The sequence below is a fragment of the Mercenaria mercenaria genome, chromosome 6, assembly GCF_021730395.1.
Source record: "Mercenaria mercenaria strain notata chromosome 6, MADL_Memer_1, whole genome shotgun sequence".
Lineage (NCBI taxonomy): Eukaryota > Metazoa > Mollusca > Bivalvia > Venerida > Veneridae > Mercenaria > Mercenaria mercenaria.
Window position 1 is genome coordinate 53791211 of NC_069366.1, and position 267150 is coordinate 54058360.

General features: G+C 36.2%; 7 protein-coding genes across 18 annotated transcripts; 3 read left to right on the forward strand and 4 right to left on the reverse strand.

The window, feature by feature from the left end:
• Positions 1-9794: 9794 nt before the first annotated feature.
• LOC123548867 (uncharacterized) lies at positions 9795-14116 on the reverse strand. 2 transcript variants are annotated; one of them, XM_053545925.1, is made up of 2 exons: positions 13855-14116; positions 9795-12645 (listed from the first exon to the last, which is right to left on the reverse strand). In XM_053545925.1, exon 2 carries the CDS (start codon positions 12615-12617, stop codon positions 10194-10196), a length of 2424 nt encoding a protein of 807 aa, XP_053401900.1. In that variant the 5' UTR covers positions 12618-12645; positions 13855-14116; the 3' UTR covers positions 9795-10193. The 2 variants fall into 2 exon arrangements, with proteins under 2 accessions (XP_053401900.1, XP_045192413.2); XM_045336478.2 differs by having other exon boundaries at positions 9795-12650; positions 13855-14114.
• Positions 14117-26491: 12375 nt separating this feature from the next.
• On the reverse strand, positions 26492-63629 carry LOC123548866 (uncharacterized). The gene is made up of 2 exons (XM_053545926.1): positions 63611-63629; positions 26492-29551 (listed from the first exon to the last, which is right to left on the reverse strand). The coding sequence occupies exon 2, from the start codon at positions 29516-29518 to the stop codon at positions 27095-27097; it is 2424 nt and encodes an 807-aa protein (XP_053401901.1). The 5' UTR covers positions 29519-29551; positions 63611-63629; the 3' UTR covers positions 26492-27094.
• Positions 63630-66247: 2618 nt separating this feature from the next.
• On the forward strand, positions 66248-136426 carry LOC123548863 (engulfment and cell motility protein 1-like). Its single transcript, XM_053546818.1, has 19 exons — positions 66248-67355; positions 72074-72114; positions 73969-74044; positions 85127-85177; positions 88241-88416; positions 88935-89034; positions 93109-93197; positions 94054-94125; positions 100535-100613; positions 105482-105532; positions 106103-106231; positions 109767-109898; positions 111927-112035; positions 113043-113083; positions 115550-115730; positions 119602-119637; positions 127594-127763; positions 132363-132500; positions 132936-136426. The coding sequence occupies exons 1-19, from the start codon at positions 66981-66983 to the stop codon at positions 133089-133091; spliced, it is 2202 nt and encodes a 733-aa protein (XP_053402793.1). The 5' UTR covers positions 66248-66980; the 3' UTR covers positions 133092-136426.
• A 6535-nt stretch (positions 136427-142961) lies between these two features.
• Positions 142962-194514, forward strand: LOC123548864 (lysosomal protective protein-like). Of its 5 annotated transcripts, none has more exons than XM_053545930.1 (14): positions 142962-143046; positions 160824-160989; positions 163206-163317; positions 164391-164441; positions 165198-165284; positions 166226-166473; positions 167260-167359; positions 168615-168785; positions 169226-169252; positions 184660-184808; positions 185322-185397; positions 186496-186582; positions 187797-187901; positions 191433-194514. In XM_053545930.1, the coding sequence occupies exons 2-14, from the start codon at positions 160826-160828 to the stop codon at positions 191508-191510; spliced, it is 1455 nt and encodes a 484-aa protein (XP_053401905.1). In that variant the 5' UTR covers positions 142962-143046; positions 160824-160825; the 3' UTR covers positions 191511-194514. The 5 variants fall into 5 exon arrangements, with proteins under 5 accessions (XP_053401905.1, XP_045192407.2, XP_045192411.2 ...); XM_045336472.2 differs by having other exon boundaries at positions 142978-143124; XM_045336475.2 differs by having other exon boundaries at positions 143025-143108; positions 160822-160989.
• Positions 176706-182411, reverse strand: LOC123536037 (transcription intermediary factor 1-alpha-like). 4 transcript variants are annotated; one of them, XM_053545933.1, is made up of 3 exons: positions 180925-182411; positions 180467-180552; positions 176706-176838 (listed from the first exon to the last, which is right to left on the reverse strand). In XM_053545933.1, exons 1-2 carry the CDS (start codon positions 182162-182164, stop codon positions 180524-180526), a joined length of 1269 nt encoding a protein of 422 aa, XP_053401908.1. In that variant the 5' UTR covers positions 182165-182411; the 3' UTR covers positions 176706-176838; positions 180467-180523. The 4 variants fall into 4 exon arrangements, with proteins under 4 accessions (XP_053401908.1, XP_053401909.1, XP_053401906.1 ...); XM_053545934.1 differs by having other exon boundaries at positions 176712-176838; positions 178693-180552; XM_053545931.1 differs by having other exon boundaries at positions 176712-176838; positions 178693-182411.
• Positions 194515-198266: 3752 nt separating the features above from the next.
• Positions 198267-221024, forward strand: LOC123548861 (putative ankyrin repeat protein RF_0381). 4 transcript variants are annotated; one of them, XM_045336469.2, is made up of 4 exons: positions 198267-198424; positions 215179-215592; positions 218209-218433; positions 219532-221024. In XM_045336469.2, the coding sequence occupies exons 2-4, from the start codon at positions 215261-215263 to the stop codon at positions 220451-220453; spliced, it is 1479 nt and encodes a 492-aa protein (XP_045192404.2). In that variant the 5' UTR covers positions 198267-198424; positions 215179-215260; the 3' UTR covers positions 220454-221024. The 4 variants fall into 4 exon arrangements, with proteins under 4 accessions (XP_045192404.2, XP_045192403.2, XP_045192401.2 ...); XM_045336468.2 differs by lacking the exon at positions 198267-198424 and adding an exon at positions 204381-204633; XM_045336466.2 differs by lacking the exon at positions 198267-198424 and adding an exon at positions 209591-209980.
• A 2751-nt stretch (positions 221025-223775) lies between these two features.
• On the reverse strand, positions 223776-255818 carry LOC123548860 (uncharacterized). Its single transcript, XM_053546819.1, has 8 exons — positions 254874-255818; positions 252790-254842; positions 251637-251831; positions 244926-245037; positions 236304-236476; positions 235567-235664; positions 230430-230559; positions 223776-226456 (listed from the first exon to the last, which is right to left on the reverse strand). The coding sequence occupies exons 1-8, from the start codon at positions 255816-255818 to the stop codon at positions 225624-225626; spliced, it is 4539 nt and encodes a 1512-aa protein (XP_053402794.1). The 3' UTR covers positions 223776-225623.
• Positions 255819-267150: the final 11332 nt, after the last annotated feature.

The window sequence follows — 267150 nt, forward strand, 5'->3', positions numbered from 1 at the left end:
CTAGATCTTGAATGTTCATGATAGACCCATTTGACCACATTTTTTTTTGTAAAAGTTGTATATAAATATAAAAGTAAGATCACATTCACACTTTCACCAAACTTGACTTGTGACATCCTTGTAGGATCCTCTCCCAGTTTTGTTCAAATGGCTTTCCTTGACTGAAATTAGGGGCCACAAAAATAAAAAAAAATAAAAATTTAAATGATGTCTTATCTCGAACCACTTGATGGATCATCACTTAACATGGTCTGTGACTTCCTTGTAAGGTCCGCTCTCAAATTATTTAAATAAGCCGTGCCATTAGAAAACCAACATAGTGGCTTTGCGACCAGCATGGATCCAGACCAGCCTGCGCATCCGCGCAGTCTGGTCAGGATCCATGCTGTTCGCTAACAGTTTCTCTAATTGCAGTAGGCTTTGAAAGCGAACAGCATGGATCCTGACCAAACTGCGCCACTATGTTGGTTTTCTCATGGCACGGCTCAAAAGGTTCTACTTAACAGATCTTAGGGGTCGCCAGAGCTGCAAATAGAAAAAAAAAAACGTTTATTTATACTTTTCGTCTTAAACTTCCTCGTCACAAGACTTGGTCTATAGAATCTTTGTAAAGTCTTCTTCCAATTTTTGCAAATGGTTCCGCTTGACTTAGAAAACAATTTATTTATTTATTTGGATTTTACGGCGCACCAGCACAGTATAGGTTATATGGCGCCAAACAGGACTACAAATTTTGGTTTCACATCTCATTTACATCGAAAAAAACAACACATTATCTGAATCTTCCTCTTGCACCGCTTGAAAGATCATCATCAAACTTGGTCTGTAGCATTTGTGTGAGGACTACTCTTATTTTTTCTTAATAATTCAGCTTAATTGATTGTAGTGGCTATCAGAGATAAAAGTAACGAAATTTTTCCGATGAAGACTTGAAGGATAAGTACCAAACTTGGTCTGTACCATCCTAGTACAGTCATTTCAGTTTTGTTCAAATGGTTCCACTTGACTGATTTTAGAGGCTGCCAGAGCTTAAAATAGAATAAACCCATCAAATGATTATCCTCAAACTTGCTATGTAGAATCCTAGTAAGGTAATCTCTCAGTCGTGTTTATTTTTTTCCGGGGCTGCCACAGTAAAGAATAGAGAACATTTTATATAAATTTAGTATATTGCTTGTTGGATGTTCATCAGTCTGGATCAGAGACAAAGTCTAAAGGTCACAGTGATCTTCATATGAGTGAGTTAGGCCCATTTGGGCCTATTGCTTTCTGTTAAGCCATTAATGTTTGCGGGGCTCATTTGTCTTTTCAATAATATGAGTCTCCAAAATATCACAGGGTACGAGTGAAGTATGTATTCTGCTGACGAGCAAGGAATTATTTTGTCGACCAACAAAGGTGAGAAACTATGTATTATTTTGTTGATAAGCAATGCATGTATTATGTTGACGAGCTAAGTTTGTATTCTGTTGACGAACTACGTATGTATTCTGTCAATGAACTATGTATTCTTTTGAAGAACTAAGTATATATTATGTTGACGAACAAGGTATGAATCCTGTTGACAAACAGGGAAAATGGTATGTATTATGTTGACGAACTAAGGTTGTATTCTGTATATAAACTAGGTATGTATTCTGTTGACGAAAAAGGTTTATTCTGTTGACGCAAAGTTGATATTTTTATATTTATCTAGATATTGAAATATCTGTTTGTAACTACTGTTTGTTTAAAAGTTTCTTTTTTTGATTTCTAGTAAATACAGTGCAACCTCTGTAGAGCAACACCCTTTGGGAGATACAAATATTGACTGTTATGTAGAGGTTGTTGTTCTGGAGAGGTAAACTTGATAGTATATTTCAGCTTAGGGAAATTTTGATGATATTGTTAAAAAGAGGTTGTTGCTTAAGAGAGGGCCGTTCTGGAGAGACTGTACTGTATTGGTATAATTGTATATCTGAATGAAACTAATCTGAATATGGGCTTCATGAGTAGTAGTCACGCTTGGTTTAGTGCTGTCTGCATACCCTTATTAAAGATTATGTCATAGATTATACACGAGGAAATGGCGTTGCTTAAGTCCTTGAAAGGAGATTGTTGACACAGTGAATTACCCGAGATGTACATGTATAGTTAGAGTGTTGGTCCACTGCTGATTTACGGTGGAAAGCCGTGCGCTATGCTAATTGCCAAATGCTAAATGACAAATAGTGAATGCTAAATGCCGATTATTTAATGCTAAACGCCAAGTGCTACAGAACAAATGCTTTATGCCATATACTCAATTCTAAATGCTAAATGTCAAATAGCTAATGCTTATTTCCAAATTATAATTGCTAATTGTCAAATTCTTTAACTTTATGAATTAATGACCTGTCTCTCTTAAACTGATTAATGTAACTTTTAACAATATTAGAAAATGTAACGTTCTACTAGTCTAATTGGAGCACTAAGATGTTCTATTGATCATGCGAACATTTTTTTCTCTCTAAAATTGTTAGAAAAGTTATGCAAGAAGGCCAATGACTTTTAAAGGATGCATTCATCCACTGATATATTTATCTTGTTATTTGAATAAGCACTTAGCATATATTGTTTCACATTAACCATTAAGAATTTCCGTTTGACTGTCAATATCGACATTAAGCATTTGGCAAATAGCATTTTGCATTAACTATTTGGCATTTAGCATTTGGCAATTAGCATGGCGCACCATACTTAACTGTTTGCCTATGGAAGGCCGGTGCACCATGATAATTGCCAACTATTAAATGACAAATGTTTCATGCTACATGCCAAATGCTATATGACATATACTAAATGCCAAATGCTAAATGCTTAATGTCAAATAGCTAACGCTTTTTTACAATTGTAGTCGTCATTTATGAGGTAATGACATGTATCTCGAAACCTAATGAATATAACTTTTAAATATTTGAAACATATAATGTTCTAAAAATCCAAGTTGAAGCAACATGTTTTACCGGTCACGGGAACATGGGACCGAAACTGTTTACTATAACATATTTAGGAAAATATGTTTTGATAGAGACAAAGTTATTTAACAATGACTATTAAAAGGATACATTCATAACGCTGATATTCAGCACTTTATTTATATAAGTACTTAGGCCTAAAAAAAATTCTTTGTTTCCGGTAACATGCTCAAAAAAATTAGGGTAGGTAGGTCGGACTTTTTTTTTTGGACTTTTTTTATTAAGTGAGACTTTCCGGAAATTATTTTTGTGTCAAAAAATGAATACAAATAAGGGGGTTATGCCTTTAGAGCATCAGTAAGTTGATTTCTGACATCACGGACCATGTTTAAAGCATGAAAAGTGCAGTCTTTCCAACTTTTTGTTAAAAAGTTAAAAAAAAAATTCTCTAAGGCCATAAAAACATTTAGGGTCGGGCCAAAAATTTAGGGTAGGCCGGGATACCAGAAACAAACAATTTTTTACGCCTTAGCAAAAAGGATGTAGCATTTATTGTTCCGCATTTCACATTTAACAAATAGTATTAATCGTTTGACCATTACTGTTTAAAGTCAATATTTGACATTAGCATTTCGCAAATAGCGTTTTACACTACTAGTAATTACTTTAAGCATTTGGAAATTAACACCAAAAAAAAGAAAAAAGACTTATGCAATAAGAAAGCAAAGGTGATTTCTTAACCTACATTTTTGCTTCCTGGTTCAGACCTAAATCCAATAAAAACCTCTATGTTATTAATAGCAATGACAAACAAGTTTAACACTTCAGTTCAAGGGGATTTTTAAAAATATTCCGTTTCTATATATTTAAAATACATGAGACTGTCATTAATGGGGATTTTGTCCAAAATATTCAATGTATCTACATTTGAACCGCGCCATGAGAAAACCAACATAGTGGCTTTGCGACCAGCATGGATCCAGACTAGCCTGCGCATCCGCGCAGTCTGCTCAGGATCCATGCTGTTCGCTAAAGGTTTCTTTAATTGCAATAGGCTTTGAAAGCGAACAGCGTGGATCCTGACCAGAATGCGTGGATGCGCAGGCTGGTCTGGATCCATGCTGGTCGCAAACCCACTATGTCGGTTTTCTCATGGCAAGGCTCATTTATATTATACATGGTTCAATTTAGTATAGTCTTTATCCGCACAATCTGACGTTTGTCAAAGTCTGCCAAAGTCAAAAATGGTAATGAATGTTTATCATGGCTACTTCTACTTATAGCCTGAGCTAAGAAGTCATTTTATTTACTTTTGGACGTTGATGCGTCTGCCCACTCGTCTATATATGGTAGGTACCCGTCGTGTTGGGATTTGAACAAAGGTTAAAACAGTATCAGTACCCATATATAAATAACCTACTCTGAGCTACTCCAGATTTCAAACGTTAGCCAGGACATACATCTATATATGTCCCTGTATAGTTTTGTGTATGTTCCGGTTGTAGGGGCTACCCTCCAGATCTGACAGAAAGGTGGAATACATGTACCAGTTATTCTAAGCTTGTATATCACCCGGTGACGTTCTATGACCTCCCGTCACCTTTGTACTCGATCTTGGACTCAAATGATAGCTGCAAGACATATAACTACATGTTCGTTTAGAGCATGTCTATATTTATTTTTGTCATAAGGGTTCAATCGGGTCAGAAACCTTCCAAACCTAAACCGGGGTTTGACTATAGTGATGTTTTAAAATGCCAACACTGCCTGTTTCCTTCTAGGTCTACTCAAGGACTACCCAAGGTTATCTGATCTTGAACAAGACTAATAGGTCGGCGCCAAAAACTCGAAATGTCGAGTTACTTGAGTCTAATTTTCTTGTTAGTAGTATCTCGAAATTCTGCGTGCACTTTGCCTTAATGGTCTTCCTTAAAGGTAGTCAGTCAAATTTCAGCAACATTTTTTGACATTTTTCAATTCTTGTATTTTCTGTATAAGGAACAATAAGACCCATTACATAGAAAAAGATACCTGTTAGAAATGCATTTCATTGATAGCTCACCTGTCACGTAGTGACAGGTTGAGCTTTTGTGATCGCATTTTGTCCGTCGTCCGTCCGTCCGTCCGTTCACAATTTCTTGTGAACACGATAGAGACCACATTTTGCAATCAATTTTGATCAAACTTGCACACAACGTGTATTGGCATAATATCTCGGTTCCCTTCGAAAACTAGTCACATCCCATCGTGGGTTCAAGAGTTATGGCCGATTAAAGGGCCAAAATTTGCTATTTTGGCTTGTGAACAAGATAGAGACCACATTTTGCAATCGATTTTAATCACACTTGTAATCAAACTTGTATTGGCATAATATCTCGTTTCCTTTCGAAAACTGGCCAGATCTCATCATGGGTTTCAGAGTAATGGCCCCTTCAATGGCCAAAATTTGCTATTTTGGCTTTTGCAGCAATATAGAGACTTCATTTATGGTTTGATTTGATACAAACTTGCAAAATATCTTTAGCAACAATATACCTTTGATTCCATTATGAATCCTTCAGATCCAATGATAGGTTCCGGAGTTACGGCCCCTGATTGACCCCTGAAACACCTCCAGTGAAAATCTAACACGTATTAACTAATCAGTGCAAAGGATCGGGTTTTAAAGTTTTGAACAAATCCAGTACTTGAGCAAAATCTGACTGACTACCATTAAGCAATGTATTCTGCTAGAATGAAGAATAGAAAGATGCAAAAGTTTATTCCAATCAATAGGACTGAGCCGTGCCATGAGAAAACCAACATAGTGGGTTTGCGACCAGCATGGATCCAGACCAGCCTGCGCATCCATGCAGTCTGTTCAGGATCCATGCTGTTCGCCATCAAAGCCTATTGGAATTAGAGAAACTGTCAGCGAACAGCATGGATCCTGAGCAGATTGCGCGGATGCGCAGGCTGGTCTGGATCCATGCTGGTCGCAAACCCACTATGTTGGTTTTCTCATGGCGCGGCTCAGGTGTTTGCATACATGACATCAGAAATGAATTTTCATTCAAGTTTTGGCATTTAGTATTGAACTATGCCAACTTCCCCACATGAATCAGAGGTGGAGGACTAATGATTTCAGACACAATGTCGTTTATCAAATAGTCACGGAGAACATACGCCCCGCCCGAGGATCGAACTCACGACCCCGCGATCCGTAGACCGACGCTCTACCTATTGAGCTAAGCGGGCGGGCCTTGTTAAAGTGCATCATCAAATAAAAAAGAACATTAACTGGGGTCTTCTTTTTATATCAGAAAAAGAAAACGTTACTTTTGTAAAGGACCTGACTGAATAAACGACACTATTTGGAAGCTTGCATAAAATGCCCGGCAAAATGGCAAAATTGTCGAAGACACTTGGTACAATCGTACTCTCATGTCAAAAAGGTTTTAAGAATAAAACATGTTTTGTTACAATCTAAGTGTATTTAAAACATCAAGGTTTAGTATCAATGTCTTGTACACATTGACAAGGGTTTGTGTTGGTGTTGGCAAAGTACCTTTCGGTTTATTCTGCAAAAGATGCTAGGCCTAGATAATTAGCCTATTCTTCTAGAACTAAGTTTAAAGCCTATAATTTTTGTCGGTGCGACGTTCAACCCAACAAAAACAAAACAAAACAAAAACTTCCTTGCAGCCATTTTCAATATTATGCATGTCATATAAAATATATAGCCCGTCCTTATATGATTCTTGATAAATTCGCCGTCCATAGTTTGTGCTATTACTTGCGGAGAACAGGTTTGTACTGGTACAGAATCCAGGAACACTGGTTAGGTTAACTGCCCGCCGTTACATGACTGAAATACTGTTGAAAAACGGCGTTAAACCCAAAACAAACAAACAAACAAACTTTAACAAGATAATTTTATGAAGGAAACTGACAATATACAACAGTTCTATCAAAACCAGTCTATAGGGGCGTTTCATTAATTTTATACATAAAATGTATATATTCACAGTAAAAGTTATTATCATCCACTTGGTGAACCATAAATTAGAATATATTTTAAACGTTTGCTCTCAAAGATGGGAAAATTGCGTGTATTAGAGTCTATATAATTACAAACAATTAAGAAATAAATTATCTGTCTTGCATGACATTAAAAATACATAATGTTCTAAACTGTCATTAAGTTTAAAATTGCATAAAATGTATATATAACAGGTATTCATCAGAATATTACTATTTATCCTGACGAAGCTCGTTTTGCAAAGCTTACATATCCTTCACATGATGTAAAAAAAAAAACTCCTACAGATTTCACAATAGATAAACATTGTTCACTAAATACAAAAATTTGTTGTAGTTCATAACTACTGTACATTTAACCCTTACCCTGCTAAATTTCTGTAATGAACTTTCTAGCACTTTCTGCAAAATATCAACAGAAAATTGAACAGTCTTTCACTACTCGCGAAATTTGATTGTTGGAAGTAACACAGTTGATGTAGTTTTAACATGTAGCGTAGGCGAGGAAGTCAGCTCTACTGTCATATCCGCGTGTATCTACAAGCGCTATTAAGGCCTTATCCAATTGAATAGTTGTTCATCGGATTTGCCGCTCGTATATTTTCAGAAACTAAAAAAATATGTTTAGTTTTTTGCTTGCGCACGTCCCATTGAAAAAAAATCAAGCCAAAATTTGTTAATGCGCTACTTTTTACGGACGTTACAGTGTACAAATGCTTATAATTCCATTCAGTCCCAGATTTTCTAAAATGGACTTAAATCACGTGAAGTTTCCATGTCATTTATGCGACAAATCACAAATTAAACAATATACATTTGAACATATATACTCAGCAAAAGTTCTAACTCCACTGCTACAATTTTGGATATATCTCGCTAACCTTTGGACATATTTCAACAAAATTTGGACACTATATAGATCAAATATTTAATAAAAGCAATTCATGAATCAGTTGCGTAAATGGCAAATTCGTTGAAGCGTGAACAATTTGTACAGTACAACCCCCCAAAATGAAAAGTCACACAATCCGAGCTCTTAGAATCTCGTGCATTAATAACGGCTGTACACCTGGAACGCATGGATCGAATGAACGGTCGGATACGTCCCTGTGAAGTAGCATTCCATGTTCTTACAACAGAATTTTGTAGTCCACGAAGATTGCGAGGAACATGTCTCAGATTCCTGACTCTTCGTCCAAGTTCATCCCACAGGTGTCCAATGGGGTTAAAGTCAGGAGACTTTGAACACCACGGTAGCACAAGAATGTTGTTTTCGTTTCAACTAGTTTCCGAACATTATTTCATATAAAACATGTTGTTTAAGCGTGTACCTCTCGGTTTGATATGCCACTCTGGAGCATTCCGACGGCGCACCCTCTCTCATCTAACGTCACCCGGCGCATACTTGTTGAAACAGCTAACTTTTGTTTTTCACTGTGGACTGACCACACAGACTTCATATACACATATTTTGGACTGTGTAGAGCGACCGATAGATATTAAAACATGAAAAACACGTAATGCACGTGCACGGTGGAAATCAATGAAGGAGAGGGTATTTGTTTAAAATAATATCGGTTATCTGTAGGATGATACGTAGGTACTTAGCAGACGGCTATAGCAAGAAAAATATTCATATTTCAAAAGTGTGGAGTTAGAACTTTTGCTGAGTGTAGAAACAGTATAAAATGATTTTACTGAAAAATAACTTTACTGTTTATTTTTGGTGCCATTATGAGCCTTTTACCTCTACACCTCTATATTCTCTTGGTGCATGGGTGCTTTAGAATTTCAGTTGCTAAGACAACACAAACAGCATTTATTTGTAAAATATTGTAGGATTTGATTTGCCTTAAATAACTGAATTACAGTGTACTACTTTCTAGTTTCTGCATGAACATAAGAAAACAACGAATTTCCAGTACTTTAAAATTATTTGTTATGCAATAGTAATTACGCTCATGCAGAAACTAAAAATTATAGATCTATTATAATTACAAAATGTATATGAAGTCACTAATATAGGGTTTCTCATAGAACGGCCTAGGTATTTTACTTTGTGTAACAAACACGCCCCAAAACTAAAAACTTCCGTATAGTCCTCACATTTTATTTACAATTCTTAACCTTTAGCCTGTTGGGGGCAAGTGATTCTGCCTTTGCGACTAGTGCAGACCAAGATCAGCCTGCACATCCGTGCAGGCTGATCATGGTCTGCACTGTTCGCTATTTAGTAAATTTTCAGTGAACACCCCTTCGAATAATAAATGGTATTGCCCAAATTGAATGATGGACCAGTCCGTTATAGAAATTTAGAAGGGTAAGGGTTAAACTTGCTGTGAAATGTAACAATTATGAAGTGAACTGACCAAATACAAATTGCTATCTAGTCGAACACAAATGTAAAACAAAAACGTATACTGTATATACAATGTTCTAAAACCAATGTTTTCGAAGGTCTTACACTCTGTGTCTTTGTCACTGTTTTATTTTTTTATTCTTTGCACATTTTGATAACTTTGTCTTAGCCTAGAGCTCAAAATTGTAAAATACTTCATTGAAACTCACTCTAGCCCGCCCGCTTAGCTCAGTAGGTAGAGCGTTGGTCTACGGATCGCGGGATCGTAAGTTCGATCCCCGGGTGGGGTGTATGTTCTCCGTGACGATTTGATAATTGTGTCTGAAATCATTCGTCCTCCACCTCTGATTCATGTGGGTAAGTTGGCAGTTACTTGCGGAGAACAGGTTTATACTGGTACAGAATCCAGGAACACTGGTTAGGTTAACTGCCCGCCGTTACATGACTGAAATACTGTTACATGACTGAAATACTGTTGAAAAAAAACGGCGTTAAACCCAACACAAACAAACAAAAGAAACTCACTCTATCATCTTTATTGTTCATTATGCCTTAACTGCAAGTTGAAACTCAGCACAAAAAGAGCGATATATCTGCAGTAATCCAGTTAAAACGCAAGGTACAAGTTTTATGGTTGCATTTGAAGCTCAGATCATTTCAATTTGGCATCATCATTTTACACTCCCGCTACTGTAGCAGACGATAAATGTTTTGAAGACCTTGAACTACTCGAAGTAATATCCGACAAAACTCAAGTAGATCTACTTATTTCAGCGCTCCAGACTTTTTTTACAAGCTGTCTTCTTAAAATATTTATTAATAATATGATTCATATGTGATCATTTTATGAAAAGTGAAAACATATTATTGAAACTTCCTCATGATTCAAACGCGAAACCATCGTCTGCTTCGAGAAGCCAGTAGTCTTTTATCGTCTGTTCAATACGTCTTATTTCGATTTCCCGTTTTACGGTTTCGCTGGAATTCATTAACGCTACTTCAAGCACGCGCGGCAACGCTCCAACTGTCACGATGAAGATCACGTGCATGACGTCAGAAATCTCTGATGTTGCACCTGTTGCAAACTTCGACGTTATGCTCATTGTTATGGTAACGAGGCATATGACAAAAACCAGCTGAAACAGTATTTTGAGGGCCTGTATGTGTAGTGGTCTGTGTGCCTGGACAATTACATCAAACAAGCGTTTAGGTATTCCAAATACATTGTCATTTTCTACGATCTTTTTCACAATGTCCTCTTTGCCCAGTCTCTGCAAAACATTCTGAGGGATGTCCAGTCGCTGATCGTTCACACGAATTCCCCTTATCTCGTGAGCTTGTACATTTGATAGAAGAAGATGGCCGTCATACACGCACAAATGATTAATTTGGCTGTACATGTCATGCGATTTTTCAACAGCGATCGACAACAGTTCTAAATAACCATCCCCGAAATCTTTAACCAAACGAACGACATAATACAACAAGACAACGAAGAAAAATAAGTAACCAAAAGACACTGACGGGTACACAATCACTGCAACAAAACAGAAGATGATGATCTGAGAAATGAATGAAAAGCTCTGAATGAAGATCAGACACACAGAGTAAAGGAAGAACAGAAACAGAGCCAGTACAATAACTGTACCGAGGAAAACAGACAACGTGTTTCTAAATATCATACAAACATATCTATTCTGCATTCGAAACATAAAAAACGATTTGGCAGCACCTTTCACCATTATAGTCACCAATCCAAATACTGGAATACCATAGTAAATGGTACATAATAGAATTTCTAGAAAACAAAATAACAGGTAGAAAGGGAGAATGGCATATTTCAAACAACATGTGAGCCTTGGTTCGTCATACTGGTTCAAGTGAAATCGACCTCGTTGAATATCAAGCACTCTGAGCCAAAACTTCTTGTTGAATATCATGTATATGCCACATTTGCATACAGCAGCGCCATTTTCATACCCGGGTTCTGGTGTCACGGAAAGCATAGATAATTTTATGATCTCGTCCACGTGTAGAAAGAGAGGAGACGAAATGTCAGTATTCGGCATTCCTCGTTCTACAATCTGCTTTAGACTACGCGGGAAAACGAGGAATACGATAGCCAAGACGTAGTACATAATTAGAAGACACACTGGTCCGCCAAAAAGTGGCGCGAAAACCCTAATTCGGTCTTCTCTATCGGCAAGAAGGGAGAGAAATCCCATTGGCGTTCCCTCTTTAACCAGTTCAGAAACAGTTATTTTTGACTGTTCAACTCCAATTCCATCTGCGTACATTCTTAACTGAATGAAAATGACAGATGGTGCCAGCAAAATGCAGATTAGTCGACGTATTCTTGATGCCAATATTGGGTGATTTCGATTCAGACCAAAGAATAAGAAATTGAATGACTCAAGCAGTGTTATTGGCGCTTTTCCATCCAAGAAAACCCATTCTCTATCATCTCTGTTTAAACATTCATATTCTTTCGTAGTTTTATTTATCATCTCGACATCGTGTCGATAGATCTTTTCATCTTTGGATAACCATGCGCAAAATTCCAAAAGAAGGATTGGAAAATACATGAAAATTATAAGTCCAAGAATATATGGTCCTAGTGTGCATTGTATCCATTTCTCATACTGATTATACTTTTCGCAATCTTGTTGGTATTTATTATGCACGTAACTGAACAAAACCATGCAACAGTTGTAATTCAAGTAGGCAATTGGGTAATTTAAATAAAGTGCCGCATAATACTCAGTTCTCTCTTGAATTCCCGGAGCCACTGCCAGATAACAAAAATAACTTTGCTCATATTTGTGATAACTTTGGTCAGCCATATTTATGATTAGATAAGTCAAGGCTTTTACAATACTCGATGTAGTACCTGGACTTCCAAATGTAACCGTACAATTATCTTGAACTTGGAGTTGCACAAACGGAATGTTCACGGTTTTCACGTCAAGTAGTCCAAATGAAAGCAGTCCGTGATCGATGTTCCACGATAGGTACGGATAACTTGCAGTTGGAGAAGTGTAAGTCCACACCCAATGAAGAGGCCGGAACACGCCCGGTGTTGCGTTATAATCATGGTGTTGCAGCTGTAGCGTAAAGTGCATAAAGTTTGGTTTTATAGCAATAAGTCTACTATCGTAGAAGTTCTTACTTTGATTCCATATTGTGAAAGTGCAGTTTGTGTCTGCCTCTAATGGGTCATATACATCGAAATCTGTTTCTGTACCTCCGAGAGTAATGGCAAATGCAACGAGTACCATCGGCAAGAAAATGTTAATATGCATGATTCTGCTTTTCGTATGTGTTCTATGCCTGTTCTGAAATAAAATGAAAGATAGAATATGCCGTCACAAAATATTTCCATTTTTGGTTTGTCTTGCATCTATCTTACTTGGTATAAAATTATATTATTTGGTATCAAATCATATCTCAGTTCAAGGGTGACTTTGTGACTTGGCTGCTTTTGATTGTTCAACACTACTTTTATTTTTCATGTTGTTGATAAATGTATTCTTCAAACCACTTTTTAAATTGCTCATCAGGAAATTGGATTACAGTTAATTATTGCATGTGCAATAAGATTATGAAAAAGAGTAGGAATAGTAGTGTTGTCACGCTTGTTTTGCATTAATTCGAGCACAATGTTTTCAGGGGTATGCTTCACCAGAGATAGTATACGTATTAACAGAGAGATTTTCGCGCTCGCGCGCTGTCAACACACATCCTCCATATATGCGTCTTCCGTGACAAATGGTCATATAACGGAAAATTTGAAAGGAAAATGACATTAACGTGATCAAGCGGCTCATTTCAGAACGAACTGTGACTCACTGCAGACCTGGAGCGCCTGTGTAAGTTACAGTCTAAGTTATAGCTTATCATTACATGTATCAGTCTGGAAAATATCAAAATCAAACCTAATCTACTTTAATAGATATCTGAAATCCCCTACCCCTACCCCGTTGTAAATCTTACGTCAATTTTAGGCAAATACCAGCCAAAAATAAGGGTGAAAAAATCGAAAAAAGTATAATCTGTTTGGTTAAATGGTACATTATTAGCCATATTTTAATTATTTAGCATTAATTTTGGGCAAAACGTTTGTTAGAAAGCAATATTCGAAGAAACATTTTTCAAAATGGCGGATATATATCCTAAAAAAACGCAACTACATCCTTAAATACAAAAGATATGTTTATATGACTTGATATATACTGCAGCTTACAATTAATATTATTGAGTTTGTTAGTGACCCTCCACAGAAACCGGTGGGGTCAATATAATTAAAGGGGGTGAGACTTCAGCCTAGTCCCGGTATTTATTACACTGACCCCAACATATTGACTGTCGCTAAAATACCTATCACTGATTTGTTTTATCAACCACTTATTTTCAGCCTAAAATGAAATGAAAATCTACTGACACTACACATAAATATAGGAAGTCATCATGTGACCACCTTTTATCCAGTGAAAATGTTAAAATCTTACGTGAGGTAAAATCAGAAGAAATGAAATAAACCTGTATGAAACTGTGCCGTTACAGACAATTCTATCCAATATTTGGGATAAATCCTAATCGATCGATTAATTCAATTTTATTATTTATGCACAATATCCATCAAGGAAGAAAAGTCTTCTGTCGCTGGTCTTTGACAAAACATAATTTACAATGAGCTTTAGAATCAACAGAGAAGCCAGGAAGATAAATTGATTTTTTTAACTGCACATTGACACTTAACATCAATGACACCGGAATTAACAAGTGTGGAGTAATAACGTTAACAAGGAATATGCACTCTGATACAGTCAAACCTGTGTTTACAGGCCACTCCTGAATAAAGGCCACAATTACAAAACCTGCATAAAAACAGAAATAGTTTGTTGGGGTTAACGTCGCCCCTCCGTGCATTATTTCATCAGTAGCGGGCACCTGGGTAGAACCACCGACCTTCCGTAAGCCAGCTGGATGGCTTCCTCACATGAAGAATTCAACGCCCCGAGTGAGGCTCGAACCCACATCGATGAGGGGCAAGTGATGTGAAGTCAGCGACCTTAACCACTCGGCCACTAGACATAAAAAGTGCAAACTCACCTGTATTCAATGACTACCTGTCAACAAAAGTCGAACAACAATTTTCATTTCTTAAGAGTGGTCTTAATAGAAAGGTGTGACTATATTTGTTTCTGTTTGTTTCATTTTGGAGCACCATATGCAATAAACAATTTTGAGAAATACATCATTACACGGTCTTATACATTAGTCAAAGGGAAAATGCTTTGTGAGCATTTATTTAGCATGTAACTTTACTCGACAGTTATACCAGGATAACCAATTTTAACCCACGTTATTTTTGGGAACCGTACACGTGGAGAAAATTTCCTGATTCAGAATTTTCCTCATTACTTGACGGATTTGTATACGATAAAGATCGGCAAATACGGGGAAATGAGTGCTTTCATCCGCACAAAACGTCCGCAATCAGTTCTCTGTACTATCCTCAAACACTTCGTCCAACTGCGAAAGTGTGTACGTTATCTACACAGTCCGGTGACATGTACTACTGAGAACTGATGGTAGTTACTTTGTGCGGATGAAAGCACTCATTTTGCTGTTTATGACGCACTATATTTTATAAAAATCCGTCAAGTAATAAGGAAAATATAGGCAATATGTCAACTGAATCGAGACGTTTTCTCTGTGTACGGTGTACACTTAATTTGGAAAAGGATTGATGTAAACCTGGACAAGTCATTTTTAAATGTTTAAAGTAAAATAACACTTTCTGCAAAATATCAACAGACACTTTGGTCATGGATAGTAGAACAGCCTTTCACCACTCGCTAAAAGTAGTTTTGGCATGTAAAGTAGTCTGCTGTCATATCTGCGTGTGTCTGCAAGAGCTAGTAACTATGTCTAAATAATGTGAACGTTTCAGATATAATTGTTGATTAAAACAGGTCGGTCTTGAGGAAAACTTTAAGATTTTTTTTATGTCCGAAATACGTAGAAGATATCCCGTCGACGAAGAAAATGTAAACGTTTACTTTTCTTTAATTTTTTTTCAATATTGTAATTATAACATTAGTTAAATTATCTAAAGAAATGCAGTTGTTAGCATCGCTGAATAGTCCTAAATGTAAACACCAAAATGTGTTGAAAACAAATTCATTATATACTCGTTTCTATTTCCCATTAAGTTATGATGATACCGGAAACGTCAATATTTTTTCATATCAGATGCGTGACGTAATTCAATATGTGTCGTTGCATTAATTATTACGAACATTTAGTTCAGTATTCGTTGTCAATCCTATACAGGCTATTGAACAAATTTATGATATTTACATGACATTTATACATGAAGATATGATAGACGGATTTACAATGCTGTTGGTTGCCATGATGTTTTACCGGATGTTTTCATTTTAATGCACATGCGCTCTTTACGTGTGGCAAAAGACTGTTTAATAATAAGTAAACCTACATAAAATCATCATTATACTACGAATTGGTTTGACACAATAAAGGGGATTTTGACCAATCAAATTGAACTGAATACTTTGACTAAAGATAGATTAATAATACCTTTCCTGAGAAGCCGGCTTTATTCTTATTTTTGTCAGAAAAAAAAACTAGATCCACTCTTAATACAAATATAAAACTTGTTCCTTACATTTAAAAATGTCATAATTTCTTTCATTTTATCTGTAAGAGGATTTCGTAGCTGCTGTTTTAAGTATATACGGGGAATTATAAGGTAACTTTATGCAACTGACATGATAAAACATATGTCACCTTGGTGATCAAAACCATAACATTGGACTTGTTTTTAATTTCTATGATGTCACCTAATTAGACCGGTTCATAGAAGTCACTGAAGCATATAAGATGTCTTTAATGTAACTTACTTTAATGCCCTTGGTCATCAATGCCATAATTAGTACGCTCTCGAATAAATATATCACGTGGCAGAGCTGTTTTGTAAATCAAAATTAAACATATTACACAATATCTAGAACTTTGATGGATATGTCCTTTTAAAACGATGTTTATAAAGATATAAAAATCTGAATTACTAAGACCTGGATCAAATCAAGGACAGAAATAACAATTGGAATTTATTCACTTTAGGAAAATACAGTGGATTCGCGGTGCTACGAATCGCAATTTAACGAAATACCGGTAAACTACGAAAAGGTGTTGTGGTCCCGGCTGCTTTCCTTCTTATTTCTATGCAACAAAGTCGCGGTTTTACGAAAATGCAATTTTACGAAAAATGCGCTCCTACGAATGTATTGTTATGCCCTTAAAGCCTGTTTTCAACTTGTTTTAGTTGCGATTTTACGAATGTATCGTCTAAGTTTTCACACCTTCCATAACGGCCTGAAAATGCTTTAGAGCGGAAAGTGTCACTATCATTTAGCTGGGCGTAAACAGTGATTAAAGTGTGAAAACTTAGTAATTAAATTCGAAACACATACGTTATACACTATGAACAAGTTTGGGGTTATTTTTTTCTCCTATAACTATCCGATCGGATGGCATACAAGTCACACTTGCTTCGATATCTATACGTCTCAAACAATCACTGCATAAAGAAAATAAAACAATATTTAAGTCCTGATCGTCTGTATATTGTCGGTTTATTATACCAAACAATTGGTAAAGGGTATGAGGGTATCGGAATATGCAATTTAGGGCTGTAACGAGTATCCGAGTACTCGGATATCCACGAGTTTGACCAAAAGTTCGAGTACGGATATTCGTCATTGTCAAGATCGTTGGATCGCGATCTTTTTCATTAATACATGCAATTTGTAAAATTCTATCAATAAAACTAAACTAAAGCCACATTAAACGTCTTCAATGAATTTTCTTGCACACCTAAGACGACTACGCGTTTTTAGATTCTAAACCGGATGTAAACAAATGTCTTAGGTAGAGTTAGCATCTGTCCAACAAATAAAATTTTCTTATCAGAAAAAGCAGAACTGTTACTAAATATTGTGATATTAATGATCGACGTCATATCGTTCACCTGCAAGAATGGCTGAACATTACAGAAGTCCACCCGCGAAACCTGATTTTAATTAATCAGCAAAACATTAAACATAGGTCAAAACTATTAAACTGAGCACTATGAGAACTGCAAAGCTTAGATTCCATAAAGAAAATAGTACAAAAATAACAGGCTTGCATTTTTGTATCATTATAAGTTGTTGCTGGTGATCCGTGGTTCGATCTGTGAATCGTCAGCCCCGACTCGCGGACCGGATAGGATCGCCACTTGTCAGACGATCCACAGCCCTAATGCAATTGCTATTTTTTCTCGTGCAACAATGTACCCTGTATCTGTTTTATGTACAGTGAAAAAAAGTGAAGAAAAAAACCCGTTCTACATTCTACATACGATCTGAGTTCAGAAAATCACATGTTTAAATATCACGGGTTACGTATATAGATATTAAGGTGCTATATAGCGAAATTTCCTATGCTACACTCGAACGAAAAGCGATATTACGAAAAAAACGGCCGGTCCCTTGGCTTTTCGTAGGATCGCGATTATACTGTACCTCTAATGTTTAAATTCTGAATCAGTTTCATATTCTTAGTATAACCGAAAATGTACTACGCTCAATAGTCATTAACCTTCAAATGATACAATAATTAAAATGAACTTGAATTCCGCAAAAAAGATCATGGTCTAACAAAAAATAAAGAATGTGAGTGTAGGACACCCTCCCCCAACGCTACCTGATCCCTCTCTGTTAAATTTGACCGCTGCGGTCACCACCCCACCTCTTTAATATTGATCCCCTGTATCAACATGATCTCACTTTTCAAGGTGTGTATGGTACGGCTTTAAAAGTTTATGGGCACGTAGATGTAGAACTTGCATTAGGAGATTTTACATTGAAGACACCCATCATTGTTTGAGACATATCCTTAGATGGTATAATAGAACAGGACTGTATATTGAACACATTAATACATGGAACTTGTTTGTTGTTTTTTTTTTTGTTTTTTTTTTTTGTGTGTTGTTTTTTTTTTGGGGTGGGGGTGGAGAGAGGGGTTTAACGCCGTTTTTCAACAGTATTTCAGTCATGTAACGGCGGGCAGTTAACCTAACCAGTGTTCCTGGATTCTGTACCAGTACAAACTTGTTCTCCGCAAGTAACTGCCAACTTTCCCACATGAATCAGAGGTGGAGGACTAATGATTTCAGACACAATGTCGTTTATCAAATAGTCACGGAGAACATGCGCCCCGCACGAGGATCGAACTCGCGACCCCGCGATCCGTAGACCAACGCTCTTACCTACTGAGCTAAGCGGGCGGGCTACATGGAACTTAGTGACATATGAATTATGCACTAAGTGCAGCAAGAGAATTAAATTTCATACTGGAGACGGGAATAACCCAGTATGCAGACTACCTGTTAGGGAGAAAACGGAAATACCACCAAAATCCTTCAAGCTGATACCTGTGAAGACGCCAAATGCAATCTGCTTCCTGAAACTGCTTTTGTGGAAGGGACAGATGCACAATCTCCATATGCTTTAAAGGTTATTTGAGGAGTTATAAACTCGCATGGCAAGGACACCGTCGTGGGGCTACTAAATGAAACTGAAGAAGAAGTAACTGTGGAAGATGGACAAGATTTAGGCGAATGTCATCCTATTGTGGAGAGTTTGGAGAGAGATACAACTCAGAGTGAAGGATGTGCAGGGATAATTAATGTTGACTGTATTGAAACCAGTACGTCCAGTGAAGCAATCTTAACAGATCATTTAAAAGAAATGTTTAAAAGAAGTGCTGATAATCTGGAACCAGCAGATAAAGAGACATTTACTGCTTTACTGAACAAGTATCAAGATGTATTTACGAAATCTTCTGACGACTTAGGCTGTACAAACATATTCAAACATACAATTAATACTGGGAATTAAAATTCTATCTGTCAACCAGTCAGACGCCAGCCTTACGAGAAGATACGGAAACACAAGAAGTGAAAGAGCTGTTGGAAAAAGGTATAATAGAAGTATCCAATAGTCCATGGTCATCGCCAGTTGTTTTGGTTTCAAAGAAGGATGGCTGTACCAGAGTTTGTGTCGATTATCGCCGCCTAAACGAAGTAAAAAATAATGACGCATACCCTATTCCTAGGGTGGATGATTGTCTTGATTCTCTGTCTGGATCGAAATGGTTCAGTTGCATGAGAATCTCCGTACAGGATCCTGGTAGATAGAGGAGATAGAGATATATGAAATTGACAAAATGAAAACGGCCTATTCAACAAGCAGCCATGGATTATATAATTTCCGTGTGATGCCACTGGGGCTTGTGAATGTACCTTCCACGTTTCAGTGGCTTATGAAAATGTATTACGTGGCTTACAATAGGAAGACTCATTATTGTATATGGAAGACATAATCACTCCAATGGAATCTGTGGACCAATGTTTTGAACGCAATGAACATGTATTTCAAAGACCGTGTGAAGCGAAATTGAAATTGAAACTGTCCAAGTGCAGTTTCGGGAATAGGAAGTCTGCAAAGTTCCTTGGACATATTGTTACTGAAAATGGCACTGAAACAGATCCGGGAAGGCTGTACAAGACTGGACAAAACCTAAAAACAGCAGGGACGTTCGAAGTTTTATAGGACTGGTTTGGTATTATCGAAAATTTGTTCAAGGCTTCTCCGAGATCGCAAAACCTTTGAATAAACTGTGTGAGAAAAACACACGGTTTCTATAGAATGATTACTGTGAAACAGCTTTCAACAGACTGAAAAATGCACTAATTTCATCGCCTGTATTAGCATATCCGAAACTTGGTTCAAAATTTATTCTTGACACGGACGTTTCAGATATTGGAGTTGGGGCAGTGTTATCACAACTCCAAGATGAAAATGAGAGAGCATGAGCAAGTTAATGAATTTACATGAAAGAGCCTACTGTATCACAAGGAAAGAATTATTAGCTGTTGTGGTCGCGCTGCGCAATTTTCACAGCTACCTTTATGGACAGGAAATTCTGCTCATGACAGACAATTCAGCAGTGAGCTGGATGAGGACACTGAATGTAACACTGGCTGGCTGCAAGAGCTAAATACATACAACATGACTGTAGTTCATCGCGCAGGTAGGAGCCATCGGAATGCCCATTCAATGATGCCATGTAATTCGTGTAAACATCAACAGCAATTACAGCATGAATTTCAAGCTAGCAGTGAAGTAGAGGATGATGCAACTCTATTAGAAGAGGTAAGGGTTGTCACTTGAAATGCAGCAGGTGACCTCCATTTAAAGATGACGAACATCCAGCTCTTTTTAGATGGCTGAAGTAGTACTGAACTTTCAACGAGTCAAGACAAAGACACGAATATTGGAATGATACAGTTGAAATTACAAGACCGTGCTCTCTGACCAAACTGGTCTCAAATATGTTCTTCAACCTCTAAACTCAAGACTTTATGGAGACAGTGGGACCGCCTGGTGATAAAGGGTGGCCTACTTTATCGTGAGTTTGACAGTGACGGGAAAAGCATGTATCAACTGGTTACACCTGTAGACAAACAGAAGGACGTGATTAAATATCATCATGATATTGCAACCAATGCACATCTTGGTGTTGAAAAGACCCTTAGTTGGATAAGACAAGCATTTTATTGGCCTGCAATGACCGGAAGTGTTAAACGGTAATGTCGAGAATGTGATAAATGTACTGCTATGAAACTTTCTAATGAATCTAACAAAGCACCATGAGGTCAGTATCACGTTGGCGAACCCATGGAAAGGGTTATGATTGACATGTTAGAATCACTTCCAGTTACTAACAACGATAAATATTCTAGTCATATGTGACTAGTTCACAAAGTGGATCGAGAGTGTAGCTATACCAGACATGGAGACAAAAACAGTAGCTCGAGCATTCATTGACAACTCCATGTGCAGGTATGGTGTTCCTTTGCAGATTTATCCCGATCAAGGCAGGTGTTTTGAATCAAAGCTGATGATAGATTTGTCTCAAATGCTGGGGATTGAGAAAACGCATGCTACACCTAATGAGGCCACAAGCAAATGGCTCAGCAGAAAGATTCAACCCTGATTCCTATGTTGAAGTCATACTGTAAATCTCACAAAAAACAGTGGGATACGTATCTACAACAGGTAATGATGGCCTATCGTCCATCCCCGCAAAGCAGCACGAAGATCACTCCAAATAAGATGGTGTTTTGGCGTGAAGTAGTTCTGCCTATGCAAGCTGTTACTGGGCGTCCTCAGACGGAGAAGGATCCGAGTGACTGTGACCATTATATAATGGATCTTCAGGATAGTTTTAGCAGGTGCCACGAAATAGCAAGGGAAAACCTGAAATTAGCTTCAAAGTACCAGAAAGACACTACGACAGTAACTCTAAAAGGATAACTTATACAACCGGACAACAAGTCTGGCTACATGATGACTAAAAAAGTGGGGATCAGCTCCAAATTGGCAAATAAGTGGAAGGGACCATATATAGTCACTAGAGTCATTGACGAGCTAGCAAAAAAAACAAAGACAAATATCAAACAGGGAATGCCACGCACCAAAAACGCAGCCTCCTCAAAACGAAACCCACAGCTCGCAGACACGTGCACCACACACACAGACACACACACACAACACATTAGGACAAAACGAACAAACAAAGGAACACACACACACACACACACAAAGCCAACACATCAGGACAAAACAAACAAACAAAGGAACACAGTGGGGCACCGCCTTGGAACGGTCAGTGGCAAAAACACCACTGGGGAGCTTAAGTCTTGTTAAACGAACACCCTAGGGTAGGCCAAAGGCTTACCACGTTGACCATTTACATCTTTATCATGGGAGGAAGGTTCTTCGTTGGACCCATATTTAAAATGTGTAGAATTTATGCCAACAAAATGACTGTGTGAGGGCATTATTAGTAAAAAGATTGTATATATAACAAATGTAAATATATGTAACAATAAACAAGTGTATAAATAACAATACAAGTATGTAAAAGTTTGTATAAGACGTAAATGCAGTGTGTTTAAGTTGTTCCCCACACCCACAAGAAACCGTCACCAGCTACCCTCATCGGCAGACTGGCAATGCAATAATAACTCTGTGAGTGGACAATAAGATCCCCTTTTTCTATATGGTTTCTTGTAAATGTTTCTTATCTTTCAGGGAGAAATGTTGGTTGTGTGAAGCGATGTTCACTAACGAGACGCATCTGAACGGTCATTTTCTTCAGCAGCCCATCGGAGGTTGACGGTCATATGTCCATGGTGTAAGGGAGGTGACAAAACTTTTACAAAAATAGGAGATTTTCAGGTCCATGTTATTACCATCTACCCTGAAGTGAATATCCCCAAGAAGCTTTTTAGTAGGTCAAATGGATTTTACTTGGCAAAGTACCCAAAGGACTACGCCATGATAGTGGGAAAGATAACCCCGTATGAGTCAGATACGGCATATCAGGCACGAAACGTTGTGGGGCCATGGGCAGAGGACTTCGAGGATAGGAAGGAAAGGATGGAGAAATGGAATAAAGGTTAGAACGATGGTGTTAAGCTGGCAAGGATAGAAAGAAGTGTGTGAAAGTGTCGATAGAAAAATGGAAATAATAGTAGCAAAGACGATGATAGGGATGTACAAGAGAAAGGTGCGAGGATGGAATCTACAAGTAGGAAGGCGGGAGGAGAATTGGAAGGCTTGGCGTATAATAGCATGAGAAAAAGGCAGGAAAACGCCGGAAAACAGAGTGGGCGAGAACAGATGACGCAGAGGAAGATGTCATAGAAACATACCAGGATGTCATTGATCTGGGAGAAGAATCGGCCGATGAGTCAGATAAAGGAACGGAAGATAAAGGTGAGGGTAAAGATAGAACAGACTGACCAGTAATTGAAAGAACGGATGATGATGTGAATAGTTAGGCGGGGTCATCAAGTTCCTCAGAGAGTTCGAACAGTAGCATCACCATATTGAAAGGCCTTGATTGAGATTGGTAAAGGAAGGAGAGTGTGTCTCTATAGCCAAAGATGTAATTACCATGTTTGTAGCAAAGAGTGCACATTGCATGATGCAGTCTGAGTATATAGTTTGAATGTGTTTAGAAGTTGGAGGGCCACAGAATGGAGGATATGTCTGCAGTAATGCCAAAAATTTCACATAAATTTGCTGCCATGTTTGTAGAAAAGAATGTCAGCAAAACATTTCCCCTGATCGCAAGAAGGTTCTGCTAGACAATTTGCAGCCATGTTTGTAGAAAAGAATGTCAGCAAAACATTTCCCCTGATCGCAAGAAGGTTCTGCTAGACAAGTATCAGTTTATGTGTTTAGAAGGTGAAGGGATACCACAGAAGGAGGATAATGCTGCAGATAAGATTGACGCAAAAATTACAGTACAGCTTTTCATATGTCAATGGGGTAGAGAAGGGAGAGATAGAGGCGTGAATGGTATAGTAGGGAATAATTAAGAGTACTGAACGGGCAGACAGGTGGACTGACATGGATAAGGTTATTGACTTACTTGATAAGCATGGTTTAAAGATTAGGATTTGAAAGGTTGACTGTGGCTAGTAGACTGTGTATTGAGTGATGCTAAGTTGTTGAGATATTTTGTTCCTTAAATGTTAATATCACTGTTCATTTTGAAAACTAATGCACGTATGTTTACATGGGTAGTCAATAACATAATTCATGATACAGGCACATGTTTGTTTTCTTGTTCTTTTTAGAGACTGAATATATAATCCCGGAGGATTATTTTTGTAAAGGAAGGGGGAGTGTAATGTGAGGTATTCTTGTGGTATTTTGCTCTTTCACTAATGTATGGTTTAGCAATTCATTGTTGAATCTCATGAAATAACAATTTGCATAAATATTCCCATTGTCAAAAATGCTTATAAACAATTTTAGTGGCCTTTCTAACCATAAAACTACACGGGAACCTCGTTATTATACTTTAACCCGGTCGGGGAAATGGATGAAATTGCTGGGTATACAAACTTCAATACACTAGGAAGCATTCAGGCTCGATGTTGATTACCTTGATCAGCTAAACACTTCCTCTGGAAACTTATCCTTTAATAGTGACGAGAACTTATTTTATTTACGTTGCAAGTAATGACCTGTAACGTCATTTTGTCCGTGAAAACTATATATTGTGTGATAGACATACAACACCGTCCTGTACCGTCATGGTCAATAAAATCTGAAATGTAGATCCCTCGGGAGCACCGAGAACAAAATTGCAGACTCGGTTTGATTGAGTCTGTTCATGAGCAGTAATGGAAAATGCAACACTGCAAACGCCCCCTAGCACCGGCCTTATTCGTGTTCAATTTGGCTTGAGCCCGCCCGTGACGTTCTCCATGACGATTTAATAAAAGACATTGTGTCTCAAGTTATTTGTCCTCCACCGCTGATTCATGTGGAGAAGTTGGCAGATACTAGCGGAGTTACTTGCGGAGAACAGGTTTGTACTGGTACAGAATCCAGGAACACTGGTTAGGTTAACTGCCCGCCGTTACATAACTGAAATACTGTTGAAAAAACGGCGTTAAACCCAAAACAAACAAATCAATTTGTCTTGGTATTCTAGCTTATAATTTGATTTTTGTGTTTTTATTTTAAATCCGGTAAAGAACTTCATTTTATACGGCGGATGAATACTTTTTGATTGGAAAATCCGAAAGCTTTTTCATTGCATGAGAATGGTGTTTTTCCCGAATCCAAGAATCTGATTGGATGGAGCTAGCAGAGTACCGCTTTTCAGCCTGGATCATGGAATGGGAGATTTTAAAATCGTTGTTCTTCAGCTTCTCATTCCATCTTTTGCCCAGGACGTCACGAAATTATTTTTATCGGGAACTTTTGACGGAATCACATTAATACTTTAAAAACAGATAGATTCTACTAACATAACTTACTAACAGAAAGTCTTACCACTAGAACCCATAAATATATGACGGGCCGTTCCGTGACAAACCTGTTTTGGTGACAAAAAAATCAAAATTGAGATAACAACATATTCATGAAGAACACAGAGACACAGAATCAAATGATTTTACTGAAAAATAACTTAACCGTGTATTTTTGGTGTCATCACCGGCCTTTTATTTATACACCTCTATATTCTCATGGTTCATCGCTGCTATAGAATTTCTTTTTTCACAAGACAAAAAAAAATGAAGTATTGCCATGCATACAAAGTCCCGTACTGGAAGGCACCTAATTTTCTCTACTGTTATTTATAGCGGATCTCCAAGTGTGACCTTGACATTTAAGCTAGTGTTTTGGATGTTGCGCATGACACGTCATCTTATCATGAGGAACATTTGTGTCAAGTAATACTGTAATCCTTTGATGGATGAAAGAGTTATGGACCGAATAGGGGAAAAAAACACTGTTGACCTTTGACCTCCAATTGTGACCTTGACTTTTGAGCTAGGGGTCCAGGTTTTGCGCATGACATGTCGCTCATCATGGGGAGTTATGGACCGGACACGAAACAGACCCTGTTTATGCCATATAAACATCTGACTGCCAAGTGTGACATTGACCTTTGAGCTAGGGGTCTGAAAGTTGTGCATGACACATCGTCTTATTATGAGATACATTTGTGCCACGGAATATTAAAATCCCTTCATGGATGGGAGAGTTACGGACCGGTCAGGAAAAAGCCCTGTCGACCTATGACCTCCAATTGTGACCTTGACCTTTGAGACAGGGGTCTGGGTTTTGCGCATGACACGTCGTCATATCCTGGGGAACATTTGTGCCAAGTAATATTAAAATCGCTTCATGAATGACAGAGTTACGGACCGGACATGAAATTGCGGACGGACGGAATGACGGACGGAAAAGTGCATGCTACAATTTGATTTGCCTAAACTGAATAACAGTGTACTAGTTTCTAGTTTCTGCTTGAACATAAAAATAACAATGATTTTCCAGTACTTTAAAACTATTTGCTATGCAGTAAATATATCATGTCACTAATATAGGTTTTGACCATTTTGTGTCGATTCGCCGTAAAACCCAACTCACTCACGCACTTCTCATGGAAAGGCCCAGTTATTTTACTTTGTTTGACAAACATGCCCAAAAACTAAAAACTTCCGCATAGTTATCCCATTTTATTTACAATTCTTGCTGTGAAATGTAACAGTTTTGAAGGGAAATGAGAAAATACAACTTGGTGTCTAATCGAACACAAATCACATCTGTACAATGCCTTAAAAGTTGTTTACAAATACCGGTGATCTTGAAGATCCTATGTACTGCGTTTTATAACTGTTTTATATTTATTCTTTGTCAGTTGTTACTTATACATATAGTTCAAGATTATAAAGGACTTCACGAATTCTCTCTATCATCAAAGCCTTGATTGTCCATGAATCTAAGCAGCTTACGTTTGAAACTACATTCATTCAGTTTGACATCACCGTTTTACACTCTTGCTACTGTATCACACGATAAACGTTTGAAGACCTGTATGACTGCCGTCTCTTATTAATATTGAATTATTCGTTTCATGTAGAGTTATATACATCAAATATTTGTTTTCATTATCATTTAATGCCTTATGAAAATCATCTTTACACAAACACATTATGTCAGCGTTCCAGTCTTTTTACAAGCTGTCTTCATAAGATATTAATCAATAATATGGTTCACAAGTGATCAGTTTTTTTGGAAAGGGAACAAAATTTATTGAAAATTTCTTATGATTCAAATGTGAAACCATCGTCTGCTTCAAGAAGCCAGTAGTCTTTTATTGTCTGTTCAATACGTCTTATTTCGATTTCCCGCTTTACTGTTTCGCTGGAATTCATTAACGCTACTTCAAGCACGCGCGGCAACGCTCCAACGGTCACGATGAATATCACGTGCATGACGTCAGAAATCTCTGATGTTGCACCTGTCGCAAACTTCGACGATATGCTCATTGTTATGGTAACGAGGCATATGACAAAAATCAGCTGAAACAGTATTTTGAGTACCTGTATGTGTACTGGTCTGTGTGTCTGGACAATTACATCAAACAAGCGTTTAGGTATGCCAAATACATTGTCATTTTCTGCGATCTTTTTCACTATGTCCTCTTTGCCCAGTCTCTGCAAAACATTCTGAGGGATGTCCAGTCGCTGGTCGTTTACACGAATTCCCCTTATCTCCTGAGCTTGCACATTTGACAGAAGAAGCTGGCCATCATACACTGACAAATGATTAATTTGGCTGTACATGTCATGCGATTTTTCAACAGCGATCGACAACAGTTCTAAATAACTATCCCCGAAATCTTTAACCAAACGAACGACATAATACAACAAGACAACGAAGAAAAATAAATAACCAAAAGACACTGACGGGTACACGATCACTGCAACAAAACAGAAGATGATGATCTGAGAGATGAAGGAAAAGCTTTGAACGAAGATCAAACACACAGAGTAAATGAAGAACAGAAACAGAGCCAGTACAATAACTGTGCCGAGGAAAACAGACAACGTGTTTCTAAATATTATAGAAACATATCTGTTCTGCATTCGAAACATGAAAAACGATTTGGCAGCACCTTTCACCATTATAGTCACAAATCCAAACACTGGAATACCATAGTAAATGGTACATAATACAATTTCTAGTAAACAAAATAACAGGTAGAAAGGGAGAATGGCATATTTCAAACAACATGTGAGCCTTGGTTCGTCATACTGGTTCAAGTGTAATCGATCTCGTTGAATTTCAAGCACTCTGAGCCAAAACTTCTTGTTGAATATCATGTATATGCCACATTTGCACACAGCAGCGCAATTTTCATACCCGGGTTCTGGTGATACGGAAACCATAGATAATGTTATGATCTCGTCCACGTGTAGAAAGAGAGGAGACGAGATGTCAGTATTCGGCATTCCTCGTTCTACGATCTGCTTTAGACTGCGCGGGAAAACGAGAAATACGATAGCCAAGACGTAGTACATGATTAGCAGACACATTGGTCCGCCAAAAAGTGGCGCGAAAACCTTTATTCGGTCTTCTCTATCGGCAAGAAGGGAGAGAAATCCCATTGGCGTTCCTTCCTTAACCAGTTCAGGAACAGTTATTTTTGACTCTTTGATACCAATTCCATCTGCATACATTCTTACCTGAATGAAAATGACAGATGGTGCCAGCAAAATGCAGATTAGCCGACGTATTCTTGATACCAATATTGGGTGATTTCGATTCAGGCCGCAGAATAAGAAATTAAATGACTCAAGCAGTGTTATTGGCGCTTTTCCATCCAAGAAAACCCATTCTTTTTCATTTCTGTTTAAACTTTCATATTCTTCCCTCGTTTTATTTATCATCTCGACTTCGTGTCGATAGATCTTTTCATCTTTGGATAACCATGCGCAAAATTCCAAAAGTAGGATTGGAAAATACATGAAAATTATAAGTCCAAGAATATATGGTCCTAGTGTGCATTGTATCCATTTCTCATGCTGATTATACTTTTCGCAATCTTGTAGGTATTTATTATGCACGTAACTGAACCAAACCATGCAACAGTTGTAATTCACGTAGGCAATTGGGTAATTTAGATAAAGTGCCGCATAATACTCAGTTCTATCTCGAATACCCGGAGCCACTGCCAGATAACAAAAGTAACTTCGCTCATATTTGTGATAACTTTGGTCAGCCATATTCATGATTAGATCAGTCAAGGCTTTTACAATACTCGATGTAGTACCTGGACTCCCAAAGGTAACCGTACAATTATTTTCTGCATTGAGTTGCACATACGGAATGTACTTCGTTTTCACGTCAAGTAGTCCAAATGAAAGCAGCCCGTGATCGATGTTCCACGACAGGTACGGATAACTTGCAGTTGGCGATTTATAAGTCCATACCCAATGAAGAGGCCGGAATACGCTCGGTGTTGCGTTATAATAATGGTCTTGAAGCTGTAGTGTAAAGTGCAAAAAGTTTGGTGTAAAGGCAATAAGTCTGCTCTCGAAGAAGGTCTTACTTTGATTCCATATTGTGAAAGTGCAGTTTGTGCCTACTTCTAATGTGTCATATATATTGAAATCTGTTTCTGTACCTCCGAGAGTAACGGCAAATGCAAGAAATACCATCGGAAAAACCATGTACATATGCATGATTCTGCTTTTCGTATGTGTCCTGTACCTTGTCTGAAATAAAATGAAAGATAGAATATGATGTCACAAAATATTTCCTTTTTCAGTTTGTCTTGTATAAATTTTATTCAGTATAAAATTATATTATTTGATATTCAATTATACCTCAGTTTGAGGAGCACTTCGTGACCAGGCTGCTTATGATTGCTCAGTACTACTTTTACTTTTCATTTTGTTCATCATTTCGGTAGTTCTGCCCGAAGTGATGGTATAATGTAATTTATCCGGAAAAAAAATAGAATAAAGCCTGAATTCGGTGTACGGAAATGATAATCATTTTAAGAAGTAATGGCAACCCGTAAGAAAATTTATTTCAATGGCACTGTTTCTATCTTTTCAAAGTTAAAATATGATATTAAGACATCAGCCACGTTAAATAATCAAAACTGACGTCTTACAATTATCTTGAAATGTGTGTGAAATCATGGTCTGATGTCTCAAAAATAAGCATAGGGACCTATATATTTTATTTCACCACATTATAGCCCATATGTTTATTAACAACTATGAGAAGTTTCATTAATATCTACATTGTAGAAACATTTCTGTTCGCAAAAATGTTATGAAAATTGTAATTTTCCCATAGTCTCCCATTGTGAAAAAAATATGTGTGAGGTCCAATTTTTCAAATAAGTCTAGCAAAAAAAAAAAAAAAAATCGCACGACCCTATCCTTTTTATTTGCTGTATTTTCTTAGTATATTCTAAAGTTTTGAAAAATCAAGGTTTAATCAAATTCTACATTGTAGAACAAATTTCGATCCAAACGTGCAGATCTACCTTAGAATCACTTATTTAAATTGCTCATTGGTAATTATTCAGTTAATTATTTCGAATAAGAGTAATAATAGTGTGGAAGTCACGCCTGCTTTGCATTAATTCGCGCATAAAAATGTTTTCAGGGGTATGTTTTATCAGTAAAACGTGTTAACAGAAAGATCCTGCATATATGCACCTTCCGTGGCAAATGGTCATATAACGGAAAATTCGAAAGGAAAACGTGATCAAACGACATTCATATTCCCGCGCATGCCAGAACATTTAATGAAATTGGTAGACGATATATTCTATTTTCACGGTTTTTTTGTTTGTTTTTTCTTTGGGGTTTTTGTTGTTGTTGTTGTTTTTTTTTTTTTTGTTGTTTTTTTTTTTTGTTGTTTTTTTTTTGCTAGTATATAGCGTTAATGTTCGGGTCAATTTTTTCTGCAATGCAAAACTTGATTTTACCCTGATTTTTCAGAATTTCAGAATATATTTAGAAAAATCGGCAAACACAAACAAAGAAAGGATAGGGTCATGTGCTCACTTCTTTCCCTAGGCTGAATGGAAAAATAATTGACCTGACACCAGTTTTTATAATGAGGGGTCTATTGGAAAATCACGATTTTGATAACATTTTCGCGGATATATTTTTTTCTACGATGTACATTTTAATGAAATTTCTCACAATTCGGCCTATAATATGGTGAAACAAATGAGTGAAGTATTGCCATGCAATACAAAGTCCCCTACTGGAGCGGCACCTAATTTTCTACTGCAGTATAACATAATGAACTGATATCTGTCGATGATGTATAAACAATATTGTACTATATATACAATATGTTATAACACAACACTTGGATTGAAATTTGCGTATAAAAACCTACAGTTAATTTCATGTGGAATATTTTTGGCCAGTTATACAAAAGTTATCATATTAGTTACTTAGAGTAACAACAAAGGGAAATTAATCCTAAAATTCATTATTGTAAGTCCACACAAAAGTCTATGCCATGTACAGATAGGTCAAAATACACCTAAAATTTCGATGTAACATGTTGTACCACAGAAAAGTGTTCTCGATGTTTCTCGAGGCATGGACCGGACACGAAAAAAGCCCTGTTCATGCCATGTTAACATTTGACTACTAAGTGTGACCTTGACCTTGACCTTTGAGCTAGGTATATGAAAGTTGTGCATGGCACATCGTCTTATTATGAGGTACATTTGTGCCAAGTAATTTTAAAATCTCTTCATGGATGTGAGAGTTATGGACCGGACAGGATAAAACCCAGTTGACCTTTGACCTCCAATTGTGACCTTGACCTTTGAGCTAGGGATCCAGGTTTTGCGCATGACACCTCGTCTGATCATGGGATTACTAGTGCCAAGTAATATTAGAATCCCTTCATGGATGCAAAAGTTATGGAGCGGACACAAAACAGACCCTGTTCGTGCAATGTTAACATTTGACTGCTAAGTGTGACCTTGATCTTTGAGATAGGGGTCTGAAAGTTGTGCATGACACATCACTTTATCATGAGGAACATTTGTGCCCAGTAATGATAAAATCTCTTCATGGGTGACAAAGTTATGGACCGGACACGAAATTGCGGACGGACGGACGGACGGACGGACGGAATGACAGAAGAGTGCATTCATATATTCCACGAAACTGGTTTTTAACTAGTAGGGGACTGATAAAGTGTATACGGCCGTGTGCTTGTATTCGAGATATTTGCCATTGATTAAAGAGATCAGTGACTTTCGGGCCGATTTTAAGATACTTTTGGAATTATGTAAAGTGTCAGATGTTTTAATATCATATTTTAACTTTTGAAAGACAGTTAAGTTGTTGTTGTAATAGATTAACTCGCCCGTTGTTATCAATTCATGAAATAATTTTCATTGCGGTAGGCCGATTCCAGGATTTATTATACGTTTTCCGGATAAATGAAGTTACGCCATTACTTCCGGTTTATAAAACGCGCAGAACTACCTTAATTAACGCAAGTTTGTTTCTTTTATAGCGCTAGGTGAAAACCACCAATATGCTACATATCCTTTCGCACGAAAAATCATGCGTTATCCCTATATTGAATACAAGAAAAAGCTACTGCTATTATTCAGTTTGTTAGTGATCGTCCACTGAAATATGTGGGGTCAGTATGTTAAATGGCAGGGGATCCAGGCTAGTCGAGTTCTCGTATAAATCGACCCCACATATTTCCGCGGACGGTCGCTAAAAACATCAATAACTGAAACTCTACTGACCCTTCACAGAAATATAGGTCATCAGGTGACCATCTTTTATTCAGTGGAAATGTTAAAATCTTATGTAGGGTAAAATCAAAAGAAATAAATAACCTGTATGAAACTGCGCCGTTGGAGTAAATGTTGCAATGCCCTTGTCCAAGTATTGTCCCAATATCTTAGATAAATCCTGATCGACCGATTAACTTAGTTTTATGATTTATGCACAAACTCGATCAAGGAAGAAAAATTTTCTGCCGCTTTGCTGTAACAAAACATAATCTCCAATGTGCTTTTGAATCAACAAGGTAACTATGTTGACATAACAAGGAAGATAAATTGACCTTTTTGACTGTTGACTTGCGCATTGACATTTAAGATGAAGGACGCCGCAATTAACAAGTGTGAATTAATAAAGTTAACACCAAATATGCATTCTAATACAGTCAAACCTGTGTTTAAAGACCATTCCCGAATAAAGGCCACAACTATAAAACCTGCATATACATGCTACTGTTTTAAACATGATAGAGCAAATTCACCAATTCACCCCCCCCCCCCCCACCCGTATTCAAGACCTACATGTCAATAAAGTCGAACCACAATTTTTATTTCTTAAGAGTGGTCTTTATAGAAAGGTATGACTATATTTGTTTCAGATGTCTTTTCAGTTTCATAATTTTACAAAATTAATGTAGACACTGGTAAAATATGTTGTTGTTCTTTGTAAACGGACATTATCTTGCAATACTTTTCAAACATTTTGTCGACTTGTCACGGAAGAACTCAAAATTAGAAGATTTTTGTACGTATTAATTAAGCTTTCTGGGACCCGTATTTTACACGTTTAAAGTCCGAAACTTAGACTTCATCCTGCTAAATTTCTTAAATCGACTGGTCCATCATTCAATTTGAGCAATACCATTCATTACTCAAGAAGTTGGTCACTGAAAATGTAATGGCTGAATAGCGAACAGTGCAGATTAGATCCGTGCAGGCTGGTCTCTGCACTGGTTGCAAAGCAAAATCACTTGCTGCCAGCAAGCGAAAGGTTAAAAACGGAAAATATTCAATTTTCAATAACTTTGTTTAATGCGAATTTATACTGATGATTTTTTCTGAGCTCTCTGTTATCTGTAGCGTTTTAGTGAACATTCATGCAAAGTTTCATTCTATTCTATGCTTATTTAGTAATGATAGAGCAAGTGGAAAATACATGTATAGCCTTTTAAAAGTCGAAGTCAAAGTTTCAGGCTCCAGGCTTTGATGAATATAGACCCAGAGCAGTAAACTTAATAGGTAAAATACACAAAACGTTCTAATGCCTAAAAAATCTTTGTTTCCGGTAACATGCTAAAACTTAGGGTAGGTAGGTCGAAAAAATTTTGGGGGTATTTTTTTTTATTAAGGGAGACATTTCGGAAATTATTTTTGTGTCAAAAAAAAAATGAATACAAACAAAGGGGTTATGCCTTTGGAGCATCAGTAAGTTGATTTCTAACATCACTAAGCATGTTTAAAGCATAAAAAGTGCAGTTTTGCAACTTTTTGTTAAAAAGTTGCGAAAGAAAAAATATTCTCCAATGCCATAAAAACATTTAGGGTCGGGCCAAAAATTCAGGGTAGGTCGGGATACCGGAAACGGACATTTTTTACGCCTAATCTAGAAATCCTCCGTAGTCTAGTGTTTTATAACATTCTGAGATATATTCAAGGAAATAAAAGTATCTATCTGTCTAACGTAATATAATCTTCTAATATAAAACAACCCTTATATTTTGCCGGTATCTTTAACGTTTATACCTGAAATACATTCCTGGTTTGGTATTTTAGACAAATATATTGTGAATGTCATAAAGAAATGTCAATAAAGTAAACAATTTTACCCATTTTACGACTACATCCCATTTCTAAATTGTAACAAAATGCACATTTTGATTTTTTTTTTTTTCACAATGAAACTCGACTTTGATACAAACCATATGGGAAAATTAGACCCATCGATTTTTCACACGAGTGAAAATATTTTATATTGCGCAAAGAAGGAGCCTTTTACTTTATTTAAATTCATGGAAAAAGTATTATAGGTATTTTAGCTTTGCAAACGATGTGATAATATTCAATGCATTGTCTTTCTTATGAATATTTTATTTTAAAAATGAATTTAAAAGAAAATGGTCTTTTTTGCGTATACTTTATGTCTGTCTATCTACAATTAGAAATATAGTAAAATATGGATAATTTGCTGAAATTTCTTCTGTTTAACAAAGAATAAATAGATTCTTATGTGTGCTTAAAGACTTTTGCAAACGACTTAGTAATCTATATTCATTTAGCTATTGTTTCATACTAATTTCAGTTTTCTAGGTGAAGAAGAAAATGGTCTTTTTTAAGCATTTTGCAGATGAGTATAAGTTTTTTTTTTTCCTTATCGGAAAGACTCGAACATTCTCGTATGTTTCCGTCAATTCTTACGGAATTTAAGCTCCTTAACGGTAAAGACTGATATCTTCTCACCCACTAAACAGCACACATGTACGGATTTATAAATTAGTGGACGCTCCATAATATGATTTGTTTACAGCCAATAGTCAAGTTTAAACAGCTTGAGGATCGAAGTTTAAAATTTAAAAAAGAAACGCTGAAATTTTAGGCGGCATATTTTGGGCAAGTTAGAAGTAGAAAAAATCAAAATTCAAATTTTGAAAGGATGATGTTGAATTTCGCTTAATAATTGAATTTCGCACAGACTCGGAAATCGAAATTAAAATAAAAAGAATTCGTCGAATTTCGAGGCAGAATTGAAATTAGATCCAACAGGATGACCGAAATTCAAATATTTTGAGGGGAGTGGTCGTCCAGTGAATAATGTGTCGGCCGCTCAAACCAGGGGTCGTGGGTTCGAGCATCCGCGAAAGAGGTTACTGGGTTTTCCCGGAAGCTGACTGTTTAAAAGATAGTTTCACATTCAATACCAGTTTAAAGTAATGGTCACATTTACGTTCACGCAAGTAGTTGGTCGTAGTTCATTTTAAACGTAGTTTGTCGTACGTTGAAGTACGTGTAAGTACGAACAACTACGTTCAACTACGAGTAAATCGGGTAGGGTTAACTAGGGTATCACTACGTCTTACCACGAGTTACTACGTTACACTACGTTTATACTACGATCGAAGTACGAACAACTACGACAAATTACGATCAACTACGTTGAGCTACGGAAAAGCGTTTAGCCGTAGTGGAGCCCTAGTTTAGTTTAGCCTTAGTGGAGCCCTAGTTGATCGTAGTTGAACCGTACTGCCGATGTGTTTTTCTTGTACTACGATCAAAAATTATACATACTACTGTTAAGTACGATCAAGTACGTTTAACTAAGATCAACTACGTTCAAACTACGGTCACAGTAGGGTCAAAACATCGTAGTTAATCGTAGTCAGATTTTGAACATGTCGAAAAATTATTTGCTTACTACGGACAAATCATAAGTTCGAACTACGATCATTACTACGTTTGACTACGATTATCTACGTGTAACTACGCTTAGTACGATCAACTACGATCAAATGCGATCATTCCTTACTACGATTGACTACGTGTAGTGTGACCACGCCATTAAATTCGATTGCTTTGAAAATTCGAGCATGCTTGAAATATAATACTGAGAATAGTGTTTTCCCGAAGGAAACTCCGATCCACAGTCTGAACATCTAACAGTACTTATGGTAAATCTATTTAGATTTTTAACAAGGAGCTGTGTTCAATAAACGCTTGATGCCCCCGCTGGCATCCTTGTTGATACAAAGCAACCTAAGTCCAAAACGAGGTCAAGTTCAAGGTCAAACTGAGGTCAGGTGATGTCTGAAGATGAGGAATGGTCACAGGTTACATCTGCATTAGTATCAAGTCATTCTAGTAAGGGGTATTGATGCTAGACGAAACGGTCCCATTTGGTTAACCTCGTACGGATGGACGGACGGACGGACGGACGGACGGACGAACGAACGGACGGACAGGACAATCACTATATGCCTCCCGCATCAGTAGATGCCGGGGACATAAAAACTTGAATTTCGATATATCCGATCTTGCACGATTTTTAATCTTTGAATCTTGAGCAGATCGCAGTTTCAGTATTATACTGAAATTCAGCTTTTCAAAATTTGAAGTACGATTTTCGAGATGGCTCGACACTAATTGCTTGCTCGATATTTGACTTTTTCATTTCAATGTCAATCTTGGAACAGGCTGTTCATTCAATACGAGATCGAAATTTGGCTTTTGGAATATTATAAATTTCGATCATTGAGCTGGCCCGAAATTAAAAGCTATTTTGCAATTTGACGTTTTTTGATCTTCAGGTGTAGCTTAGGATCAAAATTCGGTAAGTTATGAAGTTGAATTTCGATCTTCGAGCTGGCATAAAATTCTAAGCTGGTTGGACACCGCTCAAGACATAATAATAATTGTGCAGTTATTTGATTACATAAAAAACTACTTAAAATCTTTATTTCATAATCATGAACATCAAAGAAAGTATTATAAAAGCGAGTTTCCATCTGATTGTAAAAAAACAGAAATTACTTTTGGAAAGTCATTGTTTGGTTTTATAATAATGTGTTTGTTGAGAATACCGTTATAAATGATATTCTGATTAAACCACCAACAGCCATTTAGGTTTCTATTTTCTAATCTAGCTTTGCAATCACTGTAAATTAGACATAACAATATCCCTAAATCCATATGATCAAAAGTATTAATGTAACGGTACATTGGCGAAGAAGGGTTAGACATCGACCTGAAATACGGAGTAGGCCGAAAACTAGCGAACAGTCTCGACAGCCGATTTACCTGGCCAAACGTATTATCGGCTTTTGTGGTGATTTTCACGATGGGTCTAATTTTCCCATATGTATGAAACATACAATAACACCTTTTAGAAAGAAAAATAAACTCTTAGAGAAAGTTTTGAAAAAGTAAGTATCTACATTTTTAGCAAAAGGTGGTTACATGTACTTACTTTCAAAAAGTTTACATTTAACCCTTCTTGCATACACACTCGGTTACTATTATGAGAAGTTCATATACATATAGTCTAATGTAGAAAAGTGTTTTGACATTAGAAAATAACAAGGAAGTGAAATACTATAAACATACGTATTTGATCATTTGACCTTAACATTGCTGAATTCATGTGGCAATCATTTGTTTGAGATAAATGCTTTACCTAATGAGATACTAAAATGAATGCATTTTTTTTCAAACTGTGCTAGGGTATTAGAATAAATAATTTGATTTCATATTTTGATTAGTCTATATAATTTTGACATTCTACAGTGTTTTATTTTATAACTGAATGTCAAATTTCAAAAGTATTGTTTTACGTAACTTTAAAGATATTGCTAAAACCCTAAACATTACGTTAAAAGCATTATCTATATAGAGATGAAAATTGTGTGAAATTTTAATCGAGTCTATATGATAATACCTTATATACATCTTTAGTCAATAGTTTGTGCTGTTGACCGGTATATAGTTTAACATCAAAGTTTGCTACTTGAAGAACAAATTTTGAAAACTATTTATGAAAACTTATTTCTGAATTAATGTGATAAAACACTTATTGAATGGCTTATCGGTCCTTTGGACATCTGGCATTAGCTTTTACTATTGACTAGAAAGTCATTCAATAAATGTATATAGTTTTCACTATACATGCTTAAAATCCATGCCTGTTAAGTGCGTATACTTATAATCAATGAATCATTGGTTATAAAAAGCATGCCTCAAGATGTATGCATGCATGTCAGTCATGTATGAAGCATAGTAAAACACAAATATTTTACATCATGTTCAAATATCTCACGTCTTTATTGTCTTCGTGGCCGCCTTAAGATATAAGTTTTAAATAAGTCAATTTCAAACATTCATGACACCTTTCCGATTTTAAATTTTGACTCCATTTTCACTAAAGTTGTTTAATCTTTTATGAAAAATATGACAAATACAAACAAATACACAAAGACACTCAATATGAATGTAAACAAGCCTATCACAGTTTCGACAAAAAGATAGTCACCGAGTAAAAAAACCCAAAGAAACTTTACACCTTCATCAACAGCAAGGGCATGAAGGGGTGTGATAACAACGGTGTACCTCTTCTGAAAAAGAACCGTCATGGTCATACTGATCCGAAAATGAAGGCTATCATCCATCTTGAACGGGCAACTTAGTTACGTGTTCACCAACGAAAACTAGTCCAGCATGCCCTCAGTGGACACAGATCTAGTTCCAGATATTATTCTCTTTACTATCGACCCCGATGGCATGGAGAAATTACTCAAAGAACCGAACCTACACAAGGCACCTGACCCGACCACATCCCAACCCAGTTTCTTAGAGACTGTGCCGAAGAACTAACTCCTACTGTGACTCTGGCAAATGTAACTCCACTGTTTAAGAAAGGAGATAGAACAACTGCAGCAAACTACACACCAATCTCCCTAGCATAAGTCTGTTGTAAGCTAATGGAGCATGTCATCCACAGTCATGTAATGCGACATTTCAGCAGGCACCATCTCTTAGCTGACCAGTTCAGGAAGTGAAGAAGCTGCGAGGCGAGGCTCATGCAAACAGTCCAAGACCTTTCTGCTGGAATCAAAGATGGTGAGCAGATTTCAGCAAAGCAGCAGCTATATGATGGCCTACACTTCAAGATAAACGTCAAGAGGCCAAAGTCATACTATTGTGCCTAATAAGTTGTAAAGTTAACAGACAACCCTAATGCCATACGCATTAACCAAAAAGGGCCACCCTTCCTGATACATGCTGCCTGACTGCAGCACAGATATTTACAGGCACAGTTTCGTACCATCAGGTATTCGTTTAATTGTGCATGGAGCTATATAATAACTCCCTGATTTGTGGAACCAGTTGCACAAGCGCCAAGTTATCGCCTAGATTTTGGGGACTTTAAAGGCTGGGATGGCTGCCCACCAGTAATTGAGTGCCATACGTTTTAAGCTCACCTGTGCAAAAAGGCTTAAGGTGAGCTTAAATTCTGACCGCTCGATGTCCGTCGTCCGTCGTGTGTCAACAATTTGTAAAAAAAATATTCTTCTTCAAAACCACTGGGTAGATTTACACCAAACTGAAAAGGAATGATCCTTGGGTGCCCCACTTTCAAAACTGCCCAAAGAATTTTATTGAAATTCATACTCTGGTTGCCATGGCAACCGAAAGGAAAAACTTTGAAAACTTAGAGCCTTGATATTAAGCATGTGACATCATCTAATGGCCCTCTATGAAAATTGCCCAAATTATGAACCTGAGATGAAAAGAGGCCCCGCCCTGGGGGTCCCAAGTTTTACATAGACTTATATAGGAAAAAACTTTAAAAATCTTTTTGTCTGAAACCACAAGACATAGGCCTTTGATATTTGGTTTGCAACATTGCCTTGTGGTCCTCTGCCAAGATTGTTCAAATTATTATCCTTGGATGAAAAGAGGCCCCCACCCTTTGGGTCCCAAGTTTTACATATACTTATATAGGAAAAACTTAAAAATTCTTCTTGTCTGAAACTGCAAGGCCTAGGCTTTTGATATTTGGTATGTTGCATTGCCTAGTGGTCCTCTACCAAGATTATTCAGATTATACCCCTGGGTGAAAAGAGGCTCTGCCCTGGGGGTCTCAAGTTTAAAATAGACTTGTATAGGAAAAATCTTTAAAAATCTTCTTGACTGAAGTGAATGGTGATTCTTTAAGGTTAATAAAAATATATTCTTCTTTGTGGTAATTCAGAAAAATTATCTGAACAAAGAGCTATACAAATATTATATACTTCTCTGATCTGAATAAACATGAAGTATTGAAAATGAAATAAATGCTTAAACTTTTGCAGAGCTGAAACAGATTATCTAAAAATAGATATTAAACAAATTATGACAATTTCTAAGCTTCTATGTTTGATAACTAAGTATGACAGATTTGTAATCATACATATAACTTAGGCCTATAAGCAGTGCGAAGAATAAAAAACATTGGAATAAAATGAATACATGCACTGAGACACTAGTTGTTATTAAATAAATACAATTAACAGTTAAAATTCAAGTATATTTCATTAAAGTTCAAAATGCACCAAAAAGGATATGAAAAAGTTCACACATTGACAATTTGATTTTGTTACAGCCTCAGTGCTCAAGTTTATTCAATAAATTTATATCCCTGATTCCTATAATTTAGGCCTATTTGTTTTCGCACCTTTTTTGTGCACAATTTCTGGCAAGGTTTTGTTTAGCAGTCATGGTTTTCAGCTAGTTCGCGGGTTGTTTGCAGCAACTAGTTCGCGGGATGATCGCAGCAACTTGTGAACTTTCCGGATAATCGCAGCAACTTGTTCGCGGGAAGTTCGTGGCAACTTGTTCGCGGCAAAACTAATTTGCATGTGAAAATTGAACACTAAATGAACATCCCGCAAACATTCATGCATTATATCAATTGTATTAAAAGTGTTCGCGGCATGTTCGCCTGATATTCGCGGCCTATATTATTTCCGTCTCTCACAAATTTAGTGGTCTAGAGCATACAATTTTCACATTATGTAAATTTTATGGGCAATAATACCCGGAAGTAGGAAGTATATTTTGTTCAAAATTGACGAAATTAATTCCATTGATAGAAAAGGTTAGTTTTGTATACAAAGAAATAGTTGAATAATTCTACATTTAAAGAGACGTTTTGTTTACACTATCTCCGGCAGAATATTACACAGGTATGTTGTTGACGTGCAGTCACAGGCTAGCAGGACAGATGACTTGAACATTTTCTTGCTAACATCAAAGCAAAATGAAAAATATCTTTCCCTTTCAAATGATATAAACAAGAGACAAAACCATAAACTGAAAATTCAATCCTACAGTTATCGATACTGTAACGGGCACTGCCTCCCTAAGCCGGGGTTTAGGGGACAAGATCAGTTGGTAAGAGAAATAAGAGTACGGGGTTCGAATCTGACTCGGGAATAAAGTTCAGACCTTGAAGTAAATCAACAATTCAGAAGTAGATATCACATTTAATATTCAACCTGTGTCTTATCCCAACTAATATACAATGTACATATTAACAATGTATAAATCCTACATGTTAACGTTAGCAAGTGAGGGAACTCGACGCTTGTGCAGCGAGAGAAAGAACCCTCTCGAACAATCATCGTTTACACATTTTATGCACATTTTACTGCGTAAAAAGATCTAACAATTGTTTCATTGGTCGCAGCAATAGTATCTAAGCAACGCATTACAAAACAAAACTTCGTAAGTTTCCGTAAGTGCAACTGACCAATCATGCACAAGATGACATACATGTGATAATGATTGGCTATTATCGGTGCGCGTTCCAATCAAATGCCTCCTATCAGCAGACGACATTTACTAGAAGTCAAATAATAGAACATTAGCCGGTGTAATATAAAATATGTATGTCATCCGTGCAGGTCGTTTACTTAGTTGAAGTCCAGAAGATAAAGGTTTGTACCGGGCCTGTTACAATACTGCCAAAACAGGATTAACTGGAGACATAAGTAGAGTCAGTGTAACCGGTTCCACACATTTACTTAGAATACCTTCCTATCTAGCTAAAAACTATTGAATTTGAATTTACCTCTATATGTTTAAATATACACACTTATTTTGGTTTGAAACACGCTACTTTCACTTCCCACTTCTCCTTGTCGCTGCCAGTGACAAGTTTGCCGAGGTCACAGTCAACCAATTTCATACGTGACATGGTAAAAAAACTGACAGTAGGTCTCAAAGTCACTATTGTCGTGAATGTACAGAGGACCAATGAATATTGGAGCATCCGTTGTCGTGTCACGGTATGTTGTTTGGTACAGTGCGTCCAAAATGAAAAGTTCCAATGGACACCCATCACCGTGACACCAGACTAGCGTGTTCAAAGAAATTTGACCACCCAGCTGGGTGATTTCACCGCAAATCGCGGTGAACAGCTTGTCCGGACACGGTGCTCGCCGAACACGCTGTTTCGCGGTGAAATCGCGGCGGATTGCGGTGTTCATGATATTGTTTTAAAATATGCTATTTTTCATTTTATTTTAACCAAAAATTAAAAGATATATTTATGTGTATGTTAACACTAAATATCATCATAATTTTTCAGTTTCAATGTTCGTCTGCAAGGTAATTTTGGAAACTTTTCGTATTTTGCAGGTACAGCACTTGACGCGAAGCGTATACGACGAGACAGTGCTTAATAAACAATAAAACTTGTGAATTCAGTTGTTTTATTTAGAGTTCACTTTTGCAGTTTTGTATGCTTGTTGGAAACTTCTGTTGTTATACTAACAATTACTTTAATACGATTACGTTATTTAAAACTCTAACGATTAATCTTCGTTCACAGTTTGGCATGGAGTTAGATAATTATTTAAGAGGTAAGTTACCAGTTAAAATTAATAGTTTTTGAATAACTTATTAATTTTTAACGAATTTATTTGCTTTTGTAAAAATCAAAAAAGAATTTGAAATTTAATTTTAATGCAATATAGAATATCGGCATATTATTTTTTGCTCGGGAAAGAAAACAGTGGTATTCACTTAAAGTAAACAAAGTAATTATCCATTTAAACATTTAGATGCTTGTCTACATGTCTGAAACAACAAATTAATCGAATTATATCACATGACATTTCAAATTTCAGGAAATTATTAATGTGTAACATACAGCTGTTAAAAATTATGTTTTATCTGCTTCTTTTTTTCAGGGCAAGATTACGAAAAATAGTGCTGAGTAAGAGCCTTGGAAGTAACAACTTACAATTTAATATTTTTTTTATTTTTTTTTTTTGTAAACATAATTTTATTAGCATTAAATGTCATATATGTTTATAGCCTCATATAAAACAAAAACCTGTGTATCGGTAATGCTTACAGAAATTATTTTGTGTTTATTATATAATTCATATTATATATTCACTACTGACAAAAATTGTTTATTCTCCATTCTGTATTATTTTCGGCAAGATTAAGATACTTTCATATTCGTAATATTTGCATATTCGCAATAACGTATATGATCTTTTTCATAAAATTTTGTCTGTGTAATAGACTAAAGGGAACAGAAACAAAATATGAAATAGAATTATACTGTTTAGTTTTAACAACTGCACGTGTAGTTGTCACGTTATGTGTGTGATTATTACATGATGATTTATAGAATATGTCTGTCTGTCTGTCTGTCTTTTGTGTAAATAATCTTTGATTGTTGGTATCATTTGTATCTATGTACATGTTATGAATAAGAAATAAAATCAAATGGAAGCATTTTATGAGAACGCAACATAGCAAAATATTTTTTTCTTTCTAGTGTAAATCATTCTTGACTTTATTTGTTTGAACTGTTTGTGCTTCCTAATAAATATTATATTCCGTTAAATTTCGTATAGAAAAAAAGTGAATTAATTAAAGATATAGAAGCCCGATTTTCGTTTTCTGCTTCTTCCCTCCTCTGGTGTTGTGCTGTAATTTTCACTCTTGTTGAAAGTTTCTACCAGTACCCGTAAGTATAGATAACAACTACTTTACGCTTTCATTATTTATTATAAACCATATGGAAATGATACATATTTATTAGTGGCTTTAAAACATTCTGTAGTGAACAGTCCCGCACGACGGCCAAAAATCTAGTCGTATGTGATTATCACTACTCTTGTAGTCCAAGCAAGACTGTCTAGCTGAACGTGCCTCACGTATGACTAGCTTTAGGACCGTGCGGGACCCGTATTACTAGCCACAACCGCGTCTTGCTCCGAAACTTCACTTCTGTTTTTTTTCTCTTCTATTTTTTATATACTAGTAGTTGATGTGTACCTGAAATATAAAACAATTGCTTCATAACTTTTTATTTATCCCTTGTTTCATTGTAAATTTTACGATAATAAATCATTGCAAATTGAAAATAAACTAGACTACATGTACAAGTGAAAATGATATTGATTTAAACATCGAACAATTTTCATGACTTGAAGTTAAAATTAACTGTTTGAAACTGCATTTTATAGAAAGAAGTTTTACTCGAAAACTATAAAATTTAAATACTCTTTATTGATGTCGACAATTACCTAATTAGCACTTGTTATACCAACATGAACTTAATAATCATAAGTAACTTACCAAATAATTTCGCAACATGTGAAAATTGGCAAACATGCTAAACGAAAGAAAGACTTAGGCAGTTTAATTGCAACAGAGGTGAGTAAAACATTTATTCCAACATGTAATGTTAGTAGTAATTGTTAGTGGACATTTTAACATTTTTCACATACAACTATGAACATAAACAAAGGAGACAAAACAGTTTATAATTACACATCTTATAAGCTTAGTGTTCACCTGAAAACAGAAAACAATATTGTTAAAACAAAATATAGGAGCAAAAATTATCTTTCTACAATCAAAAACGGGATTCATTGAGACGATCTGAACACGGAGAATCACCGCAATTGTACACCGCGACGCACCGTGTCCGCCAATCGCTAGGCAGCCGATAACGGACTCGGTGTCCGTTTCGATGCGCTAGCGTGTTCGGGACACCGCAAAAGGACACAGTCAATCTTTTTTTGTCACCGAGGTCGCGTGAAAAATTGACTTTTCATCTTGGACGTACTGTAGCAGGTCACTGTCATGTGCATGTCACATAAGTTAAATGTCTTGTCAACACCTAGTACTGATTTACCTGTAGCACAGAGATTTTTTATGTCCGTCATCTGTTCATCCGTGTATAAGATAACACATGGTGTCTTTCCATTATTTCTAACAATTGACCTAACGAAGGGATGACTGTCAGACACCATGTTTTCAAGCTGAGTTACCGTTACGTGATCGGCTATGTTCTTACATGACCCTTTCTTTTGTCCTGTCTGTGCGTTAACATACTTCTTTTTGTCTAATATTGTCTGAATACCTTTTGGCCTATCTGTTTCGTCGTATTTGTTTGACAGTGAGTCCAGGATCTGCTTGGGTTTAAATTTTGGCAACATGCCTTTTACCTCGTCCATGGCATAGTCCGGAGTCCTGGAATATTCGGTGTGATTGGACTTTTGTTGGAAATTGTCATGCGGACCAATGCCCAGAAAACTACCAATGTATTCCACAATGGTGTAAGCACTAGAAATTCCGCCTTCACCAAACCAGGTGACTCTTGTACCAACGATCCAACTTCAATGTGGTATAATACCGATGAATTAAACCTGAGATGTATCAGGTTGCGGATTCAATGGCACATACATGTACTCTGTTTTCCGTTGAATTCGTTTCCGGGTGCAGTACATCACATTCTTAAAAAACACTAAAGTGAGGTCTCCCTGGCCATCCATGAGGTAGTAAGATTTTTGGGTTGTCCCACTAGAAGAGTCCCACACACCACAGTCATCTGAAAAGCAGCTATGTTTATTTTTTGCCCGTTTATCCAGATTAAGGGAATTTTTTATAATGAAATACACATTTTGTTTCAGACCCCCCCCCCCCCCCCCCCCCCCCCCCCCCCCCCCCCGGGATTTTATCAAGACCAGACAAACTATTTTGTAATGATTGTACTGCAGTGCCGGTATCCAAAAACCCTCGGTCAAGGGTCCCCTGGTTGTCGGTGTTCACGTTGGACTCAGGCGAAAGTGGTACATCATCTTGCACAACATTATTGACCAGTATATCAGTGCCAGATAATGTATCACTCAAGTGTGAGTCCGCACTGAGTGTCAACCTTAATCTCAACTCCGTATAACTGACTGGACTGACCGGGTTATCAGCATCACTCAAGTGTGAGTCTGCGAACTCAACCTTAACCTTATTATCTATATCACATACATCATCAACAGGGATTTCCGTCACATTTAGTTCATAGCTAACACCGTAACTATTTTCATCACAGACTGAAGCAGACTCATCCCATCTGGAATGCAAAGGTTCGTGTTCATCAGTGGCAGAAACATTTGACTCATCGCAGTTTATTTCAATTGTGTCAGTAGAATTCTCCACAGATATCAATGGCACAAAGTGGTTGGGTTTGAAAACTTTCATTGATGTTGGAACAGACATTTGTTTCCACATGATACATATTTTTGGTGCAGTATCTGGCACTGACCTGCCTACAACCCTACTGTGAACCGCCCTGAAGTAGACATATGGTTGAACTGTGGTGGGTAGTATGATTCAATTGATTTATTAATCCCCACGCTAAGAGCGTACAAGTGGGCCATCTCTGAGAAAGAGTTTATAAATGTGGCATCATGTAACAATTTGTAGTAGTCACTAGTGACTATTCTTACATCACCTATAAAATTTGCACTTTTGTAGTAATTTTCATTGTGAACAAGTTCTAATGAAGTAAAAAAAAAAAAAGTCTTAAAAAAGAAGCCCATACTCCTGGACAACCCTTAACATACTTGCTGAAAATGGCTATTTCCACTGCATTTATGGATTTTAAACTTAAAAGCTGCCCTTGTTCCCCCTGAGTCCTTTGGACATTTGAAGTCTTTGGATGATTTCCTGTTGTCAGTAGATGATCCATATTGTTTAACAAATCAGTGCAGGTCAAGATTCACAGGGTTCTCAAGACTGAAAATGGTTTCCAATGAAAAACTAAAAAACCTTTTTACTTTTAAGCTTTCAAATACATCATCTGATAAATGCATGTGTTTAGTACTAGTAGGTGACACTTGTTCTAGAGATTCGGAAATGTAAGGTTTGAAGTGACAGTGACCTTGAGACTCTAAAAACAATTTTTGATCAGTAACAAGAGAACACTTGTGCCTAGGACTGTCAGACCACATAGGATGGTCTGGTTTTATGTATATTATAATAGATGACTTATTTTTTTTTGGGGGGTGGGGGGGGGGTAATTATCCAATACATAAGTAAATTGACATCAAGACTAAAAATTCATTAACTTTGGTCTGCGATTTTGGATCTTGTTTTTACTGTTGAATCTGTACTAAAAAGACAAATATCTTGAAAAATTATTTTTACAGAGATACCTGGTGTGGATGAAGGTGTGTGGATAAGAGATAATCAGAATGAACATGGCCCAGACGCCGGGCTCCAGGGCCTCCAGCGGGTCTACAGGATCCAGGGGCCATGCAGAAAATATCAAGAAAGTAGCAGTGACAATGCCCAGGCAGCAAGCTCTTTTCATGGAACTTGATCAGGTAGATAAATACAAATCACCATTTGAGCCGCGCCATGAGAAAACCAACATAGTGGCTTTGCGACCAGCATGGATCCAGACCAGCCTGCGCATTCGCGCAGTCTGGTCAGGATCCATGCTGTTCGCTTTCAAAGCCTATTGTAATTAGAGAAACTGTTAGCGAACAGCATGGATTCTGACCAGACTGCGCGGATGCGCAGGCTGGTCTGGATCCATGCTGGTCACACAGCCACTATGTTGGTTTTCTCATGGCACGGCTCATTTCTTTAAAACTTCCTGCCTAGAAAACAGAGGTTAGAGCTTGAAACAAATTAAATACGAAATGATAAACAGGTAAGCCTCTATTGAAAGAGCTAAAGGAGAGGAGCACTTAATCTGTTACACAATCACAATCCAATGCCGTACATGTTATCCACTTTAAATAAAGTTGTTACTTACACTACTATGCACATGCTTAAAACTTTTGTCACATTCAGAATCAGTATTGTTCTACAAATTAGTAAAAGAGATTATAATGTAGTTTTAACCAGGCTTTTCAAAATGCTATCTGATGGATGGGCAGTCAACAGGGTTTTTCCCTAAAATTGATAATAGGCAAATGTTGCTTGGTAGAGGTATTGGCATAATTACTTAAGTTGGAATGATGCATTTAAATGAAACAAGGCCTGTAGCTAGCTTCTAGTCTGATCAAGATTTAGACTGAATAATGTGACAGTAGTGTCAATGTTGGTGCCTCCTGTAACTGAAACAGTAAATTGGTGTCAGCTCTGTATTTCAGGTAAGCTGTTACATGAGTGCTAGGAGGTTATATCATATTCCAAGGTTTGGAAAGCTCTATTGAGTGTCAAGTTCACTGTTATAATACCCCCACAAAATAAAGTTTGTGGATATATAGGAGTGAGCTTGTCTGTCTACCGGCCGGTCCGTTGGTTTTCATGGTTTCCGGACAATAACTCATGAAAAGCTTGACAGATTTAAATAATTTTTGGTACACAGGTGTAACATCAGAAAATACAGGTCAAGTTTGACTTTGAGGTCTTTAGGGTTCAAAGTTCAAGGTCACAGTGACCCTGAACAGTTAAATGGTTTCCAGATGATAACTTCAGAACACTTTGGCCTAGTTTTGGTGTAACATCATGAAATACAGGTCAGATTTGACTTTTAGTTCAAGAGGTCAAAAGTCAAGGTCACAATGATCCGGAGGGGCCTCCGTGGCCGAGTGGTTAAGGTCGCTGACTTCAAATCACTTGCCCCTTATTGATGTGGGTTCGAGCCTCACTCGGGGCCTTGAATTCTTCATGTGAGGAAGCCATCCGGCTGGCTTACGGAAGGTCGGTGGTTCTACCCGGGTACCCGCTCGTGATGAAATAATGCACGGAGGGGCACCTGGGGTCTTCCTCCACCATTAAAGCTGGAAAGTCACCATATGACCTATCATGTGTCGGTGCGACGTTAAATCCAACAAAATAAATAAAAATAAATAAAAACAATGATCCGGAGCAGTTAAACAGTTTCCGGATGATACCTCAAGAATGCTTTGGCCTAGGATCATAAATTTTGGTACAAAGTTTTAACATCGTGAAATACAGGTCAAGTTTAACTTAGAGGTCAGTACATATGTAGGTCAAAGGTCAAGGTCACAATGACACGGAAAGTTAAACGGTTTCCGCATGATAACTTCAGAATGCTTAGGCCAAGGATCACAAAACTTTATAGAGAGATTTGTCATGACCAGCAGATGACCCCTATTGATTTTGAGGTCAGTAGGTCACAGGTCAAGGTCAAGATGACCTGGAACATTTAAACAGTTTCTGCACAATAACATGAGAGTGCTTGGGCTGAAGATCATGAATCTTCATAGGGAGGTTGATCATAACCAGCAGATGGCCCCTATAGAATTTGAGGTCATTAGGTCAAAGGTCAAGCAAAGTGGGCTTTGACATTGGCTTAGTTGTGTGACAAGGCTGTATTGTGGGGGGTATAATTCACCACTCCTGTGACAACTCTAGTTTTAAACAGGAAAAAAGAACTGTTGTAAGTTCTATAATTATGCCACCCTTCGAAGAAGGAGGGTATATTGTTTTGTAGATGTCTGTCGGTATGTAAACCAATCCGTTTCCGGATGATAACTCAAGAACCCTTGGGCCTAGGATCATGAAAGTTGATAAGGAGATTGATCATGACCAGCAGATGACCCCTATTGATTTTGAGATCAGTAGGTCATACCTCAAGGTCACAGTGACCACGAAAAATGTTAAAAGCTTCAGGATAATAATTTAAAAACCCTTAGGCCTAGGATCATAAAAGTTAATAGGGAGGTTAAGCTTAACCAGCAGATGATCCCTATTGATTTTGAGGTCAAAGGTCAAGGTCACAGTGACCTGAACAGTGAAACAGATTCCAGATGATAACTGAAGAACGCTTCAGCCAAGGATCATGGAAGTGGAAATGGAGGTTGGTCATAACCAGCAGATGACCCCTATTGATTTTGAGGTCTGAAGGTCAAAGGTCACAGTGACCCGGAGTAGTTAAACTGTTTCCAGATTATAACTTGAGAACGCTTGGGCCTAGGATCATGAAAGTTGATAGGGAGGTTAATCATGACCAGCAAATGGCCTTAATTGATTTTGAGGTCAGTAGGTCAAAGGTCAAGGATGACCAGCAGATTACCCCTATTGACATTGAGGTCAGTAGGCCAGAAGTCAAGGTCACAGTGACCCAGAACAGATAAATGGACAATAACCTGAGAGTGCTTAGGCCTAGGATCATGAAACTTAATAGGGACGTTAATCATGACCAACAGACGACCCCTTTAGATTTAGAGGTCAAAGGTCATGTTGACCCAGAACAGTAGAACTTTTGTGTGCAGTAACCAAATCATTTCTGTTCTTTGTCCAATTTCTGAATGCATTTGTGGTGGGGGGGGGGGGGGGGGGGGGGGGGGTGTACGTGTTCTATGAGCTCTTGTTCTTTTAGACATAGATATTGAAAGTAGAGTTGGGACGATATCATTGATGCATCGGTGAATCATGATCTTTGCTTTTACGATACAGTATCGCGATACAATGCCAGGGTATCGATACGATACTCGATCACATATGTGTTATGCGACACACAACTGTCATTGTTGCCATTTTGGAAAAGGGATACTACTCTCTGCGCTTTTTGTCTACACTTAAATCTAAGATCGCTGTTACGTTCTGTAAAAGGTCGAGTGGTTTATACTTCTTTTAAACAAAACTAGTTTCATAAAAATTTAATGAAATATAAAAAAAATCACAAATATTTTGGTATTGATTAAAGATCAAGTATTATCTTTAACCGAGATCAAAATGTGAATAACAAAATTGACACAAGGTGACACGCTACTTGCCGATCGAAAACAACATCCATTATTGAAAGGAGGAAGCCAATTTGCAAAAATCTTATTTGATTAGGCAGTCAATGGGTGATAACTAGATTACTGAATATCAAATTGGATAATTTTAATCATTATTTTGTTTGCTTTAAACATTTATATGTGTGGTGGGCCGGTTACGATTTATAGCATTTTTTTATTACTGTTGAGGCTTAGTAAAAAGAAAAGCTTCAAATAAGCAGAAATTGTAAGTATTGAACAGCTGTGATGATAGAAAAGAAACTAAACACAGTTTTTTATCAAGAATTAAAATTCTAACTTTGGTTTTCATGATTTTTGGAGATTTCTGTCATTTCCAACAGGAGTTTCTTAAGTGCACTGTTAATGATAAGTCAATAAAAAGGCTGCATTCAAGAAAAATATGACAACTGTTGCAAAAGCAGCTCTTAGTTTGGAGCATTTTTTTCGGGAATAAAACTTTTAAAAGTGTCAAACCCCACTCATTTTTAGGCAGTGTTAAAATGTGATCTGCTTAAGAAAAATTCTTCAAAACCCTGTTTATAAATGGCAAATAATTATAACAAGAGGACCATGATGGTCCTGAATCGCTCACCTATCTCCACATGACCCAGTGTTCAACTGAGTATGACATCGTTATTTCTATTATTTGACATAGTGACCTAGTTTTTGAGCACATGTGACCTAGATATCATCAAGATAAAAAATTCTGACCAATTTTCATGAAGATCCATTCAAAAACATGGCCTCTAGAGAGGTCACAAGGTTTTTCTATTATTTGACCTAATGACCTAGTTTTTGAAGGCACGTGACCCACTTTAAACTTGACCTAGATATCATCAAGGTGAACATTCTCACCAATTTTCATGAAGATCTCGTGAAAAATATGGCCTCTAGAGAGGTCACAAGGTTTTTCTATTTTTCGACCTACTGACCTAGTTTTTGGAAAGCACTGACCTAGTTACGAACCTGACCTAGATGTCATCAAGCTGAACATTCTCACCAATTTTCATGAAGATCCATTGAGAAATATGGCCTCTAGAGAGGTCACAAGGTTTTTTCTATTTTTAGACTTACTGACCTAGTTTTTGACCCAAGTGACCCAGTTTTGAATCTGACTTAGATATCATCAGATGAACATTCTGACCAATATTCATGAAGATCTCTTGAAAAATATGGCTCTAGAGAGGTCACAAGGTTTTTCTATTTTTAGATCGACTGACCTAGTTTTTAATCCCACGTGACCCGTTTCGAACTCGACCTAGATATCATCAAGGTGAACATTCTGACCAATTTTCATGAAGATCCATTGAGAAATATGGCCACTAGAGAGGTCACAAGGTTTTTCTATTTTTAGATCTACTGACCTAGTTTTTGACCCCACATGACCCAGTTTCGAACTTGACCTAGATATCATCAAGGTGAACATTCTGACCAATATTCATGAAGATCTCATGAAAAATATGGTCTCTTAGAGAGGTCACAAGGTTTTTCTATTTTTAGATCTACTGACCTAGTTTTTAACCCCACGTGACCCAGTTTCGAACTTGACCTAGATATCATCAAGATGAACATTCTGACCAATTTTCATGAAGATGCATTGAGAAATATTGCCTCTAGAGAGGTCACAAGGTTTTTCTATTTTTAGACCTAATGACCTAGTTTTTGACCCTACGTGACCCAGTTTCAAACTTGACCTAGATATCATCAAGTTAAACATTCTGACCAATATTCATGAAGACCTCATGAAAATATGGCCTCTAGAGAGGTCACAAGGTTTTTCTATTTTTAGACCTACTGACCTAGTTTTTGACCCCACGTGACCCAGTTTCGAACTGACCTAGATATCATCAAGGTGAACATTCTGACCAATTTTCATGAAGATCTTGTGAAATATATGGCCTCTAGAGAGGTCACAAGGTTTTTCTATTTTTAGACCTACTGACCTAGTTTTGATGGCACATGACCCAGTTTCGAACTTGACCTAGATTCATCAAGATGAACATTCTGACCAACTTTCATAAAGATCCCATGAAAAATGTGACCTCTAGAGTGGTCACAAGCAAAAGTTTACGGACGCACGGACGCACTGACGCACGGACGACGGACACCGCGCGATCACAAAAGCTCACCTTGTCACTTTGTGACAGGTGAGCTAAAAATGAAGTTAACAAAACTTGATATCTTTAAATAGATTTTGAAAGGGTAGAAAGATTAAAAAAATAATTTCTGGAGTGCTAGATCTATAAGTACTTCGGTAGTCCTACATAAACATCAATGCTACATGTATGCTCTTTGCAGTTGACTTGTTGGCCTTATAATTTTATTGTTTCCGAAAATGAAGTGGCTCAGAGAATAAATACCCAGTGTGATGCCTGAATAATGCTGTTTATGATTGGCAGAACTCCTGAAGCAGAGTAAATAATTCAGGTTTGGGTCAGTAAAGTTCAAAAAGAATTTTTGTATTTAATCATGCGAAATTCCCCCCTTGCATGGCCCCAGACCCAAAAAGCAAGAGAGCTCTGAGGCTTGTTTGTAAACTCAGTTCAAAACAGCATTCATTCGATATGTGTAAGTTTCGTGATACTTACCGCGATACAACCAAAAGTATTGTGATAATATTGCGATACATTTTCAGGGGCGATACCCAACTCTAATTGAAAGGGACTTGAACTGTAGGTGTCAGAATGAAAACTGGGATTGCATATTGGGGCATGTTGGGTCAAGTTCACTGTTACTGAAAATTGAAATAAATATGTCCATTGATAACTGATATAGTCCAGATAATGTGATACTGTTTGCTTGTTCATTGAGTTGAAAAGGTCACTTCAACGCAGTTAAGTGCATTGGCAACATTAAAGCGTTTTGATTATGAAGGAAGATTTGTAGAACACCTACTGTGAATTCGTTATGATATATGGGGGACTTTTTTTAGCTCACCTGTCACAAAGTGACAAGGTGAGCTGTTGTGACCGCTTGATGTCCGTCGTCAGTCGTGCGTCGTCCGTCAACAATTTCTAAAAAAATCTTCTTGAAAACCACTGGGCAGAATTACACCAAACTTCACAGGAATGATCCTTGAGTGGCCCCCTTTCAAAATTGTTCAAAGAATTGAATTCCATGCATAACTCTGGTTGCCATGGCAACCAAAAGGAAAAACTTTAAAAATCTTCTTCTCAAAATCCAGAAGCCCTAGAGCTTAGATATTTAGTGTGAAGCATTGCCTAGTGGACCTCTACCAATTTTATTAGCCCACCATCGTCAGATGGTGGGCTATTAAAATCACTCTGCGTCCGTGGTCCGTCCGTCCGTCATTCCGTCAGTCCGTCCGTCCGTTAACAATTTCTCGTTATCGCATCTCCTCAGAAACTATTGGGGGGATTTTGACCAAACTTTGTCAGAATGATGTATTGGTACCCTAGTTGTGTCCCCCTGAAAATCAGACTGGTTCAACAATTTATGAGAGAGTTATGGCCCTTTGTTTATTTCTATAATTTATATAGATTTATATAGGGAAAAGCTTTGAAAACCTTCTTGTCCAAAACCACAGAGCCTAGGGCTTTGATATTTGGTATGAAGCATCATCTAGTGGTCCTCTACCAAGATGATTCAAATTATTTCTCTGGGGTCAAATATGGCCCCGCCCTGGGGGTCACATGGCTTATATAGACTTATATAGGGAAAACCTTTGAATAACCTCTTGTCCAAAACCACAGGGCCTAGGGCTTTGATATTTTGTATGTGACATCATCTAGTGGTCTTCAACTAAGATAATGATTGTTCAAATTATACACCTAGGGTCAAATATGGCCCCGCCCTGGGGGTCATATGGTTTATATAGACTTATATAGGGAAAAACTTTGAAAATCTTCTTGTCCAAACCACAAAGCCTAGGGCTTTGATACTTGTAATGTTGCATCATCTAGTGGTTCTCTACCAAGTTTGTTCAAATTATCCTCCTAGGGTTAAATATGGCCCCGCCCCGGGGGTCACATGGTTCATATAGACTTATATAGGGAAAAGCTTTTAAAATGTTCTTGTCAGTAACTACAACATTCAAACTTGGACCACATGTATATTTTTGAGTGGCAAGATGAACCTTGACATGAGTTGACCTTGATTTTGACCTAGTGACCTACTTTCACATTCCTGTAGCTACAGCCTTCAAATCTGGACCACATGCATAATTTTGTGCACTGGAAAAAACTTTGACCTTGATTTTGACCTAGTGACCTACTTTCACATTTTTTGAGGGTACAGGCATCAAATTTAGACCATATGCATAGTTTCGTGTTTCAAAATGAAATTTGACATTGATTTTGACCTAGTGACCTACTTTCACATTTCTCAAGCTACAGCCTTCAAATTTGGACTACATGCATAGTTTTGTGTACCGAAAAAAACTTTGACCTTGACATTAACCTAGTGACCTACTTTCACATTTTTGAAGGTACAGGCTTCAAATTTGGACCACATGCATAGTTTTGTATTCTGAAATAAAATTTGACCTTGATTTTGACCTAGTGACCTACTTTTACATTTCTCAAGCTACAGCCATCAAATTTGGACCACTTGCATAGTTTTTGTACTGAAATGACGTTTGACCTTTACATTGACCTAGTGACCTACTTTCACATTTTTAAGGTACAGGCTTCAAATTTGGACCACATGCATAGTTTTGTATTCCGAAATAAAAATTTTACCTTGATTTTGACCTAGTGACCTACTTTTACATTTCTCAAGCTACAGCCTTCAAATTTGGACCACATGCATAGTTTGTGTACCGAAACAAACTTTGACCCTTTTCATTGACCTAGTGACCTACTTTCACATTTTTAAGGTACAGGCTTCAGATTTGGACCACATGCATAGTTTTGTATTCCGAAGTAAAATTTGATCTGGATTTTGACCTAGTGACCTACTTTTACATTTCTCAAGCTACAGCCTTCAAATTTGGACCACTTGCATAGTTTTGTGTACCAAAATGAACTTTGACCTTAAGATTGACCTAGTGACCTACTTTCACATTTCTGTAGCTACAGGCTTCAAATTTAGGACCACATGCATAGTTTTGTGTACCGAAACAAACTTTGACCTTGACATTGACCTAGTGACCTACTTTCACATTTTTGAAGGTACAGGCTTCAAATTTGGACCACATGCATAGCTTTGTGTTGTGTACAGAAATGAAATTTGACCTTGAGCTAGTCAATAAGTCTTGAAATTTGGAACACTCAAAAATGGCACATTGGTGGGCGCCAAGATCACTCTGTGATCTCTTGTTCAAATCATGACCCCGGAGTCAAAATTGACCCCGCCCCAGGGGTCACTTGATTTTACATAGGAAAATCTTAAAAAATCTTCTTCTCAAAAACCAGAAGCCTTAGAGCTTAGATATTTTACATGTAGCATTGCCTAGTGGACCTCTACAAAATTGTTTAAATCATGACCCCGGTGTCAAAATTGACCCCACCCCAGGAGTCACTTGATTTTACATAGGAAAATCTTCAAAAATTTTCTAAAAATAAACCAGAAGGCCTAGAGCTTATATACTTGACATATAGCATTGTGTAGTGGACCTCTACAAAATTTCTTCAAATCATGACCCCGGAGTCAAAATTGACCCCGCCCCAGGGCTCACTTGATTTTACATAGGAAAATCTTCAAAAATTTTCTTAAAATAAACCAGAAGGCCTAGAGCTTAGATATTTGACATGTAGCGTTGCCTAGTGGACCTCTACAAAAAATTTTCAAATCATGACCCCCGGGGTCAAAATTCACCCCGCCCCAGGGGTCACTTGATTTTACATAGGAAAATCTTCAAAAATTTTATAAAAATAAACCAGAAGGCCTAGAGCTTAGATATTTGACATGTAGCATTGCGTAGTGGACCTCTACAAAATTTATTCAAATCATGACCCCTGGGGTCAAGATTGACCCCGCCCCAGGGGTCACTTGATTTTACATAGGAAAATCTTCAAAAAATTTCTAAAAATAAACCAGAAGACCTAGATCTTAGATATTTGACATGTAGCATTGCCTTGTAGACTTCTACAAAATTTATTCAAATTGACCCCACCCCATGGGGTTACTTGATTGTAAATAGAAAAGTCTTCAAAATTTTCTAAAAATAAACCAGAAGGCCTAGATCCTAGATATTTGACATGTAGCATTGCCTAATGGACCTCTACAAAATTTGTTCAAATCTTGTTAAAATGTGTATGCCTATGTGCTCTATGTCAAAACTTGATCATATCATTTTGAGCAATGGTACTCAGGTGAGCGATACAGGGCCATCATGGCCCTCTTGTTCATGGATGTGTCAGTACAAGAAAGTCAATCCAATTAAACAAGGAAAACTCTAAATCTTCTTACGTTCATGAATTAAATCCTGTATATGTCCAAACCATGACCATGAAATTAAAAGGTTCTACAGTATCTTCTGCGGACTGGCAGGATAGCTTCCTGGCATAGAAGAATTCTACATACCAGGACCTGGTGGGATTCAGAACCCACAGAGGCACGGGCTAAGTGATCTGAAGTCAGCAACTTTTACCACACAGCCACGAAGGCCCCAACTATTCAGATCATTTTAAAAAACAGCTATACACATACTCCTGCATTTAAAGTTTTTCATAATTATGCCTAACCTACGTTCTTGACAGTTTTATTTGCTTGCTTCTTTAGAAAATGATTGATAACTAGTCCGGTTAGAAAATGATGTCATGTAATAAAATGCCAATTTGAAAGCACTATTTTTGAAAAAAAAATGTAAAAAGGCTTACTTGGCAAAAAAAAGGCATTTTCATTATATAATAAGGTCTAAGATTTTGTGACTCATGAATTTTTTGCACCTTTTCGAAAAAAAAAAAAATGGTTTGCTCATCTTATGAAAATCCAAGCCTTTAAAGGGGCTGCCATCTGCCAACCATTCAAGAGCTTGTTCATTGTTTATCTACAGACAAGGTAGATAACCTGGAATAAGTTAAGTTTAGTTACAGATACGATAATTTCCCTTTGTAGCAAATGAGTTTGTTTTTTGTCAGACATTAGAAATAAAAGGTTTTATCATATTTTATGACTGTTAAATACTGCTGTGACTGGTAGGTAACTGTCCACATGGAGGTCTATAGAAAGTAATATTCACCACAAAAATTGATAAGTATTCTGATAAACATACCTACACAGTCATTATTGTGTCACATTGAAAAATATTTGCATATATTAGAACTTTTTGTGGGATGGTAATTTTTTGACAATGTAGTTTGCAGTTTTAGTACATTTAACGCAGATATTTTGATTGAACGAGGTTGGCTGTCTGTAATCATTTTTATTATAATATTTCAGGCATATATTAATCATAGTGATTGTCCATCTGTCCGTTCTCTCTTCCATCCCGATGTCATGTCCAGTCTGTAACTTTGTTATTTATGTAGATGGATTTCAGAAAGGCTTGACACAATGGCAGGATGATTTATCTCATGCATGAGCCATAAATCTACCCATCTTACTTTTTGAATTATTATGTCTCCCCCAGGAGACATACTGTTTTTGCCCTGTCCGTCCGTCCGTCCGTCCGTACGTCACACTTCATTTCCGAGCCAATACTGGAGAACCTTTTGGGACCTAAAACCCTTTCAAACTTCATAGGGTTTTTAGGGCTGGGGAAATAGACGACCCCTATTGTTTTTGGGTTCACTCCGTCAAAGGTCAAGGTCACAGGGGCCTGAACATTGAAAACCATTCGATCAATAACTAGAAAACCCACTTGACCCAGAATGTTGAAACTTCATAGGAGGGATTGGCCATAAAGAGTAGATGACCCTATTGATTTTGGGGTCACCCGTCAAAGGTCAAGGTCACGGGGGCCTGAACATTGAAAACCATTTCCGATCAAAACTAGAAAAACCACTTGACCCAGATGTTGAGAACTTCTTTAGGATGATTTGTCATGAAGAGTAGATGACCCCTTATTGATTTTGGGGTCACTCCATCAAAGGTCAAGGTCACAGGGGCCTGAACATTGAAAACCATTTCCGATCAATAGCTAGAGAACCACTTGACCCAGAATGTTGAAACTTCATAGGATGATTGGTCATAAAGAGTAGATGATCCCTATTGATTTTGGAGTCACTCCATCAAAGGTCAAGGTCACAGGGGCCTGAACATGGAAAACCATTTCCGATCAATAACTAGAGAACCACTTGACCCAGAATGTTGAAACTTAATAGGATGATTGTACATGCAAAGTAGATGACCCCTATCGATTTTGGGGTCACTCCATTAAAGGTCAAGGTCACAGGGGCCTGACCATTGAAAACCATTTCCGGTCAGTAACTTGAGAACCTCTCGACCCAGAATGTTGAAACTTAATAGGATGATTGTTCATGCAGAGTAAATGACCCCTATTGTTTTTGGGGTCACTCTGAAAGGTCAAGGTCACAGGGGCCTGACCATTGAAAACCATTTCCGGTCAGTAACTTGAGAACCTCTCGACCCAGAATGTTGAAACTTAATAGGATGATTGTTCATGCAGAGTAAATGACCCCTATTTTTTTTTGGGGTCACTCTGAAAGGTCAAGGTCACAGGGGCCTGAACATGAAAACCATTTCGGTCAGTAATTTGGGAGAACCACTTGACCCAGAATGATGAAACTTCATAGGATGATTGGTCATGCAGAGTAGATGACCCCTAACGATTTTAGGGTCACTCTGTTAAAGGTCAAGGCCACAGGGGCCTGAACATGGAAAACCATTTCCAGTCAATAACTTGAAAACCTCTCGACCCAGAATGTTGAAACCTCATAGGATGATTGTTCATGCAGAGTAAATGACCCCTATTGTTTTTGGGGTCACTCCGTTAAAGGTCAAGGTCACAGGGGCCTGAACATTGATAACCAGTCCGATCAATAACTTGAGAACCACTTGACCCAGAATGTTGAAACTTCATAGGATGATTGAACATGCAGAGTAGATGACCCCTATTGATTTTGGGGTCAGTCTATTAAAGGTCAAGGTCACAGTGGCCTGTTCATGTAAAATCATTTTTTGGAAATAACTTGAGAACCACTTGACCTACAATGTTGAAACTTAATAGGATGATTGGACATGCAGAGTAGATGACCCCTTTTTATTTTGAGGTCACTTGATCAAAGGTCAAGGTCACAGGAGCCTGAACGGTGACTTGAGAACCACTAGGCCAAGAGTGTTGAAATTTAGCGGGATGACTGGACATGCCAAGTAGATAATCCCTATTGCAGCCAACCATCAGTGTCTCTTTGACTTTCGCTCCTGACCTCTATTGACTTCTTGCCTATAGGACTTTGCATTGGGGGAGACATGCGCTTTTTTACAAAAGCATTTTCTAGTTTCCCTTTGTTGAATGTCCATATCGATTTGTTGTCCGCTCTTTAATTTTGTCATTCATTGATGGATTTAAACAAAAAACATTTACTCAGATATTACATATCAGTTAATATTCAAAGCTATATGGGAGGGCATGCACTTCTTCAAAAGAAGTCTCTTGTTTCTTATTTACAGTCTAGAATTAGTTAGATAGTAGATACTAATCTTAGTGCTCTTTTTGTCGAGCCAGCTTGCGGAAGCTAAGACAAAGTTATCCAAATGGCTGTTCGGTGTATATGCATGCCTGCGTTTGTGCGTGCGTGCATCAGTGTGTGTGTCTGTCTGGATTCAATTGTCCAGACCATAACTTTGACATGCATTGAGGAATCTTGTTTATATTTGACATGAATGTTAACCTCATTGAGATTGAGTGTCATGCGCAAACCCCAGGTTCCTATCTTAAAGGTCAAGGTCACAGTTGGAGATCAAAGGTCTTGTCTGGCCCATAACTTTGACATGCATTGAGGAATCTTGTTTATATTTGGCAAGAATGTTAACCTCATTGTGACGGAGTGTCATGCGCAAACCCCAGGTTCTTATCTTAAAGGTCAAGGTCACATTTGGATGTCAAAAATAATATCAGATCATGTCTGGCCCTTAACTTTGACATGTATTGAGGAACCTCAGTGAGACAGTGTAATGCACAAACCCTAGGTTCCTGTCTCAAAGGTCAAGGTCACAGTTGGAAGTCATATATCAGACCTTGTCCGGCCACAACTTTGACATGCATTGAGGAATCTTGTTATCCCCCGACGAAAGTCGGAGGGATCCCGTCCGTCCGTCCGTCCGGAGCCATATCTAGGAAATGGTTGGGAATATTTATATAAAACTTCATGTACATGTTCAACACTATGAGTTCTTGCGGCCCATCAAGTTTCAGTCAGATTGCCCTAGTAACACCAGAGTTATGGCCCTTAGAAGTTTCTACTGTTAACTATATAGGGTACTATAGATCTATAGATGTGGCAATTTCTGCAACATAACTTTTAAAAGTTTCGACCTTGAACTATGAAACTTAAACAGAATTTTGAGCACTATAATATGGTTGTGCATACACAATTTCGTAGGGATTTCTTTTGTAACTTCAGAGTTATTGCCCTTTTATTGTCTAAAAATCCACATATTTGTACATAACAAACTTACCATTTGGCAGAATTTCATTAAATCTCTTTCATATCAAAACAGCTATATGGTTTTTCATTTGATTGAACAATATTTTGAATAAAAACCAGGAACTGTTAATATTTTTATTGGAAAATGAACAAGGTCAGGTCTTTTTGGCTATTGTATTTAGATGTTTAAATTATTGATATTCTGACATGTGTTTTGATTTTCTGATACATTGTACAGGTGGATAGCAAACTATTTATTTTTGTAGCAAGCTACTGTAGAAATGTAAATATATGAATTGAATGCATTTTTCTTTTCTCTCCGTAATGATATTGGCATGAAATTCCGAGGTTTTTGCCAACATCTAGGAATAAGAATTTGGAGATTTCAAAATAAGAAGATTAAATAAATTGGAGTTTTATTTTGTTCATTGGATTTTATCTTTGGGGTGGATTTTCACAGTCAAAATAAAACAATTATTTCACAGTACTGGTATTCTCAGTTACAGTCAGTAGGTTATGTTAACAATTGTAAATTTTCTTCTTTTGATCAAATACTACAGTTATAATGTTCTATCTTCAGCACAAAATGTTCTCAGATCTAATTGAGCCGTGCCATGGGAAAACCAACATAGTGGCTTTGCGACCAGCATGGATCCAGACCAGCCTGCGCATCCGCGCAGTCTGGTCAGGATCCATGCTGTTCGCTAACGGTTTCTGTAATTGCTATAGGCTATGAAAGCGAACAGCATGGATCCTGACCAGACTGCGCGGATGCGCAGGCTGGTCTGGATCCATGCTGGTCGCAAAGCCACTATGTTGATTTTCCCATGGCGCGGCTCAATTAGCTCTGCCCATAAGAAATTAATTGCTTGAGTATCAACCTTACCTGCCTGGCTTCAAAGTCCAAACTCCACCCCTTATGCTGCCCCAACCTGACAATTTTTATTTGCTCAAAAAACATTTGTAACTTTCTTTTAGGAATTGTTCAAAGATAATGTATCAAATTTTAGCAAGAGTTACTGTAAAAGTAGAAATTTTCGCGAGGGTTTAATTTTTGCTATATTCGCGAGGCCCTACATCTCACAAAATTCACTCTCGCATAAATATTCACCATTAGTATAATTCAAATTCATGTAGCATTAGTATGATATCATTTTTACAATTTCGCAAATTTTTACCTTGCAATTTAAATATATCCGTTAACAGTAGTTTTCTTGTTTTATTATCCATTTATCTTATTGGTTCGATTTTGACATTTGGGTGTTCATGTTATAGATTTGTCAGTCAAATCGAGATATCAGTATGGTTTGCATTATGTTATTCAGAGTGAAAGCTCTTCTTAAAAAATATTGGGAAGGGCTTAGTGTTTGCATAGTTAACAGTTGTCCTGTAGCCTAGATGTCACACAGTTTAAATATTTTATGTTGAATTCTTCGAAGATGCCAATGTTTTTCCGAACTGTGTAAGTAGATTCTTAGAGTCAGTTTTTCTGGCCAAACATTAGATACAATTACTATATATTTCCATAGCTCATGTATATACATTGATTTGAATATTTTGTATACTAATTGGGAAGAAAAGATATTACAATATGCAACAAACTTCATTATTATTTAGTTCATCTACTGTATCTCTCGTTAGAATATAACAATGAATGGCTGCAATTGATTTTGCCTTTGCGACCAGTGCTGACCAATATTGTGGTCTGCACTGTTCACTATTCAGTTAGTAAATTTTAAGTGAACACCCCTTCGAATAGTAAATAGTGTTGCCCAAATTGAATGATGGCCCAGTCCATTTTAGAAATTAAGTAGGCTAAAGGTTAATGGTGAAAATTTATAGAATGAAATACTGAAAAACACATTGTGATTCCGTGGGATAACGAACCAACTAATGCAAAATACAAATAATTACAATGCTAATACTTACCTGTACTATCGTGGTTATGTCCCATATACATTATTTTCTGTTGCTAAAATTAGGTATTATCCGATATATATTGTTTTGAATCTTGATTTGTAAAAACAGTACTTTGTTTTGCAGAAACATTTCCGACCTCAAAAGTGAATGATACTGTGTATTTTGGTTCTACATTTTAGGGCATCATTTTTTTGTGTTTTCATACAGCATACTATCAAAAATAAAATCCCCTACTCTGCAACTTATTAATTAAGATGATAATCTAGCAATTAATTTATAATAGCCTTATTCTTACCAGTAGATAAATTTATCACTTCTTTTATTTCATAGGAATGCATTTGCCTGTCACATTTATTCAAAATACCTTTAATGATATCCGCAGTGTATGCCTTTTAAATAAAATTATGTTGATATTGTATTTATACAATGTATTATGTTGCACTGCAGTTAAATGGTTTTTCCATTTTTGTGAAACGTATAAAGCTAACCCATTTTTCGAATGGAAAATTTTGGGAAAGTACCGATATTTACAAAAACAACTTAAGAATGATATCCTCATATAAAATACTTATTTCAGGTAGGAAAAAAATATCTTAAAAACTTCAGTTTTGTTGGTCATGTTGCATATCTTTAGCACAATTAAATCAGTATTGTTGGCCTCCGTTCAAAATGATGAATTTACAAAATCTAAACTTTTCAGGTCGAAGTAAATTGTTCTAGAAATTATGCGAAAAAAACAGAAGTTATAAAAATGTAGGTGAGGCATTCTTGAATAACTAATTCACAAACTCATGAAACTGTTAAAACAGAATAATAAAAATATATGTTATGAGAGTAAACTAATGTAAAGAAAAACGAAACAAAAAAGGAAATGATGCAAAAAGCCGAAGTTACAATTATGAAGGTACAACAATGTATTTTAATAGCTAATTCACAAACTCATGAAATTGGTAAATAAGAATGATAAAAATACCTGTTAGTGGAGTAAACTGATGTAAACAAAAATATATAAAAAAGGCAGACATTTTATTTTAAAATTTTGAAAATTACATTATCAGCTATTATTTTGTTTACTCAAACTTGAAAGCAAAATGCTCAGTTGCAATTTTTGGCTTTTACGCATTTTAATATATTGCAAGACATTTTATCAACTGATCAAAAGTATTGTGCGCATATATGGAAGGGAATCTCCGCCAGGACATGCATGCTGCTAAATGACATTGCTATGTTATTTACTTACATATGCGTTCTGAAAAATTGCAACTGCATTTAGTTTCTTTCATTTGCCTTACAAGAAATTCATCTTTAATGCTTCTTAATTTCTAAAAAAAAACAGGGCCTTTTATGAATATCTGTTATTCTTTCATGTAATTGACAAGTGCGTTCAACCTTTTTGTTTGCTTACTTCAATATTGAAATGTATACTCATGCTATTACTAACTGTATTCTATGTTTTCTTATGCGTATTTCGTATATGCTACTGAATGTAACGAGCTATTAACAACGTTGTGACTTGTGAATATTCCGAAATTTTATACTTGATTTTTACTGCTTTTTGGGTTTTAACATTAGCGATGTTTGCAACCACTTGGGGTTTTTGTTTATATTACAGTTTCCCGGCGAAAATAATATACTAAAACACATGGCTTTAATAAATATTTAAACTTGCAGTATAACTAAAATCTAAGCACGGTAGTGCATTATAACATTACAGGGAACTAAACAAAAAGCAAAATTTTTAGCGCAAATTAGTATACACGGGAGACACTCTCGACAGCAATTCACGTGTTCGGTAGTTTCGTAGGTTAAACGGAGGGAGAGTCTAACTTACCCGTGTATACTTGTGTTGTTTTCGGTGGAAAATTTCGTCCCTGGAAAAGCTGGAATTATGAGTACTTTTTTACTAAAACACCTTTCATGGTTCACTGATTTTACGGAAACTGCCGGAAATTTGGTTCCCAAACTTTCTACGAATTTCATTATTTACAAATGTTAAAGTCGCATTATTAATTCGTGCTGCTTTAGTGCTTTACTTAGCACTGTTTTCGCCTTGCCTAAATTTCAAATCATTCCAATACTAAGAATCCATGAATTTAAAGTAGGGGCCCCACACAGAAAAGGTCTACAGCAGGGACCTATATATCAAAAACAAAAAAAAAAAACGGGCAACAACTAAATGTTAAACATGCATGTGTTATTTTATATAATGGAGGAACGATTCAATCAATTTCAGAAAGTAAAAAACGTACAAAACACTTAGAACTTGTTCACATAAACATTTTAATATGCCACAGAATGGATGCATTGCCATTTACACGCAAGAATATGCGTTTTACATACATGCAGTGACGAAAGATGCAAGGTATGTGCCACTAACGGATGAAAGGTAACACAAAGACGCATGGATGTTGCATTTAGTTTAAAACGAATAACACAAGGCAACATGCATTTGTCATTTAGCAGCATGCATGTCCTGGCGGAAATTTCCTAAAATGCAGTTGCAATGTTGCAGAACGCATATGTAAGTAAATAACATAGCAATGTCATTTAGCAGCATGCATGTCCTGGCGGAGATTCCCTTCCATACGCATATTGGCAGAACATTTACCTGTTTTTTGTATTGTAGTGATATTACTGCATAGTTTTGCAGATTTATATCAAATTTATATTAAACTCTGTATCATAATTTTAAGGCTGTATAGATCAAAGTGGTTTTACTTGCCTGGGTTTTCCGCTACCTTAAATGTAGATAATAAAAAAAAAAAAAAAGAAAAGAAAAAGCATCACCTCCTGATTTTATCAGTAGTTTTGTTGCCATGGTAACGTCACCTATATGTCTGTAACCTTAAGGGGGTCGTCTTTATAATAATAAAGACAATTATCTCATGCATGGCAAGGTAGTATTATGATATAAACAAAGTGTATTAAAGCTTAAACCTAGAGTTATATATATCATATGAACAAGTTATTTTGAGATGAGAAATACGGAAGTTAATTTTGTCATTGTTCACTTTTTATGAAAAAGTCATTCCAGTATCTCTTGGCTACAACCCAGTAGCCAGAGACTGTTTGAACAGCTGTAAAACAAGTGTCACTAAACAGCACTTGAGTGTGTTAAGTTATATTTAATTACCTGGATTTTAATTAAAAGGATTTTAAAAATAGTTGTTTGTAGTAAAGAGTTTAATAGTGAATAAGTTGAAAGGATACATAAATTTGTTTGACAGTTTTTGAGAGGAAATTTCAAGCTGTCGGCATTGATTAAATATTTGCTGACTCTTTAAGTCTACCCTTTATACTAGTGTAACTATATTAAATAAAAAAAAACATACTTTCAAAGAAGAGTTGTTACATAGGTTAGTGGATAAAAGGAGTCAGTATGGATAAAGAGAGATCAAAGACTGTTGTTCATCGGAGCACGTCCGTTGAAATTAAAGGCGAACATGGCCCCAAAAGCCATAAGAAAGTTATGCATCATGGGAAATCTGACCCTGGGTTACAAAATTTGACTCTAACTCAAATAATGGAAGATGGTGATTATGACCACCCACCACATGTGGCAGGTCTTTCTCAGAGCGTTGGTCGAAATACAGGTATAACTAGGCAGAGGGTTTCCTCAGAGGGGGAGATTCGGGTTACCAGGCCATTGACCCTCATTGATAAAAAGCAGTTTGTTCATATGGATCACCCCGACTATTTGAAGAAAGTTGCGATTTGTGGATATGGGGATACAATTTTCTATGAGTTTAATCAGGTGTGTATAATTATGCTCTGCTATGATACAGGATGCAACATAATGTTACATCTTGTACATATATTTAGGGATCTATGCTGCAGAATGATTTTGTTGTCTTGGGATCATTTGCCACTTACTGCTGTCCATCAAGAAAGCTTTCAAAAAGTTTGTGGTTCTATCTTGTTGCTTGCTCATTCCAAAAATAATGCCTAGTTGGACTCCTGTGATCTTTTTCTGCAGTTAAAAGTGGAAAGTTTTCATGTTATCATAAGTATTGCTGCAAGTAAAAACTACAAACTATAAAAGCAGTAGCATAGTACTTTCAAAGTCATGAGCACTTTTCAAATGCAGTAAATGTTTACCTGTGTTCCGCCAGAAATATGCTATTGTTGCAACTGAATAAAACACTCTCAGATGATAACATTTTTGGTATTGGCACTTTATTTTTTATGCCCCCAGCATCTGCTGATGTGGGAGGCATATAGTGATTGTCCTGTCCGTTCATCCGTCCATATGAGGTTAACCAAATGGGACCGTTTCGTCTAGCATCAATACCCCTTACTAGAATGACTTGATACTAATGCAGATGTAACCTGTGACCATTCCTCATCTTCAAACATCACCTGACCTCAGTTTGACCTTGACCTTGACCTTGTTTTGGACTTCAGTTGCTTTGTATGGGCCATCTCTTGGTTAACCAAATGGGACCGTTTCCTCTAGCATCAATACCCCTTACTAGAATGACTTGATACTAATGCAGATGTAACCTGTGACCATTCCTCATCTTCAAACATCACCTGCCCTCAGTTTGACCTTGACCTTCACCTCGTTTTGGACTTAGGTTGCTTTGTATTGACAAGGATGCCACTGGGGGCATCAAGCGTTTATTGAACGCAGCTTCTTGTTTCACATTTGTTTGGACAGGTGCCTGTCGCGAGACCTAAGAACCTTCCCCCAGCCCCCTTCCCCCAACACATAAACTACAACCCCTGATTTTTAAAAAAATCAAGATCCTGTAAATGATACTGTGTATGGTATTAATACCATGTCCAAAACTGTCAGAATGCAAACCTGCCATTGGTCAATTTCAAAACTGTGCTTGGAAATAGCCAGTCAGATGCTAGAGTTTGAGACTGGATCTTGTTTAAACAGCCAATCAGATGCTAGAGTTTGAGACTGGATCTTGTTTAAACCTTGAATTCAGAACAGGAAACTATATGCATTACACACGGATGAATAGATGAATAAAGCTTCAGTGCATTTAAAAAGATTGCTATTTTATGAGTTAAATGAAGTATTTTATGATGCATGAAATAATTGCATTTAGAGATAGCTCAAAATGTAAGCATTATTGATGTCAAAGATAGAAGCCTTGTTATATGTGAAGAACCAATTTTAAGGTTTCAAACCTTAAAGGCACTGACCTCCAGATTTGGCGAAAAATAATCTTTCTTTCAAATTGAAGTTTGTTCATATTATGAACGTTAGAATTTGAGTTTTTATGCCCCCAGCATCTACTGATGCGGGAGGCATATAGTGATTGTCCTGTCCGTCCGCCCGTTCGTTCGTCAGTTCGTCCGTGTGTACGAGGTTAACCAAATGGGACCGTTTCGTCTAGCATCAATACCCCTTACTAGAATGACTTGATACTAATGCAGATGTAACCTGTGACCATTCCTCATTTTCAGACATCACCTGGCCTCAGTTTGACCTTGACCTTGACCTTGACCTCATTTTGGACTTAGGTTAAGTAAGTAAGTAAGTTTTATTTGGCACAAGTGTACATGACATGGCAATATAGCGATAAAACAAATGACAGATCAATGCATAATAAATATTACATAGTGACAAACCAACAAATCATTACACAGTTATATCATATTACTCAGCAAAGCCATGTAATGCTCACCAATACCAGGGATAACACAAAAAAGATGAAATGATTCTTCTTATTTCCATTGTGGTCCCTATTATTGGCGGCATGACACAGAAAGTCATGTTTAACTGTTATATTTTGAGTAATAAAGCAAGATACATAATCTTAAATACTGAATAATTTATGAAAGCTAATTGAGATCACATATATGTATCACAGTAAAGGATTTATCACATAATATTTCATGAGGAATGATCAGTGAAGGATAAGATGATCACAAAGTTGTCAGCCAAAATAGAAAACTCACTACTTCTGACAAAAATAAAAAATACTTATACTTTAAAAATGTAAGTATAGCTACATTTAAATGAAATCAGTACAGCAGCAAAAATAAAAAATATAAATGACTGAGATAAGAATTATATTTCTAAGACTTGTCTGTTTAAATCAATTAAAAGATTTTAATATACTACAACTGAAAGACTATTAAAATCAATTAGGCATTAAAAAGGATTTGATGGCATGCTTAAATGAATGGGAAGATTCAATATCCCTAAGATGTTGAGGGAGACCATTCCACAAGACAATCCCATTGTAAGCAAAAGACTTTCTACCAAAGCTACCCATCCTCTCTGGCAAAGAAAACCGACCAGTATCAACAAAGAAATAATTAGAATCAAAAGAATTTGATGATGGAAGTGCAGACACTCTAGATCTGGTAAAATGGTCATGGGCTGGAAAATGGGATGTAAAATGCTCCTTAAGATATTCCGGTGCAGTGCCTGACTTAATTCTGTGGACATGACAGAGTGTTATCTGATCTACTCTCTTTGAGACTGTGCAGGCAACCAATTTAGAGACTTGAATTGCTCTGACCCAACATGAGACCTACTATCCATGTTCAAAACAAATCTGATCATTTTGTTTTGAGTAGTTTGAAGCCTATTTTTCCAATACTTGGTCAAACTTGGATACCAACTAGAGCATACATAATCAAAATGACACTGTATCAGAGACATTACTAAAAGCTTCTTAGTATGAAGATCCAAGAACTGATTCTTTCTATGAAGGTATTTTAACCGAGCATTAGACTTAGTGACCACTGAACGTGCAATTTCATCACCGGAAAGATTTTGGTCTAATGTAGCACCCAGATACTTCACTGAACTGGTTGCTTTGTATGGGCCATCTCTTGGTTAACCAAATGGGACTGTTTCGTCTAGCATCAATACCCCTTGCAAGAATGAATTGATACTAATACAGATGTAAACTGTGACCATTCCTCATCTTCAGACATCACCTGACCTCAGTTTGACCTTGACCTTGACCTCGTTTTGGGCTTAGGTGCAAAATCTATCGACAAGGATGCCACTTGGGACATCAAGCGTTTATTGAACGCAGCTCCTTGTTGTTTCTAAAATATTTAAAAAATTCCAAATCAAGAAAAAAAGATGACCGCGTCGGGGATTAAACCCCCGAACACCGCAGCAATAAAGACATTTTCCCGTCTTCGTAGCCAATAGCGCTATAGCGGAATTAGTGAATTATGACTTCAAAATATAGATATTTATTATCGAGACAGTTTACCTGGAGTAAAGCATTACAAATGCTTTTCCATTTTCATTGTTAAAAGTAGTAAAAACAGCAAATTCTCATGTGTTTCCATAACATTTAAGTTTGTCAGTAGTTGAGTTTTAAAGCCTTCTTAAGAAATATGGGGGCCTCGAGTGGTTAAGGTCGCTGACTTCAAATCACTTGCCCCTCATCGATGTGGGTACGAGCCTCACTCGGGGCGTTGAATTCTACATGTGAGGAAGCCATCCAGCTGGCTTATGGAAGGTCGGTGGTTCTACCCAGGTGCCCGCTCGTGATGAAATAATTCACAAAGGGGCACCTGGGGTCTTCCTCCACCATTAAAGCTTGACAGTCACCATATGACCTATCATGTGTCGGTGCGACGTTAAATCCAACAACAACTAAATCTTAAGAAATATAGCATTTATTTCCAGATATCTAAAAAAAATCTTTTTTGTTGTTGTCGAATGATCTGGAGGCCTGGATCCCTTTGAGAAAACCCAAGAAATAATTTCAGAGTTAGAGAGTGGGTACATTTAAACGTTAACTTTAAATTGTTGGTAAAAAGGGATGTAATTCTTAAAATATTGATATCAAAGTTATGCACCTTTTCATATGTAATAATTGTCACTTCAATGCAAAAAGTGATTATCTGGCTTTATTATGTCAGTGCTGAGGTGTGCAAATCCCATAATGCATTTTCATCAAAATTTAAAATAGTTAATGCTTCAGATTGTCACCTACATTGTGTTCGAGAAGACTCATATCTCTGACATCAGTATTATTTGAATTATATTCCCTTTTTACAAAGAATTTCAGGGGTAAGTAGATTTGTTCCTTCTGCACATTACACATGCTTTTGCTGAGATCTTTATTGGTTTATGACTTTCATATACAGCGCACAACCCAGGTTACTATGTCCAAGGTCAAGGTCAAATTAGAGGTCAGAGCTCAAATAGCTTCCCGTCTGCTCCATACCTCATCAAGAAAACATGCAGAGATCACATAGGGGTCAGTAAGTCTAAGGTCAAGGTCACACATTCTTTTGCTTGGCAATATCTCAAGAAAGGTGTTTTTTGTTTTTTTAAATAGAAAATATTAGATCATTTCTGAAGATTTCATAATAATAGCTCAGCAGAATGCTAACAATGTCTTGAGATTTTTATCTTTTAAATTGTTTTCATTCATTATGCAGTTTGAATTGCCACTATTTTAGTTTGAAAGAATTTTTTCCATGTATCATTTCAATAAACATTATTCGTTAACAATGATTTTTTCTTTTCAGAACCGCCCACTGGCACATATTGTACAAGATATTTGTGACAAGTAAGTTAATATTTCCTGTTCTATTAATTAAAGTAGTCAGTCAGTTAAATTGCTTGGAAAACAGTTAAAAGAAATCCTTTGTATTTAGCTGGTCATTAATTACCCCTCTTTTTGGATACACACTAAAAATATTTTGTCATGAAAATTCAGTTGGTTGTGTGGTAATGTTTAAAGGCACATATTATTTAATGACTTTGTTGTAATTCGGCTGCCACATTTTTTGTTACAAGCATAAAATACAGTATGTTTTGACAATATTATTTCCGATAATTTTCTCATTTATTTATCAAAGGTTTGACTATTTAGCTCAGTAAGAAGTATTATTGAATTAATTGTTTTTGATTACCTCCCTTTATGAGGCTGACTGTACAAGATCATGATTGTGCAATATTGAAAGTAATGCTTTTGTATCCATGTTCTTTATGCATAATTTCTGCTCTATTTGAACAATCCTTTTTTTTTTTTGTTTTTAACATGAAATTAAAAGCTTTATGGGATATAAACATTGATTTTGAGTTATTTTAAATGGAACTGCAGAATACATAAGGGCTGTGTTATAAAATTGATTTTGGAGACCAGTCTCATAAAGCAAGCATCTGATTGGTTGTTTTCTAAACACAGTTTTGAAATTGACCAATGGTAAAGTTGCATTCTTAGACTGGTCTCTAAACTCTGTATCAGATTCACTTCAAGCTGTGACTGCAAAATATTTGTTATTTTATATTTTCTTGTTAACTCTACTGTACTGTAATAATATTGAAGTGTGGCTTACATTACAACATTTTCTTTGTTGAAAAATATCTGAAGCAGAAAATAATATATAATGGCATTCCGTGTTTAAATGGATATAACATTTTCTCTATTTTATGCTGATTTTAAGGTGTCAGATTATCAAAGATGACTTAGTTTAAATTTTCTATATCTAAAACTTCCTGATTATTATGTTACCCTTTTGATACCTGGTGTAGAAGTTATTTTCATAGACACATTTTGAATGTTATCAATGATTGAAACTGGAACAAATTATATTTTATATGAAACTGTTTGTTAGATCTTTTAAAGTAAATTGAACATTGAAAGGGAATCCCCCAGCTGAACTACACAATGGGTGAAATGACATTTATTTATTTATATAGCAAAACTGGTGCAGGAAAATAAGGGGAAATTCATCATTAAAGTGTCAAACATTTGTATAAGAATTAAGTTTGTAAGGCCAAGGCATTTCTTGTGTGTTTCAGACAGGAGAGATAGAGATAGGTCTTAAGTTAAACGAGTACAGATTAATTCTTCGGTTATCTCCCCTTGCTACAAAGCAATGCAATGCAATTCAGTGCAGTGCAGCGCAACACAACACATTTATATAGATTTTATGTTCAATTTTTTTGTGAGTTTGGACTTTAGAATATGATTCTGTCAAGCATATTCAGGATGTGTGTGTCATGCATTGTTGACACTATTCTTGCTCATATGAGATGCGCCATGAGAAAACCAACATAGTGGGTTTGCAACCAGCATGGACCCAGACCAGCCTGCGCATCCGCGCAGTCTGGTCAGGATCCATGCTGTTCGCTAATGGTTTCTCTAATTGTAGTAGGCTTTAAAAGCGAACAGCATGGATCCTGACCAGACTGCACGGATGCGCAGGCTGGTCTGGATCCATGCTGGTCGCAAACCCACTATGTTGGTTTTCTCATGGCGCGGCTCATATAATCTTACTCATATCTTTCTGACATGAAGAAACACTACAGATGGTTGCTTTTCACTTCCATTTCCATGGTCTAAAAAAGTATAATGTTATTAAACTTTCTTCTTCATCAAGTCACTTACTTGTTGTTTGTTCTTGTTTTTTTTCAGGTGGACACTACAAAATGTGGAAGATTATGCACTGCAGTTCTCCGAGCCAAGCAGACAGACTTACATTACAGAGCATGTATGTCCAGAATTATTTTTTAATGATTAATCATCCCATGAGTGGTGGGCATATAGATTTGCTCTTGTCTGTGTGTCCTTCCGTCCGTGCGTCCATTCAAAGTTTGTTACACGCCTAGCTCAAAAAGTATTTGATGCAAATTAATGAAACCTTGCATGAGTCTTATCATGATACGAACTTGCGCACCTTCTATTTTTCGTTATGGCCCCTGAAATAGTCAAAAATGCACATTTTCACCTTGTGATACGCCTAGCTCAAAAAGTATTTGATATAGATTCATGAAACCTTGCATGAGTCTTTATCATGATATGAACTTGCACACCTCTTATTTTTCATCTGGGTCCGCCCCCTATTTCTAGAGTTATGGCCCCTGAAATAGTCAAAAATGCAAATTTTCATCTTGTGACACGCCTAGCTCAAAAAGTATTTGATATAAATTGATGAAACCTTGCATGAGTCTTTATCATGATATGAACTTGTGCACCTCCTACTTTTCGTCTGGCTCCATCCCCTATTTTTAGCTCATCTGATTTTTTGAAAAAAAATGATGAGTTATTGTCATCACTTGAGCGGTTGTCGGCGTCGGCGTCGGCGTCGGCGTTGCCTGGTTAAGTTTTATGTTTAGGTCAGCTTTTCTCCTAAACTATCAAAGCTATTGCTTTGAAACTTGGAATACTTGTTCACCATCATAAGCTGACCCTGTACAGCAAGAAACATAACTCCATCTTGCTTTTTGCAAGATTTATGGCCCCTTTTGTACTTAGAAAATATCAGATTTCTTGGTTAAGTTTTATGTTTAGGTCAACTTTTCTCCTAAACTATCAAAGCTATTGCTTTGAAACTTAAAATACTTGTTCACCATCATAAGCAGACCCTGTACATCAAGAAACATAACTCCATCTTGCTTTTTGCAAGATTTATTGCCCCTTTTGGACTTAGAAAATCAGTTTTCTTGGTTAAGTTTTATGTTTAGGTCAGCTTTTATCCTAAACTATCAAAGCTATTGCTTTAAAACTTGCAACACTTGTTCACCATCATAAGTTGACCCTGTACAGCAAGAAACATAACTCCATCCTGCTTTTTGCAAGATTTATGGCCCCTTTTGGACTTAGAAAATATCAGATTTCTTGGTTAAGTTTTATGTTTAGGTCAACTTTTTCTCTTAAACTATCAAAGCTATTGCTTTGAAACTTGCAACACTTGTTGACCATCATAAGCTGACCCTGTACAGCAAGCAACATAACTCCATCCTGCTTTTTGCAATAATTATTGCCCCTTTTGGACTTAGAAAATCATTTTCTTGGTTGAGTATTACATGTATGTTTAAGTCAACTTTTCTCATAAACTATCAAAGCTATTGCTTTAAAACTTGCAACAGTTTTTCACCATCATAAGTGGACACTGAACATCAAGAAACATAACTCTATCCTGCTTTTTGCAAGAATGATGGCCCTTTTTAGACTTAGAAAATCATGGGTAGGACAATATTTCTATTACACAAAAAAAATCAGATGAGCGTCAGCAGCCGCAAGGCGGTGCTCTTGTTAGAGTTATGGCCCCTGAAATAGTCAAAAATGCACATTTTCACCTTGTGACATTCCTAGCTCAAAAAGTATTTGATGAAACTGAAACTGCTTTATTTGATTAAATGCCTAATTTTACACATAGTATATTCACTGGCGTTGTACATTGAATTATACCTGATTTATATAGCGCCCAAGGCGCTTTACATAGTTCAAATGCAGCCACACAGGGCGCATAATTCATCCTCTACTAGTGCAGACACAGAGCGATCTGACCAGAGGGACAGAGTGAGACAAAGCCCCCACGACAGAGAGATCAGAAATCAGATACAGGCTTATCCGGCTATTTGATATAGATTCATGAAACCTTGCATGAGTCTTAATCATGATATGAACTTGCGCACCTCCTGTTTTTTATTTGGGTCCACCCCCTATTTCGAGAGTTATGGCCCCTGAAATAGTCAAAAATGCACATTTTCACCTTGTAATACGCCTAGCTCAAAAAGTATTTGATATAAATTGATGAAACCTTGCATGAATCTTTATCATGATATGAACTTGCGCACCTTCTATTTTTCATCTGGGTCAGCCCCCTATTTCCAGAGTTATGGCCCCTGAAATAGTCAAAAAATGCACATTTTCACCTAATTATGTGCCTCACTCAAAAGTATTTGATATAGATTCATGAAATCTTGCTTGAGTCTTTATCATAATGTGACCTTGCACACTTGGCATTCTTCTTGAGAATTTTAGCGTTTGTTATAGAGTTATGGCCCTTGAAATAGCCATATTAGTGGATTTTTTGTTTGTGATGCTCATAGCTCAAAAAGTATATGGTATAGAATAATGAATCCATTTCATAATTTTTTTTTGAGGCTATACCCCATTAAGACTGCAAACATTTGAATGATTTCCCCTTATTTGTGACAAATGTACCAGTGAGGTGGGGGGGGTGGGCACACCCTGTGGCCTACAGACACATTCTAGTTAAACTTTAGTTTCTAGATCAGTCTAAAAATGCAGTCCAGCCATTGGTCAATTTTGAATTCAGATTATGCTCAGAGATAACCAGTCAGAGACAGGAGTTTCAATTATCAAATATATTTTTACCTTTGACCCTGGCCATTACAGCATAGACTGATAGAGCAAATGCAGTGGTACAGTGGTAACACTGCCTGACTAGGAAACCAGGGGTCATAAGTTTGTGCCCCTGTTCCTCTGACTAAAAACTACTAACATTGAGATAAGAGTCCCATATATGGGGCCTTTACACATGGTACGTTAAAGAACCAGGAAAGCTTCTGGAATTGGAGTTTCTGTGTACCTTACACTGCCTCCCACAAACATCACTAACCATCTTCTGGAAGAATTTCCCATGTTGGTTACCATTGGCTTGTTGACTATAGATAAGCGTACAAATAAACAGACAATACAGCATAGTTTTATCCAGTTGTAGATTTCCTCATTTTGCACTTTAATGAACAATTAGAGATAGCTACTTTAACTACTTGGGTTTGTTATACTCCTGATGCATCATTGCTATGTCAGTTTCAGGGTTTGGTTCCTTTGATCATAATGATCAGTTCCTTTTGGCATATTACTAAGAAGAAATATTAGTTAAAAAATTATTTAAGCTTACTACAAACATACTACAAGGTCGTTGACTTTTGCTATTTGCAAAAAAAAAAAAAAAAAAAAAAAAAAAAAAAAAAGAAAAAAACTAAGGTATCTCCTTCATACAACTTGTATTAAAAATCATTTAGGTGTAGGGGTCCCTGTAAATCTACCTTTTTCCGAAATCTAAACTGGCTACTTTGATTTTCGGGGAAAACTATTCAAAGCTTTACTTTCAACAATAGACAAATGTCATGACTGTTGTATTGTCTGTATTGTCCTGTTTCTTATGAAATAGAAAGTAGAAACTTGTGGTCAAAGGAAAGTAATTAGAAACTGTTAATATTTTATAGGGAAATTATTTGCGTTTTGTTAAAAATAAAATCGTACTGTGTAACCGGCTTAGAGTGACAACCACTAGCTGACAGAAATGTGTTTGTTGTACAAAGGTTGTTTCTAAGGACGTCATCGGCATAGTTTCACAAGACTGTTGGCCCATTCTTGGCTTTTGAGAAAAGCCAGTTTAGAAATTTTGAAGTGTAAATGGTTTAAAAGTGTATGGCTTTTTGGAATCATCTTTTTTGTCATATTTATTAGTTCTATAAAGTTTTAAACACTATGAGCAGATTAGAGATCTTCAAAATAAATGAAATGATACAATAATCTCAGTATAGCTAAGAATAGATCCTTGGCACTTGGAATTTAGCCCACAACATGTTAATTTAGTGTAAATTATGTCGAGGTATCTGATAAGAAAGAAGGTATCAGCCTTTGTAGTTAGGTATTCATACATATGGGGGTGCCATTAACAGAGGTCATACTGTACTTGTGTCATGTTTGTTTCAATAAACACACCAAGGATATGACGTTTTCCAAAGTATTGATGTTTTTCAGAATTTAAGCAGAATTTCAAACTGTATTTTGTATAAATAAATTGTTAGTATATCTTTAGCATCTAGCTTCTGGTTTCCATCATGCTGCTACATGTTTACTTAAAAAACATCTTACCTGAGGAAAGTAGGTTAATTACACAAAATTCATGACTGTCTAATCATGTCTTTAACAAAGCTAATTCTGTCTCCCACCACACAGTGGTGTGGGAGACATGTTGATTTACTCCAGTCTGTGTGTCAGTCTGTCTGTGTGTCTGTCACAAACCTTGTCCGCACTCTAAGTCGAACATTTCTCATCCGATCTTCACCAAACTTTTACAAAATGTGTTTGACCATAAGACCTCGGCAAAGTTCGATAACTAGCCAAATTGGTCCAGGCACTTGGGAATTATGGCCCTTGAATTACCAAGATATGCTCAGGTCTTGGGAGCTAAAACGGCCCATATACTACTAATCATTAGTAGTATAGGAGTCCCTTTATGTGCGCTCTAAGTGCAAGCTTCACCAAACGTGAACAAAATGTGTTTGACTATATGACCTCGGCCAAGCTCGATATCTAGCCAAATTGGCCCAGGCACTTCGGAATTATGGCCCTTGAATTACCGAAATGGCGTTTTTACTCTTGTCAACAGCGTTTTTACTCTTGTCCGCACTCTAAGTTGAACAATTCTCATCTGATCTTCACCAAACTTGAACAAAATGTGTTTGACCATGAGACCTCAGGCAAGTCCCATAACTAGCCAAATCGGTCCAAGCATTTTGGAGTTACGGCCCTTGAATTACCGAAAAATCAGCCTTTTTAGACATTTTTCATAGGGGCAGTTGTGGGAGACATAGGCTTTTCTCAAATGCATCTCTAGTTTGGAATGATTTTGCTCCCCTAAATCAAGATTCAAGCAAATTTGATTGGTGATGTAACTTAGACTAGCAGACTCATATACATGTATTGCCCACTCAATAGTCTAAGTTTTGTATGATATATTGAAATGAAACTTGACCTATAGGTAGCTTACAGCAAGGCCATGCAATGTTTTGATTGCATATGGGGTCAGTGGGTTCAAATACTAAAAACAGATAAACAGTTTCTGCTCAGTAACTTAAGTTTCCATAAAGTGAAGCAAGTTTAACATTGCTTATAGGAAGCTTATATTTTTTTTTAGCTCACCTGTCACATAGTGACAGGGTGAGCTTTTGTGATCGCCATTCGTCCGTCGTTCGTCCATCCACAATTTCTTGTCTGCAAGATAATGGTTTCATTTATGATTTTATTTTAACCAAACTTGCACACAACTTGTATCACCATAAGATCTTGGTTCCTTTCTTAAACTGGCCGGATCCCATTATGGGTTCCAGAGTTATGGCCCCTGAAAGGGCCAAAATTAGCTATTTTGACCTTGTCTGCACAATAGCAGCTTCATTTGTGATTTGATTTTTACTAAACTTGCACACAACTTGTATCACCATAAGATCTTAGTTCCTTTCTTGAACTGGCCAGATCCCATCATGGGTTCTAGAGTTATGGCCCCTGAAAGGGCCAAAATTAGCTATTTTGACCTTGTCTGCACAATAGCAGCTTTATTTATGATTTGATTTTTACTAAACTTGCACACAACTTGTATCACCACAAGATCTTGGTTCTTTTCTTGAACTGGCCAGATTCTATTATGGGTTCCAGATTGATGGCCCCTGAAAGGGCCAGAATTAGCTATTTTGACCTTGTCTGCACAACAGCAGCTTCATTTATGATTTGAATTTAATCAAATTTACATTAAACTTGTGTCACCATAAGATCTCAGTTCCTTTCTTGAACCGGCCAGATCCCATAATGGGTTTCAGAGTTATGGCCCCTAAAAGGGCCAAAATTAGCTATTTTGACCTTGTCTGCACAATAGCAGCTTCAGTTATGATTTCATTTTAACCAAACTTGCACACAATTTATATCACCACAAGATCTTGGTTCCTTTCTTAAACTGGCCAGATTCCATTATGGGTTGCAGAGTTATGGTCCCAGATAGGGCCAGAATTAGCTATTTTGACCTTGTCTGCACAATAGCAGCTTCATTTATGATTTGAATTTAATCAAACTTGCACAAAACTTGTGTCACCATAAGATCTCAGTTCCTTTCTTGAACCGGCCAGATCCCATAATGGGTTTCAGAGTTGTGGCCCCTGAAAGGGCCAAAATTAGCTATTTTCACCTTGTCTGCACAATAGCAGCTTTATTTATGATTTTATTTTAACCAAACTTGCAGAAAACTTGTATCACCACAAGGTCTTGGTTCCTTTCTTGAACTGGCCAGATTCCTTTATGGGTTGCAGAGTTATGGCCCCGGATAGGGCCAGAATTAGCTATTTTGACCTTGTCTGCACAATAGCAGCTTCATTTATGATTTGATTTTAACCAAACTTGCACACAACTTGTATCACCATAAGATCTTGATTCCTTTTTATATGCCCGAAGGGATGTATTATGTTATCGCCTCGGTGTCTGTCTGTCTGTCTGTTGGTTAGCAATTTCCCTTCCGCTCTGTAACTCTTGAACCCCATGAAGGATTTCAAAGAAACCTGACACAAATGTTCACCTCATAGAAACGATATGCAGAGCGCATGTTTCGGATGGCTCACTTCAAGGTCAAGGTCACGCTTAGGGGTCAAAGGTCATATGACTTTGTTTTATGTATATATTGCTCTGCATTTGCGTTGCATTGCAGTGCTCTTGTTTTTATTTGGCAGATCCTTCTTTTGTTCACTTACAATATTTTTTTTGAATTACTTCCCTTTTATGTTACTATAAATAGCTTATTTAGTTTTTTTATGCCCCCGAAGGGAGGCATATAGTTTTTGAACCGTCTGTCAGTCTGTTGGTCTGTCAGTCTGTCCGCAATTTTCGTGTCCGGTCCATATCTTTGTCATCCATGGATGGATTTTCAAATAACTTGGCATGAATGTGTACCACAGTAAGACGACATGTCGCGCGCAAGACCCAGGTTCATAGCTCAAAGGTCAAGGTCACACTTAGACGTTAAAGGTCATTTTTCATGATAGTGCATTGATGGGCGTGTCCGGTCCATATCTTTGTCATCCATGGATGGATTTTCAAATAACTTGGCATGAATGTGTACCACAGTAAGACGAAGTGTCGCGCACAAGACCCAGGTCCGTAGCTCAAAGGTCAAGGTCACACTTAGACGTTAAAGGTCATATTTCATGATAGTGCATTGATGGGCGTGTCCGGTCCATATCTTTGTCATTCATGCATGGATGTTAAAATTATTGGGCATGAATGTGAACCACAGTAAGACAACATGTCGCACGCAAGACCCAGGTCTGTAGCTCAAAGTTCAAGGTCACACTTAGACGTTAAAGGTCATATTTCATGATAGTGCATTGATGGGCGTGTCCGGTCCATATCTTTGTCATTCATGCATGTATTTTAAAATAACAAAGCATGAATGTGTGACACAGTAAAACGACATGTCGCGCGCAAGACCCAGGTCCTTAGGTCAAAGGTCCTAAACTCTAACATCGGCCATAACTATTCATTCAAAGTGCCATCGGGGGCATGTGTCATCCTATGGAGACAGCTCTTGTTTTTATTATTAGCCGTAGGGAAAAACCGAGACCACTTTTCTGTGGTACAACATGGATGGTACCTCCAATTTTTAGGTGTATTTTGACATATCTGTACCTTTAAGAAAATTTCAACTATATTTTCTCATGATTCTTTTGATTGATCTTGATTATGATTTCTTGACCTTTTTGTCCTTAAGTGCAATGATAACAGGTGAGCGATATAGGGCCATTATGGCCCTCTTATATATTATTGAATCACCTAACCTCACATAATGACTGATTAGCATTTTGCCATCGCTCATATGTAGTATTATTCCCCTTGACATAGTAAAAGCAGAGTTCTTCCCCTTGACTAAGTAAACATTAGTGATTTTTGACTGTATCTAAGTAACCGATTGATTGATCACCATGAAACTTTACACAAATTTACATCAGTATAGGGCTGTGGAGTACACACAGTTTAGTTAGGATCACTTCATTAACCAGAGTTATTGTCCTTTAATTATTTTACAATCCATTAATTCCCAGATAAAAATGTAATCCAATGATGGATCTTCGTGACATTTTACACAAAGATAGATCACTAAAAGGCAGTAGTGCATGCATATCTTTCATTAAGTTATTGCCCTTTGTTTTAAGATTAATAAATTCCCCCAAAAATTTAACCAATTGATGGATCTTCATGAAACTTAATACAGTATAGATCACTAAATGGCAGATCTTTTCCCCTTGATTTTGTAAAAAAAGGAACCAACAAACTATTGCACAGTCCTTTTGTACATAATTATCATTGTGTATATCTAGAAATGAAATATCTTTCAAAATATAGTCCCCTCATTCACAAACAACTTACTTGGCAGGAGATATAATTCACTGAATTTGCTTGTCTTTATTTTAAAATGGTTTTGTAGTTTGAAAAACCTGCTTTTTAGCTCACCTGTCACGAAGTGACAAGGTGAGCTATTGTGACCGCTTGATGTCCATCGTCCGTCATGCGTAGTCTGTCGTGCGTCGTCCATCAAAAATTTCTAAAAAAATCTTCTTCTTGAAAACCACTGGGCAGAATTACACCAAACTTCTTAGGAATGATCTTTAGGTGGCCCCCTTTTAAAATTGTTCAAAGAATTGAATTTCATGCAGAACTCTGGTTGCCATGGCAACCGAAAGGAAAAACTTTAAAAATCTTCTTGTCCAAAACCACAGGGCCTAGGGCCTTGATATCTGGTGTGTAGCATCATCTAGTGGTCCTCTACCAAAATTTGTTCAAATTATCCCCCTAGAGTCAAATATGGCCCCACCCCAGGGGTCACATGGTTTATATAGACTTATATAGGGAAAACTTTGAAAATCTTCTTGTACAAAACCACATGGCCTGGGGCTTTGATATTTGTTATGTAGCATCATCTAGTGGTCCTCTACCAAAATCTTTCAAATTATCCCCCTAGGGTCAAATATGGCCCCGTCCCAGGGGTCAAATGGTTTATATAGACTTATATTTAGGGAAAACTTTGAAAATCTTCTTGTACAAAACCACATGGCCTAGGGCTTTGATATTTGGTATGTAGCATCATCTAGTGGTCCTCTACCAACGTTGTTCAAATTATCCCCCTAGAGTCAAATATGGCCCTGCCCCGGGGGTCCCAAGTTTTACTTATAAAGGAAAAAGCTTTAAGAATCTTCTTGTCTTAAACCATACAACCTAGGCTTTTGATATTTGGTTTGATGCATTGTCTAGTAGTCCTCTACCAAAATTATTCAAATTATGCCCCTGGGGTTAAAAGAGGCCCCGCCCTGGGGTCACTTAGTTATTATGTGAGTTACCGGTATATAGGAAAAATACTTAAAAAATCATCTGATCCTATTTCCAAGACTGTTTAATTATAATTACCTGATGACCCCAAGTGATATGATGTCACTTGACTGTGACCTTGACCTACTGACCTACTTTCTTGTTTTTTAAGATACAGCCTTTAAATTTTGATGACATACACAGTTTTGCACACAAATTGACCATGAATGTGACCTACTGACTTTCTTAATATTTTATCATCAGTTTGACATTTGAAACATGTAGCTCATATTATCAGGTGAGCGATCCAGGGTCATCATGACCCTCTTGTTTAATTTTCGTTGATAATTTTTTGTTCAAAGAAGTTTGTTTCTGACTTCCTTCTAATTAATGAGAATTAAAGTGTTATATATTTTATTAACATGTACATAAATCTTAGGAAAACTTCCTTATTGATAATAGGAGTGTCCATTTTCAAATATTTATTACTTTCCGATATCTCACAAGATATCAAAGTAAACTGGGAGACAATCTAGATTTATCATTAATATTTAGCTTAAATTTTAGGAGTTTGAAAATAATTTGTGAAGTTTTAGCAGTACTGGACTTGTGCTGCTTTTTGTGTAAACATGTTCAGTTCTAATATTTACATTGATTTTATTCCTTAAAGTATGGAATGTTGTAAAAAATGCTGTAATTATCAAGTACCAATTATTTCTTAAGGTTACGTTTAAAATATCATTAACTTTGTACGAAAGAAAGCAGTGTTAAAAATTGACTGAGGAAGTTTTAAGTTGAAAATGATATTGTGAAAGTAGAACCAAAAATGTCAAGAAGATATAAAGTTTACAGAAGGCCATCCGCCAACCCAAATAATCAGGTATGTTAGTCATTTTGAGGACTGCTTTCTTCAGCTTTTTTCTACATTGTAGAATTTCATTTAACTTTTTTGTGTGTCAAAAACTCATTGTCAAACTAACCTGCATCAATAGGGAGAGTACAGAACTATGTATGGCGGGTATCGCAAGTTTAATCTCTGGCCAAGTTGTATGTCCTCTGTGATGATTTGATAAAAGATACTGTGTCTGAAATCATTGGTTCTCCACCTTTGATTCATGTGGAGAAGTTGGCTGTAATCTATACAGAATTCAGAGCACTGGTAATGATATATACTTGCCATGACCACTACATCATTGAAATACTGTTGAAAAAATGGTGCTAAAACCCGAAACAAATAAATCAGAAAAGGATATGGTAGTGTGTTGACATACGTGAAATTTTTGCACCTTAAATGGAAATAATGTGAAATAAATATTTTAAAAAAAATCTTTGCACTTGAAAATCTGGAGATATAGATTTTAATGTTGTAAATTTACCTATTTATTATGAGCTGCTCAATTGAACATGTATAAAGGCCTGTGTAATTAACATAACCCCTTCATTGTGCATATACCTTCGTATAAAGAGGTATGTCCTGTGATTAAATCCACAAAAATTAGTATATTAATATTCCTTCTCATTAAATTCATTATTTAGGGCAACAGTCTTGGTGCAACAAACAAATTTTAGGTTTCCAAAGATGTACAGTGTAGAGAGGTTGCACTGTACTAGTTATTTTTTAATATAATTATATTTAATTTGATATATATTTATTTAAATATTTTGTTATTTTCATACTGCTCTTTTTCAGAGTCGAGCTGAAATACAGAATGGCAATGTGCTCCAGCTCACAGATTCACCTGTAAGTATTTTCATTTTGTAAACATCCAAACTTTACAGTCAAACTTGTGCTAAAGATCCCCGATGAACATAGACCACCATGGCCTGTATTCATCAGCATTAACCCTTACCCGGCTAAATTTCTATAATGAACTTGTCTATCTTTCAATTTGGACAGTACCATTAACTGTTAAAAGGGGTGCTTACCAAAAATATACTGACTGAATGGCGAACAGTGCAGATCTTGATCAGACTGCATGGATGTGCAGGCTAATCATGATCTACACTGGTTGCAAAGGCAGAATCAGTCATGTCTAGCATGATAAGGGCAAAGTCTAAAATTTAGACATAGACTTTTAACCCCTAAAAATTCAAAATTGCCATAACTTCCTTTATAATAAATCGGTATTGCTCGAACTCGGCATAGGTTGTTGTTGTAATATATACCATATTCATGTCGAGTGTAATTAAAATTCATGCATAGTTTACAAATGCTGAGCAAATATTAAGTTTAGTACTTTAAAGTCTTAAGTTTCAGATTTAAAACATTGGTGAATATGAGTACTTGATGGTCTCTGATCTCAGGTAGGCTTTATACACATGTTTGATTGTTCACATTTGTTTGATGGGGACATTAATCTAAGTAGTTAATTAAGGAAGTAAAAAAAAACCTGTGAGGATTGTGATAGGTCTAATCCATTTTAAAACACACTGATGTTATCACATTTTTATCTTTATTTGTTAGTGACCAAATGTCTGCTGACAATTAGTCACTTTGAAAATGTCAAAAATTTGACATCAAATTTATGGAATTTTTTAAGTTGACCTGTGATAGATGTGAAAGTGTTTTTAAACTTTTAAATGTCAGAATAGTTATATTTTATGACCCTGTGATATATTCAATATAAATAACTTTTTAGCAGTAGTCCACTTCAAATGATGCATGTACTCCTCAGATACAAAGTACATTTTGGCTGTATTCGAGTCACACATACCTCTCTGCCCATCTGTCCTTAGAATGTGTCCAGTTCATATCTTCTAAATCACTGGGAATATTTTCATAAACTAGTATCAGCTGTTTGCTTGCAGAGCACAGTCATGGCCCAGGTCACAAATTTTAAGGTCAAATTCACTCTAAGAGTTCAAAGGTCATAATACTTTAACTTCTTGTACATTCCATTTCTTCTAAACTTTTGGAATGATTTTTATTAAACTGGCATCAGTTGTTAACCTTATCCAGACTACAAGTGGAGTGCACATCCTAGATAACTAGGTCCAAGGTCAAGGTTACATTTAGAGGTCAAAGATCAAATTGCTTAAATTTGTGTGCACTCATATCTTCTTAATCACTGAAGGATTTTTGTTAGTCTAGCATCAGTTTTTAACCTCATCAAGACAACATGCAGAGTGTACAGTCAAGGTCACAGGGTCTAAGGCAAGGTCATATTTACTTTTCCTGTATCAAAAGGTTTGTTATGCCTACCAGGTTTGCTCAGTAGAATGAGAAGGTAGGGCACAACACTTAGTCAAGAAGTCCAAAGTTCAATTCCCATGCATATGTTTTCTGAAACAATTTGGCCAAAAATAGTGTGTATGAAGTCACTTGTTCACCTCTGATTCATGTTGGAAGTCACCATTTATTTGTCAAGAACAAGTCAGTACTGGCATAGAATTGAACATTAATTAAATGACACTGTTGCATAATTGCAATGCTGTTGAAATATTGCATTAAACCCAGAACAGAAAAACAGATCTTTGATAAAGTATGCAGAATACATATGAGCTGTGCCATGAGAAAACCAACATAGTAGTTTTGCGACCAGCATGGATCCAGACCAGCCTGCGCATCCGCGCAGTCTGGTCAGGATCCATGCTGTTCGCTTTTAAAGCCTACTGCAATTAGAGAAACTGTTAGCGAACAGCATGGATCCTGACCAGACTGCGCAGGCTGGTCTGGATCCATGCTGGTCGCAAAGCCACTATGTTGGTTTTCTCATGACACGGCTCATATTTCTGTTGTAAAAAAACAAGCTCCTGCTTTTACCTTTTTAGCTCATCTGATTTTTTGGAAAAAAATGATGAGTTATTGTCATCACTTGATCGGTGTCGGTGTCGGCGTCGGCGTTGGCGCCTGGTTAAGTTTTATGTTTAGGTCAGCTTTTCTCCTAAACTATCAAAGCTATTGCTTTGAAACTTGGAACACTTGTTCACCATCATAAGTTGACCCTGTATAGCAAGAAACATAACTCCATCCTGCTTTTTGCAAGATTTATGACCCCTTTTGTACTTAGAAAATAACAGAATTTTTGGTTAAGTTTTATGTTTAGGTCAACTTTTCTCCTAAACTATCAAAGCTATTGCTTTGAAACTTGCAACATTTGTTCACCATCATAAGCTGACCCTGTACATCAAGAAACATAACTCCATCCTGCTTTTTGCAAGAATTATTGCCCCTTTTGGACTTAGAAAATCAGTTTTCTTGGTTAAGTTTTATGTTTAGGTCAGCTTTTCTCCTAAACTATCAAAGCTATTGCTTTAAAACTTGCAACACTTGTTCACCATCATAAGCTGACCATGTACAGCAAGAAACATAACTCCATCCTGCTTTTTGCAAGATTTATGGCCCCTTTTGGACTTAGAAAATATCAGATTTCTTGGTTAAGTTTTATGTTTAGGTCAACTTTTTCTCTTAAACTATCAAAGCTGTTGCTTTGAAACTTGCAACACTTGTTCAGCATCATAAGCTGACCCTGTACAGCAAGAAATATAACTCCATCCTGCTTTTTGCAAGAATTATTGCCCCTTTTGGACTTAGAAAATCAGTTTTCTTGGTTGAGTATTATGTTTAAGTCGGCTTTTCTCATAAACTATCAAAGCTTTTGCTTTAAAACTTGCAACAGTTTCTCACTATCATAAGCAGACGCTGTACATCAAGAAACATAACTCTATCCTGCTTTTTGCACGAATGATGGCCCTTTTTAGACTAAGAAAATCATGCGTAGGACAATATTTCTATTATACAAAAAATCAGATGAGCGTCAGCACCCGCAAGGCGGTGCTCTTCTTTATTTCTCTTTATCACCAGAGTCGAGCAGCACAGACAATTATTGACAAGTTGACAGAAGGAAGTCGTGAGGACAAGATTGAATCTCTAAAGAGCCTGTCAATGAAATGTACTGATGCAACATTCTCAAACGAGTTCATCAAGAAACAAGGACTCAAACTTATTATAGATTACGTAATAGCAGGGAATAAAAGTTTGTAAGTAAAGACTTTTTTTTTTAAAAAGGTGTGGTGATAAAAACACAAAACCATTATGATGTTAACCTAAAATTATGTCATGCTTTTTCGACATTATGATTTCTTGATTTTATCTTTCACCATTTTGATTTTACCTGCGTCATTATAGAGTTTAGTTTTGTGATTTCAACAGTAGTAGTGTGGGATTAACAAAATTTAAAAAATGCTGTTGTCCATACCAAAGAATGTAGTATTACAATAGAACAAGTGAAATTATTTTTTTCAGGGTTCATTGAAAATGAATAACAGAATGATTATGTTTTGCAAATTACCGGTAACCATGAATTTCTGGCACAATTTATGGACTGGCAGATCATAGTCTGTCGTTCATTTCACATAAACTCCAAAACAAAAAATTCATACTTACTATATAGTCTAGTTTATTTTTCCCGAGCCATAATCCTTATAAAAAGATTCTTCTTTATATGAAAAAATAATAAAAGGTTTGTTTTTTACCGCTATATCAAATTGTTTTCCAGTTCTGGTGACCCGCTGATGTTCCTTTTGCGATCCTTTGTTGCCTTGATGGACCATAATGTTGTATCATGGGATATCTTGGAGCCAGAATTTATAAAACAGGTAAGTTTTGCGTGGAATTCCAGTGGAAATACATTCACCACAATCACTTTTAGAATGGAGCACTGGTCAGAAGTCCAGAAAGCAGTTACCGAACGTATATTGATGTTTACGTTTTTCCAGATATATCATGTTGAACTTTTTTTTTTTATGTATGTCGGAACAGTGTTTGTAAAATTCTAGAGTAGTCTTGTATTTGCTGTCAAATGAATAAAATACCAGCATAGTATGCTGTTATGATCTGGTACCTGACACTATTAAAATTATCCGTAATAGATAGGAACTAAGACCAGTTTTGCATTGTTGTAGATATTTATCATGTAACTGTTCTGTCTGCACAAGGTTTTATTTAAAACAGTCCATACATGTTCAATTCTTATTATCCCCTGCCGAAGGCAGAAGGATATAGTTTTGGCGTTTTCCGTTCGTCCGTCCAGAGCTATATCTTGGAAGTGGTTGGGAATATTTAAATAAAACTTCTTATACATGTTCACCACTATGGGGTTATGCGGCCCATCAAGTTTCAGATGGATTGCCCAAGTAACACCAGAGTTATGGCCCTTAGAAGTTTCTACTGTTAACTATATAGGGTACTATAAATATGGCAATTGCTGCTTCATAACTTGTGATATATTTGACCTAGAACTATGAAACTTAAATTGAATTTAGATCACCATAATGTGGTAGTGCACACACAATTTTTTATTAACACCAGAGTTATTGCCCTTCAATTGTTTAAAAAACCACATATCTGTACTTAACAAACTAACCAGTTGGTAGAATTTCATTAAACTTCTTTTATTTTTTTTTTCCATGAACATTTATTGTAAACATGTGAAGTTGTGTACCCTCACCCGGTCACCCCCACCGCCTTGGTCACACCCCCTCCCCCTCCCAACCCCCCTCCCCCCCCCCCCAAATTTTTTTTTCGTTCCTTATTTTAAAATTATTCAAACGTTCCATGAATATTTATCAACTTGCAAAGTTGTACCCTTCCCCCACCTGGCTCCTCCACCCAGTCACCCCCAACACCCCATTCATGCACCTTCACCTTGTCTCCCTGCCCCCCTCCAAAAAAAAAAAGTATAAAAAAGTCATTCCTTTTTGTTTAAATTTTTTAAACATTCTATCAATATTTATCAGCTTGTGAATTTGTAACCCCACCCCTCAGCCCCGCCACCACCCACATTCCAGATTTCTTACTTGATTGTGCTCTCTTTAAAGGACATCTGTTTTTGTGCCCCCCCATGAGTGGTGGGGGCATATAGATTTGGTCTTGTCCGTGCGTCCGTCCGAAGTTCGTGACGCGCCTAGCTTGAAAAGCATTTGATATAAATTGATGAAGCCTTGCATGAGTCTTTATCACAATATGAACTGCGCACCTTGTATTTTTCGTCTGGCTCCCCCGTCTATTTTCAGAGTTATGGCCCCTGAAATGGTCAAAAATGCACATTTTTACCTTGTGACATGCCTAGCTCAATAAGTATTTGATATAAATTCATGAAACCTTGCATGAGTCTTAATCATGATATGAACTTCAGCACCTCTTATTTTTCATCTGACTCCGCCCCCTATTTTCAGAGTTAGGCCCCTGAAATAGTCAGGAAACCTTGCTGGAGTCTTTATCGTGATGTCACCTTGCACACTTGGCATTCTTCTGGAAAATCTTAGCTCTTATTACAGAGTTATGGCCCTTGAAATAGCCAAAATAGTGGATTTTTTGTTTGTGATGCTCATAGCTCAATAGCTCAAAAAGTATATGGCCTAGAATAATGAATCCTTTTCATAAAATGTTTGTTGAGGCTATACCCTCAAACTGAGACTGCAAACATTTGAATTATTGCCTCTGTTTGTTACAAATGTATCAGTGGGGGGCACACCCAGTGTCCTACAGACACATTCTAGTTTTAAGTTCAAATGTACATGTTAAACAGCGACACTTGGTGCAAACTACTTGAATATGATATTTTGTTCTAGTTACACTTCAAGCTCAAATTTCAAATAACTAAATAATAAATTCTAAAAGCTAAGCTTATTACAGTATACATACTCCATTCAAAATAATTTCATTAGTCACATACATTTATTATGTACACTTAAAACATTTGTTTTCTGTTAAATTGATCCTGACTAATAAAATTATTTGCTTCTTAGTAACATCCTTAACTTTTTGCTGGATATATTTCTTTGCCATTCCTCACCACAAACTCATTTGGCAGAGGATACCAATTTATCGAATTTACTTGTTTTTAATGTTACAGACCTATAGATACATAGGTTCAGCAAAAGTCAGTTTTTTTGTAGGGAATGTTCAAGCTTGTTTGATCTGCTGATTGATTAAAAGTGACCTCATGGGTACAAATATTTTCTGTTATAGCAATTGATAAGATATCAAAGAATTTATAAAACAAGGGGAAAAACTTTTGGCTCAAATAATTTGCTGAAACAGTGGTATTTAAAAATGTTAGCTGTATTGGAGAAATCGGCAGAAAAATCACACAGGCCAAACTATAATATTGAGCCGTGCCATGGGAAAACCAACATAGTGGCTTTGCGACCAGCATGGATCCAGACCAGCCTGCGTATCCGCGCAGTCTGGTCAGGATCCATGCTGTTCGCTAACGGTTTCTCTAATTGCAGTAGGCTTCAAAAGCGAACAGCATGGATCCAGACCAGCCTGCGTATCCACGCAGTCTGGTCAGGATCCATGCTGTTCGCTAACGGTTTCTCTAATTGCAGTAGGCTTTAAAAGCAAACAGCATGGATACTGACCAGACTGCGCGGATGTGCAGGCTGGTCTGGATCCATGCTGGTCGCAAACCCACTATGTTGGTTTTCTCATGGCACGGCTCATATGAGAAGTAGGATAGTCACACTGACACAAAACATTAAACATTAAGTCTGTGTAGATGTATTTATAGGTCTATAACATGAAACACTAGTCTTTCTCATTCAGTTGACTTAACCCTTACTCTGCTTACTATAATAAACTTGTCCATCTTCCAATGTGGACAGTACCACTAACTGTTAAAAGTGGTGATTACCATCTTCAAAATCAAATGAATATTACCTAAATGAAGTATCACTGGACTTGAATATAACTTCCTGCTTGTGTCTTATATATTTTATTTATCTGTGTCACTGAGGTTAAGGTTTGAGATCTGTTAACTTTGTGGTACAAGTCCTTTGATTATATCATAAATCACCTCAAAAATATATCAAGTTTTATGTGTTGTGAGATCTTGAAAAAGAATAGGACACTTGCATTTAAATAACACTGTTCACAGGAAGCTTTATTTTGTTGCTTGCTAATGTGATAAATATACATATTATTAAAAGATTTTTCCTTCAAAACACTTGAAGAGTTATATTTTAATTGCCACCTAACAAGACATATTAATCAGGTTCTACTCAGAGCTTTGAAAGCCTTTTAAAACAGTTGGCATACCAACTCAAACGTTTTAAATCTAAGTTTGGAGACCAGTCTCAGATCGCAGTGCTTTCATTGGTCAGTTTCAACATAGTACTCCAAAACAACCAATCAGCTGTGTCTGATGTTTTAAGACTGGTATTTATAATGAGTGAGACTGTTTTCAAATATAGAATAGAATAGGTTTATGCAAGCAGTGTTCAGCTTTCTAAATTGCCTCTTAAGTTCTGATAGAAAAAAGGATTTTATTTAAATTGCCAGGCATTTGTGTAATCATTATGTATATGAGGTTATATATTTTATACCAGATTTATATAGCACCCTTTCATGATAAACATGTTCAGGGGTGTTTTACATTCAAAGGCAGACACTTAGGGAGCCAAATTCACCCAGTACAGACATAGAGCAGTCCGACCAGAGGGACAGAGCGAGCCCCCAGAACAGAAAAGAGAACTCCTGTTGATACAGGTATCTCTGGCTAACTTAGCCTAGCTCTTTGCAAACAGACAGGATTCTTTAATTATGTCCAATGTATAGCACCAATGTGCATGAAACCCATTTTCCTGGAAAGAATCAGTAATGGCCTTTTAATCTTTGTACAACTTTTGGTTTTTAACCTTATTTCAGTGACATAAACTGTTTTTCAGGTAGCTACATGTATATCTGGTGCCCGTGCAGCAGGAGATGGCTGTATACAACCTTCACTGGAGATACTGGAGAGTGTCATTTTACACAGGTATAATTTGTACAGTATAAACGATTCTATGTAAATTAAGTTTTGTGCAATTATCTCCCCTTAATACTCAGAGGGTATAAAATGAGAGTAGTTTCAGTACTGAATTTATTCAGTAAGGTCAGTATACTCTGTACTGGAACTCATGAATTTAATATTCTGTTTACCACATATACAATACTGTCAGAAGAAAATGAGCAGACTATATTGACCTTTTAACTTTACATCAATTTAAAATGATAAAGAGGAGTAGGTGGGGATTTGATGTTGTTGTGAGGATGAAGGTTCTTGCAATTGGAATTTGATGCTTGTCATTGGAAACTACGTGAAATTAACTAAAACCAAGAAAAACTTGGAAAGTCCTTGGCAAAAATGCTTGAATTTCATCCAAAACTCATTGAAAAATGTTCTGTCAGAACCTTTTTGTGGAAAGAGTAAAGTCTAATAGAAGAAAATGAAGACAATTTGAAAAAAAAGAAGATATTTGGTCAATTCTCAATCAGGTTTGCACCAGTATTGGTCATAAGTATAGAGCATTTTATCAAAATAAAAGTTGTTTCAAGAAATCATTTTGAGAGAAAAATAAGAAAGTACTTGAAAAGTCTTTGTGGTGGCTGTTCTGTATGAACCATTTAACCTTTAGCCTGCTGGCAGAAAGTGATTCTGCCTTTGCGACCAGTGCAGACTAAGATGAGCATGCACATCTGTGCAGGCTCATCTTGGTCTACACTGGTCGCTGTTCAGTCAGTACATTTTCAGTGAACACCCCTTCAAATGATAAATGGTACTGCCAAAACTGAATGACAGACCAGTCCATTTTAGAAATTTAGCAAGCTAAAGTTTAAAATGTAAATTTCAGCACTGACATTGCCAAGATGGAATCCATGGAACAGTTCATCACAGCAGATAAAATCATACCATATATGCAGAGGTAAGAGCTGGTTTCTTAATATATTTGGGGGATTCCTCGGCCTGATTTGCTGTGTTTGTTATCCCCCGCTGATGAAATCGGGAGGAGGGTATTGAAATGGCGTTGTCCGTCCGTCACGTCCGTGCATCCGTGCGTCCGTCCACAGCCATTTCTCAGTAACTAGCAGGTGGAATTTCATGAAACTTGAAATAAACATGGACCAACATACTGCGATGATGCCTGTCAAGTTTTTTTTTGGATTGGTCAATTTCCCTTAGAGTTATTGCCCTTGATTTAATGAAAAATCCATGTCTGCAGCCATTTCTCAGTAACAAGCTGGTAGAATTTCATGAAACTTAAAATAAATATGAATCAACATACTTCGATGATGTCTGTCATTTTTTTTTTCAATTGGTCAATTTTCCTAAGAGTTATTGCCCTTTAATTGTTTGAAAATCTACAGATTTGTACATAACAAACCAACCAATCGGTAGAATTTCATAAAACTTCTTTCATTCTTTTCCATGAACATTTATTATAAACATGTGAAGTTGTGTACCCACACCTGGTCACCACCACCTTGCTTTCGTCCCCCCCCCCCACCCAAAAAGAAAAATTATTTCCTTTTTATACGCCCGTTTGAAAAACGGGACGTATTATGGGAACGCCCCTGGCGGGCGGGCGGCGTCCACAGACCTTGTCCGGAGCATATCTTCTACATGCATGAAGGGATTTTGATGAAACTTGGCACAGTTGTTCACCATCATGAGACGGAGTGTCATGCGCAAGAACCAGGTCCCTAGGTCTAAGGTCAAGGTCACACTTAGAGGTCAAAGGTCAAATTCAAGAATGACTTTGTCCGGACCATATCTTCTTCATGCATAGAGGGATTTTGATGAAAGTTGGCACAATTGTTCATCATCATGAGAAGGAGTGTCATGCGCAAGAACCAGATCCCTAGTCTAAGGTCAAGGTCACACTTAGAGGTCAAAGGATACAAGAATGAAAACTTTGTCCGGAGCATTTCTTCTTCATGCATAGAGGATTTTGATATAACTTGCACAAATGTTCACCACCATGAGGCGGAGTGTCATGCGCAAGAACCAGGTCTCTAGGTCTAAGGTCAAGGTCACACTTAGAGGTCAAATGATACAAGAATGAAAACCTTGTCCGGAGCATTTCTTCTTCATGCATAGAGGGATTTGATATAACTTGGCACAAATGTTCACCTCCACGAGACGTAGTGTCATGCGCAAGAACCAGGTCCCTAGGTCTAAGGTCAAGGTCACACTTAGAGGCCAAAGGTCAGATACAAGAATGACTTTGTCCGAAGCATTTCTTCTTCATGCATGGAGAGATTTTGATGTAACTTGACACAATATACACCATCATGAGACGAAGTGTCATGCGCAGTTCCCTTCTTTCGAATTACTTCCCTTTGTTGTTACTATAAATAGCTTATATTGTAACTTTTTCATTACTAGTCGTAGGGAAAAATCGAGACCACTTTTCTGTAGTACAACATGCATGCTACATCCAATTTTGAGGTGTATTTTGACCAGTCTCTACCTGGTAAAGATTTTTGTGAGGACTTACAATTTTTTTTTTTTTTTTTTTTTTTTTTTTTTTTTTTTTTAAGATTAACTTCCCTTAGTTGTTACTATAAATAACTTATATTGTAACTTTTTTATAATTGACCGTAGGGAAAAACCAAGACCACTTTTCTGTGGTACAACATAGATGTTACTTTCCAAGTTTAGGTGTATTTTAAGGTATCTCTACCTGGTAAGGAGTTTTTTTGTGGACTTAGAAAAACAAAACACTTAGTTATTACTAAACAACCACAAAATTAAAATTCCATTTGCAAATACAGGTGCTAGAGTAAAGAAATTTGCTGTGACGGGCGTATATTGTGACATTCTTGCACTCTTGTTATTATTATTTTTTTTCAAACCTTTGATGAATATTTATATTTATCAATGTGCAAAGTTGTACTGTTCCCCCACCTCACTCCTCCACCCAGTCATCACCCCCCACCACCACCACCATTTTTTATGCCCCCGACAGGAGGCATATAGTTTTTGAACCGTCTGTCGGTCTGTCCGCAGTTTTCGTGTCCGGTCCATATCTTTGTCATCGATGGATGGATTTTCAAATAACTTGGCATGAATGTGTACCACAGTAAGATGACGTGCAGTGCGCAAGACCCAGGTCCGTAGCTCAAAGGTCAAGGTCACACTTAGACGTTAAAGGATAGTGCATTGATGGGCGTGTCCGGTCCATATCTTTGTCATCGATGGATGGATTTTCAAATAACTTGGCATGAATGTGTACCACAGTAAGACTACGTGCGGTGCGCAAGACCCAGGTCCGTAGCTCAAAGGTCAAGGTCACACTTAGACGTTAAAGGATAGTGCATTGATGGGCGTGTCCGGTCCATATCTTTGTCATCGATGGATGGATTTTCAAATAACTTGGCATGAATGTGTACCACAGTAAGACGACGTGCAGTGCGCAAGACCCAGGTCCGTAGCTCAAAGGTCAAGGTCACACTTAGACGTTAAAGATCATTTTTCATGATAGTGCATTGATGGGCATGTCCGGTCCTTATCTTTGTCATTCATGCATGGATTTTAAAATAACTATGCATGAATGAGTGACACAGTAAGACGATGTGTCGCGCGCAAGACCCAGCTCCGTAGGTCAAAGGTCCTAAACTCTAACATTGGCCATAACTATTCATTCAAAGTGCCATCGGGGGCATGTGTCATCCTACGGAGACAGCTCTTGTTTTTTAGCTCACCTGAGCAATGCTCAGGTGAGTTTTTCTGATCGCTCGATGTCCGGCGTCCGTCGTCCGTCGTCTGTCGTCTGTCGTCCGTCGTCTGTCAACATTTAGCTTGTGTATGCGATAGAGGCTGTATTTTTCAATTAATCTTCATGAATATTGGTCAGAATGATAACCTTGATGAAATCTAGGCCGAGTTCGAAAATGGGTCATCTCGGGTCAAAAACTAGGTCACTAGGTCAAATCAAAGAAAAACCTTGTGAATGCGATAGAGACTGTATTTTTCATTTCTTCTTCATGAATATTGGTCAGAATGATAACTTTGATGAAATCTAGGAATCTAGGCCGAGTTCGAAAATGGGTCATCTCGGGTCAAAAACTAGGTCACTAGGTCAAATCAAAGAAAAACCTTGTGTATGCGATAGAGAAGGTATTTTTCAATTAATCTTCATGAATATTGGTCAGAATGATAACCTTGATAAAATCTAAGCCGAGTTCGAAAATGGGTCATCTCGGGTCAAAAACTAGGTCTTTAGGTCAAATCAAAGAAAAACCTTGTGTATGCAATAGAGGCTGTATTTTTCAATTCTTCTTCATGAAATTGGTCAGAATGATAACTTGATGAAATCTAGGCCGAGTTCGAAAATGGGTCATCTCGGGTCAAAAACTAGGTCACTAGGTCAAATCAAAGAAAAACCTTGTGTATGCGATAGAGGCTGTATTTTTCAATTGATCTTCATGAATTTTGGTCAGAATGATTGCCTTGATGAAATCAGGCCGAGTTCGAAAATGGGTCATCTCGGTTCAAAAACTAGGTCACTAGGTCAAATCAAAGAAAAACCTTGTGTATGCAATAGAGGCAGTATTTTTCAATTGATCTTCATGAATTTTGGTCAGAATGATAACCTTGATGAAATCTAGGCCGAGTTCGAAAATGGGTCATCTGGGTCAAAAACTAGGTCACTAGGTCATATCACGTAAAAACCTTGTGTATGCGATAGAGGCTGTATTTTTCAATTGATCTTCATGAATTTTGGTCAGAATGATTGCCTTGATGAATTTAGACCAAGTTCGAAAATGGGTCATCTGGGGTCAAAAACTAGTCACTAGGTCAAATCAAGAAAAACCTTGTGTATGCAATAGAGGCTGTATTTTTCAACTGATCTTCATGAAATTTAGCCAGAATGATTACCTTGATAAAATCTAGGCTGATTTCGAAAATGGTCATCTGGGATCAAAAACTAGGTCACTAGGTCAAATCGAAGAAAAACATTGTGTATGCAATAGAGGATGTATTTTTCAATTGATCTTCATGAAATTTGGTCAAGTGATTGCCTTGATGAAACTAGGTCGGTTTTGAATATGGGTTATCTGAGGTCAAAAACTAGGTCACTAGGTCAAATTAAAGAAAAATCTTGTGTATACGATAGAGACTGTTTTTTTCAGTTGATATTTATGAAATTTGGTCAGGTTGATTGCCTTAATGAAATCTAGGTCGACTTTGAATATGGATCATCTGAGGTAAAAAACTAGGTCACTTGGTCAAATCAAAGAAAAAACTTCTGTATGTGATAGAGGCTGTATTTTTCAGTTGATCTTCATGAATTTTGGTCAGAATGATTGCCTTGATAAAATCTAGGTCTAGTTTGAACATGGGTCATCTAGGGTCAAAAACTAGGTCATATCTAAGAAAATGCTTGTTTTATCGCAAGAGACCAATTTTTTAGTCCAATCTTAATGAAAATTGGTCAGAATATTTGTTTCCATGAAATCACTAGGTCAAACATGTTTTACACTGTTATGGAGTGTTTCTTAGGTGAGCGACCTAGGGCCATCTTGGCCCTCTTGTTTTTTTTTTGTTTTTTTTTCATTTTTAGTTTTCCATCCATATTTCAATATTTATAATCAACATTGATGATCAATGACAATATCAATGTTTTGTACCTTCACCCAGTCACCCCCGCTGCCCCCACTCCCCCAACCAAAAAATAGCATTCATTTTCTGTTAAATTGATTTTGACAAATGAAATTATTTGCTTCATAGTAACATCCTTAACTTTTTGCCGGATATATTTTTTTGCCATTCCTGACCACAAACCATTTCGGCGGGGGGATACCAATTCATCGAATTTGCTTGTTGTCACTTGTTTCTCATCTCTGTGGGTTTGAGCCCGGCTCAGTTCATCATATACCAAAGCCATCAAGCTGATGTTGGAAGTTTGTTTTCTGTAACCAGGTAGTTGTTAAAAATGTATGTTTTGATGGAGGAATATTTTACAATAACCGTGATAAAACTACATATACTAGTTAGGATGGCTGATGTTTTTTAGGCAAGATGGTAGTTTAAAGGCATTGACCTCCAGATTTTGGCTAAAAAATGATCTTTCATTCAAATTGAAGTTTGGTCATATTATGAACATTAGAATATGAGTTTTTGTTTCTAAACTATTTTAAAAATGCTAAATCAAGAAAAAAAGATGACCGCGTCGGGAAGCGAACCCGGACCGCCATGGCAATAAAGAAGTTCTCCACTATCATTACCAATACGGCTATAGAGGATTTAGTCTTCAATGCGCATTAAATATAGATATGTATAATCGGGGCAGTTTACCTTACGTAAAGCGTTACAAAGGATTTTCGATTTTCATAGTAAAAAGTAGTAAAAACAACTATAATTCTTATGTGTTTCCGTAACATATAGTCTGTCAGTAGTAGAGTTTCAAAGCATTTTTAAGAAATACAGCATTTATTTCTAGATATCTAAAAAAAAAAATCCTTTTTATACAGCTGTCTCTGAAAGAGGGGGGTGTATTATATGAACATCTGTTGAACAGTTTTAATCGGATCTTCACCAAACTTGCTGACAATGTTTGTGGGCATAATATCTCGGCCAAATTCGATAGCCAGCCAAATCGTCCCAGGCACTCTTGGATTATAGCCCTTGAATTACTTAAAAAAACTGCGAATTTAGTCTTGTCCGCACTCCAAGTCAAACAGTTTTCATCTGATCTACATCGTAAAAAGTAGTAAAAACAACTAATTCTTGTGTTTCAGTAACATATATTCTGTCAGTAGTCAAGTTTCAAAGCATTTTTAAGAAATACAGCATTTATTTCTAGATATCTAAAAAAATCCTTTTTATAAAACTGTCTCTGAAAGAGCAGGGTGTATTATATGAACATCTGTTGAACAGTTTTCATCGGATCTTCACCAAACTTGCTGACAATGTTTGTGGGCATAATATCTCGATCAAGTGTGATAACCACCAAAATCGCCCAAGGCACTCTTGGAATATGCCCCTTGAATTAAGCCAAGTTCGATGACGGGCGTATTTTGTGACGGTCAGGCACTCTTGTTTGTTTTCGAAGGATCTGGAGGCCAGTTTCTGTACTATAGTTAGTATTTCCAGAAATTTAATGAGTATGAGTTTGTTTGTGTGTGAAAAGTGGTGTTGTGTGTGTGGGGGGGGGGGGGGGCATGCATGTAATACTTCTTGACTTATTTGTTGTAAGAATGGGGTTGAGGGGCTGAGTTGGGGTACATGTACTTGTACTTTACTATTCTTTGCATAAACAAACATGAAAGTTACGCTTAGTTTAAGGATATGCTGTTTATATCCCAGACTGTTTCTCATATTTCCAGTTCCAATGCAGACGTACAACAAAGTGCATTAGCACTGTTGAATGCCATGTTTATCAAGTCTTCACCAGATAAAAAACAGGTAACTATGATTCTTTCTTACAATTCAGCTTAATTGTTACTCCGAATTTAGAACAGTTAGTTAACAGTTTACAACATGTTACTGCTGACTTATTTCTTGACACTTGTTTATGTACTGTAAAAGTAGAAATTTTCGCAAGAGTTTTTATTTTTCACTGTAATCGCGAGGCCTTATATCTCATGAAAATTAATCCTCACATAAAATAATCACCATTGGTATAATTCAAATTTAAGTTGGATATCATTTTTACAATTTCACGAATATTAAACCTCGCAAACATACTCACAATTTCAAATTCGCGAAATTTTGACTCAGCGAAAATATGTGCTTTTACAGTAAATGTTACATAATTTACTAAAGTTCCTTTGGATTGATAGCCAGTTTGAAAAACTTCAGTCTCACATAAAAAAAAAGATCTTGTAATTATGTCTCCCCAGGAGACATATTGTTTTTGCCCTGTCCATCCGTCCGTCCTTCCGTCCGTCCGTCTGTACGTACGTCACACTTCATTTCCGAGCAATAACTGGAGAACCATTTGACCTAGAGGCTTCAAACTTCAAAGGGTTGTAGGGCTGCTGGAGTAGACGACCCCTATTGTTTTTGGGGTCACTCCGTCGAAGGTCAAGGTCACAGGGGCCTGAACATTGAAAACCATTTCCGATCAATAACTAGAGAACCACTTGACCCAGAATATTGAAACTTCATAGGATGATTGATCATGAAGAGTAGATGACCCCTATTGATTTTGGGGTCACTCCGTCAAAGGTCAAGGTCACAGGGGCCTGAACATTGAAAACCATTTCCGATCAATAATTAGAGAACCTTTTGACCCAGAATGTTGAAACTTCATAGGATGATTGGTCATGAAGAGTAGATGACCCCTATTGATTTTGGGATCACTGCGTCAAAGGTCAAGGTCACAGGGGCCTGAACATTGAAAACCATTTCCGATCAATAATTAGAGAACCACTTGACCCAGAATGTTGAAACTTCATAGGATGATTGTTTATGCAGAGTAAATGACCCCTATTGTTTTTGGGGTCACTCTGTTAAAGGTCAAGGTCACAGGGGCTTGAACATTGATAACAAGTTCCGATCAATAACTTGAGAACCACTTGACCCAGAATGTTGAAACTTCATAGGATGATTGAACATGCAGAGTAGATGACCCCTATTGATTTTGGGGTCAGTCTATTAAAGGTCAAGGTCGCAGTGGCCTGTTTATGTAAAATCATTTTTTGGAAATAACTTGAGAACCACTTGACCTACAATGTTGAAACTTAATAGGATGATTGGACATGCAGAATAGATGACCCCTATTTATTTTGAGGTTACTTGATCAAAGGTCAAGGTCACAGGAGCCTGAACAGTGACTTGAGAACCACTAGGCCAAGAGTGTTGAAATATAGCGGGATGACTGGACATGCCAAGTAGATGATCCCTATTGCAGCCAACCATCAGTGTCTCTTTGACTTTCGCTCCTGACCCCTATTGAGTTCTTGCCTATAGGACTTTGCATTGGGGGAGACATGCGTTTTTAGCTCACCTGTCACATAGTGACAAGGTGAGCTTTTGTGATCACGCAGCGTCCGTCGTCCGTCGTCCGTGCGTCCGTCCGTCAGTCCGTCCGTAAACTTTTGCTTGTGACCACTCTAGAGGTCACATTTTTTGTGGGATCTTTATGAAAGTTGGTCAGAATGTTCATCTTGATGATATCTAGGTCAAGTTCGAAACTCGGTCACGTGCCATCAAAAACTAGGTCAGTAGGTCTAAAAATAGAAAAACCTTGTGACCTCTCTAGAGGCCATATATTTCACAAGATCTTCATGAAAATTGGTCAGAACGTTCACCTTGTTGATATCTAGGTCAAGTTCGAAACTGGGTCACGTGCCATCAAAAACTAGGTCAGTAGGTCAAATATAAGAAAAACCTTGTGACCTCTCTAAAGGCCATATTTTTCATGGGATCTGTATGAAAGTTGGTCTGAATGTTCATCTTGATGATATCTAGGTCAAGTTCGAAACTGGGTCATGTGCGTTCAAAAACTAGGTCAGTAGGTCTAAAAATAGAAAAACTTTGCGACCTCTCTAGAGGCCATATTTTTCATGAGATCTTCATGAAAATTGGTCAGAATGCTCACCTTTATGATATCTAGGTCAAGTTCGAAAGTGGGTCACGTCCCCTTAAAAACTAGGTCAGTAGGTCAAATAATAGAAAAACCTTGTGACCTCTCTAGAGGCCATATTTTTCATGGGATCTGTATGAAAGTTGGTCTGAATGTTCATCTTGATGATATCTAGGTCAAGTTCGAAACAGGGTCACGTGCGGTCAAAAACTAGGTCAGTAGGTCAAATAATAGAAAAACCTTGTGACCTCTCTAAAGGCCATATTTTTCATGGGATCTGTATGAAAGTTGGTCTGAATGTTCATCTTGATGACATCTAGGTCAAGTTCGAAACAGGGTCATGTGCGGTCAAAAACTAGGTCAGTAGGTCTAAAAATAGAAAAACCTTGTGACCTCTCTAGAGGCCATACTTGTGAATGGATCTGTATGAAAATTGGTCAGAATGTTCATCTTGATGATATCTAGGTCATTTTCGAAAGTGGGTCACATGCCTTCAAAAATTAGGTCAGTAGGTCAAATAATGCAAAAAATGTTGTGACCTCTCTAGAGGCCATATTTTTCATGGGATCTGTATGAAAGTTGGTCTGAATGTTTATCTTGATGATATATAGGTCAAGTTTGAAACTGGGTCAACTGCGATCAAAAACTAGGTCAGTAGATCTTGAAATAGAAGAACCTTGTGACCTCTCTAGAGGCCATACCCTTGAATGAATCTTCATTAAAATTGGTCAGAATGTTCACCTTGATGATATCTAGGTCAAGTTTGAAACTGGGTCACGTGCCATAAAAAACTAGGTCAGTAGGTCAAATAATAAAAAAATCTTGTGACCTCTCTAGAGGCCATACTTTTCATGGGATATGTATGAAATTTGGTCTGAATGTTCATCTTTGATGATATCTAGGCCAAGTTTGAAACTGTGTTAACTGCAGTCAAAAACTAGGTCAGTAGGTATAAAAATAGAAAAACCTTGTGACCTCTATTTTTCAATGGATCTTCATGAAAAGTGGTCAGAATTTTTATCTTGATAATATCTAGGTCAAGTTCAAAACTGGGTCACATGAGCTCAAAAACTAGGTCACTATGTCAAATAATAGAAAAAACGACGTCATACCCAAAACTGGGTCATGTGGGAAGAGGTGAGCGATTCAGGACCATCATGGTCCTCTTGTTTTACAAAAGCATTTTCTAGTTTTTTTTTATTATTTTCTGTATTGTTTACTTACATTTTATGTATTTTTTTCCATCCATTCTGAACATGTGATGTCTTTTGTATACTTTTTGAAGACTGAAAAGAATGTAAAAAAAAAGCCCTGCTGACTCCAAGATGACGTATTAGAAAAAAAAACTAGAAATGTAAAGAAGAAAAAGTGTCTATGGCCAAGATAAAATACAAGATAGGCCATGATGGAACTTCTCTTTATAAACATGTAACATTCAAGCTTTTATCTGTTTTTAGCTCACCAGAGCACAAAGTGCTCAAAGTGAGCTATTGTGACTGGTCATTGTCCAGCGTACGTCGGCATGCATCGTCCGGCGTCAGTCGTCCGTCAACATTTACCTTGCGAACACTCTAGAGGCCACGTTTGTGACCCAATCTTTATGAAACTTAGTCAGAATGTTAGTCTTCATGATATCTAGGTCAAGTTCGAAACTGGGTCATTAGGGGTCAAAAATTAGGCCAGTAGGTCAGATCAAAGGAAAAGCTTGTGAACACTCTAGAGACCACATTTTTGACCCAATCTTTATGAAACTTGGTCAGAATGTTAGTCTTGATGATCATTAGGTCAAATTTGAAACTAGGTCATGTAGGGTCAAAAACTAGGTCAGTAGGTCAGATCAAAGAAAAGCTTGTGAACACTCTAGAGACCACATTTTTGATCCAATCTTTATGAAACTTGGTCAGAATGTTAGTCTTGATAATCTCTAGTTCAAGTTCGAAACTGGGTCATGTGGTATCAAAAACTAGGTCAGTAAATCAGATCAAAGGAATAGCTTGTGAACATTCTAGAGACCACATTTGCACCCCAATCTTCATGAAACTTGATCAGAATGTTAGTATTGATGATCTCTAGGTCAAGTTTGAATTTGGGTTATGTTGGTAAGCTTGTGAACACTCTAGAGGACACCGTAACTGTTGTGACCCAATATTTATGAAACTTAGTCAGAAAGTTTGGCTTGAAGATTTCTAGGTTAAGTTTGAATCTGGGTCATGTGGGTTCAAAAACTGGGTCACCTGGTCAAATCAAAGGAAAAGCTTGTGAACACTTTAGGGGCCACATTTGTGACTCAGTCTTTATGAAACTAGGTCAGAATGTTTGTCTTTATCATTTCTAGGTCAAGTTTGAATCTGGGTCATGTGGGGTCACAAACTAGGTCAGTAGGCCAGATCAAAGGAAAATCTTTTCAACACGAGACCACAATTTAAGTTTGAAACTTATGAGAATTTTTCAGAATGTTTGTTTTGATAATCTATAGGTCAAGTTCGAATCTGGGTCATTGAGGTCAAAAACTAGGTCACTGGTCAAATCAAAGGAAAACCTTTTGAACACTCTAGAGGCCACAGTTGTAATCAAATCTTTATGAAATTTAGTCAAAATGTTTGTCTTGATGATCTTTAGGTCAAGTTCAGCTCTTGGTCATTAGGGGTCAAAAACTAGGTCAGTAGGCCAGATCAACTCTGGTGAGCGATGTATAGGGCCATCATGGCCCTCTTGTTTATAAATGGATATTTTATATTTTCAGAAATTAGCAAACTCCTTCCAGTCTAAAATGTTTAGAAATGTACTTTTAACTGTAAGTATATGACTGCACTTTTCTAGTTTTGTTTAGCCCTTACCCTGCTAAATTTCTAAAATGGACTGGTCCATCATCCGATTGGGCAGCATCACCTATTATTCAAAGTGGTGTTCACTGAAAATTTACTGACTGAATAGTGAACAGTGCAGACCATGATTAGACTGATCTTGGACTGCACTGGTTGCAAAGGCAAAATCACTTACCACCAGCAGGCTAAGAGTTAAAGAAACATTTCGTAGGTCTTTAAAACCATTTCATAACTTTTATTTAGAAAGAAATGTTCTAATTTTTTTTGTTTTTTTGTTTTTTTATATAAACCAAGAACATATAATAATTCAGTGGGTACATATATACTTATTCATTTTGGACTTACTTTCATTGATAAAATCAGTGTATTAACATTTATTTTTCATGTATATGTACCTACAAAATAACAGTTTTTTGCTGAAATCACAGTATTTTATTCCTGCAAAATTGGACAGATTCATAGTATGTTACATTCTAAACAGATTATATCATTCAGATTTAAAGAAGTGAAGTATATGACAATTTATATTGTGTTTTCAGGGCATTTTGAATTCAGTACAAAATATTGGACCAGAGATGTGCCATCAGTTGTACACATTGCAACGTTTAATGTTAAATATGTACGAGAGTAGAATGAAAACAGGAATCAATGTGAACGAAACAGCTCAGGTATGTCAGGGGTCAAAATTTGTATTAAAATGATAACAAAGTACGAAAAGAAATAGTTTGTTTTCCTGTTATATGTTAAAGAATAAACCTGGAAGTGTGACAGTATTATGTAACAAAAACATACTTGAGCCGTGCCATGAGAAAATGAACATAGTGGCTTTGCGACCAGCATGGATCCAGACCAGGCTGCGCATCCGCGCAGTCTGGTCAGGATCCATGCTGTTCGCTAACAGTTTCTCCAATTCCAATAGGCTTTAAAAGCGAACAGCATGGAGCCTGACCAGACTGCACGGATGCGCAGGCTGGTCTGGATCCATGCTGGTCGCAAACCCACTATGTTGGTTTTCTCATGGCACGGCTCACTTCATAGCGGCAAACATCATTTGTGACGGACTGCAAATGAAACTGAAAATGGAACTTGAAAGACAGATGTTTGATGGATGTCATGTTAAAATCACATTATAACCGAAACAGTAATTTTAGCGTCGAATAAAATCATTGTGCTTAAGTGATTTTATTTCTACGCATCTGAACCTCAAATACTGATTTATATGATGATAATGTCCTTGATTATTATATGATGATAATGTCCTTGATTATTACAATATATCATGAGTGACTCTACCATTTTTGAATGTGTAAAATATGATGTTCGTAGGTGTAAAATGTTTTTGAGCCTTCATGATATTGTGAAAGAAACAAAATTTTGTTTTTATTAGCTCACCTGTCACAAAGTGACAAGGTGAGCTTTTGTGATCGCGCGTCGTCCGTCGTCCGTCCGTCCGTGCGTGCGTGCGTGCGTCCGTAAACTTTTGCTTGTGACCACTCTAGAGGTCACATTTTTCATGGGATCTTTATGAAAATTGGTCAGAATGTTCACCTTGATGATATCTTGGTCAAGTTCGAAACTGGGTCACGTGCCATCAAAAACTAGGTCAGTAGGTCTAAAAATAGAAAAACCTTGTGACCTCTCTAGAGGCCATATATTTCACAAGATCTTCATGAAAATTGGTCAGGATTTCACCTGATGATATCTAGGTCAAGTTCGAAACTGGGTCACGTGGGTCAAAAACTAGGTCAGTAGGTCTAAAAATAGAAAAACCTTGTGACCTCTCTAGAGGCCATATTTTTCATGAGATCTTCATGAATGTTGGTCGAATGTTCACCTTGATGATAATCTAGGTCAAGTTCGAAACTGGGTCACGTGGGTCAAAAACTAGGTCAGTAGGTCTAAAAATAGAAAAACCTTGTGACCTCTCTAGAGGCCATATTTTTCATGAGATCTTCATGAATATTGGTCAGAATGTTCACCTTGATGATATCTAGGTCAAGTTCGAAACTGGGTCACGTGGGTGTCAAAAACTAGGTCATTAGGTCTAAAAATAGAAAAAACCTTGTGACCTCTCTAGAGGCCATATTTCTCAATGGATCTTCATGAAAATGGTCAGAATGTTCAGCTTGATGATATCTAGGTCAAGTTCGAAACTGGGTCTTGTGGGGGTAAAAACTATGTCAGTAGATCTAAAAATAGAAAAACCTTGTGACCTCTCTAGAGGCCATATATTTTCATGAGATCTTCATGAATATTGGTCAGAATGTTCACCTTGATGATATCTAGTCAAGTTCGATACTGGGTCATGTGGGATCAAAACTAGGTCAGTAGGTCTAAAAATAGAAAAACCTTGTGACCTCTCTAGAGGCCATATTTCTCAATGGATCTTCATGAAAATTGGTCAGAATGTTCACCTTGATGATATCTAGATCAAGTTCGAAACTGGGTCACGTGTGGTTAAAAACTAGGTCAGTAGATCTAAAAATAGAAAAACCTTGTGACCTCTCTAGAGGCCATATTTTTCATGAGATCTTCATGAATGTTGGTCAGAATGTTCACCTTGATGATATCTAGGTCAAGTTCGAAACTGGGTCACGTGGGGTCAAAAACTAGGTCAGTAGGTCTAAAAATAGAAAAACCTTGTGACCTCTCTAGAGGCCATATTTTTCATGAGATCTTCATGAATATTGGTCAGAATGTTCACCTTGATGATATCTAGGTCAAGTTCGAAACTGGGTCACGTGGGGTCTAAAACTAGGTCATTAGGTCTAAAAATAGAAAAACCTTGTGACCTCTCTAGAGGCCATATTTCTCAATGGATCTTCATGAAAATTGGTCAGAATGTTCAGCTTGATGATATCTAGGTCAAGTTCGAAACTGGGTCACGTGGGGTAAAAACTAGGTCAGTAGATCTAAAAATAGAAAAACCTTGTGACCTCTCTAGAGGCCATATTTTTCATGAGATCTTCATGAATATTGGTCAGAATGTTCACCTTGATGATATCTAGGTCAAGTTCGATACTGGTCATGTGGGATCAAAAACTAGGTCAGTAGGTCTAAAAATAGAAAAAACCTTGTGACCTCTCTAGAGGCCATATTTCTCAATGGATCTTCATGAAAATTGGTCAGAATGTTCACCTTGATGATATCTAGATCAAGTTCGAAACTGGGTCACGTGTGGTTAAAACTAGGTCAGTAGATCTAAAAATAGAAAAACCTTGTGACCTCTCTAGAGGCCATATTTTTCATGAGATCTTCATGAATATTGGTCAGAAGGTTCGTCTTGATGATTTCTAGGTCAGGTCGAAACTGGGTCACGTGGGGTCAAAAACTAGGTCAGTAGGTCTAAAAATAGAAAAATACCTTGTGACCTCTCTAGAGGCCATATTTTTCATGAGATCTTATGAAAATTGGTGAGACTGTTCAGCTTGATGATATCTAGGTCAGGTTCGTAACTGGTCATGTGCCGTCAAAAACTAGGTCAGTAGGTCGAAAAATAGAAAAAACCTTGTGACCTTTCTAGAGGCCATATTTTTCACGAGATCTTCATGAAAATTGGTGAGAATGTTCACCTTGATGATATCTAGGTCAAGTTTAAAAGTGGGTCACGTGCCTTCAAAAACTAGGTCATTAGGTCAAATAATAGAAAAACCTTGTGACCTCTCTAGAGGCCATATTTTTCAATGGATCTTCATGAAAATTGGTCAGAATTTTTTATCTTGATGATATCTAGGTCACATGTGCTGAAAAACTAGGTCACTTTGTCAAATGATAGAAATAACGACATCATACTCAGTTCAACACTGGGTCATGTGGGGATAGGTGAGCGATTCAGGACCATCATGGTCCTCTTGTTTTATGATTTTGTCAGTGACTTTCACCAATTTTGGACATTTGGCCTCACAACCATTGAAAAATACCTGTATTGAAATGTTAGTGACTGAATTCTCATAGAATGTCTGTGTTCTGTATTCCAACATCCCAGTTCTTTATTATATTACAAAGTCCATATACTGGGACCTGTACAAGTAGTAAATTCTATAAAAAAAAGAGGGCATTCTGATTCAACTGTTTTAAAGTTCAGTTATGACTTGAAATAGCTTGAATAGGTACAGTTTATTAGAAATATATCATATTACTACATTTCCTTTTAAATTTCTTTTGTGGCAAGGTATTACAGATTGTAACTTTATTTCATTAAAGGTAACCAGTGTAAATAAATCAATAGAAGATCTGAGGAAGATAGCATTTGACTTCACAGATTTGGCCGATCCAAGCTCAGGACCTTCCAGAAAGTCAGCAATAGCAAAAGATCTGAAAAAATTAGGATTTGCGGTAAGTTACTTTTGTTTGACTTCATATTTCAGATTAATGACAGTTTTCAATAATTGTTCTTTAAAGTAGTTTAGGAAGTTAACTGAATAGATAATAATTTAAGACATATGAGCCTGCCATGGGAAAACCCAACATAGTGGGTTCGACCACATTGACCGACCAGCCTGCGCTCTGCGCAGTCGGTCAGGCTCCATGCTGTTCGCTTTTAAACCTTTTAAATTTGAGAAACTTTACGAACAGCATGGATCCTGACCAGACTGCGCGAACGCAGGCTGGTCGGTCCATGCTGGCCCAAAAAGCCACTATGTTGTTTTTTCCCCATGGCACGGCTCATATTGTTGTAGTAAAAAATATGCTGGAAAAAGGGACTTGTAGAGTTCGTTGCAGTCACAGACAAAAATTTTAGTGTCAAATTGATGTAGAATTTTGATGTGAAGAACCCCTTTGGGCTTTTTTTACAAAAGGGAGGGGGTTCGGCAAGGTCCCCCCTTGCATTTGAAATAATTCTGAAGGGGACACCGGGGGTATCAATACGAAAAAACCCTTTGGTAAAAAGTGTTTATGACTCATTCATTTAAAAATGTGTGAGGTCGGGAGGTTCTCCCTTACAGCAAACTGTTTTCTGTGTTGATTTGATTGAAGAAAATATTCTGAAACCATTAAAATTTTTGTTCTCTAAGCTATTCATGACCATTTTCATTTATTAATTTTTTTATGACTTTCTTTTGTTTAAAACAGCTTTTTGTATTTTCAAAAGACTTTTTTTAAAACGAATTAAATTAAATTTACATATAATAGGATGTATTTACTTTTCTAGAACCGACAGATCCTGTCAGGACTTTAAAGCTGCCCACCGATTTTTAGCTTTAGATAATATGGTTTATTTTGTAAGTACTAAAAACTTATAAAAGGGGGAAAAAATTTTTTTGTGGGGAAAAAAAAAATTGGGGCCGGATTTTTTTTTTTGGGCGGAATTCCTTTTTTTTGGAACTGGGTACGAGAAAAACCCCCGGACGGATGAAAAAGTCGACCACCGAAAATACGATGCAAGGTTTATTTAAAAATTGAACACACCTTCTAAAATTTTCCCACAAAACCCAAACTTTGTAAACAAAAACAAATTGGCAAATTTTCTGAAAAAAAATGACTTAATTTTTTTGATAAAAAATTTACCCCCAAAATTACTGAGGAAGGGTGTTTTTTGCGCAGCCCCTGTCAAACTAAAGGGGCCTGACATTGGGCCCCACTTTGATAACTGATACAAAGACTGTTGCATTTTTTTGGGAAAGTTCAATATAATAATACGAAAAAATTTTGTAAATGACAAAGTGGTCGAATTTACACATCAACGTTCAAACAGTCCCCATTTTCAAACCCTTCGGGGCCTCACTTTGTGCGAGTTTGCTTACTAATAAAAAATTTTGATTTTTTAAAAGTTTCAGAAAACAATAAACTTCATTGATACCAACCATTGATTCAATTCGAAATAAAAAAGTTTCGGGAAAAAACCCTTTCTTTTCAAGTTTATCACATACCATATAATTTATTAATTTCAACCTTTTAAATAAAGTGAATAAAATTTTTCTTTTTTTTTAGGGGTTACAAAACTTTTTTCCCACAAAAACTTCTCAGTACCTGCATTTTTTGCTTTTCATCTTTTGAAACTTTTGAAGGTACCCTATTGAGAAAATGATACCGACTGTTGGTACTGTAAATGTTCTTACCTGACATAGCAACATGCACACATTCCATTGGCAGCATCTTGCTAACTGCTTGTTTATTTTTGACATCAACATTTTATACAAGAACTCCAATCTTGACCCTAACCCCGCAAATTTTCTAAAATGCTGGCCCCTCTTTCAATTTTGAGTACATCACTTTTATTAAAAGGGGGGTTTTCACTGAAAATTTACGACTGAATAGCAAACAGACCGTGCAGACCAAGATCAGCCTGCACGGATGTGCTATCTTTTTCTTGTGTATAGCTTGCACAAAGTTGAAAACCAGACCTGAACTTTGTGATTTCAGGTTGTTTTAGAGAACTGTGGTCGAGCCAATGAGCAGGATTGTCCGTTCGTTCAAGCGAGTATCAGGCTGACCAAAATACTTTGTGATCTCTTAAAGATTGGAGAAAGTCGTAAGTATTTGTTTAGTTTATGTTAACTTCTTTAGGCTCATGAGGGCCAGCATACTTACTATAAATCATTTCATTGTGTAGACATGAAATTTCATGGTTTAATAGGGATATAAGTTTTGCATTTTTACCTTTGAACTTCAAGTGAATGGGAATTTTACTGCATGGTTGGGATTAGATTTCTTGGGTTGACTTGACCACGAAACCCACAAAAATAAGTCCCTTATTAGTGTTAATGATTTCACATTCGAATTTGCTTGTTTCTGTTAAAACACGCTTACGCTAAAATGATGTCACATCACCGAGCAATGATGTTAGTGTTTTCATTGCAACCAAGAAAGGGTGCTGCTAAAATTTATCTTCTGTTTCAGTTAAGGGCATTCTAGAAACATAATAGTGTATAGCAAAATCATGTTTTAAGTTATTACACTGAAAATTTTTAATTAAACACAGAAAATCATTATACATTGCCAGAAAAATTTTCACTCGGGGCTACACCCTAAAAAAAAAATTTAGTCTGGGGAAATTAAAACCTTTTTTTGCATGTTAAAATAAAAACTTTCTATACATTATTTTTTAAGTAGTTTGATGAAAAATACAAAACCATCGTCTAGGGGTAGCAAGTTCATCCGCTGAAGGCAAATATTGTTGATATGAGTTCTCAAATGAGGAGTGAATTCATTGTTTCTTTCCCCCGTTTTCAAAAAAAGGGTAAAACTTGAAAAAAACCATAAAAATCTTGAAAAAAAGAAAAATTTGTATGTTCTACATAAAAAATTATAAAACTGTTGTTCACTTACCAAACCGAGATCAGTGTTTAAGTGAAAAGTTTTTTTGGTGTTAAAAAAGGGAAAAGATTTTAGTCTGACTTTGAAATGAATATCCCCTTTATTACCAACCTTTCTTTTTTCACCATGATGATGAGCATTTTTACTACCCATTTTTTTAAAAACGGGAAAAACCCTTTTAAAGGGGAGTTTTTCTCTTACTGTAACAACCCCCTTAATAAACATGGAAAAAAATGAGGGCTTCCAAAGAAGATTTCCCAAAAGTGGTCATCAGGTTTTTTTACTTAGGGTTTTATTTCAATTTTGAACATTTTTAAAAAGCTTTAGGGGCTTGAAACCTGTACACAAGTAAAATTTCATACATGTGAATAACCATCCACCAGCTTATGGAAGGTGGGGGTTCTACTCTTACCCGGTTTAAGTGCACTGAAGCTTCCTTAACCTTAAAATGTTGGATATTTGCCTTTGGGCCCTTTAAATTTGTTCCAACGCAAAAAACCCACTCAACATATACAATAGAACGACAGTAACAAAAATTTGAAAATTGCATTTATGATGTGGGTTAACCCAAAGGGGGCTTGCCCCCAAATAAAAGTACATTAAAAAATTTCAAAAACACATATAAAATTTACAAATTATCAGGAGCAAAAATCATACTTTTCAGTACATTTTAAGATAAAAGGGTGTTTTTTTAAATACTGCCAAACTCTTTAAATTTACTTAGCTTTTATTTAAAAAAAACATATCTAAAACATGTTTACTTTAAAATAAATTCACTGTTTGGATTTTCAGATGCAAAGGAATTATATCACAAGGGCACACCCCCGAGTGATATAATAATCCACATTAAAACACAATGATTTTATTCACGACAAATCACTAAGATATATTATTTAAATTTTTAACACGTAAAGGGTTTTATTATCGCGTCCTTGATGATTCCATCAAATATTGCCTGACCCTTGATTCTTTTCCAGCCGCCGCTACCGTTAAAGCTATGACAATAATTGTGTGTGAAAAGATAAATTTTAATCCCCCGCCGGGCGGAGGGATTATGGAATGGCTGCTCCGTCCTTCCCCGCCCCCCGTCCTTCCGTGCCCGCAAAATGATGGTTAATGACTGCTAAGGGACTTTCTCTTTGATGTCATTCTTCCCGTTCGTTTATGTGACTATTTTTTTTTTTTATGTGACTGTTAGAACAATAGAGAGAACAAGGGGGAGCACATAAAGACCGTTTTTTTAGAACTTTTTCCTCCGTCCGTAACAAATTCGTGTCCGGTCCATATCTCCCAAAACCCCTTGAAGGGTTTCATGAAACTTGGGGCAAATGATCACCTCACAAAACGATGTGCAAACCCAGAGTCAGCCGTCGTTCAAGGTCAAGGGCACAACTCAAGGGCAAAGGGTTTAGCCCGCCATTTTGTGTCCGCCTATAGCCCTAAACCCCCTTTAAGGAAATTTTTAAAACTTGGGGCAAAAAATCACCCACAAGACGATTGCAGAACCCATATAGCCTCCGGCCAAGGGCAAGGCACAACTCAAGGGCAAAAGGTTTTTAGCCTTCCCTTTTGTGTCCGCTCTAATCTCTTAAACCCCCTTAAGGAATTTTTATAAAACTTGGGGAAACGTCACCCAAACAAACATGTGCAGAACCCATATCAATCACCGGGGGGGGCCCAAGTCAAGGTCACAACTTAGGGTCAAAGGTTTGAACCTTCCATTTTGTCCGCCTATATCTCCAAAACCCCCTTAAGGGTTTTCATCAAACTTGGGTCAAAAAGATACCTCACAAGGGGATGTGCGAACTTATGAGTCAGCCAGTCGCTCAAGGTCAAGGGCACAAAGAAGGTCAAAGGTTTTTAGCCTTCCTTTCGTGTCCACTCTAATCCCTAAACCCTTGAAGGGAATTTATAAAACCTGGGGCAAATATACCCCATCAAGACAATGTGCAAAATTAGAGTCAACGCCACTGAAGGTCAAGGTCACAACTACGGGTCGAAGGTTTGAGCCTTTTATTTGGTGTCCACTCTGTATCTCCAAACCCCTTGAAAGGGTTTTCACAAACTTTGGGGCAAAAATCACCTCTCAAGAACTCATGATCACCGCAACTCAAGCAAGGGCACAACTGAAAGGGCAAAAAGGGTTTTAGCTCTGTATCTCCTAAAAAACCCCCGAAAGGATTTTCATGAAACTTGGTCAAAAAGACATCATCAAGACTTGGCAAATTTTATAGTCACCGGCAGTTCAAGGTCAAGGTCACGCTAAAAACAAACGTTTTACCCTTTCACTATCCCAAACATGGCGGGTTTAGCGCTTTCAGACTGCCGTTAATAATAACACACAGTTTTTTAGCCTTCTTTTTTTAATAGGAAAAAAAAATTGGGTTTGTTTTAAAAAAAATAAAATTTTCTTTAACTCCAGACATTACACAAACACATTTTTAAAAAGGTGGACCTGGAATGGCAAACATAATTTCCTCCATTTTTTTATTCTTTTATGGGGATTTCATTGCCATTTTGTATTCTTGTATGGCATTTCATTGCCATTTTGTATTCTTGTATGGCATTTCAACATTCTTTGGATGATACTGTAGCTTAAACAAGTACCTGGCTTTCTGTTCATACCAGGGAATGCCAAAATCACATACCCTTGATACGTAATTGATCTGAAAATCTGAATCGTCTTTAGGGTTCCACCGCCTCAAAATGAAAATAATTAATTATTCCAGGTACTGAGTGTAGTCAATGAGCAGATAACCCGAGCCTTGGACAAGAGTCAAATGCCAAAAACATTTGAGCAGTTCAAGATCAGACTTGGACATTTGGCATACCCCGAGTTAAAGAAAATTTGGGAAGCAGAACGGCAGAAAAAAGATGAAAGTAAAGCTCAAGCTAAACCTATCTTTGATTAATTTCTTTTCAAATAATGAATACTGCCCCACTGTAGTGTTGGATGGGGAAATTTGTCAGAGTTGATTCTTTGTTTTTGAGCACCCCGGTGATTGTTCGGTGACTGTAAGTTGAAATCCACAAACCCCGCAAATTTCCTTCCCACCCATTTGAAAAAGTTTTTTCTGTAATGACGACAATTAATAATTAAAAACACAGGTTTGCTAAGGAAAGGACAAAAATTAAATACCCATATGGTTTGAATAATTCCTGAAAGATTAGAAGTTTGGGTGGTTGGTAATGATCCGGTAACTGTCTGGGTAGTTTGTAAGAATGTTAAGCTATAGTTCAGAAGCTTCGCTTGAATACTGGGACATTATTTTTCACACACAAATAATCGATACAAATTTTAACACATAAATTTTTAAAACAATTTCAGAAGTTTTCTCTTTTTGACCAGGTACTTTTTCTTGTCCCTAGTGACTTAGGATGAATTGACTTTAGACACATTGTGACCACTGATTAGATCCATCTTGCCGTGGGATCATGGGGTTAGCTGAAATGGTTTTTACTCTTGGGGGGGGGAAAATTGCATGATTTCTTGGGGTTTTAATTGGAAAAAAAAGAAAGCAAAAAGCAGTAGCCGGGAAGAAAACGTTTAAATGTATTTTTGACTATAAAATGGGGAAAAAATTTAAAAATTTAAAATATGAAATAAAGAAAAAAAAAATTTATTTTTTTTGCATAAGGATTTAAAAATTTCACTGGTGAAACACCACCTCTAGTTTTTTCACCAAAGTTAGTTCTTTTTAAAAACATTGTTATTCATCTAATGTTCCCTTTGGGGAAAGGATTTTGACTTTTATTTTAAAACATGATTTATATTTTAGGGAACTGAAGCATGATTTAAAACCCGAGTTTTAGAGCTGATACGTAAACATAGACTCGCCCTCTAAAGGGGGACAAGATTTTTCCCAATTTTTAAGCTAGAGGGAACGAGTTAAAAGTAAGAAAATTTTTTTGTTGCCCTATTGCATCTAAAACAATAACCCTTAGCATGCTGGACACGATTTATTCTGCCTTTGCGACCAGTTAGATCATGATCACCGCACATCCCTGCAGTTTGATCATGACGCACTGTTTCCCATTCTTCAAATCTTTTTTTGAAACCCTTTTAATTGTCAAGGACTGTAAATTGGAAATGGACAATTTTTTGAAATTTAGAAGGGAAAGGCTAATGATATGTATGGGTTGGGGGATGGCAGAAATTAAAAGGGTTTTATTTGGGTATGTTGTTATTCAGGTTGATTTCAGCTGGGGAGGCAGCATCTGACAGTGGCTTTCAATACAGTCTGCATACTTGGTATTTTGCAAGCCTATATGGAGACCTAGTTTGGGATTGTATTTAGGTTTCCTGGGGTCAAGTTCTTGGTTACTGTTGCTAAAAATTGTCCAAAAAAATCTGCTCAATAACTCTACTTAGAAATGAGATGTTGCAATGAAACTTTGTTTTATGAACTTATTGCAATTAAGGTCAATGATGTCAAGGTCACTGTTTCTAAATATATATAAAACAGTTATATCTGGACATACACATCTTTAAAGATATTTTCCTTGCCACTATATCAGTTTCTTATGTACTTTCCAGAGCAACAAACTCTTTATAACAGACAAATTTCTGAGTTCTTAGAAGTGTTGCTCTATAGAAATTGCACTATATGTAAATTCTTCCAGAAAGAGAAGATGTATGAATGATAAAAAACAAAAAAAACTACGAAATGTTTCTGAGTATTTATGGAAAGTAAAACACATGTTTGTCTTGAAAATGAATGGAGGTATGTCAGATCCTGATATACTGGTTTGAATTAATCATATTTACTGCAATCTTGAGTAATTCGAAAGATTTCCAGTTGTAAGGAAGTTTGAATGCTAGGAATTATAAATATAATGAACTGATATTGAAAATGTATATAGGTACTTGTGCAGCTCACAAGTGTTGATGATATTGTTTCTATCAGTAACAGCCTGCAGTATTGTTGCAAGCTTAACCCCCATCATGCGAACCGATGATTCTGCCTTTGCGACCCAAAATAGATCATGACGCCGCACAAACCGGGAGTTGATTATGATCTCACGTCCCCATTCAGACAGTATCTTTTTGATAACACCCCCCTTTTTAAAAGTTCTGGACAGTCCAAATTGAAAGATGGGCAAGTTCATAATAGAAATTTAGCAGGCCAAGGGTTAATACCTGTAGCATGTATCTAAAAGTGAATGTAACCCATTAATCATATAGAAAACAATTAGTCAGTCTAGTTTAGACTAAGAAATGAAGTATGCCATTCTTGGAAAAGGATAGAAATGAAATAATGTGAAATTGCATTTGTTTGTTTCATTATAAGGTTGTAGATTGGTGCAACCACAAAAATTTTTCCCAAAAAAGAATCTCAACAAAAAAATTACTGTAACTTTTTTCACAGTTTAACTTGATGTATTTTCCCCAAAAATTATTAGATTAAGACATGAGTGAATGCATTCAGCTGAGGGTTTCAATCATTATTTGAGCCCGCAATGAAAAACCAAAAATGGTTTGCACCCCATGGTCCCCAACCCCCTGCCCTCTGCGCAGCTGGCGGATCCACTGTTTTACTAACGGTTTTTCCCATTTTCAAAAAGGGTTTTTAAAGCAAAAAGATGGGTCCTGACCAGACTGCCAATGCAGGGTGGTCTGGATCCATCGGTCGCAAACCCCTAGTTGGTTTTTTCATGACGCGGGGCCCTTTTAATAAATGCCGGAGGTTTACAACTTACGTTTTCACATAATTCAAAATTACTTGTAAAAATTTTTGTCTGAAGTTTTAAATACGATGTATGAGGATATACCTGTAGCAAGCATTCCGTTAGATTTATTGGACAATTTTTAATAGACTCTTATTATGTACATGTATTGGTACTATTAGGAAATCGCATCCTGCCTAATAATATGAAAAAAAAATCACTAAAAATGTAGAAAGAATAATGAAAGTGTTAATTGTATGTATAACAAAGGAAATTTTTAAGATATGGAAAAACAAATACTGTGAAATCATTAATGCTTTTGGGGGGGTAATCAATCGACTAAAGAATAACCTATTTCGCTACCAAGGAACTAAACGACCTATTCTTGCCTCGTTCTGACGACCCATTCGCTAGCCAACAGAGCCTAGCTTTCAAAATTTGCAAATCACCCGTAGCCTTTACTTTTTAATATTTACAAAAATTTTTATGTCGTATTTTGCGATGACCGTTAGCTCAGCGGTAGGGCCACTTGCTTGTAACGAGGGGGCCCGGGGTTTGGCCCTAAAATAACTGCATATTTTTCTTACTCTTTCCCAACAAGTCGTCTGATTTGGTTAAAATAAAAAAAGCAAACTGGAAATCCAAAATAAAAAGAAGACAAGGGAAAGGGTCTTCCAGATCTCGTTAGAAGATCAATACTTCAGTCAATTTGGGGGGCTAATTTTCGTGGTTTCATGTTTAGACAAACCACGAAATTTAAACCCAAGAAAAAAAAATTTCCCATTTATTTTTTTTCAAAAGGTGAAAAACCACGAAATTTATACCCTGAAATTTGCTGTTTTTTACCAAAAACCCTGAAATTTTTGTGCTGTAAATTTTCGGGATAAGTCGCTTGTCCTACGTCTAGTGGGGATGTTCTAAAAAAATCTGAATTTTTTATAACTCCTTCTTAAACAAAATGTAAGAATGTGGGAGTTTGGGGGTGGGGTTGGGGGGAAAATTTTTTGTTTTTTTATGTGCATTTTATGGGTCATGTGTGCTTTGGTAGACTACACTTAAAAGTTTATTTTTTTAATAATAATGATTTAAACTGTTGTAATGGTGTATACCCCAGGTACTAATGCTAAACATATGGGTCACAGCAGTCACGGTAAGGAGTACTGTAAACTCATATACTCACGGAGGTCAGAGTTACTTTCAGTTAAAGTCAGTAAAGTGATGGGAAAAAAGTGATTGGGGAAAAAAAACACCATGAAAGAATATAAGGAGAAAGTTTCATATAGCTGTGGTCTTGATGATTTAAAGAAAGATAGATTTATAAAGGAAACACTGTTGTATATGCCAAGAAATTTGCTCTTTAAAGCACAATAGTTTAACCAAAATTATACATTTTTCTCCTATATCCTTACCATGGTATAAAAACTGGATAAGTGCTGTTTATTTCATTGCACTTATCCTCTCTTTGTGCTGAGGTGAGGATGTGTCTACAGTTAAAAAAAGGAATTGACAAATTAATTGTTTAGTTTCTGCTCCATGATTAATTATGAGTTTATAGTGCTGTGTGTCAACAAAATGACAGGCTTTTGTGAAATGATTTGGCCATGTTTTGTCTCCTAAGGAGCAGTGATATTCATTTGGCTTGTGTTTCTGGTTTTATAACAGGAATATTATTATGTCTTCCACCACACAGTGGTGTGGGAGACATATTGATTTACTCCATCTGTGTGTCTGTCTGTGTGTGTGTGTGTCTGTCTGTCACAAAGCTTGTCCGCACTCTAAGCCGAACATTTCTCATCCGATTTTCATCAAACTTGAACAAAATGTGTTTGACCATAATACCTCAGCCAAGTTCGATAACTAGCCAAATCAGTCCAGGCATATTGGAGTTATGGCCCTTGAATTACCAAAAATCAGCAATTTTACTCTTGTCCACACTCTAAGTTGAACATTTCTCATCCAATCTTCACCAAACTTCAACGAAATGTGTTTGACCATGAGACCTCAGCCAAGTTTGATAGCTAGCCTAATCGGTTGAGGCATTTTGGAGTTACGGCCCTTGAATTACTGAAAAATCGCCCATATTACTCTTGTCCGCACTCTAAGTCAAACATTTCTCATCCGATCTTCACCAAACTTGAACAAAATGTGTTTGACCATAAGACCTCGGCCAAGTTCGATAACTAGTCAAATTGGTCCAGGCATTTTGGAGTTACAGCCTTTGAATTACTGAAAAATCGGCCTTTCTACTCTTGGCCACACTCTAAAGTCGAACATTTCTCATGCGATCTTCACCAAACTTGAACAAATTGAGTTTGACCATAAGACCTCGAACAAGTTCGATAATGAGCCAAATCGGTCCAGGCATTTTGGAGTTCTGGCCCTTGAATTTTAGTGAGTAAACAGTATATAGAGACTGACTTGCTATTTAGATGATTAAGCAGTTGTGGGAGACATTCGCTTTTCTCAAAAACAGCTCTAGTTTAAACAGGTTTGAAGTAGAGAGCTAGTAGCCTTATATAAACTTGTAATAGCTTATTATACCCCTAGATCAAAGGATATGGAGACTATTATACTGGAGTCACATATGTTCATCAATATATTTGTTTTTTCCATGTCGGAATTTTTTTTGTTGGATTGTACCCCTTTTTTATACGCCCAAAGAGACGCATTATGTTAATACGCTGGTTCCTTATGTCCATTAGCAATTTCATGTCTGCTCTGTAACCCTTGAACCCCTTGAAGGATTTTGAAGAAACTTGACACAAATATTCACCACATCGAGACAACGTGCAGAGCGCATGTTTCGGATGGCTTGCTTGAAGATCAAGGTCACACTTAGGGGTCAAAGGTCATATGACTTTGTTTTGTGTCCGCTCTGTAACTCTTGAACTGCTTGAAGGATTTTAATGAAACTTGGCACAAATGTTCAACTCATGGAGACGACCTGCAGAGCGCATGTTTGGATGGCTCACTTCAGGGTCACGGTCACATTTAGGGGTCAAAGGTCATACCTACGGGCGTATATTGCTCTGCATTGCAATGTTCTTGTTTGGAATATAAATTTGTTTTATCAAGCATTTTCAGGGGGCATGTGGCATACAGTTTAATATCATTCTTGTTTTCCAGTACCCATAGACTAGCATATCACAAATACCAAACATTCTCTCAGATTCATCAACTTTTTGCTCAATATCTATGCTTGATCATGTAAGACTAACATTGTATGTATATGAATAGTCAGTTGAATATCCCTTGCATGCAGTTGTGATAGTTATTCTCATAAATGCAAATTATTTGTCATATAATCTAGGAGATAAAATCTTAATATTGTTAAAACTGTTTTTACTGGATCAATAACCTGTCCGCCAAGTATGTCATCCATTCAAAATAAAGTCATTACTTACTCTCTTTCATACCTACTTATAGATTTGATGTACAATATAACCTTTGTTAACATCATTTCCTGGGAGCAGATAAAGGCAGATCCTTTCTTTTCCATCAGGAACTATTTTTTATAACTTAACATCTCCAGAGCCACAACCTTTGAACAGTAGACACCTTTCAGTTCTTGGAGTTTACTCAAGAGACCTTTTATTTATACATATACACATATTTTGTGTGCTAACTGCTGCTATTAAGTTTAATAATAGCTTTCTGTCAGTGGATGCTGTGCTATGCAGTGTAATTGAATTGTTTTATTCTACTATGATGATAAAATGACCAATAAGTTATTGAAATGACACTACACAAATTATTGGTATTGATATCAATTTCTCAAGCTGAGCTGTTGTGATCAGCCTGTGTCTGTTATCCATCATTGTCATCAACAATGTTACTGTTTAACCCTTATCCTGCTAAATTTCTATAATGAACTTGTCCATCTTTCAATTTGGACAGTACCATTAACTGTTGAAAGGGGTGATTACCAAAACGATACTGACTGAATAGCGAACAGTGCAGATCATGATCAGACTGCATGGATGTGCAGACTGATCATGATCTACACTGGTTGCAAAGGCAAAATCAATCATGTCAAGCATGATAAGGGTTAAAAGCATTCTAGAGGTCATAATTTTGGCCCAATCTTAACTGGTTCTTCTGGGATGAAAAACTAGGTCACTAAGCCAAATAATGAAAATCTTTTGTAAACACAGCTGCATGGTCTACCTTATCTTCATGATACTCTGCCAGAATGGTTGTCTCTATGCTGTGCTTTGCAGTGTAATTGAATTGTTTTATTCTACTATGATGATAAAATGACCAATAAGTTATTGAAATCGAGGTCAAATTTGAAAGTGGGTTATCTAACATTGAAAACTAGGTCTCTAGGTAAAAAATTGAAAACCTTGGTAATACTTTAGGTCAACATTTTGTGCCTGATTGTAATGAATATTTATCAGAATGTTTCATGTCTCAATAAAATCTAGAATAAGTTCGAAACTGGGCTATCAGAGGTAAAAAAAAACTAGGTCACTCAGTCAAATCATTATAAAATTTTGTGAATACAGTACTAGCCATTTTTTGTACCTAGTCATTATACTGCAGTTGCAGTTTTAAAAATTCCTGCTCTTAAAAAGTCCTGAAAATGTGAAAATGTCCTGGAAAATACTTGAATTCATTACTGACCTTAAAGTCCTTAATAAGTCCTAAAAGCGCTTTAAAAATCCTGAAATTTAGTCAGTTTTCTATTTGTTAGAAACAATGTATAAATAGTGAATCTGGATCCATAAATGTATTGGTTGCAAAATACATCATTTGTACAAATGCGAATGTAATGGTACTGGTACCTAACTTGTTTGAAATTGGCATCCAGCTTTTGTGTGTTTGTATATTTTTTTTCTATGGAGTAATGTTTTTAAATCTGTGGCATCATATAAGTTGTTCTATGGGGTTATATAAGTAACTCTGTGGCACCATATAAGTTGTTATATTGGGTTATATAAGTAAATCTGTGGCACCATATAAGTTGTTGTATGGGGTTATTTCTGTAAATCTGTGGCATCACATAAGTTGTTCTGTGGGGTTATATCTGTAAATCTGTGGCACCATATAAGTTGTTATATTGGGTTATTTCTGTAAATCTGTGGCATCATATATAAGTTGTTATATGGGGTTATATAAGTAAATCTGTGGCACCATATAAGTTGTTATATGGGGTTATATAAGTAACTCTGTGGCACCATGTAAGTTGTTCTATGGGGTTATATAAGTAACTCTGTGGCACCATATAAGTTGTTCTTTGGGGTTATATAAGTAAATCTGTGGCATCATATGAGATGTTCTGTTTGGTTATATCAATAAATCTGTAGCATCATGCAAGTCTTTCTTTGGAGTTTTATCAGTAAATCTGTGGCATCATATAATTTGTTCATTGGGGTCATGTCAGAAAATCTGTTGCATCATGTCATTTGTTATGCTGGGTCATACCAGTAATTCTGTGGCAACATCTTTGGGAACTATCAGTAAATCTATTGCTTCATCCTAATTTTCTGGAACTATCAGTAAATCTATGGCATCATTTTAGTTAACATTCTGGAACTATCAGTAAATCTGTGGCATCATTTTAGTTAACCTTTGGAATTATCAGTACATCTGTGGCATCATTTTAGTTAATCTTCTGGAACTATCAGTAAGTATATCTATGCCATCATTTTAGTTAACATTGTGGAACTATCAGTAAATCTGTGGCAGCATTTTAGTTAATTTTCTGGAACTATCGGTAAATCTGTGGCATCATTTTAATTAATCTTCTGGAAATATCAGTAGATCTGTGGTGTCATCTGAGTTAACCTTTGGAGTCATATCAGTAAATCTGTGGCATCATATTAAATAATCTATTGGGTCATGTTGGTTATTCAGTGGCATCATATAAGTTGATCTGTGGGGTCATATAAGTAAATCAGTTGAATCATATCAGTATATCAGTTGCATCCTGTCAGTAAACCTCTTGGATTATATCAGTAAATCAGTTGAATCATATCAGTATATCAGTTGCATCCTGTCAGTAAGCCTCTTGGATTATATCAGTAAAACAGTTGAATCATATCAGTATATCAGTTGCATCCTGTCAGTAAACCTCTTGGATTATATCAGTAAATCAGTTGAATCATATCAGTATATCAGTTGCATCCTGTCAGTAAATCTCTTGGATTATATCAGTAAATCAGTTGAATCATATCAGCATATCAGTTGTATATCAGTTGCATCCTGTCAGTAAACCTCTTGGATTATATCAGTAAATCAGTTGAATCATATCAGTATATCAGTTTGTCATATCAGTAAGTCTGTGTTGTATCAATAAATCTGCATATTCTGTTATAGTGACATCTCAGAGAGCTGGTGAGTAATCCGTACACAGAGCTAGACATCTTTTTTTGTCTTATATAGTACCTGGACATTAATGATTTACATGATACAAAATTTCATTATTTATGCAAAATTTTCATAACTTATTACTTTTTTACCACTAATGCAATCTCAGATAAATGATGAAGAGTGCTTATTAGTAACTTCTTCTCTCAGCATTTTTTGGCAGTATAATTTTTATTTCAATAACTTGCTTTATTTGAAACTGTCATCTCTTCTCTTTCTTACAATGTCAATAGATTTCATTTGTCTTCACTGCTGCGGTAGCTACAGGTTGACTGAGGGAGGGCCTTTATGGCTTAAGTGGTCATGGTTTCTGGCATTGATTAACTTACAGGTCAACCTCACTTGTGTACGAATCCTTTCATATGAGGAATCCATCTAGTTCACTTGTTTACACACATGCCTGAAATAATTCATAAGGTGCAGTCAAATTTTCCACATTCCATTGAAAAAATGGAAATTGCACAGTGGGGATTAGACTTCATCTTACATCAAAAATCCAGTTTCTCCTTGTATCTATACATCTACTAGTTTTCTCTGCTTAGTTGCGCTTTAGATATATTTTGTTTAATATTTTTTACTCATTTTTATTGTCGAGCCCGCTTGCGGAAGCGAAGACATAGTTGTCCAAATGTCTGTTCGGTGTATGTGCGTGCGACCGTCCGTCCGGATTTGTTTGCCTGGACCATAACTTTGACATGCATGAAGCAATCTTGTTTATATTTGGTATGAATGTTAACCTCAGTGAGACGGAGTGTCATGCGCAAACCCCAGGTTCCTATCTCAAAGGTCAAGGTCACACTTACAGGTCAAAGGTCAAATTCAAAAATGACTTTGTCAGGAGCATTTCTTCTTCATGCATGGAGGGATTTTGATGTAACTTGGCACAATTGTTCACCATCATGAGTTGGAGTGTCACGCGCAAGAACCAGGTCCCTAGGTCTAAGGTCAAGGTCACACTTAGAGGTCAAAGGATACAAGAATGACAACTTTGTCCGGAGCATTTCTTCTTCATGCATGGAGGGATTTTGATGTAACTTGGCACAAATGTTCACCACCATGAGACAGAGTGTCATGCGCAAGAACCAGGTCCCTAGGTGTAAGGTCAAGGTCACACTTAAGGTCAAAAGTCAGATACAAGAATGACTTTGTTGTCAGATACAAGAGTGACTTTGTCTGAAGCATTTCTTTTTGATGCATAGAGGGATTTTGATGTAACTTGGCACAATTGTTCATCATCATGCGACAGAGTGCCATGCATAAGATCCTAGAATTACTTCCCTTTGTTGTTACTATAAATAGCTTATATTTGTAAAAAAATTTATTACTGGTCGTAGGGAAAAATCAAGACCACTTTTCTGTAGCACAACATGCATGTTACATCCAATTTTCAGGTGTATTTTGACCTATCTCTGCTTGTGCGGATTTTTGTGTGGACTTTGAATTTTTTTATATTTTTTTAAAAAAATTTTTTATACTTTTTTTTTAGATTTACGTTCCTTTGTTGTTACACTTTAAATAACTTATATTGTAACTTTTTGCAATCTCTTTTTTATTTGGCATAAATGTTTGCCTCAATGAGACAAGGAGTGTCCTGTACAACTCCCAGTCATTTTGACAGCTGGTGGGCTTGACATATTGCCTTTGGGCATCTAGTTTGTCTTGGATTGTGGAGCAAAATTTAAACACTTCAAGTAAACAGACGAGTTCTTAGAAAGAAATTTCCCCAGCTAGATATTGGTATAATGTGATGGTATACTGTAAAATCTGGAAAATAAGCGTATGTGCTTATAATAATTTTAGTGACATTTTTATGCGCTTATTTTTGATATGCGCTTATACTTAAGACAGAACTATGCGCTTATTTTTGATATGCGCTTATAGACAAGCCGTGTGCGCCTATTTTTGATATATTAGGAATATTGACAGTGCTTACCTTGGTTGAGAAAACGAAAATAAAACATGGTCATGGACGTGCGCAGTGAACTACTTCCTTTTATTGCATAGGCCTACAGTATTTATACATAATTAAAGCATAATAAACTTCATAAATTGCAAATAATGTTCAATCTCTCCGACCATTCAATAATTGTTTAACACTAAGATTGTAGCACTTTATCCATACTCTTTTCAAGGATTTACATAAGAATGACAAACTGTCATGACAGCTTTTCTGGTATTCAAACTTTTACTTTCATTTACTGAAAACATTTTCAATTCGAAAAGCATGATTATCGTAAATAATCATCATTTATCAGACAATAGACATTATAATCTTTTAACACCCACCAGCCATTCAACAGGTAAGAACACTTGTCACCTGTATTTATGATAAACAGTTATCACCGTATAATACAGTTAATTACATCTTTTTGCTGCATCTGTTGTTTGTTTACCAGTAATCAGATATGCGTCTACTTTCGAGACAAAATTATGGTAAGGGCATCACATGCGCTTATTATCCCATACGGAATAACGGTAAGGCCGTATGTGCTTACTTTTGATATGCGCTTATATTCGAATATGCGCTTATTTACCAGATTCTACAGTATTCTAATTATTCCATTAAAATTGGACCATTTTAGATATTTAGTTAAAGGGAAACACTTCTTATTGCAATATATAGGTGTTTTCTACATGTATGCATGTACATGAAGTTATGTAAGCAACAGGAAGTTACCTGAGCAATGGGAAGTTGCCTAAGCAATAATACTCCTATTATTCCTTTCTTTTTCAGATAGGTACCAGTTCTGGCGACTGTCACCAAATCACAAAGCCTTCCACTACGGCGATTGTACAGAGTCAGAGGAGCCAAGTCTAGAACAATTACAGAATAAAGTATCCGTAGTCGATATAAAGGAACTAGTCACCGGCAAAAACTGTTTACCTGTCAAAAATGCTAAAAGGGTATGTGCCAGTTTTAGTTATTGGAGACCTTCATTTTAAAGCCATGATGAAGTTATTAATTTGTAATTGGAAGTAAAATGAATTAAGTAAAAGTTTAGAACAAAACAGAACTAGACAGTAGTCAATTATCTACAATTTATCAATGATGCCACACCCACAGGCTGCGATGAAAAACTTATGATCAATGATAAAAACAGTTACCAGCCCAAATCAAACTGAAGTAAAAATACAGTGAATTATATAAGTACTTTTCATAGCAGAAGGCCAGTACATATATATTTGTTATGCCCCTGAAGGTGGGCATATTAAAATCACACTGTCCGTCTGTGTGTGCTTCCGTGTGTCCATGTAAATTCTTGTCCAGGCTGTAACTCTGCCATCCATAAAGGGATTTTGAAATAACTTGGCATAAATGTTCACCATAACGAGTCATGTGCAAGACTCAGATCCCTAGCTCTAAGGTCAAGGTCACACGTAAGAGGTCAAAGGTTAACAGGGTCTGTTTCGTGTCAATAACTCTGCCATCCTTGAAGGGATTTTGAAATAACTTAGCATAAATGTTTACCATAATGAGACGATGTGTTGTGTGCAAGATCCAGACCCTAAACTCCAATGTCAAGGTCACACTTAGAAGTAAAAGGTTAACAGGGTCTGTTTTGTGTCCTGCCCATAACTCTTCTATTCACCAAAGGATTTTGAAATTACTTGGCATAAATGAGACGATGTGTCATGCGCAAGATCTAGACCCCTAGCTCTAAGGTAAAGGTCACATTTAGAAGTTAAAGATTAACATGGTCTGTTTCTTGTCCAGTCCATAACTCTGCCATGGATGAAGGGATTTTGAAATTACATGGCATAAATGTTTCCTATAATGAGATGACATGTCATGCGCAAGACCCAGACCCCTAGTTCCAAGGTCAAGGTCACACTTACAAGTCAAAGGTTAACATGGTCTGTTTCTTGTCTGGTCCATAACTCTGCCTTTTATCAATGGATTTGAAAATAATTTGACACAAATGTTAACCATATTGAGAAGGTATGTTTTACTTTTGACCCGGGTCTGTCAGGTCAAGGTCAAGGTCACAAAATGATTCATACCTAAACTATTCTGGCATATTTTGCACAGACAACTGTAGCATTCTTGGGCTCACTTCGGGGGCATTTGTCACTAATAGTGACAGCTCTTGTTTTTTAGCTCACCTGAGCACAAAGTGCTCAAAGGTGAGCTTTAGTGATCGCCCTGTGTCCGTCGTCCGTCAGTCGTCAACAATTTGACTGTTAACACTCTAGAGGTCACAATTTTGGCCCAAACTTACTGAAACTTGGTCAGAATGTTACCCTTAATAAAATCTTGGACAGTTTGATATTGGGTCATCTGGGGTCAAAAATTAGGTCACCAGGTCAAATCAGGGGAAAAGCTTGTTAACACTAGAGGTCACATTTTTGGCCCAGTCTTAATGAAACTTGGTCAGAATGTTACCCTCAATAAAATTTTGGACGAGTTTGATATTGGGTCATCTGGGGTAAAAAACTAGGTCACCAGATCAAATCGAAGGAAAAGCTTGTTAGTCCCCTACTGGTTGAAAACCAGTTTCGGGGACTATAGGAATGCACTTTTCCGTCATTCCGTCTGTCCGTCCGTTCGTCTGTCCGTCCGTCCGTCTGTCCATCCGTCCGTCCGCAATTTCGTGTCCGGTCCATAACTCTGCCATCCATGAAGGGATTTTAATATTACTTGGCACAAATGTTCCCCATGATGAGACGACGTGTCATGCACAAAACCCGGACCTCTAGCTCAAAGGTCAAGGTCACAATTGGAGGTCAAAGGTCAACAGGGCTTTTTTCCTGTCCGGTCCACAACTCTCCCATCCTTGAAGGGATTTTAGTATTACTTGGCACAAATGTTCCCCATGATGAGATGATGTGTCATGCGCAAATCCCAGACCCCTAGCTCAAAGGTCAAGGTCACAATTGGAGGTCAAAGGTCAACAGGGCTTTTTTCCTGTCCGGTCCATAACTCTCCCATCCATGAAGAGATTTTAATATTACTTGGCACAAATGTTCCCCATGAGGAGACGACGTGTCATTCGCAAAACCTGGACCCCTAGCTTAAAGGTCAAGGTCACAATTGGAGGGCAAAGGTCAACAAGGCTTTTTTCCTGTCCGGTCCATAACTTTCCCATCTATGAAGGGATTTTAATATTACTTGGCACAAATGTACCTCATAATAAGACGATGTGTCATGCTTAACTTTCAGACCCCTAGCTCAAAGGTCAAGGTCACACTTAGCAGTCAAATGTTAACATAGCATGAACAGGGTCTGTTTCATGTCCGGTCCATAACTCTGATATTCATTAAGGAATTTTAATATCACTTAGCACAAGTGTTCCCCATGATGAGACGACGTGTCATGCGCAAATCCCAGACCCCTAGCTCAAAGGTCAAGGTCACAATTGGGGGTCAAAGGTCAACAGAGTTTTTTTCCTGTCCCGTCCATAACTCTGCCATCCATGAAGGGATTTTAATATTACTTGGCACAAATGTTCCCCATGAAGAGACAACATGTCATGCGCAAAGCCCAGACCCTTAGCTCAAAGGTCAAGGTCACAATTGGAGGTCAAAGGTCAATAAGGTTTTTGCCCTGTCCGATCCAGAACTCTGTCATCCATCAAGGGATTACAATATTACTTGGCATAAATGTTTCCCATGATGAGACGACGTGTCATGCGCAACACCCAATACCCTAGCTTAAATGTCAAGGTCACACTTTGAGATCAAAGGTCAAGAGGATTTTTTTCCTGTCCGGTCTATAACTTTGTCATGCAAAGCAGGATTTAGATATCAGTTGGCACAAATATTCCCCTTGATGAGACAACATGTCGTGCGCAAGAACCAGGTCCCTAGGTCTAAGGTCAAGGTCATATTTAGAGGTCAAAGGTCAAATTCAAGAATGACTTTGTACTGGACATTTCTTCTTTATGCATGGAGGGATTTTGATGTAACTTGGACCAAATGTTCACCACCATGAGGCACCCTTGTTTTTAGAATTACGTCCCTTGTTTTTACTATAAATAGATTTTATTGTAACTTTTTTATTACTGGCGGTAGAGAAAAATCGAGACCACTTTTCTGTGGTACAGCATGCATGTTACATCCAATTTTAGGTGTTATTTTGACCTATCTCTACCTGGTAAAGAGTTTCTTGTGGACTTGTATTATATAGATTTTTTTTTTTTTTTTTTTTTTTTAAAAAGATTAATTTCCCTTTGTTGTTACTATAAATAACTTACATGATAACATTTTTATAATCAGCCAAAAAAATTCAATATGAAAACAACTGTAGGTTTTTATATATATAAATTTTAATCCAAGTGTTTTGTTATAACATATTGTATCTATAGTACAATATTGTTTATACATCATTGACAGATATCAGTTCATTATGTTATACTGCAGTAGAGAAAATTAGGTGCCTTCCAGTAGGGGACTTTGTATTGCATGGCAATACTTCATTCACTTGTTAACACTCTAGAGGTCACATTTTTGGCCCAATCTTTATGAAACTTGGTCAGAATGTTACCTTCAATAAAATCTTGGACGAGTTTGATATTGGGTCATCTGGGGTCAAAAACCAGGTCACCAGGTCAAATCAAAAGAAAAGCTTGTTAACACTCTAGATGTCACAATTTGGGCCCAATCTTAATGAAACTTGGTCAGAATGTTACCCTCAATAAAGTCTTGGACATGTTCGATATTGGGTCATTCAGGATAAAAAACTAGGTCACCAGGTCAAATCAAAGGAAAAAGCTTGTTAACACTGTAGAGGCCAGATTTATTACTGTATCTTCATGAAACTTGGTCAGAATGTTAATCTTGATGATCCAGTTTGAATCTGGGTCATGTAGGATCAAAAACTAGGTCACCAGGTCAAATCAAAGGAAAACCTAGTTTACACTGTAGAGGCCACATTTATGGCCATATCTTAATGAAACTTGGTCAGAATGTTAATCTTGACGATCAGTAAGTCAAGTTCAAATCTGGGTCAGATGAGATCAAAAACTAGGTCACTAGGTCAAATCAAAGGAAAAGCTTGTTAACACTCTAGAGGCCACATTTATGACTGTATCTTCACGAAACTTAGTCAGAATGTTAATCTTGGTGATCTTTAGGTCAGATTCGAATCTGGGTCATGTCTGGTCAAAAACTAGGTCACTGGGTCAAATCGAAGGAAAAGCTATTTAACATTTTAGAGGCCACATTTATACCATATCTTAATGAAACTAGATCAGAATGTTAATCTTGTGGATCATTAGGTCAATAGGTCTGGTGAGTGATACAGGGCCTTCATGGCCCTCTTGTTTTAATTTTATGTACACATAAAAACACCTATTTAATAATTTTTCCTAAATTCAAATAGAAACTAGAATCTTGTATACAAAATGTACCTTTAAGCTTTTTACATAGTTCAGCTATGATCAATACTAAATTTGATGTTAAAATCCAGGTGAGCTTCAGCTATGAATATAGTCGAGAAAATAGTGAAAAATGAAGTTTTAAAACTTTAATAGATTAGCAATCTTACTGTAATCTTTATTTCAGCTCCAGCCAGAACTGGCATTTTCCATGGTGCTGGAATCTTCAAGATCAGACGAGGAAGTGGCACATCATTTTTTAGCTAACACAGAACAGGAATATATGATCTGGACTGATGGAATAAATGCATTACTCAACTTAAAAGTATGTTCATTTCGTTTTTCATCAGAATGCCGCCAGATATTTGTCAGAATATCGACCCACAGCTCTATATTTTACATTAGGATTGTACATCATGATTAACAAGTGAAAGGCTGTAAGAACAGAAAATATGAAATTTTGAGATTTTATATTCCCCTTCCCCTTCGGTGCTCCCATCCCAAACCCTTAAAGAATAAGGGGTATATTGTTTTGCTTACGCCCGTCTGTCTTTTGGTAGACACTGGTTTCTGATCAGTAGCTAGAGGATGCTTCATAGGCTGAAATTATTTTTATATTAATTGATATATCAAAAAGCAATGCAAACTTTTTTGCAAACATGAAATCTTAATAAAATAACATTTATTGGATTTTTACAAAAAAGCTGTTTATTACATGTACTGGTATCTTTTTCTAAATGTTGTTTAATACGTATTTCAGATGATTAGTCCAAAGACGAAGCAGGATATGGAAGTATTACTAAATATGGAAGTAAAGTTACGATTACTTGAGACAGAGGGAATTACAATTCCAAAAGAACCCCCACCCATCCCACCTCTACCTGCCAACTTCAATTTTGCTTACACTACAGCATAGTAATATCACAGACCTAAGACTTAATATCAACAGCTTGATTTCTGTCTATGTTGTACACTTGTTTTACATCTGTGCAGCCTTGGCTTACATCTGCACAGTTTTGGCTCATGGCTGTGTATACTTGGCTTAGTTGACCATCCAAAGATTTGATTTAATCAGCTCAGATTTATTTACACCAGCACAGAATGGGCTTTCTCAAGTGGATGGAAGAACTGATGAGATCTGTTGCGCTTAACGAATGGAATACCAACTGCTGACTATAAGACCAAAATACCACAGTGATTAAACAGTATGCTTACACTAGTTGGCATGAAATGTCATATTAGGGTAAAGGATGGTTTATAAACTGGTTCAGACTGTATTCTTGTACAGGTATTTGCAGATTTCACAGAGTTAAGCTGGAAATGTTCGAAGTATAAAACATGAACCTGATTGTATTTACATTAACTTATGAACTTTATTATATTAATAGAACTTTTTTCAGAAGATGTTTATTACAAGGTTCATGTGCAGAAGGGTGTTTTTTCATGTAGGCATACATGTATAAAACTTGAAATCTAGACCTCTCTGTCAAATGTATTCACATCTACATACATCTTGCATAAAAAAAACAAAGTGTACATGTATCACCTTCTGGAGTAGTGTTCCATTGGTTCAGATTTTATGCCTTATTTGTACAGTCAAAGAAGTAGAAAGTTACAAAATTACACTGCCTTCCATATTATGTTAATTAATATGCATACATATAAAATTGTATACAGAATGTTTAGTAGATTTTGTTTTTAAATAAGTAAAGATAGAGAATATTCCATATGTATGTTATGTTTAGGATATTGTAGAGAATATTTGTTTGTTTCAGTGTAAGATTTTAATATCTTTTACTGAGTGAACTTCAGATGCAATTTTTTCACAAGTGGCATATCCACAAGTGAAAATGTAAGGTCTTGGGTTCATGACTTCAAAGATATTTTGATTTTACATGTAAGATTATGTAAAGACAATAAAATATTCTTTTTATTTCTTGTTTTTATGCCCCCGAAGGGAGGCATATAGTTTTTGAACCGTCTGTCTGTCGGTCTGTCGATCTGTCCGCAATTTTCGTGTCCGGTCCATATCTTTGTCATCGATGGATGGATTTTCAAATAACTTGGCATGAATGTGTACCACAGTAAGACGACGTGCAGTGCGCAAGACCAAGGTCCGTAGCTCAAAGGTCAAGGTCACACTTAGACGTTAAAGGATAGTGCATTGATGGGCGTGTCCGGTCCATATCTTTGTCATCGATGGATGGATTTTCAAATAACTTGGCATGAATGTGTACCACAGTAAGACGACATGTCACACGCAAGACCCAGGTCCGTAGCTCAAAGGTCAAGGTCACACTTAGACGTTAAAGATCATTTTTCATGATAGTGCATTGATGGGCATGTCCGGTCCATATCTTTGTCATTGATGCATGGATTTTAAAATAACTATGCATGAATGTGTGACACAGTAAGACGATGTGTCGCGCGCAAGACCCAGCTCCATAGGTCAAAGGTATAAAACCTTGTGACCTCTCTAGAGGCCATAATTTTCAATGGATCTTCATGAAAATTGGTCTGAATGTTCATCTTGATGATAGCTAGGTCAAGTTCAAAACTGGGTCACGTGCGATCAAAAACTAGGTCAGTAGGTCTAAAAATAGAAAAACCTTGTGACCTTTCTAGAGGCCATATATTTCACAAGATCTTCATGAAAATTGGTCAGAACGTTCATCTTGATGATATCTAGGTCAAGTTCGAAACTGGGTCACGTGCCGTCAAAAACTAGGTCAGTAGGTCAAATAATAGAAAAACCTTGTGACCTCTCTAAAGGCCATATTTTTCATGGGATCTGTATGAAAGTTGGTCTGAATGTTCATCTTGATGATATCTAGGTCAAGTTCGAAAATGGGTCACGTGCGGTCAAAAACTAGGTCAGTAGGTCTAAAAATAGAAAAACTTTGTGACCTCTCTAGAGGCCATATATTTCATGAAATCTTCATGAAAATTTGTCAGAATGTTCACCTTTATGATATCTAAGTCAAGTTCGAAAGTGGGTCACGTGCCGTTAAAAACTAGGTCAGTAGGTCAAATAATAGAAAAACCTTGTGACCTCTCTAGAAGCCATATTTTCCATGGAATCTGTATGAAAGTTGGTCTGAATGTTCATCTTGATGATATCTAGGTCAAGTTTGAAAGTGGGTCACGTGCCGTCAAAAACTAGGTCAGTAGGTCAAATAATAGAAAAACCTTGTGACCTCTCTAAAGGCCATATTTTTCAATGGATCTTCATGAATGTTGGTCTGAATGTTCATCTTGATGATATCTAGGTCAAGTTTGAAACTGGGTCAACTGCGATCAAAAACTAGGTCAGTAGGTCTTGAAATAGAAAAACCTTGTGACCTCTCTAGAGGCCATACCCTTGAATGGATCTTCATGAAAATTGGTCAGAATGTTCACCTTGATGATATCTAGGTCAAGTTTGAAACTGGGTCATGTGCCTGAAAAAACTAGGTCAATAGGTCAAATAATAGAAAAACCTTGTGACCTCTCTAAAGACCATATTTTTCAATGGATCTTCATGAAAATTGGTCAGAATTTTTATCTTGATAATATCTAGGTCAAGTTCAAAACTGGGTCACATGAGCTCAAAAACTAGGTCACTATGTCAAATAATAGAAAAAACGACGTCATACTCAAAACTGGATCATGTGGGAAGAGGTGAGCGATTCAGGACCATCATGGTCCTCTTGTTTAAGTCTTTGCCTTTTTCAAAGTATATTTTTGATAAGAATTCAAGATTATAATTAACATATATACTTCTGCATTGAAGTATTTTTTCATACGATTTGGATGTTTGATCTAACTTTTCAGTTATCCACAGAAAAACATGTAATAAAACTGTTTTTATAGCTTTAAATGTGCAATATGTTTTATTAGCTCATTAGAGCCTTTCTGTGTAAAGGCCTTGTATGTTTGTTATTATAAATGTACCAAGCATTAATTTTGTTTTTGCTTTTCTTGTTTTGTAGTCTTCCTTTGAAATGTGAGTTATAAACTGGGAAATTTTAAAAAGGTCACATCTCAATATAAGTTTTCAACATTGCTTTTAAGCAGATTCTTAAGTGACAATATTTTTATTATGCCCCCGGCATCTACTGATGCGGGAGGCATATAGTGATTGTCCTGTCCGTTCGTCCGTCCGTACGAGGTTAACCAAATGGGACCGTTTCGTCTAGCATCAATACCCCTTACTAGAATGACTTGATACTAATGCAGATGTAACCTGTGACCATTCCTCATCTTCAAACATCACTTGACCTTAACCTTGACCTCGTTTTGGACTTAAGTTGCTTTGTATGGGCCATCTCTTGGTTAACCAAATGGGACCATTTCCTCTAGCATCAATACCTCTTACTAGAATGACTTGATACTAATGCAGATGTAACCTGTGACCATTCCTCATCTTCAAACATCACCTGACCTCAGTTTGACCTTGACCTTGTTTTGGACTTAGGTTGCTTTGTATCGACAAGGATGCCACCGGGGGCATCAAGCGTTTATTGAACGCAGCTTCTTGTTTTAACCCTTAGCCTGCTGGTGGCAAGTGATTCTGCCTTTGCAACCAGTGCAGACCCATCTGTGCAGTCTTATCATGGTCTGCACTGTTCACCATTCAGTCAGTATCTTTTTGAGAAGCACCCCTTTTAACCCTTTACTCCAGAGATACTCCTTTTAACGCATCTATGCATATCTCCATAGATACTCCTTTTAATGCATCTGTGCATTACTCCATAGATACTCCTTTTATCGCATTCTACTACACTGATAGTTTAAAAGCAAAATACCAATAAAATATATTGGCAATGAAGCCCACAAAAGCATATTTATGAAGTTTAAACTGTTAATAAAAGATCAGTTTCAGAAAAACTTGTGGTTATAATTGTAATTTATTGATAATTATCACTTTTAATTCAGGTGGCATTTTCTGAAAATCACACTGACTTTATATATATTAGGACAGCTATTGATGGATGGAAAAGTACATAGGTGACCCAAAAACAAGTTATTATTTGCATTCTATCATTCAACTATGGCAAATTATGTAAAAGTGAGACATAAGACTGGGGTAATAAAATGTGTGGTTACCATAACAACCATTAAAATCCATAGATCACTTATCAACATTATGGAATTTATGCTAATTGACCTGGACCCCTTGGAAGTGTGTTTATTGTGCACAGCTGTCAAAACAAAGCAATTAGGGTGTTGTTTGCATCATTATTTATGATGTGGATCAACAAATTTTATAGAAAGTGTCTTTGATCAGTGCTTCTTATCAAAACATTATGTAATTAATTAATTTTATGATCTATGAAGTTCTGTAAGTTTGGTAGGGGTGTAGATTTTAATGATTAATTAAATGGGTTTGCTTATTTTGAAAATCACTTAATATAGCCCTTTCTAGTCTTTCATTTACCTTCAATTAATAAAATTGTGCATTTGTAACAGTAAAAATATTTCTTTTCTGTTGTATCACATGCATAAAACAGGTAATTTATAATAATATTCTAAGGTCTTAGGTTTGTACCTTTCTATTGTGGAAAATATTTATCACAAAATTATGAAAAATATACCATCAGAAAGGAAATTTAATTCTAAAAATAAATTATGTTGGACACTAAATGGTTAAAACAAGTATTCATAGACTAATTTTGATCTGAGTAACACAGGTATAAATTTTGCATTTTTCTCCAATAACCTGTATGGAGATAGTGTACAGATAATGCTACTGAGTGTATTGGGTATCAATAATCAATACTATTGTATCTGTATGGAGTAAAGGGTTAACAGTTAATAGTACTGTCCAAATTGAAAGACGGACAAGTTCATTATAGAAATTTAGCAAGGTAAGGGTTAAAGATATCCAGTGCCCATCTTTCTCTAAAATGTTTCATCTTTAGATATTTACCTTAAATATAGAAGATCATTGTCAGATGTATTTAACTTGGCTAAATATACATTAATTAGTTGTGTATATACATTGTATGTAGCAGTTTTTCATTTTTTTAAATAATTACAAAGTTTGGGTATGATAAATCTTTAAAATGGCATACCTTAGGGTAGCTATTATCAAAGATCCTAAGTCAAATATTATTTTTAAGTTGATATTTTGCAGCTGAGCATCGCCCTCCCAAGGTAGGGCAATATCTCTGGTGCAAAACTTTAACCTAATTATCTTATTATTACTTGTAAATGATATACATTAGTTTGTTTATTTATAAATGATATACATTAGTTCATTAAGACTGAATATATGTAAAAGTGTCAATTGTAAATAAAGCTTTTAATGGGTAGATACATGTATCTTAAAATGACATCATATATGATGATACAACCCCATACACAATTCAGTTATCAGTAAGGAAAGTTTTGAATGTTAGTAAAGACAGATATTGACTTTGAGGTTTCAATATAACTGATTATAGTTGGAAAATACTGTGAGGTCATTTAAATTAATATACATGGGAGACTAATTTGTGTGGATTTCGTGGTTGCGTCAAACCACAAGATCAGATTCCGAAGAGTAGGCAATTTTCAGTCATCTTCAAAATTTGAAATCTACAAATTTATATCCCCGTGGAACAGTCATTTTTGACAAAACCACAAATTTTAATGCCAGCAAAATAAAATGATTTTACAGTATGTATAAAAGTTATCAATTAGATTTGACTATTGTTACATATGACGTACAGAAGTACTGAACCAAATAAAACTATGTACTTGAATGAAATATTAAACTAGTGGTTTAGATATATTTTTCTCAGTTAGTCTTGATGTTTTGGGACAAAAAAAAAGTGCCAAAAATAGCATGTACTGTTGTTAGCCAGTGTTTTCCATATATCTTAATGCTTTGTTCAGAACTTGCTTAATCATCTGTGAATATTTCACGTGTAAACGCATTCTGCATTCCATATATGTGTCATGTTTTGAATATTGAATGAATAATTTGAAATAAATGATCTGAAATGTGATGTTTGTCTTCTTGTCACATGACAGAAAACCAGTATGACTATCCAGTACACTGACAGTCACCTGACCTCTACACTGACAGTCACATGACAAAACCGGAGTAGTGATGGTCACATGACAACACTGTTACCCTGACAGTCACACTATTACCCTGACAGTCACATGACAACACTGTTACCCTGACAGTCACATGACAACACTGTTACCCTGACAGTCATATGACCAAAAGAAAGGTAGAAGGAAGCTGAATATGTGTGGTCATGTAAAACGGGTCATCTTTGTGAATGACATATTTTTGTGCTCCCCGCCAACTTAAAAGAAATATTATAGGGAAGGCACTTTGATTTTAGTGTACACCTGTCCATCTGAACGTCTGTCAGGCCATCCAAATTAGTGTCCTGTATATCTCGAAAAGTATTTGACATAGAACCATCCAACATAGGACTGTTATTCAGCATATTAAGTTGTGCTCTTGGGTCTTTGTGAATTTTCAGTAAGACTAGAATTACAGCCCCTGACAGTCAAAAATATGTTGAAAAGGCCTGAAAGTTTGTGTTGCATGTGTCTCAAAAAGTATTTGACTTAAGAGTAATGAAATTTTTCAGAATTTTTGTTGAACATGTGAAGTTATGCACCTGGATTTTTATTAGCTCACCTGAGCACAAAATGCTCGGGGTGAGCTATTGTGATGGCTCACTGAAACCATTTGCTGGAAGTTGATGAAACTTGGCCTGGGTGGTTCTCTTCCAAAGTTGTCCAAATGGTTCTGCTTGTTTGCACATAGGGGCCCGCAAGAGCTAAAAATAGAAAAACCTAACAACATCTACTCTTAAACTATTGGTCTGATTTTGAAATAATTTCACAAAAATGGTCCTTATGTAAACCTCTACCAATTTTATACAAATTATAACGATTCATCAAAAAACATGGCCAGGAGGCTTGGTCACTTTTCCCTATATGTATATAGTGAAAACTTTAAAATCTTCTTGTGTGAAACTGCTGGCCCGATTTTGAATTAATTTCACACAAATGGTCCTTATGTGATCCTCTACCAAGAGTGTTCAAATTATTCAGATTCCTCAAAAAAATGACTGCCAGAAGGTGTGGTCACTTTTCTCTATATGAATGTAGTGGAAACTTTAAAAATCTTCTTGTATGAAACTGCTTGCCTGATTTTTAAATAATTTCACACAAATGGTCCTTGTGTAACCATGTACTAAGGTTGTTTAACTTAAATTATCTAGATTTGTAAAAAATCATGGTCACAAGGGGCGTGGTCACTTTTCCCTATTGTATATGAAACTTCTGGTCTGATTTTGAAATAATTTCACACAAATGTTCTACCAAGATTGTTCAAATTATTCTGATTCATTTAAAATCATGGCCAGCAACGAGTGTGGTCTCCTTCCCTATATGGATTTAGTGAAAACTTTAAAAATCTCTTTGTGTGAAACAGCTGGCCTGATTTTAAAATGATTTAGCAAAAATGGTCCTTGTGTGATCTTCTACCAAGATTGTTCAAATTATTTTGATTTGTCATAAATGGCTGCCACTTGGTTGTCACTTTTTCCCTACATCAGGCAAAATTTTTTAAAAAGTATACAAATGTTTCTTGGTTGACCTTTTACAAGGATTTTACGAATTATTCTGTTTTGTCAAAAATATGGCCGCTGGGGTGTGTGGTCACTTGTTTGATATTGTCATATCACATCATTCTCCCAACTTCTTGATTTAATCATATTTTATTGCTTCTGAACACATAATACATAGCACATATACATAATAAGTAACAAAAGCAAATGGGTTGGGCTACAAGTTATTGCAACATTAGAAGTCAGCCCTTCCCAAACTTCTTACCTCACCTCCCACTACCCTAATACACATTACCAGTCCATATTTATTTAACAGAAACTTTTAAAATATTCTTGTCAGAGAAACACTGGCTACTTCAATATAATTTCTCAGACATTTTCCTTGCATAACCATATATCAAAACTGTTCATGCAAGCAGCGTAACTCAGGTGAGCGATCTAGGGCCATCATGGCCTTCTTGTTTTTGTCTGGTTGTCCAGTGATGTCTGTTCTGTCTCTCTTTACCCACTTCAAGGAATTTAACTATAGTTAAAACAAAGAGCTATAAAAATAAATAGATTGGCAACTTGAAAGGCATATAGAGCAAATTTCGTCAACCTCCCGTGACAAAAAAACGAGATCTCGTTACCGGAAGTGGCGCTTTCTCCACGCGCCATTTTGTATGCGAAAGCAATTATTCATCGGTAAAATAATTATCACCGTATGACCACGCTTCTTTCGATGGCAAAAAAACCCCTGTACTTCGTGTCTTAAGACCATTTCTCATTAAACTAATTTTGTTTTAGAAGCTAACATGTATTTTAAATGTAGCTTTAAAGGTACAAATTGTAACTCCATGCTCGCCGATGTTTGTTTTTAGTAAGATAACGCCGAATCACGCTCTGACACGAGCTCACGCGAGATTACAGCCAGTTGCCATTCTGTGTATTTTATACTTCTTTGGTTAAAATGATATAGAAGATACATCAAAGGAATTCTTACTATCTAAGTACAAAGAGCTATAAAAATAAAAATGTATTTTTAGTTCAGAAACTTTTAAAATATTCTTGTCAGAGAAACACTGGCTACTTCAATATAATTTCTCAGACATTTTCCTTGCATAACCATATAACATAACTGTTCATGCAAACAGCGTTACTCAGGTGAGTATTGTTCCTTTCATTGAAAAAAAAAGTTAAATTTGGACATAGATTTGACTCATTAATTCAGTTAGTTCATATTCAATGTTTCATTTTGCAAAGATTTGTAAAGAGATCTATAACAAATGTCACATAGACATATATAACACAGTTATACAACTGAGTGGAAAATGAAAACAGCTTTAGACAAAATATCATGACTTTTTGCACAACAAAAGCAATTAGGATATATCCATATGTGTTTGATTTAGCCTTAAAAACTGCTATAGATATTTTTGTTAGCTTATTAGCGAGCTCGAGAATCGAGCTTTACGGTAACGCAAGTATACTTTCGGATATCACACTTGGTGATGGATTTCAAAAGTTTCGTCGGAAGTTTTAAAAAAGCGCACCCTAGCGGACTGTTGCTCACAGGAAGTACTTCTTTCCGGAGTGAATACAGAACTTCATTCAATTGCTAAAAATTATTCATCACTCAACAATAATGAAAGAATGATTTCCAGTTGTTTGAAAAAAAAAATATTTACATTTAAAAGATCAAGCATCGGCCAGAAAATGGAAAAAATGTCATTAATAAGCAGAAAGAAACGGGAACGCGGCGGTAATGACGTCACCGTGACACCGGCTCCCATAAATTTTGCAACGTATGATATTCACTGTTATAGGCATGGTGACACTAAATGTAGACTTACTCAAGTGAATAGGTTCTCCTGAATTCTTGTGACTAGTGAATAGTTTCTTTGTGACAAATAAATGATGCATAATATTTTTAGATAAATCCGATTTCTTTGAGCTCGTTTTGAGGCTTTGCCTTAGTTCATATTAATTTTTTTGGGGGAAAAAACATTATCAAGCTGATAAAAGTATTTTACAGTGAAGATAATACAGTTTTGCTTGTATCAAAATGTTGCAATAGAACATGTTTTGCTATACAAGACAGGTAGGATTAGTAAAGGTGCAATTATATTGAACTGTATCATCTACCACAAATTTTCGTGATTTAAGGACAGTGTTTTGAGTACTTTGATTTGAGTTGCGCCCCTTTAATATTCTATGGAGGTAAAATTATAATGCAGTCACATGATAAAACTGGTACAGACTGACAGTCACATGACTACCAGTTACAAAAGAAGGAAGCTGAATGACAGATAAAATCATTTGTGAAGTGTAATGTTTGCTAATTGATTGATTTTGTTTCTTTATAACTGTAATAGGAAGTATCTATATATATATATCCTAATATAGGTAAGAATTATTTATTTATTTGCAGAGCAGCTAATTTTTTTTTTGATAATTCACAGAGGCATAGCCTGATCACAGGTGTTTTAAGCTCTATCAACGAAATATATGTGCAGGTTAGATCTCTATTCATAGTATATTAGGTGGGTGGGATATGGTAATGCATATATTTATTGCAGTGGCTAGAGAACCGGAATCGGTTCCCTAGACTGCGAACTTATTCGTCCGGAACAGGTTCTCTAAGCAAAATACTGTGCATAGGCTAGGGAACCGGAATTTTATTTCTATGCATAATACTGCCGAAATCCACTTTGTTTCTTTTGGTAAGTATCATGTGCATGTTCTTATCTTAATTAGTTAATTAATTTTACCATTTCAGCAAGCTATGCCCTATTATTTATTTGTGTTTACTGTGTCTCCAGAAGGGTACTCGCCGCATACTGTCCGCCATATTGGAATGATAAACTAGTACGAATGAATGCGAAATCGTCGACACTGGAGCCGAAATAATTTTTATTAATAAACTTGAAATTTAAACTTAAAAGGTATAAGACAATAAAAGAAACGATTAAAACAAAATAAGTAATTTCAGTATTGATTACATATCTTTGAACGTGAAATGCCGAGGTGTTACAAACCAGTATTTAAAGTGATCAGAGAATATGTATGAAGTTTTAAGGGCAATTAAATTAGTTTATTCAACTATAAACATGTAATGACGCAAAAACAAACCAATATTATTTTATATTTAAATAATTTAAACATAATATAAGTTTAAAGCAAATAACATTTAAAAACTGCAAAGTAGTTTTCACGCATTCATTCGTACTAGTTTATATCATTTGAATACGGCAGACACGGTTTATATGCGGCGAGTACACTGGGAAAGAGTAAACGCAGATAAATGCAAGGGCATGGTAAAATTAATTAAGATAATAATATGCATGACATTTACCAAGAAACAAAGTGGATTTCGGCAGTATTATGCATAGAAATAAAATTCCGGTCCCCTAGCCTATACACAGTATTTTGCTTAGAGAACCGGTTCCGGACGAGTAAGTTCGCAGTCTAGGGAACCGATTCCGGTTCTCTAGCCACTGCCTATATTTATTGATAGAGCTTCAAGGGCCTGTGGCCTGATCAAACTCTGGTACAGCCTTAGCCAAATGAGTAAGGCATATCGGGATGACTTATTTTTTGATCCGATATTTTATAGTTGTCATCCCTCTAATGGAGACAGTGACAGTCAGAAGTTATCATGGTGTCCCGAAACTTCCTGTTATTTGGACTAGCACAACCTAACCTTGCTGGGATTACTTATTTTATGATCTGATAGTATCATACTTTAAAGTTGTCATCCCTGGACAACGACAGTCAAAAGTTACCACGCTGTCCCTAAACATCCGGTTATTTGGACTACTGGCAACCAAAACTATAAACCCCTCAATATACTGAATATTTTTTCAATTAATAAAGAGAAAATGGGAGGGGTTATGCATAAATTGTCAGAATGTAGCTTTTTGATTATGTCTTGTGTATCTTTTGTAATATTTAGCTTGATTATTCGAAGAATATGTAGAGCTATCCTACTCACCACGGCATTGACGTCGGTGTCGGCGTCACACCTTGGTTAAGTTTTTCGTACCAGTCCACCTTTTTACAAAGTCTTTTGGGATAAAGCTTTGAAACTTTCAACTCTTGTTTACCTTCACCATGTCCAGTTGTAGGCAAGAGTACATAACTCTATCAAGGATATTGGCTGAATTATGGCCCCTTTTAACTTTTTGTGTAAAGTGTTTGACATATGGCTTTGAAACTTTTATCACTTGTTTGTTATAACAGTCTCTAACTGAAGACAAGAGTACATAACTCTGTCAACTATTTTGACTGAATTATGGCCCTTTTTGGACTTGGAAATTGGTACATTTGTGTACAAGTCAATGTTTTGTCAAAATTATTTGACTTGTGGTTTTGAAAGTTTGAACAATTGTTCATCATCATGATTTATATCTGTAGGCAAGAGTACATAACTCTGGCTGAATTATGGCCCGTTTTTTACTTGGAAATTGGTTCAGTTTTCATACAAGTCCGTGTTTTGTCAAAACTATTTGACATGTTGCTTTGTAACTTTGAACACTTGTCTATCATCATGATTTCGATCTGTACTGGGTGCTGACCATTCACCGGACAGAAGTCGGGGTTTTTCCTTTGCCATTTTATGAAAAAGTATCACTAAAACATGAAATTTGCACCGTTTAATTTTCAGCTCATTTGTCATTTGAAAATTAAAAAACTTAATCAATCAGACGTAAAACATTGGATATTTTGAGGCTCAAAAGGGTAATGAAACGCACCTCATAAATCAGCATGGCGGAATAGTCACCGGACACATATTTAAAAGACTGATAATACTATTTCACGATGGCATTTTTCATGATAAAACGTTGATCATGTCCTTCTGTGATCTGTGTCTTCTAAAACATGTTTTCCTCCATATTCAAAGGGTTAAACTATACACAGGGATGAACTACGTAACAGCAGTGTTTTACCGGTGTTACCATTTAAACGAAATTCTAACAGCAGAAAATATCTCGGAGCTTATTCCACTCGCGATCACACTGAGCCAACAAAATCAAATCTATTTCAGTTTGTGCTGTTTTCAAAAAAAAAAATATATCTATAAATATGTTTTAATAGAATTGAGGCTCAAACGGGGGGTAAATATATATAAATCAATTGTGTTTTCTGGCCAATAGTCACCTCTCTTTCAGTATTCAACACGTGGCCCAAGCAACTGCAGACGTTGATTCATTTTGTAAAAGTAGTATTTTTACTAATATATTAACTAACTGTGAGGAATGAATCAAAAAGTATACTGTCGTCTGCAGTTCCTTGCTATAATTGTTTAAGACCCACTTGGTGCTCCTTAAAGTAATGAATATTGCGCATGCGCACTGCCATTCCAATGCCCCAATGTCAGAGGACAGCAGTTTTGTAAACACGTGATATATGGTACAATATTCTGCGTTTATTGTCAGGTCAAAGCTGATATATGACAGTAAAAACAAAATGTCGAATGTTTCTGATTAGCTGATAACGGCGATATGATCGAAATAAAGTGGCAATTACGTTTGTCCGGTATATATTCCTATCTGGTGACTGGTAGGCACCCAGTAGGCAAGAGTACATATTTCTGTCAACTATTTTGGCTGAATTATGGCCCTTTTTGGACTTGGAAATTGGTTTAGTTTTCATACAAGTCAACGTTTTGTCAAAGCTATTTGACATGTGGCTTTGAAACTTTTAACACTTGTTTATCACCATGACTTCCATCTATAGGCAAGAGTACATAACTCTGTCAACTATTTTGGCTAAACTATGGCCCTTTTTGGATTTGGAAATCAGTGAAGTTTTTCGTACCAGTCTATATGATGCCTAACCTGTTTGTCATATGCATGATGATATGGCTTTGAAACTTTGACACTTGTTTACCTTCATAGTCTACTTACCTAGGACAAGGACTTGAGCTCGGTTATGGCCCTTTTCTGGATGTAGAATTAGTTAGATTTCGTATACCATTCGATATTTTGACTTATCAACTGTTTGATATATGGCTTTGACACTTCGAACACTTGCTTACCAACATGGTCACACATTGCATTATAGTGCAAAACTTATCCAAATCCACAAATGCAGGTACGTTGTTTGTCTTATCTGTTCATTTTCTTTTGTCTGAAAATCTCAGGTAATATTTTGACCCTATACTTCTATCAATGCTTCGAATAGTCGAGCGCGCTGTCAACAGACAGCTCTTGTTGAAATTAAGATCATAAGTAGATCTACATGTATGTGACATTTCAAAATTATGGCAGCTAGCTCATTACTCTGTAGTCCATATAATTAGACATGAAAAAAAAGTCTTTTGACGTTCAACATTCAATATACTGACATATAACATTTTTACTATCAAAGCTTTTTTCAACATATCTAACTTGGAAAATAAAAAATGTAAAATATTAATTAAAATGAATGGATATATTAAAAGTGATATGAATTAAACTTACGTTAGGTCTTCAGGACTCACACAGGCCTCCAAAAAATAATAGCCAACTTTTTAACCTATGAAAAATTTTAAATAGCCAAAATTGATGCTGATCTTTGTGTGCAATTTTTGTAAAAATAAAAATGATAAATTTTAGCACATATATTTTCTTTATTGCTTTAAAAAGCAGTAGGCCGTCATATATATTTAGGACTAATTACTCTGGTGCTTGTAATTTTGATCTACTGACACTGTTGCATGGGAGAGTGTGGGAGAAAGAAGCCCTAGAGTGGATCGCACACAGGGCATACTGTTTCTATAATGTGTCAAGCATAAGATTTATTTTTTCTTTGTAATTTAAAGCTTACTTGTACTGACGATAAACTCGGACAGAAAATGAGGTTTTTTACCTGTAACTTTTTTATTTCTGCAAATTGTTACCAATGGTTGGTATCAAAATAAAGCTTAACATTTGCCTAAAAATTGACGACGTAATTTAAATTTATATTTAGTAAGCAAACTAACACGAAGTGAGGCCCTGAAAGAGGTATGTAAAATGGGGACTGTACGAACGTTGACTGATGATAAATTCGACCACTTTGTCATTTAAAAAAAATTTCTCCATAGTATTATATTAAAACTTTCCTAAAAATGCTACAACAGTCATTCCGGATCAAGTAATGAAAGGTGACCCAATGTCAGGCCTTCATGTGTTGACAGTGAGCATGCGCAAAAAGCACCCTCTTCCCCAGTAATTTTGGATGAATATTTTTTAAACAGATAAATGTAAGTTATTTATTTATACAGAATATTCACCAATTTTGTTTTTGTTTACACCAGTTGGTGTTGTTAGTGGTTGCTATTAAACGGCATGTTCAATTATATAAATATCCGTTTGCAATCAAATAATTCGAAGGTGGCCGACTTTATCATCTCTCCGAGTTTATCATCAGTACCAGTACGGCATAAAAAAATTTCTGTTTTCTTAGCTCCCACATCATGGATAATTGTTATTAATACCATGTGGTGTGATATTCTGAGGCATATTGGAAATTTTTCCGCATGTTTTACTGGCACCTGCTCCTTTCGGCCAAATAGTAGGATGTTAAGCAATAGCACGATAACTTTTGAATACCGCTGGCCTGATTAACTATAAAAACATCAAATCATAAAATAAACCATCCCGAAAAATGGAATGAGTAAGGCTAATGCACTTTAAAAGTGTTACAGCAGATGTTTTTCTCGCTTTCCTCACACGTCATCTTTCATTATAACTAGTACCAGAGTGGTGATATTTCAAAGAAACTGAAGCTTAGAAAAGCATAAAAAAAAAATTTTGTTAGCTATGATCGAAAATAATAATTACATTACAACCACCTTAGATAATAATCATGGCAACAAACAAAAACTTTCTGCCCACATTACATAATCATTAATCTGAAGGATGGCTTTTCTTATGGGAATGACTCTTTGGGGTCAGCCCCTGTCCCATTTTCACCTCTGCCAACTATCAATAAATATCTTTTATCCTTTTAAAAGATACTGAGCACCGTTCTCGACTATAAGATGTGTTTTATTATGATTTCAGTGTGCTTAAAATATTTCTCAATTACTATCAATGCAATAAAAAGTAAAGAATCCTTGCATAAGATTTTGAGGAAGACTTTTTGGTCCAAGAAATATGAAAATTGATTCCAGCTTGGTATTGCACAGACAAAATTACCAACAAAGCATGGATAGATGCAGTATTCTCCATGGTTATTAAAGAGATATATCTCAGTCATGTTCTGCAGTGGCTGAGGTGTGTAAGACACTAGCACTGGTTCTGTGCTTGGCTTTCTTGTTATGACCTCAGGTTTGCTTCCAATTAGGGGCCATTTTTAGCTCGACTATACGAAGTATAAGGAGAGCTATCCTACTCGCCCCGGCGTCGGCGTCGGCGTCTTTCCGCGTCCCCACCTTGGTTAAAGTTTTGGTGCACTTTCTCTTTTTTCAGCTTATCTCTGTAATTACTTGATGGATTTGATTCAAACTTGAAATACTTATTTCTCATCATCATCCACATCATCTGACACAAGATGCATAACTCTGGCACCAATATTTCATGAATTATCCCCCCTTTTCACTTAGATTTTCAGGTTAAAGTTTTGATGCACTTTCACTCTATCTCTGTTATAACTGAATGGATTGGATTCAAACTTAAAATAGTTGTTCAACATCATCACCCACATCATATGACACAAGGTGCATAACTCTGGCACCATTTTTTCATGAATTATTCCCCCTTTTGACTTAAAAAATTCAGGTTAAAGTTTTGGTACACTTTCACTCTACCTCTGTTATTACCGTATAGATTTGATTCAAACTTAAAATAGTTGTTCAGCATCATCACCCACATCATATGACACAAGATGCATAACTCTGGCACATTTTTTCATGAATTATTCCCCATTTTACTTAGAATTTCAGGTTAAAGTTTTATGCACTTTCACTCTATCTCTGTTATTACTGAATGGATCTGATTCAGACTTTAAACAATTGTTCAACGTCATTACCCTTATCATATGACACAAGGTGCATAACTCTGGGACCAATTTTTCATGAATTATTTCCCCTTTTTACTTAGAATTTTAGGTTAAAGTTTTGATGCACTTTCACTCTGTCTCTGTTATTACTGAATGGGTTTGATTCAAACTTAAAATAGTTGTTCAGCATCATCACCCACATCATATGACACAAGATGCATAACTCTGGCACATTTTTTCATGAATTATTCCCCATTTTACTTAGAATTTCAGGTTAAAGTTTTATGCACTTTCACTCTATCTCTGTTATTACTGAATGGATCTGATTCAGACTTTAAACAATTGTTCAACGTCATTACCCTTATCATATGACACAAGGTGCATAACTCTGGGACCAATTTTTCATGAATTATTTCCCCTTTTTACTTAGAATTTTAGGTTAAAGTTTTGATGCACTTTCACTCTGTCTCTGTTATTACTGAATGGGTTTGATTCAAACTTAAAATAATTGTTCAACATCATCACCCACACCATATGACGCAAGGTGCATAACTCTGGCACCAGTATTTAATGAATTATGCCCCTTTTTGCTTAGGATATACTTATATAGTGTTTTGATACATTTTATCTTTACCTCTCTTATTACTTTAAGTTGATATTTTTGACATAGACTCAGGCTATTGTGCAATATCTTCATCCACAATTGGAGTCATTAAACACTCCAGTGACAGCTCAAGTTTCCTCAGATGTGCCCAGTTTCACTATCCAGCATCGAAATAGTCGAGCGCGCTGTCTCCTGTGACAGCTCTTGTTTTTCTTGTGTTTTTTTTTTTTTTAATATGATATTTTCTTTTTTCTTTTTAATGACAATGTTCCCGAGTTAAAATTTGTATCAGTATTTTATTTTAGAATTTAGCATTCTTTTGATTCTTAAAAGTCTCATCACTTCAATGTTGACACTTTAAAATCAAAAGAATGAAGTATGAAGGAAACAAGTAATTTTTTAAGTTAACCTTTTCCTGGTATTAACATTTTAGTATGTCAGGGATGAAAATTTCTAAAGTCATATTAATAACCTAAAGTTTGTATTTCAGTCTGTCAACATTTGGCATTTTAGGACCACTATAGCAGAGGGTTTACCTTGTAACTCAACTTGGAAAGTCAGATTTTTAGGACCATTCAGCTGGGTTACAAAAGGTGAATGGTTCTACCCAGGTGCCTGATTGTGCCTTAAATATTTAATGCCCATTGGGGCAACATTGGGTCTTCTTCCAAAAGCTTGAGTGACTACCTTAAATTTAGACTGATTATACACAATGTATCTGAGTAGACCTTTTCATTTCAAATTCAAACTGGAACTTCAATTAGTCTGTGACAACAAAAACATAAAAGAAATTCATTTTTGGAATGGTAACTAAAACTTTTTACCAACACCCCTAATCTCCTTCACCAAATAACATCTGAGTGCTTTACAGTTTCTGTTATTCTGTGAATGGTACTTTCCAGCTAGACTTCAACGTAAGCAATTTATTTATTTTTAACACTTGTTTTTCTCATTTGTAGTTGCTTACGCAAATAACATGCTGGTATTGATCAGATAACTTTCATGATAATTGCACAAGCGTCATTACTTCTCATGATTTTGAAAGAAATGAAGCCAATTTATATGCTCATGTTTTATTGAAAAACCGCTTTTGAGTTGTACAAGGAAGTTTTTGTTATTGATTTATACATTAAAATTCTCACAGTTAAATTATTATATCTTGAAGGAAGTGTGTTCTGACACATAATTTTTGGGTACGTACTGTTTCTATTTTATAAATGGAATGTGTTCATATTAAAATTTTTTTTTTTTTAAATTTTGCATGGTTGTTAAAATGTTAAAAAAGACTTTCATTGGTTCACAACTGTTGAAGTATTTTTTTTTTCTCAAATTCTTTCGGTTTCACTAGATTTATGCTAATACAGTAGAACCTGTTTATGTGGTGTCTATGTGGAGATGGACTATTTAATCAAAGGTTAAAATAAACTGAAACTGTTTAAACTGGAAATGAATATGAAAGTAATGGTTTACAACCTGTCTGACAGTCTCTATGGGGGAGACATATTGTTTTTGCCTTTGCCGTCTGTCTGTCCGTCCGTCCATCCTTCCGCATTAAGCTTGTCTGGCTTTCACAGGTCAAACTGCTGGCCGGGTTTCGACTAAACTTCACAGGAGTGATCATTTCCAACCCTAGTTGTGCATATTGCTGGCACGTTCTGCTTCACTGCACAAAATGGCCATTAGAGCTAAAAATTGAAAAATCTTGTCTGGCTTTCACAGGTCAAACTGAACTTTTGACGAAACTTCACAGGAGTGATCAGTACCAAGCCTAGTTGTGCATATAGTCGACACGTTCCACTTCGCTGCACAAAATCGCCGCCAGAGCTAAAGGTATACATATGGGGGAGACATACGTTTTTGAGACAAAAACAACTTCTAGTTTTCTGTTCTTAAATGATTTTCAGCTCAGGTTGTACTTATTCTCAGATGATTTTTGGCTCAGGTTCAGGTTGTATTTGTTCTCAGATGATTTTGGCTCAGGTTGTACTTGTTCCCAGATGATTTTTGGCTCAGGTTGTACATGTTCTCAGATGATTTTGGCTCAGGTTGAGGTTGTACTTGTTCTCAGATGATTTTAGTTTGAGTTTGTATTAATTTTGTTCTCAGATGGTTTTTAGCTCAGGTTGTACTTGTTCTCAGATGATTTTTGGCTCAGATTGAGGTTGTGTGTGTGTGTGTTCGGGTTTAACGTCTTTTTCAACAATTTTTCAGTCATATAAACAACGGTGTCTACTTGTAGCAGTGAACACAATGCCCAACTTTATAGTGCTGCCTCACTGGAATATCACGCCGTAGACACGTGACATGATACCCCACCCAGTCACATTATACTGACACCGGGCTGACCAGTCCTAGTACTACCCTCTTAATGCTGAGCGCCAAGCGAGGAAACTACTAGTACCATTTTTACGTCTTAAGTATGATGCGGCCGGGGATCGAACCCACGACCTCCCGCACTCGAAGCGGACGCTCTACCACTAGGCTACCGAGGCAGTTTAGGTTGAGGTTGTACTTGTTCTCAGATGGTTTTAGGTTGAGGTTGTATTTGTTCTCAGATGATTTTGGCTCAGGTTGTACTTGTTCTCAGATGATTTTTGGCTCAGGTTGTACTTGTTCTCAGATGATTTTGGCTCAGGTTGTACTTGTTCTCAGATGATTTTTGGCTCATGTTTAGGTTGTACTTGTTCTCAGATGAGTTTAGGTTGAGATTGTATTTGTTATCAGATGATTTTTGGCTCAGGTTGTTCTTGTTCTCAGATGATTTTTGGCTCATGTTTAGGTTGTACTTGTTCTCAGATGATTTTAGGTTGAGAATGTATTTGTTATCAGATGATTTTTGACTCAGGTTTAGGTTGTATTTGTTCTCATATGATTTTAGGTTGAGATTGTATTTATTCTCAGATGATTTTTGGCTCAGGTTTAGATTGTACTTGTTCTCAGATGATTTTTGGCTCAGGTTTAGGTTGTATTATTTTGTTCTCAGATGATTTTAGGTTGAGGTTGTTCTTGTTCTCAGATGATTTTTGGCTCAGGTTGAGGTTGTATTTGTTCTCAGATGATTTTAGGTTGAGGTTGTACTTGTTCTCAGATGATTTTTGGCTCAGGTTGAGATTATCTTGTTCTCAGATGATTTTTGGCTCAGGTTGAGGTTGTATTTGTTCTCAGATGATTTTAGGTTGAGGTTGTATCTGTTCTCAGATGATTATCGACTGAGGTAGTACTTGTTCTCAAATGATTTTCAGCTCAAGTTATACTAAATGTTCTCAGATGATTTTCAGCTCAGTTTGTCACACATTGTGCTGTATCCATGTTCTGAAAGGTACATTGTCAAATTCATTGTGCAAAGTTTGAAATGTGAACAAAATAAATTTTGTATTTGCATTTGTATAATATTGTGGCTTTTAGTTAAGGTTAGTGCTTTCTTCAGGATTGTAAGGATGCATGTCAAAGTAAAAATTTAAAATAAAAAAAAATCACCTGTTAGTGATCCATGTGTGACTTATCTTTTGACAGATTTTATTAATTTTGATGTGGTTAGCTTACAAGTTATAATTGTCAGGTCCTGGAATGTGCTTCCTTGAACATTATTATACTATTGTTTACTTGATCAGAGAAGAAAAAAAATTTTGTGTTGAATTTCTACTTCCTACTTGAGACACTTGAAATAGCTGGTTTATATTGACATTACTATTTACTAAGTTTTGACATTTTTTATAATGAATCAAATATCTATGGCAGATTAATTTTTGTCTTCTTCATGGTTGAGTACATTAAATACAGAACATGAAAATTTGTTTTGAGGCTTAGATATACTGTATACCCAGAATTTGAAATCTACAAATTAATGATCTCATGATTGGACTCAATGAGCCGTTATGACCAAAATGACAAATTTAAAGCTCACAAAGTTAACAGTTTCACTATATATCTTAAACATCAGACTATGTGTTGTAAATTAACCTTTAGCCTGCTTGTAGCAAGTGATTCAGCCTTTGCACATCCGTGCAGTCTGATCATGGTCTGCACTGTTCGCTATTCAGTCAGTAAATTTTTAGTGAAAACCCCTTTGAATAGTAAATGGTACTGCCCAAATTGAATGATGGACCAGTCCATTTTAGAAATTTAGCAGGGTAAATTAAGGTTAAAGGAAATAGTAATTTTGTTATTTTTAAAATGACTGATAGGGGCCCTTGTGGCAGAGTGGTTAAGAGTTCTGATTTCAAATCTTTTGCCCCTCACAGCTGCGGGTTAGAAACCTTGCTTTGGGTGTTGAATTCCTTCCGGTGAGGAAGCCATCCAGCTGTCTTATGTTAATGCAGCCTGTCCCTGAAAGAATACTGGAGGGTGTGGAGGTACGAACCTGGGGTCTTCTTCCACTGTGAAAAGCTGGAAAGTCGCCATATGACTAATAATTACATTAAACCCAACAAAAAAGACCCAAATAATAGCATGTTCAAAAAGAAAGTTCATTTTCTAAATTGATGGTAGAACAATCAAGGTTGTAGAGTAGATATTCACTGTATTTACCTGCCTTTGCGGCCAGTGCAGACCAAGATCAGCCTGCACGGATGTCTGCACTAGTTGCTATTCAGTCAGTAAATCCTTCAGATAATAAATCATTAAATGGTTCTGCCCAAATTGAATGATAGACCAGTCCATACATAAATTTATCAGGGTAAAGGTTAAATGATGTCAGTCCTCCAAGCATCTGAATACTTTAAAATCATTATTATTACGTGAGTAGGGATAGTACTGGTTACTTTTGTTGATTTCGTTGTTGTTACAGTCCGTTAAATTTAAAAGCACTGACCTCCCGATTTTGACTAAAATGTTCTTTCTTTAAAATTGACATTAGGTCATATTACGAACATTAGAATATGAGTTTTTGTTTTTAAACTAAATCTTAAAAATGACAAACCAAGAAAAAAAATGCCTGCGCCGGGAATCGAACTGTGGCCACCTTGGCAGTAAAAACCTTTTTCCTGTCTTTACCAATACTGCCACGAGGAATATGTGTACATAGCATGAATTGTAATTGATATAAGAGATTTTCAGCTTACTTCGACACATACTGCGGACCACGGACTGCGGACTTACTATAGGGGTTTTCTCAAACTGTATATGAGGAAGTTATACATAACTGAACAGTGGCATACTTAGCATCCGGTTCTAATGCCGTAATACTGTTTCCATTTAAAATATCTGAGAAAAGACAGTTATAAGAGTTATTAATATCCGTCTTATTGTATATGAATTATCAATATATTTTTGTCTTACAAGCATTCTTAACAGCGTGGGAGCATTTTTAATTTTTTGCTGTCAATTTCGTGAAGTTCTAGCGAGAATTTGCTAGCAGCGAAAACGGCTTTTGATTCAACGATCAATATACCCCGTAAAAATCCAGGATTTGAACAATGACCTTCTGGTGAGGAGACAGACACTTTTCCCTTCCCCTACGCCGCAAGAGGTTCCTATGCATAGGGGATCACAGCAACATAATGTTACAAGTTATTACTTATTATAATAACTGAATATTTGGTATCAAAGAATGTATATAGTGTATATGGTAACATGGAGTTTTGTATTATCGCACTTGCGACGCTGAACTGCTACTGTACGGCGCAAAATTTTGAATATGCACGGTATGATGCCTGACATTTTAATGCACCACAGTAAAAAAAATGTCGCACATGGTATTATATATTCTTAACCATTTCAAACCCTACAAATTCAGTTTTATACGGTACTGAATTCATTCAGTTTTCCCGGTCACCCTCCCTATCGTGATGTACATGATGGCTACATTATGAATTTTTAAACTAATATAGACCTTGAGTTTTCATGAGTTTAAATCTTTGTTCAAGATCCCTGAATATCTACACATACCATATAAGTATAAGTTCGAAAAGGTACTCTACTAAAATGGCTTTGCCAATAATGATAGCCTCGACTACTAAGCTGGAAAATATAATTTCGTTGACAATTCTATGCATGTACTGGCCATAAAACATTTTTGGAATATGATTGAAATTTTGACCTTGGACGCTTCCCAGGCCCTTTGTTCACAAAACAATTTTCGGTCTCAGCTGGGTTTTAGACTGAAATTTTGACTGCTAGTTTTAATGGTACTTAAAGATTAAATTCCAGTCAAGACATGACAACCCTTACTGAATAGTTACTTGAAAATAGTCATGAATTTAAAACTTAAATTTTAACATGCAATTTTGATATCAATGAAAATGTTTCATTATCAAACTCAGCTGAGACTCAAAATGATTTGAAGACCGCCCGCTTAGCTCAATAGGGAAAGCGCAGATCTACGGATCTTGGGGTCGTGAGTTCGAGCCCTGGGCGAGGCGTATGTTCTCCATGATGATTTGATAAAAGACATTGTGTCTGAAATCATTCGTTCTCCACATCTGACTCTGGGGAAGTTGGCAGTTACTTGCGGAGTACAGCTTTGTACTGGTACAGAATCCAGGAACACTGAAAGTCCAGGAATTCAATCTTTGCATGACCTCAGTCATCAAGACCGAGCCTGTCTTGATCATTTTTCAAAATCTGATATCAGATTATGTTAATATGAAGTGGCTATTCTTTTTTTGTTATTTTCAAACATGCTGATACATAATTAATTCAGGATGTTGTCGCTAAATTATGGTAATGTATCAGATATGCTATTCTTTTTTATATTCAAATTTGCTGAAACATAACTAATTCAGGATGTTGTAGCTAAATTATGTTAATGTATCAGATCTCGTTTTGACGGGGATGAAAGATACATGTATGTGAACTTCCTGTATGTTTAGACAAAATGTTGAACGAAATCATTCAAGATATTTCATTAAAACTTCTATTTTATGGAACATCCTACAATTATCAAAATTTATGAAAAACAATGACTTTTTCCATACATAATTTAAGTGTGCCAGAACACTGTATTTATACTATGCAACAAAATATAAATGGACGTTCATTTTATTCAGAATGTTTAAGGTATAGGTCTATGTTTCGGAGAAAAAAGTTCGAATGTCATCAAATCATAGAAAGAAAGCATTGTTTTACATGAAAATTTAACAGCATATAAAACATTTATATTATTTTACAAAACCATCGTCAATTTACGCATATTTATTGAATTCCGGAAAGGGCCTGCTTGAAGTGGTCACACTTCTGGACAGTTCAGCGCCTTTAAAAACTCACCATTTTTTAAACATCTGTTGCATGTCTTCGTTTTGATGCATTTGCAACATCGTGCGAGAGTTTAAACTTTACATAAGTAGGTAATACATCGTTTTTGACAATTGTTTACATTTATTTCTTTACAAACGGCATTCTTATTTACAGGGGACAACTCATTTTGAATAATTTTAGTATCCAACTCTGTGGGATAGAACAGTAAAACATGTATTGGACAGATAAGTTGTGTGTCAAGATGCTGTTCATTTACTAAAAAAATCTGTTGTTTTGTGATATATTGCTAAACCTTAATTATTTTTTTCACAATAATATTTTGTACTGCTTTTTTTCTTATCTTGTTGCTAGGAAGAACAAGTCTAGGAATCGTATGGACAAACACAAATTAAAACCAAACTGTTTTTATAGGAATCGCCGTTATCTTCAAATCCATGTTTCAAGTTGTATTTTTTAATGCATGAACATATTAATAAGGTGAAGTATTATCGTGGTACCATGGGTTCGAAACTTCACATTGTCGTGTCGTTCGAGTCGTGCGGAAGATAGGTTACACCAGAAATGTCTCAATATCAAAACAAAATGTTAAAGCATACGGATATTTGAAGAACATTCTAAAGGCAAGGTAAATGCGACAGAGTATTTAGATGACATCGGAAAATTGCGATTACATGTGTTAAATGTAGCCAGTTCACTATCCATATATTTTCAAACTTGTATAATAGCAGATAATTATATCACAATACACTAATTTCTACAATGAAGGCAAAAGTTACTACACATACAGGTAAAAGAAACATATATACCCTAGGTATGTTTTCTTTCTTGCGAAACTTTAAATATTTTGAGAAAACCCCTACTGTAAGTACGCAGTCCCCTGTCCGCAGTCCGTGTCGAAGTAAGTTGAAAATCTCTATTTATTATTAAGGCACTTTACCTCGAGTCAAGCGTTACAAAAGCTTTTCGATTTTCAGTATAAAAATTAGTAAAAAAAACTAATTCTCATGTGTTTCCTTAACATTATAAGCTGTCAGTATTAAATTAAGTTTCAAAGCTTTCTTAAGAAATATAGCCTTAATTTCCTGTTACCTAGATTTTTTTTCTTTTTCATTTTTTTTTTGTATTATTATCTGGAGGCCAGTGCCTTTAAATCCCAGTGAAAAAAAAAGAAATCCAGTTAAATAATCATTTTGGTGAAAACTGTTTGTGTGTCATCAGAACTGATTTTAGAATATTTTGTCTTTTTTTTTTTTTTTTTTTTTTTTTTGAGAGCAAAAAGGTGTCTTCTCATTGGACTCAAATTAATGACTTACAATAACTGTTTCCACTCAGTATCTTAAAAAAGCATTGAGCTACAATGTAAGATCCTCAAACTTGGCAGGCACATTGCACATATGTTGCACATTACCTCAGCTATTTTTAACATCAGTGGGTTGAAGGTCAAGACCACAGTAGTAGTTGTTTGTGCAAACACTGTCTCTGCTCAATATTTAGAAAACAAACAAAACCTTGACCTATGATCCTCTTACTTGGCAGGCATTTTACTCATGTACAGTTGATTAACCTAATGATTTGAGGTCATAGGGTCAACAGTCAAGGTCATACTTACAATACAAAAAACTTTTCCTCTCAATATTTTGAGAATGATTTAACCTACAACCCTCAGACTTTGTAGGCATATTGCTAATGGGCAGATGATGACCCTTATAAGATTTTGAGGTCAGTGTTTAAAGATCAAAGTCACAGTGACTGTTTGTATAAAAACGATTTTCACTTGGTAACTTGAGAATGACTTGCCCTACCATTCGTAAACTTGGCGGAGACATTGCTCATGGGATTTGGATGACCCCTGATGATTTTAAGGTCAGCGAATCAAAGAGTTAGATAAAATTGACCGCAAATGAATACATAAAGAGCATTCACCATGGATCCCTTTTGATCTTAAGATTTCTCGGTTAAAGGTCATGGTCATTTTTCTGCAAAGTGATGGACTAATTATAATTATATGATGATGCTGGTCATCCATGCATCTGTTTTCAGTTTGATTTTCCCTTAATAACTTCCAAGTGCATTGACCCATGATTCTCAAATTAACATTGTTTCAGGTACCATATATTTTGCTTCACTAAGAAGTGGTCTTTCTTCATTTTTTTTTTTGTTCCTTACTTGTCTCATTTGTCCACAAATGAATGAGTCAAACCCATTGTATTGTTCTATGTTGTGAGAATTAAAGTGTTTAAGAAAGTTCATGTTAACGTCATGAAATTGTAACATGTAGAATGGCATATTTCCTTATAAACATCCGTGTTATGATGATGGTAAGTAGTTTACTGAATTGGCTGATCTTAAGTAAGTCAATTGTCAGTTCATATCATCATACAGAAGTGAACTACAGTCCATAAAATAAACAAACGTGTTTGTAAACATGGACGGATCCAAACGGAAGGGGAAGAAACAGAAATGTTTCGATGGTAAAATACAATACATAATCATAGCCCTGACAAACCTATAAACCAGGCCAGTCTATTTTATAAGTACAACAACATGGTTTACCCATTTAAACAAGCTGTACTTTTTCTTGAATGATAATCATTAACAGACTTACCATAATATACATGTATACAGTATATAGTACATTATATTTGACTTGCCATAAGAGTTACTAAGGTTTCTAAGTGCATATGCACTTACCAGTATTATATTTTTGCCATTTACAACTTTGGGTAAAACTCTAATGAAAATATGTCTGTTTTTAAGTGCATTTTGCACTTATCAGTGTCACTGTTGCTGTTCAAGTCTGATGAGGGGACTAGGGAAAGGTTCAGGCCTTATGACGGAAAGGTTCAAGCCTGATTAGGGAAAGTGGTTAAGCCTGATTAGGAAAAGTGGTTAAGCCTGAATAGGGAAAGGGGTCAAGCCTGATGAGGGAAAGGGGTCAAGCCTGATCAGGGGAAGGCCTAAGCCTAATCAGGGAAAGGGGTTAAGCTAGATTAGGGAAAGGGGTCAAGCCTGATCAGGGAAAGGCTCAAGCCAATGATGGTCAAGCCTGATGAGGGAAAGGGTCAAGCCTGATGAGGCAAGGGGTCAAGCCTGATGAGGGAAAGGCTCAAGCCTGATTAGGCAATGGTGTGTCAAGCCTGATAAGGGAAGGGGTCAAGCCTGATGAGGGAAAGGGTCAAGCCTAATTAGGCAAAGGTGTGTCAAAAGATAATAGATAAGGGTAGATTTCCCGGAAGCACAGAGCACCAAAAACACAGCCCCAGAGCCACTCATTTACATAGTAGGCCCACAACAAAAAGAAAGGTTCTTTTATTAAAGTCCTACTTTGTTTATTTTGCAGAAATGATTTGGTACACAGTTGTATCACTAATTATTGTACTGCCATGTTTGTTTGGTGCACCAGAAACTGACCGTGTGGTATCGTTACCAGGATTGAAACAGCAGCCATCATGGAAACATTATTCCGGGTATCTTAAAGCTTCTGGAACAAAGCGCCTACATTACTGGTAACATAATTTCTTCTTTTTCATATCTTCATATTTTTTTTTATTTTTGAAAAAAAAATGATGAGTTATTGTCATCATTTGATCGGCGTCGGCGTCAGTGTTGCCTGGTTAAGTTTTATGTTTAGGTCAGCTTTTCTCCTAAACTATCAAAGGTATTGCTTTGAAACTTGCAACACTTGTTCACCATCAATAGCTGACCCTGTTCAGCAAGAAACATAACTCCATCCTGCTTTTTGCAAGAATTATGGCCCCTTTTGGACTTAGAAAATATCAGATTTCTTGGTTAAGTTTTATGTTTAGGTAAACTTTTCTCCTAAACTATCAAAGCTATTGAAACTTGCAACAGTTGTTCACCATCATAAGCTGACCCTGTATGTTAAGAAACATAACTCTGTCCTGCTTTTTGCAAGAATTATTGCCCCTTTTGGACTTAGAAAATCAGATTTCTTGGTTAAGTTTTATGTTTAGGTCAAGCTGACCATATATTTTGCTTCACTAAGAAGTGGTCTTTCTTCATTTTTTTTTTCGTTCCTTACTTGGCTCATTTGTCCACATTTCACATAAACTTAGTTTCTCATAGACTATCAAAGCTATTGCTTTAAAACTTGCAACACTTGTTCACCATCATAAGCTGACCCTGTTCAGCAAGAAACATAACTCTGTCCTGCTTTTTGCAAGAATTATGGCCCCTTTTGGACTTGGAAAATATCAGATTTCTTGGTTAAATTTTATGTTTAGGTAAACTTTTCTCCTAAACTATCAAAGCTATTGCTTTGAAACTTGCAACAGTTGTTCACTATCATAAGCTGACCCTGTATGTTAAGAAACATAACTCTGTCCTGCTTTTTGCAAGAATTATTGCCCCTTTTGGACTTAGAAAATCAGATTTCTTGGTTAAGTTTTATGTTTAGGTCAGCTTTTCTCATAAACTATCAAAGCTATTGCTTTAAAACTTGCAACTCTTGTTCACCATCATAAGCTGACCCTGTTCAGCAAGAAACATAACTCTGTCCTGCTTTTTGCAAGAATTATGGCCCCTTTTGGACTTAGAAAATATCAGATTTATTGGTTAAGTTTTATGTTTAGGTAAACTTTTCTCCTAAACTATCAAAGCTATTGCTTTGAAACTTGCAACTGTTGTTCACCATCATAAGCTGACTCTGTCAATTTTTCTATTATACAAAAAAATCAGATGAGCGTCAGCACCCGCAAGGCGGTGCTCTTGTTTTCATATACCGGTAATATGCTAATAACATAATAATACTAGCTTTTTACAATTTTTTAAGTTCGTCCCATGTAGTTCTGGGACAACAGCTTGTTTATGAAAAGAATTGGGAACACTGCCGGCTAATAGGGTCCAAACACATGTTTTTCCTGTATCTCTGTGATTCTAACATGTATTAAAAGTTTTGATTTCATACCTGATATTCATATTTCAATGTAAATGAGATGTGAAACCAAAAAGTTTTGTCCTGGTTGGTGATAAATTACCTGTACTGTGTTGGTGCACAGTAAACTCAAAATTAAACAAAAATCAAATTGTTAAAAGCAAGCATAGCTTTAAATTAAAAAAACAATTTCCCTGAGCCTTCCATTTTACAAATACAGGAATTTGGATAATTATGTACTTATTATATAAAATCATGATGCTGAAGCTCTGTATTTCCAACACCTTTTTCTCAACATTTTATGCTGTCTCAAAGAAATTTCATGTCTTGTCATAATGCATTCCTTCTTTATTTATACATTTTCACTCCATTTATGTCGGATTTGACATGCGTTGCTCATAATAAAATAGGTAAAAGCTATGTTTTTCAGATTGTTTAATACTCTCAAAATGTATATGTCATGTTTATACTATACATGTATAAGGCTGTAGCAAAACATTTATCAAACGTCACCTCTCACCCGTCTTGTTTGAAGTTTCACAAAGTCCAGTGCAACTTTCATTAAGAGACCACCTCAGTGACCTGGGGCAAGGCAAAAGTTGTGTCGTAACAAATGAGCCTCTAAATACAACATAATTTGTTACACAACAAAAAAGGATTTGAGAAAATAGTCTCTTTATACAAATGTGGTCTTTTCATAGACTTGGTCACTTAAGCAAGTTTAACTTTAAACCCCTGGAATTTCTGGAAAAACTGAGTTTCAACTGTATCAGATAATTTCATCAGGTCATTTTACTTTGTGAAGTTATCACTTAATTATAATTACAGGTTGATAGAGTCTGCGAACAAACCCAGTACAGACCCCTTGGTACTATGGATGAATGGTGGACCAGGTTGTAGCTCAGATTTAGGACTCCTGACTGAGCACGGTCCTTTCAGAGTATGTAATTACTTTATTATTAACACTCATGTAGTAAAGCGATAATGCTTAAATGCTTAAATCCTATCAATAGATCTTTGGTTGTTATGTGTGCAGATGACTTATGAAAGCTTACGTTGCATCATATCCTGCCTTATTTAAGTGTTCTAACAGTTAAATAATAATTACACAAGTTTGTACTAATTTAATTTTGCTAGATTATGAAAGCTTAAGCTTATTTAGATCATGCTCGAGTCTGCTTCTTGGAAAAACCAGTACTGGTGCCATATGAGAAGGTTTGGTTGTGACCCTGTTGGCACTCAAACCCATGACCTCCTGGATGAGCAGACAACACCCTAACCACTAGACCACTACGCCCCTGTATATGTATTTGGCTAGCTGGAAAACTTGAGCATTATGCACATCCCCTTCCAACTTCAAGTCTTCAGTATTTTACTTCTAGAACAAGATACTAAATCAGCTACATTCTCACAAAATACTGGTATAAAAAACTTGATCATGTTTGATCAATTAGGACCATACTGTTTATGTGTAATCTTCCTTCATAATTTAATAGGGAACATCACATGAATGGTATCTGTTTGATTAGCAGAGAAACTGTAAATAGTGGCAACATGTCAGCACTCAATAAAACAGGGGAGTTAAAGAATAGGAGTAATGGGTTGTTAAAAATAAATGAGCCGCACCATGAGAAAACCAACATAGAGCATTTGCGAGGTCAGGATCCATGCTGTTCGCTTATGGTTTCTCTAATTGCAATAGGCTTTGAAAGCGAATGGCTTGGATCCTGACCAGACTGCGTGGATGCGCAGGCTGGTCTGGATCCATGCTGGTCGCAAATGCACTATGTTGGTTTTCTCATGGCGCAGCTCAAATATTGGGATTGAAGGCACATTCTTAAAGAACATTAAAAGGGTTATGATGAATTCTCTTGATGCTTGCATGGAACTTTTATTGATGTGCTCATAACTGGCCACAGTTTACCTGAATTATTACACCTGTTGTTGGCATTTTGCAAAATATAAAAAGGTTTTATTTGTACATATATATGTTATATATAATTTTCCTTCCAGATAGCGAAAGATGGATCAGGGGTTACTATCAACAAATACAGTTGGAATAATGTAAGTTATAGCTTTAGAATAACAAAAATAATTTTTATTGATGCATCTTGGATGTTGGGGTGGGAAATATTGTTTCCTTGAAATTTAATTCTTTATCTTTGTAACTGGTAAAAACACATATACTGTAAAATCATGTAATTTCATGGGCATGAAATATCGTGGTTTTGGGCAAAACGGCAATTTTGTGGGGATATGTATTCGTGGATTTCAACTTTTGAACATAGAATTAATGGGAATTTTACTTGTTTGTTGGGATTAAATTTCATGGATTGACTCAACCACGAAATCCATGAAAATTAGTCCCCCATGAATATTAATGATTTCACAGTAGAACAAATAAAAATAATGCAATACCTTGAACACTAATAATCATTGTATCCCAAGGTACAAAGTCACCTACATCAGATTCTGTCCATCTGTTAAAAAGCATATCTCCAATATCTATCAATGGATTTTCAAATAATTTCACATAAATGTTAACCTTTCACCATCATAGTACAATGGGATAGGCCTGACCAAGGTCACTAGGTCAAAAGTCAATGTTACACTTAGAGGTCATAGTCTGAATAGCATTATTTTGTATCTGCTTGAAGGATTTTCAAAACAATACAATCTTGTTATTTATCTAAGACAGCATGCAGAATGTAAGATCGGGTTTCTAGGTCTTTCCCCATTGCCTGTATCCTAGCTGCATCTGGGGGTATTAATCACTGCCATTGATAGCTCTAGCTTTTGTTTGGCTTTAATATATTTCAGGTTGCTAACATGTTATATCTGGAAGCCCCAGCTGGAGTAGGATATTCATACTCTGATGATAAAAACTACACCACCGACGATGATCAGGTAATATCCAGTATTTACTGATAAAACTACATGTATATATAGCCCGCCCGCTTAGCTCAGTAGGTTAGAGCGTTGGTCTACGGATCGTGGGGTCGCGAGTTCGATCCTCGGGCGGGGCGTATGTTGTCCGTGATATTTGATAAACGACATTGTGTCTGAAATCATTAGTCCTCCACCTCTGGTTCATGTGGGGAAGTTGGCAGTTACTTGCGGAGAACAGGTTTGTACTGGTACAGAATCCAGGAACACTGGTTAGGTTAACTGCCCGCTGTTACATGACTGAAATACTGTTGAAAAACGGTGTTAAACCCAAAACAAACATACAAACATGTATATATAACATTTTTAAGGTGTTTAGAAGGAAATTGAAAACATTTCTGTTGTTGTTAACTATGCTGGCTGATTTCTGCCTTGTTGTGTTGAAATGGTGTGAAGACAACAACAGGACAACACAAATACAACACAGATATGGAGATGTTGTGCTGTCATGTTAGCAGAGCAAAGACATGACATTATGGATTACAGATTTAAAGCATTACATGTGTGATTAATCATGTATGTTCTGTGTAGTTAGAATATACATATATGTAATTGCTGTGTACATGTCTAACAGAAGACACAAACAAAAGCAACATAACAAATACAAAATGTGATGATCTGTTGAACTTGCTTGGAAAAGACACAGCAACACAAATAAAGAATGCCAAAATGGCATTTTCCTACCCGCCAATAGGAAAAATTCATTAGATAAATCTGTCAAGTCAGCACATTTTGTAAACAGACAGGTTGACTATAAGTAATTTTTAGTTAGAGGATTGAGGAATGGAACTGTCAGACCCTTGTTTCGTAGACCACTTTTTTCCACTAAAACATCTGTTTTAAACATTAGCAATATTTTTTTGAAAAATTGAATGTTTGAATTCATTATTACTATATTTCAGGTGGCCAGTGATAACCACCTAGCTCTACAAGATTTCTTCTCCAAATTCCCAGAATATAAACAAAATGATTTCTATATAACTGGAGAGAGTTATGGCGGTATCTACGTACCAACATTGTCAAGTCTCGTAGTGGATGACAAGTCAATGAACTTCAAAGGGATGGTGATTGGTAACGGGATCTCCAACTTCGATACCAATGATAACTCATTACTGTATTTTGGATACTACCATGGACTTATCGGTGACAAGTAAATATATACCTATATATGTTACAGTTTTAATTACCTAAGTCAAGCTTGTACCAGTTCTGTGATGAAAAGTCAGGGTATCTGGTTATAAAATTAATCAGAGTTCGAGACCGGTCTTATAATTTTAGTATGTGATTGGTTGTTTCTTAGCTAAATATTTAAATGAACAAATACAGCTAAAGTAAGGTTGCTTCCTGAGACTGGCTCCCAAACTTAAATTTATGATCTCGGAGTCCTGTTTCCGAGCTTGCAACATTTAGACTTGGTTTAATATCACATGGTACTATCTGACTTGATTAAAATGATACAAGGTTCAGTTTTTTTCAGTTCACAAATTAAAAGCTTTCATGTACAAAATTTCTATTTTATATCTGATTATAGAATTTCTCAGTTATTTCTTTCTAACATTCAGATTTGTATCCATGTGATAATGCTTGTAGTTATCTTATCTGCCAAATGGCAGATGACTTATCAACTAGACACAAAATAAGACATGTGATGTTGAGGTGTGGTCATATGACAATTTCAATATTTCAACAGAAATACCCTTCAGATTTTTTACTATTATATTTTAAATACTCTAGTCTGGCACATCAACCTGGCTTATGTTCTCTAACCTATTATTTCCATTATGCATACAGGAGTTAATTCCCTTGCCATTCTAAATATTTACCATACGTAAGCAAATAAAGCCATAGAATTTGCAAGAAGATTTAATTTGCAAATGGTAGTCAGCTTATTGTATAATGACTAAGGCAGTATGATATTCTGGTTGTTATTTTACAGTTTATGGAACAAGATGTTGAATGTATGTTGCCCTGGAGAATCTGGGAGACGGTGCCATTTTGTGAACGGTTATCTTAGCGATGATACATGCTCAGACCTCGTAAGTTATACAATATATTGAAATGATTTAGCATAACATTAACCTTAAGCCTGCTGGCAGCAAATGATTCTGCCTTTGCGAACAGTGCAGACCAAGATCACCCTGCACATCCATGCAGTCTGATCATGGTCTGCACTGTTCGCTATTCAGACATGTAAGTTTTCAGTGAACACCCCTTCGAATTATAAATGGTTCTGCCCAACTGAATGATGGACCTGTCCATTTTAGAAATTTAGCAGGGTAAAGGTTAAGTACAATAGATACAATAATCATTTCAGTAAAGTTTGTTTTTATTCTCACTGAGGATTTTTACTTCTAGCTACTAATGCAGTTTGTAGGAAGTAAATTTCAAATGAACACCATTGGTCCAGACTAAAATGCTAACTTGTCTATAGTTCCAAATTGTATTCCCCAAGGACTAAGATGACAAATTCTGTAACAGTATTTTTGCAGTTATATAAATTTTTTTTTCAAGTGCATCATTCTGCAGGAGGTTTCAAAGAGATTCTGATTTTATTGTGAAAAATTTATATTTCATAGGAAAATTCCTTTACATGAAAATTTTGAATGCCACTTATGTGGCTATGAATGAATATTCAGTTCTGAAGTTTGAATGAAAGCACAAGTTATAAACACTGACCAGGAAGCTAACTGCAAATCACAGATGTATTTATTCATCCAAAGGACAATGGTAACTAAAGATGCACAGTTTGTTTTGAGTTGGGAGTCAGACCTGATGGCCATATTTTTAATTGAAACCTGACAATAGTAGAATATGCCTATGATTTCTGAAATTCCTCATTGATGCATAGGTTCTGGTAAGAAGTTCAAAGAGCATAAGTCATTACAATTTTCTCTACAATCCATGTAGGGAGCAGTCACTCTAGAGCAAACATCAGAAATACCTTTGTTGTACGAAGGCTTTTACTCTATGGAGATTAGTTTACAATGAATTGTGTCTGGGTGGATAAGAAAATATCTGTCTTTATAGAGAAGTGTTTGCTTTTCAATGATGCCATTAACAGAGGTGATACTGTATTCAGTCAAATATGTGCTTGGCAGTCAGCCAAGTACCGGTAAGTGACACAGTCTGACTGCGTAAAACATATTGAAATTGGAAGAAAAAGTCAATTTGGAAAATTAGCTAACTGGCTGCTTAAGACATGTTGCTAGTTAATACAGGTGACTATTAAAGCAGGTTTCACTGTAATAGTTAAAGATCCTGTTTCTTTGAAAAAATACAAATATCTTTCAGGTACAGCAGGGCCTGACCATCATCTATGACAGTGGTCTGAATGAATACAATTTATATGCACCATGCGAAGTGCCAAAATTTAAGGGATATGTCTACACGAATAAATCTTTTGTTTACGATCTTCCAAGTCTCGGACACAGGAAACATCCTCATATGATCAAGAAGCTAAATGTAAGTATCTTCACCTCGTTCCCATGTTATTAAGTTAAAACGGGGTACCAGTCTCAGAATGCAACACTGTCATTGGTCAGTTTCAAAATTGGGCTCAGAACTGACCAATAGGATGCTTATATTCAGAATAACAAATGCTGACCATACATGAATGTCCAGGATTGAATTACAGGATGATTAAAGGAAAATAGATTTTACATGTTTTAAAGATCTGATAGATACCATAGAGCCATTAGTTGATTTTTCAGGAAGTGGACTTGAGAATCATTGACAAATTTCAATTCTAGCTTATTTGTATTAAAGGCATTTTCTGACATTTCTTTTTCAAAGCTTGCCTAATTTTACTAAATAATGTTAACACTGCTAAATCTACAAGGAAAAAGTATTCAAGTCAAACTACTGTTCATTAAAGAAGTGTATATGTGTATCTTATATCACAGAGAGTGTTTCTACCAACTGATTTTACTGTAAGTACCAAAGAATATGAAATATCAGCTACTCCCTGGTTCATCCTCTCTTCATATGTGACTGTTTTGAAAACAAATAGGATGTATCATATGTTATGGCATTGTCTGTCAGTCTGCCAAAATTTCTCTGTTTCAGTCTTTTAATCTTTAGCCTTTTGGCGGCATGCGATTCTGCCTTTGTGACCAGTGCAGACCAAGATCATCCTGCACGGATGTGCAGGCTTATAATGGTCTGCACTGTTCGCTGTTTAGTTAAAAAATTTTCATCAAACACCATGTCAAATGATAAATGGTTTTGCCCAAATTGATTGATGGACCAGTCCATTTTAGAAATTTAGTGGGCTAAAGGTTAATTAGAATGTGTACTATCTGCAGCCCTCCTTACCATGAATTAGTTCCACCAGAGAAAGATCAGTATTACTTTTTGGGTCAGTGGCTCAAAATTCAAGGTCACAGGAACCTAAGATAACACTCTATGTCAGAAAATACAGGATATAATAGCTGTGGCATTCAAACTTTAAAAGTTTTACCAGAGGCAGATCTTTAACCCTTATCATGCTGGACACAACTGATTCTGCCTTTGCGACCAGTGTAGATCATGATCAGCCTGCACATCCGTGCAGTCTGATCATGATCTTTACTGTTTGCCATTCAGTCAGTATCTTTTTGATAAGCACCCCTTTTCACAGTTAATGGTACCATCCATATTGAAAGATAGACAAGTTCATTCTAGAAAGTTAGCAGGGTAAGGGTTAAAGATTTGCTGTCAGTTGCTCCATGGTCAGATTTGTTCAAATGATTCTTCTTGACCTCATTTTAGAGCTCTTAGAGCTGTAAATAGAAAAAAATAATCTTTGAACAAATTCTTCTTACAAAATGCATGATGAATGTTCACCAAACATGATCAGAAGTAAGGTCAGAAAGTCAATATTCTCATCTGAGTGGCTCGAGCCAGTTTTGGTATCTTGTACACAATGTCATAAATTTTCACAAGATTTTCAGAATCAAAGTTAAAATGGTGAAAAAATGCTAGTAAACTAAGCTGTTTAAAAAGTGTTTAATGAAAGCATTGGACAGAAAAAATGCTAAATTTATAATGCAAAATATACTTAGTCAGAGACAATGGGGAAACTTAGCTTGACATCATGAAAAATTAAGTTACAAAGTATGCTAAGTAAAAAGGGAAATTCAGCAATTGTTTTCATGAAAATATAAAATGTGGTAAAGAAAAAGGGGGAAATTAAAACTGGTACAAATTGAATTTAAAATATATGCTTAATCAAAGTAAACTGGAGAGGGTCTTTCAGAATGATGTAAGACTCAAAAAAGTTAGACATAAAAACATACGAGAGATATTGAATTGTTTGTGCAAAATTGCTCACATACAAACGAAGTTACGAAGTCCTGTGAGATTCAAGTAAATAAGAGAAATACAGTGACACATGGCTTGCTGGAGCATTGAGCACCCAAGATCAGTTGAACCATTCATGTGGTCCTCAGATGTTTTCGCTAGACTTTATATGTTTACCTTACTGGAACCCCCATGTAACTTAACCCTTACCATGCTGGAAACTATTGATTCTGCCTTTGCGACCAGTGCAGACCAAAGTCAGCCTGCACATCCGTGCAGTCTGGTCATGGTCTGCACTGTTCGCTGTTCAGTCAGTAAATTTTCAGTTAACACCCCTTCAAAAAATAAATGGTACTAGCCAAATTGGAAGATGGACAAGTTCATTATAGAAATTTAGCAGGGTAAGGGTTAACCCTGGATAACCAGGACATTTTGTTCAGCCCATTGCGACCTCAGGTGATCTGTGTTTTACTGTATACAAAATCAAGTTATAAAAAATTGAAATCAAAGTAAATGGGAGAAATTGAAAATTGTTCTCATACAAAATCAATTACAAAAAATGGAATCTAAGTAAATGGGAGAAAATTAATAATTGTTCTCATACAAAAACAAGTTACAAAAAAAAATAAAATCAAAGTAAATGAGAGAAATTAAAATTTGTTCTCATACAAAAACAAGTTTAAAAAAATTGAAATCAAAGTAAATGGGAGAAATTGAAAATTGTTCTCATACAAAATCAATTACAAAAAATGGAATCTAAGTAAATGGGAGAAAATTAATAATTGTTCTCATACAAAAACAAGTTACAAAAAAAAATAAAATCAAAGTAAATGAGAGAAATTAAAATTTGTTCTCATACAAAAACAAGTTTAAAAAAATTGAAATCAAAGTAAATGCGAGAAATTGAAAATTGTTCTCATACAAAATCAATTACAGAAATTGGAATCAAAGTAAATGGGAGAAAATTAATAATTGTTCTCATACAAAAACAAGTTTAAAAAAATTGAAATCAAAGTAAATGCGAGAAATTGAAAATTGTTCTCATACAAAATTTAGTTTAAAAACAAATAGAAATCTAAGTAATTAGTTATTAGATTTGAATCTATCATCAAAACTGATTTGGATATGGTATTTACTATCTAATTATTTTTTTCAATTTTGACTGAATTTGGTAATGGATTGTTACAAATTTTCATGATATCTTAAGTAGGATAAAAACAATATATCTATATGTTTCGAAGAAAAAGATACAAATAATTTGATAAGCTAGAATTTAAAAAGATTTGGTTCATGAAACAGTATGCATCTAGCATTACAGTACAAAATAGTCCCAAGCATGTTCTAGAGAATGAGGTTTAACCCCCTTCTTAACAACTGAATAGATAACTCCTTTAAGAAAAACAAACCACTTTATTCTAGTACATACTGGATGAACAAATCCCTTTGTAATTGAATATGTAACTCACAATAGAACCTAGCTATTGTTTACTTTGCAAATAAATAGATGACTTCCGAAGTTCGGTGTTGTCATTTATTGTGAAAAAAAATGAAGCAGAGGTTTGGTTCCCTTGAATGGTCTTGTTGATTTTTTTTTATCTTTGATATGTCTCCAAAGTCAGACTTTTTTACAGCATTTCATTGCAACAGAAAGGTTGCAGTCAAAATTTATTTATTTCATAATCTTGAGCTTGTCACACCATCCACCAATATAAAACTCTTGTTTCTGATGATTGTAGCAGATAGACTGTGGTAGCTCTATTCCATCATGTATCATTGTGTGACCTTGCATTAAATCTCCCGAGATATGGTGAAGGGTTCTGTTGGTTAGGCAGCACACCAACAGTGACCCATCTTCTAACATCGTCATTCCCACAGGCTGGCTTAGATCCTTATGCTTGTATACTTTGGATATTTCACCTTGTAAAGTAACACTGACTACACTGTGGCTATCATAGTTACTTACATAGATAAGGTTAACATCTCCATTTATTTTATGACTACCGAAGTAACAACAACGGATTTCATGTTACACATTTAATAAACCATTTAAAAACATGTTGTTCCAATTACACAATTTAATGTCAATAAAACGAACGGTATTAAAAGTACACATTGATCTAAGACCTAAACGCTTGATTAGTAGATAGGAGTTGTGTGGCAGAAATGGCCGCGAGAAAAGGTACTCAAGGAGTCACCACTGTCGTACCAAGAAAACCTGCTGCGGGACGAGCGAGCAAGCGCACGCGTAAACAAATAATTTCAAATTTAATGTTAAACAAACACATTGCCTAGTACACACGCACGAGAAACTAGGAATTACCGAACACTGTCATGGGCAAAACCCTGTTCACGTACTTAAACCAACCAGCAAAACACATGGGTTTACAGGACTTTACACCGTAACCCTACACACGGGTTTTCAAACTTTACACACTGTAAACCTACACACTGGTTTACATAACTTAATGCTGTAACCCTATACACGGGTTTACATACTTTTACACCGTAAACGTTTACATTATACAGACACGTACAGGCAGCATTACTAACACGGACCAACCGACATATGTATACGATATTACATGATATCACGGACTTTCTAGCATTTGTATACATTATTACCTGAATCATACAGACTAGCGGGCGTGGACGCTATGCGGACATAATGGCATTTGCATACTTAAACGGACAAACTTGAAGGTGTACATTACTACTTACAGGGACAAACTGGCGGTTGTGTACATACACGATAAATCGACTCCGGTGATTTATGTGAGGCAATGAGTATTACTGAGATTGTAACGATTTGAGAAGATTTGATGTAAATAACCGCTACCAACTACCAATGGAGAAACCAAAGTATAATAGACAGCCGCAATTTACATAACGAAATAACGTATAAAATTATGGAAAATGATTCCGAATGATAGAAAAAATGACTGATGAAGATTTGATGTAAACGACTGCTACCGACGACCCATGGAGAGCCAAAATGTCACCGGCAGCCGCAATTTACACGTTGAATGTACAGATTTTCAAAACCTTGAAATTACGAAATATAAAACACGCTTGTCCAATAGTCCCACAGCTAAGCCTTAAATTCTCGCGACAGTATGCTTTGTTGGTTATTTTTTCCAATTAATCAATTTACTGATGTAAAACGATTTACCTTAAAGAGATGTATATATATATACACACACATATACATAATGGGGTCAAAAACACAAATTAAGATACCGGGCATAAGATTACGAAATCTGCCTGCAACCCTACGTAACAATAAGCAGGAATGCAAAGCAATCCGCTAAAAATTCAAACATATTCATACAACAAACATTTTAAAACAGATGTCTGAGAAAAATGCACACATTATATCCAAAAGGCCTATATGTCATAAAGTTACTTTGTACATACTAAATTATAACCACCCAAGTGTTTTACAAAATACATGACAAAAATGAGAAATTCACTATTCGTTAAACATAGCCTTATCGTAATCACATGCATTGCACCAAAACAAAACTTCCATGTCTATTAGTCACTTTTTCAAAATAAACCCTTGCACATGAAGAGAGTTCCTTTCCTAGCACACCACATGCAATACGAGTACATTGCACCAGCACCTTCGTGTTAAAAAGTTCAATTGTCGCATACGTTACATGTTACTCCAACAAACCTCAATATCGCCAAGAGTAAATTGCAGCACTGATTAGAGCAAACTCAGTCACATAATGTTTCAGCAATTCCAATATTGACAATTTATGACATCACATATTGCAGTTGATTAACCGTCAAAGTAATGTACCTCAATGATAAAATGCAGACACTTCTAGACAATTTATAGTGTAGTTCAATGATTGAGTATTCTTCTAACATCACTTCCTACAAGTTGTTAAGTGCCAAGTAACTGAACATCGGTGATTAAAAAACGGCAGGAATATTCTCCACGACATCTAACGCAATTCTAAAGTAACAGTTTGTGATAATACTAATATCGGCTGTTGTAGATAGATAAGTATCCTGTATTGTATATGGGAGTTTAACGCAGTTAATTGTCTAAAGTAGTTCCAATGTTGAAGATTTTCTGACAATACTTCTTGTAGCTAGCAAAGCGTCAAGATATTGTACGTTCAGTATCTTCCGACTGTCACTGTTACATGGAAGTGCCGTTTGTCTTATCTCCCAGTGCTGGCTATTTGGTATCTCCAAGTGCTGGCTATTTGGTGCTTATGACTTATTCCAATCAATTTCAAACTGAAAGCATACAAAACTCGGCAGCAGAAAAGTGTAAAACCAAACATCTGACAAGAAACAAACATTTTCTTAGCTTCCTAATATATAAAGCAATCATGATGTGATTGTTAATTAACTATTCATTAAGATACAAACTTAGGGTGTGGTGGGTGGGAACTTTGAAAAGCGATGTTGTCCGTTGGATAGCACGAGATTGAAAGAAATCGGAAACGGAAGTTTGCACTATCAATATACGAATACATCCGAATGAATTACACCACCAGTAACCATGAGTACGCACGACGCTTCGTGCGCAAAAATAAAAACCATTATTTGCTAATCAGAAATAATGGGTCTTATTTTATGACTACCGAAGTAACAACAACGGATTTCATGTTACACATTTAATAAACCATTTAAAAACATGTTGTTCCAATTACACAATTTAATGTCAATAAAACGAACGGTATTAAAAGTACACATTGATCTAAGACCTAAACGCTTGATTAGTAGATAGGAGTTGTGTGGCAGAAATGGCCGCGAGAAAAGGTACTCAAGGAGTCACACTGTCGTACCAAGAAAACCTGCTGCGGGACGAGCGAGCAAGCGCACGCGTAAACAAATAATTTCAAATTTAATGTTAAACAAACACATTGCCTAGTACACACGCACGAGAAACTAGGAATTACCGAACACTGTCATGGGCAAAACCCTGTTCACGTACTTAAACCAACCAGCAAAACACATGGGTTTACAGGACTTTACACCGTAACCCTACACACGGGTTTTCAAACTTTACACACTGTAAACCTACACACTGGTTTACATAACTTAATGCTGTAACCCTATACACGGGTTTACATACTTTTACACCGTAAACGTTTACATTATACAGACACGTACAGGCAGCATTACTAACACGGACCAACCGACATATGTATACGATATTACATGATATCACGGACTTTCTAGCATTTGTATACATTATTACCTGAATCATACAGACTAGCGGGCGTGGACGCTATGCGGACATAATGGCATTTGCATACTTAAACGGACAAACTTGAAGGTGTACATTACTACTTACAGGGACAAACTGGCGGTTGTGTACATACACGATAAATCGACTCCGGTGATTTATGTGAGGCAATGAGTATTACTGAGATTGTAACGATTTGAGAAGATTTGATGTAAATAACCGCTACCAACTACCAATGGAGAAACCAAAGTATAATAGACAGCCGCAATTTACATAACGAAATAACGTATAAAATTATGGAAAATGATTCCAACGTGCGCTCGCCCGCACGCCCCGCACAACCAATTGAATTTTTGCCGCCACGATAAATTTGTAAAATTTATTCCCCCAAAAATTCTAATTCAATTAACTAACGAATATGAAATCAATTATGACTTTTTATTGATTATGACTAACACGGACCAAAGTATTTATAGGTTCTTTATAATGGCATCATTAAAGCATTCAAGTAAAAGGCGAGTCCTACGTCTGACAAATGAACCCCATCGTCTCTGAAGAAGCCTGGTGTTTTATAGTCAATATCAATGGACACAATGTCATGCTGCGGATGAAGACTGACCTGCTGCCTACCCCAGCGATTAATTCGCTTTCTGATTGACTCAATTTCCTGAATTCCGTATTTGTCGGTTCTCCATGACAGGCGTTGTAAAATATTTACCCAAATTAGTTTGGAATCAGGCATAGCCTCCCTTAGATATGTGACCTCACATTGAATTATCCCTCTTAATTCTGATACAGGCATTTTGGTTATGTCATTACCACCTAAATGTATAAGAATCATTTTAGGAGGTTTACCTAGCAAGACATTTACTTCTATCGAATGGCGAAAGTCTTCCCAGGACATCCCCCGTATGCCCCACCAGCCAATCCTGATACCCGCAGGTGCCTTCAGGTCTGGGGTACTTAACTGCTGGGCTCTCACGCCAGCCCAATAAGGCAGCGAGTCACCAATAATCCAGATATCTATAGAGCAGAAATAAATTCACATAATTAGTATGATAATTGGCAGGATAGAAAATAATTTGTATTTATTTACGAATATATGACTTATAAGCGTCAGACGACCAGCGACCCATTTTTTGAATAGCCGACACTGGCATACCAAAATTGCCAAATCTGTTGCCCTGCCTATATGAAAGCTATGTGATGTAAATTGCCCACTGTTATAGCCTGCACTGAGAATACACTTTTGTAAAACTGAAGAAAATTGATGTCTTGTTACTACCTTCCCGTCAGAATGACAGAATAAAGAACCACCCATCTTAGGACATATTAATAGGAAACTTGTCAGTGCTTGAACTGGACAAAATTTCGGATCTGACTCCGCTGTAATCTTTAATATAGTTGGCTGGCTGTACTGATTTGTCTTAAATTTGCCCAAAGTTAGGGCAGCAAAATGTTTGTCATGTGAAATTTCTACATCTTCGAGTTTTATACAATAACTTGATCCTACGGCGTGGCATGCTACTAACTCACTTATCCAAAACAAACCGAAATAAGCCAACAGCCACATTGAAGTGAACAATTTTATTTCGTAAACGTTATAACAAATTTTTGGTAATTCTGTCAAAATACTAGACAAAATTTGCCTTGTGATGGGTGCTCTTATATCTTTTGTTTGCCGTAAACGAAAACAGCCTTCCAATAATTTCGATATCAAAAAATGATCCGTTACAGGAGGCCATGAATGAATTCTATGAAAATAATCTATACCTGCAATGTAAGTTCTTACAGATTTTGGGGACAACCCTTTATGAAACGAGTACGCAATGAAGAAAATGATTTGTTGTGAGGTTGCAGGCCATTGTTCACCAAAGTTATAAGAATTTCTGAACTTAGAAAATACATTAAGTGCTGTATTGTAAGTTTGAAAAGTATTTGCTGCTAGACTATTCTGCATAATAACTACTGCTGTACGCTGAAGATGTTCCAGAGATACTGCGGGACTGGTGCCGGGTACGAATCTGCTTCGGGGGCTAGTTCTCTGAACCTTGTTTCCTGAAATCGAGATAGAGCATCACAAATATTATTCCGACTTCCCGGAATGTGCTTTGCTCTGAACATGATATTCAGCTCTAAACATTTCAGTGTGAGAGCTCTAACTAAGCACATAACCAGGTCTGATTTTGACGTTAATGTATTAAGAATATACACCACCGCCTCGTTGTCACAATTGAATCTTATCTTTTTATTCCTTAAATCTTGTCCCCAAATACTTATCGCATCTAAAACTGGGAAAAGCTCCAAAGCCGTTATATTATCAGTAATTTTTTCAGCATGCCACGACTCTGGCCATTTTGCGTTACACCAATGATTTTGAAAAAAGATGCCAAAACCAAGCCCATTTCCTCCTGCGCTATCAGTGAATAATTGTACATCCGAGTTCGATAACCAATATCTGTCATGGAAAACGGAGATGCCGTTATGGTTTTCAAAAAATGACAGCCACATTTGCAAATCCAGCTTTATGCCTGTATTGATTCTGATGTGATAAAATGGCTTAGATAGGCCACAAGTTGCATTGATTAAACGCCGGCAAAACGGTCTACCGGCAACAATTGCCCGGCAGCAGAAGTTAAGCGAACCAATGAGGGATTGCATTTCGCGTAAAGTCACTTTGTTTTTGCCTAAAATGATTTTAATTTTACCGACTACCTCCTCGATTTTTTCTATGGGGATACGCACCTGCATTTTATCTGAATCAAGAGTTAATCCTAAAAATACAATAATTTCAGACGGACCCTCGGTTTTCCTCGTCTGCTAACGGTACGTTTAAATCCTTCATGCAATTTGTAAATGTATCCATGACATATTTACATAAAGGCATTGTTCTGTCTCCACCCAAGAAGTCATCAAGATAATGAATCAGCTGCCCTGACGTCAGCTTGTTTTTAACGACAAATTCCAAGAAGGTTGAAAACTGTTCGAATGTTTTGCAGCTTACAGATGCGCCAAAAGGGAGGGCTTTATCTACATAATAAAAGTTATTGAATTTTATACCAAGTAATTTAAAATCTTGCACTCTTATTGGTAACAAGCGAAATGCATTTTTGAGGTCCATTTTGAAAAGTTTACAGTGTCTGCCAAATTCCTGAATCATAGTCACTGCTGCGTCAAAATTAGTGTACGTCACGGAACAAAATTTTGTATCAATATAGTCATTAACTGATTCTCCCTCTGGAAATGAAAGATGGTGGATAAGTCTGAATTCCCCATGAGTTTTCTTAGGTACCAGGCCCACAGGCGAAACTATGAGATTTGAAAGAGGTTTTTCTAAATACGGGCCGGCCATTCTTCCAGCGTTTATTTCTTTATCTAATTTTTGCTGAACGATATCAGGATTCGATAAAGCAGATCGTAAGTTTTTGCTTTCCCTGGACGCTACCGGACCCTCGTAATGCATATTAAAACCATTAAGAAAACCGCTCAACAAAACTTCAGAATCTTTATGTTTGCACTCTGATAAATAACGACGCAATGCGGACAAATTTATTGGCGTATAAGCTAAGTTAATCAAATCTAAATTTTGAGCCAACCTCGCCGATTTATTTTTTAATGGGCTCTCTGAACTGACCCCTGAACTGACCTCTGAATGCGCCACGTCCCCTGGGATTGGAAAAACGAAAATTTCCGGTCCGAGAGTTTTGAGGGTAATTGTTGAATTGTGATGTATTATTTATTCTGTTTCTTGGGCAGTGTATAGCTGCGTGTAACGCACCGCACTTGGAACATACATGTGGAAATCTACACATTGGCCAGGTACACCTGCCCTCGTTGAAAGGATTACATGAAAGATGATTACGCGGTGTTGCCGGCCTTTCAGATGGCAAGTACTGCGGCCTAGTTTGTACGCATCTCCACCAGAGGTCATTATTAATTGATGCCCAAGATGTGGGTCTGATAGCCTGTCTTACCCTAAACTGTTCGTCATAATCTCTCCATGACAAACCGCCTTGCCTAGCTGCGCACTCCCTAATCAACCACATATAATGCAAAATCTCATATGTTTTTTCTACGTGCGATGACAGGTAAATGGATGCGTAAATCAAAAAAGCGTCGGTCCATTTTTCAATGCTATTTATTTTGTCTTTGCACTGTTTCGCTTGAGTTTCGATTTTACCATCCGATCCTATGCGCAAAATGCTACCCTGGCTATAAAAGTCGGCTAGCTCAATAGCACCTTTCAACAACAAGGCTAAATTTATATACTCGCCCCTTGCGATCAGCTGTTTTAATGATGATGGCACGTGCGCCGCGATATCGTCATTTGCTAAGGGAACTAATTCAGGCGTGACGTTTGACAATTGAACGCTCTGTTGCGCTCCTAGTAAAGGATAAGCAGACGAATTAAATTCATGCATATGTGTAGGACTCTCAAGAATTTCTGCATTATTTGTTTCGGGCAAGATTTGACCTGACCTAAATTGGTCGCTACCACCACACCCGTCATTTTGATTACTTCCATCCGAAATGTTATTTTCAAACAAATTGTTTTGTTCAGTATTTGCATCTGTATTAGGAACGGGTAAAATACCCGAAACTCTCATAATTTCCTCAAAATCAATGACATTAGAACTTGAATTAGAGTTACCTGGATCTGGCTGTAGCAATCTAGAATTTTCAGAATCTGCTGCTCGTGTTTTCCTCTTCACGCCTTTGCCTCTGCCCGGCATGATTCTATATCAAGAAGGGTGGTATATAACGTAGATTTACTTAGATATTTTTATAACTTTGAAAAGCGATGTTGTCCGTTGGATAGCACGAGATTGAAAGAAATCGGAAACGGAAGTTTGCACTATCAATATACGAATACATCCGAATGAATTACACCACCAGTAACCATGAGTACGCACGACACTTCGTGCGCAAAAATAAAAACCATTATTTGCTAATCAGAAATAATGGGTCTTATCAGTATGTAGTTTGGGTTGGTAAATATCTTACCATGCAGGAAAAATATTTTATTGAAATTACTTTTTGTGTCTACTATAAACAGTCTATAAGGATCCCAGCAAACCACATAGAAATGACCTTGGTGATAAGTTATACCTTTACATTTTCCTTTAACTGGAATCCTGCAAATGATTTTCAGTTTTCTAGTTTCCATTAGCCAAATCTCTTTCTTCTTTGGTATTGTAGCAGCAATATGGTCTGGTGGCACTGTAGCAATGCCCCATGGCACTGAGTCCAGTGTCTTCTCCTTGGTCACAGCTTTACTTGACATGTCCAAAACTTTCAGTTTCTTATTGTTCTTGTCAACCAGCACAAGTTTGTTATTTGACAAAACTGCACATCCTGTGATTGAGCATTCAGTCACATCTGAATTGGTTCTTACATTAATATCTCCACTGTGAGTTAAAGTATCAAACTCTTTCTTCGTTTCCAGAGACACCTTAGTAGTTGGTAGGTTCAAGTTCCCAAATATATCTTGCTTTGTAAGGTTCTCTAATTCTTTGTTTCTCTGGAAGGTGTATTTAATGCTGGTCTGATCTAAAGATTCTTGAGCAGTCTTCAGTTTGTCCAACTTTATTTTGTTTTTAGCTTGTTTTATCATGATGTACAGTTGTCCATTCTGCTGAGAAGTTTTGCTGTCTTGGAGACTCGACTTGAATTTCTTGATATCTGAAGAAACAGCAGTACATGTATCAAGCACATTCTTGACTGTTTGTTTGTCGTTTAACATCTTTTTGTCAGCATCTGTCTGAATTTTCATTTGTAGTTGATCTAAGCGATCATTTATCTCCTTGCGGAACTTGACAATTTCTGTAACAACATGGTCATAAGAGGAATCTATCTCCTTGTCTTGTAGTGTTGCCTTCTTGATCACAGCATCAATATCATTCAACTTCTGATCCAGTTCTCTCAGTGTTTCCTTATACTCATCACGATCTCCAATACCTGCACACTTATCAGGTATATAGTCAATCTTGCATACTCTATGGTTCAGTGTTATACAGTCAGTACATCCAAGAGCTTCGTGGTTAGTGCAGAAAAACTTGACAATTTCATTTTTGTGAATGTGATACTCCTCAGTGCATACTGCAAGATCTACGCTATTGTTTTCCATGTTCTCTTTATCAAGTAGTTGGTGATGTTTTGTGGCTTTTATCTGTTGATGGTAAATGTAGCAGTTCTTGCAAAAATATTCCTGACACTCCACACAAAGTCCATGAGCTTCTTTATGCTGACCAAGAGCTAGACATGGTTCACAGCATTGGTCAAAGTCCTCTGCTGAACCTCTAGATATTGACCCATGAAAATCAGAAATCTTCCTTCCTGACACTGCCATAGCTATGATATACTGTGAATTTATAACTTGCGGATGTATGGATTTATACCTTGTAGAGAAAAATATATTTCTCTGGTTAAATAATATCCACGTTTTCAATTCAGAGGAAAACTATGTTTATTGAATACATAGATAAGACATAATGATATCACTTGTTTGAATGCAGGTCACTGATAAAGAGTCCAAAGTCCAGTTATCTAAGTAAATTTCAAAATGAGCCGTGCCATGGGAAAACCAACATAGTGGGTTTGCGACCAGCATGGATCCAGACCAGCCTGTGCATCCGCGCAGTCTGGCCAGGATCCTTGCTGTTCGCTAACAGTTTCTCCAATTCCAATAGGCTTTAAAAGCGAACAGCATGGATCCTGACCAGACTGCGTGGATGCGCAGGCTGGTCTGGATCCATGCTGGTCGCAAACCCACTATGTTGGTTTTCTCATGGCACGGCTCAAACGCTTTCATTATTAATTGATTACTTATATAACTTTTTTTCTCTGTCAGATCACAACCCAGATATTTTCACATTGGTATAAAAATGAAGTCTCAGTACATATGGAATCTACGATCATGATATCTTCACTGAGGCGACACCAATGTAATCCTTGTAACGCGAATTTATGTGTTTTTCAGGAGAGGTTTTTTTTCTGTTTTGCTAAATCATTGTAGCTTGATTGTTTATGATACTGATATTAAAAGAAAAGGTATAAAAAAGAATCTGTAGGAAGATCTTTTTGGGAGTGTAGAGTGTAAAGTAAACTATAAAATGAAAATGGTTATAGCTTGCTGATACACTGAACTTTGAAAATTAAACACATTTCATACAATATAAAGCACTAAAAGACTGAAGATCCTAAACATCTTCTGCTGTGAAATTACAGATTGGAATTGCTCAAGATTTAGTCTGTACCATTCTAGCATGGACCGCTCTCAAATTTGTTCAAATGCTAAACATGTAAAAACTTTTAAACAACTTCTTTATATGATCCATTTTATGAATGTTTGCCAAACTTGGTTGTAGCATCCTTGTATGATCCTGTTAAGTTTGATCTGGTTGTTTTGCAAGGTCCCGTTTAGTGGCCCAAGAGCTAAAAATAGAAAAATCTTAAACCAGCTTCTCCAAACCTGGCCTGTTCCATCCAAAGTATGACCTTCTTTCAGGTTTGTTGAAATTGCTCTGCTTGGGCTGACAGGACTAAAAAAGAAAAAAAAAAACCTTTAAAAAATTTGTCTCATGATTCACTCAATGGGTCGTCAGACTCATCACCAATTATGGGCTGTCGAATCCTTGTGAAGTCCTATCTCAATTTTGTTCTAATGGTTCCACTTGGCTCCTTTTAAGGGCCGCCAAACTTACAAATAGAAAAAGTCTTAAACAACTTCTTCGCAATTACCATTTGATAGATCTTCACTTGTTTTGCCAGTATAGTATCCTTATAGGTTCTCCTCTCAAGCTTATTGAAATGGTTCTGCTTAGCCCCTTTAGGGGGCTGCCTAGGCTACAGATATAAAATCTTTAATTGACTTTTTCTTTTGCACCACTTGACGGGTCTTCACTGATACAGGTCTTGTATCGAACTCTCTCACATTTGTTCACCTTGCTTGACTTGGTCATTTTTTAGGGGCTGCTGCAATAAAAACTAGAAAAAAAAATTTTACCTAAGTTTTAGTGAACTGCTTAATGGGTTCTCACCAAACATCAAGCAAGGTGTAAAAGTCATGGTACTCCTCAGATGAGTGACTTTGGCTCAGTTGGACCTCTTGTTATGTCCTAATTTTATGCCATAGCAAATTCCACTTCCAAACAGATGAGTTATGCCCAGATATTTGTTAGCCTTGTCATGAAATGTATTGCTGTCTCATTCCTGACATGTACAGTATGATATTTTACCCAGACAGGCATCTGCCTTGTTATGAAATGTATGTAAGTTTTATTCCTTACATGTACATTATATTATTCTGAGATAAAACATAGCCATGTTATGCAATATATTACTGTTTCATTCCTGATATGTAAAGTATGTTGCATTTTCTGGTGATCATAATTATATGATATTACTGTGTCATACTTCTATTACTAGAATACATGTATCTGATTCACACATCCAGATATCTGGAAATACAATTGCCTGTTCCAAAATAAAAATATCCTTGTAAACAGTTTCAGAAATTACAGTAATTGTTGTTGTGTCTTTAAAAATTCGACTGTCTGTGGGTTCGTTCTTAATTGCCGGGGATATATTTTTGTTTATTCCTTGTTTCACTTTAGTCAAATATTATTCTCAATATTTCATACATGAAAATACCTACTATTGTTCTGTCATCTGTTTCATTTCCCACTTTGTTATTTTTAATTCAGTTTTGTTATATCTATCATTTAATCAATAAATTCTACTGCCAATTTTCATTTCATTTTTTTTCTTAAACAAGATGGATTTGCACATAAGAAATAATTTATCAAAAACCAGTCTGTGATGGTGACACATTTTAAATTTCAGCAAATCAAGTTACATAAACAATATGAAGAGTCAGTGAGATTGACTCCCCCTTGTTTAGACTACGGCTATGTGATCAGTTATATGAATACTGGGCCTGTGAGGACAGCGTTACATATCTCGCCGTTTGCTCAGGACTGGGATGTCTGCAGGTAATGTTTTAATCTTTGGTGACCCAAGAATAACTACAACATATTCTAGTTAAAGCTAGAAATTTCATTATGAAATTCTGTTGTTCAGCCAGTGAATAGTTACTTGTGACTTTAAGAACCATTTGGTAGGGACACAGGCCCATATATTATAATACCATTTTTTGTCCAAATTTTATATAGGCAGAACTCGTTATATCAGACTCCCTTATTTCTAAATTCGGCTGTCTCAAAAATTTCAAGTTGCATCAAAAGTCATCATGTATTTACTTTAACTCCTTTTAAATCAAAGTCGATGTACTGTGACTCTGGTTGTGTCAAGGTGAATTTGTAGCCTTAGCAAAAATTCATTAAAATATTGAAGTCTAATTTCAGACTCAAAGCATTGGGCTCAGTCTGCATGTATTTATAACATGTTTGCATGATCAATTTGACTGGAACTTGTGAGATAGAAACTTATAGCTCAGTTCTCCTGAGAATCTCACTTCATATTAATTTTCTAAGATTTGTTTACAGTGCAACAGTTGGTGGGGGATATGTTAGACTATACAATGATGTGACACAGTTTTACCAGAAAGTCCTTGGTGCTGGGGTAGGTTTAACTCTGCTTTATTTTGCTGTTGTATCATGCAATAATGTAATTTTTAAGTTATTTTTTAGCATTTACTCTAAAAAAATTAGTGCCATATCTAAAAACTTCTGATTTCCAAATGCTCAGACCAGAACTTTTACCTAATAGTGGGAAAAACGCTGATGTTATATGTGTTGAACGAAACAAACATATGAGCCGTGCCATGAGAAAACCAACATAGTGGGTATGCGACCAGCATGGATCCAGACCAGCCTGCGCATCCGCGCAGTCTGGTCAGGATCCATGCTGTTCGCTTTTAAAGCCTATTGGAATTGGAGAAACTATTAGCGAACAGCATGGATCCTGAGCAGACTGCGCGGATGCGCAGGCTGGTCTGGATCCATGCTGGTCGCATACCCACTATGTTGGTTTTCTCATGGCACGGCTCATATACGTGTCTGAGGACTTCCAATGATGAGAGGTTTAGGTCTCTGAAGAAGACCCACACTGACAACAGTACTGTGAATTTCCATGCTATTGCTAAAATTGTATTTTGGAGAATGGGTTATTGAAAGAAAAGTACCATTGTCATTATGGGTGAATTACCTTATATAACTTGCTCTAAAGTGTGGTGGAAATTCCCTGCCTGGAATGGAAGGAACAACTTCTTTCCACTCAAATCCAATGCCACTGGTAGTAATCATATTTACCTCCCCTGCATTCAGTCTAGGCTGATACTGTAAGAAACAGTAACAATCCAAGTAAATCACCTAGCACTGAAGATAAGTTGGGATATCAGTCGCTACTGGGAATTGTATCACGTTATCGTCCAACCTGCAAACAGCTGCCCAGCTGTACTGCTGGTGGAATTAAGACTTGTTCGAGATGAATCCTTTTTTTTCTGTAGAAGCTATTCAATTAATTTTGCATATGGACAGTTCGTAGTTCTACCCAGGAACAACACCTAAATATGCGTTGAAAGTTTGGCAACTCTTTAATGTGGAGTCACTACATGAATTTTGCTCGACTTCAAGCTGGACAAAATAAGTCTTGTCTTAAATTGTTGTATCAGTTAAGTATGCACAAAGTTAAGCTTATACCCTATTTATATATTTACAGAAGAAGGTGCTAGTGTACAACGGAGATGTTGACATGGCCTGTAACTTTCTAGGAGATGAATGGTTTGTGGAGAAACTGAATCTACCTGTAAGACTTTATAGAATTCATTTGTTTAGCTTTCACTGTATATATACTGTAAAATCATTAAATTTCGTGGTTTTGGTCCAAACGGCAATTTCATTGTGATATGAATTCGTGAATTTCAACTTTTGAACATAAAATTAATGGGAATTTTACTTGTTCCTTGGGATTAAATTTCGTGGATTGACTCAACTACGAAATCCACGAAAATTAGTCCCCAACGAATATCAGTGATTTCACAGTACTTGGTAAAATCAGGCAATTTTGAGATGTTAAAATTTGCTGTCTTTAGAAGTAGAAGTAGTCTGGGAGGTAGAGTATTTATGAGAGTGTATATCAAAATCCCCTTGATCAAAATCCCCTCCACCGAAAAATGACTGGGAGTTACAAAATCCCCTTCATACTTTTGCAGGGGGTATCATAATCCCCTCTGTGATTTTCATTATAGATATATAGATATCAGTGCCCCAAATTGAATTATGTTTGCTACAGGCATTGTATTTACGAGCTTTATGTAACAGACTTTTAAACTGTGTATAGTTGTATTTGAACTTGATGAAATAAGTAAAAATCACAGAGGGGATTATGATACCCCCTGCAAAAGTATGAAGGGGATTTTGTAACACCCTGTCATTTTTCAGTGGAGGGGATTTTGATCAAGGGGATTTTGATTGTCTCCCTATTTATGAGTGTGGCCAACTTGCAAAATAGATATGACTTTATATGGCAATGAAAGAATTTTTGTTTTTATTTTCATGAAAAATAGTCATTTAGGGAATATAGTAGAAATAAATCTTTTGAGATAAGTCCAGGTTTGAAATTATATCAGTATTATATCATTCAGAAACCCTCAAGCAGATTGTTAAAGGAAATGTTTGTGTTTTATAGGAGTTTATGCAATTTTTCAACAGTACTTCAGTTATGATATGGCTGCTTGTTAACCTAAATGATGTTTCAGATTTTTTGCTGGTATAAAGCACTTATAAATGTTCTCTACATGTAATTTTGGCAACTTCCCTAGAAAACTCAAATTGAAAACAAATAATGGTAGACCTATTATCTTCAGTCAGTCATCAGTTGGAATATATAACCTAAAACTTCTTAATTGGAAAAGTTACATTCTACCTATTGGGCTAACTGGATGCTTATTGCCAAATTGACTTTACAAAAAGGCTTTCCTTACCAAGACGTTATAACAGTTACGAAAATTCCTTTTACAGGTTGTGAAAGAACGTCAAGCATGGTTTGTGAAAGACAGCACGGGATCTCGGCAGGTGGCAGGATTTGTTAAACAATTTAAACAGTTGACTTTAACCACAATTAGGGTAAGCATAGGGAGAAAAATTTATTATCTTTTCGTGTATCTCCCTTGATTTGTAAGATCTTGCTAAAACTAACAGTTAATTAACAAGTTTAATTATTTTTTGTCTTTTTTTCGCGACCAAACTTTAGTTATTCTGAAATATTTGAGCAGTGTGTGAAATTAAAGCAACAAGAAAAATTACTGTTACAGTAATTGTTTTCTTGGATTTTGTTACCAGTATAACAAGGATTTCTGCAGGAACCCATTTTAATATAATTCACTTGAAACAGAGATGAATTTAAACTTATTTCCTCAATACCAGTCTGGTAATGCAACCATTCCATTGATCTGTTATAAGTCAGTTTTCAGCAGCAGCCAGTCAGATGTTTTGAGACTGGTCTCCAGACCAGGGCTTCGAAAATTTGCCGGTTTGTCGGTTTTGGACCGATTTTTGACTTTTCAGACCGATTCGTGAAGTGAAAAAACGAAAAAAATCGGTCCCGTAAAAATGGAGAAAAGTATAAATTTCGGTCTGATAACTCAATACACGATCACCTGCCAAGTAGGAAATTGTTGGTCGCACCCTCAGATAATCAATAAACGTGTCAAACGGTCTAATTGTCACTTTGATAATCGGTCCGTAATTAGCGCGTGACGCAATCAGTGCTCGCGCGGCACATCCTTTAATGTTTACAGACAGCCGACTGCGGTGTATTAAACATTTTTGACTGGTTTCCTAACGTTTCTGACTGGATCCAAATCATTTTGACGGGGATCCACTTCTTTTATTTAGAATCCGACGGATGGTTTATTTCAAAAGGCTATGTTTGATCACGGTAACAAAGAAATGGTCGCTGCATTTAATCAAAGAGCTATAACTGTACATTATAGGTCTTCGATTTAATGAGACATCAGACGGAAAACTGATAAAAAAATTTTTTTTTAATTACTTGATTTGAAAAAATTACATGATTCATTTGTTGGGGCTCCAGTTGAAACAAATGCAGAAAATCGTCTGCAACCCGACTGTACAAAAAAGAAAAAAATGGACGGGCAACCACGAATGATAAAGAAAACCGGAGTGGCACTGTTTATCAAATTGGTCTTTTAAAAAAAGGTTTCAAAATGAAATTTTGTTTACATCAGAAGAGAACATATAACTTTATAAAATGTAGTTGCTTATTGAAGTACAACGTAAGTGAAATGAAATATCCGTGGCCAACCCGCGTGACGTTTTGGTACTATACATGCGGGAAATTCGATCTCAGCGTTCAAATAACGTACACATTCGGTCCGCGGCAGAGTATTCTTTAAATACTGAGGCTGTTTAGCAGAGAATATATGTCGTGTAACTCACTTTGACGCATTCTATTTTATAGAATTCCGTCAAAGAATGAGGAAACATCACAAAGTATCTGCCGTATATACGGTATCGAAGTCACGTGCGTTGGCTTTTAGACTAGTTACGCACACGGTGTCAATGCCTCGTATTATCTCGGAAAAACATCGAAATTTAAACAAAGTAACGATCACACATAACACTGAATAACTGTCTGCATTGTATTGTAACGCGCGGTGACTGGTAACTCAGTTTTAATGCATGACATGCTTATCTCTTTACCCTATCACGTTTTACAAAATATGTAATATTGGGAATGCGGTGGGTTGGGTAGCGCCGGTGTCAGGATTTTCGTTTCGGACCGATTGAGCTATCAAAATTTCCGGAGCCCTGCTCCAGACTCTCATAAAATTAAATTCTGAGAACAGTCACATTAGTTGTTGCTGAGCACAAATGTGAAATTGGAAAGACTGCATGCCGAGACTGGTCTACACTCTCATTATTCCCCACCCCATCTCTAACCCACCCTCCAAAGAAAAAGAGGGGGTATATTGTTTTGTTGATTGTCAGTCAGTCAGCCAGTTTGTTTCTGATTAATAACAAGAGAATGCTTGTGGTCAGTAGATCAACCCTTTTTCTTTGGCCTTGAGACTGAAAATGGTTTCCGCTTAATAACTTAAGTATACTTTATCCTACTGCAAAGGATTGGTCAGTATGTGACCCCTATTGCTTTAGGGATTAGTAGGTCAAAGATGAAAGTCACAATAACCTTGTGACTGAAAATAGTTTCTGTTCAATGACTAAGGTTTTCTTTGGCTTACATGTCATAGAATGATTGCTTGTGGTCAGTACATGAACCCGTTTATTTTTGGGGACAGAAGGTCAAAGGTCAAGGTTACAGTGACCTTGAGACTGAAATTAATTTCTGCTCTAAAACAAAAGAATCCTCTGACCTACTGACTTCAAACACTGCCATGGTCAGTAGTTTATCCATTTTGTTTTATTGGTCAGTAGGTCAAAGATAAGGTTACAGTAACTTTGAGACTGAAAACAGTTTCCACTCAATAACTAAAGAACTTTTAGCATACAGTCATAAGACTTCATGGGATGATTGTATGTGGTTAGTAGATGACCCTAATTGCTTTGAGGATCAGTAGGTCAAAGTTTTTAGGCACATTGACATTGAGACTGAAAATGTTTCTGTATAAGAAGTACTCAAAGCATGTGCCTAACTGCTTTTTCATTTAAAAGAATTATTGTCTGTGGTCAACAGATGCCCCTTAATGTTTTTGGGGTCATTAGGTCTAAGGACAAATGACCTTGAAACTGAAAACTGTTTTCAGCAATATATGGAGCATTTTTGGGCTTTCAACTGTCAAATTTTATTAGATGATTGTCTGGGTCAGAAGATAACATCTATTGATTTTTGGATCAGTACACGGTTTCTGATTATTTACTTGACAACACTTACTTCATAAGGTAATTCATAAGGTAAATGTCGGTATGTGTTGTTTTTGAGGTCATTAGGCCTATGTAAGAGCATACAAAACTACACTCGGTTGCATCAAACAGGCTATCTTGTGGGTATATGCATGTGTGGGTATGTCCCCACCGATAACCCATATGGGCGACTCCCCCAGAAGACTGTTAGTAATATTAGTAGGACAGTACAAGATACAGAAGATGCTCCAATTCCAGAAGCTTTCCTGGTTCTTTAGGGTGCCAGGTGTAAAGCACCCATACATGGGACTCTTTTCCTAGTTTTAGTAATTTTTAGTTAGAGGAGCAGGGGCTCGAAGTGACAACCCCTCTTTTTGTAGTCAAACAGTGTTACCTCTAGCCCACAGCATCCGCTATTGAGTATATGTGTTACACAAACAGCTCTTATAATCGTGGTCCCAGTCGCAAGATCAAGTACTCAGTCAAGTACTCACATGATCCATCTTAAATGCATCTTAGTCATGATCTGTAGCTAAATGAAGCTTACTACTTTTCTGTTTCTTCAAAGACATTTACTCTGTTCCTGAAATAATTGAGTATTTTAATTGTATTGAAACTAACATTTGTTTACAACAAACTGAAGCTAAAGCAATATGATATAGAAAAAGAAAAACAAAGTGAAAAGAAAGAATAATTTAAAAGAATGCTAACCCTACTTCACAAGGGACAGTTTATTATATAAATATATATATATAATTTATCATTATCTTAAAGGGAGCAGGGCACATGGTACCCCAGGACAAGCCAGAAGCTGCACTAGAAATGATCAACAGCTTTTTATATGGACATTGACTTTAGCGTACAGTGTTCTCTTTGTACCCGGCTTATACTTACTACTGTATTAACGAGAATTTTTTTTTTTTCTGCCATGCTTCATATTTATTGTCTCTTAATAAAATTATCTTTGTGATACATTTTTTTAAACAGATCTCCAGTAGGAATTTTTCACCTGTAATGTTCCTCTATGTTCCGTCTTGAATGTTAAATATTTTTGAACTTGTTTATGCATTTCCGTTAAATATATTTAAAAATGAAATGATGTAATATTGGTAAAATAGTATTAGAGAAAAGCAAAAAGTGCATAATAGTTTGTGTGGATATTATTTCACCACTTGATGAAATCTGTGATTAGTTGATTAGTGCTTTAAAACTTGGTTCTTTTCTTTTTAAATATTTGTTGTACAGTGGAATCATTTATATTTGTGAGGAACTAATTATCATGGATATCATGTTTGTGTCAATCCATGAAGTTAAGTCCAGATAAGCGAATTAAATACCCATCCATTTTGTCTTCAAAAGTTGAAATCCACTAATTCATATCCCCATGAAATAGACAATATCAGACCAAAACCATGAAATTACGGGCCCACGAAATTAAATGATTTCGCAGTAATTTTCAACAAAGATCAGTTTCATAACATTTTTTACCTGTGGTTTTGCACTTTGATATTATGCGTTTATTGTTAAGATTACTTCAAAGGTTAATTAAAGCATCATTTTATTTAAATGATGAAATTAATACAGAGCTTAAGACTCTTCAAAAAAGAAGAATGACAAGATTAATTCTAACACGATCCAATTCATTTTCCTATTAAACAAAGAAGGCTGAAAACAGTGAATTATTATACAACAATTCACTGTTCTGACATCACAATTATTACGTCATAGCATCAAACGGCATAGAGGCGCGCTGGAAAAGAAACCAATTGAAAACGGGCAGATATCTAATGAATGCTGTCAAGAATATACTTTAAAGTCCTATGTAACGTTTTAGAATCGAAATAATATATCTCATTTAGCGATTTGCTCTTGAATAAATCACTGTTTGTTGTTCAGATGCGTATTATTATATCACTCGGGCTGCACCCTCGTGATATAATTCCTTCGCATCTGAACTCCAAACAGTGATTTATTCGGTGACAAATCACTAAATGAGATATATTATTTCTTAATTGTTTCACATTTTTTCCAGTTAAATAGTGTTTTGCTTTAAATGTGGCGAAGTTCCACGGTAGGTCAGTATACCTGCCTGTTGATTATAAATTGACTCAGGGTACAAAATGTTACAAGAAGTCCTCCATTTACTTTTAAAGGGTAATATGATGCATTATAATTAAATCTAGGGCCTCTGTGGCTAAGTGGTTAAGGTTGCTGACTTCAAATCATTTGCCCTTTACCAGTATGGGTTAAACCTCCTGCTCAGGGCATTGAATTTTTCATTTGAGGAAGCCATCCAGCTGGCTTGCGGAACGTTTTCGATTCAACCCAGGTGCCCACTGCTGATGACATTAGGGGCACTTGGGGTTGTCCTCCACCGTTAAAAGCTGGAAAGTCACTATATGACCTATAATTTTGTTGGTGTGCTGTTTTAACCTAACAAAAAAAATTAAATCTGTTATTTTTACATCACAAAACCTCTATAAACAAATGAAAATTTTATTTTGTTTAGCAATAACATCACAATTGTATGCTGCAGTATTAATAGTATTACAATTACAAACTGCAGTATAACTAGTGTCACAGTTATATGTTGCAGTATCGGTACTTCTGCAATCATATGCTGCAGTATCAGTACTTTTGCAATCACATGCTTAAGTATCAGTACTTTTGCAATCATATGCTGCAGTATCAGTACTTTTGCAATCATATGCTGCAGTATCAGTACTTTTGCAATCATATGCTACAGTATCAGTACTTTTGCAATCATATGCTGCAGTATCAGTACTTTTGCAATCATATGCTTAAGTATCAGTACTTTTGCAATCATATGCTGCAGTATCAGTACTTTTGCAATCATATGCTGCAGTATCAGTACTTTTACTTTTGCAGTCATATGCTGCAGTATCAGTACTTTTTAGGGATGGGAACGAATACTGAAATCAATATTCGAATTTTCAGTTTGCCATATTCGAATATTCAGTTTGTTTAATGGAAGCTTTAAATACTTAAGCGATTGGCATATACACAGTATATTCCGTTGTTTAAAACGTGAATCATCGTAATAAATATGGACTGTTTGATAAAAAAACTATACTTTAATTTACGAATATTCGAATTTGTTGTTCACATTCGAATATTCGGCCGATTTTCAAATGTTCGAATATTCGTTCCCATCGCTAGTAGTTTTGCAATCGTGTGCTGCAGTACCAAAAGTAATACAACCATATGCTGGAGTATCACAATTGTATGCAATAGTATCACAGTCATATGTTGCATTATACAATAGTATCACAAACATATGCTGCAGTATCAGTAGTATTGCAACAGCAAAAAAAATCTTGGTGGTTGCTTCTACAAGACATATTTTTCATGTTTAGAAGCCTACTATAGGCTCATATTTTATGGATATTTATTGAACAAGAAGAATTGTTGTGTTGCTTTTTCCATGAAATGATATCTTTATATCTAGTATTGTTTGCTTTATCAGGGAAATCCAGTTTTACATTTTTTTTTTTGCATATCTTAATTTTATGACTGCTGAAAATTGGGTAACACTTGCAGAAGTGGAGCAGTCATTTTATTTTTAAGTACTTGTAAATTATTGTAGGTTCTTTACTGCTAGACAGTTTATATTTCTTTTTCATGCTGTTTAAGCCAAATGTTGCCTATTTATACCTGTTTTAACATGTAATGAAGTAGCAGTCCCAAGGTGTTACGAAGTACCTGTCATTATTGTTATAGTGATGCCATAGATCAGGAACAATCTTTCATTTTCTGCATTCCCAAGCTTGTTTCTTGCTGATATATCATTTTGTAATGTTATTGTTATATATTGATAATAAAATATTATTTTATATCAATGTATCCTGTTATATTTTTGCTTCTGATTGAATACCTAAAGTTGTTGCACATTCCTGTTTGTCTGCTATGGAATGTGGCACAAGACCACAGTTACACATGCCCTTGATTGACGTAAGGAAGTGCTTACACGGAAAATAGTTTTTCTGATTGATGCTGAATAGTAATGAAAAACTGAATGAAAGAAATGCATTACATGGCATAATTTAAGAGAGGAGATGTGAAACAATAGATACCGGTGTAATTAGATAGAATTATAATGTCAGAATTAGCTTAACATGTTATTTTGGTAGGAGAGGTTTTTCCTGTTTGCAGCGAATCCGAGACCATTTCTCATAGACTGAGATTTTGGTCACTATGGTTAGTACTAGGTGGAAAAAAGAGCTGGTCAACCCCTTATTTCTTGCAGCTGGAACTTTGACTGGAATAGTTCTTTTTAGTGCAGGTTGATTTTGATTGAATTACAGACAAAGTTGCAGTATTGTATACAGTGTCTACATAGACCTTATAGAAACATTAACTATGGTATTAGGACATGTACAGTACTTGAAATAGCAAGAAAACTGATTCAGCAAGAGTGGTTTTAGGTTGTAGTATAGCTCAGTGTAGAAATTATGCTTCAGTTGCTTAACCCTTAGCCTGCTGGCGGCAGATGATTCTGTCCTTGCGACCAGTGCAGACCAAGATCAGCCTGCACATCCGTGCAGTCTGATCATGGTCTGCACTGTTCGCTATTCAGTCAGTAAATTTTCAGTAAACTCCCCTTCAAATGATAAATGGTACTGCCCAAATTGAAAGATGGACCAATTTAGCATAGTAAGGGTTAAGTGTGTGCTAAAAGTGACGTGTCAAATTCTTAATAATGTCTGGTTATCTTCCATCAAATAAATATTTTAATTACAACAACCTTATAGAAAGATTCTCCTAATTGGTAAAAATGGTTTGGTTAGCAATGGTATGTGAAGTATAAAATTCTGAAGTGAAAAAGAAGGTAACCAAACACTTTACTAGAACCTTACAAGTTTGTACAAGTTTCTTATAGTGACACCTTGCTAGAACCTTAAAGTTTACACAAATCCTGCATAGAGACACCTTACTTGAACCTTAAAGTTTAAACAAGTCCTTCATATTGACACCTTACTAGAACCTAAAGGTTTATAGAAATCCTTTATAATGAAACCTTACTTGAACCTTAAAGATTTTACAAGTTCTTCATAGTGACACTAAGTTTATACAAGTCCATCATAGTGATATCTTTCTAGAACCTTTAAGTTTTGACAAGTTCTTCATAGTGACACCAAGTTAATACAAGGCCATTATAGTGACACCTTACTAGAACCTTAAAGTTTTGACAAGTTCTTCATAGTGACACTAAGTTAATACAAGGCCATTATAGTGACACTAGAACCTTAAAGTTTTGACAAGTTCTTCATAGTGACACTAAGTTAATACAAGTCCATTATAGTGACACCTTACTTGAACCTTAAAGTTTATACAAGTTCTTCATAGTGACACCAAGTTAATACAAGGCCATTATAGTGACACCTTACTAGAACCTTAAAGTTTTGACAAGTTCTTCATAGTGACACTAAGTTAATACAAGGCCATTATAGTGACACCTTACTAGAACCTTAAAGTTTGGACAAGTTCTTCATAGTGACACTAAGTTAATACAAGGCCATTAAAGTGACACCTTACTAGAACCTTAAAGTTTTGACAAGTTCTTCATAGTGACACCAAGTTTATACAAGGCCATTATAGTGACACCTTACTAGAACCTTAAAGATTTTACAAGTTCTTCATAGTGACACTAAGTTAATACAAGTCCATTATAGTGATATCTTTCTAGAACCTTTTAAGTTTTGACAAGTTCTTCATAGTGACACTAAGTTTATACAAGTCAATTATAGTGACACCTTACTAGAACCTTAAAGTTTTGACAAGTTCTTCATAGTGAACTAAGTTTATACAAGGCCATTATAGTGACACCTTACTAGAACCTTAAAGTTTATACAAGTTCTTCATAGTGACACAAAGTTAATACAAGGCCATTATAGTGACACCTTACTAGAACCTTAAAGTTTTGACAAGTTCTTCATAGTGACACCAAGTTTATACAAGGCCATTATAGTGACACCTTTCTTGAACCTTAAAGATTTTACAAGTTCTTCATAGTGACACTAAGTTTATACAAGTCCATCATAGTGATATCTTTCTAGAACCTTTAAGTTTTGACAAGTTCTTCATAGTGACACTAAGTTTATACAAGTCAATTATAGTGACACCTTACTAGAACCTTAAAGTTTTGACAAGTTCTTCATAGTGAACTAAGTTTATACAAGGCCATTATAGTGACACCTTACTAGAACCTTAAAGTTTATACAAGTTCTTCATAGTGACACTAAGTTAATACAAGGCCATTATAGTGACACCTTACTAGAACCTTAAAGTTTTGACAAGTTCTTCATAGTGACACTAAGTTAATACAAGGCCATTATAGTGACACCTTTCTAGAACCTTAAAGTTTATACAAGTTCTTCATAGTGACACTAAGTTAATACAAGGCCATTATAGTGACACCTTACTAGAACCTTAAAGTTTTGACAAGTTCTTCATAGTGACACTAAGTTAATACAAGGCCATTATAGTGACACCTTACTAGAACCTTAAAGTTTTGACAAGTTCTTCATAGTGACACTATGTTAATACAACTCCATTATAGTGACACCTTACTAGAACCTTAAAGTTTATACAAGTTCTTCATAGTGACACCAAGTTTATACAATTTCTTTATAGTGATACCTTTCTAGAACTGTAAAGTTTATCAAAGTTCCTCATAGCGACACCAAGTTGATACAAGTCCATCATAGTGACACCAAGTTTATACAAGTTCTTCATAGTGACACCTTACTATAACTGTAAAGTTTATCGAAGTTCTCCATAGTGACATCAAGTTTATACAAGTCTATCATAGTGACACCTTATTAGAACCTTAAAAGTTTATACAAGTCCCAATGTGCGTGGTATGCTTGCATACAATCATGTGAGTACCGAAGATCAATTTATAGAGTTATTTTGAATTTCAAAACATATGGAGAAATTTCAGACACTTGACAAAACAGATGAAGAAAATTCTATACATACCACTATGCTTGCAGATAAAAATGTCAACCTGACAAGTATTTATATTCTTTTAAAATAGCCATATACTAAGTTAGATCTTATTATGTCTAATCTATAGCAACCCAAGTTGAACTGCATGGCTAAGTGTCAGTTTGAAAGTGTGGGTACTACAAGAACTTGACAATTTCAGTTTTCAGATCATTGAATGCTGTAAATCATTCATAGAAAATATTTTGTCTAAATAGTTTTTATACCTCTCATACCTATGTTATACCTTAAATCAGAACTGTTCAGTCAGTAAAATACTGAATTTTGAAAAAAAGTGTCTTAATCAAATACAGTGAAGAATGCAGAGTTGAATTTAAAAACTGGTGAAACTTGGTCTTTTGTCAGTATTTTTAAAAGCAAAAGAAAATGCTTTGTCTTGACTTATAATTTGCTCTCCATACGTAAAATCACCCCACATTTTCAAAAGTAAGTTAATCTTTCTGTATTCAAGCATGGCTAATTGCCTTCACCATTTGTTCAGAGAGACAACTGGAACAAAAGAAAATGCACAAGAAGTTAAGTATGTATGGCATATTAGGGAGTATACAGTTACTTTCTTACGCAGATTGTATTGTTTCCATATTGAAGCATGTCTTGAATTCTGCAGTCCCAATCAGATAAAAGTCTAGTTACTGCAAGGCGCATGAAAGTATATTTTTTGCAGTGAAATAGCACGGTAATCATCGTGGTGCATTGTGCATTTAGTACTTCATGGACTCTGGGCCAATAGTATGAAAGTAAGTTGTTTATTTTTTATTCTTAAAAATATATGTGTAAGATATGTTGTTGGGTTTAACATCATACTGACACAGTTACAGGTCATATGGCGGCTTTTCAGCTTTGATGGTGGAGGAAGACTCCAGATACCCCTCCGTGCATTATTTGATCATAGGCACGTGCCTGAGTAGAACAACAGACCTTCTGTAAGCCAGCTGGATGACTTCCTCACATGAAGAATTCAATGCCCCAAGTGAGGTTCGAACCCACATCGGTGAGGGGCTAGTGATTTGAAGTCCGCAACCTTAACCTCTCAGCCACGGAGGTCCCATATGTAAGGTAAACTGGAAAGGAAATTTTTAAGGAAAAAAACCCAGCATTTCACTGGTTCCAATCAATACACTGAAAATATTTTTTCACTAAACCCAATGAAGAATTAGTAGTTTTTTTTTTTTCAATTCTGTTCTATACTGCAGAAGAAATCATAGAGATACTTTACTAATTCTAAATTGTCACTTGTTGCAGAAAATTGAATTTTAAAGTAATGTATTTATGCAATAATGATAAAAAAAATTGTTTCCAAAAGTACAAAATGTTACATCTTCATCCATCAATCCAATTTCATGTCTGGTACTCTACCTCTAGAAAGGTATTTATGAGCTTGGGTGTAGTTTTTGTCTTATGAAGATGGCATGTGGAACATGTATTTCAACTGTGCTGGGTCAAGGTCAAAACCAAAGATCATTGTGGATTTCTTGTTCAGTCCACATCTTCTAAAACCCTTGATGGATACTTATGAAAGTCAGGCTGAATCTTTAGTTTATCAAGATGATATGTATATCCAATGTTTTAGACATACTGCACTGACCAAAGATCAAGGTAACAAATGAAAGTCAAATATTTGTGCCTTGGATTTATATCCAATCCATACAGGATGCTTATAAAACTTGAGTTTAATTTATCAAGAGGATTTGCTGATCCCATGTTCAAGTTGTGCTAGCTTAAGGTCAAGGTCACAACTATGGGTCAAACATTTGTTTGTTCGATTTTGTGTCCAGTCCATATATTCTAAACCCCTAAAAGGATATTTGTTTAACTTTTAGTATATGTTCTGCTGTTAAAGATGATATGCAGAACTCCCAGCAGTGAAAAAGCTTGGATTTTGTATCTGGTTCAGTTCCTATCTTCTCAACCCCTTGAAGGATAGTTATATTGGTCTAATGTTCCACTCAAAAAAGGCCTGCATAACCCTGTTTTTGCAAGTCCAAGGTTACCACTGAAGGTCAAACTATCAAGCTGAAGTCTTTGATTTTGTGTCCTATCCATATTTTCAAACACACCTGAAGAATGAAGCATCTACACACAAAAAAAACACACACAAAAAAAGGAAAAAAACAATGTGCAGAATGTGTTCCTACAGTCCAAGGTCAAGGTTACAACTGGAGGTCAAACTTTTAAGCACATGTCTTTGATATTGTGTCTTATCCATATTTTCAAATCTACCTGAAGATTGGAACTTGAGTATAAAGATTTTCTAAACAACAAAAAAACAAACAGTTCCTATTGTGCCAGTCCAAGGTCAAGGTCATCACTGAAGGTCAAACATTTGAGCATGCTTTGTTATTTCATAATTTTCTCTAATGCTAGTACCATCAAGTCAAAACCAACTGCACCTTTAGCAATACCCCTGTTCCCTGAAGTCTGAAGAAACACACCTGATAAATATAATTAGATTATTCAATATATTATTTAATATTGGATAATAATTCATTTAGTTTGCTTGTGATACTGCAAATAGACAGGACCTGGAACATTTATGTCTAGAATTTGATAGGGTCCAGAAATGTTTCCATATATTGTAATGATGTAATGTAGAAATCTTTAGTATATCTGATTTTAAGAGTCACTTAAAAAATTTCATGTTTCGTAAAAGAGTAACTTTTGAATTATTTAATGTTTATGTAAATTTCCTACATAATTAGCTTTAAATTAAAAAAAAGTTGTTTCAATAGCACATTTATTTATTGTTTTTTCAGTCTCTGAGAATTGCAATCATATGTATAATACCCATTACTTTCGCTGCTACCTAATAGTTCCTAAATCATTTTTAAGCCATTTCGAGAAACTAATAACCCATGAAAAGAATTGCAAAACAAAAAAAAAAAGACTTCTTCTTTTTAAGTCTTAATATGAAAGCTAACACCTTCTCTAGGTACCCTGTGACTTTATCTACCAAATTATATCTGTTTTGTGACATGACCTTTATTGTAAAGTTTCACATGTCTTTTGGACTACTAAGGTGCCATTGTTCCAAAGTCAAAGCGAAACTATGAAAGCATTTGAATGCTCTAACTCTATTTTACGTCACCTATCAAGTTATGCCAATTTAAGGGCACTAGGACACAGAATATCCAAGATTTAGTACACTCCCATGAAATCTTATTAAAAAGTGACTGTTTTTAATAGTATTTAAAATTCCTTTTTGTTTGGATTGACAGGCTAAGCACTTTGACTATAACACAATTTAAAGCCATTAAATTGGTACAGTATATAAAATTCCATTAGGTATTATAAAACAATAACAAAATCTTCAAAGAGGCTTCTTTGTCTGTAAGTATTGACCTGGCACTCATGAAAATTCCGTATGTTTCCGTAAATTAAATTTCGTTGTCTGAATAAATAAGTGATATAACTGTCGAAAAACCAACATTTAACATCATCATCATCACATGTGCAGATACAGCGTTCTAATTGAGCTACCAGTCTCAGAGTCCTCTGTCAAAATTATTTTTAAAAATTTCATCTATGAACTTAATAGACAGGGCAATTGTCACACTTATCATGATTCATGATTCATATTTTTACAGAAATACTATACTATTCAATATTCTTCAATGTACATGTCAGTAAACTGTGCAAGTGTTGGATCATTCAACATACAATTCAAGGAACACTAGAAAAAATGATGTTTAATTATTCATACAATATTGTATGAATAAAAGTTATGTTGATACAATTTTTGAAAACAAAAGTCTAAACTAAATTTGAACCCATGGTAACATGCATAGAAGTCGAAGAGTTACCACTTGGCCACCATGCCATTGGTAAACTATATTGGTTGTTTTAATTTATGTAGATATTTTCAGGATACAGATATTGTATAGAATAACGAAAATATTGGCGAGGATTAATGAGTTACGGACAATATTCTGCAGTGCCACAGTAGCTTTATTCACATTACTTACTTTACATACAAGTTGTTGTAGATGAAAAAGGAGGCATAAAGTTATGTAAAGTATTGTTTTGAGTGACAAGGGTTATACCACTTGCCAATGTAACTATACTTCTATATAGTGGTAGACAAAGGTTGTTACTCTTGCCAGTTTCACTAAACCTATATGTATTAACTTTCTGAATGATAAGGGTTGTAAGGCTTGCCAATATCACTAATTTTTAAGACAGTAATCTTCAAATGGCAAATGCTATAAGTTATATAACTTAAAACACTTACTGATAGCACTAAATATACTTATAAAAGCCATTTGAATGAGAAGGGATGTAACTTTTGCCAATATCACTACATCTATATACAGTAACCTGCCTGTGGCAATTGTTGTAACTTTGCCAGTATCACTTAATCTGTATGAAGTAACCTTTAAATGACATGGGTTGTAACTGCCAATAGTACTAAATCCGTATATAGTAGTAACTAGGTTGCAACTCTTGCCAATATCACTAACTCTGTTTGAAGCAACCTGGTAGACAACAAGGGACGTAACTCTTGCCAATATCGCTAACTGTATTTGGAGCAACCTGATAGATAATAAGGGATGTAACTCTTGCCAATATCATTAAATCTGTATGAAGTAACCATTAAATGACAAGGGTTGTAACTGCCAATAGTACTAGATCTATATATAGTAGTAACTGGGTTGCAACTCTTGCCAATATCACTAAATCTGTTTTAAACAACCTGATAGATAACAAGGGATGTAACTCTTGCCAATATCACTAAATCTGTATGAAGTGACCATTAAATGACAAGAGTTGTAACTGCAAATCATACTCCATCTGTATTAAGTAGTAACTGTGTTGCAACTCTTGACAATATCACTAAATCTGTTTAAAGCAACCTGATAGATAACAAAGGATGTAACTCTTAAAAGTATCATTAAATCTGTATGAAGTAACCATTTAATGACAAGGGTTGTAAATGCCAGTAGTACTTAATCTATATATAGTAGTAACTGGGTTGCAACTCTTGCCAATATCACTAACTCTATTTGAAGCAACCTGGTAGATAACAAGGGATGTAACTCTTGCCAATATCACTAACTGTATTTGAACCTGATAGATAAAAAGGGATGTAACTCTTGCCAAAGTCACTAACTGTATTTGAAGCAACCTGATAGATAAAAAGGGATCTAACTCTTGCAAAAGTCACTTAATCTGTATGAAGTAACCATTAAATGACAAGGGTTGTAACTGCCAATAGTACTAAATCTGTATATAGTAGTAACAGGGCTGCAACTCTTGCCAATATCACTAACTGTATTTTAAGCAACCTGATAGATAAAAAGGGATGTAACTCTTGCAAAAGTCACTTAATCTGTATGAAGTAACCATTAGATGACAAGGGTTGTAACTGCCAATAGTATTATATCTGTATATAGTAGTAACAGGGTTGCAACTCTTGCCAATATCACTAACTCTTATTTGAAGCAACCTGGTAGATAAAAAGGGATGTAACTCTTGCAAAAGTCACTTAATCTGTACGAAGTAACCATTTAATGACAAGGGTTGTAACTGCAATTAGTACTAAATCTGTATATAGTAATAACAGGGTTACAACTCTTGCCAATATCACTAACTATTTGAAGCAACCTGATAGATAACAAGGGATGCAACTATTGCCAATATCACTAACTGTATGAAGTAACCATTAAATGACAAGGGATGTAACTGCCAATAGTACTAGATCTATATATAGTAGTAACTGGGTTGCAACTCTTGCCAATATCACTAAATCTGTTTAAAGCAACCTGATAGATAACAAGGGATGTAACTCTTTTGCCAATATCACTAAATCTTTATATTGAAACCTTTGAGGGAAAAGTGTTACAACTCTTATCAACATTACTAAAATGACAAAATATATCCTGTATGTACTTTTAAGACATATATATATATATATATATTTTTTTTATGGTTTTTGTTCATAGTCCATAGGAGCTACGAAGGCAAGTGTTAGCATGCTTGCACACATAACAATGGATGCCTTATTCTAAAATTTAAACTTTGAAGAAAAACAAAAAGCAAACATGTTCTTTCTGTACTGAATTTCAACCTGATTTTTTTTTTATTTGAAATAGAGTGGCCATATTTATAGTATACACGAACTTGTGATCAAGAAGCCCTTCAGATTGTCCAAATGTGAATATAAATGTGCACTACCTACTCAACTAAAACTTCAGTTTTAAATTTCACAATAACTTTCCATATAACAAGTAGGTAACCTCAAAGTATGCATCGACTGACTTAAAGTGACAATATAGACTAGCCACCAGACTGATTTGTTAGAAAATTTCAGACTTTTTTTCAGATTTTTCTTTTATTTTATGTAAAAGTGACAAATGCCAGTCTATTTTATAGATTTTCTCAGAGAACTGATTTCTAATATTATCATATTTGGACCTAGGTTATATACTGGCTATATTACAACGAAAATTTAAAAATATATATATGATAGTCTAGGAGCTAGTCTAGTGACAATAGGGAGGACAAAACCTTAAAACAAAGCAAAGACATTATGTGACCACCTGATATAGCATGCATTGTTTCTTTCACTGCAATCAACGTTAACTTCTGACAGATAGCTTTTAGAAACATTCCTTGCACCACTGAATATGTATTGTTCCAGATATTGATTGACTTTTATACTTAGTTTGAATATTAACTTTCTAATTTGGTTTCTACATTATATTGTAAAGAATAGTCATTTGAAAAAATATCTAGGACTATCTTTTCTTGTTTTAAATATTGATTAGCTGTTAAATTTTAGAACAGATTTCTAAATGAATATTCTCTAGAACTTTTATCTGCTTTTCTTTTTTTTTGAGAGAGAGAATATAAGTGGGAATGAATATTGCAACTTTTTAAGATTAACTTTGAACATGACATAAGTTTTTAAAATTTTGGAAAGGAAAGAAAAAATGGCTTCAGTGGAAAGGTAAGAGGAATACTAGTATGTTGTTAATGTAAAATCTTATGGTTTTGCCCAAAGTGGCTTTTCTTGTGCAAACACAAATTTAAACATTGATAAAGTTAATGGAAATTGTATTTTTTGTGTTGGAATTTGATTTTGTGGATTGATTGGTACTTCCCATGCAGAAATAAATCCTGGAGGCCAGGATATCCCAGGTGAATCCTGAGATATCCTGGGATATCCTATGTGGTATTTTAAGAGCTCAGCTTAAGACAGGAAAAGCCAGGACCAGAATAAAAGAAGACAGGATAAGGCAAGACAATCCAGGACTTATATAAATTGATTGAGGAACAGGCAGGACAAGCCAGGACTTCTTCAAATAAGATTCAGTAAGCTGTAACAAATGTAAATCATAATTTTCTTTATGCAGGAAATCCCAGGATATCCTGAGAAATCCTGCATCAAGAAAGGAACCAATGAAAATGAAGGCTTCTGACGCTGTTATACATGTGCCAACAAGAGTGCAAGAATGTCACAATATACGCCCGTCACAGCAAATTTCTTTACTCTAGCACCTGTATTTGCAAATGGAATTTTAATTTTGTGGTTGTTTAGTAATAACTAAGTGTTTTGTTTTTCTAAGTCCACAAAAAAACTCCTTACCAGGTAGAGATACCTTAAAATACACCTAAAATTGGAAAGTAACATCTATGTTGTACCACAGAAAAGTGGTCTTGGTTTTTCCCTACGGTCAATTATAAAAAAGTTACAATATAAGTTATTTATAGTAACAACTAAGGGAAGTTAATCTTAAAAAAAAAAAAAAAAAAAAAAAAAAAAAAAAAATCAAAAAAAAATTGTAAGTCCACACAAAAATCTTTACCAGGTAGAGACTGGTCAAAATACACCTCAAAATTGGATGTAGCATGCATGTTGTACTACAGAAAAGTGATCTCGATTTTTCCCTACGACTAGTAATGAAAAAGTTACAATATAAGCTATTTATAGTAACAACAAAGGGAAGTAATTCTAAAGAAGGGAACTGCGCATGACACTTCGTCTCATGATGGTGTATAATTGTGTCAAGTTACATCAAAATCCCTCCATGCATGAAGAAGAAATGCTTCGGACAAAGTCATTCTTGTATCTGACCTTTGGCCTCTAAGTGTGACCTTGACCTTAGACCTAGGGACCTGGCTCTTGCGCATGACACTACGTCTTGTGGTGGTGAACATTTGTGCCAAGTTATATCAAAATCCCTCTATGCATGAAGAAGAAATGCTCCGGACAAGGTTTTCATTCTTGTATCCTTTGACCTCTAAGTGTGACCTTGACCTTAGACCTAGAGACCTGGTTCTTGCGCATGACACTCCGCCTCATGGTGGTGAACATTTGTGCCAAGTTATATCAAAATCCCTCCATGCATGAAGAAGAAATGCTCCGGACAAAGTTTTCATTCTTGTATCCTTTGACCTCTAAGTGTGACCTTGACCTTAGACCTAGGGACCTGGTTCTTGCGCATGACACTCCTTCTCATGATGATGAACAATTGTGCCAACTTTCATCAAAATCCCTCTATGCATGAAGAAGATATGCTCCGGACAAAGTCATTCTTGAATTTGACCTTTGACCTCCAAGTGTGACCTTGACCTTAGACCTAGGGACCTGGTTCTTGCGCATGACACTCCGTCTCATGATGGTGAACAACTGTGCCAAGTTTCATCAAAATCCCTTCATGCATGTAGAAGATATGCTCCGGACAAGGTCTGTGGACGCCGCCCGCCCACCCGCCCGCCCGCCCGCCCGCCAGGGGCGTTCCCATAATACGTCCCGTTTTTCAAACGGGCGTATAAAAAAATATTCCCCCTTTTTCTGTTTGTTTTTCTGTGATTATTGCAAATTCTGTTGGCTAAAGAATGGTCAAATTCACTCTTGTACTGTATATATTTATATCAATAACATTCTAGATATTCCCTTCAGTAACTATATTGTACTCAAGAAAATTGCTCATGAATACCAAAAATTTGAATGTAAACAGGAAGTGCTTTGTTCATGTTGTTGCTGGCACATGGAATGGAGCAAAATATTTTAACTGGAATCTCTAAAAATGCTTAAGTTTAAGAAGGATATCAGGTAAGAACATTAAACTTTTTAATTTTAAATGTAATTCAAACCTGTAATGTCACAGGACCAGAAAAAAATTATAGACTAAAATACCATCTTTATTCCCCTCAGTGTCTTAATTAAACTTTTACCTGGTCACAGGTATTTTTGTTCAGGTATATGTGAAGGATAGATAATTATGCTTCTGTAACAAGAGTTTATCTAATACTTGAATATATATCAGGTGATTGTTATATAAATAAATTTGAACCACTGACTTAATTACATGGGTGCCTAAATATAATGAGGGACAGGCTGAAGCTGGTCAGGCAAAGGCTAATTACATTCAGCAGTTGATGAAATGAAATGGAGAATGAAAAGAGATGTTGAAAAATTATGCTAATTTGAAAAAAAAACAATACAACCTGTCAAATATGATCATATTTAAGTATAAAAATAACATTTAACATTTGACATTTTTTATTACATTAATTTTTGTTTATACAGTTGTCAGTGTTTGTGAGATACCTATTATATGAATTCCCCCAAAAAAGAAGAAAAGCTTACAACTTGTGTTTGTCTTTAGGGTCTCATTTCAGTCTAATAATAATCTTAAAGCTACAAAAAGTTAATTCTTTCCAAATGAGACACAATGATTGATTATTTCTAACAATTATTTTAAGGTAAAGTCCTGCACCCAGGATAACCTTGGATGTCCTGGCCCCAGGATTCATTCTACTTGCCAAGAAATCCCAGGATATCCTGGCCCCAGGACACTACCATCCTGGCTTCCTGGGATTTCCTGGTCCTGGTACTCCATCTACATCCCAGGAAATTCCAGGATATCCTGGCCCCAGGACACTTTTTTCAATCTTGGCTTCCCAGGATATCCTGGGATTTCCTGGACCTCAAAATGTTATTTTCTACACCCTGGCATTTCCTGCTTATACAGGATTGTCCAGGAATGTGCAGGAATAAATCCTGTTCCAATTAACGGCGTGAAAAATCTTGAGATATCCCAGGAAAATGGCAGGAATTTCTCCTGAGATAACCTGAGATATCCCAGGATAATCCCAGGATTTCCTGGCCTGTTTTCGCACGGGTTGGCTGGACAACAAATAATTTTGCAGTTGGAACAACATTCAGACCTAGCAGCTTTTAAATAGTTCTGAAGCTATTACACCGATAGTTCCATTTCTGCTGTATTTTGGTGGAGTTTTTTTTCAACTTTCCAAGAAGAAAAATCAGTAAAATAAAACAAAATAATACAGGTTCAATGACATTTAAAGGGGAAATATTTTCCTGTGTCATGATTGCAGTAATCTTTAGATGATTTTTAAATTTCTCCACTAATCTTGTAATACTAACCATAACATTGAGTTAATCTTTGTTGATCCAGGGCAATCCTAAATGATATAGTACATACCTACTTTACAGTCAAGAACCTAGAATAAAAGGAATGATTGTCTTTTAATATGTCGCATGAAAATGTCATGGAATATTGATGAAAGAATAAAGAGAACAGAAGCAAAATTAAAACAGGAAGTATGACTTATGGATGGATTAATATTATTTTTGATGTTATTTACTTTCACTTCTTCTTTAAATGCTAGGTAATACTATGAATACTAAACTTCAAGATGAAGGATACAAACTTCTTAAAAATTTAGAATATCTGCATTTGTTTTGACAGTTTTATCAGCAAGTCTTTTTATTTTGTTATACTGATGTAACAGCCCAGTTATTTTTGCTCAGTCAGTTATTTTCCCTTGGGAGGGAATAAAATGACTGGAAAAATCTGACTGTTACCCTGGTACTATCCGATTCATGCTTCTTAGTGTTTGACTGGAAAAAATTAAAACTGACAAAATTTATTGATGTATGTTGCACAACCATCCTTTAAAGGCACTGACCTCCAGATTGTAGGACAACAACCACCACCCCCACTCCCCCACACACAAAAAAAAAACCTGAACATTTTCAGATATCAGAAAATTATTGCTATATTTCTCAGGAAGGCTTTGAAACTTTATATGTTATGGAAACACATAAGAATTAGTTGTTTTCACCAATTTTTCCATTCAAAATTGAAAAGCGTTTGAAATGGGGTAATGGTGGTATACAGCCTTAATTATAAAGGTTTATATTTAACGACCATTAAGTACATATTCCTCCACGGTGCACTGGTCAAGAACACAGAATTTTTTTCTTGATTTGGCATTTTAAAGATAGTTTAGAAACAAAAACTCATGTTCTAATGTTCAAAATATGACAAATCTTCAATTTTAAGAAAGATAATTTTAACCAAAATCTTGAGGTCAGTGCCTTTAAGACAATGTGCTTGCTGAGAAAAAATGTCTATAGTTATTTGACTTCATAATGATTTCAAAGTGACAATCTGGAGTAGCTAACACTTAATTAAAATGAACATTAAATTCAAAAGAATATATTGGTAACCTTTAGTTTACAATAGAAAATATATTTTACATACATGCAAAAATAAAAATCTTGGAAAATTCTAGCTCATATATTTTCTAGATGCTCTGTACCATTAACGGTTCACAAAAATTTTAGCGATTGAAATATACTGATAATTCAAATGTTATATAAACTGTTGTAAAATTCATGTCTTTGATCTGCGTAAAATTGAAAAGAAGTCATTCTGTTATCTCCTACTTGCTTTGGCTAAAACTTAATTGAATTAAAGTCATTTATATCTTTATTGATTAACTATAAATTTAGAGTTTTTCAACAATATCTCACTGCTTCTTTACAAAAGGTCTGTTCTGTTGTAACTCGAATTTGAAAATGTGTTATAAATTCTTTTCACTATCTTTTAAAATTTACTTAATATGACATTAGAGGTAGTGTTAAAGGGTGGATTTACCCTTAGATCTAATGAATTAAAATGTAATTCGTTTTTATATGTTTTCAATGTTTATATAACCACTACAGTATGACATTTCCATTCAGCCTGGTCCTAAAATCGATCATTTCATTTATCTTAATTTATTTGGCTATTCTTGTGTGGTTGGATCATTTTCATTATCAGTTATAAATAGTCTGATTGCAAAGCTGACTTAAATTGTGCTATTTAACTGGCAAGGCAGGATGTATACAAATTTGTGGAATATCTAAATATATTTTTAGATATTTAACTATTAAACTGTCTAAAAGGGAAGTTAGATACTACATATGGAAATAAATTCAAGACTGAAAAAATGAAGAAAAAGAAAGTTACGAGGGGAAGTGGAGTTAAGTCACCAATGTAAGTGGTCTTCTAACTGTCACATTTGTAGGCTTTTTTTTCCAACATGAAAATGTCAATTAGATATTTTTATATTACCTAAATATATGTATAATTAATGAACTGTTAAAACTATCCAACATGAAAGTTAAAATTGAATACACAGAATAAAAGAAAGTTATGAAATGTAGTGGAGTTAAATCACCAGTGCAAGTGGATTTTAGGGTTTAAAAAAAAAAAAAAATATAAATATCAGTTCTTGTCATAATCATACAGATTTTTTTTTATAAACCATTGTTTAACTAAGAAAGTTAAAACTGGAAAGTAATATGTAATAAAAAGTAAAAAAGCAATAGTCAGGAACAATGTAGTAGGGACACCGGTGTAATTTAAGTGGATTTCAAAGTAACAACTTTTCTAATCTCCTACTAGTGAAAGTATCAGTTACTATCAAATGTTTTGTTGGCACTAAATAGCAAATCATGATTATGTCTCTACCAATTTCTTTGGTAGTTCTTGATAAATCTGCTAAATAATATTCCTTTCAGACTGACTAAAATATATCATTTAAAAACAATGTTCCTGGATCATCCATGTTCAGTAATCAGTTAGAATATATTGTGGTTTCCAACCTGTTCTACAATTAACTAACAACTTCACAGCATGAAAATATGGTGGACTATGAATAAGCTACCTGGTTAATGTGTAGGTAGAGTTAATTGTACAAGATGGACTAACGTTAATATATTTAAAGCAGTAATTTATTATAAGCTTGACCATGATACATTTTCCAAAATAATAATTTTATTTGGCAAAAAAAAAAAGAAGAAAAAAAATGCAAGCGATACTGTTAAGATATTTCAAACAATATTTGAACTTTTAGAGAGGAGGTGGAATTTGGGAGAATAAACAGTTAGCCACATGTAAAATACCAACTACTGTTTAAAAACCTTTTGTCCACATTTCACATATATTGGCTAATATCAGTACAATATTTAATCTGCTAATATATTATATTGCAAAACCATGTTCTGTTTACTTTGTCAGTAAAGGTAACTATGTTAAGAATAAATATTGTTTCAACTTACTGAATATTTTTGTAAAAGCTATTAATTTTCTCATATACCGTTCTTGCTCCAACCAAATTCCTGAAAGGGTGCAATACCGTGGTTGTAAATATTTTTGCCAAATTATATTTTCTCTCTTATGGTCAGCTTGACAGGGAGAGCACAAGACATCAATCTATAAATAACATTTTTGATACTGGTGGGTTTTGTAACCTCTCCTTTAATAACTTAAGAAAACAGTACATCTGAAGTTATGTGAAGAAGTAATCAGTTACTTGTGGAGAAGTTCAGTATTTCCACAAAACCAAAGGACACTTCAGTTATCTTAACCTAGTTATATTAACTATATACTGGTAATAGAATATTGTTGAAAAATGCAGTTCAAGAAGAAAACAAATATTTTTACTGTTTGGAGCAGCAAATAAAAATAACAGAAAACGTTATACTTTAAATACGGGAAAATCTAAATCTATGAATCTAGTCCTTGTAAATTTATGAATCTAGTAAATCTATGCAAGAATCAAAACTTTGTCGCAATGTATTCTTGCTCTTTCAATTTTTTTCTGTGTCTTATGAATTTATAAGCAAAGGTACAATTCTTTTCTAATGTCATATTTTCAAATGATAGAAATCTTTACACTGGATGTGACAAGAAGTGAAAGTCATCAATACAAGTCTTAAATTGATGACGTTAAATTGCTTCTGTACAACGAAGATTAAGTAAAATCTGTTACTCAATTGTAAAAGCTTGAATTTTCAAACATTAGGTCCTTTTAACGAAAGTGAATTACTTCTTATCAGATCAAAGTATAAAATGGTTTAATGGCTTGGTAATTGGTAGACAAATTTCTGTGGCCATAAAAGATATGTCGATATCATTGTTCCTTTGGTCAAAGAGTACAATGGAAATTATAATATACATATGGAACATGTGCAATAAAAGTCACAAGCATTATAGGGAATACTAAGTTTTATATTTGATAAAGATAGTTGTAGTTATGATTTTGAAGCCCAGTCATTTGTATGAATATGAGCAATAATACATTTTACTGGTAAGTTCTTGTGAAGTGATTAGGTCACCTTATGTGTAACTGGGCTTGGATATCCAGTGACAGTGAAGTCATAAGTGGGCAAAGACAACTGGTAATAGGGAAGTTATTAAGTCAGCTATATGAAACTGCGTTTTAATATCTGGTCATAGGGAAGTTATATGGTCAGTCGTATAAAATTTGGCTTGGATATCTGCTGACAGGGAAGTTATTATGTCAACTATATGATATTGGGCTTGTATATCCAGTGACAGGGAAGTCAGTCATTAGGTTAGCTGTATCAGTTTGGGCTATGTATGCTAGTCCAGGGAAGTGTAAGCAGTTGATGAAGTTTAGGTTTCAGTATAGGATGAAGTCAGCTGTACAGAATAGGCTGGATATGTGGTAATAGGGAACCAAAGTCAGCTGTATGAAGATGGGTTGGATATTGATGAATAGGGAAGTGATAGGTAGCTGTATGGACTGGGTTTGGATATATGATGACAGGGAAGTGATAGGTCGCTGTATGTGACTGGGTTTGGATATATGATGACAGGGAAGTGATAGGTCAGCTGTATGTGACTGGGTTTGGATATATGATGACAGGGAAGTGATAGGTCAGCTGTATGAGACTGGGTTTGGATATATGATGACAGGGAAGTGATAGGTCAGCTGTTTGAGTTTTGGCTTGGATATCTGGTAATAGGGAATTGGTATGGTAAGTTGAATGTAACTGTTTGGATGTACAGTTATAGAGACGTGATAAAGTCAGCTGTATGGAAATAGGCTTGGGTATTTGGTGTTAGGGAAGTGATCTGGTTAGCCGTATAATATTGGGCTAGGATATTGTGATAGGGAAGTGATAAGACCAGTTGTATCAGTTTGGGCTTGCATATTCAATGATCGGGAAGTGATAAGGGCAGCTGTTTGAAAATGGACTTGGATATCCAGTGATAGGGAACTGATCAGCTCTGCTATATAAATAAGGGATTTGGATTCCCACTTCTAAAACATTAAACTTATATACCACTTAAATTGTATTTAAGACTTTAAAATGGATTTGAAGTAGAATTATTTTCATACACAGCAACAGAACAACACTTGACAAAGAAGTAGATAAGTCCACAAAAGTTGTATCAAAATTTCAAGAGTTGTTAAGTGTTTGATACAATATTATTGTAATGCTGTGTTTTGCTATAATATGAAATAATGAAATGTTTGTACATTTACATGTTTTAACCTGTAATACGAACTTCTAATATTTGGGCCAAAGTCTTGTTACTACTGTCTACATTTTCAGCAGGACAAGACCCATTTTTAAACTGTAATACATACTGTAGTCTAATTTGTAAATGAACATTTTTACACTAAAATTCATAAAAATAGTAAGTAATGACATTTCTATATATAAATGTTAAATATTTATTTAAGTGCTATCAGACACATTAGCAACATTATATATGGAATGGAAGTATCTGTATATTGATTTTTGAACCCTAAGTCCACATTTGGATGAACTAATTCAAACCAGGGTAAACAAGACTATCGACATAATGGAAGGAAAGTGGCATGATCTGTGTATTTTAGCTGATTATTCTTGAAGAAGTTATTTGTTCACAAAGAACAAGGGCTAATGCAATTTTGAGTGCAAGGAAATACTTCAAACAGCTTAAATGGTAAATATCTTTGGGCTAATTTAGTATCTTGCTGTTATGAAATTACAAAAGTTTCAACACCTAGAGCAAGTTTGCCAATTAAAATTTTTTTTTCAGACTAAGAAAGTGTTTTTTTTTGTAAAGATTCATATTGTAGTGAATAAGTTGTCAGCCCATCAGCAACAGAAAATTTGGTTTAAACTCTCCTGGGTTCCAGACTACAGTGACTCACATCCACAACACTGAGAAAAGATCCAAGAAGCTTCAAAATGTCTGATTACAGAGCTAAGATAAATTACTACTAGTATGTAATAACTGTGGCTAATTAATAGTTAGTTTAATTGTATTTCTCTTCAAACAGAACTTGGACTCAGTATTGTTTTATTTTCTGGCCTTTTGGATCATGGAGTCCATTATTTCACTTAGTTACGTTCTGTGCTTCCAAATTTATTTATTTATTTGGGTTTTACAGCACACCAACAAAGGATCTTTGTTTTGATTTTATTATAAATGAGTTATCAGTAGCACAATTTGAAGAGTTTTTTCTTTCTTTCTTACAAACCTTCTACAATTTGGTCTGATTAGTGAACAGGTTGCTGATTTCCTAGAATTGTCCGCAGACATGCAAATATAATTATCCTTATTACAGTTAACTTTCTCTTTCTTGTAAACATAATAAATTAAAAAAGGACTATAAAACGCAAGTAGAGAACTCATTAAGATTAAAGTAACAATCCTAACAGAAATGATTTGTGGTACTGGGGGTCTAAAATTGCAGGTAGCAATCCAGACTAAATAATACCAAGATAATCATGCCTTTAAAATGTACTTGATCAACTTCAAAAAAGTTAGTAATCAGCGATAGCCTGCCTCATAAAGGACACTTCACTGTGAAATACTGAAGCTTTTAACTGTTTGAGTACCCCCTGAACATTTTGAAAAGATTTATCAATGTCTAAAGTCTTGATAAAAAGACTCACAGATGTGGGTTTTACATTTACCTTGCTTTATTATCTTTAAAGAATAAAAGTAAAAATAGGCGACTGCAAAAATACTTTAGTCTAGTTTCCTAAATAAAGACAAAAATGAAATAAACTGGAGCTGAATGGTGATGTTTCCGTTTGAATCAGACTGCTGAAAAATTAAAGCTACCCATTAGCAGATAGAATGAAAAATGTGCACTTTTCTATTTTTCTCTTTTCATCATAGCCAGGCTAAAATAACAGGGTTATGTATCAATACATAATGCCAATCTGGACTGAAATTTAAATTAAGTTTATACCAAAGAGCACTTTAGAAAATAAAATCTTTGAAAAAAACCAACAAAAAAAAAAAACATTTTTACTTCTTAAAAATCTTGCAAACAAGTCGCTTTCAGCATCACATATTATTACTTTTTATTTCTGGGCATACAGTTCTAGCACTCTTATCCATGACTCTACATACATTTTATGTTATTTATATTACAGTGAAAGTGTGGCTGCTGTTCAGAGGCTTCCTATTGATAAGCAAGCCTTAGAAGCCAACAACAAACCAAATGATGCTGGAGCCATGGTTATACGGAATAGCAAATCTAAATATACACGTGGAGCCAAAAGTGCACAAAGTGAAACCAAAGCTGTAATAATGAACCCAATTGATCCAAAAACTGTCCTCTTCTTTGAGGCAATCAGAGAAGGGTCAGTTCAAAAAGTGAAAGCTATTCTACGTGGAAAGAATATGAATTTAAATACAAGAGATCTAAATGATAAAAATGCACCTACTGCGCTCATTACAGCATGTGAGGTGAATAACACTGAAATTGTAAAGCTGATGCTGACGATGAAGAAAGCAAGGTTCCTTGATGTGAATCAAGAAGACAAAGTGGGTCGAAGACCTATCTGGTATGTGATGCTTTTATAGAATTCTTTTGTTTTTTTAGCTGATCTGAACACAATGTGCCGAGGGTGAGCTATTGTGATTACTCGTATTTGAATATTCATTCATTCATACAGAAGTTAAGACTTTACTTGAAAATTTAATGTAAACTAGATGTATGTCCAACAGACACCGGTGCTCCCCTCTCCCTGTCTCTGTACATGACTCCAGATGAAACATGTTTCCAGATAAACTGCAACATAAACTTGTAAGTACTTCATATGTATCTCTTTTTGTGATTTGTTGTTGAATAAAATCATTGTTTGGAGTTCAGATGCGAAGGAATTATAATAATACACATCTGAATGACAAACAATGATTTTAATCGAGAGCAAATCACTTAATGAGATATATAATTTCGATTCTAACACGTCACCAATGATTTTTAAGTACATGTACATCCTTGACGACATTGTATCAAATATCTGCCCGTTTTCTGTTGGTTTATTTTGCAATGTGCCGCTATGCCATTTAACACTATGACGTAATAGTTGTGATGTCAGAAAAATGAATTGTTGTATAATAACACACAATTTTCAGCCTTCTTTGTTTAATAGGAAACTGAAATAGGCCGTGTTAGAATATAAGTCAAGGACCATAATTCTGGTTTGGTTGAGTAAGATCCAAAACAAAACACAATGGCACAAATTCATATGCTGAATAAAACTCCTACATGGTTTCATAACTCTTGGTTAAATATGCAACACAAACATTCAAGAACTTAATGTATATTTTCCACTAAGTCAAGGACCATAATTTTGGTATAGCTCGGTGAAATTCCAAATAAAACACCAGGTGTACAACTTAACATGCTATATAACAACTCTGAAATTTTAATGATTCTAAGTCAAATATTTTTTGAGATGCTGGCATCACAAACTTTTATGCCCTTTCATGTTTTTTTCAAGTTTTTTACTAAGTCAAGGGCCATAACTCTGGTCTGGCTGAGTGAAATCTCAGACAAAACCCCAGATGCACAATTTCACATACTGAATAATATTCCTATAATATTTCATAATCCTAGGTCAAATACTTTTTGAGATACGTGACACAAACTTTTAGGCCCTTTTTATTAAGTGGAGGGCCATAACTCTGGTATGGCTGAGTGAAATCTTAATTAAAACACAAGGTGCCTAAATTCATATGATGAATAACAACGATGTTTGATAACTCAAAGTTAAATACTTATTGAGATATGCATTTACACAAATTCAGATGGACGGATAAGGGCAACTCTTAATGCCCCCCAAAACTAGAAATGTGTCCATGGGACACAGATGCCCCCACTACATGACATTAAAATGACAATTTTTTCCCAGGTCAGGGGCCAAAAATGACAATTTTTTCCCAGGTCAGGGGCCAAAACTCCTATAATACTGAATGAATCCGGATGCGAAACCCCAGGTGCACAACTGCACATGCTGACCAACATTCCTGTGAACTTTGGTGACTCTAGGTCAAATACTTTTGGAGCTACGCACGACACAACATTAAAATGACCCATTTTTAACTAAGTCATTGGCTATAACTCCTACACGACTGAATGAATCCGGACGCGAAACCCCAGGTGCACAACTGCATATGCTGACCAACATTCCTGTAAACTTTGGTGATTCTAGGTCAAATACTTTTGGAGCTATGCGCGACACAACATTAAAATGACCAATTTTTTACTAAGTCAGGGGCCATAACTACTACATGACTGGATGAATCCGGACGCGAAACCCCAGGTGCACAACTGCACATGCTGACCAACATTCCTGTAAACTTTGGTGACTGTAGGTCAAATACTTTTGGAGCTATGCGCGACACAACATTAAAACCACCAATTTTTTTACTAAGTCAGGGGCCATAACTTCTACATGACTGGATGAATCCGGACGGGAAACCCCAGGTGCACAACTACACATGCTGACCAACATGCCTGTAAAGTTTTGTGACTCTAGGTCATATACCTTTGGAGCTACGCACGACACAACATTTTCGGACGGACAAGAGCAAATCTATATGCCCCCCCCCCCCCCCCCCCCCCCCCCCCCCCCAAAGTGGTGGGGGCATAAAAATTGGAGGTTGTAGGATACTTTTAATGAGATATGCGTAACACAAACTCAGACGGGCGGATAAGGGCAACTCTTAGTGCCCCCCCCCCCCCCCCCCCCCCCCCCCAAAATTGAAGGTTGTAGGGGGGTGGGGGTACAAAAATCTTTGACCTCTAAGTGTGGACTTGACCTTTAACGTAGGGTTATGGGTTTTAAATACAACATTGTCTTGTTATGATGAAGATTTCTGCTAGGCTACTTGAATATCCATGAACGAGAGCAGACAGGAAATATGGCAAAAAATATTTGACCTCAAAGTGCAATCCTGACTATAAAGGTAGGGATGTAGGCCTTGAATGTAACATCCATGCATGCATAAAAAATCAGAATGGGTAAGAATAATGACCTTAAATTATTGACCTTGAAACATTTGACTTAAAGACTGGACAAGACAGAAAAAAAATGCTGAAAAAGAAGGCCAATAAAACATTTCATGCAAAATTTTGCCACATTAGAAATGAAACATGTATGTAATTATTTCAGGATAGCTGCTTGGAAAGGAAACCCAGAAATAGCAGATTTATTACTGAACACAAGAGGCACCGAGTGTGATGTCAACTTTATTGACAAAGAATCTGGTACTAGTCCACTATACAGAGCTATTCTGAGCAACTCAGAAGAAACGGCACACCTGCTGATACAGGCTAAAGCTGATGTTAACATGAGAAGAATGGGTTTTGACTTAAAGGCAGAAACTCCACTGATCAAGTAAGTTTCTATATCAAACATGAAGAATCATTGCAAGTTTTATCCACTTAATCCGCAGACTTGAAAATGGTTTGATCTGGAATCTTTGCTTACTGACATGTCATACAGAATATTTTCCATTCAAATTCTTGCATATTATTTTGAGTCTGAGTGAGCACAACAAAAAAACCTGTTAATTAAATGGAAATAACAGCACAAAGTGAGTAGAAAACTATCTTGTTAATTAGTTAAAGAAAACTTAATATTGTGGAAAAATTTACATGTTTCCAGAATCATCCAAGTTTATTGAATTATTTGAAGTTCTAAGTTCTTGCACTTCAGTCATAATGACCTTGCTACAGATTTGTTCTGTTCAGCTGAAACTAATCAAATTTTAGCAAGACAGTTCAAAGAATAGGTAGAGCCAATGCACTCAACCATTTGTTGATGTCTGCATCAGCTCCTGATTTGGTTAAGCTGTTGAATGTACGCTTGTATCTCAGTAAGCACTTGTATGAATAATAGAAACTTTATGTACTGATACACTGTGATGAACTGACACGCTGTGCACAGGCTCCAGAACTCTTTGACTTGACAATGTTTATGTAAGACTTTGCATGTAAGCTGATATTTCTGTATCCACATGTAAGAGTAGATTGAAACATCACATACGTTAACTGTGATGAACTTACCGTACATGCAGTGCACAGGTTCCTAACTGTATTTTGCTTTCTTTCAAATTATGCCCCTTTTTTGACATGACTTTTGTGGCAATTTTTTTATGTAAGCTGGTATCTCAGTACCCACTAATGGTAATGGATTGAAATTTTACACACCTGTTCATTGTGATGACACAATGATCTGACTTGCACTGTACTGGTTCCATAACTCTATTTTTTACAAAATTATGCCCTTTTTTGACTATTGTATTCATTCATTTAACTTTAGTGACAAGGCTGTTGAATAGTCAAGCATTGCTGTCCTCCCAACAGAACTTGCTTAACAATATTTTTTATTTTATCCCTCTTAGTAGTAAGAGTAACAAAATATTAAATTAAATATTGTGTGATTACCATATCACCCATAACTTTTAATCTCAGTCAATGGCATCTTTTACAGAGCAGTACAAATGGACAACAAACAGATAGTAGAACATCTAGTAAATGCGTTGTGTAAAATTCAAGCAAGAACAGATGATGGATTTAATGCGTTGCATTACTGCGTTGCTTATAAGAGATATGACATTGCCGAGTACCTCCTACAAAATGAGATAAGAATTCATGCAAAGAGCAATAACGGTATAACGGCAATGACTGTTGCAATTGAGCACCACAATCCTGCAATGGTGAGATTACTTATCCAGTATGGATACAAAATGGACAAAAGGTACGCATGGAAAGAGACCCCGTTATCTCAGGCTATTAACATACATAGTGAAGAGTGTGCAATGACATTGGTTCACCAGGGCTGTGAACTGAAGAAAAAACGTGGACATTCATACTTTATGATGGCAGTGGATGAGAAGTTGATGAAATTTGCAAAATTCATGGCTGCTGTGCAGCCACAAGTTCTGCAAGAAGACTGGGTGAAAACCAGGAAGTGGCCTGTGTCCATTTACCATCGACCTGATATAATCCGATGGCTCGAACAAGAGTCCGACAAAGTACGATCTCTACGCCAGCTATGCCGTGGACGGATATTCCGCTTGCTTGGAAAGTATCCAAGCAATAAACTCAAGAAACTGAATCTCACTGAAGCACTTAGCGAGTATGTTTCTTATACATCTCATGTCAAAGAAGAGTTCTACAACCAAAAATTGCTTGATCTTACAGGAGAATGCCCCATAGAATGCCCTGCCATATGCACCAGAAAATACTGTCCTCCAATAGAATTCTCAAGTTCTTCAGAGTCAGATTCCAGCATTGACGATGATGAAATAGAATCTAATGGTGCTGATACAAAACACAATCATAATCATAATCATAACCATGACCACGATCCCAACGATGAGGAAGGTAAATGCTGCGACTATTGTAAATAGTCTGGTGCACTAGCTGGACAAGTCAATACTCTTAATATAAATATGGCTTAAGGCTAGACAGGCAGTACTTTTGCATAGTTGAACAGTGCTACAGACAGCCAAATCTGTCTTTTCAGGAGTTTTTTCTGGTGCAAGTAAAGGTTCAGTGACAAGTAAACAAAAATTCCATCTTTGTTAAACTTTTTTTTATTGGAGGGGGGGGGGGGGCAGGGAGCAAAACTATTACAATACTGTATGCTACAGTTCTTGTGCCACTATTTTAAGACATCTTTGGATCATATTGGTCTCTAAAGCTATTCCTGAACAGATAAAATACTTTAAGTTTCTTCAGTGGTATATGCTATGTTTTGAACTGTTCTAGTTGCAATCTCTTAGAGCTGAGTGACATATTTTCATGTGCTACTGTTCTGTACTTTATGAATGTTGATATGTGACCTGTACATAGTGACTATTTATTTAAAATATGTAGGAAAAATGCATCAGAAAAGTGAAATATTGGTGATTTTATAGATGTAGATTATTTTGTCATTACGAAATGTTCTATGCAATAAAAGAAACTTTCTACACAATTGCAGTGATGTATTTCTTTCCATGATCTGTCAAATGATTCCTAAGGTATTATGGGTAACAGCCATTAATCTGTCACAGTCTAGTTAACTGCCATATTGAACAAATTGCAGCTGTTCTTTAACAGGGAGAATCTTTCAGTGTCAATCAAAGATGGATTGAAAACATATTTTCCATTAAATTTTGTAGAAAATTTGATAGAAAAACACTTATTTGTTAAACATAACTTCATAAAACAAAGTATTTCAGCGTATGCAAACAGAGTTTAGTATTATTCCTTTTGAACCAAACCTTAAAACAATAAATAATGTGCTTTTCTCTATGACTGACAAGACTGGAAGTTTTTACCAAAAGGTAAGAAAAGACTCAAATTTTCCAAATTACTTCTCTTGCAAAAAGAGATTTCCATCGTAAAGAAATATACAGATGGACATGAGCAAATCTGTATACATCCCAGCATTTCGTGGGTTATAAAAGTCCAACAACAATTTGCAGGGTTCAATATTTTTTCTTCAACTTGCAAAAACATAACAAATACAATATAATCAACAAGGTCATAAGGATTACCTACATGGTTGGCTTAAAAATAATCATGGAAACTCAACTATGATTCAGTAATGTAAGACAGTAATAGGGCATTGTTACATATAAAACTAAATATTATCAATCAATATCAATATTAAAGACTGTTATCATACATCTTCATGCAAAACAGAAAAGCAAAAAACAAAGTAGCTGTTCAAGGCATGTACTGCCTTTCTAATGTACTTTGCAATATAATAATCACGGCAGCTCAACAATAATACTGTGATGTAAGACAATAAAAGACCATAGACTTAAGACAGGGGATTTCTTACATGAAACAGTTTTTACAAGACACTGTCCATTCCCTGAATGTTACTTTTATTTAAACTGTATTTCTATGAAAATTTGAAAAAGCAAAAATAGTAAGTTTTTAACAATATAATTGATTATTACTCTGATAAATGCAAAACAGAGTTATGGTATTGACCTACTTACTAATCTAATGCTAAAAACAAGTGTACAAAGTTTCAAAGCAATAGCAATAGCTGTTATAATATTCAAGAAAAGTGGACATAAACACGAAATTCCAATTTTCTAAGTACAGAAAGGGCCATAGTTCTGACAAAATGCATGTCAGAGTAAGGTTCTTAGCCTGAATACTTGTCTAATATTTAAATGATAAACAAGTGTACACAGTTTCAACTCTTATATTCATGTGAAGTGAACTTAAACAAAATTTATAACAAAGACGTTCCAATTTTCTTAGTAAAAAAGGGCCATAATTCTGACAAAATGCAGGTGATGATTGTGGTTCATACTCATCTAATGATAATAACAGTTGTGCAAAGTTTCAAAACTATAGTTTCTGAGAAAAAATGGACCTAAACCAAATCTTAACCAATGCCAATGCTGAGGATCAGGTGAAGACAATACTTAAACAGATTGTAAATCTAATAATTATCTGATAACAAACAAGCAGTAATAACCTTTCATGTAACAAATAAAAATTGACTTCAATCTTTAATCAAAGTTATACTTATTGCAAACATACTCATGTGAATGTCTTCTATCAAACATGCAGGCAGAAATATTCACTTATACAGTACACCCCATACTGGATAAATTCATAACTTTTACAAAAGTTAACAAGAGCACCGGCAATGCGGAGCAATATATGCCCGAAGGTATGACCTTTCACCCCTAAGTGTGACCTTGACCTTGTAGCTAGCCTTCCAGGACATGCGCTCAGCACATCATGTCGATGCGATGAACATTTGTGTCAAGTTTCTTCGAAATCCTTCAAGGGGTTCAAGAGTTACAGAGCGGACACGAAACTCACTCATATGACTATTGACCCCTAAGAGTGACCTTGACCTTGCAGCAAACCATCCAGAACATCCGCTCTGCATGTCGTCTCGATGTGGAGAACATTTGTGCAAAGTTCTTTTGAAATCCTTCAAGGGGGTCAAGAGTTACAGAAAGGACATGAAACTCACTCATATTGACCCCCAAGTGTGACCTTGACCTTGAAGCGAGCCATTCAGAACATGCGCTCTGCACGTCATACCCATTTGGTGAACATTTGTGTAAAGTTTCTTTGAAATCCTTCAAGGGGTTCAAGAGTTACAGAGCAGACACGAAATTGCTAACAGACGAACGTAGGGACACCAGGGGTATATCATGATACGTCCCTTCGGGCATATAATAAAACATATTTCTTATAGGGGATATAACTCTTTTTGCTCCTTATACTGATCTTTAATCTCTTAACAGAAAAGTGAAATTTTTTATTGTCAATTGTTGAGAACTACCTTTAAAATAAAGTGAAACTAGAAATGTGTCCATGGGACACAGATGCCCCCACTACATGAGAAAGGACAAATTTTTTCCTAGGTCAGGGGCCGTAACTGCTACAATACTGAATGAATCCGGACGCGAAACCCCAGGTGCACAACCGCAAATGCTGACCAACATTCCTTTAAACTTTGGTGACTCTAGGTCAAATACTTTCGGAGCTAAGCGCAACACAACATTAAAATGTCCATTTTTAACTAAGTCAGGGGCCATAACTCCTACAACTGAATGAATCCAGACGGCGAAACCCCAGGTGCACAACTGCACATGCTGACCAACATTCCTGTAAACTTTGGTGACTCTAGGTCAAATACTTTCGGAGCTAATGCGCACACAACATTAAAATGTCCAATTTTTAACTAAGTCAGGGGCCATAACTCCTACACGACTGAATGAATCCGGACGCGAAACCCCAGGTGCACAACTGCACTTGCTGACCAACATTCCTGTAAACTTTGGTGACTCTAGGTCAAATACTTATTGAGCTACGCGCGACACAACATTAAAATGACCAATTTTTTACTAAGTCAGGGGCCATAACTACTACACAACTGAATGAATCCGGACGCAAAACCCCAGGTGCACAACTACACATGCTGACCAACATTCCTGTATAGTTTTGTGACTCTAGGTCAAATACTTTTGGAGCTAAGCGCGACACAACATTAAAATGACCAATTTTTACAAAGTCAGGGGCCATAACTCCTACATGACTGAATGAATCCGGACGTGAAACCCCAGGTGCATAACTACACATGCTGACCAACATTCCTGTAAAGTTTTGTGACTCTACATCAAATACTTTTGGAGCTACGCTCGACACAACATTCTAGGAAGGACGGACGGACAAGGGCAAATCTATATAAAGCATTCAGAAATTTCAACTGATAAGGATGGAAACAATAAATAAAGAACTTAAATATGACAACTTCGCAATACTTAGCATAGGTGCACTACAAATATCTGATATTCATATCTTAACCTGTGGTGTGACATTAAAAGAAATCAAATAATAGGCAATGATAAACTCACAAAGCCAGAAGTGTAGACAAAAAATATGTCGTACTAATTAGCTGGCAATGTGACCTTACCAGACAACAAAAGTGGTGTAAAATTAACGAAATATGAGACAATTATCAAATAGACCAGGTCATGCATTAAAAATCACAGTAAGCAGAGACAAAGTTTCCAATTTTCACAATAAAACACAATGCTGAATGCAAATAGATCTTTTTAAATGTAGACCACTAATGATATTGTTTATTTTATATATAAAAAAAGAAAACACTAAAAAATAAATACCCTCAGATCAGAAAAATAGTACTAATGATTTAAACTACATTAGGCTATAATAAAAATATTAGATTTCTTGAAATAAATCTAAATTACAATATGTATACACCTCTTAGCCTAGAAAAGTTTTTTCTCTTCTAACAGAAAGAAAGAACTATTTCTGTCATTTATACAAGCAAAAAAGAAGGTAAAAAAACTCCAATATCTCACAAGGTACTTTTAGGTCTAAAACTACAAATGAAATATTAACTTAAACTTGGACTTAATAAACACTAGACACTCCTACAGCTTCCAAAATGAGCAAAGACTGGCCAAGGTCTTGGCCCAATTATAGTATCAATTTCAGGTGTAAGCCTTAAAAATTGAACATTATGGAATTCAAGCAAGTCTTTTTTAAAGACACATGTAAATCTATGGATAAGATTTCCTCCCTCAGTCAAGATATCATGAGAAAATCCTGCTACAGAGGGTCATCATTCCCAGAGTTTATTAAAAATATCAAAGAAATATATGAAAATGCAAGACAGGTCCAATCATCTTCCTGCACAAGGTAAATGAGAACAAATGTTTTCCACAAAATCTTTGTGGACTGAATAAAAAAAAAAAACTTTTTGAAATACTTCTTTTGAAATAACATGTCGCACCTCAAGGAATATTCATAGGTACTGTTAATTGTTCTTCAAACAAGTCTCTATTGCTTGTTTTAAGAAACAGAAATTTGTAAACCCTCAATTAGTATACAATAATTGTAAACCAGATGTTAATTTGTATATTCATGGCTTTATCAAATGTTCTTCCTCATGCTGTGGCTGTAGTCACATTTGTAGAACATTTTTATCTAGTAAATACCTAACTATAGAAAAACTCCCTGATCTGTTTGACTTCATATTAAACATTAAGTATATGGCTACATTTTCAAACACTTGGACTTTCACTCTTTCTTAATGCTCCTCAGCTTGGCAGTGAGTATAACACTGGATGCATCATACGTCCTGGACAGCTGTGCATGTTCAGATACTTTAGACATAACCTTATCTAACTTTTCCCTGCTCACTGGAACTGGTAAATACCATCTATCCTGTAGTTTATGCCAGGACCTTTTGGAACACTGGAATAATGCTTCACAATTCGCACACAGTTTAGACAGATAAAATGACATAGATCTAACTGGACACTTTTCAGGTTCATTCGGAGTTGCATACATTCTGCCTGGTTCTTCATCTGGTGGGCTATACACATAATCAGCAAAGGAATAGAATACGCCATTTACATCACTTTCTAGAACTAGGCTACGTTTAGTCAATGAACGCCAGAAATTTCTTGGTAGTTTCCCTTTACATAGGTGGAAGGTGATATCGAACCATACCTTCCACATTAAACAGGTAGGGTCATCATCTGATAAAGTCCTTGTAGAATACAATTTCTCCATATCCTCCTCAGTTATTGGATAAGTCACATTATCTGTCACTGTACTCACAGTTACAGTATTCTGCCGAGTTTCAGAAAATATAAGATCTGTTAGAACTTCATTGGATGTAGCGTACTCAGGATCCTGAGAGATGCTAATGCGGACATTCTGACTACTGCTGTTTGAAGCCAAGTACAGAGACAGGGATCTTCGGAATGTTTGCAAGATAATTACAGAATATGGTGTTCCTTCATGTGATAGAGCATCTGTATAGAACTTGGCTAGTTTGTCATCTAACCAAGCTGAATCTCTACATTCAAACTGTATGTCCTCTTCACCCTTCTCTCTCAACCACTCTGGAATGATAAAGATTAGCAACATGTCCATAATTATGCTGTGTTTGTTCTTACTCTACATTAGAGCAGGGTTTCCTTGTACCAGATATCTTTTAAAGTTTACTTTAGATTATTACTTAGATTTAATAGTGAAACAGCTTCAGTATAAATATGGTTCAGATCAAAGGAAAATAAGTCTAGTTATTGAGCAGGTATGGTATGGATTTTTCACAAAACAGATTAATTCAAGGGCAATAACTCTAGAAATACTGGTATAAAATGGCTGAAAATAAAGCCTGACATAGATATTGGTTCTCACTTGCTGGTTATTAAACTTGACCTATATTCATACACCTTGTGTATGAGCTTGGTTTTACCCAATCATAACTCTCCTACCCTGCCAGAAAAGAAAAAACAAAATATAGTATAACCTTTGATACCAACTCCTCTCTACAAAGTTTGAATAAATTCTTAGCAAACTAACCTCTCTCGAGCAAACACCTCTTAACAAAGACATACGTACCTCTTATAACAATCATCTCTCTACAAAGTCATATACTATTATTATTAATATTTTTTGCAGTAAACTAACTTCTTCAGAGCTAACGTCTCTTAACAAAGACATAATTATATTCTGAAGAAAATTCCTACTAAACTAACCTCTTCAGAGCAAATATAACTCAACAAAGTCATAAATTGTGAATAAAATTCCTAGCAAATTAACCTCTTCTGAAAAGCAGCCTCTTCACCAAACACATTTTTGTCTTCCCAGTGGTTTTCAAGCTAGAGAAGCTACACTGTATTTCTAACATAGTGAACACCTACTAAGCAGTTCATCGATAGTAATTCAAAGATTGTTTTTTCTCTCTATTTTTGCTATGGCAGCCCCTCAATGTATCCTAGCTTAATGAAGAAAATGAGACAGGACCTTACAAAGATGGTATAGACCAAGTTTGGTGCAGATCTATCAAATGGTTCATGAAAAGAAGTTGTATAATATTCTTTTAGTTTTAGCTCTGGCAGCCCCTGAATGCAACTCCTCTGAATCATCAGAACAAACGTGGCAGAAGATCATACAAGGATGCTACATACAAAATTGGGTGAAAAGCTATCAATTGGTTCATGAAAAGAAGTTTTATTTAGTTTTCACTCTGGCAGCGTGTACAAGGGACCAAAAGAAACCATCTGAACAAAACTGAGAGAGGAGCATGCAAGGACGCTACAGACCTAGTTTCAAGCTATTTTTAAGCTAATGCCAGACGATGGACAACAAACAAACTCACCCTGAACCATTGCCTTGTGTGAGCTAAAAGCAACAGCCATAAAAATTTTTTAACGTAACTTCTGCCTTTCTGGCTTTATTCTAACAGTAGTAACTACTGTAAACCTAGAATTGTTTTCGCGCTTTTTAAATAAGCGCCTTTCGCGGGTAGTATATTTCCGTGAAATTAAAAAGCCGCAAAAAACTCTGATCTAACAAAAACACGAAAGATTTTAGCTTCTGCTTAAATAGATGGCTATAAAATGGTTCTGTGCTTACATATATCTCGATATCAATAATTCATATTCTAGTACCATAATTGTATTACATGAGTGCACAAATCCATATTATTTCAATTGATTGACACGTTACTTATTTATGAAGCAACAGCATTTTCAATAGCGATCCGTCAGGCAAATAGGGGATATAAACAAAAGCATATGCATCTATCGAACGACATATACATGTACAGTCGACAGCCAATATGATATATTCTGCTAAGTATGGATTAATCGCCTATTTAAATGGCAAACAAATGACAGTGTAATAACAGCAATTTACTGACTGTCCATAATTGGGGGTGTGAATATCCGTTGATATGGATGAAAAGGGTTAGGGTGCATTTACAAGAGGGCCATGATGGCCCTTTATCGCTCACCTGTTATCATTGCACTTGAGGACAAGCAGGTCCTCAGAAAAAATATCTAAGTCCAAAGGACAGTAACAACAAAGGGAAAAAATTTAACCAAGAAGAAAAAAAAATTCTTACAAGGTACAGATATGTCAAAATACACCTAAAAATTGGAGGTACCATCCATGTTGTACCACAGAAAAGTTGTCTCAGTTTTTCCCTACGGCCAATAATAAAAAAGTTACTAAAAATAAGCTATTTATAGTAACGTAAAAGGGAAGTAATTTAAAAAAAAATGTATTGTAAGTGAACAAAAGAAGGATCTGCCAAATAAATCTGTTGACACAAATGAAATTTCAGATCAGTATCTTCATTAGTTACGCAGATATACCCATTTTAATTTGAAATAAAGGGAGGTAATTTGACATAAAATCAGTCCATAGTTACCTACCCTGATTGGCTCAGTCCAACTAATGACAATAATGAAATTTCAAATAAGTCCTATAAGTACTTACTGATATAAATCCATTTTGATTACAATCAGGGGAGGTAATCAGATATAAAATAACTCTGAACCTATGCTTGGATCTGATTTGTCATGGAATCCAAGAATTATTGTTGCTGAAGTTATTTTGGAAGTTTGTATCAAATAAAACCATAAATGAAGTCTCTATATGGCTGCAAAAGCCAAAATAGCCAATTTTGGACCTTTAAGGGGCCATAACTCTGGAACCCATGATGAAATCTGACCAGTTCAAGAAAAGAACCAAGATCTTGTGGTGATACAAGTTTTGTGCAAGTTTGGTTAAAATCGAATCATAAATGAAGCTGCTATTGTGAAGACAAGGTCAAAATAGCTAATTTTGGCCCTTTCAGGGGCCATAACTCTGGAACCCTTTATGGGATCTGGCCGGTTCAACTAAGGAATCAAGATCTTATGGTGACACAAGTTTTGTGCAAGTTTGATTAAATTCAAATCATAAATGAAGCTGCTATTGTGCAGACAAGGTCAAAATAGCTAATTTTGGCCCTTTCAGAGGCCATAACTCTGGAACCAATAATGGAATCTGGCCAGTTCAAGAAAAGAACCAAGATCTTATGGTGATACAAGTTGTTTGCAAGTTTGGTTAAAATCAAATCATAAATGAAGCTGCTATTATGCAGACAAGGTCAAAATAGCTAATTCTGGCCCTTTCAGGGGCCATATCTCTGGAACCCATAAGGGAATCTGGCCAGTTCAAGAAAGGAACCAAGACCTTATGGTGATACAAGTTGTGTGCCAGTTTGGTAAAAATCAAATCCTAAATAAAGCTGCTATTGTGCAGACAATGTCAAAATAGCTAATTTTGGCCCTTTTAGGGGCCATAACTCTGGAACTCATATTGGGATCTGGTCAGTTCAAGAAAGGAACCGAGATTTTATGGTGATACAAGTTGTGTGCAAGTTTGGTTAAAATAAAATCATAAATGAAACCACTATCGTGCAGACAAGAAATTGTTGACTGACGCACGCACGCACGGACTGACGACGGACGAAGGGGATCACAAAAGCTCACCTTGTCACTATGTGACAGGTGAGCTAATAAAACAGTATAAAACTGAACGTTTTCAAATGCAATTATGCAGTGATACTTACCTTATTATACTAGATATGTTCACTTGCGACTTAATTTTCGCCGGGTTCGCGATTGATATGATTCTGCGAAGATTTGTATCCGCGAAAATGTCTTCGTTTTGAAAAACCCGAAGATTTGTATCCGCGAAAATGTCTTCGTTTTGAAAAATGCGAAATATTGTATCCGCGAACATTTCTAGATTTACAGTATTTCATTTTAATTTTATTGTGAAGAAGGCTTGTAGTTTATACAAATCTGTTTTCATTTAAAGTCAGTTCTGATGTTCTCTTTAAGGATTCTTTTAAAGCAGCTCATTTCACGCTTGTTGTGTGCTGACCTGAAATGATACTTACTTTTACTTCTTTGTAGGCACCTTTTTGTCACTAGCACTAGAGAGGTTCACGCATATGATCTAGTATAAGAGGCTAATAACTTATCTACAGGACCACCATTCCCTTATTTTCAAAGATTATTCCATCTAACTTACCTCTAAACAAGGATACAGCCCACTGCATTTGTCTCTGTGTGGTACTGGAAAGGAAAGTGAACTTTTTCTTGGCTACTGGAGCATCAGTAACATCTGTCTCTTTAGCAAATCTCTTCCGAGAATGGTCAGGCTAAATGTAAAGTTTGAGAAAGATGTGAATCAACAGCTGTCCCATTAACACACACTCGCTAGGTATTTTACGCTTAGTGATGTTGCTATTCTGTGTATTTACGTGCATTACCCATCAATGCCTGAACCAGATTCTGTTTTTTCAGAGATGGTTTTTGAAGTTTTCCATAGAGCCATACAGGGAAAACTAAATCAAGATGATTTTAACATTAGAAGTGGATCATTCAAAGAACATTTCTGTAAAACAGTTTCAAAACTCACTGGCAAGCATTTTACAAGAAAATGGCTTTTGTACAATTTCTACATTAAGTTCTCACTACCATGCCTTTAAATGAATAAAAAAATACTAACAATTTTGAAAAAAGGTCAAGGAAGAAATATTTGTGTATTAAATCTGGCCAGCAGTTTCTGACAAGAGGATTTTGAAAGGTTCCAACTATATAATTATGCAAAAGTGACCAAGCATACTGGCAGCCATGCTGTTATATAAATCAAAATAATTTGTACATAATTATTTGATAGATTTTTACCAAAGGGTACCGTATATACTCGCATATAAGGCGCCCTCGCTTATAAGACGCATCCTGATATTGGACTATCGATCGGGGAGGTTTTGCACTGACCCTCGTATAAGACGCAGTCATATTTTTATACAAACTACATCAGAAATTTGTAGAGATGCATTATTTTCCCCAACATTCTATGATTTGCAATAGAAAATAGCAGAAAATGGACAATTTTATTGTAAAAATGCAGAATTTAAATGAATTAGTAACAGCGGAAAAAGGTTAAAGAAAGGCCGAAATTTTGACAATATTCGCCGATTTTATTTTTAAAAGAACTTGCAGACTTGTTTTATATTATGTTAAATAAAATAAATTATTTTAAAATCAATTTCGTGTGTAAAAATGCAATGTAGTAACTTCAAAACGGCGGAAAATTGACGATTTTCGCCGATTTTATTTTTGAAGAAACTTGAAAATCTGTTTCATAATATGTAGAATAAAATAAAGTATTCTAAAATCCACTTTCATTGGTAATAATATGCACAAAATATCTCCGAAACGGGAGAAATTACGTCTAGAAATGTGACGATATTCGCCCATTTTACTCATAATGCTTAGAAACGCTGAATGTTTGGCCATGTTTCCATAACAGTAACACAGAATGTTTAGGAAAATAATGTATTTCTTGCATTATTCAAGGATACGCAATTTTTAAATTGCTTTCAAAGGATCTCCAATACATGTTTAGGATTTTTCATTCAAGCATGCGCTGCATACAATGAGAAAATTAATGAGGATAAAATATCCTCACCAATTTTCCCAAAGTAATTAACGCAAGTTCAAAAAAGCAAACAAACAAACAAAGCATATTACATATTTTAATTTTATGTGACATACAGTAACTAATAATGCATTAATTTATCACATATTTCAAACACAAAAAAAAACTGACAATAACGTATCGATTGATTACTGATAAGATAGCAAAAAAGGTGGCGAGATTAGGATACATGTACTTTTATGGCAGTAAATCTGACACATTTGTCAATCAAATATGGATATGCCCACTTTGAAATGTTATCCAATCATATTCCAGTTCCGAGTAGCTAGACATCCCTACTGTACCTTCATTTGACTAGAGGGCAGAATTAAAATAATTGCAGCCGACTATTCTATGAAGCCGCCAATTAACATCAATCAGTGTTTATGATACATCTATTTCTATACATGTGTTTATTTAACAGTTTGCACCTTCAGATGATTTATAATGGGTGCGTTTTAACAGTTTACACTTGCAACAATTATAGGTACCGTATCATATGCAATTGGGGATAATTAACTTTTAATAACTCTCTGTTTGCGGGCGGTGAAAAGATTTTCTTTGCTCAATTATTCAGTCAATTCCAATTAAGTAACAGCTATTCGTCCAGATTTTCTGAAAGAATGATTTTTTTTAAAAGAAAAAAAATACATTTGTAAATCAAAAAATACTTCAGATATTAACTACCAAATCGTAAAGTAAGTAAATAATAACGTTATTGAGGACCGAAACACGGCGCTTGTCGTTTAGATTTTATACGATATGCAATGGCTGACAAACAACGTTAAGTAGCGGGTTGCAGTACCATCGGAAAAAAAACATTATAAATAAAATATACTTTTGATATTAAATCTATCAATCGTAAAACTAGGTAAAATATGAATCTTTATAGCGGACCGAAATACGGTACGTGTCCGTAAGTTTTAGCATGCTATGCGCAAGGCTGCCGAAAAAAAACGAAATAACATGTCTGCAGACGCGGAGAATGAGATGTCCTGAGCTGTTAAACTCGGGACTTTTTTTAAATTTTCACTTAATTTTCTTGTAGTATGGCTTATAAGACGCATACCCTTCTAGGAAACGAAGATATGATCCCCAAAACTGCGTCTTATACGCGAATATAGACGGTACTTTACCGGATTATTATTTCAAAACTTGTCAAATAGAGGATGTTACCTGAAGATTTTTCTACAGCCATGTTTTCTGACAAATCAAAATATTTAAACACTCTATGTAGAAGGTCACCAAATGAATCTTTGTCTTAAAATTAGTTTAACCAGACCATATGTTTATGACAAAAGATTTTTGAAGTTTCTACTTTTTACATACAGTGAAAAGTAGCCAGGCCGCTTGTGCCAACCTTTTTGGACAATTCAAAATAATAATAATGGTCACCAAAGGAATATTTCTGACAAAAATGTTATATCTTCAACTATGTAGGGAAGTGACCAAGCCTCTTGGCAGCCATGCTGACAAATCATACTTTGAACAGTCTTAGTAGAGGGTCACCCAAGGAACATTCTGTGAAATCATTTTGAAACCAGAGCTGCTTCTGAGAAAAGCGCATGTCTTCCACAACTGCCTAATCATCTAGACTGGCATTTCTCCTCCATTTGTATCTGAGTCAACCATGCACCAAGACCTGTATCACTGGTATCAGTATTTACGGTAATTCAAGGGCCATAATTCCTAAGTGCCTGGGCCAATTTGGCTAGTTAATATCGACCTTGGCCGAGGACTTATTGGCAAACATCAGATGAGAAATGTTTGACTTAGAAAGCGGACATGATTTGTGACAGACACACGGACAGAAGTAAATCAATGTCTCCCATCACAGTGGTGTGGGAGACATAATTATACCAGTTTCTGATAATACACTGAAAGAAAAGTGACCATGCCTCCAGGCAGCCAAATTTTTAAGGTTTAGGAGTATATCACCAAAACACAGAAATATTTTATAAACGAATAACATCGTTACCAATATTTTACTTAACCATTACATGTTCTGCCGTACTGTCCCGTACTGAAAATATTCTGAAAAAGTTGCCCCCGTTTGAAAATGAATGCCATTTGTAAAGAAATAAAAATAAACAATTGCTGAAAATATTGGTAACGATGTTATTCGTTTATAAAATATTTCTGTGTTTTGGTGATATACTCCTAAACCTTAATGAATCTATTTAATCTGTACAATTTTGGCAGAATGTCACATTTTTGTGAAATTATTTCAAACTTGGGCAATCAGATTCTGACAAAAACATTTCGTCACCTCAACGCAACAAAGTCGTATCTCTATATAAATTTATAATAAGATACGACTTTGTTGCGTTGAGGTGACGATTTATACAGTTTATACTTGCTGCCACAGCAACCCGAGTTCTGAATGGAAAAGATTTTTTTGAAAACTCTCGAAAGATCATTTTATAAAAACTCCACTGACCTTGGCTGCAAAAGGCTATGTGGTTCGAGACCCACAAAACATGTTGTTTTAAGAAATTGTGCTCAGATGAGCTTATAAGGACCTTATATGACAGCCTGTAAAAGACAAACCTGAGGGGCAGTGCGGAATGGAAAACCGAACATTGGCGAGGTTTTTTAACCAAGCTGTCCTGACGATTTGGAAAACATCTGCCTTATACAGGCAGTCATGTCAGATCATTTTTCTTGCCTGCAGTTGACATTATTGCTATGTTTTCAAAAATATTATAAATTGAAAATTGTTTATACACCATTAAAGCATAATACAACATCAAATTATGACATCAATATGCGCATTTTTCTGAAGGGAAACGATAAGGTGATCTCCTACATGGATAACCTTGTCTTTCCCCACGTGGTAGGCAAGAAAAATAAACTAGAAATTGCTTTTGTAAAAAAGCGCATGTCTCCCCCAATGCAAAGTCCTATAGGCAAGAAGTCAATAGGGGTCAGGAGCGAAAGTCAAAGAGACACTGATGGTTGGCTGCAATAGGGATCATCTACTTGGCATGTCCAGTCATCCCGCTATATTTCAACACTCTTGGCCTAGTGGTTCTCAAGTCACTGTTCAGGCTCCTATGACCTTGACCTTTGATCAAGTGACCTCAAAATAAATAGGGGTCATCTACTTGGCATGTCCAATCATCCCAAGAAGTTTCAACATTCTGGGCCTAGTGGTTCTAAAGTTATGGATCAGAAACAGTTTTCCATGTTCTGGCCCCTGTGACCTTGACCTTTGATTGAGTGTCCCCAAAATCAATAGGGGTCATTTACTCTGCATGTCCAATCATCCTATGAAGTTTCAACATTCTGGATCAAGAGGTTCTCAAGTTATTGACCGGAAATGGTTATCAATATTCAGGCCCCTGTGACCTTGACCTTTGACGGAGTGACCCCAAAATCAATAGGGGTCATCTACTCTTCATGATCAATCATCCTATGAAGTTTCAACATTCTGGGTCAAGTGGTTCTCTAGTTATTGATCGGAAATGGTTTTCAATGTTCAGGCCCCTTTGACCTTGACCTTTGACGGAGTGACCCCAAAAACAATAGGGGTCGTCTACTCCAGCAGCCCCACAGCCCTATGAAGTTTGAAGGTTCTAGGTCAAATGGTTCTCCAGTTATTGCTCGGAAATGAAGTGTGACATACGGACGGACTGACGGAATGACGGACAGGGCAAAAACAATATGTTATCTCACATACCATTACAGGAGCCTTTTGTGAAGCCACCATGCTAGGAGGGATGTCTGTTCTTTCATCACCAAGTTTCTTTTGACTTGCTGCAATTGATCTAGTTGTTTCTAGAAAACAAATGTCTGCATAGTTTAAATACTCAGATTTTTTCTGACATTGGAAAACATGCCTAATCACCTTTTCCTGTTATAGAAAGTAACAATTTATAGCATCAAAATAAAGCCAACCCTAGGTTTTTCTTGCAGGAAGTCTTCATTCACAGTTCACAATCATCACTTAATAACTATTTTCATTGCAGCAAAAGGAAAGAACATTTAGTATTTAAAAAAACCCCTAAAAATGGTTCATTAACTGCCAGTTAACAGGCCAATCCCACTAGTGTCAACAAAATAGTGGAAGAGTTATTTTTATTTTGTTGGGTTTAATGTCGCACCGACACAATTATTGGTCATATGGTGACTTTCCAGCTTTGATGGTGGAGGAAGACCCCAGGTGCCCCTCCTTGCATTATTTCATCATGAGCGGGCACCTGGGTAGAACCACCAACCTTCCGTAAGCCCGCTGGATGGCTTCCTCACATGAAGAATTCAATGCCCCGAGTGGGGCTCAAACCCACATCGGTGAGGGGCAAGTGATTTGAAGTCAGCGACCTTAACCACTCGGCAACAGAGGGCCCTAAATAGTGGAACAGGACAAGACTTTGAAACAATAGTAAGTGCGGAACTAAATTTAATTCGATAAAATACCTGAAAACTGGTCATTTTGGAGGAATTCAGTATCCTGTGGACATGTCTGAAAAATAATTTCTGGAGTGGAAGCCAGTGACAGCCTGGGACTGCTTTGTGGTGTGTCTGTAACATTTACTATAGTGGCTTCTAAATCCTCCATGTCTGAGACAGCTATCTTGTCAACAGTACAACTGTAAAACAATCATACAAATTCACCCAATACATTTTGTTATAGGAATTTGCCTCAAAATCTGTGTAAAAGTTTCTAAAATTTAGAAAGCACTTTCAATGCAAATGCCAAAGTTTAACAAGACCACTGGAAGGGGGTTTATTTTTGAGTGTGGAATACCTTATGGGTGGGCTGGTTGAGAAAGGAACAATACAAAGAAACACAATAAAGCCAGGTTATTCCCAGATGTACATAGAGAGCCCAGCAGCAAGGTACTACTGTGTTCTGAGAGACTCTTAACTTTTGTGCAAAAACTTCACAAAACAAAATGGTATAGACAATTACACTTGGTTTATAGTGTCAAATAAAACTAGAGATGCTTTTGAGAAAAGCGCATGTCTCCCACAACTGCCCCTATGAAAAATGTCTAGTTTCTCTAGATGGTTTAGACGAGTGGATCCAATTAGATGGTCTGGATGAGTGGATCCAATCAGTAATTGAAGGGCCATAAATCAAATGTGCCTGGGCGGATTTGGCTAGTTATCGAACTTGGCTAAGGTCTTATGGCCAAACACATTTTGTTTAAGTTTGATGAAGATCGGATAAGAAATGTTCGACTTAGAGTGCGGACAAGAGTAAAAAGGCCGATTTTTCGATAATTCAAGGGCCGTAACTCCAAAATGCCTAGACCCAGGGCACTCTCTACATTTTGGGGGACTGGGGCCGGGGCGCTTGGAGGGGGGAATTTTGCGTCGTTTTCAAGGGAGGGGGGAATTCATTCTGGAGATATGACATCTGATCATAACCCCTTAAATTAAGGTCAGTTGAGTATTACAGATATCAAGCTAATGTGAATATATCTGAAGTATTGTACAGAACATAATCTATTGAAAAAGGCAACTTTTATTTTCTTTTATTAAATCAATTATGTGACATCCAATCGAGGTTCACATGTCGATCTTTCGGTCTTTTTACGGTATGATTTTGCATTATGCGACATTTTTTTTCAAAGGGAAGTAACTTTGCATACACGCATCCAGGGAACTGAAAAACGCGCGTATTATACGGATCAGTAAAACTTTATCAGGCCCATTAAGTTACGAGACGCTCCTAAGACTATCAGGTATCGATTTTTTTCTTGAATTTTTTTTTCTTTCGAGGGGAAATTTTTCTATACTTGGGGGTGGGGAACATACTATTTCGAGGGGGGAACGGGGCTGAATTTCGGCCTCAAAAATTGGCAAACAAGGGCCCTGAGACCGATTTGGCTAGTTATCAAACTTTGCTGAGGTCTCATGGTGAAACACATTTTGTTTAAGTTTGATGAAGATCGGATGAGAAATGTTCGACTTTGAGTGCTGACAAGAGTAAAAAGGCCGATTTTTCCATAATTCAAGGGCCGTAACTCCAAAATGCCTGGACCGATTTGGCTAGTTATCAAACTTGGCCGAGGTCTCATGGTGAAACATATTTTGTTCAAGTTTGGTGAAGATTGGATGAGAAATGTTTGACTTAAGAGTGCGGACAAGAGTAAAAAGGCCGATTTTTTGGTAATTCAAGGGCCATAACTCCGAGACGCCTGGACCAATTTGACTAGTTATCAAACTTGGCCGAGGTCTTATAGTCAAACACATTTTGTTTTAGTTTGGTGAAAATCGGATGAGAAATGTTTGACTTAGAGTGCGGACAAGCTTTGTGACAGACAGACACACAGACTGGAGTAAATCCATATATGTCTCCCATACCTGACTGTGTGGTGGGAGACGTAATGAAAAGACAAATATAAAGCAAGCACGTCAAAATGTGTTAGCAGATATCCCTTTGGTACCAAGAATTCAAAACACAATGTGAGTAAATACTAGTTCAAGGGGAGAGATGATATCAAACTTCATGTCCAGGCTTGCCATGTCTATGCAGCCAATGCCAACTCCAAGAAGACACCAGGGCTCAGACAAGGCACATGTCAAGTAGAACACCCAGGGCCCCATTAGCTGTCAACTATTTGGGTTAACTACAGTCAGAAAATGGCAATAGGTACGCAATGGTACTCATCAACTATTTCACAAAATATGCAGAGGTGCTTCCAGTTCCGTCGAAGCATGCTGATGTTTATACACTGAAAAATTGCAAAAGGATTTATCTCAAGCTGGGGCTGCCCATTCTCAATCCATTCAGACTTGGTATGACATTTGAAATCAAAATTTTCATGTTTTGCAAGCTTTTAATGTGCTAAAAACACAAACCACACCTAGAAATAGGATGGCGAAAAATGGCCAGTGCGAGAAGTTCAACCGCAGTCTTATTAAGATAATACAGGCTTACCTTAATGAGCAAGACTGATGGGATTGGTATCTTAGGTGTCTGACTGGGGCATACAGATCTTCACCAGTCAAATCAACAAAGCTAACAGCAAACAGGATGTGACTTGGGTGGCAGGTCATGGTTCATGGGGATGTGAATGGCAATAAGAGATTACCAGAGATCACATGCTGAATGCACATGAGGTAGCACGACATTATCTGAAATCAAGTGCAAAGAGCAAGGACTTTTATGGCACAAAAACCTCTTTCACAAAGTATCAAGTTGGTGATGTTGTGTGGTTGCTACACAATTCAAAGAAGCTTGAGAGAAGGTTTGCTGGACCATAATATGTTGTTGTGCAGCAACTCTCTTCAGTAACCTTCAAAATACAAGCTGCCCACCAAGGGGAACAGAGGATAGTGCATCAAGACAAACTGAATATGTATGAGGGAACCTCAGAGCATAATCGGGTGAAGCCATTTGTGGGAAAGCTTTGGAAGCAGACAGTGAAGATGTTAGTTGAACTGATGTGGCAGTACAGACCAGTCCCTGCCTATGACCCGGCTCTGCCTAGCTACACTGCAGCTGGGCAGTCATATACAACGTAACCTGTGATGACCATGACCAGCTACGGGATGATGGAAAGGATAGGCATGTCCAGTAATGTTAACCTTCAGCTGCATATGAGAGCCAGTTCTACTTGAGAGACTACTACCCCTGCTTCATCTGTTTCACCCATGGTCATCACATCAGTGTAAATGTATGTGGCACCGACTTAAACCTTTATTACATCAGTCTCAGTCTATGTCCCACCATTCACTCTGAACTCAAAACCCCATGCAGGCTGTGTGGTTTCAATCTCAGAGCTGTTGAACACCAACTGGTCAGAAGGACTCCTCTGGACTTTTCAGGTACTCCAGAACCAAAGGCAAAAGACATCAACAAGAGGACCATGATGGTCCTGAATCGCTCACCTGTCCCAACATGACCCAGTTTTAAACTGAGTATGACGTCGCTTTTTTTCCTATTATTTGACATAGTGACCTAGTTTTTGAGCTCATGTGACCCAGTTTTGAACCTGACCTAGATATCATCAAGATGAACATTCAGACCAACTTTCATACAGATCCCATGAAAAATATGGCCTCTAAGAGAGGTCACAAGGTTTTTTCATTATTTGACCTGCTGACCTAGTTATTGATGGCATGTGACCCAGTTTCAAACTTGACCTAGATATCATCAAGGTGAACATTCTGACCAATTTTCATGAAGATCCATTCAAAAGTATGACCTCTAGAGAGGTCACAAGGTTTTTCTATTTTTAGACCTAATGACCTAGTTTTTGACCGCAGCTGACCCAGTTTCGAAACTGACCTAGATATCATCAAGATGAACATTCAGACCAACTTTCATGCAGATCCCATGAAAAATATGGCCTCTAGAGAGGTCACAAGGTTTTTCTATTATCTGACCTACTGACCTAGTTTTTGATGGCACATAACCCAGTTTCGAACTTGACCTAGATATCATCAAGGTGAACATTCTGACCAATTTTCATGATCCCATGAAAAATATGGCCTCTAGAGAGGTCACAAGGTTTTTTCATTATTTGACCTACTGACCTACTTATTGACGGCACGTGAACCAATTTCGAACTTGACCCAGATATCATCAAGGTGAACATTCTGACCAATTTTCATGAAGATCATTTCAAAAGTATGACCTCTAGAGAGGTCACAAGGTTTTTCTATTTTTAGACCTAATGACCTAGTTTTTGATCGCAGCTGACCCAGTTTCGAACTTGATCTAGATATCATCAAGATGAACATTCAGACCAACTTTCATACAGATACCATGAAAAATATGGCCTCTAGAGAGGTCACAAGGTTTTTCTATTATTTGACCTACTGACCTAGTTTTTGACCGCAGCTGACCCAGTTTCAAATTTGATCTAGATATCATCAAGATGAACATTCAGACCAACTTTCATACAGATACCATGAAAAATATGGCCTCTAGAGAGGTCACAAGGTTTTTCTATTATTTGACCTACTGACCTAGTTTTTGAAGGCACGTGACCCAGTTTCAAACTTGACCTAGATATCATCAAGATGAACATTCTGACCAATTTTCATGAAGATCTTGTGAAAATATGGCCTCTAGAGAGGTCACAAGGTTTTTCTGTTTTTAGACCTACTGACCTAGTTTTTGACAGTAGTGACCCAGTTTCGAACTTGACCTAGATATCATCAAGATGAACATTCTGACCAATTTTTATAAAGATCCCATGAAAAATGTGAACTCTAGAGAGGTCACAAGCAAAAGTTTACGCACGGACGACGGACGCTGCGTGATCACAAAAGCTCACACTGTCACTTTGTGACATGTGAGCTAAAAAGGAGCTGCAGGGCAAGGTAGAAGATGAATCCTATTTCTTCCCTATTATGACCATGAGAGATAAGTGTACTCAGACCAAGGTGATGCAAAGCAGGACCAACCTTATACCCTTGGCATAATCCATACCCTGTACTCATGAGATCTTGAAAACAAAGCTAACTGGGGTGGATGTTATGGGTTATTCATTGAATGAATTTCTACTTGGATGTGGATGCATCAGGCTATGAAATTGGTGGTATCTTGTCACAAGTCCAATAAGGTCAAGAAAGGGTGATTGCAAATGCCAACCATTTGCATTTTGACTAAATTTCACTAAGATCAGGCAAAAATTGTGACTTTTAGTTTTTACAGTAAAGCTGTCGATTTTGCATGATGCAGGCAGAATAAAGGGTTACCTTATAAAATCAGGCAGGCTATTTCTGACATGATTTTTGAAGAATCCACTGTGTGCATTATAGGGAAAGTGGTATCATGTTTTTAATGTATTGGAATAATCTCACCAATCTTGGCAGAGGGTGACCCAAAAAAACATTCCTGTGACATAATTTCCAAATTGAGTCAGCAGTTTCTCATATTTTAAAATTTTTCAACTATACCCTTACAAAGAATATTTACCCCTTGAGGCCATTCTGTTTGACTTTTGAATCAGAATAATTTGTATAATCTTGGCAGAATGTCATCCAAGGATTATTTCAGTTAAATCAATTGAACTTCAAGGAGATGTTGTTAGAAATTTTTTTTAATTACACCTCTGGTGACCCCATGATCACCTAAGTAGAATAGTTCGGAAAATTTTGAAACAGCACCACAAAGACCAAGTTTCAACTTCTACAAGTTTTTGAGAAATGTCATTTGAAGAAAATGATCAATGGATAAATGGATATATGGACAAAGGACAGTGAGTGATCATAGCTCTTTAGCACGAGCTGAAAGATGCAAAAAAATGGTCAAAATTAGGGAGAAAACAAGAACAGTTACCAACGTTGCTCGCCTAGGGACATTTGTCACAAAACATACTGCATGCCAATACAACATATTCTAGTAATAGGCCAACATACTAACAATGTAAAATCCACATATATCATATTCATGAAGTCATAGAAGTTGAAAATGTCTGGATCTAAACTGGTGATGCATTTCAAATGCTATATCTTTGATTTTAAAGATTTAATGGATCTATTTTAAATTGGTATGGCAAATAACAAGAGGCCTTTGGCCATATCGCTCACCTGTTATCATTGACTTGAGGACAAGAGGTCCCTAAATATCAAATCAAAGGACAGCAACAAAAGAGAAGAAATTTAACCGAAAAAAAAAAAATTCTTACAAGGTATAATATGACCAATACTCTATAATGATGTACACCTTGTTACCTCAGAAAGGGTCTCGGTTTCCTTGGCCAATAAAAAAAGTACTAAAAATAGCTATTATGTAGTAACGTAAAGGAAGTTTAAAAAATACAAAATATGTAAGTGAACAAAGAAGATGCTCCGACAAATCTGTTGACATAAATGAAATTTCAAACTCAGTATCTTCATTAGTTATGGAGATATCCCTTTTAAATTGTGAATAAAGGGAGGTAATTTGACATAAAACCAGTCCATAGTTATCTACCCTGATTGTCTCTGTCCAACTAGTAACAATAATGAAATTTCAAATAAGTCCTATAAGTACTTACTGATATAAATCCATTTTGATTACAATCAGGGGAGGTAATCAGATATAAAATAACTCTGGAACCTACGATTGGATCTGATTTGTCATGGAATCCAAGATTTATTGTTGTTGAAGATATTTTGGAAGTTTGTATCAAATCAAACCATAAATGAAGACTCTATATGGCTGCAAAAGCCAAAATAGCCAAAAGGGGCCATAACTCTGGAACCCATGATGGAATCTGGCCAGTTGAAGAAAGGAAGCAAGATCTCGTGGTGATACAAGTTGTGTGCAAGTTTGGTTAAAATCAAATCATAAATGAAGCTGCTATTGTGCAGACAAGGTCAAAATAGCTAATTTTGGCCCTTTCAGGGGCCATAACTCTGGAACCCATTGTGGGATCTGGCCAGATCAAGAAAGGAACCAAGATCTTATAGTGACACAAGTTTTGTGCAAGTTTGATTAAATTCAAATCATAAATGAAGCTGCTATTGTGCAGACAAGGTCAAAATAGCTAATTTTGGCCCTTTCAGGGGCCATCACTCTGGAACCCATAATGGAATCTTGCCAGTTCAAGAAAGGAACCAAGATTTTATGGTGATACAAGCTGTGTGCAAGTTTGGTTAAATTCAAATCATAAATGAAGCTGCTATTGTGCAGACAAGGTCAAAATAGCTAATTCTGGCCCTTTAAGGGGCCATAACTCTGGAACCCATAATGGAATCCACCCAGTTCAGGAAAGGAACCAAGATCTCGTGGTGATACAAGTTGTGTGCCAGTTTGGTAAAAATCAAATCATAAATAAAGCTGCTATTGTTCAGACAAGGTCAAAATAGCTAATTTTGGCCCTTTCAGGGGCCATAACTCTGGAACCCATAACGGGTTCTGGCCAGTTCAAGAAAGGAACCGTGACCTTATGCTGATACAAGTTGTGTGCAAGTTTGGTTAAAATAAAATCATAAATGAAACCACTATCGTGCAGACAAGGAATTGTTGACGCACGGACGGACTGACGACAGACGAAGGGTGATCACAAAAGCTCACCTTGTCACTATGTGACAGGTGAGCTAATAAATATGTAATGAAATATTTTATCATATTAAAGGGAGGTAATTAATAAACAAATAAAATGCATGGCACTTATATGATACTAAAATAATAATGTCACATCTAAAAAAAATTAATTCTACTGTTGATAGTGCTGCATTACATATCAGCCTAATATGCTGCAACCATAGTAATGCTGCACCATTAACTTAAAACTTGAGCCTTGGTTTACATTCTACAAGTCTACAATTGTTTACTGCTTTTTATATCTGTCAATACCAATCATCTTAAAAAGCATATTTTCAATTTTAAAATAGTGGGAAAACTGATATAAACACAAATGTATTGTACATTATCATATAAAAGGCTGAAGCAATCTCACATACAAAAAAAAAGTTAACTCAGGTGCCTGTGACCTTGACCATAGCACATGACACAATATATTGTAATGGTGAATATTTATGCAAAGTTATTGAATATACACCAATGAATAAAAATGTTACAAACTAGACCAAAAAAAAACCACCAAAAATGTTCTCAAAAGGTGACCTTGCCTAAGCCCGGGTCTGGCTTGGCTGAAATCAAATAATGGGAACTTTGAGCCAAGTGTTTAAAATTCTTATGAATGGCAGAGTTTTGACTGACAAGAACGACCATATCACTTTACCTCTGTGACCCTTGACTCAAGCAGGTCTGTCTTGTGCATGACATGTTGTCTCATATGAGGATTTGTGCAAAGTAATTTCAAAGTCCCTTGATTAGCCATGAGTTATGGACCGGAAACGAAATATAACTGGTTAACCTTTGACCTCTAAGTGTGACCTTGATCTTGAAGCTAGGGGTCTGGGTCTTGCGCACGACACCTTGTCTTATTATGGGGAACATTTATGCCAAGTTATTTCAAAATCCTTTCATGAATGGCAGAGTTATGGACTGGACACGAAGTGTGACAGACGGACTTTCCTTTGAAAAAGGCGGGGGACAAAAATACTTTCAGTAGAGAAGAATGATTACAAAAAAAGCACTGCACTAAATAAATTTTTACAATAAAATATGAAGCTTTTGTTTACCAGTTGGCATTACTGTTATTGTTCAAGTCCACAGCACCATATCCAGAACCAGAATCCACAGCAAGAACTTCCACAGCAGCACTACAGTTTATCTCCCTTGTAGGTTCGATTTCTGTTGAGGGAAACAATTAGCATAGAACATCTCTATAGTGAATTTTGTATTCTGATTGCATGTTTATCAAATCAATTTTTCAATGAAAAACATACAAAAAACTAGAGATGCTTTTGAGAAAAGCGCATGTCTCCCACAACTGCCTAATCATATTACGCATGCGCTTTCGTGCAGGCAAAACGTACCCTATACTACTGATTTCGCATGCGCTTTCGTGCAGGCAAAACGCACCCTATACTACTAATTAGGCATGATTGGGGTGGTAGGCATGACTCAGCGGGGTGAAGGAGTGAGGTGGGGGAACAGTACAACTTTGCATGTTGATAAATATTCATGGAAGGTTTGGAAAATTTTTTAAAAAAGAAATGAAAATTTATTTATTTTGTTGGGGTGGGGGGGGGGGGGGGGGGGGTTGGGGGGGGGGGGGGGGTGTGACCAAGGCAAGGTGGTGACCATATGTGGGTACACAACTTCACATGTTTATAATAAATGTTCATTGAAAAGAATGAAAGAAGTTTAATGAAATTCTACCAATTGGTTGGTTTGTTATGTATAAATCTGTAGATTTTTAAACAATTAAAGGGCAAAATCTAAGGAAAATTGACCAATTAAAAAATCAAAGGCCTGAAGGGCCTGAGTCGGCTAATGATTGATGTACTGACAGTATAGTCTACCAGTTTAAGTTTGTTTTTAGTTTTTTTTCCCCAACTAAAGAGAGATTTTGTTACAATAAATGAACTGAACATTCGGTCGATGCCTAGTAAAACTTTGACGGACATTTTATAAGTATTTAAACCCAATATATTTCTCTAAAATTGAAGAGTGGTTCGCAGAAATAAAAATGTTGAAAGTACAAACTACAATTTGACAGCTGACACTAAGATACTGCCCATGACTTTATATATTTTTCCAGTAAACATTTGCCAGGGGCATTGCCAAAAGAGGCAATTATCGGCTGGTATATATTCGCACATGATAAAATTTGAATATGACAATTTATAATATTAAAATTTTACAGTGCGGATTGCCACATACTATTTGTAATGGATGGACGAAAGAACTGATATATTACAGATATTATAATGGGCCTGGCGATAGCCTTGTCATATGTTAGGTATTGTTTAATCATATTATAAGTGATGCCAATTTAAAGTATACTTACTTTTGCGTTTAGAGATACATGTATGTAAATGTTGCCGAGTGTCAATATATAGTGTAACCGATATTAATAAATGCAGTTCTTTTTTAGTTAAAACTAATTAACTAGTTAAATCATTTATTCTATTTCAGACTTGTTAACCCCTTAAAAATCATGTCTGTTATCCCGAAGTCCATCCACTTTCAATTATCCATTTTGATTCATGTAGACAGACAGGCCCAGACTGGGCAGAAAAATGTTTGAGCCATTTTTACGTGGTCGGTAGCAGGGTGGGTGTGGGGAGGGGTGTTTCTTTCCGCTTTAAATTGCAATCAGATTTTGAAATGGGCATTGCGGCAGGTGGTAAAAGGGCAAATGTATCAAACTGTATACAGGCAATATGGGGGAAGGGTGTGGGAGGATACCCCCTCCTGCAAGTAGGGTTTGGGGTATTACCACAAGAAATGTTTGAATATGTAGACCCTTGATACAGCCTTTGGTGCGATTTTAACTGAAAATCTTCTGTTTCAATTTCTAAATATTACCTAGATTCTTTCTAGTATTACAATATCCAAAGTATGACTGACACTTCATCTTTTTACTTTCAGATCATGCCTCAGGACTAGAATATGAGTCTGATATAGATTATATGTAGGTGTAATAAAAATAAATTCTAGAATCATTTCTGTTACAATAATATCTATCATGTATGTTACTTGAATGTTAAAATTTCATAACACAGCTCGATATTTACCCAAAATATTATATCCGGATACGATTACACTTTTCTCCAGTTTCAACAATATATTTTACAAATTGTGATGATACGAAGACATTTAGCAGCAATTGGCAGTATCTGACATTGAAGTTTACGGTTAAATTACCTCTTATTTAAATCTTTTCATAAAAAAGTTGTTTCGTTTCGTCAAAGCAGCCAAACATAGACGATCTACTTTCGATTTCAAAAACTACAAGAAAATACAATTTAATGTTTCGCCGATTTGTTTATTTCTCGAAAAATAAGAAATAAAATCATTTTTAATATCAGTAGTAACTAAACAAACCAGTAAGAGCTTCTTCTTCCGATAATTTATCCGTTTACTGACTGCAAAATTCCACCCACGCAAAGTCGTAGAAGCGTTGTTATAAACAGGTCATGCGTGTCCGCCGACAAGTGTCCAGAAAGTAGTTAGAATTCATCCGCGAAGTCTCGCGGAAGAATTAACGTACTGCACATATCTTATTCGGGTCATTTAAAATGAAGCTGTCATAACTTAATTTCATCGATGTGGTAAACTCTTTGATAAGAGACATTCCAATGCTTTCAGAGGTACCCACTCAATAAAATTCTAGCAGTATGTTCTGGAACTATATTTTGTCATTCGCTGGATGTTACGCAAGCTTTGTAAGCCTGCGGAATTCATAAAATGCACAGCGCAATAAATTTGTTATTTGCGCAATGATTTTAAAGATTATTTTTTGAAACGGACAGGGTAAGAAATGGATAATTTGGCTAATAAGTTAATATGCAGTTTTTATTTGAATTTGTGAACATCAAATTTGCTATTTTGTGACAAAAGGGCATAAAATTCGTCACCATAATCATATGCGCAAATGTATTACCAAATCCCGCAGAATCTTTATGCGTGTTTATGCTTAATGAGTTACCGCGGAAGAAAATACGTGGCTTTATTCGAGTATTGAACATTTACAAGTCATAAATATGACAGATTACATCGTATATTGGTCATAGCAAATAGGATTGACATAAATGAACTTCATTCGATCAATGAACTCTTTGAAATTAGAGACAATCTAATGGAACAACATCACTTCGCTGTGTTGTGAGGCCATTTAAGGATGAGAAATCGGGCGATAGCAAGGACTCGTCAAACGCTTGACAGCGTTTAGCCGACTCAAAAATACAACAGGCATCATCGAAGTATGTTGGTTCATATTTATTTCAAGTTTCATGAAAATCTGCCAGCTTGTTACTGAGAAATGGCTGCAGACGTGGATTTTTCATTAAATCAAGGGCAATAACTCTAACGAAAATTGACCAATCAAAAAAAAAAAAAAATTGACAGGCATCATGGCAGTATGTAGGTGCATGTTTATTTCAAGTTTTATGAAATTCTACCGGATAGTTACTGAGAAATGACTGCGGACGGACATGTTTCATTAAATCAAGGGCAATAACTCTAAGGAAAATTGACCAATCCAAAAAGAAACTTGACTGGCATCATCGCAGTATGTTGGTTCATGTTTATTTCAAGTTTCATGAAATTCTACTTGCTAGTTACTGAGAAATGGCTACGGATGGACAACGCCATTTCAATACCCCCTCCCGATTTCATCGGCGGGGGATAACAAAGATAAACTTAAAGTGCACTAACATTTACCTGAAGTTCTAAGTAGAAAGGGGGCATAATTCATGAAATATTGGTGCCAGAGTTATGTACCTTGCATCATATGATGTGAGTGATGATGTGGAACAACTATTTTAAGTTTGAATCAAATCCATTTATTAACTAGAAGATGCTTTTGTAGAAAATGCTAGTAACAGGCAAGAAGTCAATAGGAGACAGGAGTGAAAGTCAAAGAGACACTGATGGTTGGTTGCAATAGGGATCATCTACTTGGCATGTCCAATCATCCCAAGAAGTTTCAACATTCTGGGCCTAGTGGTTCTAAAGTTATGGATCAGAAACAGTTTTCCATGTTCTGGCCCCTGTGACCTTGACCTTTGATTGAGTGTCCCCAAAATCAATAGGGGTCATTTACTCTGCATGTCCAATCATCCTATGAAGTTTCAACATTCTGGGTCAAGTGGTTCTCAAGTTATTGATGGGAAGGAGTTTTTCATGTTCAGGCCCCTGTGACCTTTGCTCAAATGACCCCAAAAAAAATAAGGGAACCACTCTGTAAGTCCTATCATACTATGAAGTTTGAAGGTTCTGGGTCAAATGGTTCTCAAGTTATGGATCGGAAACTGTTTTCCATGTTTTGGTCCATTGACTGTTGTTCAAGTAACCAAAAATCAATAGGGGTTATCTATTCTAAATGTCCAATCATCCTATGAAGTTTCAACATTCTGGGTCAAGTGGTTATCAAGTTATTGATCAGAAACTGTGACCTTGACCTTTGATCTAGTAACCCCAAAAATAATATGGGTCATCTACTCATTACCATTCTATGAAGTTTGACGTTTTCTAGGTCAAATGGTTCTGTAGTTATTGATTGAAAATGAAGTGTGACAGATGGATGACCCCTGTGACCTTGACCTTTGATGGAGTGACCAAAAAAATAGGGGTCATCTACTCTGTAAGTCCTATCGCCCTATGAAGTTTGAAGGTTCTAGGTCAAATGGTTCTCAGGTGACTGATCAGAAATGGATTTATATATTTTGGCCCCTGTGACCTTGACCTTAAATCAATAGGGGTCATCTACTCTGCATGTCTAATCATCCTATGAAGTTTCAATATTCTGGGTCAAGTGGTTCTCAAGTTATTGATCGGAAATGGTTTTCCATGATCAGGCCACTGTGACCTTGACCTTTAACAGAGTGACCCCAAAATCAATAGGGGTCATCTACTCTGCATGTCCAATCATCCTATGAATTTCTGCATTCTGGGTCAAGTCCTTCTCAAGTTATTGATCGAAAATGGTTTTCCACATTCTGGCCCCTGTGACCTTGATCTTTGATGTAGTGACCTAAAAAACTATGAAGTTTAAAGTTTCTAGGTCAAATGGTTCTCCAGTTATTGACTGGAAATGGAGTGTGATGGACAGACAGAATGCCTACCTGACTGATGGGGCAAAAACAATATGTCTCCCCCAGCTGGGTGGGTGAGGACATAATAACTGAGATGGAGTGCAAGTGCACCAAAACCGTAACCCAAAATTCTAAGTAAAAAGGAGATAATTCCTTAAGGCGGTATCTTAAAAAACAAAAAAGTAGGTTAGTAGGCCAAGGTCAAAGTCAAGTGATCCCTAATCACTTGGGATCATCAGGTAATTATAATTAAACAAGGTAATTATAATTAAACAGTCTAGGAAATATGATCTGATAATTTTTTGAAGTATTTAATCCAATATAACTCATATAACGAGTGAACCCCAGGGAGGGGCCTCTTTTCACCCCAGGGGTATAATTTGAACAATCTTGTTAGATATTCTCTGGGCAATGCTACATACCAAATATCAAAGGTCTAGGCCTTGAAATTTCAGACAAGAAGATTTTTATATTTTTTTCCATATAAAAATCTATGTTAAATCTGGGACCCCCAGGGCAGGGCCTCTTTCCATCCCAGGGGCATAATTTGAACAATTTTGGTAGAGGACCACAAGGCAATGCAACATACCAAATATCAAAAGCCTAGGCCCTGCAGTTTCAGGCAAGAAGATTTTTAAAGTTTTTTCCTATATAAGTCTTTGTAAGACCCCCGGAGCAGGGCCTCTTTATCTCCCCGGGGTTATAATTTGAACAATTTTGGTAGAGGACCACAGGGCAATGCTACAAACCAAATATCAAAGGCCTAGGTCTTGTGGTTTTAGACAAGAAGATTTTTAAATTTTTTCCCTATACATGTATAAGTCTATGTAAATCTTGTGACCCCTGGGGCAGGGCCTCTTTTCACCCCAGGGGCACAATCTGAACAATCTTCATAGAGGACCATTAAATGATGTCACATGCCAAATATCAAGGCTCTACACCTTGCAGTTTTGGATTAGAAGATTTTTAAAGTTTTTCCTTTCGGTTGCCAAGGCAACCAGAGATCTGCATGGAATTCCAATTCTTAAACACTTTTGAAAGGGGGCCACCCAAGGATCATTCCTGTGAAGTTTGGTGTAATTCTGCCCAGTGGTTTTCAAGAAGATTTTTTTTAGAAAATGTTGAGCGGTCACAAAAGCTCACCAGGAGCCTTTGGCTCAGGTGAGCTAAAAAGCATCAAAACTTTAACCATGGTGTGGACGCAGAAGGATGCCAAAGCCAAGGCGAGTAGAATAGCTCTCCATATACTTGGAGCTAAAAATGATGAACACCTCCATATAAGAGAGATTATTTTATTTCCAGCTTATGTGTTTGTATTTAGAAATTATAATTGCCATTTGTAACCCATATGGGCAACTACTCCAGCAGAGTGCTGATAGTTTTAGTAGTAGGATAGTGTACGATACAGAAGATGCTCCACTTCCAGAAGCTTCCCAGGTTCTCAAGCATGCTAGATATAAAGGACCCATACAGTGGACTCTCTTTACAATGGCAGTAATTCTTAGTTGGAGGAGCAAAGGATCAAACTCATGCTCCCTGGTTTCGTAGTCTGACAATCATCCAATGTTACCACTGGACCACTTTGCCCGCTCTTCTTTCTAACTAGTAAATAAACCTCTGTTGAAAGATTAAATCAGTTTCCAATTGGCATTTCTCTACATAAACTGCAAAATAATAGTGTAATACCTGTATTATCTGACTGCAATTGACCACTGATCAGACTGTCACAGTTGTCTGTCTGAACCTGTGCTTCATTTATTTGGGTCATCTTTGTCTGCCTCTCTTCTTCCGACCGTAGGAGATAATGGATGAATTTAGGGTCGGACATCTCACCAAAGCCAGTCTTCCTTTTGATGTCAAACCATCGGTCACATATATCACCTATATAGATATCAGAATAAGGTCCAAGAAATGTCAATATCAATACATTTTAAAATCTTTTAAATAAGGGTATTGTATTTCATTTATAACACACCACGGTATTACTTGAACTTTGAGATATTTTGCAAAAACATGCTAAGGAATTTGTTTACATTTGTTTTAAGATGTATTGTGCTTTTTTGAAAATAAAATACATACATGTGACTTTATTATATATAAAAACAAGAGCTGTCACTAATGGTGACAAATGCCCCCGCAGCACCTTGACCTTTGACCTGGCGACCCCAAAATCAGTAGGGTTGGTGTACTCATAAAGTACTATCAGCATGTAAAGTGTGAAGGTCCTGGGTGAAGTGGTTTGCGAGTCAAGTGCCTTCATGCAAAAAGTTAACGTTGGCCCCTGTGACCTTGACCTTTGACCTGGTGACCCCAAAGTCAGTAGGGATGGTGTACTTATTAAGTACTATCAGCAGGTGAAGTTTGAAGGTCCTGGGTGCAGTGGTTCGCAAGTAAAGTGCCTTCATGCAAAAAGTTAACGTTGGCCCCTGTGACCTTGACCTTTGACCTGGTGACCCAAAAGTCAGTAGGGGTGGTGTACTCAAAAAGTACTATCAGCATGTGAAGTTTGAAGGTCCTGGGTGCATTGGTTCGCGAGTAAAGTGCCTTCATGCAAAAAGTTAACGTTGTGACTAACGAACGAACGGACAGTTGAAAACTAATATGAAAATTGTAAAGCTGTCAAACATAGCTATAAAAGACTACCTTTGGAAAACAGCAAAAGAAGTGTTCCTTGTCAAATCTCTCATAACAGGTAAAATTATACAGTTTCTCAATAAATGGGAAGAGAAAACAGTAACCTATTATAGCAGGTTATATTTACTGTGAACTTGATGTCTGTATTTTGAGGTGGTCTTTAATGCCAGTGTGTCTGTGTATAAGCAAAGAAGCTGGACCTTACCTTTCAGTATAATGAATTTTGTTTTGATGAGTCTCTTCACTTGTTTACCTCCCACAGTGAACGACTTTTGGTTAGCCTGTGTCAAACTCGAAGTTTGTGTAACTTCTGGTTTACTTTGTAGCAGTATGTCACTCTCTGAAGAACATTTCACTTTTACTGGACCTAGACCTGATCTAATTTTGGGTGTCAAGGTACTATTTTCTGAGTTCAGACTGGCAGTTTCTGGCAGAGTTTTCTTAGACTGTGTGTTTAATTTTCCAGCTTCACCTGCTGTTGTCTTCAGACTACTTTCTGAAGTAACACTTTCCAATTCTGCTATCTTAGGACTATTTTCTGAAGTGACATATGTGCCTGCTACTGGAAATGAATGTTTTGGTTCCAGGTTACATCTTTTCATCTCTTTCATACCTTGACTTGTGTAGTAACTTTCGATTAGCTGGCTTTTTGGTTTCATGATATCTGATGTAGCTTTTCTATTTGAAACAAATTTTTCATAAGTCTCTAAATCTGAACTATCATAAGAATCATTTGACTCATTACAACTTTCAGAGAGTGAGTTTTGCTTGGATACTAACAGTTCAAGTTCATTAAACATATTCTTGTCTTTATGCTGTTCAATGTCTTTGTTCATCGATACAGAAGTTGCTGGTTGTTCTTCACCGCCTTCAATAAAATCTGATTTATTTTCAGGTTTCTCCTCCTCATCTTGGTTCAAAGTAACAATATCTATTGCAGTATCTTGTTGTTTAACATTTTCTACAATGTCAACAATTTTATCAGTTCCATGCTCACTGTCTGTACTTGAAATGTCATGACTGTCCTTTTCTTGAACCTTTACATCATCAGTTCGTCTCCTTTTGAATAATTTTTTTCTCTTTGGCTGTTTATTAACAGCGCCTTTTTCGTTAATCTTTTCAAGCATGTTTGCAAAACTGATCATTTCAGCAATTTTCTCTTCACCTAGGCTTGTGTCAGAATTCTGTCCACTTTTCACCTTATCTTTAGGGGATGCCACTATCTCACTCAATTTCTTACTACATCCAGACTTACCTGTCGAAACTATTCTCGCAGGATAATCAAGGAATGGGACAGGTTCTGTGATCTTTTCGTGAAATGTTTTACTATTATCTGCTAAAGCTGTATGATCCTGACTTTTCTCCTCCAGATATTCGCTGGTCTTTACTAAGCTAAGGCTATCACCTGTTTTCTGTAGCTGAGGTTGCATTGATGAATGTTCTATTTGAGCCTTCTTAAGTGGTGTCCCTTTCCTTTTCCTTTTTGCGGTGTAGATAAAGCTATCCATTGAGCTGCAAATTTTGGCTGGTGACTTTGGTCGAAGAGCATATCTTGAACTATCACGTACGGAAACATTATGATGTGAGATTTCATTACCAGGTTTTTCAGCTATGGTATCACTTTCAAGATGTATTGTTTTCCCTTGTTTTATCTCATTGTTTGATGCAATTATAGCATGTACTTTCAAACTTGGACCTGAATTCCCAAGCTCATGAGAAGCTACAGTACTGGGAACAGAAACAAGTGCACTTTCCCCTTCAGATTTAGAATTCAGTACATTCACTTGTCTCTCCACAATACGAAAATTCTGTTGTATCTGTGTATCTGACAGTTTCTTATTTGAAGCAGAGCTAAGAACAACAGAGCCACAATATTCAATGCTTGTTGGACTTTGCACATTTACTTTTGCACTATGTACCGGTGAAGTGTTAGTAATAACGTAAGTCTTGTTAGTCAGAAGACTTTTAGCTGTCCTAGGACTAATGGCTCTATAATTTGTTAACTGACCACATGTATTAACTTGGTGGTTCCTAACTGGACTTTTTGGCAAGTTTCTTTGAACAACAGGCTGTGTAACTGACAATGATCCTACAGCAAGAGGGATACTTGTAGAGTTTCCAACCTGGAATCCTGCTGTATGTGTGAATGTAACTGGCAATTTTACCATGTTTGTTCCTAAACCAGAGACAAATCCTGGACTTGTCACTTTTCTGTCCCAAAGTCTGTTGTAACTGGGCTCTGACATAGTTATTTCCATCTACTGCATGCATCAATGGCTTTCTTATAACCTGTGTACTCTGTGTGGCAGCACTACTAGGACTTGTAGAAATTAGCAGCAGACTCAAGGACTGATTTGGTTTTGAAGAAGGGAGAATATTCACTGGAAATCTGTATGTAACAGGTTTCTGTAATACCTTTGCAGCTGTCCCTACAGTTGTGTTTGAAGAGACGGACCCTACAGATGAAATGGTAGAGTAAGCAGTAGTTGAACTGAAAACTGCAGATGAATTTTTCGTTATCTCAGCATTTACCATCCCTGGCCTAGCATTGGCAGTACTTGCAGAAGCTGTTGTAGGTATCATTGCACCAATCACTGTTTTTGTTTTGCCATCTGAGCTTTTTAAATGGATCTGGTACAGTTTATTGTCAATCATGGCAAATGTGTGCCCATTGAAGCGGTAAGTGTGAAACATCTGGTTGGTAGATTCATCCTTTACAAATCCAGAGGGCAGAATAAACTTCTCTGTTCGATTCAACTGACCACTGTTTAGTGATTGTTTTTGAATTCCTTGTATCAATGCTTGCTGATTCTTTATGGGATTCTGCAGAATTGTAGCCTGGGGAATTACTATTCTCTGGGTAGGATTAGCTGCATATGACTGTGTTGTAGATACTGTCTTCAAAACAACATTTTCTTTAGTCACTGAGCTGCTATTGGTTAAAACAGTGGATGCTAAACATTGTGGTGGACTGACAGAGGAAGGACCATTTTGAGAGGGTGAAACTGTTGTAGTGACACAACAGTTGACTGATGAAGTTTCTATTTCAACTGCCTTCTTGTTATTAGCTTCAACAGGCCTACACTTTTCGTCTGTCTTGCTAATTTTAACAGCTTTTGTGTTAATCTTAGAACTGTTTTGACCTTTAGTAGAACTCTTCCGTTTTGATCTAACATTTAACTGGCTTTCTTTGTAAGTCTGTTTTTCTGGTATACCTTGTATGTTAGTTATCATTTCTTTTCCTGAATTGAGAAATTCTCTTAGTATAGAATCAGACTGTTTCCTAGGACTCTTAGTGGTATTGTCTTTCCCTGATTTATCACTTTCTGGATTCCTTTTCTTAGACCCATTTTTGCTTATTGTCTTAGTTTCAGCTAACTGATTCGCTGTTTCTATTTTATTATTATCAGCAGCAGATTTTGATTCATCTGGTTTGGCTTTACTTTCCAATTTACTACAGTTGATATCTCTTTTGTTCATTTCTTCCTCAGAGTCTGTTATCTCTTCACTGTCAAAGTCTGAAGATTGGTGGTATCTTGAAGATTGTTCTTTTGGTAAAAATATTCCATTTGCTGCCATCTTTAGTTTATCTTCATTCGCTTTATGTTCAGCTTTTAACACTTCCATTTTTCCTTTTGCCTCAATCATTTTCTGTTCAGCTGTTAACATCTTTTCTTTAAATTCACGTAACTCAAAATTTCTGGCTTGATATCTTTTATTGAATATTTCACGTTTTAAGCAACATAATTCCTTCTGTTGTTCCGACAGTTTTCTCTGCTTTGGACTGGTATGATATGACACAATCTGCGGGGTTGCTGTCTTCTCAATTTCAATGTCTTCCTTTCCCGCAGAATGTACACCACTGTATGTTGTTAGTGATTGTTCTTTCTGTGTTCCTTCACTATCTTCCTTTTCGGCACTTACAGAATTTTCCTGACCTTCATTTTTCCCTTCCTTGTAAGTTCTCTTTATACCAAGTCTTTGTTTCGCTAAAAGTTTCTGCAAAGCTATATTTCTAAAATCTAGCTCACTTAAATGTTCAGCAGGTTTTCCATTGCTTTTGGCACCATTTATAATTGGAGTCTGTATTTGATGCAGATTAAATGAGGATGAATCCTTGTTTCTTTTAGAATAGTCCGAGTGTTGTTTTGATAAACTATCAACATTGACCGGAAGTCCTACATATTTTGTTGAATTCAGATCAGCAAGACTTAAACAGTTCCTTGCAACTTTCAAATTTGATTCAGGATAATTTTCAAATATATTGAAATTACTATCTGATATAACAGAAATGCCACTTGAACTACTACTGGGTAGCCTTGATGTAATCGCTAATGGTTTTGATATTTTATATCCTAAATGTTCATTTTCTTTCTCTTCTGCTTTCATTTTCAAACTGTGAAGAACTTCTCTTATTCTACTTTCTTCATGTTTTTTACTGTTACTAACTGAAAAAATAGCATTGTGTAGAGCTTCGTTGATCTTAGATGCAGAAATATCACCAAGATCTGAGCTATTAAGAGAGTTTTGACTGCTACTTTCACTTTCTTCAAATTCATCTTCCATTTTCATATAACCAGCACATGTTATCTGTTCACCAAGATCTGTCTTTTCACTTTTATGTTCTGTTATTTCAGCATACTGTGACAAGTTTCTATCATTGTTACTATTCTTGCCTAGGGTATGCATGTTATCTATTTTTTCACTTTCAAAAGAAGTGTAAGATTCAACAATCTGTAACCTAGGCATATCATCATCATCACTACCAGATGAGTCCATATCTTCACCATAAACCCTTGAAATATACTGATTACTCAAACCTTTTTCTTTCTGCAGAGTTGGTAATGTTTCTCCATTTCTTAAAACACAATTATCCTCAGCTTTTTCCATATTACAATTTTCAGTATTTTCTGCGAGCATTTCAGAATGGTTTTCTTCACTTTTTACATTCAACTTACGAGAAAAAAGTTGCTGATGTAGCATAAATCTTTGTTGTTTTAGTCTCTCTACCTGACTCCAGTTCTTTGGCATGGACACAGCTGTAAGACAGTCAGCTGGAATCGCAATGTTTTGTTTAATATCAAGTTCCTCATTCCTGACATCCTCCTGAAGAAGTTCTTTATTCATAGAAGCAAGACCTTCAGAAACTTGAATATTTTCAATTGGATTTTGTGATGGAGCATCACATTTTGATACAGAATCTTGTAGGTTTTCCATTCTGTGTCATATGTTTTCACATATCTCTCTGCAACAAACATGTAAGCATCTAACTGTCAGCTGACCACTGAAAATAAAAGAGAAAAGATTTGGAGACAATAAATTCTAAAGAATTATTATTATTCTTATGAGACTAATTTTCATGGGATTCAATGTTGTGTTGATACATAAAATAATGTCCAACAAGCAAATTCAGCGAATTTATATAATGGATTATAGAATGTTCAGTAAAAGGGTAACAATTTAACACTTAAGTTACTAAAGTGATCCTAACTGAAGTTGTGCCTGCACCACCACCCTACAGTAACCAACATTTTTGTAAAGATTCATTAAGATTTATCAACAGATTACTTAGATACAGTCAAAAATCCCTACTTTTTACCAAAGCATGGGAAAAAACTGCTTTCACTCAGTCAAGGGGAATTAATACTACATAAGTGTGAACAAAGATCATCCCTTACAGAAGCAAGCCTCTGTGGCGTACATGCTGCGTATTTGCTGTGTATATGCCGCGAACACAGTAGTACGCCAGAGGAGTACATTTTACATACACCGCATGCCGCGTACATGCCGCGTACTATTTCCACGAGTACACAGCATGTACGCAGGAGGTCACTAGTACACTTCAAGTATGCAGCACAGACTCGGAAAATTTAAGGAGTACACTGCATGTACGCAGGAGGGACTTGTACAAGAAAATAGTACACTGCATGTACACCGCAGATACTTTGAAATTTGTGCAGTACACTTCATATACGAGGGAAAGACTTGTACAATTTCTTTTGGCATTTATACTTAGTTTTTTTTTTTTATAAGTTGAAGTCTGAAGTAAACTTCATATACGCGGGAGGGACTTGTTCATTTTCTTTTGGTGTTTATACTTTGAATTTTTTTAAGTAAAAGTCTGAAGTACACTTCATGCAGGAAGGATTTGTACATTTTTTTTTTTTTGTAAGCAAGAACTTGATTTCTGAGTAACTTTTATCTTAAGGGGACGCATACTTTGAAAATAGAAAAAAGTGGGTGGGGTATGATAAAATTTACCTGCAAAAAAGTACAAGGTTTTGGTACATGAAATGGATACTGTTTCAACTGTTATAAGTACACAAAGGATTGCTCACTAAAATAAAAATGAGAAAACTGAAACATGAAAGTTATTGTTGAATTACATAAGACTTCTTGTGTACATTCAAAGTCAACAATTAAGACTTTTTGGTGCGAAAATAATAGTGCTTCACCTTGTCCAAACATTTATCAATGTCCTACAGATTCTAATTTAAAGAAAGAATGTGAAATATGGTCACTGTCTTGCTTTTCATTTCGCATATGTAAGCTAAAACACATTATTTAGTTTGTTTACAAAGTAGTGCATAAGAAAAGATACGGTGGTCGAGGAATGCCACATTCCAAAACTAAAAGAGTATATTCCCCTTAATACATTAAACATTTATCGTTACAGAAGTCTAGTGGCTTACAATAAGGGCCTAGAAATGTTGCCATTATTAATTTTTAACTTGGTATTCATGAACTACAATGCACTTAAATATCAAAACACATTCAACAAACTTTTGAAAATGTATTGTCTTAAAAATCCCTAAAATAAGGTATGAAATTTGGTTGAGAGGTCCAATCAATGTGTATATGTGCAAAAGTAACATTCTAATCTTGTTCACAAAAGTTACTAACTACAAGCAGGCATGTCAATGATCAAAACTGGACGAATATACAGTTATCCTCACTTTAATGTCATCTATATAATTTGTCCTTGAATTCTCCACCATACTTTTCATAATTCTGTTTGCACGAGTTGCACGAGAATGCTGTCATTCACGTAAAAAAATGGGGTCAAATAAGTTGTAAATGCAATATCATCTAAACGTAATTAATGGATTACGCAGTTCAAGATAAACTTTATCTCATAACGTAACGAACATGTATAATGTTGTAACAACAACTTTACTTACACTGATTTAAGTAGCAGTCGGTTTATAAGTGACTATTGATTCATTTTATGTTTTGTTTTGTTGTCAAAAAGTATAACGGAAGTGCCTCACAACTGAAGCGGAAACCAGTTTGATGCGCAAAGTAGTCCAATGTAAGTAATATTTTTTGACAAATGTCCACAGAAATTAATAATTTTCTAATATTAAAGACGAATATCTGAATAGGATTCATTATTTGATAAGAAATTATAATCATCGACATGTTTTTTTAAAAATCGTACACGTGCTGACACCTAAGTTGTCTCCCGTTGTTTATTAGAGTTACCTTTCGTCCGGCGCAGTAATACATTTGCAGTGAATCGCCGAGAAGTCGTGGGAAAATTAAAAACCATGTAAATAAACTAAAATTAACCACCTTTTCAAGATGAATTTCAAGTGATCGCCATTATGCATTTAACCCGCCTGACCTGTGTAGCATCTTGGATATCTGTTCTAAGGTATTCATTGTGTAGAATGTCATGTTATGCCCTTGCAATGCTAATCCCACTCTGATTTTTTTTGTTTACATTTTTATCAATGAGAAATATGGCGTCCATCCCGAGCTGAAATGACATGGCGTTAAATTTTTTCATGTTTAAGCAAACCTGGTGTGTTAGAAAGAAAATCTCATCCCTTCAACATTATTTGGAACACTGTTATTGTAAAAAACCTGTTTTTTCCTTATACAAAAGCTTAATATTTTGTGTTGAATGTACTTTCACAAAGACCTCTGTTTTCCTATTACATTCATAGTACCACATCCTTACCCACAAAATACTGAATATTACAGGTGTCCATCAGTATTATATCAGTTTAGGAATATGTTTTTTATTTTCCCACCATCGATTTCTTGAATATGCACCCCTTCCGCATTTCTGTATGAACTGTGAATGTAGCAATATGCGTCCCCTTAATAGCATAGAATAGTTCAGATTACCGGTATTCTGAACAATGAAAATTTGCCAAACTATTTGCAATGTTCATTTGTGAAGCTTTACATCTTAGTGATTTCTGAGCTGCACCTTGCATGCAGTGTAAAAATATATTCTTTTTCATTTTGAATTAATCCTGAAGCTTTCTAACTTGGATAATTGAAAAGCCTTATTTGAACTTCGTTGCATTACATTTTGTAATACATGAAATAATTACCAAGATAATGCCTCAACAGCGCCCGAATGAGAAGAATTAATAGCTCTCACTGTTATTTGAATACTCTTAAGCAAAACACCATTCTATCATGTTTTATAAAGGCTCATTATGTTAACTCATTAAGGCCTCACCAAATTAAAAAGTTGTTCATCGGATTTGCCGCTCGTATATTTTCAGAACATTTTTGGCTAATTGCGCTCACCCCATTGGAAAAAATCAATCCAAAATTTTTTGGTGCGCTACTTTTTACGGACCTAAAAGTGTATAAATGCTTATATAATTCCAGTCCTAGATTGTTCTCAGATGGATTTTAATCAAAATAAATACATTGTCATACTATGCACACATCGTCTATAATAAATCATAACACTTCACTTATATTTAGTTGCATTAAAGTTGTTTCCCCTTGATGCAGTTACGCCATTTTCTTTAAATGTTTACCAAATTACATGCTACAAAAATTGATTATTTCATTGAAAAGTGGATGAAGAAAAGCATACTAATTTATTTGATAACATCAATCTACATAATTTTGGTAAGGGTAAATACTTATTGATGCATGTCACTTATCTTTTTTTCTGTTGTTTTCTGTCCAAATGATCAGCATTTGCATACGAAAGTTGGTGGGGTAAGGAATTTACATTATCACAGCAGTTTCGCCACAAGAGTACACAGCATGTATGCAGCAGGAGTACACAGCATGTACGCCGCAGGACTCGGGCCAGGAGTACACAGCATGTACGCCGCAGGAGTACACAGCATGTACGCTGCGGGGGTAGTACACCGCAGGCTCATTTGCATGTGAAAAGTGTATGTGCCGCGTACATGCTGCGTACTATTTCCCGCATACTAAATTCCTCCAGCGTACATCCTGTGTACTATGTAGTCCACAGCATGTACGCAGCAAGTAGTACGCGGCAGAGCTCATTTGCATGTCAAAAGTGTATGTGCGGTGTATATCCTGCGTACTATTTAAAGCCCTTGATTTCAGTACACATCATGTACGCATCATATACGCTGTATGTACACAGCAAGAGTACGCAGCAGGCCTTTTTCTTCTGTAAGGGATGTGCTAATCAATAACTATATGAGGTTTCATGATTCTAACTAAAATACTTTTTGAACTATAAGCATTTTCAATTTCAGACAGACTGACACAAGCACGGACATTCTTGAGGTACAGCAGTTATGTGACTACTCCTTTGTTCTCTCTATCGTTCTTTTTAGCCATGTACAAGAACTTTAGCCACATAAAAGAAACTGAATGACTAGGATTACTATTAACTATTGTTCTCCTAAAAATCATTGAAACATGAAAATCATTTGATATTTGATATATCATATGATTCTGCTTCTGGCCTTGCTATCCAGTATAAATAAAAACTTCATACTTATTAATATATAGAAACACTGAATGATCTAATATCCATTAATCCTCCTATTTTTCCATTTTATGCAGAAGCAAAATCCAGGGTTCTAGCCAGTGAAAGGCATGTTGCACTATAAAATCATAAATCATATAATCAAATGCTTACTGAAATTAACTCAGGAGACAAATTAAAGATTACCCGGTAACCTGAATGAAATGTCAGTGTTTTATTATCCCTTATTGAGGTATATGACTGTACAAATAATTTGGAACCTTACCTTTACTTAATTTCAAAATCAAAGATAAAAACTATTGTACACACAGTCATACCTTTTTCTGAAACCAAATTTTCTCCTTGTTATTTCAAATTCATTAACCTTACATGTATAAGTCTTTCTCTGCTTAAAACTGTGTTTCTGTGAGGTTTTAAAATTTTTCAAAGTATAGACATACTGGCTCTAAAAGTAATAAGAAACTAGAAGGTGTTTTTGTCACAAAAACATATGTCTAACCCCTATGTATACGGGCCATTTTGTGCAGCAAAGCGAAACATGTCGGCGATATGCATAACTAGGCTTGGTTCTGATCACTCCTGTGAAAGTTCATCGAAATCTGTCCAGCAGTTTGACCTGTGAAAGCCGGACAAGATTTTGCTATTTTTAGCTCTGGTGGCCATTTTGTGCAGCGAAACGGAATGTGCCAGCGATATGCACAACTAGAGTTGGTACTGATCATTCCTGTGAAGTCTAGTCGAAATCCAGCCAGCAGTTTGACCTGTGAAAGCCGGACAAGATTTTTCTACCTTTAGCTCTTGCGGCCATTTTGTGCAGTGAAGTGAAACATGTCTGCAATATGCTAACTAGGCTTGGTAATGATCACTCCTGTGAAGTTTTTCGAAATCCGGCCAGCAGCTTGACCTGTGAAAGCCGGAAAAGATTTTTCTATTTTTAGCTCTTGCGGCCATTTTGTGCAGCGAAGCAGAACGTGCTGACGATATGCACAACTAGGCTTGGTACTGATCACTTCTGTGAAGTTTGTTGAAATCCAGCCAGCAGTTTGACCTGTGAAAGCCGGGCAAGCTGAATGCACACGGACAGACAAAAACAATATGTCTCCCCCACCTATGGGGGAGACATAAAAACACAAAATTAGGGTACTTATACCCATTTCTTAGTTGTTTTTTTTGTTTAATTACCTAGCATTAAACATCCCTTTGAACAAATGGCAGGGTAGAATGTGCTGAAAATTTGACAAAATTTGCAGTCATATATTCTACATAATAAGTCAAAACATATAGAATCTGGTATGCTATATGTCTGATTTCTGGAGGATTTTTGTTGTATATATATATATAATAAATATTATGACAAATTATTATGGCAAAACTGTCCAGGCCAATGGCGCTGAGTAGCACTGGTAGAAAGTGCCGGTGTCTTTACTCTATAACTGTGGTTAAGAGGTCTCTCCCTGTATATTTTTTAGATAAAGGTAGATTATGGATTGCCAAATATTACTGTCAAATATATTGACTGTCAAATGGTGATTGTCAATAAATGATAATTGTTATAATTGCGAATAACGAAACAAATAACGAAACAATAATTGCCAAACTCATTGCTAAGTACTTATTCAGATGAAGAGATGAATATAGCTGTATATTAATGCATCTTTTAAATAGTCATTGGCCTTTGTTACATAACTTTGTCTCTATTAAGAAACCATGTCTATACATTTTAGAGTTAAATGTTTTGTTCCCGTGTTCCTTTGGCCAGTAGAACATGTTACTGCTTCAGATCAGACTGACAGAATATTATATGATTTCACGCGATTAAAATTACATTTTATAAATTTGAGAGGTGCAGATCATTATCATTTGGCAATAAGCATTAGCTATTTGACATTTAGCATACAGCACTGTCTTGGTATGTAGCATTTAGTATCATCCCCTTTTCTCATATTCTCAGGGTTTCTCATATTCTTGTTTTTTGCCTTATTATATAAAAGTTGTCAAATGATATAATGTCTGTTAATGTCTGTTATTTTTTAAACAGGTATGGGCCAAAACTGAAACAGAAAATTTTAAGTGATCTGAACGCAAATGGATGAAAATATTAGCATTTTATTGAATTTTCAAAAAAATCCATATAGTTTTAGGGTGGGGTAAGCGAAATTGCTATAAATTATTCATTATGCTATTAATTGTCATATTTCTTGATGTATTTACTACAGAATATATCTCTTTATTGCACCTTGGTAATTTAATGTTTTGAACTTTATAAACTGTTTGTGCTGAAGAGTCAAATCTAAATCCACGGGAATACGAGAAACTCTTGGTCCATTTCTTAGGCTGGGGGTGGTATCACATGCTGTATCAAAACAATTAAATGGGATATTTTCTGTAACATCTCATCTGTAACATCTCATGATTCCATCTAAAAGATAAGTGAATTTTCTACAAAATTAGAGCGGGTGCCCCTATTACCGAACTTTCTGTTTCAAAGATTGCAAAATCTTCGTGAGCAAATCGAAAGAAAGCCAGAGCATAGGTAATTTGTCTTTTGTTCTGGATGAAAAAAGTGCAAAATATGCATTTTTTCCCAATCGCTATGCTCACACTTAATTTGTTATTTGCTCTGGGTGAAAAAAATATAAAATATGCATTTTTATGCCCCCAGCATCTACTGATGCGGGAGGCATATAGTGATTGTCCTGTCCGTCTGTTCATTCGTCAGTCCGTCTGTATGAGGTTAACCAAATGGGACCGTTTTGTCTAGCATCAATAGCCCTTACTAGAATGACTTGACACTAATGCAGATGTAACCTGTGACCATTCCTCATCTTCAGACATCACCTGACCTCAGTTTGACCTTGACCTCATTTTGGACTTAGGTTGCTTTATATGGGCCATCTCTTGGTTAACCAAATGGGACCATTCCATCTAGCATCAGTACCCCATACAAGAATGAATTGATACTAATACAAATGTAAACTGTGACCATTCCTTACCCTTACAGAAGCAAGCCTCTGTGGCGTACATACTGCGTATTTGCTGTGTATATGCCGCGAACACAGTAGTACGCCAGAGGAGTACATTTTACATACACCGCATGCCGCGTACATGCCGCGTACTATTTCGACGAGTACACAGCATGTACGCAGGAGGTCACTAGTACACTTCAAGTACGCAGCACAGACTCTGAAAATTTAATGAGTACACTGCATGTACGCAGGAGGGACTTGTACAAGAAAATAGTACACTGCATGTACACGCAGATACTTTGAAATTTGTGCAGTACACTACATATACGCAGGAAAGACTTGTACAATTTCTTTCGGCATTTATACTTAGTTTATTTTTTATAAGTAAAAGTCTGAAGTAAACTTCATATACGCAGGAGGGATTTGTTCATTTTCTTTTGGTGTTTATACTTTGAATTTTTTTAGGTAAAAGTCTGAAGTACACTTCATGCAGGAAGGATTTGTACATTTTTTTTTTTGGAAGCAAGAACTTGATTTCCAAGTAACTTTTATCTTAATAGCATAGAATAGTTCAGATTACCGGTATTCTGAACAATGAAAATTTGCCAAACTATTTGCAATGTTCATTTGTGAAGCTTACATCTTAGTGATTTCTGAGCTGCACCTTGCATGCAGTGTAAAAATATATTCTTTTTCATTTTGAATTAATCCTGGAGCTTTCTAACTTGGATAATTGAAAAGCCTTATTTGAACTTCGTTGCATTACATTTTGTAATACATGAAATAATTACCAAGATAATGCCTCAACAGCGCCCGAATGAGAAGAATTAATAGCTCTCACTGTTATTTGAATACTCTTAAGCAAAACACCATTCTATCATGTTTTATAAAGGCTTTAATGCTCATTATGTTAACTCATTAAGGCCTCACCAAATTAAAAAGTTGTTCATCGGATTTGCCGCTCGTATATTTTGAGAACGTTTTTGGCTAATTGCGCTCACCCCATTGGAAGAAATCAATCCAAAATGTTTTGGTGCGCTACTTTTTACAGACGTAAAAGTGTATAAATGCTTATATAATTCCAGTCCTAGATTGTTCTCAGATGGATTTTAATCAAAATAAATACATACTATGCACACATCGTCTATAATAAATCATAACACTTATATTTAGTTGCATTAAAGTTGTTTCCCCTTGATGCAGTTATGCCATTTTCTTCAAATGTTTACCAAATTACATGCTACAAAAATTGATTTATTTCATTGAAAAGTGGATGAAGAAAAGCATACTGATTTATTTGATAACATCAATCTACATTATTTTGGTAAGGGTAAATACTTATTGATGCATGTCACTTATCTTTTTTCTGTCCAAATGATCAACATTTGCATACGAAAGTTGGTGGGGTAAGGAATTTACATATCACAGCAGTTTCACCACAGAGTACACAGCATCAGGGCTTCGGAAATTTGCCGGTTTGTCGGTTTTGGACCGATTTTTGACTTTTCAGACCGATTCGTGAAGTGAAAAAACGAAAAAAATCGGTCCCGTAAAAATGGAGAAAAGTATAAATTTCGGTCTGATATCTCAATACACGATCACCTGCCAAGTAGGAAATTGTTGGTCGCACCTTCAGATAATCAATAAACATGTCAATCGGTCTGATTGTCACTTTAATAATCGGTCCGTAATTAACGCGTGACGCAATCAGTGCTCGCGCGGTATATCCTTTAATGTTTGAAGACAGCCGACTGCGGTGTATTAAACATTTTTGACTGGTTTCCTAACGTTTCTGACTGGATCCAAATCATTTCGACGGGAATCCACTTCTTTTATTTAGAATCCGACGGATGGTTTATTTCAAAAGGCT

Bases quoted from the DNA above. Each gene is read 5' to 3' on its own strand.
- LOC123548867 (XM_053545925.1), bottom strand. From the start codon at position 12,617: ATGCATATTAACATTTTCTTGCCGATGGTACTCGTTGCATTTGCCATT.
- LOC123548866 (XM_053545926.1), bottom strand. From the start codon at position 29,518: ATGCATATGTACATGGTTTTTCCGATGGTATTTCTTGCATTTGCCGTT.
- LOC123548863 (XM_053546818.1), top strand. From the start codon at position 66,981: ATGGATAAAGAGAGATCAAAGACTGTTGTTCATCGGAGCACGTCCGTT. The intron at 85,178-88,240 runs GTAAGTATTTTC...CTTTATCACCAG, and splicing joins TCCAGCTCACAGATTCACCT to AGTCGAGCAGCACAGACAAT. The intron at 106,232-109,766 runs GTATGTCAGGGG...ATTTCATTAAAG, and splicing joins ATGTGAACGAAACAGCTCAG to GTAACCAGTGTAAATAAATC.
- LOC123548864 (XM_053545930.1), top strand. From the start codon at position 160,826: ATGATTTGGTACACAGTTGTATCACTAATTATTGTACTGCCATGTTTG. The intron at 164,442-165,197 runs GTAAGTTATAGC...AATATATTTCAG, and splicing joins ACAAATACAGTTGGAATAAT to GTTGCTAACATGTTATATCT. The intron at 186,583-187,796 runs GTAAGACTTTAT...TTCCTTTTACAG, and splicing joins TGGAGAAACTGAATCTACCT to GTTGTGAAAGAACGTCAAGC.
- LOC123536037 (XM_053545931.1), bottom strand. From the start codon at position 182,164: ATGGCAGTGTCAGGAAGGAAGATTTCTGATTTTCATGGGTCAATATCT.
- LOC123548861 (XM_045336466.2), top strand. From the start codon at position 209,934: ATGAAGAAAAAGAAAGTTACGAGGGGAAGTGGAGTTAAGTCACCAAT. The intron at 215,593-218,208 runs GTATGTGATGCT...TAATTATTTCAG, and splicing joins GTGGGTCGAAGACCTATCTG to GATAGCTGCTTGGAAAGGAA. The intron at 218,434-219,531 runs GTAAGTTTCTAT...CATCTTTTACAG, and splicing joins GCAGAAACTCCACTGATCAA to AGCAGTACAAATGGACAACA.
- LOC123548860 (XM_053546819.1), bottom strand. From the start codon at position 255,818: ATGATAACTAACATACAAGGTATACCAGAAAAACAGACTTACAAAGAA. The intron at 254,843-254,873 runs GTTATAAGAAAG...TGCATGCAGTAG, and splicing joins CTGCCACACAGAGTACACAG to ATGGAAATAACTATGTCAGA. The intron at 236,477-244,925 runs GTAAACAAAAGC...ATTGTTTTACAG, and splicing joins AATAACAGTAATGCCAACTG to TTGTACTGTTGACAAGATAG.